The sequence below is a fragment of the Scyliorhinus torazame genome, unplaced genomic scaffold (genome assembly GCF_047496885.1).
Source record: "Scyliorhinus torazame isolate Kashiwa2021f unplaced genomic scaffold, sScyTor2.1 scaffold_240, whole genome shotgun sequence".
Taxonomy (NCBI): domain Eukaryota; kingdom Metazoa; phylum Chordata; class Chondrichthyes; order Carcharhiniformes; family Scyliorhinidae; genus Scyliorhinus; species Scyliorhinus torazame.
The window spans coordinates 28-288,385 of NW_027307967.1; the positions used below are offsets into that span (position 1 = coordinate 28).

At 48.0% G+C, this 288,358-nt stretch overlaps 1 long non-coding RNA gene across 1 annotated transcript; it reads right to left on the reverse strand.

Moving 5' to 3' along the window:
• Positions 1–22,796: 22,796 nt before the first annotated feature.
• On the reverse strand, positions 22,797–217,095 carry LOC140405793 (uncharacterized). The gene is made up of 3 exons (XR_011938762.1): positions 217,069–217,095; positions 31,711–31,816; positions 22,797–23,224 (listed from the first exon to the last, which is right to left on the reverse strand). It is a non-coding gene; the product is annotated as an uncharacterized lncRNA (long non-coding RNA).
• Between the last annotated feature and the right edge of the window lie 71,263 nt (positions 217,096–288,358).

Consider the following 288,358-nt stretch of genomic DNA (forward strand, 5'->3'; position numbering starts at 1 on the left):
GCCCCTAATTAGCATGCTTTTCGCAAATCCAATTTTCATTGTTGCACCATTGATGGTATGTTTTTTAGCTAATCTAGAATTCTCCCCAAAATCTCTCCACCCCTCTCCTTCCCTTCACCCCTTTCAGACACTTCCTAAAACCAATCTGTTTGTTCTGTAATATCTCCTTCAGTGGCTACGGTGTCACGGGTGTGGAAATATCCTGGGAAATTCCGCAGGACATTTGACTGTGTTAAAGGTTCTGTACGAATGCAAATTGAATAGATTCTGTAATAATCCACAGGAGGGAGGGGTTCTGTCACCACACCAGTATTTTATTTGCAAATAACTTCTATATCAGAGCAGCTCCAAACAGTGCTGCTAGCATTCCAGTCAACTTAGGACTGTCTCACAAATCCTACACAGGTGCTTATGTGGGCCCCTCAATGAGCTATCATTGAGGGAGCTCATACTCCAATTGGTCAACCAATATTGCCAATTGGAGGTCATTACACCCCTACCCCCCCCAAAGTCCGAGGAATTCCTGCCAGCTGGCATTCCTCTGAGCTTCTTCCTGCTCCTCCTGTCCGAGTCTGTCACCTCTGTGTCGTCCGCCGGGTCGTTCTCCGACGTGGGTGGGGTGTACCTTATAGGTTCCCGTCTTTTCCTTGATGACCTCCTTGGAAGTTGTACTTCCTCCTCCTCGGGGAGAGGTGTCACGGCGGCCTCGTCGAACGTGCACATCTCCGACTCTGACGACTGGATCTGGAGAAATTGCTCGGGGCTGGGGTGTGGGTATCTTTCCCGTCTGGGCTATCCCAGCTTGAGTCGGTCCTGCTTCGACTGCCTCCAGGTGTGGTTCCACTGCCCTTATTTGGTCTCGGTGTTTCTTCAGCACCTTACCTCCTATCAAAACTTTATATGATATGGGCCCTGTTTGGGACTCTACCGTGCCTTTGACCCACGTTGATCCATTCCCATAATTCTTGACCCAAACCGGTGCCCCCACCTGGAAATGTCCTCTGCTGCCGACTATTATCATGCCCCCTGCGTTGGACTTCCTGTTGTTTCTCCGCTTTCCTCGTTAAATTTGGGAAAAGGAGACTCAGCCTCGTTCGCAGCCTCTTTCCCATTAAGAGTTCAGCTGGCGGTATGCCCGTTGTGGAATGCGGTGTGGTCCTGTAATCAAACAGCCAGCGGGAGAGCTTTGTGTCCATTGATGCTGCTTCTTGAGTCCCGCTTTCAGTGTCTGGACCGCTCTCTCTGCCGGGCCGTTGGATGGTAAGGGGCCGTTTTGATGTAGCGGACTCCGTTTCTCTTTCGGAATTTTCCAAATTCCCCACTTGTGAATGCCGTTCCGTTGTCCGACACCACGACCTCCGGAGGTCCATGTGTTGCAAACGAGGCCCTGAGCTTTTCAATTGTCGATGCTATGCTTGCCGCGTTTACCCGGTGGGCGTCCATTATCACCAAAAACATTGAGCCCATGAAAGGGCCGGCGTGGTCAATATGCAAGCGGGTCCACGGTCTGCCTGGCCATTCCCACGGGTGCAGTGGCGCAGCTGGTGGCACTCTTTGCCCCTGTTGGCACTCCTGGCACCGACGCACCAAGGCTGCTATGTCTGTGTCCAATCCTGCCCACCAAACGTAGCTTTGAGCGAGCATCTTCATTTTAGACACCCCTGGGTGTCCGTGATGTAACTCGGTTAAGATTGCCCGACGGCCCTGAGCTGGGACTATTACCCGGGCTCCCCATAATAGGATACCGTCTTCTACGGTTATTTGGTCCCTTCTGCTCCAGTATGGGTGCATCTGGGGCTCCACTGGTCTCTCCAGTTCCCCTGTTAGCAGTAAATGCTTCATCTTGGCTAAAACTGGGTCTTTGAGTCCACAACCGAATATGTTGTGCGTCCACTGGTAGAGTGTCCAAGAAATTTAGAGTCATTACTGTCTCCTCTACTTTCGGTATTAGCGGCGGGGTGTCTGGGAGGGGACGTCTGCTCAAAGCATCTGCATTTGCTCCTCGCGTTCCCGGTCTGTGCTCCAGAATGTATCTATACGCCGTCAGTAGCAACGCCCAGCGTTGGATTCTAGCTGATGCAATCGGGGGTATTGACTGGTCTTCTTTTAATAACCCGAATAACGGCTTATGGTCCGTCACGATGGTGAATTTCCGCCCGTACAGATACTGGTGAAATATTTTTACTGCAAATATCACCGCCAGTCCTTCCTTCTCGATTTGGGCGTACTTTCTCTCAGCCATCGCCAAGGTCCTCGAAGCATAGGCTATTGGCCGTTCGTCCCCATTCCTTCCTCTATGGGCTAAGACGGCTCCTACCCCGTAAGGTGATGTGTCACACGTGACCACCAACTCCTTCCTTGGGTCATAATGCTCTGGGACATTTTCGGATGACAGCTGTTCCTTAATGTCCCTAAATGCTCGGTTTTGGCGGGCGGACAATTTCCATTCTTGTCCCTTTTTTAGTAGCTGGTGGAAGGGTTCTAGGACGGACGCCCGATTTTCAATAAATTTGTCATAATATGTTACCAATCCTAGAAATGATCGTAGCTCCTGGACCGTGGTGGGAGCTGGGGCTTCTTTTATTGCCCTTACTCGGTCTTCCAATGGGCGTAAGCCCGACTCGTCTACTTTATATCCCAGGTACGTCACTTGTGGGGCCAGAAAAACACATTTTTCTCTTTTCAGCCATACGCCTGCCTTTGCGAAACACCTGAGCACTTCCTCCAGGTGTTCCCTGTTTGTCCTACCCGTGATTAAGACATTGTCCAAATAAATCGCCACCTGCGGTAGTCCCTGCAGAATATTTTCCATCGTGCGCTGGAATATCGCGCAGGCTGATGACACTCCGAAGGGTAGCCTAGTATAACGAAAAAGTCCTTCAGGGTGTTGATCTTAGCGAACTTCTGGAGTCCTTGTCCAGTTTTAACTGCAGGTAGCGTGGCTCATGTCCAGTTTCGTGAACAAAAGCCCACCTGCCAATTTGGCATATAGGTCGTCTATTTTCGGGATCGGGTATTTGTCCAGCAGTGCGTATTTGTTTACCGTCTGTTATGAAATCGCCACAGAGTCTTATCGAGCCATCTGGCTTCAACATTGGTACCACCGGCGCTGCCCATTCCGAGAACTGTACTGGTCTGATAATGCCGTCGCGCCGTAACCTTTCTATTTCGACATCTACTTTCTTCCTTAATGCAAAAGGTACCGGCCTGGCCTTACAAAATTTCAGAAGGGCTTCTGGGTCCACGTGAAAAGTTGCTTTGGCGCCTATAATTTCCCCCAAACCTTCTTGGAAGACCTCCGGGTATTTTTGGAGTACTCCACTCAACTGCCCACTTCCACTCTGGAAAATCTTCATCCAATCTAAGTTTAGGTCTTTCAGCCAGTTCCATCCTATTAACTTCGGTCCAGAGCCCTCTACTATCGGCAACGGTAATCTGAGCATATTCCACGGGTACATGAGTCGTGCCTAGAACTTCCAGGGAAAGTGTAGGTTTTAAGTTTTGTCGATGTTTTTGTTAGGGTTAGTGGCTGGAGTCCATCTTTGATTTTTTTTTTTAAATGCTGCCACTCCCATTACTGATACGGCCGCACCCGTGTCTATTTCCATTATTGTCGGCCGACCGTTCACCCGGGGGGTAATCTTAATAGGTTCTGCTTTCTTCGTCGCAATATTATATAACTGTTCCCCTTCGGAGGAGGATGGGGGCGTCTAGGTTGTGTACTTCCCTGCGTCCCCACCTTCTATTCCTCTTTTGCCACCTCCTTCTAGGGTTTCTGTCGCTGTTACCCCACTCTGTCTGGTGCCAGAAACAGTCCTTCTCTGTTGGGGGAGCCTCAGCCGGTAGTTCCCTCTGTCTCCAGTTAGTCCTGGCAGACTTGGGGGCAGTTCTGGGGTTTTCCTTTGGCCCTCTGTTCCTCAGGCTTTTCCTGAGGGCAGCTATCTGGTAGTTGGACCCGTTGTGGTAGTCCCTCTCCCAGGTATCTACCTCCATTGGCGTGCCCTGTAGTTCCTGCGCCCCACTTGCTGCCTTTTCTAGGAACAGTGCGAGCTGTAACGCCCGCCTGCAGTCTGGCTGCGTTTCCGCCAACAGGCGCTTCTGTATTGTGAGGTTGTTTATGCCCCACACTAACCGGTCCCGAAGCATTTCATTTAGCGTCGGGCCGAACTCACATTTTTCCGCCAGCCTTCTCAGGCGGGTCAAGAAATTTGTGACTGACTCTCGGTCTTCCCGCTTCGTTGTGTAGAATCTGTACCGACGCAAAATGAGGGGTGGTTTTGGGCCATAGTGCTCTTCCACCAATTTTGTTAATTCTTGGAAAGGTATCGTGTCCGGCGTATCGGGATAAGTTAGACTACGTATAATAGCGAAGGCTGAGGGTCCGCACGCCGACAGCAGTAGATCCCGTTTCCTTCCATCCTCCGTTATCTCATTGGCCTGGAAAAAGTAACACATTCTCTCCACATACTGGGACCAGTCCTCAATAGTCGGGTCGAATGCATCCAACGTCCCAAAAAGAGGCATTTTTGAAAGAGCAAGCTTACCCTCCGAGTGAGGCAGCTGGTCTCCGCAAGGTTCTTTGTTTACCTCGTCGCCACTGTAATAATCCACAGGAGGCAGGGGTTCCGTCACCACACCAGTATTTATTTGCAATAACTTATATACAAGAGCCGCTCCAAACAGTGCTGCTGGCATTCCAGTCAACTTAAGACTGCCTCACAAAGCCTACACAGGTGCTTATATGGGCCCCTCAATGAGCTATCATTGAGGGAGCTCATACTCCAAATGGCCAACCAATAATGCCAATTGGAGGTCATTACAGATTGAATGCCTTCTGTGAAGGCAAGTAAATTTGGGCAGTTCCATAGAATTGAAATATTTAATGAATGATCATTATAATGAATTAACTGAGTGATTCTGTTTTATTTCTTAGTTCCTATTAGAAGTGGCCTCTCTCGTCCTGGCTTAATCATCAGTGTTGTCTTTGGGATAGTGTTTGCGACTCCATTAACACTGGTCATTGGCTATGTCTTAGTCAGGTTAGTAAAGATTAATTTCACAATTAGCCACTTGTGACAATGAATCTTAGGAAATAAGCAGAGGGTAACAGGACTGATTGTGTGCTCCAAGCCAGGGGTAACACTTATAGGGACATATCACCGCAACACAGCCCACTGTTTTCCACACACCTCACTGACATTGTACAACCAGTCACTAATCTGAACTCCACAAGCCTTTTGTCAGTATGTGTGTTTGTGCGGGTGGATGTGTGTGTGTGTCTGTATATGTGTGCATGTATGTGTCTGTGTATGGGGTTGTATATGAGTGTGTATGTTTGTGTCTGTGTGTATGAGTGCATGTGTGTGCCTGTGTGTCTGTGTGCATGTGATGTGTGTGTAAATTTATGTGTGTGCCTGTGTGTGTATGTGTGTGTGTATGTGTGTGTATATATATATGTGTGTATGCGTGAATATATGTTTGTGTGTGTGTATTTATGAGCGTGTGTATGTGTGTGAGTCTGTATGTGTGTATGGCCGTTCCCCTTAGTAACAAGTATACCGCTTTGGATACTGTTGGGGGGGGGACTTACCAGGGTTAAGCCATGGGGTACAGGTCTCTGGCACAGAGTCTGTCCCTGTTGCTCAGAAGGGAAGGGGGGAGAGGAGTAGAGCATTAGTCATTGGAGACTCCATAGTTAGGGGGATAGATAGGAGATTCTGTGGGAATGAGAGAGACTCACGGTTGGTGTGTTGCCTCCCAGGTGCCAGGGTGCGTGATGTCTCGGATCGTGTTTTCAGGATGCTTAAGGGGGAGGGGGAGCAGCCCCAAGTCGTGGTCCACGTAGGTACCAACGACATAGGTAGGAAAAGGGATGGGGATGTAAGGCAGAAATTCAGGGAGCTATGGTGGAAACTTAGATCTAGGAGAAACAGAGTTATTATCTCTGGGTTGTTACCCGTGCCACGTGATAGCGAAGAATAGGGAGAGAGAGTAGTTGAACGCGTGGCTACAGGGATGGTGCAGGAGGGAGGGTATCAGATTTCTGGATAATTGGGGCTCATTCTGGGGTAGGTGGGACCTCTACAAACGGGATGGTCTACACCTGGACCAGAGGGGTACCAATATTCTGGGGGGAAAATTTGCTAATGCTCTTCGGGAGGGTTTAAACTAGTTCAGCAGGGGCTTGGGAACCTGAATTGTAGCTCCAGTATACAGGAGGTTGAGAGTAGTGAGGTCATGAGTAAGGTTTTAAAGTTGCAGGAGTGTACCGGCAGGCAGGAAGGTGGTTTAAAGTGTGTCTTCTTCAATGCCAGGAGCATCCAGAATAAGGTGGGTGAACTTGCGGCATGGGTTGGTACCTGGGACTTCGATGTTGTGGCCATTTCGGAGACATGGATAGAGCAGGGACAGGAATGGTTGTTGCCGGTGCCGGGGTTTAGATATTTCAGTAAGCTCAGGGAAGGTGGTAAAAGAGGGGGAGGGGTGGCATTGTTAGTCAAGAGCAGTATTACGGTGGCAGAAAGGACGTTTGATGAGGCCTCGTCTACTGAGGTAGTATGGACTGAGGTTAGAAACAGGAAAGGAGAGGTCACCCTGTTAGGGGTTTTCTATAGGCCTCCGAAAAGTTCCAGAGATGTAGAGGAAAGGATGGCAAAGATGATTCTGGATAGGAGCGAAAGCAACAGGGTAGTTGTTTTGGGGGACTTTAACTTTCCAAATATTGACTGGAAACGCTACAGTTTGAGTACTTTAGATGGGTCCGTTTTTGTCCAATGTGTGCAGGAGGGTTTCCTGACACAGTATGTAGATAGGCCAACGAGAGGCAAGGCCATATTGGATTTGGTACTGGGTAATGAACCAGGACAGGTGTTAGATTTGGAGGTAGGTGAGCACTTTGGTGATAGTGACCACAATTTGATTACGTTTACTTTAGTGATGGAAAGGGATAGGTATATACCGCAGGGCAAGAGTTATATCTGGGGGAAAGGCAATTATGATGCAATGAGGCAAGACTTAGGATGCATCGGATGGAGAGGAAAACTGCAGGGGATGGGCACAATGGAAATGTGGAGCTTGTTCAAGGAACAGCTACGGTGTGTCCTTGATAACTATGTACCTGTCAGGCAGGGAGGAAGTGGTCGAGTGAGGGAACCGTGGTTTACTAAAACAGTTGAAACACTTGTCAAGAGGAAGAAGGAGGCTTATGTAAAGATGAGACATGAAGGTTCAGTTAGGGGGCTCGAGAGTTACAAGTTAGCTAGGAAGGACCTAAAGAGAGAGCTAAGAAGAGCCAGGAGGGGACATGAGAAGTCTTTGGCAGGTAGGATCAAGGATAACCCGAAAGCTTTCTACAGATATGTCAGGAATAAACGAATGACTCGGGTAAGAGTAGGGCCAGTCAAGGACAGTAGTGGGAAGTTGTGCTTGGAGTCCGAGGAGATAGGAGAGGTGCTAAATGAATATTTTTCGTCAGTATTCACACAGGTAAAAGACAATGTTGTCGAGGAGAATACTGAGATTCTGGCTACTAGACTAGAAGGGCTTGAGGGTCATAAGGAGGAGGTGTTAACAATTCTGGAAAGGGTGAAAATAGATAAATCACCTGGGCCGGATGGGATTTATCCTAGGATTCTCTGGGAAGCTAGGGAGGAGATTGCTGAGCCTTTGGCCTTGATTTGTAAGTCATCTTTGTCAACAGGAATAGTGCCAGAAGACTGGAGGATAGCAAATGTTGTCCCCTTGTTCAAGAAGGGGAGTAGAGACAACTCCGGTAACTAGAGACCAGTGAGCCTTACTTCTGTTGTGGGAAAAATCTTGGAAAGGTTTATAAGAGCTAGGATGTATAATCATCTGGAAAGGAATAATTTGATTAGAGATAGTCAACACAGTTTTGTGAAGGGTAGGTCGTGCCTCACAAACCTTATTGAGTTCTTTGAGAAGGTGACCAAACAGATGGATGAGGGTAAAGCAGTTGATGTAGTGTATATGGATTTCAGTAAAGCATTTGATAAGGTTCCCCACGGTAGGCTACTGCAGAAAATACGGAAGCATGGGATTCAGGGAGATTTAGCAGTTTGGATAAGAAATTGGCTAGCTGGAAGAAGACAAAGGGTGGTGGTTGATGGGAAATGTTCAGACTGGAGTCCAGTTACTAGTGGTGTACCACAAGGATCTGTTTTGGGGCCACTGCGGTTTGTCATTTTTATAAATGACCTGGAGGAGGGCGTAGAAGGATGGGTGAGTAAATTTGCAGACGACACGAAAGTCGGTGGAGTTGTGGACAGTGCGGAAGGATGTTACACGTTACAGAGGGACATAGATAAGCTGCAGCGCTGGGCTGAGAGGTGGCAAATGGAGTTTAATGCAGAAAAGTGTGAGGTGATTCATTTTGGAAGGAATAACAGGAAGACTGAGTACTGGGCTAATGGTAAGATTCTTGGCACTGTGGATGAGCAGAGAGATCTCGGTGTCCATGTACATAGATCCCTGAAAGTTGCCACCCAGGTTGAGAGGGTTGTTAAGAAGGCGTACGGTGTGTTAGCTTTTATTGGTAGAGGGATTGAGTTTCGGAGCCATGAGGTCATGTTGCAGCTGTACAAAACTCTGGTGCGGCCGCATTTGAAGTATTGCGTGCAGTTCTGGTCGCCGCATTATAGGAAGGATGTGGAAGCATTGGAAAGGGTGCAGAGGAGATTTATCAGAATGTTGCCTGGTATGGAGGGAAGATCTTATGAGGAAAGGTTGAGGGACTTGAGGCTGTTTTCGTTAGAGAGAAGAAAGTTAAGAGGTGACTTAATTGAGACATACAAGATGATCAGAGGATTGGATAAGGTGGACAGTGAGAGCCTTTTTCCTCGGATGGTGATGTCTAGCACGAGGGGGCATAGCTTTAAATTGAGGGGAGATAGATATAGGACAGATGTCAGAGGTCGGTTCTTTACTCAGAGAGTAGTAAGGGCGTGGAATGCCCTGCCTGGAACAGTAGTGGACTCGCCAACACTAAAGGACATTCAAATGGTCATTGGATAGACATATGGACGATAAGGGAATAGTGTAGATGGGCTTTAGAGTGGTTTCACAGGTCGGCGCAACATCGAGGGCCGAAGGGCCTGTACTGCGCTGTCATGTTCTATGTGACACACACACCCCTGTGACAGACCCCCCCCCCCCCGTGACACCCCCCGTGACACACACACCCCTGTGACCCCCCCGTGACACACACCCCCCCCGTGACCCCCCCCGTGACACACACACCCCCGTGACCCCCCCGTGACACCCACCTCCGTGACACACACACCCACGTGACACACACACCCACGTGACCCCCCCCGTGACACCCCCCTCCGTGACACCACCCCCGTGACACCCCCCCCCCTCCGTGACACCACCCCCGTGACACCCCCCCCGTGACGCCCCCCCCCTCCGTGACACCCCCCCCAATGACACCCCCACCCCCGTGACACCCCCACCCCCGTGACACACACACCCCCGTGACACACACACCCCCGTGCCACCCCCCCGTGACACCCCCCCGTGACACACACCCCCCCCGTGACACACACCCCCCCCGTGACCCACACACCCCCCGACACTCCCCCTGTCACCCCCCTGTCACCCCCCTTCAACCCCCCTGTCACTCCCCCCCCTGACACCCCCCTCTACTCCCCCCCCCTGTCACCCCCCGACACCCCCCCTGTCATCCCCTTGGACACCCTCCCTGTCACCCCCCCAGCACCCCCACAGTCACCCCCCACTGTCACCCTCCGACCACCCCCCGTCATCCCCTTGGACACCCCATCTGTCACCCCCCCGACAACCCCCTGGACACCCCCCCTCCCTTCCCCCGTCACCTCCCCGACACCCACCCTGTCACCCCCCCTGGACACCGTCCCGACACCCCCCGTTACCGTCCTGACACCCTCCCCCTGTCACCCCACTGGACACCCTCCCCCCCCCACCCCCCCGACACCCCCCCTGATTCACTATGAATTACGATGAGATAAGAGTCGAGAGTAATCTAGGCTTTATTACACAGAGATGTGTGGCCTCCTACAGCAGCTGACGAAATGGCTGCAGTTCGGTGAGCACACACATTTATACTCCGCCTGCTGGGCGGAGCCAGCAGGCAGGGATCTACCCCGTACCTGTAGTACAGGGGCCTTACCGTAATACCCATATATACAATGTAATACAACAGTGGTGACTACCACATTCACCCCCTGTTAAAAATGAGTCCAGGCGGGAGGAGGGGGTTGGTGGAAAACTATTTTCAGACAAGTTGCTTTTTAAAACTCACAGAGAATATTACAAATTCAGGCGGTCGGGCGCGTTGATCTGTCGGCGAGAGCGCCGCAGAGCTGGTGGTGACTCCGGCGGCGGCTTGGTCTTCGGTGACTCTGGGAGTGTGTCGAAATCTTCTTCATCCCCGGGAGGACGGATTGTCCTGGAGCGGGGGCTGCGGTGGGGTTCGCCCGGGGAGGGGTGGGTGGCGCCGGGGGTGGTGAGGGGGGGGGTGTGGGGACCCAGCTGGTGCCAGGTCCCTGCGGGAGACTGTGTCTTGGCAGCCGTCGGGGTACGCTACATAGGCGTACTGCGGGTTGGCGTGGAGTAGCTGTCCCCTCTCACCCAACGGGTCCGCCTTGTGGAGCCGCACGTGCTTGCGGAGGAGAACGGGTCCTGGAGCTGCCAGCCATGTCGGGAGCGAAACCCCAGAGGTGCACTTCCTGGGGAAGGCAAAGAGACGTTCATGCGGGGGTTTCATTGTCGCGGTGCACAGGGGCGACCAAATGGAGTGAAGCGCGTCGGGGAGGACCTCCTGGCAGCGGGAGGCCGGGAGATTTCTGGACCGTAGGGCCAGCTGGACGGCCCTCCAGACCGTCCCGTTCTCCCTCTCCACCTGCCCGTTTCCCCTGGGGTTGTAGCTGGTCGTCCTGCTGGAGGCAATGCCCCTGTTGAGCAGGAACTGGCGCAGCTCATCGCTCATAAATGAGGATCCCCAGTCGCTGTGGATGTAGGCGGGGAAACCGAACAGAACGAAGATGGTGTTGAGGGCTTTGATGACGGTCGCAGATGTCATCCTCGATGGAGTAGGGCAGATTGCGGGCCTTAATGAAGTAATAAAAACGGGTGACTCCTGGGTGACAGAGGCCATCGTGTAGGGCCCGGAGTCGGTCCACTTGTGCGCTGGTACATGTGCCTCGGGATAGGGCATCGGTGGGCTCATTGAGCTTACCGGGGCGATACAAAATCTCGTAGTTGTAGGTGGAGAGCTCGACCCTCCACCTCAAGATTTTGTCATTTTTGATCTTGCCCCGCTGTGTGTTATTGAACATGAAGGCTACCGACCGTTGGTCAGTGAGGAGAGTGAATCTCCTGCCGGCCAGGTAATGCCTCCAATGTCGCACAGCCTCAACGATAGCCTGGGCCTCCTTTTCGACGGATGAGTGCTGAATTCCGGAGGCATGGAGGGTGCGGGAAAAGAATGCCACGGGTCTGCCTGCCTGGTTGAGGGTGGCGGCCAGAGCGACGTCTGATGCATCGCTCTCGACTTGGAAAGGGAGCGTTATCAACCGCGTGCATCGCGGCCTTGGCGATGTCGGCCTTGATACAGTCAAAGGCTTGGTGAGCCTCGGTTGTCAGTGGGAAACCGGTGGAGTGAATGAGTGGGCGGGCCTTGTCCGCATAGTTAGGGACCCACTGGGGCGTAGTACGAAAAGAACCCCAGGCATCGTTTGAGGGCCTTGGGAGAGGGGGAGATCCATGAGGGGGCGCATGCGATCGAGGTCGGGCCCTAGAACTCCGTTCTGAACCACATAGCCGAGGATGGCTAATCGGTTTGTGCTGAACAGACACTTCTCCTTGTTGTAGGTTAGGTGGAGGAGTTTGACGGTGTGGAGAAATTTGGAAAGGTTACCATCGTCCTGCTGGTCGTGGCCGCAGATGGTGACGTTATCCAGGTACGGGAAAGTGGCCTGCAGTCCGTACTGGTCAACCATTCGGTCCATCTCCCGTTGGAAGACCAAGACCCCGTTGGTGACGCCGAAGGGATCCCTAAGAAAGCGGTAAAGGCGGCCGTCTGCCTCGAGCGCAGTGTACGGGCGGTCCGCCTTGCGGATGGGGAGCTGGTGGGAGGCAGATTTCAGGTCCACTGTCGAGAAGACCCGGTACTGTGCAACCTGATTGACCATATCAGATATGCGTGGGAGGGGGTACGCGCGAGCTGCGTGGACCGATTGATGGTCTGACTGTAGTCAACGACCATCCTGTTTTTCTCCCCGGTTTTCACCACTACCACTTGGGCTCTCCAGGGGCTGTTGCCGGCCTCGATGATACCTTCCCGAAGCAGCCGCTGGACCTCAGACCTGATGAAGGTCCTGTCCTGGGCGCTGTACCGTCTGCTCCTGGTGGCGACGGGTTTGCAATCCGGGGTGAGGTTCGCAAACAGGGAAGGTGGGTCGACCTTAAGGGTCGTGAGGCCGCATACAGTAAGGGGTGGTAGGGGCCCGCTGAATTTCAGGGTTAGGCTCTGGAGGTGGCTCTGGAAGTCCTGGCCGAGTAGCAAGGCAGCGCAGAGGTTGGGGAGGACGTAGAGGCGGAAGCTGCTGAACTCTACGCCCTGGATGGTGAGGGTGGCGATGCAGTATCCCCGGATCGCCACAAAGTGGGATCCGGAGGCCAGGGAGATTCTCTGGTTAGCGGGGTGTACCGCGAGAGGGCAGCGCCTTACCGTATCGGGGTGGATGAAGCTCTCAGTGCTCCCGGAGTCCAGAAGGCAGGAGATCTTGTGCCCGTCGACCTTCACCTTTGTCGAAGAGGTCGCGAGGTTGTGCGGTCGAGACTGGTCGATCGTGATGGAGGCGAGACGCGGCTGGTCGGCGGCGGTTGCAGGCGATGAGTGGCCCGATGAGGTGCCCAACAGGCAGGGGTCCTGAGGCGGGTAAGATGGCGGCGCCCACGGGCCGCACGTGGTCTGAGGAGAGGAAGATGGCGGCGCCCACGGGCCGCACGTGGTCTGAGGAGAGGAAGATGGCGGCGCCCACTGGCCGCACGTGGGGGGTGCCGGGACAATAGCGGCGATTGAGCGGGCCTGGCACACTGCAGTGAAATGTCCCTTCTTGCCACAGGCCTTGCAGAGCGCGCTCCCCACCGGGCAGCGCTGCCGGGGGTGTTTTGTCTGTCCACAGAATTGGCATTTGGGTCCCCCGGGGTTGGTTGGCTGCCGCACGGCACAGGGTTGGCTGAGGGCGGTCGCTGATGGGGTCCACGATCGGGTGGCCGTCGGCGGGGTCCATGATGCCCCGGGGGGGGGTGGCCCGTGCGGTCAGGGGCATAAGCCTGTACGTGGCGTGATGCGACCGTGAGCAAGAGCGCTAGTTTTTTGGTCGCCGCGAGGTCAAGCGTGGCCCCTTCTAAGAGGCGCTGGCGGATGTAGTCAGACCCTATGCCCGTAACAATCGCGTCTCTCATCAGTAGGTTCGAGTGTTCAGTGGCCGAAAAGGCCTGGCAGTCGCAGTCTCTCACCCGGGCGAGCAGGGCACGCCAGAAATCTTCCACAGACTCACCGGGAAGTTGGCGTCGCGTGGACAGGAGGTGCCTGGCGTAGATCTTGTTGGTCCGCTGAGCGTAGTTCTCCTTCAGTAGCGCCATGGACTCTGCGTAGGTCCCCTGGACGAGGGGAAAATTGTTGGAGCTCAGCCGCGGGTACAGAATCTGGAGCTTCTGTGATTCTGAGATTGGGTCTGGTGCAGACCCGATGTAAGCTTTAAAGCGAGCTAGCCAATGGTGGAAGTCCTTTTTGGCGTTGTCTGCTGGAGGATGCAGCTGCAGGCGATCCGGCTCGATGCGGAGGTCCATCTCTGAAAAATCTCTGTGTAATAAATTGATGCACTATCAATTACACAAAGACGAGAGTAGAGAGTAATCGAGGCTTTATTACACAGAGATGTGTGGCCTCCTACAGCTGCTGACGAAATGGCTGCTGTACTGGGAGCACACATATTTATACTCCGCCTACTGGGCGGAGCCAGCAGGCAGGGATCTACCCCCGTACCTGCAGTACAGGGGCCTTAGCGTAAAACCCATATATATACAGTATAATACATCAGTGGTGACTACCCCCCCCCCCCCCCAGAGAGTGGCCCGCTTTGGGGTGGTCTGCTGTGCCTTCCACAACCTGGCACAGCAATGGGGCCACGTGCTGGAGGTGGAGCGAGAGGAATATGTGGCCAGCACCGAGGAGAAGGACGAGGACAAGGAGCCACCGGACCAGGAGGTGCTGGAGGATGAGCCCGGGAGGAATCGCAGGGCCAGCCGGACGATGGAGGACAGACAGCAGCGGTGAGGGTCTGGCAAGCCGCTGTCGCCACTCCATAGGATGGATCTGAGTTGGCATCCAGCAACCCCTCATCTCGGGCGGTCCCGGAGAGTCCTGGGGTTCACCTTGGGGCAGCTGGTTTGAGCCCCAGATGCCCCTGCATCATCTGGTTGTGCCAGCTCTCATGGTCCACACCATCATGTCGATGCTCCTCAGTGACTGGGACATGCTCTATAGCCTCGAGAACGTCCACCTGTGACCGGGACAAGTTGTCAGCTATTCCCATTTGAGATTGGGAGATGTCCCGCAGAACGTCATCAAGGTCAGCCTGGTACTGGGTCACGTCCCCCAGCGAGGGAACATTCTACTGAGACCTTCAGCCATGGCCGTCACCGACTGCTCAACGCCTTGCACACCTTCACTCATGGTGCCCAGCTTGTGCAGGTCGTCAGGCGTCGCACGACATCCCGATAATGAATTTGACAAAAAAATACACACCCCCTGATGGTTTTTGCCCTTTGGTGTTTGTGAGCTCTGCACTGGGCATGGGCTTCCCAGTCTGGAAGCTGGAAGAAGAATTATGTCAACAAACGACATTTCTATTTATTGTCCTGACTGATCTCACCGAGAAAAGCGGCCCGGTCAGCGAAGTTGGTTTCTTTCAGCTGTCGGAGAAATAATCTACCCACAACCCCGTTTGGTGCTGCCATCTTGGGTAAGATCAGCCTATCCCATGGAGGGATCAGAATTCTTTGGGATCCAAAGCGAGGTCACAGAGCATTCCTCGTCTCGGAGTTGGCTGTGTGTTGCACTCGCACAGGCCTCTATTTCCCCCCCATCCCCTACCCCCATTTTTCTCCCCAAGTCCTTCTTTGTCTGAATGAATAAGTTGGTGTCCTCGTTTATTTGGCCGGGTAAGGCCAGAAGGAACCGCCTGCCGTTCCTCCAGAGAGATCGACAATCAGGAGGCTTGGCTTTGCTCAATGGGCCATTTTACTATTGGGCAGCCAATATTCAGAAGGTACTGGGGTGGTTTGGTGACCCAGGATCCATATGGGGCCAAAGGGAGGTGAGTTCCTGTCAGGGTTCCAGCCTTTAAGCATTAGTAACCGCATCGACAATGTTCTCTCCGGCAACATTGTCCTCGAATCCGGTAGTGGTGTCCAGCCTGAGAATCTGGAAGCATTTAAAACTTCGGTCCATGTCTTTACTGGCTCTTTCTGCCAGGGGGTTTCGACTTGGTGTTTAGGTCATGAAAGGGGAGGGGTTCGGAGAGGTTTGGGGACTTGTCTGTGGAGGAGTTTCCCACTTTAAGGAGCATTTGGAGAAATGCTACCAATTAGTTCAGATATTTTCAGATTCACGCTTTTGCGCACAAGGCTTTTCCCTCTTTCCCCTTGGCACCTCCCTCCTCCCTGTTGGAGAGGATCTTATTTTTCGCTGGGTCTGTTGGTGGGGATAAGGATTTAGTTAATTTGTGCCTTTGATTGATCGTTGTCTTTGTCATTGCAACTGGAATGAATTGTTTTAGATTATTTTATTTATAATGAAACATTTTCAATACATATTTTAAAAATAAATCAATGCTGACTCTGTCTACACCTCCCACTGCCTCAGGAAGGCAGACAGCAGTATCAGAGGCCCCTCCCACCCAGGCATTGGCATCTTCCAGACCCTTCCATCAGGCAGAAGGTACAGAAATCTGAAGACCCGCACATCCAGACACAGGAACAGCTTCTTCCCCACAGCTACCAGACTCCTCAACGACTCCCCCTCGGACTGATCTGTTCCCTGTAAGAACACAGTCGATTTCAGCGGGAGCGGTGCGCAAGTGATTTCAGGGAGGTAAGTGTATCCTTTAAAAACTCTTACCTTCACAGGAGCAGGCCAGTCGATTTCAGCGGGAGCGGTGGGCAAGTGATTTCTGGGAGGTAAGTGTATCTTTTTTTAAAAACACTTCTTTTCTGTTTTATTTTTTTCGACCCGCGGACTTCTGGGAAGACCCCCCCCCCCCCCCAACTAATAAATTCTGGTGGAGAGGAAACCCGAGACACTACACGTGTAGTGTCTCCCACCCGCCCTCCTCCTCTAACCTAATAATAAGACCCATTGGTGTGAGGGAAGTACCATATTATATTATTATATTATATTATTAGCATTGTGCAGGTCAAGGTTCGGAGGTGGAGGAGCAGTCTCTGTCAGCGAGAGAACCTGAGAACATCTAAGACACTCAGAAGGTAAGAAGGTAAGTCAGTGATTTTTACTCATTTTTACTTTTATACCTTTTTCAAATTGTGTGTGGGGGGGGGGGGGGGGGGGGGAGGGAAACTGAAGTGACATCACAGAAAAGCTGTGGCCTGAGTGGCTGGTTGGGAATCTACACTAAATTAAAAAAATTAAGCATTGGTAACTAATTAAACATAATTACTTAATTATAATTTAGAGGGGTATCTAAGCCAGAGATCGGAGAGTATATATAAATGTATATATAAATGATTTGGAGGAAAATGTAACTGGTCTGATTAGTAAGTTTGCAGATGACACAAAGGTTGGTGGAATTGCGGATAGCGATGAGGACTGTCTGAGGATACAGCAGGATTTAGATTGTCTGGAGACTTGGGCGGAGAGATGGCAGATGGAGTTTAATCCGGACAAATGTGAGGTAATGCATTTTGGAAGGGCTAATGCATGTAGGGAATATACAGTGAATGGTAGAACCCTCAAGAGTATTGAAAGTCAAAGAGATCTAGGAGTACAGGTCCACAGGTCATTGAAAGGGGCAACACAGGTGGATAAGGTAGTCAAGAAGGCATACGGCATGCTTGCCTTCATTGGCCGGGGCATTGAGTATAAGAATTGGCAAGTCATGTTGCAGCTGTATAGAACCTTAGTTAGGCCACACTTGGAGTATAGTGTTCAATTCTGGTCGCCACACTACCAGAAGGATGTGGAGGCTTTAGAGAGGGTGCAGAAGAGATTTACCAGAATGTTGCCTGGTCTGGAGGGCATAAGCTATGAGGAGCGATTGAATAAACTCGGTTTGTTCTCACTGGAACGAAGGAGGTTGAGGGGCGACCTGATAGAGGTATACAAAATTATGAGGGGCATAGACAGAGTGGATAGTCAGAGGCTTTTCCCCAGGGTAGAGGGGTCAATTACTAGGGGGCATAGGTTTAAGGTGAGAGGGGCAAGGTTTAGAGTAGATGTACGAGGCAAGTTTTTTACGCAGAGGGTAGTGGGTGCCTGGAACTCGCTACCGGAGGAGGTAGTGGAAGCAGGGACGATAGGGACATTTAAGGGGCATCTTGACAAATACATGAATAGGATGGGAATAGAAGGATACGGACCCAGGAAGTGTAGAAGATTGTAGTTTAGTCGGGCAGTATGGTCGGCACGGGCTTGGAGGGCCGAAGGGCCTGTTCCTGTGCTGTACATTTCTTTGTTCTTTGTAGTACTATATTTAGCTTTCGCATTTATATTAGAAATCTAGTGCTAGGAAACAGATAGTTAGCAGTAACTTTGACATTTAAACAAAAATATATTTAAAATTTTTTTTTTTTTAATTTTAATTAATTGACGCAATGTCAGTTAGAGGGGTGCTGTGCTCTGACTGGGAGATGTGGCAGGTCCGGGAGGCTTCCAGCGTCCCGGATGGCTTCATCTGCAGAAAGTGCACCCAACTGCAGCTCCTCACAGACCGCATGGTTCGGTTGGAGCAGCAATTGGATGCACTTAGGAGCATGCAGGTGGCGGAAAGCGTCATAGATCGCAGTTATGTACATGTGGTCACACCCAAGGTGCAGGCAGAGAAATGGGTGACCACCAGAAAGGGCAGGCAGTCAGTGCAGGAATCCCCTGTGGTTGTCCCCCTCTCGAACAGATATACCCCTTTGGATACTGTCGGGGGGGATAGCCTATCAGGGGAAAACAGCAGCAGCCAGAGCAGTGGCACCACGGCTGGCTCTGATGTTCAGAAGGGAGGGTCAAAGCGCAGAAGAGTAATAGTAATAGGGGACTCTATAGTCAGGGGCACAGATAGGCGCTTCTGTGGACGTGAAAGAGACTCCAGGGTGGTATATTGCCTCCCTGGTGCCAGGGTCCAGGATGTCTCCGAACGGGTAGAGGGCATCCTGAAGGGGGAGGGCAAACAGGCAGAGGTCGTTGTACATATTGGTACTAACGACATAGGCAGGAAGGGGCATGAGGTCCTGCAGCAGGAGTTCAGGGAGCTAGGCAGAAAGTTAAAAGACAGGACCTCTAGGGTTGTAATCTCGGGATTACTCCCTGTGCCACGTGCCAGTGAGGCTAGAAATAGGAAGATAGAGCAGCTAAACACGTGGCTAAACAGCTGGTGTAGGAGGGAGGGTTTCCGTTATCTGGACCACTGGGAGCTCTTCCGGGGCAGGTGTGACCTATATAAGGACGGGTTGCATCTAAACCGGAGAGGCATAAATATCCTGGCCGCGAGGTTTGCTAGTGTCACACGGGAGGGTTTAAACTAGAATGGCAGGGGGGTGGGCACGGGAGCAATAGGTCAGAAGGTGAGAGCATTGAGGGAGAACTAGGGAATAGGGACAGTGGGGCTCTGAGGCAGAGCAGACAGGGAGAAGTTGCTGAACACAGCGGGTCTGGTGGCCTGAAGTGCATATGTTTTAATGCAAGAAGTATTACGGGTAAGGCAGATGAACTTAGAGCTTGGATTAGTACTTGGAACTATGATGTTGTTGCCATTACATTACAGAGACCTGGTTGAGGGAAGGGCAGGATTGGCAGCTAAACGTTCCAGGATTTAGATGTTTCAGGCGGGATACAGGGGGGTGTAAAAGGGGAGGCGGAGTTGCGCTACTGGTTCGGGAGAATATCACAGCTGTACTGCGAGAGGACACCTCAGAGGGCAGTGAGGCTATATGGGTAGAGATCAGGAATAAGAAGGGTGCAGTCACAATGTTGGGGGTTTACTACAGGCCTCCCAACAGCCAGCGGGAGATAGAGGAGCAGATAGGTAGACAGATTTTGGAAAAGAGTAAAAACAACAGGGTTGTGGTGATGGGAGACTTCAACTTCCCCAATATTGACTGGGACTCACTTAGTGCCAGGGGCTTAGACGGGGCGGAGTTTGTAAGGAGCATCCAGGAGGGCTTCTTAAAACAATATGTAGACAGTCCAACTAGGGAAGGGGCGGTACTGGACCTGGTATTGGGGAATGAGCACGGCCAGGTGGTAGATGTTTCAGTAGGGGAGCATTTCGGTAACAGTGACCACAATTCAGTAAGTTTTAAAGTACTGGTGGACAAGGATAAGAGTGGTCCTAGGATGAATGTGCTAAATTGGGGGAAGGCTAACTATAACAATATTAGGCGGGAACTGAAGAACATAGATTGGGGGCGGATGTTTGAGGGCAAATCAACATCTGACAGGTGGGAGGCTTTCAAGTGTCAGTTGAAAGGAATTCAGGACCGGCATGTTCCTGTGAGGAAGAAGGATAAATACGGCAATTTTCGGGAACCTTGGATAACGAGAGATATTGTAGGCCTCGTCAAAAAGAAAAAGGAGGCATTTGTCAGGGCTAAAAGGCTGGGAACAGACGAAGCCTGCGTGGAATATAAGGAAAGTAGGAAGGAACTTAAGCAAGGAGTCAGGAGGGCTAGAAGGGGTCACGAAAAGTCATTGGCAAATAGGGTTAAGGAAAATCCCAAGGCTTTTTACACGTACATAAAAAGCAAGAGGGTAGCCAGGGAAAGGGTTGGCCCACTGAAGGATAGGCAAGGGAATCTATGTGTGGAGCCAGAGGAAATGGGCGAGGTACTAAATAAATAATTTGCATCAGTATTCACCAAAGAGAAGGAATTGGTAGATGTTGAGTCTGGAGAAGGGTGTGCAGATAGCCTGGGTCACATTGTGATCCAAAAAGACGAGGTGTTGGGTGTCTTAAAAAATATTAAGATAGATAAGTCCCCAGGGCTTGATGGGATCTACCCCAGAATACTGAAGGAGGCTGGAGAGGACATTGCTGAGGCCTTGACAGAAATCTTTGGATCCTCACTGTCTTCAGGGGATGTCCCGGAGGACTGGAGAATAGCCAATGTTGTCCCTCTGTTTAAGAAGGGTAGCAAGGATAATCCAGGGAACTACAGGCCGGTGAGCCTTACTTCAGTGGTAGGGAAATTACTGGAGAGAATTCTTCGAGACAGGATCTACTCCCATTTGGAAGCAAATGGACGTATTAGTGAGAGGCAGCATGGTTTTGTGAAGGGGAGGTCGTGTCTCACTAACTTGATAGAGTTTTTCGAGGAGGTCACTAAAATGATTGATGCAGGTAGGGCAGTGGATGTTGTCTATATGGACTTCAGTAAGGCCTTTGACAAGGTCCCTCATGGTAGACTAGTACAAAAGGTGAAGTCACATGGGATCAGGGGTGAGCTGGCAAGGTGGATACAGAACTGGCTAGGTCATAGAAGGCAGAGAGTGGCAATGGAAGGGTGCTTTTCTAATTGGAGGGCTGTGACCAGTGGTGTTCCACAGGGATCAGTGCTGGGACCTTTGCTCTTTCTAGTATATATAAATGATTTGGTGGAAAATGTAACTGGTCTGATTAGTAAGTTTGCAGACGACACAAAGGTTGGTGGAATTGCAGATAGCGATGAGGACTGTCAGAGGATACAGCAGTATCCCCCAATTTGCCCCTCGCACCTTAAACCTATGCCCCCTAGTAATTGACCCCTCTGCCCTGGGGAAAAGCCTCTGACTATCCACTCTGACTATGCCCCTCAATTTTGTAGACCTCTATCAGGTCGCCCCTCAACCTCCTTTGTTCCATGAGAACAAACCGAGTTTATTCAACCGCTCCTCATAGCTAATGCCCTCCATACCAGGCAACATCCTGGTAAATCTCATCTGCACCGTCTCTAAAGCCTCCACATCCTTCTGGTAGTGTGGCGACCAGAATTGAACACTATACTCCAAGTGTGGCCTAACTAAGGTTCTATACAGCTGCAACATGACTTGTCAATTCTTATGCTCAATGCCCCGGCCAATGAAGGCAAGCATGCCGTATGCCTTCTTGACCACCTTCTCCACCTGTGTTGCCCCTTTCAGTGACCTGTGGACCTGTACTCCTAGATCTCTCTGACTTTCAATACTCTTGAGGGTTCTACCATTCACTGTCTTTTCCCTACCTGCATTAGACCTTCCAAAATGCATTACCTCACATTTGTCCGGATTAAACTCCATCTGCCATCTCTCCGCCCACGTCTCCAAACAATCTAAATCCTGCTGTATCCTCTGACAGTCCTCATCGCTATCCGCAATTCCACCAACCTTTGTGTCGTCTGCAAACTTACTAATCATGACGATCATGGCTAATCATCCAACTCAATAGCCTAATCCTGCTTTCACCCCATAGCCTTTGATCCCATTCTCCCCAAGTGCTGTATCCAGCCGCCTCTTGAATATATTCAAAGTCTGAGCATCAACTACTTCCTGTGGTAATGAATTCCACAGGCTCACCACTCTTTGGGTGAAGAAATGTCTCCTTATCTCTGTCCGAAATGGTTTACCCTGAATCCTCAGACTGCGACCCCTGGTTCTGGACACCCACCATCGGGAACATCTTCCCTGCATCTATCCTGTCCAGTCCTGTTAGAATTTTATAAGTCTCTTTGAGATCACTCCTCATTCTTCTGAACTCCAGCGAGAACAATCCCAACCGAGTCAATCTCTCCTCATATGACAGTCCCGCCATCCCAGGAATCAGTCTGGTAAACCTTCGCTGCGCTCCCTCGAGAGCAAGAACTTCCTTCCTCAGAGAAGGAGACCAAAACTGCCCACAATACTCCAGATGTGGCCTCACCAAGCCCTGTACAATTGCAGCAACACATCCCTGCTTCTACACTCAAAACCTCTCGCAACGAAGGCCAGGACACCATTAGCCTTCGTTACCGCCTGCTGCACCTTAGCCTTCGTTACCGCCTGTTGCACCTTAGCCTTCGTTACCGCCTGCTGCACCTTAGCCACCGCCTGCTGCACCTTAGCCTTCGTTACCGCCTGTTGCACCTTAGCCTTCGTTACCGCCTGTTACACCTTAGCCTTCGTTACCGCCTGTTGCACCTTAGCCTTCGTTACCGCCTGCTGCACCTTAGCCACCGCCTGTTGCACCTTAGCCTTCGTTACCGCCTGTTGCACCTTAGCCTTCGTTACCGCCTGTTACACCCGATTACTGTTACGTGTCTGGAATTTCCTGTTTAATGACATTCCCGACCTTACCACTCCCTGTTTGGAGGCCTATAGGAAGAAGGCTGAGAGAGGGAGAGAAGTTCTTCGAATTATGACGGGGACTCTGGGCCATGTGACGAGCTGGAAATATTCAACTGTAATAATCTTGTTTGTAAATAGATTCTGAATTCCCAAATCTTTCAGTAAGTTATCCAGGTTCAGTACTGTGCAGCATTCAGCTTGTTAAACAATAATACGTGAATGGGTAGAGTACTGGCAGATGTATTTTAATAGATACACACATGGTTTCATATAAACAACTGGCACAACCAGCTCCCTCCAATCTTATTGCCCGCTGAACAATATTCTTTAGTTCCTCTTTTATATTTCCATTTCACAGCCGCTGTGTTGCTTCCACAGATCAACAGGAGTTGTCCAACGAGCTTCAGTTAAACAGGATGTCCACCAGATTGACCGTCTGATAAACACAGCAAGAGGCCATGTGGCGCATGGCTCCGTTTTCAGCAATACATTTATACCATCATCTCGCAGCAGTTTGCATGATCACGGAATTTGGTACAATATAACTGCCTTGTTAGTTTAACTCCTGGATCCTCAGCCTGAATAATTCCCTGCATATGCCCCAGACACGGTTACTGATGAATTCTGGTCACTGCTGGAGGAACGTGACAGCGATACCTGCAAAATAAAAATGGAATATGTTAGCGGAAATTGAAGACACTCTGCTGGGTGTGATTATAAGATGGAGGGAATGAGTGGGATTAGCCGTGGACGCCAGGGTTGAACAGCAAAAGTACCTGCAAAGATGCTGCCTTTACTCAGGCTGGAGAGGGTGTGGGAAAGCCAACATGTACCCCCTCCAACCCCAACACTGACACCATCGAATCACTCATCAACCCAATCCAGGACACCTCCCCCTCACCCACAGACATCCATTGATCGACCCTTTCCCCCCCCGATATAGTCCCAAGTCTCCACCCCCACCCCCCCACCTGTTATTGAAAATATGGAAAGATGTGTAATTGGAAACATGGAAGTCTGGCAATATCTGGTCTGAGAGACACATGAGAGGATACAGGGAAAGATCCCACAAAGGGTTAACAGCAGCTGCCAGGAAAGGATTGTAAAATGTAGATATCCTTGGTCAAACAGGCTCAGCATTGAAATTAAATGAAATGAAAACCGCTTATTGTCACAAGTAGGCTTCAATGAAGTTACTGTGAAAAGCCCCTAGTCGCCACATTCCGGCGCCTGTTCGGGGAGGCTGGTACAGGAATTAAAAGCCAGCGATTTAGCCCAGTGTGCTAAACCAGCCCCTCAAACAAGACAAACAGGATTTTGAATGAAGCCAAAGACAATGGCTCACACCTTCATTGAAAGTAACTGTCTTAGTAAGCAGCTGGAAAAGAATGGATCAGGTTCAGTTGAATTTGGTGATAATTCTAGGTGTGAAAAGTTGCTAATTCCAGGTAAATTAAAGAAAACTGGAGGCTCTCAGTCTACGAGAAACATAATTCAAAGCCAAAATCAAAGTCAAAATTGAGCTGAGGACACAATTGGAAAATGAAACTATAGAAATGACAGGAATTAAAAGTAACACCTCTTGAAGTCAAAGCATTTTGAACATCACAAAGGAAACAATGTGATCAGATCAACGCGATGAAGTCATGTCAAAATCAATACTTAGTTGGATTAAAAGGTTTAGATCAAAAGATACTTTTTACAATCAAAGAAAATAAGAGTTACTTTACAATAACGTCATAAAAACGTAATTGTTAGAAAGCGAATATAAACCGAGAGACCAGAGCAGGAACTACCCAGAACCAGAACTCAGAGAGAGAGAGAGGGGAGAAGCAGAGTCAGATTACAGTCAGCTCGGTCATGGGAAAGAGACAGGGCAGAGCAGCCGAGCTAAAATAGCTAATACATCTAAGGAAGACTAGAATTTAAAAAGTAGGCAGAGTCAGCTCAGAGATAGCTCTCACAGCTCTGTACATGGGAAAGACAGGACACAGCAACCGAGCTCATCAGCGATTACATCTAAAGAAGACCAGACTTTAAAGAAGATGGATTGTCAAGGTGGGCCTGAAGGTCCCTTCAACCACCCAGAAGGACCCAGAAGCAAGGTCTTTTTACTTTTCTGTAAAGACAGTGATTGCATCTTTTAAAAAGAGAAAAAAATATACATAATAATAAAATAACTTAAAAGTTTTAACCTGAAACAGTGGCTATAGTCTACTTTACTTACTTAGCAATGCGGGACCCAGGATCGATGCTACTAAGTGGTAATTAGATGAAATCTTCGGTGAAGTTATGGGTTATACCGGGGGATAACTTGAAAACATAGTTTGACCTGAATAGCACCCACTGAAGCTTGCATCGGAGTCGGGGAGTGAGAATCCCTGATCACCATTTAGAATGTCGGCCCTTATTGGTATAGGGGGACTTCTAAGAATAGTGGTGAGTTTTCAAAAACACCCCCCCACACTCATACACACACCCACACACTCATACACTCATACACACACACACACACACAATCATACACACTCATGCACACCACACACTCATACACTCACACTCATACACACACCCACCCACTCATACAAACACCCCCCCACACACACACACCCACACCCACATACTCATATACACCTACACACACACCCTCACACACCCACACACACACACATACCCACACACACTCATACCCACACACACTCATACCCACACACACTCATACCCACACACACTCATACCCACACACACTCACACACACACTCACACACGCACACTCACACCCACGCCCACGCACACTCACACCCACGCACACCCACGCACACTCACGCACACTCAAACACAGACCCACACACACACACACTCAAACACACACAGCCTCACACACTCATACACACACACACTCACTCACACACACTCATAAACACACATACACCCACCCACACTTGCGCACACACACACAGCCTCACACTCACACATACACACACCCCCACACTCATACACACACACTTGCACACACACACACATCCACACACATACACACACCCACACTCATACACACACCCGCTCACACCCACACACAATCACATACACACACACACACACACATTCATACACACTCGCACACACACCCACATACTCATACACACCGATACACACCCACACACATTCCCACACATCCTCATACACACACACACTCGCAAACTCATACACACACTTGCAAACTCATACACACGCACACACACTCACTCACACACCCACACATACACACTCACTCACTCACACACACTCACGGACACACACACTGCCACACCCGCACACTTACAAACACTCATACACACTCAGTCACACACATGCACTCTCATACACATTCATACACACACAGTCATGCTCAGTCTCACACTCATACACACACACAAACTCTCAAACACAAACTCTCACCCACAAACTCTCACATACACACATGCACTCATACACACTCACACATCATACTAACACAGTCACACACAAACACTCACTCACACATGCGTTCATACACACACCATACTCATACACACACACATGCACACACCATACTAACACACTTACACACGCTCTCTCACACACACACACAAATACACACACACACACAAATACACACACACACATATACACACACCCACACATGCTCACACACACCAACGCTCACACACTAGCACCCACTCACACACACACCCGTACACTCATACACACACACCCTCACACACTCACTCACACACTCACTCACACACCCATTCATACACACTCACTCACTGACACACTCATACACACATGCTCACCGGCACACACAGACACACACATTCACTCAGTCACACATGCACACACACCCTCACACACACACACACATACTCATACACACCCACACACACAGCCACACACTCATACCCCCCACACACACGGATACACAGACACACACATTCACTCACACTCACAAACATGCACACACACTCACATATACTCTTACACACCCTCACACACACACTCAAACTCACTGATACTCACACAAAGCCTCACACACTCACCCACACCCACACTCAAACATGCACAATCACACACACACTAATACACACACACTCACATACACACACTTGCACACAGACACACTCAGACACATGCACCCTTACAAACATTCATACACACTCACAGTCACACACATGCACACACTCACTCATGCTCAGTCTCACTCATACACACCCACACGCACACCCACACTTATAAACACACACACATCCATACACACACACTCACTAACACACACACGCACACACTCACCGACACACAAACACACACTCACACATGCGCACACACACACTCACAGACACACACACACACACTCGTACACACTCATTCACTCACACACTTAACACACACTCGTACACGCACACACTTACACTCATACACACCCTCACACACACACTCAAACTCACACAAAGCCTCACACTCACACACCCACACTCAAACATGCACAATCACACACACACTAATACACACACTCACTTGCACACAAGACACACCCACACTCAGACACATGCACCCTTACAAACACTCATACACACTCACAGTCGCACACATGCACTCTCATACACACACACACACACACTCATGCTCAGTCTCACACTCATACACACACTCACTAACACACACACCGACACACAGACACACAAACACATTCACTCACACACACACTCTCACACATGCGCACACACACACTCAGACTCACACGCACACTCACACGCTCATAAACACTCATTCACTCACACACTTAACACACACACACACTCGCGCAAACACACTCATACACGCACACACTTACACTCATACACACCCGCATACACAATCACACACACACTCATGCTCAGTCTCACACGCACATTTACACACACTATCACACATACACGCACAGACTCTCTCAAACACTCACAAACTCACACACAGAAACTCTCATACACACATGCACACACACACACATACGCTCACACACTCACACAGACACCATACTAACACATACTCACACACTCATACACACACGTATTCACACACACCCATACATAGAACATAGAACATTACAGCGTAGTACAGGCCCTTCGGCCCTCGATGTTGCGCCGACCTGTGAAACCACTCTAAAGCCCATCTACACTATTCCCTTATCGTCCATATGTCTATCCAATGACCATTTGAATGTCCTTAGTGTTGGCGAGTCCACTACTGTTGCAGGCAGGGCATTCCACACCCTTACTACTCTCTGAGTAAAGAACCTACCTCTGACATCTGTCCTATATCTATCTCCCATCAATTTAAAGCTGTGTCCCCTCGTGCTAGACATCACCATCCGAGGAAAAAGGCTCTCACTGTCCACCCTATCCAATCCTCTGATCATCTTGTATGCCTCAATTAAGTCACCTCTTAACCTTCTCTCTCTAACGAAAACAGCCTTAAGTCCCTCAGCCTTTCCTCATAAGATCTTCCCTCCATACCAGGCAACATTCTGGTAAATCACCTCTGCAGCCTTTCCAATGCTTCCACATCCTTCCTATAATGCGGCGACCAGAATTGCACGCAATACTCCAAATGCGGCCGCTCCAGAGAGTTGTATAGCTGCAACATGACCTCATGGCTCCTAAACTCAATCCCTCTACCAATAAAAGCTATCACACCGTACGCCTTAACAACCCTCTCAACCTGGGTGGCAACTTTCAGGGATCTATGTACATGGACACCGAGATCTCTCTGCTCATCCACACTGCCAAGAATCTTACCATTAGCCCAGTACTCAGTCTTCCTGTTATTCCTTCCAAAATGAATCACCTCACACTTTTCTGCATTAAACTCCATTCGCCACCTCTCAGCCCAGCGCTGCAGCTTATCTATGTCCCTCTGTAACTTGTGACATCCTTCCGCACTGTCCACAACTCCACCGACTTTAGTGTCATCTGCAAATTTACTCACCCATCCTTCTACGTCCTCCTCCAGGTCATTTATAAAAATGACAAACCGCAGTGGCCCCAAAACAGATCCTTGTGGTACACCACTAGTAACTGGACTCCAGTCTGAACATTTCCCATCAACCACCACCCTTTGTCTTCTTCCAGCTAGCCAATTTCTGATCCAAACTGCTAAATCACCCTGAATCCCATGCCTCCGTATTTTCTGCAGTAGCCCACCATGGGGAACCTTATCAAACGCTTTACTGAAATCCATATACACTACATCAACTGCTTTACCCTCATCCCCTGTTTGGTCACCTTCTCAAAGAACTCTATAAGGTTTGTGAGGCACGACCTACCCTTCACAAAACCGCGTTGACTATCTCTAATCAAATTATTCCTTTCCAGATGATTATACATCCTAGCTCTTATAAACCTTTCCAAGATTTTTCCCACAACAGAAGTAAGGCTCACTGGTCTATAGTTACCGGGGTTATCTCTACTCCCCTTCTTGATCAAGGGGACAACATTTGCTATCCTCCAGTCTTCTGGCACTATTCCTGTTGACAAAGATGACTTAAAGATCAAGGCCAAAGGCTCAGCAATCTCCTCCCTAGCTTCCCAGAGAATCCTAGGATAAATCCCATCCGGCCCAGGTGACTTATCTTATTTTCACACTTTCCAGAATTGCTAACACCTCCTCCTTATGAACCTCAAGCCCTTCTAGTCTAGTAGCCTGAATCTCAGTATTCTCCTCGACAACATTGTCTTTTTCCTGTGTGAATACTGACGAAAAATATTAATTTAGCACCTCTCCTATCTCCTCGGACTCCAAGCACAACTTCCCACTCCTGTCCTTGACTGGCCCTACTCTTACCCTAGTCATTCTTTTATTCCTGACATATCAATAGAAAGCTTTAGGGTTATCCTTGATCCTACCTGCCAAAGACTTCTCATAACAGCCTTCCCAAACAGGCGCCGGGATGTGGCGACTAGGGGCTTTTCACAGTAACTTCATTTGAAGCCTACTTGTGACAATAAGCGATTTTCATTTCATTTCATTTCATGTCCCCTCCTGGCACTTCTTAGCTCTCTCTTTAGGTCCTTCCGAGCTAACTTGTAACTCTCGAGCGCCCTAACTGAACCTTCATGTCTCATCTTTACATAAGCCTCCTTCTTCCTCTTGACAAGTGTTTCGACTGCCTTAGTAAACCACGGTTCCCTTGCTCGACCACTTCCTCACTGCCTGACAGGTACATACTTATCAAGGACACGCAGTAGCTGTTCCTTGAACAAGCTCCACATTTCCATTGTGCCCATCCCCTGCAGTTTTCCTCTCCATCCGATGTATCCTAAGTCTTGCCTCATCGCATCATAATTGCCTTTTCCCCAGATATGACTCTTGCCCTGCGGTATATACCTAACCCTTTCCATCACTAAAGTAAACGTAATCGAATTGTGGTCACCATCACCAAAGTGCTCACCTACCTCCAAATCTAACACCTGTCCCAGTTCATTACCCAGTACCAAATCCAATATGGCCTTGCCTCTCGTTGGCCTATCTACATACTGTGTCAGGAAACCCTCCTGCACACACTGGACAAAAACGGACCCATCTAATGTACTCAAACTATATCGTTTCTAGTCAATATTTGGAAAGTTAAAGTCCCCTATAACAACTACCCTGTTGCTTTCGCTCCTATCCAGAATCATCTTTGCAATCCTCTCCTCTACATCTCTGGAACTTTTCGGAGGCCTATAGAAAACCCCTAACAGGCCGACCTCTCCTTTCCTGTTTCTAACCTCAGCCAATACTACCTCAGTAGACGAGTCCTCACCTCTTTTACCACCTTCCCTGAGCTTACTGAAATATCTAAATCCTGGCACCTGCAACAACCATTCCTGTCCCTGCTCTATCCATGTCTCCAAAATGGCCACAACATCGAAGTCCCAGGTACCAACCCATGCCGCACGTTCACCCACCTTATTCCGGATGCTCCTGGCATTGAAGAAGACACACTTTAAACCACCTTCCTGCCTGCCGGTACACTCCTGCAACTTTGAAACCTTACTCATGACCTCACTACTCTCAACCTCCTGTATACTGGAGCTACAATTCAGGTTCCCAAGCCCTTGCTGAACTAGTTTAAACCCTCCCGAAGAGCATTAGCAAATTTCCCCCCCAGGATATTGGTACCCCTCTGGTCCAGGTGTCGACCATCCCGTTTGGAGAGGTCCCACCGACCCCAGAATGAGCCCCAATTATCCAGAAATCTGAAACCCTCCCTCCTGCACCATCCCTGTAGCCATGTGTTCAACTCCTCTCTCCCTATTCCTCGCTATCACGTGGCACGGGTAACAACCCAGAGATAATAACTCTGTCCTAGATCTAAGTTTCCACCCTAGCTTCCTGAATTCCTGCCTTACATCCCCATCCCTTTTCCTACCTATGTCGTTGGTACCTATGTGGACCACGACTTGGGGCTGATCCCCCTCCCCCTTAAGGATCCCGAAAACACGATCCGAGACATCACGCACCCTGGCACCTGGGAGGCAACACACCAACTGTGAGTCTCTCTCGTTCCCACAGAATCTCCTATCTATCCCCCTAACTATGGAGTCTCCAATGACTAATGCTCTACTCCTCTCCCCCCTTCCCTTCTGAGCAACAGGGACAGACTGTGCCAGAGACCAGTACCCCATGGCTTATCCCAGGTAAGTCCCCCCCCAACAGTATCCAAAGCGGTATACTTGTTACTAAGGGGAACGGCCATACACACATACAGACTCACACACATACACACGCTCATAAATACACACACAAACATATATTCACGCATACACACATATATCACATGCACACAGACACAAACATACACACTCATACACACAGACACAAACATACACACTCATATACACCCCCATACACAGACACACACATGCACACATACAGACACACACATGCACACACACACATACTGACAAAAGGCTTGTGGAGTTCAGATTAGTGACTGGTTGTACAATGTCAGTGAGGTGTGTGGAAAACAGTGGGCTGTGTTGCGGTGATATGTCCCTATAAGTGTTACCCCTGGCTTGGAGCACACAATCAGTCCTGTTACCCTCTGCTTATTTCCTAAGATTCATTGTCACAAGTGGCTAATTGTGAAATTAATCTTTACTAACCTGACTAAGACATAGCCAATGACCAGTGTTAATGGAGTCGCAAACACTATCCCAAAGACAACACTGATGATTAAGCCAGGACGAGAGAGGCCACTTCTAATAGGAACTAAGAAATAAAACAGAATCACTCAGTTAATTCATTATAATGATCATTCATTAAATATTTCAATTCTATGGAACTGCCCAAATTTACTTGCCTTCACAGAAGGCATTCAATCTCCAATTGGCATTATTGGTTGGCCATTTGGAGTATGAGCTCCCTCAATGATAGCTCATTGAGGGGGCCCATATAAGCACCTGTGTAGGCTTTGTGAGGCAGTCTTAGAACATAGAACGATACAGCGCAGTACAGGCCCTTCGGCCCACGATGTTGCACCAAATCAAAAAGCCATCTAACCTACACTATGCCATTATCATCCATATGTTTATCCAATAAACTTTTAAATGCCCTCAATGTTGGCAAGTTCACTACTGTAGCAGGTAGGGCATTCCACGGCCTCACCACTCTTTGCGTAAAGAACCTACCTCTGTCCTATATCTATTACCCCTCAGTTTAAAGCTATGTCCCCTCGTGCTAGCCATTTCCATCCGCGGGAGAAGACTCTCACTGTCCACCCTATCCAACCCCCTGATCATTTTGTATGCCTCTATTAAGTCTCCTCTTAATCTTCTTCTCTCCAACGAAAACAACCTCAAGTCCATCAGTCTTTCCTCATAAGATTTTCCCTCCATACCAGGCAACATCCTGGTAAATCTCCTCTGCACCCGCTCCAAAGCTTCCACGTCCTTCCTATAATGCGGTGACCAGAACTGTACGCAATACTCCAAATGCAGCCGTACCAGAGTTTTGTACAGCTGCAACATGACCTCCTGACTCCGGAACTCAATCCCTCTACCAATAAAGACCAACACTCCATAGGCCTTCTTCACAACCCTATCAACCTGGGTGGCAACTTTCAGGGATCTATGTACATGGACACCTAGATCCCTCTGCTCATCCACACTTCCAAGAACTTTACCATTAGCCAAATATTCCGCATTCCTGTTATTCCTTCCAAAGTGAATCACCTCACACTTCTCTACATTAAACTCCATTTGCCACCTCTCAGATAAGCTGGCTATGTCCCTCTGTAACCTGCTACATCCTTCCGCACTGTCGACAACACCACCGACTTTAGTATCGTCTGCAAATTTACTCACCCACCCTTCTGCGCCCTCCTCTAGGTCATTGATAAAAATGACAAACAGCAACGGCCCCAGAACAGATCCTTGTGGTACGCCACTTGTAACTGAACTCCATTCTGAACATTTCCCATCAACCACCACCCTCTGTCTCCTTTCAGCTAGCCAATTTCTGATCCACATCTCTAAATCACCCTCAATCCCCAGCCTCCGTATTTTCTGCAATAGCCTACCGTGGGGAACCTTATCAAACGCTTTGCTGAAATCCATATACACCACATCAACTGCTCGACCCTCGTCTACCTGTTCAGTCACCTTCTCAAAGAACTCTATAAGGTTTGTAAGGCATGACCTACCCTTCACAAAGCCATGTTGACTATCCCTGATCATATTATTCCTATCTAGATGATTATAAATCTTGTCTCTTATAATCCCCTCCAAGACTTTACCCACTACAGACGTGAGGCTCACCGGTCTATAGTTGCCGGGGTTGTCTCTGCTCCCCTTTTTGAACAAAGGGACCACATTTGCTGTCCTCCAGTCCTCTGGCACTATTCCTGTAGCCAATGATGACATAAAAATCAAAGCCAAAGGTCCAGCAATCTCTTCCCTGGCCTCCCAGAGAATCCTAGGATAAATCCCATCAGGTCCCGGGGACTTATCTATTTTCAGCCTGTCCAGAATTGCCAACACCCCTTCCCTACGTACCTCAATGCCATCTATTCTAATAGCCTGGGGCTCAGCATTCTCCTCCACAACATTATCTTTTTCCTGAGTGAATACTGACGAAAAATATTCATTTAGCCTATCTCTTCAGACTCCACACACAACTTCCCATCCCTGTCTGAAGTTGACTGGAATGCTAGCAGCTCTGTTTGGAGCTGCTCTGGTATAGAAGTTATTGCAAATAAATACTGGTGTGGTGACAGAACCCCTCCCTCCTGTGGATTATTACAGAATCTATTCAATTTGCATTCGTACAGAACCTTTAACACAGTAAAATGTCCTGCGGAATTTCCCAGGATATTTCCACACACGTGACACCGTAGCGACTGAAGGAGATATTACAGAACAAACAGATTGGTTTTAGGAAGTGTCTGAAAGGGGTGAAGGGAAGGAGAGGGGTGGAGAGATTTTGGGGAGAATTCTAGATTAGCTAAAAACATACCATCAATGGTGCAACAATTAAAATTGGATTTGCGAAAAGCATGCTAATTAGGGCAGTGGAGGAATCTTATAGAAGCTCAGCAGAGTCGAGGGACTGAAGCGTTTGAGAACAAAAATGATTGTTCAAGAATCAAGGTCCTTGTGGATTGGGAACCAATGTCCGAAGGTACAACGGTCACAAACAAATAGGATCTGTTATTTATAATGTATATCCAGCACAAAGAGGAGGGGACTGAGACTAATATATCCAGGTAAGCTGATGGTGAGGCAGTTCTGTGGGAAACGTGCAGAGAGACAGATCGGGTACTTGATTGAATGAAAACTGTCGAGTGGAGCACCGGATTAAAGTAAAAGTCAGAGTATTTTTGAAAAGGAGGGGCTATGATGAACCAGTTTGATGCTGTGGCCAGTTGAGAAACCGGACGAGAAGGATTTAAACAGCGATTTGCAGCAGAGGTGAACAAAGATTTGGGAGACAATACATTGTGTTTCCGATTGTTTTCTCGGCCACAATACCCCCCCCCCCCCCCACTACGGTCAAGCCATCCCACAATCCTCACTTCCACGAATACGATAGAATATTTGGAGGAAATACTGAGAATCTCTCACATTGCCGGTGAAGATAAAAAGCAGCCAAGAATCAATGACTTCAGTGAGTGGAAATGTAGTGAAACGTTCCTGCCCAAGTGGCAAGATTCCAGGCCGGCAGTGCCAAGGTAGCCAGGTATCAGCAGGAGTGCCCAGAGCCTGACCACCCCGGGGTCTCCAGTGGCCTGGGAGACCTCCACAGGAGCTGTTACAACTGGTCCGTATTTGTGTGGACCAATACTAAATGATGCCTGGTTAAGGCCTTGCTGGGGAGGCTGTTAGTTCCAGGGCCCCAGGAGAATACTGAGCAGACGTACTTAAATGATACGAGGCCCATGTGGCCAATTGAGCTGTCATTGAGCGGTGCACCAAACTGCTTAAAATGCGTTGCGGATGCCTCGAGTCTGGTGGTGGTCTACAACACACCCTCTGGAGGGTCGCCCGCTTTGAGGTGGTCTGCTGTGCCCTTTTTTATCATATTGTTGTAAAATGTTTTGCCAGCCCTTTGTCCCCCTTTTTATCCCTGCCGTGCTGCTTGCTTTGATCTACAGTCTTCTGGTTAGCTGCTGCAACCTCACTGTACCATTTGGAGTTTCTGTTGAATTACAGATTTTAGGCAGTACTGGAGCACCAAGCACGGTCCCGGTGAATCAGCTGACAGGACAGTCAGTTCCGCTGTGAAGCCTCTGGGACATCATTAAGTGTCCTAATTAACATTAGATATAGCTATGGTCTTGCTGCATCGGCCGTGGGGAAACACCCGGCATTTCCTGCTCGCTACCACACTTAGAAACCTTTCCGTTAGATCGCGCCATGTTTAATACATGTTTTTTCTTGTTGTTAAACAACTGTTTTTTTCCTGATTGATTTCGATATTATGAGGGACTCTATTCGAAATACTGGAGCAAGGGGGGCATCGCTTACACTTGATGTCCTTTTCTGTTCCTGTCGCACTCTCTCGTTCTCTCTTTTTAACCCCACTGTACTTTCAGTACTTCCTCTGGTCTAGCATTCTCCCAATGAAATGTTGGAGAAACATACATTTGAATTTTGGGATACTTAAATTTGCAAATAAAAGATAATTAAACTTTTGAATTCAGACGTTGCCAGGTCTACAAAACAATGAGGGGCATAGACCGAGTGGATAGTCAGAGACTTTTCCCCAGGGTAGAGGGGTCAATTACTAGGGGGCATAAGTTTAAGGTGAGAGGGGCAAGGTTTAGAGGAGATGTACGAGGCAAGTTTTTTACGCAGAGGGTAGTGGGTGCCTGGAACTCACTACCGGAGGAGGTAGTGGAAGCAGGGACGATAGGGACATTTAAGGGGCATCTTGACAAATACATGAATAGGATGGGAATAGAGGGATACGGACCCAGGAAGTGTAGAGGATTGTAGTTTAGTCGGGCAGTATGGTCAGCACGGGCTTGGAGGGCCGAAGGGCCTGTTACTGTGCTGTACTTTTCTTTGTTCACCCAAGGCACACCAAGTCCATTCATTCCATGTGTCAGAATTGAAAGGGTGTGAGGCTTAAAACCACAGGAAGGCCCACCCACTTCGCTGGGAACTGTCCTATGAGGGTCCCTTTAAGAAAAGTGTGTTTTATCAAATGGCTGCAGTGATGTCACTGTGTGGGTGGAGCTGGGCTGTGATTCTGTCTTTTACTTTCGGTTTGAGCTGGAAGCTGCTTAGTGGCTGGGAGTTCTTTTGTTTTGCTTACAGCTGGGAGCTGCATTTTGGGTCTCTCTCTCTCTGCATGCTAAAGAATGTCTTCAGACCACTTGATAATTTCAAAGTAATTCCTGTTTTTCTATAAGGAATACAGAACTCCTGGGCGGGATTCTCCTTTCTGGGGACTAAGTCCCCGCGCCGGCGGGAAAACCGGCGGCAACCATTCTGGGGGGGTATTGTGGTCAACAGCCCCCAAAAGTGAGGAATTCTCTCACTAGGTGAACGCGGAAGTGACTGCGCGGGTTAGCGCACGCGCCGAAGGGCTGGCGTGATCTCGGGCATGCGCAGAACCGCCGGCGTGGTTCCGCGCATGCGCAGGAGGTTGCCTTCTCTGCGTGGCCAGGGCGGAGCCCTACAGGGGCCGGCGGGGAAGGAAAGAGTGACCCACGGAACAGGCACGCCCGCACGTCGCAGCAAAGCCTAGATTTGAAAAAAAAAAATCAAATGTGGAAAATATCCAGTCCAGCCAAACTGACGGCAATCAGGAAAACATGTCAGATCACATCACAAGGTCACTTTAAATCCCATCACATGGGAATATTGGGCCTGCCAGGTGAACACACCCAAGTACATGTGGTGAGGTGATAGTACACATCAGGTAAACACGTAAGAACCCAACAGGAAAACACATAAGTGGATGTCGATGGAAGATACAAAGGTTTTGTTGGCGAATATCTTCGAGGCAGACGGCTGATCAGACTGTGTGCAACCTGTGAGCATATTAGTGTCTGACTACAAAGTAAATCAAATCATAATTTATGTGCTCATGTTGTGAACATGTTTGCCAATCAGATGAACACATTCGTCCCTGTCAGGTGAACACATTAGTTCCAGTCAGATGAACACATTAGTTCCTGTCAGATGAACACATTAGTTCCTGTCAGATGAACACATTAGTTCCAGTCAGATGAACACATTAGTTCCAGTCAGATGAACACATTAGTTCCTGTCAGATGAACACATTAGTTCCAGTCAGATGAACACATTAGTTCCAGTCAGATGAACACATTAGTTCCAGTCAGATGAACACATTAGTTCCAGTCAGATGAACACATTAGTTCCAGTCAGATGAACACATTAGTTCCAGTCAGATAAACACATTAGTTCCTGTCAGATGAACACATTAGTTCCAGTCAGATGAACACATTAGTTCCAGTCAGATGAACACATTAGTTCCTGTCAGATGAACACATTAGTTCCAGTCAGATGAACACATTAGTTACAGTCAGATGAACACATTAGTTCCAGTCAGATGAACACATTAGTTCCTGTCAGATAAACACATTAGTTCCTGTCAGATGAACACATTAGTTCCAGTCAGATGAACACATTAGTTCCTGTCAGATGAACACATTAGTTCCTGTCAGATGAACACATTAGTTCCTGTCAGATGAACACATTTGTTCCTGTCTGATGAACACATTAGTTCCTGTCAGATGAACACATTAGTCCCTGTCAGATGAACACATTAGTTCCAATCAGATGAACACATTAGTTCCTGTCAGATGAACACATTAGTTCCAGTCAGATGAACACATTAGTTCCAGTCAGATGAACACATTAGTTCCTGTCAGATGAACACATTAGTTCCAGTCAGATGAACACATTAGTTCCAGTCAGATGAACACATTAGTTCCAGTCAGATGAACACATTAGTTCCTGTCAGATAAACACATTAGTTCCTGTCAGATGAACACATTAGTTCCAGTCAGATGAACACATTAGTTCCTGTCAGATGAACACATTAGTTCCTGTCAGATGAACACATTAGTTCCTGTCAGATGAACACATTTGTTCCTGTCTGATGAACACATTAGTTCCTGTCAGATGAACACATTAGTCCCTGTCAGATGAACACATTAGTTCCAATCAGATGAACACATTAGTTCCTGTCAGATGAACACATTAGTTCCAGTCAGATGAACACATTAGTTCCTGTCAGATGAACACATTAGTTCCTGTCAGATGAACACATTAGTTCCAGTCAGATGAACACATTAGTTCCAGTCAGATGAACACATTAGTTCCTGTCAGATGAACACATTAGTTCCAGTCAGATGAACACATTAGTTCCAGTCAGATGAACACATTAGTTCCAGTCAGATGAACACATTAGTTCCTGTCAGATAAACACATTAGTTCCTGTCAGATGAACACATTAGTTCCAGTCAGATGAACACATTAGTTCCAGTCAGATGAACACATTAGTTCCTGTCAGATGAACACATTAGTTCCTGTCAGATGAACACATTAGTTCCTGTCAGATGAACACATTTGTTCCTGTCTGATGAACACATTAGTTCCTGTCAGATGAACACATTAGTCCCTGTCAGATGAACACATTAGTTCCAATCAGATGAACACATTAGTTCCTGTCAGATGAACACATTAGTTCCAGTCAGATGAACACATTAGTTCCTGTCAGATGAACACATTAGTTCCAGTCAGTTGAACACATTAGTTCCAGTCAGATGAACACATTAGTTCCAGTCAGATGAACACATTAGTTCCAGTGAGATGAACACATTAGTTCCAGTCAGATGAACACATTAGTTCCTGTCAGATGAACACATTAGTTCCAGTCAGATGAACACATTAGTTCCAGTGAGATGAACACATTAGTTCCAGTCAGATGAACACATTAGTTCCTGTCAGATGAACACATTAGTTCCAGTCAGATGAACACATTAGTTCCTGTCAGATGAACACATTAGTTCCAGTCAGATGAACACATTAGTTCCAGTCAGATGAACACATTAATTCCTGTCAGATGAACACATTAGTTCCTGTCAGATGAACACATTAGTTCCTGTCAGATGAACACATTAGTTCCAGTGAGATGAACATGTTCATTCCTGTCAGATGAACACATTAGTTCCAGTCAGATGAACACATTAGTTCCTGTCAGATGAACACATTAGTTCCTGTCAGATGAACACATTAGTTCCAGTCAGATGAACACATTAGTTCCAATCAGATGAACACATTAGTTCCTGTCAGATGATCACATTCGTTCCAGTCAGCTGAACATATTCGTTCCTGTCAGATGAACACATTAGTTCCATCAGTTGAACACATTAGTTCGTGTCAGATGAACACATTAGTTTCCATCAGATGAACACATTAGTTCCTGTCAGTTGAACACATGAGTTGCTGTCAGATGAACACATTAGTTCCAGTCAGTTGAACACATTAGTTCCTGTCAGATGAACACATTAGTTCCAGTCAGATGAACTCATTAGTTCCTGTCAGATGAACACATTAGTTCCTGTCAGATGAACACATTAGTTCCAGTCAGGTGAACACATTAGTTCCTGTCAGATGAACACATTAGTTCCTGTCAGATGAACACATTAGTTCCAGTCAGATGAACACATTAGTTCCTGTCAGTTGAACATATTCGTTCCTGTCAGATGAACGGATTAGTTCCAGTGAGATGAAGACATAAGTTCCAGTCAGTTGAACACATTCGTTCCTGTCAGATAAACACATTAGTTCCAGTCAGATGAACACATTAGTTCCTGTCAGATGAACACATTAGTTCCAGTCAGATGAACACATGAGGTCCTGTCAGATAAACACATTAGTTCCGGTCAGATGAACACATTAGTTCCAGTCAGTTGAACACATTAGTTCCTGTCAGATGAACACATTAGTTCCTGTCAGATGAACACATTAGTTTGTCAGATGAACACATTAGTTCCAGTCAGATGAACACATTAGTTCCTGTCAGATGAACACATTAGTTCCTGTCAGTTGAACACATTAGTTCCAGTTAGATGAACACATTAGTTCCAGTCAGATGACCACATTAGTTCCAGTCAAATGAACACATTAGTTCCAGTCAGATGAACATATTAGTTCCAGTCAGATGAACACATTATTTCCTGTCAGATGAACACATTAGTTCCTGTCAGATGAACACATTATTTCCTGTCAGATGAACACATTAGTTCCTGTCAGATGAACACATTATTTCCTGTCAGATGAACACATTAGTTCCTGTCAGATGAACACATTAGTTCCAGTCAAATGAACACATTAGTTCCAGTCAGATGAACATATTAGTTCCAGTCAGATGAACACATTATTTCCTGTCAGATGAACACATTAGTTCCTGTCAGATGAACACATTATTTCCTGTCAGATGAACACATTAGTTCCTGTCAGATGAACACATTATTTCCTGTCAGATGAACACATTAGTTCCTGTCAGATGAACACATTAGTTCCTGTCAGATGACCACATTAGTTCCAGTCAAATGAACACATTAGTTCCAGTCAGATGAACATATTAGTTCCAGTCAGATGAACACATTATTTCCTGTCAGATGAACACATTAGTTCCTGTCAGATGAACACATTATTTCCTGTCAGATGAACACATTAGTTCCTGTCAGATGAACACATTATTTCCTGTCAGATGAACACATTAGTTCCTGTCAGATGAACACATTAGTTCCAGTCAAATGAACACATTAGTTCCAGTCAGATGAACATATTAGTTCCAGTCAGATGAACACATTATTTCCTGTCAGATGAACACATTAGTTCCAGTCAGATGAACACATTATTTCCTGTCAGATGAACACATTAGTTCCTGTCAGATGAACACATTATTTCCTGTCAGATGAACACATTAGTTCCTGTCAGATGAACACATTAGTTCCAGTCAGATGACCACATTAGTTCCAGTCAAATGAACACATTAGTTCCTGTCAGATGAACATATTAGTTCCAGTCAGATGAACATATTAGTTCCAGTCAGATGAACACATTATTTCCTGTCAGATGAACATATTAGTTCCAGTCAGATGAACACATTATTTCCTGTCAGATGAACACATTAGTTCCTGTCAGATGAACACATTAGTTCCAGTCAAATGAACACATTAGTTCCAGTCAGATGAACATATTAGTTCCAGTCAGATGAACACATTATTTCCTGTCAGATGAACACATTAGTTCCAGTCAGATGAACACATTATTTCCTGTCAGATGAACACATTAGTTCCTGTCAGATGAACACATTAGTTCCAGTCAGATGACCACATTAGTTCCAGTCAAATGAACACATTAGTTCCTGTCAGATGAACATATTAGTTCCAGTCAGATGAACATATTCGTTCCTGTCAGATGAACACATTAGTTCCAGTCATATGAACACATTAGTTCCTGTCAGATGAACACATTAGTTCCTGTCAGATGAACAAATTAGTTCCTGTCAGATGAACACATTAGTACCAGTCAGATGAACATATTCGTTCCTGTCAGATGAACACATTAGTTCCAGTCAGATGAACACATTAGTTCCAGTCAGATGAACACATTCGTTCCAGTCAGCTGAACATATTCGTTCCTGTCAGATGAACACATTAGTTCCATCAGTTGAACACATTAGTTCCTGTCAGATGAACACATTAGTTTCCGTCAGATGAACACATTAGTTCCTGTCAGTTGAACACATGAGTTGCTGTCAGATGAACACATTAGTTCCAGTCAGTTGAACACATTAGTTCCTGTCAGATGAACACATTAGTTCCAGTCAGATGAACACATTAGTTCCTGTCAGTTGAACATATTCGTTCCTGTCAGATGAACGGATTAGTTCCAGTGAGATGAAGACATTAGTTCCAGTCAGTTGAACACATTCGTTCCTGTCAGATGAACACATTAGTTCCAGTCAGATGAACACATTCGTTCCAGTCAGCTGAACATATTCGTTCCTGTCAGATGAACACATTAGTTCCATCAGTTGAACACATTAGTTCCTGTCAGATGAACACATTAGTTCCGGTCAGATGAACACATTAGTTCCAGTCAGTTGAACACATTAGTTCCTGTCAGATGAACACATTAGTTCCTGTCAGATGAACACATTAGTTCCTGTCAGTTGAACACATTAGTTCCCGTCAGTTGAACACATTAGTTCCAGTTAGATGAGCACATTATTTCCTGTCAGATGAACACATTAGTTCCTGTCAGATGAGCACATTAGTTCCTGTCAGATGAACACATTAGTTCCAGTCAGATGAACACATTAGTTCCAGTCAGGTGAACACATTAGATCCTGTCAGATGAACACATTATTTCCTGTCAGATGAACACATTAGTTCCTGTCAGATGACCACATTAGTTCCAGTCAGATGAACACATTAGTTCCTGTCAGATGAACACATTAGTTCCAGTCAGATGAACACATTAGTTCCAGTCAGATGAACACATGAGTTCCAGTCAGATGAACACATTAGTTCCAGTCAGATGAACACATTAGTTCCAGTCAGATGAACACATTTGTTTCTTTCGGTTGAACACATTAGTTCCAATCAGATGAACACATTATTTCCTGTCAGATGAACACATTAGTTCCAGTCAGATGACCACATTAGTTCCTGTCAGATGAACACATTAGTTCCAATCAGTTGAACACATTAGTTCCTGTCAGATGACCACATTAGTTCCAGTCAGATGAACACATCAGTTCCAGTCAGATGACCACATCAGTTCCAGTCAGATGAACACATTAGTTCCTGTCAGATGAACACATTAGTTCCTGTCAGATGAACACATTAGTTCCAGTCAGATGACCACATTAGTTCCTGTCAGATGAACACATTAGTTCCAATCAGTTGAACACATTAGTTCCTGTCAGATGACCACATTAGTTCCAGTCAGATGACCACATTAGTTCCAGTCAGATGACCACATTAGTTCCTGTCAGATGAACACATCAGTTCCAGTCAGATGACCACATTAGTTCCAGTCAGATGACCACATTAGTTCCAGTCAGATGAACACATTAGTTCCAGTCAGATGACCACATTAGTTCCAGTCAGATGAACACATTAGTTCCAGTCAGATGAACACATTAGTTCCAATCAGATGAACACATTCGTTCCTGTCAGATGAACACATTCGTTCCAGTCAGATGAACACTTTAGTTCCAGTCAGATGAACACTTCAGTTCCAGTCAGATGAACACATTAGTTCCACTCAGATGAACACATTAGTTCCTGTCAGATGAACACATTAGTTCCAGTCAGTTGAACACATTAGTTCCAGTCAGATGAACACATTAGTTCCAGTCAGATGAACACATTAGTTCCTGTCAGATGAACACATTAGTTCCAGTCAGATGACCACATTAGTTCCAGTCAGATGAACACATTAGTTCCAGTCAGATGAACACATTCGATCCTGTTAGATGAAGATATTAGTTCCTGTCAGATGAACAAAATAGTTCCTGTCAGATGAACACATTAGTTCCAGTCAGATGAACACATTCGATCCTGTTAGATGAAGATATTAGTTCCTGTCAGATGAACAAAATAGTTCCTGTCAGATGAACACATTAGTTCCAGTCAGATGAACACATTAGTTCCAGTCAGATGAACACATGAGTTCCAGTCAGTTGAACACATTAGTTCCAGTCAGTTGAACACATTAGTTCCTGTCAGATGAACACATTAGTTCCAGTCAGATGAACACATGAGTTCCAGTCAGTTGAACACATTAGTTCCAGTCAGTTGAACACATTAGTTACAGTCAGATGAACACATTTGTTTCTTTCAGTTGAACACATTAGTTCCAGTCAGATGAACACATTAGTTCCAGTCAGATGAACACATGAGTTCCAGTCAGTTGAACACATTAGTTCCAGTCAGTTGAACACATTAGTTCCAGTCAGATGAACACATTAGTTCCTGTCAGATGAACACATTAGTAACAGTCAGATGAACACATTAGTTCCAATCAGTTGAACACATTAGTTCCAGTCAGATGAACACATTATTTCCAGTCAGATGAACACATTAGTTACAGTCAGATGAACACATTAGTTCCTGTCAGATGACCACATTAGTAACAGTCAGATGAACACATTAGTTCCAATCAGTTGAACACATTAGTTCCAGTCAGATGAACACATTAGTTCCAGTCAGATGAACACATTAGTTCCAGTCAGATGACCACATTAGTTCCAGTCAGATGAACACATTCGTTCCAGTCAGATGACCACATTAGTTCCTGTCAGATGAACACATCAGTTCCAGTCAGATGACCACATTAGTTCCAGTCAGATGACCACATTAGTTCCAGTCAGATGAACACATTAGTTCCAGTCAGATGACCACATTAGTTCCAGTCAGATGAACACATTAGTTCCAGTCAGATGAACACATTAGTTCCAATCAGATGAACACATTCGTTCCTGTCAGATGAACACATTCGTTCCAGTCAGATGAACACTTTAGTTCCAGTCAGATGAACACTTCAGTTCCAGTCAGATGAACACATTAGTTCCACTCAGATGAACACATTAGTTCCAGTCAGATGAACACATTCGTTCCTGTCAGATGAACACATTAGTTCCTGTCAGATGAACACATTAGTTCCTGTCAGATGAACACATGAGTTGCTGTCAGATGAACACATTAGTTCCAGTCAGTTGAACACATTAGTTCCTGTCAGATGAACGGATTAGTTCCTGTCAGATGAACACATTAGTTCCAGTCAGATGAACACATTAGTTCCAGTCAGATGAACACATTAGTTCCAGTCAGATGAACACATTACTTCCAGTCAGATGAACACATTATTTCCTGTCAGATGAACACATTACTTCCTGTCAGATGAACACATTAGTTCCAGTCAGATGAACACATTAGTTCCAGTCAGATGAACACATTAGTTCCAGTCAGATGAACACATTAGTTCAATCAGATGAACACATTATTTCCAGTCAGATGAACACATTAGTTACAGTCAGATGAACTCATTTGTTCATTTCGGTTGAACACATTAGTTCCAGTCAGTTGAACACATTAGTTCCAGTCAGATGAACACATTAGTTCCAGTCAGATGAACACATTAGTTCCTGTCAGATGAACACATTAGTTCCAATCAGATGAACACGTTAGTTCCAATCAGATGAACACGTTAGTTCCAGTCACATGAACACGTTAGTTCCAGTCCGATGAACACGTTAGTTCCTGTCAGATGAACAGATTCGTTCCTGTCGGATGAACACATTAGTTCCAGTCAGATGAACACATTAGTTCCTGTCAGATGAACACATTAGTTCCTGTCAGATGAACACATTAGTTCCAGTCAGATGAACACATTAGTTCCTGTCAGTTGAACACATTAGTTCCTGTCAGATGAACACATTAGTTCCTGTCAGATGAACACATTATTTCCAGTCAGATGAACACATTATTTCCAGTCAGATGAACACATTAGTTCCTGTCAGATGAACACATTAGTTACAGTCAGATGAACACATTAGTTCCTGTCAGATGAACACATGAGTTCCAGTCAGTTGAACACATTAGTTCCAGTCAGGTGACCACATTAGTTCCAGTCAGATGAACACATTTGTTTCTTTCAGTTCAACACATTAGTTCCAGTCAGATGAACACATTAGTTCAATCAGATGAACACATTATTTCCAGTCAGATGAACACGTTAGTTCCAGTCACATGAACACGTTAGTTCCAATCAGATGAACACGTTAGTTCCAGTCAGATGAACACATTAGTTCCTGTCAGTTGAACACATTAGTTCCAGTCAGATGAACACATTAGTTCCTGTCAAATGAACACATTAGTTCCTGTCAGTTGAACACATTAGTTCCTGTCAGACGAACACATTAGTTCCAGTCAGATGAACACACTGGTTCCTGTCAGATGAACACATTAGTTCCTGTCAGATGAACACATTAGTTCCAGTCAGATGAACACATGAGTTCCTGTCAGATAAACACATTAGTTCCAGTCAGATGAACACATTAGTTCCTGTCAGATAAACACATTAGTTCCGGTCAGATGAACACATTAGTTCCAGTCAGTTGAACACATTAGTTCCTGTCAGATGAACACATTAGTTCCTGTCAGATGAACACATTAGTTCCAGTCAGATGAACACATTAGTTCCTGTCAGATGAACACATTAGTTCCAGTCAGATGAACACATTAGTTTCTGTCAGGTGAACACATTAGTTCCAGTGAGATGAACACATTAGTTCCTGTCAGATGAACACATTAGTTCCTGTCAGATGAACACATTAGTTCCAGTCAGATGAACACATTAGTTCCTGTCAGTTGAACATATTCGTTCCTGTCAGATGAACGGATTAGTTCCAGTCAGATGAAGACATTAGTTCCAGTCAGTTGAACATATTCGTTCCTGTCAGATAAACACATTAGTTCCAGTCAGATGAACACATTAGTTCCTGTCAGATGAACACATTACTTCCAGTCAGATGAACACATGAGGTCCTGTCAGATAAACACATTAGTTCCGGTCAGATGAACACATTAGTTCCTGTCAGATGAACACATTAGTTCCTGTTAGATGAAGACATTAGTTCCTGTCAGATGAACACATTAGTTCCAGTCAGTTGAACACATTAGTTCCAGTCAGATGAACACATTAGTTCCAGTCAGATGAACACATGAGTTCCAGTCAGTTGAACACATTAGTTCCAGTCAGTTGAACACATTAGTTCCTGTCAGATGAACACATTAGTTCCAGTCAGATGAACACATGAGTTGCAGTCAGTTGAACACATTAGTTCCAGTCAGTTGAACACATTAGTTACAGTCAGGTGACCACATTAGTTCCAGTCAGATGAACACATTTGTTTCTTTCAGTTGAACACATTAGTTCCAGTCAGATGAACACATTAGTTCAATCAGATGAACACATTATTTCCAGTCAGATGAACACATTAGTTACAGTCAGATGAACACATTAGTTCCTGTCAGATGAACACATTAGTTCCAGTCAGTTGAACACATTAGTTCCAGTCAGATGAACACATTAGTTCCTGTCAGATGAACACATTAGTTCCTGTCAGATGAACACATTTGTTCCAGTCAGATGAACACATTAGTTCCTGTCAGATGAACACATTAGTTCCTGTCAGATGAACACATTAGTTCCAGTCAGTTGAACACATTAGTTCCAGTCAGATGAACACATTAGTTCCAGTCAGATGAACACATTAGTTCCTGTCAGATGAACACATTAGTTCCAGTCAGATGACCACATTAGTTCCAGTCAGATGAACACATTAGTTCCAGTCAGATGAACACATTCGATCCTGTTAGATGAAGATATTAGTTCCTGTCAGATGAACAAAATAGTTCCTGTCAGATGAACACATTAGTTCCAGTCAGATGAACACATTCGATCCTGTTAGATGAAGATATTAGTTCCTGTCAGATGAACAAAATAGTTCCTGTCAGATGAACACATTAGTTCCAGTCAGATGAACACATGAGTTCCAGTCAGTTGAACACATTAGTTCCAGTCAGTTGAACACATTAGTTCCTGTCAGATGAACACATTAGTTCCAGTCAGATGAACACATGAGTTCCAGTCAGTTGAACACATTAGTTCCAGTCAGTTGAACACATTAGTTACAGTCAGATGAACACATTTGTTTCTTTCAGTTGAACACATTAGTTCCAGTCAGATGAACACATTAGTTCCAGTCAGATGAACACATGAGTTCCAGTCAGTTGAACACATTAGTTCCAGTCAGTTGAACACATTAGTTCCAGTCAGATGAACATATTAGTTCCTGTCAGATGAACACATTAGTAACAGTCAGATGAACACATTAGTTCCAATCAGTTGAACACATTAGTTCCAGTCAGATGAACACATTATTTCCAGTCAGATGAACACATTAGTTACAGTCAGATGAACACATTAGTAACAGTCAGATGAACACATTAGTTCCTGTCAGATGAACACATTAGTAACAGTCAGATGAACACATTAGTTCCAATCAGTTGAACACATTAGTTCCAGTCAGATGAACACATTAGTTCCTGTCAGATGAACACATTAGTTCCAGTCAGATGAACACATTAGTTCCTGTCAGATGAACACATTAGTTCCAGTCAGATGACCACATTAGTTCCAGTCAGATGAACACATTAGTTCCAGTCAGATGAACACATTCGATCCTGTTAGATGAAGATATTAGTTCCTGTCAGATGAACAAAATAGTTTCTGTCAGATGAACACATTACTTCCAGTCAGATGAACACATTAGTTCCTGTCAGATGAACACATTAGTTCCAGTCAGATGAACACATTAGTTCCAGTCAGATGAACACATTAGTTCCTGTCAGATGAACACATTAGTTCCTGTCAGATGAACACATTAGTTTCAGTCGGATGAACACATTAGTTTCTGTCTGATGAACACATTAATTCCAGTCAGATGAACACATTACTTCCAGTCAGATGAACACATTAGTTCCTGTCAGATGAACACATTAGTTCCAGTCAGATGAACACATTAATTCCAGTCAGATGAACACATTAGTTCCAGTCAGATGAACACATTCGTTCCTGTCAGTTGAACACATTAGTTCCTGTCAGTTAAACACATTAGTTCCAGTCAGTTGAACATATTAGTTCCTGTCAGTTGAACACATTCGTTCCAGTCAGTTGAACATATTAGTTCCAGTCAGTTGAACACATTAGTTCCTGTCAGTTGAACACGTTAGTTCCAGTCAGTTGAACACATTAGTTCCTGTCAGTTGAACATATTAGTTCCAGTCAGTTGAACACATTCGTTCCTGTCAGATGAACACATTAGTTCCTGTCAGTTGAACACATTAGTTCCTGTCAGTTGAACACATTAGTTCCAGTCAGTTGAACACATTAGTTCCTGTCAGATGAACACATTGGTTCCTGTCAGATGAACGGATTAGTTCCAGTCAGATGAACACATTAGTTCCTGTCAGATGACCACATTAGTTCCAGTCAGATGAACACATTATTTCCTGTCAGATGAACACATTAGTTCCTGTCAGATGAACACATTAGTTCCTATCAGATGAATACATTAGTTCCAGTCAGATGAACATATTAGTTCCAGTCAGTTGAACACATTAGTTCCTGTCAGATGAACACATTAGTTCCTGTCAGATGAACACATTAGTTCCTGTCAGATGAACGGATTTGTTCCAGTCAGATGAACACATTAGTTCCTGTCAGACGACCACATTAGTTCCAGTCAGATGAACACATTAGATCCTGTCAGATGACCACATTAGTTCCAGTCAGGTGAACACATGAGTTCCAGTCAGATGAACACATTAGTTCCAGTCAGATGAACACATTAGTTCCTATCAGATGAATACATTAGTTCCAGTCAGATGAACATATTAGTTCCAGTCAGTTGAACACATTAGTTCCTGTCAGATGAACACATTAGTTCCTGTCAGATGAACACATTAGTTCCTGTCAGATGAACGGATTTGTTCCAGTCAGATGAACACATTAGTTCCTGTCAGACGACCACATTAGTTCCAGTCAGATGAACACATTAGATCCTGTCAGATGACCACATTAGTTCCAGTCAGGTGAACACATGAGTTCCAGTCAGATGAACACATTAGTTCCAGTCAGATGAACACATTAGTTCCTATCAGATGAACACATTAGTTCCAGTCAGATGAACACATTAGTTCCAATCAGATGAACACGTTAGTTCCAATCAGATGAACACGTTAGTTCCTGTCAGATGAACACGTTAGTTCCTGTCAGATGAACACATTAGTTCAATCAGATGAACACATTATTTCCAGTCAGATGAACACATTAGTTCCTGTCAGATGAACACATTAGTTCCAGTCAGATGACCACATTAGTAACAGTCAGATGAACACATTAGTTCCAATCAGTTGAACACATTAGTTCCAGTCAGATGAACACATTCGATCCTGTTGGATGAAGATATAAGTTCCTGTCAGATGAACAAAATAGTTCCTGTCAGATGAACACATTAGTTCCAGTCAGATGAACACATTAGTTCCAGTCAGATGAACACATTAGTTCCAGTCAGATGAACACATTAATTCCAGTCAGATGAACACATTATTTCCAGTCAGATGAACACATTAGTTCCTGTCAGATGAACACATTAGTTCCAGTCAGATGAACACTTTAGTTCCTGTCAGATGAACACATTAATTCCAGTCAGATGAACACATTAGTTCCAGTCAGATGAACACGTTAGTTCCAATCAGATGAACACATTAGTTCCAATCAGATGAACACGTTAGTTCCAGTCAGATGAACACATTAGTTCCTGTCAGATGAACACATTAGTTCCAGTCAGTTGAACACATTCGTTCCTGTCAGATGAACACATTCGTTCCTGTCGGTTGAACACATTCGTTCCTGTCAGATGAACACATTAGTTCCAGTAGGATGAACACATTAGTTGCAGTCAGATGAACACGTTAGTTCCAATCAGATGAACACGTTAGTTCCTGTCAGATGAACACATTAATTCCTGTCAGATGAACACATTAGTTCCTGTCAGATGAACACATTAGTTCCTGTCAGATGAACACATTAGATCCAATCAGATGAACACGTTAGTTCCAGTCAGATGAACACGTTAGTTCCAATCAGATGAACACGTTAGTTCCAGTCAGATGAACACATTAGTTCCAGTCAGATGAACAGATTAGTTCCTGTCAGATGAACACATTAGTTCCTGTCAGATAAACACATTAGTTCCAGTCAGATGAACACATTAGTTCCAGTCAGATGAACACATTAGTTCCTGTCAGATGAACACAATAGTTCCTGTCAGATGAACACATTAGTTCCTGTCAGATGAACACGTTAGTTCCAATCAGATGAACACATTAGTTCCAGTCAGATGAACACGTTAGTTCCAATCAGATGAACACATTAGTTCCAATCAGATGAACACGTTAGTTCCAGTCAGATGAACACATTAGTTCCTGTCAGATGAACACATTCGTTCCTGTCAGATGAACACATTCGTTCCTGTCGGTTGAACACATTCGTTCCTGTCAGATGAACACATTAGTTCCAGTAGGATGAACACATTAGTTGCAGTCAGATGAACACGTTAGTTCCAATCAGATGAACACGTTAGTTCCTGTCAGATGAACACATTAATTCCTGTCAGATGAACACATTAGTTCCTGTCAGATGAACACATTAGTTCCTGTCAGATGAACACATTAGATCCAATCAGATGAACACGTTAGTTCCAATCAGATGAACACGTTAGTTCCAGTCAGATGAACACGTTAGTTCCAATCAGATGAACACGTTAGTTCCAGTCAGATGAACACATTAGTTCCAGTCAGATGAACAGATTAGTTCCTGTCAGATGAACACATTAGTTCCTGTCAGATGAACACATTAGTTCCAGTCAGATGAACACATTAGTTCCTGTCAGATGAACACAATAGTTCCTGTCAGATGAACACATTAGTTCCTGTCAGATGAACACGTTAGTTCCAATCAGATGAACACATTAGTTCCAGTCAGATGAACACGTTAGTTCCAATCAGATGAACACATTAGTTCCAATCAGATGAACACGTTAGTTCCAGTCAGATGAACACATTAGTTCCTGTCAGATGAACACATTAGTTCCAGTCAGTTGAACACATTAGTTCCAGTCAGTTGAACACATTCGTTCCTGTCAGATGAACACATTCGTTCCTGTCGGTTGAACATATTAGTTCCAGTCAGATGAACACGTTAGTTCCAATCAGATGAACACGTTAGTTCCTGTCAGATGAACACATTAATTCCTGTCAGATGAAAACATTAGTTCCAGTCAGTTGAACACATTCGTTCCTGTCAGATGAACACATTAGTTCCTGTCGGTTGAACACATTAGTTCCAGTCAGATGAACACATTAGTTCCAGTCAGATGAACATATTAGTTCCTGTCGGATGATCACATTAGTTCCTGTCAGATGAACTATTAGTTCCAGTCAGATGAACACATTAGTTCCAGTCAGATGAACACATTAGTTCCTGTCAGATGAACACATTAGGTCCAGTCAGATGAACACATTCGTTCCTGTCAGATGAACATATTCGTTCCTGTCAGATGAACACATTAGTTCCTGTCAGATGAACACATTAGTTCCTGTCAGATGAACACATTAGTTCCAGTCAGATGAACACATTAGTTCCAATCAGATGAACACATTAGTTCCTGTCAGATGAACACATTAGTTCCTGTCAGATGAACACGTTAGTTCCTGTCAGATGAACACGTTAGTTCCTGTGAGATGAACACATTAGTTCCAGTCAGATGAACATATTAGTTCCTGTCGGATGATCACATTAGTTCCTGTCAGATGAACACATTAGTTCCAGTCAGATGAACACATTACTTCCAGTCAGATGAACACATTACTTCCTGTCAGATGAACACATTAGTTCCAGTCAGATGAACACGTTAGTTCCAATCAGATGAACACATTAGTTCCAGTCAGATGAACACGTTAGTTCCAATCAGATGAACACATTAGTTCCAATCAGATGAACACGTTAGTTCCAGTCAGATGAACACATTAGTTCCTGTCAGATGAACACATTAGTTCCAGTCAGTTGAACACATTAGTTCCAGTCAGTTGAACACATTCGTTCCTGTCAGATGAACACATTCGTTCCAATCAGATGAACACGTTAGTTCCAGTCAGATGAACACATTAGTTCCTGTCAGATGAACACATTAGTTCCAGTCAGTTGAACACATTAGTTCCAGTCAGTTGAACACATTCGTTCCTGTCAGATGAACACATTCGTTCCTGTCAGATGAACACATGAGTTCCTGTCAGATGAACACATTAGTTCCTGTCAGATGAACACATTCGTTCCAGTCAGATGAACACATTAGTTCCTGTCAGATGAACACATTAGTTCCAGTGAGATGAACATGTTCATTCCTGTCAGATGAACACATTAGTTCCAGTCAGATGAACACATTAGTTCCTGTCAGATGAACACATTAGTTCCTGTCAGATGAACACATTAGTTCCAGTCAGATGAACACATTAGTTCCAATCAGATGAACACATTAGTTCCTGTCAGATGAACACATTAGTTCCAATCAGATGAACACATTAGTTCCTGTCAGATGATCACATTCGTTCCAGTCAGCTGAACATATTCGTTCCTGTCAGATGAACACATTAGTTCCATCAGTTGAACACATTAGTTCGTGTCAGATGAACACATTAGTTTCCATCAGATGAACACATTAGTTCCTGTCAGTTGAACACATGAGTTGCTGTCAGATGAACACATTAGTTCCAGTCAGTTGAACACATTAGTTCCTGTCAGATGAACACATTAGTTCCAGTCAGATGAACTCATTAGTTCCTGTCAGATGAACACATTAGTTTCTGTCAGATGAACACATTAGTTCCAGTCAGGTGAACACATTAGTTCCTGTCAGATGAACACATTAGTTCCTGTCAGATGAACACATTAGTTCCAGTCAGATGAACACATTAGTTCCTGTCAGTTGAACATATTCGTTCCTCTCAGATGAACGGATTAGTTCCAGTGAGATGAAGACATAAGTTCCAGTCAGTTGAACACATTCGTTCCTGTCAGATAAACACATTAGTTCCAGTCAGATGAACACATTAGTTCCTGTCAGATGAACACATTAGTTCCAGTCAGATGAACACATGAGGTCCTGTCAGATAAACACATTAGTTCCGGTCAGATGAACACATTAGTTCCAGTCAGTTGAACACATTAGTTCCTGTCAGATGAACACATTAGTTCCTGTCAGATGAACACATTAGTTTGTCAGATGAACACATCAGTTCCAATCAGTTGAACACATTAGTTCCAGTCAGATGACCACATTAGTTCCAGTCAGATGACCACATTAGTTCCAGTCAGATGAACACATTAGTTCCAGTCAGATGACCACATTAGTTCCAGTCAGATGAACACATTAGTTCCAGTCAGATGAACACATTAGTTCCAGTCAGATGAACACATCAGTTCCTGTCAGATGAACACATCAGTTCCTGTCAGATGAACACATCAGTCCCTGTCAGATGAACACATTAGTTCCAATCAGATGAACACATTAGTTCCAGTCAGATGAACACATTAGTTCCTGTCAGATGAACACATTAGTTCCAGTCAATTGAACACATTAGTTCCTGTCAGATGAACACATTAGTTCCTGTCAGATGAACACATTAGTTCCTGTCAGATGAACACATTAGTCCCTGTCAGATGAACACATTAGTTCCTGTCAGATGAACACATTAGTTCCAGTCAGATGAACACATTAGTTCCTGTCAGATGAACACATTAGTTCCTGTCAGATGAACACATTAGTTCCTGTCAGATGAACACATTAGTTCCTGTCAGATGAACACATTAGTTCCAGTCAGATGAACACATTAGTTCCAATCAGATGAACACATTAGTTCCTGTCAGATGAACACATTAGTTCCTGTCAGATGAACACATTAGTTCCTGTCAGATGAACACGTTAGTTCCTGTGAGATGAACACATTTGTTCCTGTCAGATGAACACATTAGTTCCAGTCAGATGAACATATTAGTTCCTGTCGGATGATCACATTAGTTCCTGTCAGATGAACACATTAGTTCCAGTCAGATGAACACATTACTTCCAGTCAGATGAACACATTACTTCCTGTCAGATGAACACATTAGTTCCAGTCAGATGAACACGTTAGTTCCAATCAGATGAACACATTAGTTCCAGTCAGATGAACACGTTAGTTCAAATCAGATGAACACATTAGTTCCAATCAGATGAACACGTTAGTTCCAGTCAGATGAACACATTAGTTCCTGTCAGATGAACACATTAGTTCCAGTCAGTTGAACACATTAGTTCCAGTCAGTTGAACACATTCGTTCCTGTCAGATGAACACATTCGTTCCTGTCGGTTGAACACATGAGTTCCTGTCAGATGAACACATTAGTTCCAGTAGGATGAACACATTAGTTCCAATCAGATGAACACATTAGTTCCTGTCAGATGAACACATTAGTTCCAGTCAGATGAACACATTAGTTCCAGTCAGATGAACACATTAGTTCCTGTCAGATGAACACATTAGTTCCAGTCAGATGAACACATTAGTTCCAGTCAGATGAACACATTAGTTCCTGTCAGATGAACACATTAGTTCCAGTGAGATGAACATGTTCATTCCTGTCAGATGAACACATTAGTTCCAGTCAGATGAACACATTAGTTCCTGTCAGATGAACACATTAGTTCCTGTCAGATGAACACATTAGTTCCAGTCAGATGAACACATTAGTTCCAATCAGATGAACACATTAGTTCCTGTCAGATGAACACATTAGTTCCAATCAGATGAACACATTAGTTCCTGTCAGATGATCACATTCGTTCCAGTCAGCTGAACATATTCGTTCCTGTCAGATGAACACATTAGTTCCATCAGTTGAACACATTAGTTCGTGTCAGATGAACACATTAGTTTCCATCAGATGAACACATTAGTTCCTGTCAGTTGAACACATGAGTTGCTGTCAGATGAACACATTAGTTCCAGTCAGTTGAACACATTAGTTCCTGTCAGATGAACACATTAGTTCCAGTCAGATGAACTCATTAGTTCCTGTCAGATGAACACATTAGTTTCTGTCAGATGAACACATTAGTTCCAGTCAGGTGAACACATTAGTTCCTGTCAGATGAACACATTAGTTCCAGTTAGATGAACACATTAGTTCCAGTCAGATGACCACATTAGTTCCAGTCAAATGAACACATTAGTTCCTGTCAGATGAACACATTATTTCCTGTCAGATGAACACATTAGTTCCTGTCAGATGAACACATTAGTTCCAGTCAGATGAACACATTAGTTCCTGTCAGATGAACACATTAGTTCCAGTGAGATGAACATGTTCATTCCTGTCAGATGAACACATTAGTTCCAGTCAGATGAACACATTAGTTCCTGTCAGATGAACACATTAGTCCCTGTCAGATGAACACATTAGTTCCAATCAGATGAACACATTAGTTCCAGTCAGATGAACACATTAGTTCCTGTCAGATGAACACATTAGTTCCTGTCAGATGAACACATTAGTTCCTGTCAGATGAACACATTAGTTCCAGTCAGATGAACACATTAGTTCCTGTCAGATGAACACATTAGTTCCAGTGAGATGAACATGTTCATTCCTGTCAGATGAACACATTAGTTCCAGTCAGATGAACACATTAGTTCCTGTCAGATGAACACATTAGTTCCTGTCAGATGAACACATTAGTTCCAGTCAGATGAACACATTAGTTCCAATCAGATGAACACATTAGTTCCTGTCAGATGAACACATTAGTTCCAATCAGATGAACACATTAGTTCCTGTCAGATGATCACATTCGTTCCAGTCAGCTGAACATATTCGTTCCTGTCAGATGAACACATTAGTTCCATCAGTTGAACACATTAGTTCGTGTCAGATGAACACATTAGTTTCCATCAGATGAACACATTAGTTCCTGTCAGTTGAACACATGAGTTGCTGTCAGATGAACACATTAGTTCCAGTCAGTTGAACACATTAGTTCCTGTCAGATGAACACATTAGTTCCAGTCAGATGAACTCATTAGTTCCTGTCAGATGAACACATTAGTTTCTGTCAGATGAACACATTAGTTCCAGTCAGGTGAACACATTAGTTCCTGTCAGATGAACACATTAGTTCCTGTCAGATGAACACATTAGTTCCAGTCAGATGAACACATTAGTTCCTGTCAGTTGAACATATTCGTTCCTGTCTGATGAACGGATTAGTTCCAGTGAGATGAAGACATAAGTTCCAGTCAGTTGAACACATTCGTTCCTGTCAGATAAACACATTAGTTCCAGTCAGATGAACACATTAGTTCCTGTCAGATGAACACATTAGTTCCAGTCAGATGAACACATGAGGTCCTGTCAGATAAACACATTAGTTCCGGTCAGATGAACACATTAGTTCCAGTCAGTTGAACACATTAGTTCCTGTCAGATGAACACATTAGTTCCTGTCAGATGAACACATTAGTTTGTCAGATGAACACATTAGTTCCAGTCAGATGAACACATTAGTTCCTGTCAGATGAACACATTAGTTCCTGTCAGTTGAACACATTAGTTCCAGTTAGATGAACACATTAGTTCCAGTCAGATGACCACATTAGTTCCAGTCAAATGAACACATTAGTTCCTGTCAGATGAACACATTATTTCCTGTCAGATGAACACATTAGTTCCTGTCAGATGAACACATTAGTTCCAGTCAGATGACCACATTAGTTCCAATCAGATGAACACATTAGTTCCAGTCAGATGAACACATTAGTTCCTGTCAGATGAACACATTAGTTCCAGTGAGATGAACATGTTCATTCCTGTCAGATGAACACATTAGTTCCAGTCAGATGAACACATTAGTTCCTGTCAGATGAACACATTAGTCCCTGTCAGATGAACACATTAGTTCCAATTAGATGAACACATTAGTTCCAGTCAGATGAACACATTAGTTCCTGTCAGATGAACACATTAGTTCCTGTCAGATGAACACATTAGTTCCTGTCAGATGAACACATTAGTTCCTGTCAGATGAACACATTAGTTCCAATCAGATGAACACATTAGTTCCAGTCAGATGAACACATTAGTTCCTGTCAGATGAACACATTAGTTCCAGTCAGATGAACATATTAGTTCCAGTCAGATGAACATATTCGTTCCTGTCAGATGAACACATTAGTTCCAGTCATATGAACACATTAGTTCCTGTCAGATGAACACATTAGTTCCTGTCAGATGAACAAATTAGTTCCTGTCAGATGAACACATTAGTACCAGTCAGATGAACATATTCGTTCCTGTCAGATGAACACATTAGTTCCAGTCAGATGAACACATTAGTTCCAGTCAGATGAACACATTCGTTCCAGTCAGCTGAACATATTCGTTCCTGTCAGATGAACACATTAGTTCCATCAGTTGAACACATTAGTTCCTGTCAGATGAACGGATTAGTTCCAGTGAGATGTAGACATTAGTTCCAGTCAGTTGAACACATTCGTTCCTGTCAGATAAACACATTAGTTCCAGTCAGATGAACACATTAGTTCCTGTCAGATGAACACATTAGTTCCAGTCAGATGAACACATGAGGTCCTGTCAGATAAACACATTAGTTCCGGTCAGATGAACACATTAGTTCCAGTCAGTTGAACACGTTAGTTCCAGTCAGATGAACACGTTAGTTCCAGTCAGATGAACACATTAGTTCCAGTCAGATGAACACATTAGTTCCAGTCAGATGAACACATGAGTTCCAGTCAGATGAACACATTAGTTCCAGTCAGATGAACACATTAGTTCCAGTCAGATGAACACATTTGTTTCTTTCGGTTGAACACATTAGTTCCAATCAGATGAACACATTATTTCCTGTCAGATGAACACATTAGTTCCAGTCAGATGACCACATTAGTTCCTGTCAGATGACCACATTAGTTCCAGTCAGGTGAACACATCAGTTCCAGTCAGATGACCACATCAGTTCCAGTCAGATGACCACATTAGTTCCAGTCAGATGACCACATTAGTTCCAGTCAGATGAACACATTAGTTCCTGTCAGATGAACACATTCGATCCAGTTAGATGAAGATATTAGTTCCTGTCAGATGAACACATTAGTTCCAGTCGGATGAACACATTAGTTCCAGTCAGATGAACACATTAGTTCCAGTCAGATGAACACATTAGTTCCTGTCAGATGAACACATTCGTTCCAGTCAGATGAACACTTTAGTTCCAGTCAGATGAACACTTTAGTTCCAGTCAGATGAACACTTTAGTTCCTGTCAGATGAACACATTAGTTCCACTCAGATGAACACATTAGTTCCACTCAGATGAACACATTAGTTCCAGTCAGATGAACACATTCGTTCCTGTCAGATGAACACATTAGTTCCTGTCAGATGAACGGATTAGTTCCTGTCAGATGAACACATTAGTTCCTGTCAGATGAACACGAGTTCCTGTCAGATGAACACATTAGTTCCAGTCAGTTGAACACATTAGTTCCTGTCGGATGAACGCATTAGTTCCAGTCACATGAACACTTTAGTTCCAGTCAGATGAACACTTTAGTTCCAGTCAGATGAACACTTTAGTTCCAGTCAGATGAACACATTAGTTCCAGTCAGATGAACACATTAGTTCCAGTCAGTTGAACACATTAGTTCCTGTCGGATGAACGCATTAGTTCCAGTCACATGAACACTTTAGTTCCAGTCAGATGAACACATTAGTTCCAGTCACATGAACACTTTAGTTCCAGTCACATGAACACTTTAGTTCCAGTCAGATGAACACTTTAGTTCCAGTCAGATGAACACTTTAGTTCCAGTCAGATGAACACATTAGTTCCTGTCAGATGAACACATTAGTTCCTGTCAGATGAACACATTAGTTCCTGTCAGATGAACACATGAGTTGCTGTCAGATGAACACATTAGTTCCAGTCAGTTGAACACATTAGTTCCTGTCAGATGAACGGATTAGTTCCAGTCAGATGTACACATTAGTTCCTCTCAGATGAACGGATTAGTTCCAGTCAGATGAACACATTAGTTCCAGTCAGATGAACACATTAGTTCCAGTCAGATGAACACATTACTTCCTGTCAGATGAACACATTAGTTCCAGTCAGATGAACACATTAGTTCCAGTCAGATGAACACATTAGTTCAATCAGATGAACACATTATTTCCAGTCAGATGAACACATTAGTTACAGTCAGATGAACTCATTTGTTCATTTCGGTTGAACACATTAGTTCCAGTCAGTTGAACACATTAGTTCCAGTCAGATGAACACATTAGTTCCAGTCAGATGAACACATTAGTTCCTGTCAGATGAACACATTAGTTCCAATCAGATGAACACGTTAGTTCCAATCAGATGAACACGTTAGTTCCAGTCACATGAACACGTTAGTTCCAATCAGATGAACACGTTAGTTCCAGTCCGATGAACACGTTAGTTCCTGTCAGATGAACAGATTCGTTCCTGTCGGATGAACACATTAGTTCCAGTCAGATGAACACATTAGTTCCAGTCAGATGAACACATTAGTTCCTGTCATTTGAACACATTAGTTCCTGTCAGATGAACACATTATTTCCAGTCAGATGAACACATTAGTTCCAGTCACTTGAACACATGAGTTCCTGTCAGATGAACACATTAGTTCCTGTCAGATGAACACATTAGTTCCAGTCAGATGAACACGTTAGTTCCAATCAGATGAACACGTTAGTTCCAGTTACATGAACACGTTAGTTCCAATCAGATGAACACGTTAGTTCCAGTCAGATGAACACGTTAGTTCCAGTCAGATGAACACGTTAGTTCCAGTCAGATGAACACATTAGTTCCTGTCAGACGAACACATTAGTTCCAGTCAGATGAACACACTGGTTCCTGTCAGATGAACACATTAGTTCCTGTCAGATGAACACATTAGTTCCAGTCAGATGAACACATTAGTTCCAGTCAGATGAACACATGAGTTCCTGTCAGATAAACACATTAGTTTCAGTCAGATGAACACATTAGTTCCTGTCAGATAAACACATTAGTTCCGGTCAGATGAACACATTAGTTCCAGTCAGTTGAACACATTAGTTCCTGTCAGATGAACACATTAGTTCCTGTCAGATGAACACATTAGTTCCAGTCAGATGAACACATTAGTTTCTGTCAGATGAACACATTAGTTCCTGTCAGATGAACACATTAGTTCCTGTCAGATGAACACATTAGTTCCAGTCAGATGAACACATTAGTTTCTGTCAGGTGAACACATTAGTTCCAGTGAGATGAACACATTAGTTCCTGTCAGATGAACACATTAGTTCCTGTCAGATGAACACATTAGTTCCAGTCAGATGAACACATTAGTTCCTGTCAGTTGAACATATTCGTTCCTGTCAGATGAACGGATTAGTTCCAGTCAGATGAAGACATTAGTTCCTGTCAGATGAACACATTAGTTCCTGTCAGATGAACACATTAGTTCCTGTCAGATGACCACATTAGTTCCAGTCAGATGAACACATTAGTTCCAGTCAGATGAACACATTAGTCCCAGTCAGATGAACACATGAGGTCCTGTCAGATAAACACATTAGTTCCGGTCAGATGAACACATTAGTTCCAGTCAGTTGAACACATTAGTTCCTGTCAGATGAACACATTAGTTCCTGTTAGATGAAGACATTAGGTCCTGTCAGATAAACACATTAGTTCCTGTCAGATGAACACATGAGTTCCAGTCAGTTGAACACATTAGTTCCAGTCAGGTGACCACATAAGTTCCAGTCAGATGAACACATTTGTTTCTTTCAGTTCAACACATTAGTTCCAGTCAGATGAACACATTAGTTCAATCAGATGAACACATTATTTCCAGTCAGATGAACACGTTAGTTCCAGTCACATGAACACGTTAGTTCCAATCAGATGAACACGTTAGTTCCAGTCAGATGAACACATTAGTTCCTGTCAGTTGAACACATTAGTTCCAGTCAGATGAACACATTAGTTCCTGTCAAATGAACACATTAGTTCCTGTCAGTTGAACACATTAGTTCCTGTCAGACGAACACATTAGTTCCAGTCAGATGAACACACTGGTTCCTGTCAGATGAACACATTAGTTCCTGTCAGATGAACACATTAGTTCCAGTCAGATGAACACATGAGTTCCTGTCAGATAAACACATTAGTTCCAGTCAGATGAACACATTAGTTCCTGTCAGATAAACACATTAGTTCCGGTCAGATGAACACATTAGTTCCAGTCAGTTGAACACATTAGTTCCTGTCAGATGAACACATTAGTTCCTGTCAGATGAACACATTAGTTCCAGTCAGATGAACACTTTAGTTCCTGTCAGATGAACACATTAGTTCCAGTCAGATGAACACATTAGTTTCTGTCAGGTGAACACATTAGTTCCAGTGAGATGAACACATTAGTTCCTGTCAGATGAACACATTAGTTCCTGTCAGATGAACACATTAGTTCCAGTCAGATGAACACATTAGTTCCTGTCAGTTGAACATATTCGTTCCTGTCAGATGAACGGATTAGTTCCAGTCAGATGAAGACATTAGTTCCAGTCAGTTGAACATATTCGTTCCTGTCAGATAAACACATTAGTTCCAGTCAGATGAACACATTAGTTCCTGTCAGATGAACACATTACTTCCAGTCAGATGAACACATGAGGTCCTGTCAGATAAACACATTAGTTCCGGTCAGATGAACACATTAGTTCCTGTCAGATGAACACATTAGTTCCTGTCAGATGAAGACATTAGTTCCTGTCAGATGAACACATTAGTTCCTGTCAGATGACCACATTAGTTCCAGTCAGATGAACACATTAGTTCCAGTCAGATGAACACATGAGTTCCAGTCAGTTGAACACATTAGTTCCAGTCAGATGAACACATTAGTTCCAGTCAGATGAACACATTAGTTCCAGTCAGATGAACACATGAGTTCCAGTCAGTTGAACACATTAGTTCCAGTCAGTTGAACACATTAGTTCCTGTCAGATGAACACATTAGTTCCAGTCAGATGAACACATGAGTTGCAGTCAGTTGAACACATTAGTTCCAGTCAGTTGAACACATTAGTTACAGTCAGGTGACCACATTAGTTCCAGTCAGATGAACACATTTGTTTCTTTCAGTTGAACACATTAGTTCCAGTCAGATGAACACATTAGTTCCAGTCAGATGAACACATTAGTTACAGTCAGATGAACACATTAGTTCCTGTCAGATGAACACATTAGTTCCTGTCAGATGAACACATTAGTTCCAGTCAGTTGAACACATTAGTTCCAGTCAGATGAACGCATTAGTTCCTGTCAGATGAACACATTAGTTCCAGTCAGATGAACACATTCGATCCTGTTAGATGAAGATATTAGTTCCTGTCAGATGAACAAAATAGTTCCTGTCAGATGAACACATTAGTTCCAGTCAGATGAACACATTAGTTCCAGTCAGATGAACACATGAGTTCCAGTCAGATGAACACATGAGTTCCAGTCAGTTGAACACATTAGTTCCAGTCAGTTGAACACATTAGTTCCTGTCAGATGAACACATTAGTTCCAGTCAGATGAACACATGAGTTCCAGTCAGTTGAACACATTAGTTCCAGTCAGTTGAACACATTTGTTTCTTTCAGTTGAACACATTAGTTCCAGTCAGATGAACACATTAGTTCAATCAGATGAACACATTATTTCCAGTCAGATGAACACATTAGTTACAGTCAGATGAACACATTAGTTCCTGTCAGATGAACACATTAGTAACAGTCAGATGAACACATTAGTTCCAATCAGTTGAACACATTAGTTCCAGTCAGATGAACACATTAGTTCCTGTCAGATGAACACATTAGTTCCAGTCAGATGAACACATTAGTTCCTGTCAGATGAACACATTAGTTCCAGTCAGATGAACACATTAGTTCCAGTCAGATGAACACATTAGTTCCAGTCAGATGAACACATTCGATCCTGTTAGATGAAGATATTAGTTCCTGTCAGATGAACAAAATAGTTCCTGTCAGATGAACACATTAGTTCCAGTCAGATGAACACTTTAGTTCCAGTCAGATGAACACTTTAGTTCCAGTCAGATGAACACTTTAGTTCCAGTCAGATGAACACATTAGTTCCAGTCAGATGAACACTTTAGTTCCAGTCAGATGAACACTTTAATTCCAGTCAGATGAACACATTAGTTCCAGTCAGATCAACACATTAGTTCCAGTCAGATGAACACATTAGTTCCTGTCAGATGAACACATTAGTTCCAGTCAGATGAACACATTAATTCCAGTCAGATGAACACATTAGTTCCAGTCAGATGAACTCATTAGTTCCTGTCAGATGAACACATTAGTTTCTGTCAGATGAACACATTAGTTTCAGTCGGATGAACACATTAGTTTCTGTCTGATGAACACATTAATTCCAGTCAGATGAACACATTAGTTCCAGTCAGATGAACACATTAGTTCCTGTCAGATGAACACATTAGTTCCAGTCAGATGAACACATTAATTCCAGTCAGATGAACACATTAGTTCCAGTCAGATGAACACATTCGTTCCTGTCAGTTGAACACATTAGTTCCTGTCAGTTGAACACATTAGTTCCAGTCAGTTGAACACATTAGTTCCTGTCAGTTGAACACATTAGTTCCAGTCAGTTGAACACATTAGTTCCAGTCAGTTGAACATATTAGTTCCTGTCAGTTGAACACATTAGTTCCAGTCAGTTGAACACATTAGTTCCTGTCAGTTGAACATATTAGTTCCAGTCAGTTGAACACATTAGTTCCAGTCAGTTGAACACATTAGTTCCTGTCAGTTGAACACGTTAGTTCCAGTCAGTTGAACACATTAGTTCCTGTCAGATGAACACATTGGTTCCTGTCAGATGAACGGATTAGTTCCAGTCAGATGAACACATTAGTTCCTGTCAGATGACCACATTAGTTCCAGTCAGATGACCACATTATTTCCTGTCAGATGAACACATTAGTTCCTGTCAGATGAACACATTAGTTCCTATCAGATGAATACATTAGTTCCAGTCAGATGAACATATTAGTTCCAGTCAGTTGAACACATTAGTTCCAGTCAGTTGAACATATTAGTTCCTGTCAGTTGAACACATTAGTTCCAGTCAGTTGAACACATTAGTTCCTGTCAGTTGAACATATTAGTTCCAGTCAGTTGAACACATTAGTTCCAGTCAGTTGAACACATTAGTTCCTGTCAGTTGAACACGTTAGTTCCAGTCAGTTGAACACATTAGTTCCTGTCAGTTGAACATATTAGTTCCAGTCAGTTGAACACATTCGTTCCTGTCAGATGAACACATTAGTTCCAGTCAGTTGAACACATTAGTTCCTGTCAGTTGAACACATTAGTTCCAGTCAGTTGAACACATTAGTTCCTGTCAGATGAACACATTGGTTCCTGTCAGATGAACGGATTAGTTCCAGTCAGATGAACACATTAGTTCCTGTCAGATGACCACATTAGTTCCAGTCAGATGAACACATTATTTCCTGTCAGATGAACACATTAGTTCCTGTCAGATGAACACATTAGTTCCTATCAGATGAATACATTAGTTCCAGTCAGATGAACATATTAGTTCCAGTCAGTTGAACACATTAGTTCCTGTCAGATGAACACATTAGTTCCTGTCAGATGACCACATTAGTTCCAGTCAGATGACCACATTATTTCCTGTCAGATGAACACATTATTTCCTGTCAGATGAACACATTAGTTCCTGTCAGATGAACACATTAGTTCCAGTCAGATGAACACATTATTTCCTGTCAGATGACCACATTAGTTCCAGTCAGATGAACACATTAGTTCCAGTCAGATGAACACATTATTTCCTGTCAGATGAACACATTAGTTCCAGTCAGATGAACACATTAGTTCCTGTCAGATGAACACATTAGTTCCTGTCAGATGAACACATTAGTTCCAGTCAGATGAACACATTAGTTCCAGTCAGATGAACACATTAGTTCCAGTCAGTTGAACACATTAGTTCCTGTCAGATGAACACATTAGTTCCAGTCAGATGAACACATTAGTTCCAGTCAGATGAACACATTAGTTCCTGTCAGATGAACACATTAGTTCCTATCAGATGAATACATTAGTTCCAGTCAGATGAACATATTAGTTCCAGTCAGTTGAATACTTTAGTTCCTGTCAGATGAACACATTAGTTCCAGTCAGATGAACACATTAGTTCCAGTCAGATGAACACATTAGTTCCTGTCAGATGAACACATTAGTTCCAGTCAGATGAACACATTAGTTCCTGTCAGATGAACACATTAGTTCCTGTGAGATGAACACATTAGTTCCTGTCAGATGAACACATTCGTTCCAGTCAGATGAACACATTTGTTCCTTTCGGTTGAACACATTAGTTCCAGTCAGATGAACACATTAGTTCCTGTCAGATGAACACATTAGTTCCAGTCAGATGAACACATTAGTTCCAGTCAGATGAACACATTAGTTCCTGTCAGATGAACACATTAGTTCCAGTCAGATGAACACATTAGTTCCTGTCAGATGAACACATTAGTTCCAGTCAGATGAACACATTCGTTCCTGTCAGATGAACACATTAGTTCCAGTCAGATGAACACATTAGTTCCTGTCAGTTGAACACATTAGTTCCAGTCAGATGAACACATTAGTTCCAGTCAGATGAACACATTAGTTCCAGTCAGATGAACACATTCGTTCCTGTCAGATGAACACATTAGTTCCAGTCAGATGAACAGATTCGTTCCTGTCAGATAAACACATTAGTTCCAGTCAGATGAACACTTTAATTCCAGTCAGATGAACACATTAGTTCCAGTCAGATCAACACATTAGTTCCAGTCAGATGAACACATTAGTTCCTGTCAGATGAACACATTAGTTCCAGTCAGATGAACACATTAATTCCAGTCAGATGAACACATTAGTTCCAGTCAGATGAACTCATTAGTTCCTGTCAGATGAACACATTAGTTCCTGTCAGATGAACACATTAGTTTCAGTCGGATGAACACATTAGTTTCTGTCTGATGAACACATTAATTCCAGTCAGATGAACACATTAGTTCCAGTCAGATGAACACATTAGTTCCTGTCAGATGAACACATTAGTTCCAGTCAGATGAACACATTAATTCCAGTCAGATGAACACATTAGTTCCAGTCAGATGAACACATTCGTTCCTGTCAGTTGAACACATTAGTTCCTGTCAGTTGAACACATTAGTTCCAGTCAGTTGAACACATTAGTTCCTGTCAGTTGAACACATTAGTTCCAGTCAGTTGAACACATTAGTTCCAGTCAGTTGAACATATTAGTTCCTGTCAGTTGAACACATTAGTTCCAGTCAGTTGAACACATTAGTTCCTGTCAGTTGAACATATTAGTTCCAGTCAGTTGAACACATTAGTTCCAGTCAGTTGAACACATTAGTTCCTGTCAGTTGAACACGTTAGTTCCAGTCAGTTGAACACATTAGTTCCTGTCAGATGAACACATTGGTTCCTGTCAGATGAACGGATTAGTTCCAGTCAGATGAACACATTAGTTCCTGTCAGATGACCACATTAGTTCCAGTCAGATGACCACATTATTTCCTGTCAGATGAACACATTAGTTCCTGTCAGATGAACACATTAGTTCCTATCAGATGAATACATTAGTTCCAGTCAGATGAACATATTAGTTCCAGTCAGTTGAACACATTAGTTCCAGTCAGTTGAACATATTAGTTCCTGTCAGTTGAACACATTAGTTCCAGTCAGTTGAACACATTAGTTCCTGTCAGTTGAACATATTAGTTCCAGTCAGTTGAACACATTAGTTCCAGTCAGTTGAACACATTAGTTCCTGTCAGTTGAACACGTTAGTTCCAGTCAGTTGAACACATTAGTTCCTGTCAGTTGAACATATTAGTTCCAGTCAGTTGAACACATTCGTTCCTGTCAGATGAACACATTAGTTCCAGTCAGTTGAACACATTAGTTCCTGTCAGTTGAACACATTAGTTCCAGTCAGTTGAACACATTAGTTCCTGTCAGATGAACACATTGGTTCCTGTCAGATGAACGGATTAGTTCCAGTCAGATGAACACATTAGTTCCTGTCAGATGACCACATTAGTTCCAGTCAGATGAACACATTATTTCCTGTCAGATGAACACATTAGTTCCTGTCAGATGAACACATTAGTTCCTATCAGATGAATACATTAGTTCCAGTCAGATGAACATATTAGTTCCAGTCAGTTGAACACATTAGTTCCTGTCAGATGAACACATTAGTTCCTGTCAGATGACCACATTAGTTCCAGTCAGATGACCACATTATTTCCTGTCAGATGAACACATTATTTCCTGTCAGATGAACACATTAGTTCCTGTCAGATGAACACATTAGTTCCAGTCAGATGAACACATTATTTCCTGTCAGATGACCACATTAGTTCCAGTCAGATGAACACATTAGTTCCAGTCAGATGAACACATTATTTCCTGTCAGATGAACACATTAGTTCCAGTCAGATGAACACATTAGTTCCTGTCAGATGAACACATTAGTTCCTGTCAGATGAACACATTAGTTCCAGTCAGATGAACACATTAGTTCCAGTCAGATGAACACATTAGTTCCAGTCAGTTGAACACATTAGTTCCTGTCAGATGAACACATTAGTTCCAGTCAGATGAACACATTAGTTCCAGTCAGATGAACACATTAGTTCCTGTCAGATGAACACATTAGTTCCTATCAGATGAATACATTAGTTCCAGTCAGATGAACATATTAGTTCCAGTCAGTTGAATACTTTAGTTCCTGTCAGATGAACACATTAGTTCCAGTCAGATGAACACATTAGTTCCAGTCAGATGAACACATTAGTTCCTGTCAGATGAACACATTAGTTCCAGTCAGATGAACACATTAGTTCCTGTCAGATGAACACATTAGTTCCTGTGAGATGAACACATTAGTTCCTGTCAGATGAACACATTCGTTCCAGTCAGATGAACACATTTGTTCCTTTCGGTTGAACACATTAGTTCCAGTCAGATGAACACATTAGTTCCTGTCAGATGAACACATTAGTTCCAGTCAGATGAACACATTAGTTCCAGTCAGATGAACACATTAGTTCCTGTCAGATGAACACATTAGTTCCAGTCAGATGAACACATTAGTTCCTGTCAGATGAACACATTAGTTCCAGTCAGATGAACACATTCGTTCCTGTCAGATGAACACATTAGTTCCAGTCAGATGAACACATTAGTTCCTGTCAGTTGAACACATTAGTTCCAGTCAGATGAACACATTAGTTCCAGTCAGATGAACACATTCGTTCCTGTCAGATGAACACATTAGTTCCAGTCAGATGAACACATTAGTTCCTGTCAGATGAACACATTAGTTCCTGTCAGATGAACACATTAGTTCCAGTCAGATGAACACATTAGTTCCAATCAGATGAACACGTTAGTTCCAATCAGATGAACACATTAGTTCCTGTCAGATGAACACATTAGTTCCAGTCAGATGACCACATTAGTAACAGTCAGATGAACACATTCGATCCTGTCGGATGAACACATTCGTTCCTGTCAGATGAACACATTAGTTCCAGTAGGATGAACACATTAGTTCCAGTCAGATGAACACATTAATTCCTGTCAGATGAAAACATTAGTTCCAGTCAGTTGAACACATTCGTTCCTGTCAGATGAACACATTAGTTCCTGTCGGTTGAACACATTAGTTCCAGTCAGATGAACACATTAGTTCCAGTCAGATGAACACATTAGTTCCAGTCAGATGAACAGATTAGTTCCTGTCGGATGATCACATTAGTTCCTGTCAGATGAACACATTAGTTCCAGTCAGATGAACACATTAGTTCCAGTCAGATGAACACATTAGATCCTGTCAGATGAACACATTAGTTCCTGTCAGATGAACACATTAGGTCCAGTCAGATGAACACATTCGTTCCTGTCAGATGAACACATTAGATCCTGTCAGATGAACACATTAGTTCCTGTCAGATGAACACATTCGTTCCTGTCAGATGAACACATTAGTTCCAGTCAGATGAACACATTAGTTCCTGTCAGTTGAACACATTAGTTCCTGTCAGATGAACACATCAGTTCCAGTCAGTTGAACACATTAGTTCCTGTCAGATGAACACATTAGTTCCTGTCAGATGAACACATTCGTTCCTGTCAGATGAACATATTAGTTCCTGTCAGATGAACATATTAGTTCCTGTCAGATGAACATATTAGTTCCTGTCAGATGAACACATTAGTTCCAATCAGATGAACACATTAGTTCCTGTCAGATGAACACATTAGTTCCAGTCAGATGAACACATCAGTTCCAATCAGATGAACACATCAGTTCCTGTCAGATGAACACATTAGTTCCTGTCAGATGAACACGTTAGTTCCTGTGAGATGAACACATTAGTTCCTGTCAGATGAACACATTAGTTCCAGTCAGATGAACACATTAGTTCCAGTCAGATGAACACATTAGTTCCAGTCAGATGAACACATTAGTTCCAGTCAGATGAACACATTAATTCCAGTCAGATGAACACATTAGTTCCAGTCAGATGAACACATTAGTTCCTGTCAGATGAACACATTAGTTCCAGTCAGATGAACACTTTAGTTCCAGTCAGATGAACACTTTAGTTCCAGTCAGATGAACACATTAGTTCCTGTCAGATGAACACATTAGTTCCAGTCAGATGAACACATTAGTTCCAGTCAGATGAACAGATTCGTTCCTGTCAGATAAACACATTAGTTCCAGTCAGATGAACACATTAGTTCCAATCAGATGAACACGTTAGTTCCAGTCAGATGAACACATTAGTTCCAGTCAGATGAACACATTATTTCCTGTCAGTTGAACACATTAGTTCCTGTCAGATGAACACATTAGTTCCAGTCAGATGAACACATTAGTTCCAGTCAGATGAACACATTAGTTCCTGTCAGATGAACACATTCGTTCCTGTCAGATGAACACATTCGTTCCTGTCGGTTGAACACATTAGTTCCTGTCAGATGAACACATTAGTTCCAGTCAGATGAACATATTAGTTCCAGTCAGATGAACACGTTAGTTCCAATCAGATGAACACGTTAGTTCCTGTCAGATGAACACATTAATTCCTGTCAGATGAAAACATTAGTTCCAGTCAGTTGAACACATTCGTTCCTGTCAGATGAACACATTAGTTCCTGTCGGTTGAACACATTAGTTCCAGTCGGATGAACACATTAGTTCCAGTCAGATGAACACATTAGTTCCTGTCGGTTGAACACATTAGTTCCTGTCAGATGCACACATTAGTTCCAGTTAGATGAACACATTAGTTCCAGTCAGATGAACATATTAGTTCCAGTCAGATGAACACATTAGTTCCAGTCAGATGAACATATTAGTTCCTGTCGGATGATCACATTAGTTCCAGTCAGATGAACACATTAGTTCCTGTCAGATGAACACATTAGGTCCAGTCAGATGAACACATTCGTTCCTGTCAGATGAACACATTAGATCCTGTCAGATGAACACATTCGTTCCTGTCAGATGAACACATTCGTTCCTGTCAGATGAACACATTAGTTCCAGTCAGATGAACACATTAGTTCCTGTCAGTTGAACACATTAGTTCCTGTCAGATGAACACATCAGTTCCAGTCAGTTGAACACATTAGTTCCTGTCAGATGAACACATTAGTTCCTGTCAGATGAACACATTCGTTCCTGTCAGATGAACATATTCGTTCCTGTCAGATGAACACATTAGTTCCAATCAGATGAACACATTAGTTCCTGTCAGATGAACACATTAGTTCCAGTCAGATGAACACATTAGTTCCAATCAGATGAACACATTAGTTCCTGTCAGATGAACACATTAGTTCCTGTCAGATGAACACATTAGTTCCTGTCAGATGAACACATTACTTCCAGTCAGATGAACACATTACTTCCTGTCAGATGAACACATTAGTTCCAGTCAGATGAACAGATTAGTTCCAGTCAGATGAACACATTAGTTCCTGTGAGATGAACACATTACTTCCTGTCAGATGAACACATTAGTTCCTGTCAGATGAACAGATTATTTCCAGTCAGATGAACATATTAGTTCCAGTCAGATGAACACATTAGTTCCAGTCAGGTGAACACATTAGTTCCAGTCAGGTGAACACATTAGTTCCTGTCAGATGAACACAATAGTTCCAGTCAGATGAACACATTAGTTCCAGTCAGATGAACACATTAGTTCCAGTCAGATGAACACATTAGTTCGAGTCGGATGAACATATTCGTTCCTGAGAGATGAACACATTAGTTCCAGTCAGATGAACACATTAGTTCCTGTCAGATGAACACATTAGTTCCTGTCAGATGAACACGTTAGTTCCTGTGAGATGAACACATTAGTTCCAGTCAGTTGAACACATTAGTTCCAGTCAGATGAACACATTAGTTCCAGTCAGATGAACACATTAGTTCTTGTCAGATGAACACGTTAGTTCCTGTGAGATGAACACATTAGTTCCAGTCAGATGAACACATTAGTTCCAGTCATATGAACACATTAGTTCCAGTCAGATGAACACATTAGTTCCAGTCAGATAAACACATTAGTTCCAGTCAGTTGAACACATTAGTTCCAGTCAGATGAACACATTAGTTCCAGTCAGATGAACACATTAGTTCCAGTCAGATGAACACATTACTTCCAGTCAGATGAACACATTACTTCCAGTCAGATGAACACATTAGTTCCAGTGAGATGAACACATTAGTTCCTGTCAGATGAACACATTAGTTCCAGTCAGATGAACACATTAGTTCCAGTCAGATGAACACATTAGTTCCTGTCAGATGAACACATTAGTTCCAGTCAGATGAGCACATTAGTTCCGGTCACTGTCAGGTGAACACATTAGTTCCAGTCAGATGAACGCATTAGTTCCTGTCAGATGAACACATTAGTTCCTGTCAGATGAACACATTAGTTCCAGTCAGATGAACACATTAGTTTCTGTCAGATGAACACATTAGTTCCAGTCAGGTGAACACATTAGTTCCAGTGAGATGAACACATTAGTTCCTGTCAGATGAACACATTAGTTCCTGTCAGATGAACACATTAGTTCCAGTCAGATGAACACATTAGTTCCTGTCAGTTGAACATATTCGTTCCTGTCAGATGAACGGATTAGTTCCAGTCAGATGAACACATTAGTTCCTGTCAGATGAACACATTAGTTCCAGTCAGATGAACACATTAGTTCCAGTCAGATGAACACATGAGGTCCTGTCAGATAAACACATTAGTTCCAATCAGATGAACACATTAGTTCCTGTCAGATGAACACATTAGTTCCAGTCAGATGAACACATTAGTTCCAATCAGATGAACACATTAGTTCCTGTGAGATGAACACATTAGTTCCTGTCAGATGAACACATTAGTTCCAGTCAGATGAACAGATTAGTTCCTTTCAGATGAACACATTAGTTCCAGTCAGATGAACACATTAGTTCCAGTCAGATGAACACAATAGTTCCTGTCAGATGAACACATTAGTTCCTGTCAGATGAACACGTTAGTTCCAATCAGATGAACACATTAGTTCCAGTCAGATGAACACGTTAGTTCCAATCAGATGAACACGTTAGTTCCAGTCAGATGAACACATTAGTTCCTGTCAGATGAACACATTAGTTCCAGTCAGTTGAACACATTAGTTCCAGTCAGTTGAACACATGAGTTCCTGTCAGATGAACACATTAGTTCCAGTAGGATGAACACATTAGTTCCAGTCAGATGAACACGTTAGTTCCAATCAGATGAACACGTTAGTTCCTGTCAGATGAACACATTAATTCCTGTCAGATGAAAACATTAGTTCCAGTCAGTTGAACACATTCGTTCCTGTCAGATGAACACATTCGTTCCTGTCAGATGAACACATTCGTTCCTGTCGGTTGAACACATTAGTTCCTGTCAGATGAACACATTAGTTCCAGTCAGATGAACATATTAGTTCCAGTCAGATGAACACGTTAGTTCCAATCAGATGAACACGTTAGTTCCTGTCAGATGAACACATTAATTCCTGTCAGATGAAAACATTAGTTCCAGTCAGTTGAACACATTCGTTCCTGTCAGATGAACACATTAGTTCCTGTCGGTTGAACACATTAGTTCCAGTCGGATGAACACATTAGTTCCAGTCAGATGAACACATTAGTTCCAGTCGGATGAACACATTAGTTCCAGTCAGATGAACACATTAGTTCCAGTCAGATGAAAACATTAGTTCCAGTCAGATGAACACATTAGTTCCAGTCAGATGAACACATTAGTTCCAGTCAGATGAACACATTAGTTCCTGTCAGATGAACACATTAGGTCCAGTCAGATGAACACATTCGTTCCTGTCAGATGAACACATTAGATCCTGTCAGATGAACACATTCGTTCCTGTCAGATGAACACATTCGTTCCTGTCAGATGAACACATTAGTTCCAGTCAGATGAACACATTAGTTCCTGTCAGTTGAACACATTAGTTCCTGTCAGATGAACACATCAGTTCCAGTCAGTTGAACACATTAGTTCCTGTCAGATGAACACATTAGTTCCTGTCAGATGAACACATTCGTTCCTGTCAGATGAACATATTCGTTCCTGTCAGATGAACACATTAGTTCCAATCAGATGAACACATTAGTTCCTGTCAGATGAACACATTAGTTCCAGTCAGATGAACACATTAGTTCCAATCAGATGAACACATTAGTTCCTGTCAGATGAACACATTAGTTCCTGTCAGATGAACACATTAGTTCCTGTCAGATGAACACATTACTTCCAGTCAGATGAACACATTACTTCCTGTCAGATGAACACATTAGTTCCAGTCAGATGAACAGATTAGTTCCAGTCAGATGAACACATTAGTTCCTGTCAGATGAACACATTAGTTCCTGTCAGATGAACACATTAGTTCCAGTCAGATGAACACATTAGTTCCTGTCAGATGAACACATTAGTTCCTGTCAGATGAACACAATAGTTCCAGTCAGATGAACACATTAGTTCCAGTCAGATGAACACATTAGTTCCTGTCAGATGAACACATTAGTTCCTGTCAGATGAACACATTAGTTCCAGTCAGATGAACAGATTATTTCCAGTCAGATGAACATATTAGTTCCAGTCAGGTGAACACATTAGTTCCAGTCAGGTGAACACATTAGTTCCAGTCAGATGAACACATTAGTTCCAGTCAGATGAACACATTAGTTCCAGTCAGATGAACACATTAGTTCCAGTCAGATGAACACATTAGTTCGAGTCGGATGAACATATTCGTTCCTGAGAGATGAACACATTAGTTCCTGTCAGATGAACACATTAGTTCCAGTCAGATGAACACATTAGTTCCAATCAGATGAACACATTAGTTCCTGTGAGATGAACACATTAGTTCCTGTCAGATGAACACATTAGTTCCAGTCAGATGAACACATTAGTTCCTGTCGGATGATCACATTAGTTCCTGTCAGATGAACACATTAGTTCCAATCAGATGAACACATTAGTTCCTGTGAGATGAACACATTAGTTCCTGTCAGATGAACACATTAGTTCCAGTCAGATGAACACTTTAGTTCCAGTCAGATGAACACATTACTTCCAGTCAGATGAACACATTACTTCCTGTCAGATGAACACATTAGTTCCTGTCAGATGAACAGATTAGTTCCTGTCAGATGTACACATTAGTTCCAGTCTGATGAACACATTAGTTCCAGTCAGATGAACACATTAGTTCCTGTGAGATGAACACATTAGTTCCTGTCAGATGAACACATTAGTTCCTGTCAGATGAACACATTAGTTCCAGTCAGATGAACACATTAGTTCCAGTCAGATGAACACATTAGTTCCAGTCAGATGAACACATTAGTTCCAGTCAGTTGAACACATTAGTTCCTGTCAGATGAACACATTAGTTCCAGTCAGATGAACACATTAGTTCCAGTCAGATGAACACATTACTTCCAGTCAGATGAACACATTATTTCCAGTCAGATGAACACATTAGTTCCAGTGAGATGAACACATTAGTTCCTGTCAGATGAACACATTAGTTCCAGTCAGATGAACACATTAGTTCCAGTCAGATGAACACATTACTTCCAGTCAGATGAACACATTAGTTCCAGTGAGATGAACACATTAGTTCCTGTCAGATGAACACATTAGTTCCAGTCAGATGAACACATTAGTTCCAGTCAGATGAACACATTAGTTCCAGTCAGATGAACACATTAGTTCCTGTCAGGTGAACACATTAGTTCCAGTCAGATGAACGCATTAGTTCCTGTCAGATGAACACATTAGTTCCTGTCAGATGAACACATTAGTTCCAGTCAGATGAACACATTAGTTTCTGTCAGATGAACACATTAGTTCCAGTCAGGTGAACACATTAGTTCCAGTGAGATGAACACATTAGTTCCTGTCAGATGAACACATTAGCTCCTGTCAGATGAACACATTAGTTCCAGTCAGATGAACACATTAGTTCCTGTCAGTTGAACATATTCGTTCCTGTCAGATGAACGGATTAGTTCCAGTCAGATGAACACATTAGTTCCTGTCAGATGAACACATTAGTTCCTGTCAGATGAACACATTAGTTCCAGTCAGATGAACACATGAGGTCCTGTCAGATAAACACATTAGTTCCAATCAGATGAACACATTAGTTCCTGTCAGATGAACACATTAGTTCCAGTCAGATGAACACATTAGTTCCTGTCAGATGAACACATTAGTTCCAGTCAGATGAACACATTAGTTCCAGTCAGATAAACACATTAGTTCCAGTCAGTTGAACACATTAGTTCCTGTCAGATGAACACATTAGTTCCAGTCAGATGAACACATTAGTTCCAGTCAGATGAACACATTACTTCCAGTCAGATGAACACATTACTTCCAGTCAGATGAACACATTACTTCCTGTCAGATGAACACATCAGTTCCAGTCAGATGAACAGATTATTTCCAGTAAGATGAACATATTAGTTCCAGTCAGATGAACACATTAGTTCGAGTCGGATGAACATATTCGTTCCTGAGAGATGAACACATTAGTTCCTGTCAGATGAACACATTCGTTCCAGTCAGATGAACACATTAGTTCCAGTCAGATGAACACATTAGTTCCAGTCAGATGAACACATTAGTTCCTGTCAGATGAACACATTAGTTCCTGTCAGATGAACACATTAGTTCCAGTCAGATGAACACATTAGTTCCAGTCAGATGAACACATTACTTCCAGTCAGATGAACACATTACTTCCAGTCAGATGAACACATTACTTCCTGTCAGATGAACACATCAGTTCCAGTCAGATGAACAGATTATTTCCAGTAAGATGAACATATTAGTTCCAGTCAGATGAACACATTAGTTCGAGTCGGATGAACATATTCGTTCCTGAGAGATGAACACATTAGTTCCTGTCAGATGAACACATTAGTTCCAGTCAGATGAACACATTAGTTCCAGTCAGATGAACACATTAGTTCCAGTCAGATGAACACATTAGTTCCTGTCAGATGAACATATTAGTTCCAGTCAGGTGAACACATTAGTTCCAGTCAGGTGAACACATTAGTTCCAGTCAGATGAACACATGAGTTCCAGTCAGATGAACACATTAGTTCCTGTCAGATGAACACATTAGTTCCAGTCAGATGAACACATGAGTTCCAGTCAGATGAACACATTAGTTCCTGTCAGATGAACACATTACTTCCTGTCAGATGAACACATTAGTTCCAGTCAGATGAACAGATTATTTCCTGTCAGTTGAACACATTAGTTCCTGTCAGATGAACACATTATTTCCAGTCAGATGAACACATTAGTTCCAGTCAGTTGAACACATTAGTTCCAGTCAGAAGAACACAATAGTTCCAGTCAGATGAACACATTAGTTCCTGTCAGATGAACAGATTTGTTCCTGTCAGATAAACACATTATTTCCAGTCAGATGAACACATTAGTTCCAGTCAGATGACCACATTAGTTCCAGTCAGATGAACACATTATTTCCTGTCAGTTGAACACATTAGTTCCTGTCAGATGAACACATTATTTCCAGTCAGATGAACACAATAGTTCCAGTCAGATGAACACATTAGTTACAGTCAGATGAACACATTAGTTCCTGTCAGATGAACACATTAGTTCCTATCAGATGAACACATTAGTTCCAGTCAGTTGAACATATTAGTTCCAGTCAGTTGAACACATTAGTTCCTGTCAGATGAACACATTAGTTCCTGTCAGATGAACACATTAGTTCCAGTCAGTTGAACATATTAGTTCCAGTCAGTTGAACACATTAGTTCCTGTCAGATGAACACATTAGTTCCTGTCAGATGAACACATTAGTTCCTGTCAGATGAACGGATTAGTTCCAGTCAGATGAACACATTAGTTCCTGTCAGATGACCACATTAGTTCCTGTCAGATGAACACATTATTTCCAGTCAGATGAACACATTAGTTCCTGTCCGATGAACACATTAGTTCCAGTCAGATGAACACATTAGTTCCAGTCAGATGAACACATTAGTTCCAGTCAGATGAACACATTAGTTCCTGTCAGATGAACACATTATTTCCAGTCAGATGAACACATTAGTTCCTGTCCGATGAACACATTAGTTCCTGTCAGATGAACACATTAGTTCCTGTCAGATGAACACATTAGTTCCTGTCAGTTGAACACATTAGTTCCTGTCAGATGAACACATTAGTTCCTGTCAGATGAACACATTAGTTCCTGTCAGATGAACACATTAGTTCCAGTCAGATGAACACATTAGTTCCTGTCAGATGAACACATTAGTTCCTGTCAGTTGAACACATTAGTTCCAGTCAGATGAACACATTAGTTCCAGTCAGATGAACACATTAGTTCCAGTCAGATGAACACATTAGTTCCAGTCAGATGAACACATTAGTTCCTGTCAGTTGAACACATTAGTTCCTGTCAGATGAACACATTAGTTCCAGTCACATGAACACGTTAGTTCCAATCAGATGAACACGTTAGTTCCAATCAGATGAACACATTAGTTCCAGTCAGATGAACACATTAGTTCCAGTCAGATGAACACATTAGTTCCAATCAGATGAACACGTTAGTTCCAATCAGATGAACACGTTAGTTCCAGTCACATGAACACGTTAGTTCCAATCAGATGAACACATTAGTTCCTGTCAGATGAACACATTAGTTCCTGTCAGATGAACACATTAGTTCCAGTCAGATGAACACATTAGTTCCAATCAGATGAACACGTTAGTTCCAATCAGATGAACACGTTAGTTCCAGTCACATGAACACGTTAGTTCCTGTCAGATGAACACATTAGTTCCTGTCAGATGAACACGTTAGTTCCAATCAGATGAACACATTAGTTCCTGTCAGATGAACACATTAGTTCCTGTCAGATGAACACGTTAGTTCCAGTCAGATGAACACATTAGTTCCAGTCAGATGAACACAATAGTTCCAGTCAGATGAACACATTAGTTCCTGTCAGATGAACAGATTCGTTCCTGTCAGATAAACACATTAGTTCCAGTCAGATGTACACATTAGTTCCAGTCAGATGAACACGTAAGTTCCAATCAGATTAACACATTACTTCCAGTCAGATGAACACATTAGTTCCAGTCAGATGAACACATTAGTTCCAATCAGATGAACACGTTAGTTCCAATCAGATGAACACGTTAGTTCCAGTCACATGAACACGTTAGTTCCAGTCAGATGAACACATTAGTTCCAGTCAGATGAACACAATAGTTCCAGTCAGATGAACACATTAGTTCCTGTCAGATGAACAGATTCGTTCCTGTCAGATAAACACATTAGTTCCAGTCAGATGAACACATTAGTTCCAGTCAGATGAACACATTAGTTCCTGTCAGATGAACACATTAGTTCCAGTCAGATGAACACATTAGTTCCTGTCACTGTCAGGTGAACACATTAGTTCCAGTCAGATGAACGCATTAGTTCGAGGCGGATGAACATATTCGTTCCTGAGAGATGAACACATTAGTTGCAGTCAGATGAACACATTAGTTCCAGTCAGATGAACACATTCGTTCCAGTCAGTTGAATACTTTAGTTCCTGTCAGATGAACACATTAGTTCCTGTCAGATGAACATATTAGTTCCTGTCAGATGAACATATTAGTTCCAGTCAGATGAACATATTAGTTCCTGTCAGATGAACACATTAGTTCCTGTCAGATGAACATATTAGTTCCAGTCAGATGAACACATTAGTTCCAGTCAGATGAACACATTAGTTGCAGTCAGATGAACACATTAGTTCCAGTCAGATGAACACATTAGTTCCTGTCACTGTCAGGTGAACACATTAGTTCCAGTCAGATGAACGCATTAGTTCGAGGCGGATGAACATATTCGTTCCTGAGAGATGAACACATTAGTTGCAGTCAGATGAACACATTAGTTGCAGTCAGATGAACACATTCGTTCCAGTCAGTTGAATACTTTAGTTCCTGTCAGATGAACACATTAGTTCCTGTCAGATGAACACATTAGTTCCAGTCAGATGAACACATTAGTTCCAGTCAGATGAACACATTACTTCCTGTCAGATGAACACATTAGTTCCAGTCAGATGAACACATTAGTTCCTGTCAGATGAACACATTAGTTCCAGTCAGATGAACACATTCGTTCCAGTCAGTTGAATACTTTAGTTCCTGTCAGATGAACACATTAGTTCCTGTCAGATGAACACATTAGTTCCTGTCAGTTGAACACATTAGTTCCAGTCAGATGAACACTTTAGTTCCTGTCAGATGAACACATTAGTTCCAGTCAGATGAACACATTCGTTCCAGTCAGTTGAATACTTTAGTTCCTGTCAGATGAACACATTAGTTCCTGTCAGATGAACACATTAGTTCCTGTCAGTTGAACACATTAGTTCCTGTCAGATGAACACATTAGTTCCTGTCAGATGAACACATTAGTTCCTGTCAGATGAACACATTAGTTTCTGTCAGATGAACACATTAGTTACTGTCAGATGAACACATTAGTTCCTGTCAGATGAACACATTAGTTCCAGTCAGATGAACACATTAGTTCCTGTCAGATGAACACATTTGTTCCAGTCAGATGAACACATTAGTTCCAGTCAGATGAACACATGAGTTCCAGTCAGATGAACACATTAGTTCCTGTCAGATGAACACATTACTTCCTGTCAGATGAACACATTAGTTCCTGTCAGATGAACACATTAGTTCCTGTCAGATGAACATATTAGTTCCTGTCAGATGAACATATTAGTTCCAGTCAGATGAACATATTAGTTCCTGTCAGATGAACACATTAGTTCCTGTCAGATGAACATATTAGTTCCAGTCAGATGAACACATTAGTTCCAGTCAGATGAACACATTAGTTGCAGTCAGATGAACACATTAGTTCCAGTCAGATGAACACATTAGTTCCTGTCACTGTCAGGTGAACACATTAGTTCCAGTCAGATGAACGCATTAGTTCGAGGCGGATGAACATATTCGTTCCTGAGAGATGAACACATTAGTTCCAGTCAGATGAACACATTCGTTCCAGTCAGTTGAATACTTTAGTTCCTGTCAGATGAACACATTAGTTCCTGTCAGATGAACACATTAGTTCCAGTCAGATGAACACATTAGTTCCAGTCAGATGAACACATTACTTCCTGTCAGATGAACACATTAGTTCCAGTCAGATGAACACATTAGTTCCTGTCAGATGAACACATTAGTTCCAGTCAGATGAACACATTCGTTCCAGTCAGTTGAATACTTTAGTTCCTGTCAGATGAACACATTAGTTCCTGTCAGATGAACACATTAGTTCCTGTCAGTTGAACACATTAGTTCCAGTCAGATGAACACTTTAGTTCCTGTCAGATGAACACATTAGTTCCAGTCAGATGAACACATTCGTTCCAGTCAGTTGAATACTTTAGTTCCTGTCAGATGAACACATTAGTTCCTGTCAGATGAACATATTAGTTCCTGTCAGTTGAACACATTAGTTCCTGTCAGATGAACACATTAGTTCCTGTCAGATGAACACATTAGTTCCTGTCAGATGAACACATTAGTTACTGTCAGATGAACACATTAGTTCCTGTCAGATGAACACATTAGTTCCAGTCAGATGAACACATTAGTTCCTGTCAGATGAACACATTTGTTCCAGTCAGATGAACACATTAGTTCCAGTCAGATGAACACATGAGTTCCAGTCAGATGAACACATTAGTTCCTGTCAGATGAACACATTACTTCCTGTCAGATGAACACATTAGTTCCAGTCAGATGAACAGATTATTTCCTGTCAGTTGAACACATTAGTTCCTGTCAGATGAACACATTATTTCCAGTCAGATGAACACATTAGTTCCAGTCAGTTGAACACATTAGTTCCAGTCAGAAGAACACATTAGTTCCTGTCAGATGAACACATTATTTCCTGTCAGATGAACACGTTAGTTCCTGTCAGATGAACACAATAGTTCCAGTCAGATGAACACATTAGTTCCTGTCAGATGAACAGATTTGTTCCTGTCAGATAAACACATTATTTCCAGTCAGATGAACACATTAGTTCCAGTTAGATGACCACATTAGTTCCAGTCAGATGAACACATTATTTCCTGTCAGTTGAACACATTAGTTCCTGTCAGATGAACACATTATTTCCAGTCAGATGAACACAATAGTTCCAGTCAGATGAACACATTAGTTACAGTCAGATGAACACATTAGTTCCTGTCAGATGAACACATTAGTTCCAGTCAGTTGAACATATTAGTTCCAGTCAATTGAACACATTAGTTCCTGTCAGATGAACACATTAGTTCCAGTCAGTTGAACACATTAGTTCCAGTCAGATGAACACATTAGTTCCTGTCAGATGAACACATTAGTTCCTATCAGATGAACACATTAGTTCCAGTCAGTTGAACATATTAGTTCCAGTCAGTTGAACACATTAGTTCCTGTCAGATGAACACATTAGTTCCTGTCAGATGAACACATTAGTTCCAGTCAGTTGAACATATTAGTTCCAGTCAGTTGAACACATTAGTTCCTGTCAGATGAACACATTAGTTCCTGTCAGATGAACACATTAGTTCCTGTCAGATGAACGGATTAGTTCCAGTCAGATGAACACATTAGTTCCTGTCAGATGACCACATTAGTTCCTGTCAGATGACCACATTATTTCCAGTCAGATGAACACATTAGTTCCTGTCCGATGAACACATTAGTTCCAGTCAGATGAACACATTAGTTCCAGTCAGATGAACACATTAGTTCCAGTCAGATGAACACATTAGTTCCTGTCAGATGAACACATTATTTCCAGTCAGATGAACACATTAGTTCCTGTCCGATGAACACATTAGTTCCTGTCAGTTGAACACATTAATTCCTGTCAGATGAACACATTAGTTCCTGTCAGTTGAACACATTAGTTCCTGTCAGATGAACACATTAGTTCCTGTCAGATGAACACATTAGTTCCTGTCAGATGAACACATTAGTTCCAGTCAGATGAACACATTAGTTCCTGTCAGATGAACACATTAGTTCCTGTCAGTTGAACACATTAGTTCCAGTCAGATGAACACATTAGTTCCAGTCAGATGAACACATTAGTTCCAGTCAGATGAACACATTAGTTCCAGTCAGATGAACACATTAGTTCCTGTCAGTTGAACACATTAGTTCCTGTCAGATGAACACATTAGTTCCAGTCACATGAACACGTTAGTTCCAATCAGATGAACACGTTAGTTCCAATCAGATGAACACATTAGTTCCAGTCAGATGAACACATTAGTTCCAGTCAGATGAACACATTAGTTCCAATCAGATGAACACGTTAGTTCCAATCAGATGAACACGTTAGTTCCAGTCACATGAACACGTTAGTTCCAATCAGATGAACACATTAGTTCCTGTCAGATGAACACATTAGTTCCTGTCAGATGAACACATTAGTTCCAGTCAGATGAACACATTAGTTCCAATCAGATGAACACGTTAGTTCCAATCAGATGAACACGTTAGTTCCAGTCACATGAACACGTTAGTTCCTGTCAGATGAACACATTAGTTCCTGTCAGATGAACACGTTAGTTCCAATCAGATGAACACATTAGTTCCTGTCAGATGAACAGATTTGTTCCTGTCAGATAAACACATTAGTTCCAGTCAGATGTACACATTAGTTCCAGTCAGATGAACACGTAAGTTCCAATCAGATGAACACATTAGTTCCAGTCAGATGAACACATTAGTTCCAGTCAGATGTACACATTAGTTCCAGTCAGATGAACACGTAAGTTCCAATCAGATGAACACATTCGTTCCAGTCAGATAAACACATTAGTTCCAGTCAGATGAACACATTACTTCCAGTCAGATGAACACATTAGTTCCAGTCAGATGAACACATTAGTTCCTGTCAGATGAACACATTGGTTCCAGTCAGATGAACACATTAGTTCCTGTCACTGTCAGGTGAACACATTAGTTCCAGTCAGATGAACGCATTAGTTCGAGGCGGATGAACATATTCGTTCCTGAGAGATGAACACATTAGTTGCAGTCAGATGAACACATTAGTTCCAGTCAGATGAACACATTCGTTCCAGTCAGTTGAATACTTTAGTTCCTGTCAGATGAACACATTAGTTCCTGTCAGATGAACATATTAGTTCCTGTCAGATGAACATATTAGTTCCAGTCAGATGAACATATTAGTTCCTGTCAGATGAACACATTAGTTCCTGTCAGATGAACATATTAGTTCCAGTCAGATGAACACATTAGTTCCAGTCAGATGAACACATTAGTTGCAGTCAGATGAACACATTAGTTCCAGTCAGATGAACACATTAGTTCCTGTCACTGTCAGGTGAACACATTAGTTCCAGTCAGATGAACGCATTAGTTCGAGGCGGATGAACATATTCGTTCCTGAGAGATGAACACATTAGTTGCAGTCAGATGAACACATTAGTTCCAGTCAGATGAACACATTCGTTCCAGTCAGTTGAATACTTTAGTTCCTGTCAGATGAACACATTAGTTCCTGTCAGATGAACACATTAGTTCCAGTCAGATGAACACATTAGTTCCAGTCAGATGAACACATTACTTCCTGTCAGATGAACACATTAGTTCCAGTCAGATGAACACATTAGTTCCTGTCAGATGAACACATTAGTTCCAGTCAGATGAACACATTCGTTCCAGTCAGTTGAATACTTTAGTTCCTGTCAGATGAACACATTAGTTCCTGTCAGATGAACACATTAGTTCCAGTCAGATGAACACATTCGTTCCAGTCAGATGAACACATTAGTTCCTGTCAGTTGAACACATTAGTTCCAGTCAGATGAACACTTTAGTTCCTGTCAGATGAACACATTAGTTCCAGTCAGATGAACACATTCGTTCCAGTCAGTGAATACTTTAGTTCCTGTCAGATGAACACATTAGTTCCTGTCAGATGAACACATTAGTTCCTGTCAGTTGAACACATTAGTTCCTGTCAGATGAACACATTAGTTCCTGTCAGATGAACACATTAGTTCCTGTCAGATGAACACATTAGTTTCTGTCAGATGAACACATTAGTTACTGTCAGATGAACACATTAGTTCCTGTCAGATGAACACATTAGTTCCAGTCAGATGAACACATTAGTTCCTGTCAGATGAACACATTTGTTCCAGTCAGATGAACACATTAGTTCCTGTCAGATGAACACATTAGTTCCTGTCAGATGAACACATTAGTTTCTGTCAGATGAACACATTAGTTACTGTCAGATGAACACATTAGTTCCTGTCAGATGAACACATTAGTTCCAGTCAGATGAACACATTAGTTCCAGTCAGATGAACACATTAGTTCCTGTCAGTTGAACACATTAGTTCCTGTCATCTGAACACATTAGTTCCTGTCAGATGAACACATTAGTTACAGTCAGATGAACACATTAGTTCCTGTCAGTTGAACACATTAGTTCCTGTCAGATGAACACAATAGTTCCAGTCAGATGAACACATTAGTTCCTGTCAGATGAACACATTAGTTCCTGTGAGTTGAACACATTAGTTCCTGTCATCTGAACACATTAGTTCCTGTCAGATGAACACATTAGTTACAGTCAGATGAACACATTAGTTCCTGTCAGTTGAACACATTAGTTCCTGTCAGATGAACACATTAGTTCCTGTCAGTTGAACACATTAGTTCCTGTCATCTGAACACATTAGTTCCTGTCAGATGAACACATTAGTTACAGTCAGATGAACACATTAGTTCCTGTCAGTTGAACACATTAGTTCCTGTCAGTTGAACACATTAGTTCCTGTCAGATGAACACATTAGTTCCTGTCAGATGAACACAATAGTTCCAGTCAGATGAACACGTTAGTTCCAGTCAGATGAACACATTAGTTCCTGTCAGATTAACACATTAGTTCCAGTCAGTTGAACAGATTAGTTCCTGTCAGATGAACACATTAGTTCCTGTCAGATAAACACATTAGTTCCAGTCAGATGAACACAATAGTTCCAGTTAGATGAACACATTAGTTCCTGTCAGATGAACACATTAGTTCCTGTCAGATGAACACATTAGTTCCTGTCAGATAAACACATTAGTTACAGTCAGATGAACACATTAGTTCCAGTCAGATGAACACATTAGTTCCTGTCACTGTCAGGTGAACACATTAGTTCCAGTCAGATGAACGCATTAGTTCGAGGCGGATGAACATATTCGTTCCTGAGAGATGAACACATTCGTTCCAGTCAGATGAACACATTAGTTCCAGTCAGATGAACACATTCGTTCCAGTCAGTTGAATACTTTAGTTCCTGTCAGATGAACACATTAGTTCCTGTGAGATGAACACATTAGTTCCAGTCAGATGAACACATTAGTTCCTGTCAGATGAACACATTAGTTCCTGTCTGATGAACACATTAGTTCCAGTCAGATGAACACATTAGTTCCTGTCAGATGAACACATTAGTTCCAGTCAGATGAACACATTAGTTCCTGTCAGATGAACACATTAGTTCCAGTCAGATGAACACATTAGTTCCGATCAGATGAACACATTAGTTCCAGTCAGTTGAACATATTAGTTCCAGTCAGTTGAACACATTAGTTCCTGTCAGATGAACACATTAGTTCCTGTCAGATGAACACATTAGTTCCTGTCAGATGAACGGATTAGTTCCAGTCAGATGAACACATTAGTTCCTGTCAGATGAACACATTCGTTCCAGTCAGATGAACACATTAGTTCCTGTCAGATGAACACATTAGTTCCTGTCAGATGAACACATTTGTTCCAGTCAGATGAACACATTAGTTCCTGTCAGATGAACACATTAGTTCCAGTCAGATGAACACATTAGTTCCTGTCAGTTGAACACATTAGTTCCTGTCAGATGAACACATTAGTTCCTGTCAGATTAACACATTAGTTACAGTCAGATGAACACATTAGTTCCAGTCAGATGAACACGTTAGTTCCAGTCACATGAACACGTTAGTTCCAATCAGATGAACACGTTAGTTCCAGTCAGATGAACACATTAGTTCCTGTCAGATGAACACATTAGTTCCAGTCAGATGAACACATTAGTTCCAGTCAGATGAACACATTAGTTCCAGTCAGATGAACACATTAGTTCCAGTCAGATGAACACATTAGTTCCTGTCAGATGAACACATTAGTTACAGTCAGATGAACACATTAGTTCCTGTCAGTTGAACACATTAGTTCCAGTCAGATGAACACGTTAGTTCCAGTCACATGAACACGTTAGTTCCAATCAGATGAACACGTTAGTTCCAGTCAGATGAACACATTAGTTCCTGTCAGATGAACACATTAGTTCCAGTCAGATGAACACATTAGTTCCAGTCAGATGAACACATTAGTTCCTGTCAGATGAACACATTAGTTCCAGTCAGATGAACACATTAGTTCCTGTCAGATGAACACATTAGTTCCTGTCAGATGAACACATTAGTTACAGTCAGATGAACACATTAGTTCCAGTCAGATGAACACATTAGTTCCTGTCAGATGAACACATTAGTTACAGTCAGTTGAACACATTAGTTCCAGTCAGATGAACACATTAGTTCCTGTCAGATGAACACATTAGTTACAGTCAGATGAACACATTAGTTCCAGTCAGATGAACACATTAGTTCCTGTCAGATGAACACATTAGTTACAGTCAGATGAACACATTAGTTCCAGTCAGATGAACACATTAGTTCCTGTCAGATGAACACATTAGTTCCTGTGAGATGAACACATTAGTTCCAGTCAGATGAACACATTAGTTCCAGTCAGATGAACAGATTAGTTCCTGTCAGATGAACACAATAGTTCCAGTCAGATGAACACAATAGTTCCAGTTAGATGAACACATTAGTTCCTGTCAGATGAACAGATTCGTTCCTGTCAGATGAACACATTAGTTCCAGTCAGATGAACACATTAGTTCCAGTCAGATGAACACGTAAGTTCCAATCAGATGAACACGTTAGTTCCAGTCAGATGAACACATTAGTTCCAGTCAGATGAACACATTAGTTCCAGTCAGGTGAACACATTAGTTCCAGTCAGGTGAACACATTAGTTCCAGTCAGATGAACACATTAGTTCCAGTCAGATGAACACATTAGTTCCAGTCAGATAAACACATTAGTTCGAGTCGGATGAACATATTCATTCCTGAGAGATGAACACATTAGTTCCAGTCAGATGAACACATTACTTCCAGTCAGATGAACACATTACTTCCTGTCAGATGAACACGTTAGTTCCTGTGAGATGAACACATTAGTTCCAGTCAGTTGAACACATTAGTTCCAGTCAGATGAACACATTAGTCAATGTCAGATGAACACATTAGTTCCTGTCAGATGAACACATTAGTTCCAGTCAGATGAACACATTAGTTTCTGTCAGATGAACACATTAGTTCCAGTCAGGTGAACACATTAGTTCCAGTGAGATGAACACATTAGTTCCTGTCAGATGAACACATTAGTTCCTGTCAGATGAACACATTAGTTCCAGTCAGATGAACACATTAGTTCCTGTCAGTTGAACACATTCGTTCCTGTCAGATGAACACATTAGTTCCAGTCAGATGAACACATTAGTTCCAGTCAGATGAACACATGAGGTCCTGTCAGATAAACACATTAGTTCCAATTAAATGAACACATTAGTTCCTGTCAGATGAACACATTAGTTCCAGTCAGATGAACACATTAGTTCCAATCAGATGAACACATTAGTTCCTGTCAGATGAACACATTAGTTCCTGTCAGATGAACACATTAGTTCCTGTCAGATGAACACGTTAGTTCCTGTGAGATGAACACATTAGTTCCTGTCAGATGAACACATTAGTTCCAGTCAGATGAACACATTAGTTCCTGTCGGATGATCACATTAGTTCCTGTCAGATGAACACATTAGTTCCTGTCAGATGAACACATTAGTTCCTGTCAGATGAACACATTAGTTCCAGTCAGATGAACAGATTAGTTCCTGTCAGATGAACACATTAGTTCCAGTCAGATGAACACATTAGTTCCTGTGAGATGAACACATTAGTTCCTGTCAGATGAACACATTAGTTCCAGTCAGATGAACACATTAGTTCCAGTCAGATGAACAGATTAGTTCCTGTCAGATGAACACAATAGTTCCAGTCAGATGAACACAATAGTTCCAGTTAGATGAACACATTAGTTCCTGTCAGATGAACAGATTCGTTCCTGTCAGATGAACACATTAGTTCCAGTCAGATGAACACATTAGTTCCAGTCAGATGAACACGTAAGTTCCAATCAGATGAACACGTTAGTTCCAGTCAGATGAACACATTAGTTCCAGTCAGATGAACACGTTAGTTCCAGTCACATGAACACGTTAGTTCCAATCAGATGAACACGTTAGTTCCAGTCAGATGAACACGTTAGTTCCAGTCAGATGAACACATTAGTTCCAGTCAGATGAACACATTAGTTCCAGTCAGATGAACACATTAGTTCCTGTCAGATGAACACATTAGTTCCTGTCAGATGAACACATTAGTTACAGTCAGATGAACACATTAGTTCCAGTCAGATGAACACATTAGTTCCTGTCAGATGAACACATTAGTTACAGTCAGATGAACACATTAGTTCCTGTCAGATGAACACATTAGTTCCTGTCAGATGAACACATTAGTTCCAGTCAGATGAACACATTAGTTCCTGTCAGATGAACACATTAGTTCCTGTCAGATGAACACATTAGTTCCTGTCAGTTGAACACATTAGTTCCTGTCAGATGAACACATTTGTTCCTTTCGGTTGAACACATTAGTTCCAGTCAGATGAACACGTTAGTTCCAGTCACATGAACACGTTAGTTCCAATCAGATGAACACGTTAGTTCCAGTCAGATGAACACATTAGTTCCTGTCAGATGAACACATTAGTTCCAGTCAGATGAACACATTAGTTCCAGTCAGATGAACTATTAGTTCCAGTCAGATGAACAGATTAGTTCCTGTCAGATGAACACAATAGTTCCAGTCAGATGAACACATTAGTTCCTGTCAGATGAACAGATTCGTTCCTGTCAGATGAACACATTAGTTCCAGTCAGATGAACACATTAGTTCCAGTCAGATGAACACGTTAGTTCCAGTCAGATGAACACGTTAGTTCCAGTCACATGAACACGTTAGTTCCAATCAGATGAACACGTTGGTTCCAGTCAGATGAACACAATAGTTCCAGTCAGATGAACACATTAGTTCCAGTCAGATAAACACATTAGTTCCAGTCAGATGAACACATTAGTTCCAGTCAGATGAACACGTTAGTTCCAATCAGATGAACACGTTAGTTCCAGTCAGATGAACACATTAGTTCCTGTCAGATGAACACATTAGTTCCAGTCAGTTGAACACATTAGTTCCAGTCAGTTGAACACATTCGTTCCTGTCAGATGAACACATTCGTTCCTGTCGGTTGAACACATTAGTTCCTGTCAGATGAACACATTAGTTCCAGTAGGATGAACACATTAGTTCCAGTCAGATGAACACGTTAGTTCCAATCAGATGAACACGTTAGTTCCAGTCAGATGAACACATTAGTTCCTGTCAGATGAACACATTAGTTCCTGTCAGATGAACGCATTAGTTCCTGTCAGATGAACGCATTAGTTCGAGTCGGATGAACATATTCGTTCCTGAGAGATGAACACATTAGTTCCTGTCAGATGAACACATTAGTTCCAGTCAGATGAACACATTAGTTCCAGTCAGATGAACACATTAGTTCCTGTCAGATGAACACATTAGTTCCAGTCAGATGAACACATTAGTTCCTGTCAGTTGAACACATTAGTTCCTGTCAGATGAACACATTAGTTCCAGTAGGATGAACACATTAGTTCCAGTCAGATGAACACGTTAGTTCCAATCAGATGAACACGTTAGTTCCAGTCAGATGAACACAATAGTTCCTGTCAGATGAACACAATAGTTCCTGTCAGATGAACACATTAGTTCCAGTCAGATGAACACATTAGTTCCAGTCAGATGAACACATTAGTTCCAGTCAGATGAACACATTAGTTCCAGTCAGATGAACACATTAGTTCCAGTCAGATGAACACATTAGTTCCAGTCAGATGAACACATTAGTTCCAGTCAGATGAACACATTAGTTCCAGTCAGATGAACACAATAGTTCCTGTCAGATGAACACATTAGTTCCAGTCAGATGAACACATTAGTTCCAGTCAGATGAACACAATAGTTCCAGTCAGATGAACACAATAGTTCCAATCAGATGAACACGTTAGTTCCTGTCAGATGAACACATTAGTTCCAGTCAGATGAACACATTAGTTCCTGTCAGATGAACACATTAGTTCCTGTCAGATGAACACATTAGTTCCAGTCAGATGAACACATTAGTTCCTGTCAGATGAACACATTAGTTCCAGTCAGATGAACACAATAGTTCCTGTCAGATGAACACATTAGTTCCAGTCAGATGAACACATTAGTTCCAGTCAGATGAATACATTAGTTCCAGTCAGATGAACACATTAGTTCCAGTCAGATGAACACATTAGTTCCAGTCAGATGAACACATTAGTTCCAGTCAGATGAACACATTAGTTCCAATCAGATGAACACGTTAGTTCCAGTCAGATGAACACATTAGTTCCAATCAGATGAACACATTAGTTCCAGTCAGATGAACACAATAGTTCCTGTCAGATGAACACATTAGTTCCAGTCAGATGAACACATTAGTTCCAATCAGATGAACACGTTAGTTCCAGTCAGATGAACACATTAGTTCCTGTCAGATGAACACATTAGTTCCAGTCAGATGAACACATTAGTTCCAGTCAGATGAACACATTAGTTCCAGTCAGATGAACACATTAGTTCCAGTCAGATGAACAGATTAGTTCCTGTCAGATGAACACATTAGTTCCAGTCAGATGAACACATTAGTTCCAATCAGATGAACACGTTAGTTCCAGTCAGATGAACACATTAGTTCCAATCAGATGAACACATTAGTTCCAGTCAGATGAACACAATAGTTCCTGTCAGATGAACACATTAGTTCCAGTCAGATGAACACATTAGTTCCAATCAGATGAACACGTTAGTTCCAGTCAGATGAACACATTAGTTCCTGTCAGATGAACACATTAGTTCCAGTCAGATGAACACATTAGTTCCAGTCAGATGAACACATTAGTTCCAGTCAGATGAACACATTAGTTCCAGTCAGATGAACAGATTAGTTCCTGTCAGATAAACACATTAGTTACAGTCAGATGAACACATTAGTTCCAGTCAGATGAACACGTAAGTTCCAATCAGATGAACACGTTAGTTCCAGTCAGATGAACACATTAGTTCCTGTCAGATGAACACATTAGTTCCAGTCAGATGAACATATTAGTTCCAGTGAGATGAACACATTAATTCCTGTCAGATGAACACATTAGTTCCAGTCAGATGAACACATTAGTTCCTGTCACTGTCAGGTGAACACATTAGTTCCAGTCAGATGAACGCATTAGTTCGAGGCGGATGAACATATTCGTTCCTGAGAGATGAACACATTCGTTCCTGTCAGATGAACACATTAGTTCCAGTCAGATGAACACATTAGTTCCAGTCAGATGAACACATTCGTTCCAGTCAGTTGAATACTTTAGTTCCTGTCAGATGAACACATTAGTTCCTGTCAGATGAACACATTAGTTCCAGTCAGATGAACACATTAGTTCCAGTCAGATGAACACATTAGTTCCTGTCAGATGAACACATTAGTTCCAGTCAGATGAACACATTCGTTCCAGTCAGTTGAATACTTTAGTTCCTGTCAGATGAACACATTAGTTCCTGTCAGATGAACACATTAGTTCCAGTCAGATGAACACATTCGTTCCAGTCAGTTGAATACTTTAGTTCCAGTCAGATGAACACATTAGTTCCTGTCAGATGAACACATTAGTTCCAGTCAGATGAACACATTAGTTCCAGTCAGATGAACACATTAGTTCCAGTCAGATGAACACATTAGTTCCAGTGAGATGAACACATTAGTTCCTGTGAGATGAACACATTAGTTCCAGTCAGATGAACACATTAGTTCCAGTGAGATGAACACATTATTTCCTGTGAGATGAACACATTAGTTCCAGTCAGATGAACACATTAGTTCCAGTCAGATGAACTCATTAGTTCCAGTCAGTTGAACACATTAGTTCCAGTCAGATGAACACATTAGTTCCTGTCAGATGAACACATTAGTTCCTGTCAGATGAACACATTAGTTCCAGTCAGATGAACACATTCGTTCCAGTCAGTTGAATACTTTAGTTCCTGTCAGATGAACACATTAGTTCCTGTCAGATGAACACATTAGTTCCAGTCAGATGAACGCATTAGTTCCAGTCAGTTGAACACATTAGATCCAGTCAGATGAACGCATTAGTTCCAGTCAGATGAACACATTAGTTCCAGTCAGATGAACACATTAGTTCCAGTCAGATGAACACATTACTTCCAGTCAGATGAACACATTAGTTCCTGTCAGATGAACACATTAGTTCCAGTCAGATGAACACATTAGTTCCAGTGAGATGAACACATTAGTTCCTGTGAGATGAACACATTAGTTCCAGTCAGATGAACACATTAGTTCCAGTCAGATGAACACAATAGTTCCTGTCAGATGAACACATTAGTTCCAGTCAGATGAACACATTAGTTCCAGTCAGATGAATACATTAGTTCCAGTCAGATGAACACATTAGTTCCAGTCAGATGAACACATTAGTTCCAGTCAGATGAACACATTAGTTCCAGTCAGATGAACACATTAGTTCCAGTCAGATGAACACGTTAGTTCCAGTCAGATGAACACATTAGTTCCAATCAGATGAACACATTAGTTCCAATCAGATGAACACATTAGTTCCAGTCAGATGAACACAATAGTTCCTGTCAGATGAACACATTAGTTCCAGTCAGATGAACACATTAGTTCCAATCAGATGAACACGTTAGTTCCAGTCAGATGAACACATTAGTTCCTGTCAGATGAACACATTAGTTCCAGTCAGATGAACACATTAGTTCCAGTCAGATGAACACATTAGTTCCAGTCAGATGAACACATTAGTTCCAGTCAGATGAACAGATTAGTTCCTGTCAGATGAACACATTAGTTCCAGTCAGATGAACACATTAGTTCCAATCAGATGAACACGTTAGTTCCAGTCAGATGAACACATTAGTTCCAATCAGATGAACACATTAGTTCCAGTCAGATGAACACAATAGTTCCTGTCAGATGAACACATTAGTTCCAGTCAGATGAACACATTAGTTCCAATCAGATGAACACGTTAGTTCCAGTCAGATGAACACATTAGTTCCTGTCAGATGAACACATTAGTTCCAGTCAGATGAACACATTAGTTCCAGTCAGATGAACACATTAGTTCCAGTCAGATGAACACATTAGTTCCAGTCAGATGAACAGATTAGTTCCTGTCAGATGAACACAATAGTTCCAGTCAGATGAACACAATAGTTCCAGTTAGATGAACACATTAGTTCCTGTCAGATAAACACATTAGTTCCAGTCAGATGAACACATTAGTTCCAGTCAGATGAACACGTAAGTTCCAATCAGATGAACACGTTAGTTCCAGTCAGATGAACACATTAGTTCCAGTCAGATGAACACATTAGTTCCAGTCAGTTGAACACATTAGTTCCAGTCAGTTGAACACATTCGTTCCTGTCAGATGAACACATTCGTTCCTGTCAGATGAACACATTCGTTCCAGTCAGATGAACACATTAGTTCCTGTCAGATGAACACATTAGTTCCAGTAGGATGAACACATTAGTTCCAGTCAGATGAACACGTTAGTTCCAATCAGATGAACACATTAGTTCCTGTCAGATGAAAACATTAGTTCCAGTCAGTTGAACACATTAGTTCCAGTCAGATGAACTCATTAGTTCCTGTCAGATGAACACATTAGTTCCTGTCAGATGAACTCATTAGTTCCTGTCAGATGAACAGATTATTTCCAGTCAGATGAACATATTAGTTCCAGTCAGATGAACACATTAGTTCCAGTCAGATGAACACATTAGTTCCTGTCAGATGAACACATTAGGTCCTGTCAGATGAACACATTAGATCCTGTCAGATGAACACATTAGTTCCAGTCAGATGAACACATTAGTTCCAGTCAGATGAACACATTAGTTCCTGTCAGATGAACACATTAGTTCCTGTCAGATGAACACATTAGTTCCAGTGAGATGAACACATTAGTTCCAGTCAGATGAACACATTAGTTCCTGTCAGTTGAACACATTAGTTCCTGTCAGATGAACACACTAGTTCCAGTCAGATGACCACATTAGTTCCAGTCAGATGAACACATTAGTTCCAGTCAGATGAACACATTAGTTCCAGTCAGATGAACACATTAGTTCCTGTCAGATGAACACATTAGTTCCAGTCAGATGAACACATTAGTTCCTGTCAGATGAACAGATTTGTTCCTGTCAGATAAACACATTATTTCCAGTCAGATGAACACATTAGTTCCAGTTAGATGACCACATTAGTTACAGTCAGATGAACACATTAGTTACAGTCAGATGAACACGTTAGTTCCAGTCAGATGAACACGTTAGTTCCAGTCAGATGAACACATTAGTTCCTGTCAGATGAACACATTAGTTACAGTCAGATGAACACGTTAGTTCCAGTCAGATGAACACGTAAGTTCCAATCAGATTAACACGTTAGTTCCAGTCAGATGAACACATTAGTTCCTGTCAGATGAACAGATTAGTTCCTGTCAGATGAACACATTAGTTCCAGTCAGATGAACAGATTAGTTCCTGTCAGATGAACACATTAGTTCCAGTCAGATGAACAGATTAGTTCCTGTCAGATGAACACATTAGTTCCAGTCAGATGAACACATTAGTTCCAGTCAGATGAACACATTAGTTCCAGTCAGATGAACACATTAGTTCCTGTCAGATGAACACATTAGTTCCTGTCAGATGAACACAATAGTTCCAGTTAGATGAACACATTAGTTCCAATCAGATGAACACGTTAGTTCCAGTCAGATGAACACATTAGTTCCTGTCAGATGAACACATTAGTTCCAGTCAGATGAACATATTAGTTCCAGTGAGATGAACACATTAATTCCTGTCAGATGAACACATTAGTTCCAGTCAGATGAACACATTAGTTCCTGTCACTGTCAGGTGAACACATTAGTTCCAGTCAGATGAACGCATTAGTTCGAGGCGGATGAACATATTCGTTCCTGAGAGATGAACACATTCGTTCCTGTCAGATGAACACATTAGTTCCAGTCAGATGAACACATTAGTTCCAGTCAGATGAACACATTCGTTCCAGTCAGTTGAATACTTTAGTTCCTGTCAGATGAACACATTAGTTCCTGTCAGATGAACACATTAGTTCCAGTCAGATGAACACATTAGTTCCAGTCAGTTGAATACTTTAGTTCCTGTCAGATGAACACATTAGTTCCAGTCAGATGAACACATTAGTTCCAGTCAGATGAACACATTCGTTCCAGTCAGTTGAATACTTTAGTTCCTGTCAGATGAACACATTAGTTCCTGTCAGATGAACACATTAGTTCCAGTCAGATGAACACATTCGTTCCAGTCAGTTGAATACTTTAGTTCCTGTCAGATGAACACATTAGTTCCTGTCAGATGAACACATTAGTTCCAGTCAGATGAACACATTCGTTCCAGTCAGTTGAATACTTTAGTTCCTGTCAGATGAACACATTAGTTCCAGTCAGATGAACACATTAGTTCCTGTCAGATGAACACATTAGTTCCAGTCAGATGAACACATTCGTTCCAGTCAGTTGAATACATTAGTTCCAGTCAGATGAACACATTAGTTCCTGTCAGATGAACACATTAGTTCCAGTCAGATGAACGCATTAGTTCCAGTCAGTTGAACACATTAGATCCAGTCAGATGAACGCATTAGTTCCAGTCAGATGAACACATTACTTCCAGTCAGATGAACACATTAGTTCCTGTCAGATGAACACATTAGTTCCAGTCAGATGAACACATTAGTTCCAGTGAGATGAACACATTAGTTCCTGTGAGATGAACACATTAGTTCCAGTCAGATGAACACATTAGTTCCTGTCAGATGAACACATTAGTTCCAGTCAGATGAACACATTAGTTCCAGTCAGATGAACACATTAGTTCCAGTCAGATGAACACATTAGTTCCAGTGAGATGAACACATTAGTTCCTGTGAGATGAACACATTAGTTCCAGTCAGATGAACACATTAGTTCCAGTGAGATGAACACATTATTTCCTGTGAGATGAACACATTAGTTCCAGTCAGATGAACACATTAGTTCCAGTCAGATGAACTCATTAGTTCCAGTCAGTTGAACACATTAGTTCCAGTCAGATGAACACATTAGTTCCTGTCAGATGAACACATTAGTTCCTGTCAGATGAACACATTAGTTCCTGTCAGATGAACACATTAGTTCCAGTCAGATGAACTCATTAGTTCCAGTCAGATGAACACATTAGTTCCAGTCAGATGAACACATTCGTTCCAGTCAGTTGAATACTTTAGTTCCTGTCAGATGAACACATTAGTTCCTGTCAGATGAACACATTAGTTCCAGTCAGATGAACGCATTAGTTCCAGTCAGTTGAACACATTAGATCCAGTCAGATGAACGCATTAGTTCCAGTCAGATGAACACATTAGTTCCAGTCAGATGAACGCATTAGTTCCAGTCAGATGAACACATTAGTTCCAGTCAGATGAACACATTAGTTCCTGTCAGATGAACACATTAGTTCCTGTCAGATGAACACATTAGTTCCAGTCAGATGAACGCATTAGTTCCAGTCAGATGAACACATTAGTTCCAGTCAGATGAACGCATTAGTTCCAGTCAGATGAACACATTAGTTCCAGTCAGATGAACACATTAGTTCCTGTCAGATGAACACATTAGTTCCTGTCAGATGAACACATTAGTTCCAGTCAGATGAACACATTAGTTCCAGTGAGATGAACACATTAGTTCCTGTGAGATGAACACATTAGTTCCAGTCAGATGAACACGTTAGTTCCAGTCAGATGAACACATTAGTTCCTGTCAGTTGAACACATTAGTTCCTGTCAGATGAACACATTAGTTCCAGTCAGATGAACACATTAGTTCCAGTCAGATGAAAACATTAGTTCCAGTCAGATGAACACATTAGTTCCAGTGAGATGAACACATTAGTTCCTGTGAGATGAACACATTAGTTCCAGTCAGATGAACACATTAGTTCCTGTCAGATGAACACATTAGTTCCTGTCAGATGAACACATTCGTTCCAGTCAGTTGAATACTTTAGTTCCTGTCAGATGAACACATTAGTTCCAGTCAGATGAACACATTAGTTCCAGTGAGATGAACACATTATTTCCTGTGAGATGAACACATTAGTTCCTGTCAGATGAACACATTAGTTCCTGTCAGATGAACACATTAGTTCCAGTCAGATGAACTCATTAGTTCCAGTCAGTTGAACACATTAGTTCCTGTCAGATGAACACATTAGTTCCAGTCAGATGAACACATTAGTTCCAGTCAGATGAACACATTAGTTCCTGTCAGATGAACACATTAGTTCCAGTCAGTTGAACACATTAGTTCCAGTCAGTTGAACACATTAGTTCCAGTCAGTTGAACATATTAGTTCCAGTCAGTTGAACACATTAGTTCCTGTCAGATGAACACATTAGTTCCAGTCAGTTGAACACATTAGTTCCAGTCAGATGAACACATTAGTTCCTATCAGATGAACACATTAGTTCCAGTCAGTTGAACATATTAGTTCCAGTTAGTTGAACACATTAGTTCCTGTCAGATGAACACATTAGTTCCTGTCAGATGAACACATTAGTTCCTGTCAGATGAACGGATTAGTTCCAGTCAGATGAACACATTAGTTCCTGTCAGATGACCACATTAGTTCCAGTCAGATGAACACATTATTTCCTGTCAGTTGAACACATTAGTTCCAGTCAGATGAACACATTAGTTCCTGTCAGATGAACACGTTCGTTCCAGTCAGATGAACACATTAGTTTCTGTCAGATGAACACATTAGTTCCTGTCAGATGAACACGTTCATTCCTGTCAGATGAACACATTTGTTCCAGTCAGATGAACACATTAGTTCCTGTCAGATGAACACATTAGTTCCTGTCAGATGAACACATTAGTTCCTGTCAGATGAACACATTAGTTCCTGTCAGATGAACACATTAGTTACAGTCAGATGAACACATTAGTTCCTGTCAGTTGAACACATTAGTTCCTGTCAGATGAACACATTAGTTCCTGTCAGATGAACACATTAGTTCCTGTCAGATGAACACATTAGTTCCTGTAAGATGAACACATTAGTTCCTGTCAGATGAACACATTAGTTCCTGTCAGATGAACACATTAGTTCCTGTCAGATGAACACATTAGTTCCAGTCAGTTGAACACATTAGTTCCTGTCAGATGAACACATTAGTTACAGTCAGATGAACACATTAGTTCCTGTCAGTTGAACACATTAGTTCCAGTCAGATGAACACATTAGTTCCAGTCAGATGAACACATTAGTTCCAGTCAGTTGAACACATTAGTTCCTGTCAGTTGAACACATTAGTTCCAGTCAGATGAACACATTAGTTCCAGTCTGTAAGGTTTTCGGGCAATTCGGCCCTTTTGGAGAAACTCAGAGACTGTAAACCGACTTTCCAGCCAAGGGAACAGAACCAGTTTTCCCAGCAGGCTTGGCCCGCTGAGCTGAGTAGGGACATAAATACATAAATATTTCCAAAACACCCCCCTAGGAGCTACAAGGAAGAAGGAGCCAGACAACAAGATAACATCAAAACACAGACAAAGGGGCACGGGAATACACAGGAGGCTTGCATGCAAGCAGGACAATGGGATGGTCATAGCCCCATGCAGATGTAAATGACCTGGCCTCCACCAGAGCAGAATCCAATCAACACCCCATCAACATAGCAGCGATCTCCAGAGCAGATGGAAGTCTTTGAAAATCTTCAAGGGAGCTCAACCTCGTTATCTCAAAAAACAGACTGGAGGCGGACCTAGGGGAGGTACTCCCATCTCGACAGGTCTGACCGGCTCAAAGGGGGCAGGACCAGCGGGAACTTTAAACCTTACCTTTTTCAATGCAAAGGGGGCTGGCCGACCACAGGACAAAGCCAGGTAAAACAATATAAAAGGGGCTGTGTTGTCGATTGGGGGTCTCTTGGTTCGTGGCTCGACCTCTGCACCCCTGACTTGACCTCTGCAGCCTGTGACCGTAAGTACTCCGCAGCAGCTTACGAAACTCCCTTGACTTTAATAGTGGTTGAGGCTTTGGGGAAGGGAACTTGTTTTGTGCCTTGTGATATTGCTAAAAGCTGTGTAAGCATAAGAATTTTCGTTGTGTCCGCTATATTACTTTTGAATAGACATAGTGTATATTAGAGCATAAGATTGTATTGTGTTTCTTCTGTTGATGATTTTGACCTGGGTTTTACAATAAACCTTGATTTGATGACAATTGGAGTCGTTTAAATTCTTCAATCTTTCACCAGCGACCTCTGACCAAGTCATTGTTAAAATACTCCTCACCTTAATTCCGGGTTCAGGAATCGAGGGTCATCTTGAGCGATTCACTCAGGACAGACTGCTGGTTAGGGAATAAACAGCAGTGTCCTATTCTCTCTCTTGGGAAGGCTACTCTAGTGGAGTAGGAACCGGGTGGCTGTTGCACCACCGGCAAGAGAGAGAATCACCTGGGTATTGGTAGGGGTCTGGAGATCTGTGTGATATAAGTCTCAGGCTGTCGGTTAGGAATAAACGGCAGGCTTGAATCAGTGCTCTCTTCAGTGGAAGTGTCCCAGTGCGACATCCCCTGGCCTCTGAAGTTTCAGTGCCAGCTGGAGAGAGACACACACAGATATTCAAACCCCAGATATCGACCCAGTAGTGGAGTAGCGGAGATGGCACCCTCTACAATGGCGACCGGGGCAGGAGCCCGGTGGTTTGGAGTATGTGACTTGGCAGAGGGGGTGAGGGAACGAAGCAAAATGGAGGAGAGAATATCCTCGTATTTGTGGCAAAAGGTCAACCTCACCAAACCTTGGGTCTCAGAATTAATCAATGCGGAGCAACCGGTAATGGCAGCGGCTGCATGGACAGACAGTAAGGCGCACAAAAGGCACTTGGAGAAGGCAGTTTGGCTGGTTTGCCTGTCCGAGCAGGTAGTCAAGACAGAGGATAGGGTCGAAGAGTTAGAGCAGGAGTTGAGAGAAGTGAGGGCCAGCGCAGGGGACAGCGCTAGCGCAGCGGAACGACTGCGGGAGGAATTGGCAGGAATTAAACAGGACAGTGCGAGTGTAGCGGAACGACTGCGGGAAGAAATGGCAGAAATGAAACAGGAAAGCGAGTCTAACCGGTGTGAGAAGGACTATCTCCACTGCCAGATAGTGGAGGGTAAAGAAAAGGAACGGAGGCTCCAGGAACTCTATGCTCGGAGTACAGAGCAGTGTAGGAAGCTGGAGGGGAAGTTCCGGGACATCCAGGCAGCGTACCGAGTGGCTCGCGAGGAAGTAGGGGACTGTGCCCATGGGCCGTGCCAGGCACGAATAACGGAGTTGGAGGAGACCTTGTCCAGGTTCAGGGGACAGATACACCTGGTAGGTCCGGGGGGTTCCCTAGGGGCAAGGTGCTCCTCGCAGCGGATGATTCCCCAAAGGCCAAGGGGAATAGACCGCCTCCTGAGGCACCGGGATTGTGTCCGGGTCGGCAGGGGGGGATCGGACTGCACGTTCAGGGGCAAGTCCAAGGGGGGTCGGCAGGGTACCCCCAGCTGGCGGCGTGTCCGCCTGGTTTCGTATGTGGGTCCCCATGGGATGGGGACAGACCGCTGCCTGGGATGCCGGTGATGGGGCCGGGTCAGCAGGTAGGGTTTGGACCGCCCGGTCAGGGGCAGGTCCAAGGGGGGTCAGTGGTGTATCCCCAGATAGCGGCGTCTCCTATATGGGTAGCTAGCCCGGGGACAGGGGGGCTACCCAACGGGGCAAGAGAGCTGGACAGTGGGGAGGAGGAGCAGGAACCCCAGGTAGGGCGGATGTGCCCTGTCAGACAAAGAAGGTATGGTCCCCCGGCGGGGATGGCAAACAGGGGACCGGTTGAGGGCGACATTATCGTTCCTCATGGGGCATCCGCGCTCAGGGGGATGGTGGCCCACGTTCCCAGACTAACTCCAAAGGGGGATCCGTCGCTGCATTTTATGGAGGTGGAACAGGCTGCCAACATCAATGACTGCGACGAAGGGGAGCAAATAAAGATGCTCCTGATAACCCTAGATGCCCAGCTATGCAGGACAGTGACCTCTGGGAATGGGGGAAGACCTGACACCTGGGCGGCAGCACAGACTGCTGTTCTGGAGGCAATGGGCTTGAATCTGGGGAGCCCTTTCATGAGGGTGGGGGAAACCAAGCAGCAACCAGGGGAATCTCCCACTATGTTCGCAGACAGGCTGTGGACTGTCTATGTGGAGGCGTGTGGGGCTCCCGCGGATAGGCAGAATTTAGATGAGAGAACAGCCCACTGGCTGAAGACCCTCGTAGCTAACTGTCTCCCTCACATTAGGGCAAAGGCCGAACACTGGTTCGACCCGCAGAGTCCGGACCTTAATGAGGCAGAGGTCCTTAGGAAACTCACCCTTGCATATCGTAATGGGGAGAGGGGTGAGGACAAGCCCCTTAAGGGTAGGGTGCATGAAATCGCGCCAGCAGCCCCTAAGAGAGAGTGGAAGCATGAGGGCACCCGGACCTCCGACGAGAAACCGGTATGCTACGGGTGTGGGAAGGCCGGACATTTCAAGAGGGAATGTAAAAACCCTAGCAAGCAAGAGAGGGCTCCCGCAGTAGAGAGTCAGACCCCGGCGGTAGGAGCAGCTGCCCCGGGAACCATCGAGATAAGTAAAATTTTAGCCCTTTTGCAAGGCTCAGGACAGGGGGCAATGGCAACGGGCCAGGGCCTGCCCGCACCCACACCACAAGAACCCGTATGACTACCCAGGGAGCAGCCTCAGGAAAAAGGGAGCGCAGGGGTAGTTCTAGCCCCAGACCCTGGTCCGGTCCAGGTGCAGGGTCCCATTCTGGAGGCTGCCTCAGGGGCTATTTGCAGTTTAAATCCCTTAAGGTGGGACCCATGCGAACGCCACATCAGTCAATTTAAATTGTTCCACCCCATAAGGACAAAAAAGAGCAAGGTGGGGGGAAGACGGGGGGTGGTAGTGGAGAAACCCCCCGTAGAATTAACGACGGTGGGGGAGGTCCCTGACTCCACGGTCACACAACCGGTGACAAGGTGCTGTCCCGAAGGGGCAGTCCCAAAGAGACCGACAGTGCTGCAAGCACCCAGCCCAGGAACAGGAACGATTCCCAAGCCCTTACCTGTGGGTCAGGTGGCCTGCCTTAGTATAGAGGCTAAGGAGGCGGAGGAAGTGGAGGTATCACCTTGGGTTTGGGAACCAGTCAGGGGACGAAGGAGCAATCGGGTCTCCAAGCCCCCGGTAAGATGGTCCCCATCACACCTCCCTGTCACCCGGTCCCGCAGTAAGGGGGCCCGAGTAGAAGGGAGCGATGAGGGATCACCGAACCCTGTTGGGAAAGGAGAGGAAAGGGGCAGCCCGAACCCCCGGGAGGGGACGGTCTGGCCCGAGCCGTTGGACCAAACAGGTGGACTGCCCCAGTTTAACGGGGCACAGTTTTAATTTGGCCACCCGGAGACGGGTGGCATTGTATATAACATATTCCCTTTCCTTTCCCCCTGCTAGTTCTAAATTAGTGTGTAGTTGTGTGTGAGGTATTTGGGATCGTGGGGACACAGAAGCGCCTGGTGCAAGGGTAAAATGATGAAGCACCAGGCACTAGGACCCTGGTGCAGCCGGGCTGTAAACACAGAACCCCAGACAGGCTGCGGCAACTTCAAAGCAGGAGCTGCTGCTGCAACCGGATTGCGGCAGGCACTAGGACCCTGGGGAGCCGGGCTGTAAACACAGAACCCCAGACAGGCTGCGGCAACTTCAAAGCAGGAGCTGCTGCCGCCACTGGATAGAACCCATGCACTTTAAGGTAGGTAGGGCTGTAGAGGCAAGAATGTGTTTTGTTTTTACAGATGGGGCACCGGACGATGTGGAGCTTGCTGATGATCTTGGCGATGGTGGGACCGGGAGAACTCCGCAGAGGCGAGACAGAAGAGTCCTTCGACTGACCGGGTTAGGGTGACTGAGGGCAGGCGGGTGTGTTTAACCTGTGAGGGGGACGTTCCTTTGGGGAGATGGTGGTGGCCCAGGAAGCTGAGGCTGGACATGAGGGATCGGTCCTCGGACTGGGAACGGACTGGACAACACCTACCGGACCATCACGGGGTCACCGGGTAGGATCACCGTTTGCGGGGATAAGGGGTGGGCTTCTGACCGGGGCATTTATTGGTGTTCATGGGGATCTACCAAGGCATGTCCACAAGGGGCATTAATCACTTTTGTAAGGTGGTGGCAGAACCCAGGGAACGGGATAAATTGACCGCAGTGGGGAGGGATGTGTAACGCCCAGGGAAGGGATGACTGTAGAAGCTACCGAACTGCTGGTTCAGGTAAAGCGACCCCTGCCCACAGCCCAACCGATCGACCCTCACAACTGTCCGATCACCACCAGAGGGGGGCCTGAGAATGGTTTAGTGTTTGCCCCCACAAAGGAAATGTTGTACAGGGGGTACATTATGCTGTCGCCTCAGTTGGACTAAACCTCTCAGCTGCAGGTATCGACGATGGAGGATAAATGAAGAGCCCTCAACGGGAAGAAGCGGAGTGCAGCCAAGAAAGGAGGATCCTTGGTGAAATAAACAGATGCAATTGTAAATAGTTGTATGGATTCGCGTGAAATGTGTACTTGATTGTGATATATGTGCAGGGACCCTTACGTTTGGGGTTCCGGTGAAATGTGTATATGTTACTGTGTGTTTAAATTAGATATGGTCTTGTCTTTCCCTTTCATTGAAACCAGGGGTAGCCTAGATTAAGGGAACTGTCTTGGGAATTGTAGTTTCGCATGTTGTTGAGGGGGGGCCTACGGTCCACACAAAAGGAAATAATTGCCCTTCACCTGTGTCGATACGGTCCAAGCATGTAGGGACGTATCGAAGGGGCATCTGTAAGGTTTTCGGGCAATTCGGCCCTTTTGGAGAAACTCAGAGACTGTAAACCGACTTTCCAGCCAAGGGAACAGAACCAGTTTTCCCAGCAGGCTTGGCCCGCTGAGCTGAGTAGGGACATAAATACATAAATATTTCCAAAACACCCCCCTAGGAGCTACAAGGAAGAAGGAGCCAGACAACAAGATAACATCAAAACACAGACAAAGGGGCACGGGAATACACAGGAGGCTTGCATGCAAGCAGGACAATGGGATGGTCATAGCCCCATGCAGATGTAAATGACCTGGCCTCCACCAGAGCAGAATCCAATCAACACCCCATCAACATAGCAGCGATCTCCAGAGCAGATGGAAGTCTTTGAAAATCTTCAAGGGAGCTCAACCTCGTTATCTCAAAAAACAGACTGGAGGCGGACCTAGGGGAGGTACTCCCATCTCGACAGGTCTGACCGGCTCAAAGGGGGCAGGACCAGCGGGAACTTTAAACCTTACCTTTTTCAATGCAAAGGGGGCTGGCCGACCACAGGACAAAGCCAGGTAAAACAATATAAAAGGGGCTGTGTTGTCGATTGGGGGTCTCTTGGTTCGTGGCTCGACCTCTGCACCCCTGACTTGACCTCTGCAGCCTGTGACCGTAAGTACTCCGCAGCAGCTTACGAAACTCCCTTGACTTTAATAGTGGTTGAGGCTTTGGGGAAGGGAACTTGTTTTGTGCCTTGTGATATTGCTAAAAGCTGTGTAAGCATAAGAATTTTCGTTGTGTCCGCTATATTACTTTTGAATAGACATAGTGTATATTAGAGCATAAGATTGTATTGTGTTTCTTCTGTTGATGATTTTGACCTGGGTTTTACAATAAACCTTGATTTGATGACAATTGGAGTCGTTTAAATTCTTCAATCTTTCACCAGCGACCTCTGACCAAGTCATTGTTAAAATACTCCTCACCTTAATTCCGGGTTCAGGAATCGAGGGTCATCTTGAGCGATTCACTCAGGACAGACTGCTGGTTAGGGAATAAACAGCAGTGTCCTATTCTCTCTCTTGGGAAGGCTACTCTAGTGGAGTAGGAACCGGGTGGCTGTTGCACCACCGGCAAGAGAGAGAATCACCTGGGTATTGGTAGGGGTCTGGAGATCTGTGTGATATAAGTCTCAGGCTGTCGGTTAGGAATAAACGGCAGGCTTGAATCAGTGCTCTCTTCAGTGGAAGTGTCCCAGTGCGACATCCCCTGGCCTCTGAAGTTTCAGTGCCAGCTGGAGAGAGACACACACAGATATTCAAACCCCAGATATCGACCCAGTAGTGGAGTAGCGGAGATGGCACCCTCTACAAGTCAGATGAACACATTAGTTCCAGTCAGATGAACACATTAGTTCCTGTCAGTTGAACACATTAGTTCCAGTCAGATGAACACATTAGTTCCTGTCAGATGAACACATTTGTTCCTTTCGGTTGAACACATTAGTTCCAGTCAGTTGAACACATTAGTTCCAGTCAGATGAACACGTTAGTTCCAGTCACATGAACACGTTAGTTCCAATCAGATGAACACGTTAGTTCCAGTCAGATGAACACATTAGTTCCTGTCAGATGAACACATTAGTTCCAGTCAGATGAACACATTAGTTCCAGTCAGATGAACACATTAGTTCCAATCAGATGAACACGTTAGTTCCAGTCAGATGAACACATTAGTTCCTGTCAGATGAACACATTAGTTCCAGTCAGTTGTACACATTCGTTCCTGTCAGATGAACACATTCGTTCCTGTCGGTTGAACACATTAGTTCCTGTCAGATGAACACATTAGTTCCAGTCGGATGAACACATTAGTTCCAGTCAGATGAACACGTTAGTTCCAATCAGATGAACACGTTAGTTCCAGTCAGATGAACACATTAGTTCGAGTCGGATGAACATATTCGTTCCTGAGAGATGAACACATTAGTTCCAGTCAGATGAACACATTACTTCCAGTCAGATGAACACATTAGTTCCTGTCAGATGAACACATTAGTTCCAGTCAGATGAACACATTAGTTCCAGTCAGATGAACGCATTAGTTCGAGTCGGATGAACATATTCGTTCCTGAGAGATGAACACATTAGTTCCAGTCAGATGAACACATTACTTCCAGTCAGATGAACACATTACTTCCAGTCAGATGAACACATTACTTCCTGTCAGATGAACACATTAGTTCCAGTCAGATGAACAGATTATTTCCAGTCAGATGAACATATTAGTTCCAGTCAGATGAACACATTAGTTCCAGTCAGATGAACACATTAGTTCCTGTCAGATGAACACGTTAGTTCCTGTCAGATGAACACATTAGTTCCTGTCAGATGAACACATTAGTTCCAGTCAGATGAACACATTAGTTCCAATCAGATGAACACGTTAGTTCCAATCAGATGAACACGTTAGTTCCAGTCACATGAACACGTTAGTTCCAATCAGATGAACACGTTAGTTCCAGTCATGTGAACACATTATTTCCAGTCAGAAGAACACATTAGTTCCAGTCAGATGAACAGATTTGTTCCTGTCAGATAAACACATTATTTCCAGTCAGATGAACACATTAGTTCCAGTCAGTTGAACACATTAGTTCCAGTCAGAAGAACACATTAGTTACTGTCAGATGAACACATTAGTTCCAGCCAGATGAACACATTTGTTCCAGTCAGAAGAACACATTAGTTCCAGTCAGATGAACACATTTGTTCCAGTCAGATGAACACATTAGTTCCTGTCAGATGAACACATTAGTTCCTGTCAGATGAACACATTAGTTCCAGTCAGTTGAACACATTAGTTCCAGTCAGAAGAACACATTAGTTCCAGTCAGATGAACACATTTGTTCCAGTCAGATGAACACAATAGTTCCAGTCAGATGAACACATTAGTTCCAGTCAGATGAACACATTTGTTCCAGTCAGTTGAACACATTAGTTCCTGTCAGATGAACACATTAGTTCCTGTCAGATGAACACATTAGTTACAGTCAGATGAACACATTAGTTCCTGTCAGTTGAACACATTAGTTCCTGTCAGATGAACAGATTAGTTCCTGTCAGATGAACACATTAGTTACAGTCAGTTGAACACATTAGTTCCAGTCAGATGAACACATTAGTTCCTGTCAGATGAACACATTAGTTACAGTCAGTTGAACACATTAGTTCCAGTCAGATGAACACATTAGTTCCAGTCAGATGAACACATTAGTTCCAGTCAGATGAACACATTAGTTCCTGTCAGATGAACAGATTAGTTCCTGTCAGATGAACACATTAGTTCCTGTCAGATGAACACATTAGTTACAGTCAGTTGAACACATTAGTTCCTGTCAGGTGAACACATTAGTTCCAGTCAGATGAACACATTAGTTCCTGTCAGATGAACACATTAGTTCCTGTCAGATGAACACATTAGTTCCAGTCAGATGAACAGATTAGTTCCTGTCAGATGAACACAATAGTTCCAGTCAGATGAACAGATTAGTTCCTGTCAGATGAACACATTAGTTCCAGTCAGATGAACAGATTAGTTCCAGTCAGATGAACACGTTAGTTCCAGTCAGATGAACACATTAGTTCCAGTCAGATGAACAGATTAGTTCCTGTCAGATGAACACAATAGTTCCAGTCAGATGAACACAATAGTTCCAGTTAGATGAACACATTAGTTCCTGTCAGATGAACAGATTCGTTCCTGTCAGATAAACACATTAGTTCCAGTCAGATGAACACATTAGTTCCAGTCAGATGAACACGTAAGTTCCAATCAGATGAACACGTTAGTTCCAGTCAGATGAACACATTAGTTCCAGTCAGTTGAACACATTAGTTCCAGTCAGTTGAACACATTCGTTCCTGTCAGATGAACACATTCGTTCCTGTCGGTTGAACACATTAGTTCCTGTCAGATGAACTCATTAGTTCCTGTCAGATGAACAGATTATTTCCAGTCAGATGAACATATTAGTTCCAGTCAGATGAACACATTAGTTCCAGTCAGATGAACACATTAGTTCCTGTCAGATGAACACATTAGGTCCTGTCAGATGAACACATTAGATCCTGTCAGATGAACACATTAGTTCCAGTCAGATGAACACATTAGTTCCAGTCAGATGAACACATTAGTTCCTGTCAGATGAACACATTAGTTCCAGTCAGATGAACACATTAGTTCCAGTGAGATGAACACATTAGTTCCAGTCAGATGAACACATTAGTTCCTGTCAGATGAACACATGAGTTCCAGTCAGATGAACACATGAGTTCCAGTCAGATGAACACATTAGTTCCAGTCAGATGAACACTTTAGTTCCAGTCAGATCAACACATTAGTTCCTGTCAGTTGAACACATTAGTTCCTGTCAGATGAACACGTTAGTTCCAGTCAGATGAACACGTTAGTTCCAATCAGATGAACACGTTGGTTCCAGTCAGATGAACACAATAGTTCCAGTCAGATGAACACATTAGTTCCAGTCAGATAAACACATTAGTTCCAGTCAGATGAACACATTAGTTCCAGTCAGATGAACACGTTAGTTCCAATCAGATGAACACGTTAGTTCCAGTCAGATGAACACATTAGTTCCTGTCAGATGAACACATTAGTTCCAGTCAGTTGAACACATTAGTTCCAGTCAGTTGAACACATTCGTTCCTGTCAGATGAACACATTCGTTCCTGTCGGTTGAACACATTAGTTCCTGTCAGATGAACACATTAGTTCCAGTAGGATGAACACATTAGTTCCAGTCAGATGAACACGTTAGTTCCAATCAGATGAACACTTTAGTTCCAGTCAGATGAACACATTAGTTCCTGTCAGATGAACGCATTAGTTCCTGTCAGATGAACGCATTAGTTCGAGTCGGATGAACATATTCGTTCCTGAGAGATGAACACATTAGTTCCAGTCAGATGAACACATTAGTTCCAGTCAGATGAACACATTAGTTCCTGTCAGATGAACACATTAGTTCCAGTCAGATGAACACATTAGTTCCTGTCAGTTGAACACATTAGTTCCTGTCAGTTGAACACATTAGTTCCTGTCAGATGAACACATTAGTTCCAGTCAGATGACCACATTAGTTCCAGTCAGATGAACACATTAGTTCCAGTCAGATGAACACATGAGTTCCAGTCAGATGAACACATGAGTTCCAGTCAGATGAACACATTAGTTCCAGTCAGATGAACACTTTAGTTACAGTCAGATGAACACATTAGTTCCTGTCAGTTGAACACATTAGTTCCTGTCAGATGAACACATTAGTTCCAGTCAGATGAACACGTTACTTCCAGTCACATGAACACGTTAGTTCCAATCAGATGAACACGTTAGTTCCAGTCAGATGAACACAATAGTTCCAGTCAGATGAACACATTAGTTCCAGTCAGATAAACACATTAGTTCCAGTCAGATAAACTCATTAGTTCCAGTCAGATGAACACATTAGTTCCTGTCAGATGAACACGTTAATTCCAATCAGATGAACACGTTAGTTCCAATCAGATGAACACGTTAGTTCCAGTCAGATGAACACATTAGTTCCTGTCAGATGAACACATTAGTTCCAGTCAGTTGAACACATTCGTTCCTGTCAGATGAACACATTCGTTCCTGTCGGTTGAACACATTAGTTCCTGTCAGATGAACACATTAGTTCCAGTCGGATGAACACATTAGTTCCAGTCAGATGAACACGTTAGTTCCAATCAGATGAACACGTTAGTTCCAGTCAGATGAACACATTAGTTCCTGTCAGATGAACGCATTAGTTCCTGTCAGATGAACGCATTAGTTCGAGTCAGATGAAAACATTAGTTCCAGTCACTTGAACACATTAGTTCCAGTCAGATGAACACATTACTTCCAGTCAGTTGAACACATTAGTTCCTGAGAGATGAACACATTAGTTCCAGTCAGATGAAAACATTAGTTCCAGTCACTTGAACACATTAGTTCCAGTCAGATGAACACATTAGTTCCTGTCAGATGAACACATTAGTTCCAGTCACTTGAACACATTAGTTCCAGTCAGATGAACACATTACTTCCAGTCAGTTGAACACATTAGTTCCTGTCAGATGAACACATTAGTTCCAGTCAGATGAACACATTAGTTCCAGTCACTTGAACACATTAGTTCCAGTCAGATGAACACATTAGTTCCTGTCAGATGAACACATTAGTTCCCGTCAGATGAACACATTAGTTCCAGTCAGTTGAACACATTAGTTCCAGTCAGATGAACGCATTAGTTCCAGTCAGTTGAACACATTAGTTCCAGTCAGATGAACACATTAGTTCCAGTCAGATGAACATATAAGTTCCAGTGAGATGAAAACATTAGTTCCTGTCAGATGAACACATTAGTTCCAGTCAGATGAACACATTAGTTCCAGTCAGATGAACACATTAGTTCCTGTCACTGTCAGGTGAACACATTAGTTCCAGTCAGATGAACGCATTAGTTCGAGGCGGATGAACATATTCGTTCCTGAGAGATGAACACATTAGTTGCAGTCAGATGAACACATTACTTCCAGTCAGATGAGCACATTAGTTCCAGTCAGATGAACACATTAGTTCCAGTCAGATGAACACATTCGTTCCAGTCAGTTGAATACTTTAGTTCCTGTCAGATGAACACATTAGTTCCTGTCAGATGAACACATTAGTTCGAGTCAGATGAACACATTAGTTCCAGTCAGTTGAACACATTAGTTCCAGTCAGATGAACACATTAGTTCGAGTCAGATGAACACATTAGTTCCAGTCAGTTGAACACATTAGTTCCAGTCAGATGAGCACATTAGTTCCAGTCAGATGAACACATTAGTTCCAGTCAGATGAACACATTCGTTCCAGTCAGTTGAATACTTTAGTTCCTGTCAGATGAACACATTAGTTCCAGTCAGATGAACACATTAGTTCCAGTCAGATGAACACATTAGTTCGAGTCAGATGAACACATTAGTTCCAGTCAGTTGAACACATTAGTTCCAGTCAGATGAACACATTAGTTCCAGTCAGATGAACGCATTAGTTCCAGTCAGATGAACGTATTAGTTCGAGTCGGATGAACATATTCGTTCCTGAGCGATGAACACATTAGTTGCAGTCAGATGAACACATTACTTCCAGTCAGATGAACACATTAGTTCCAGTCAGATGAAAATATTAGTTCCAGTGAGATGAACACCTTAGTTCCTGTCAGATGAACACATTAGTTCCAGTCAGATGAACACATTAGTTCCTGTCACTGTCAGGTGAACACATTAGTTCCAGTCAGATGAACGCATTAGTTCGAGGCGGATGAACATATTCGTTCCTGAGAGATGAACACATTAGTTGCAGTCAGACAAACACATTAATTCCTGTCAGATCAACACATTAGTTCCAGTCAGATGAACAGATTATTTCCAGTCAGAGGAACATATTAGTTCCAGTCAGATGAACACATTAGTTCCTGTCAGATGAACACATTAGGTCCAGTCAGATGAACACATTAGTTCCTGTCAGATGAACACATTAGTTCCAGTCAGATGAACACATTAGTTCCAGTCAGATGAACACATTAGTTCCTGTCAGATGAACACATTAGTTCGAGTCGGATGAACATATTCGTTCCTGAGAGATGAACACATTAGTTCCAGTCAGATGAACACATTACTTCCAGTCAGATGAACATATTAGTTCCAGTCAGATGAACACATTAGTTCCAGTTAGATGAACAGATTATTTCCAGTCAGTTGAACACATTAGATCCTGTCAGATGAACACATTAGTTCCAGTCAGTTGAATACATTAGTTCCTGTCAGATGAACACATTAGTTCCTGTCAGATGAACACATTTGTTCCAGTCAGATGAACACATTAGTTCCAATCAGATGAACACATTAGTTCCTGTCCGATGAACACATTAGATCCTATCAGTTGAACACATTCGTTCCAGACAGTTGAACACATTAGTTCCTGTCAGATGAACACATTAGTTCCAGTCAGATGAATACATTAGTTCCAGTCAGATGAACACATTAGTTCCTGTCAGATGAACACATTAGTTCCAGTCAGATGAACACATTAGTTCCAGTCAGATGAACACATTAGTTCCAGTCAGTTGAACACATTCGTTCCAGTCAAATGAACGCATTAGTTCGTGTCAGATGAACACATTAGTTCCAGTCAGATGAACATATTAGTTCCAGTCAGATGAACACATTAGTTCCAGTCAGATGAACACATTAGTTCCTGTCAGATGAACACATTAGTTCCAGTCAGTTGAACACATTAGTTCCAGTCAGATGAACACATTAGTTCCAGTCAGATGAACACATTAGTTCCAGTCAGATGAACAGATTATTTCCTGTCAGTTGAACACATTAGTTTCAGTCAGATGAACACATTAGTTCCTGTCAGATGAACACATTAGTTCCTGTCAGATGAACACAGTAGTTCCAGTCAGATGAACACATTAGTTCCAGTCAGTTGAACACATTAGTTCCTGTCAGATGAACACGTTAGTTCCTGTCAGGTGAACACATTAGTTCCAGTCAGATGAACACATTAGTTCCTGTCAGATGAACACATTAGTTCCAGTCAGATGAACACATTAGTTCCTGTCAGGTGAACACATTAGTTCCAGTCAGATGAACACATTATTTCCAGTCAGATGAACACATTAGTTCCTGTCAGATGAACACATTAGTTCCAGTCAGATGAACACATTAGTTCCAGTCAGTTGAACACATTAGTTCCAGTCAGTTGAACACATTAGTTCCTGTCAGATGAACACATTAGTTCCAGTCAGATGAACACATTAGTTCCAGTCAGTTGAACACATTAGTTCCTGTCAGATGAACACATTAGTTCCAGTCAGATGAACACATTAGTTCCGGTCAAATGAACGCATTAGTTCCAGTCAGATGAACACATTAGTTCCTGTCAGATGAACACATTAGTTCCAGTCAGATGAACAGATTAGTTCCTGTCAGATGAACACAATAGTTCCAGTCAGATGAACAGATTAGTTCCTGTCAGATGAACACATTAGTTCCAGTCAGATGAACAGATTAGTTCCAGTCAGATGAACACGTTAGTTCCAGTCAGATGAACACATTAGTTCCAGTCAGATGAACTCATTAGTTCCTGTCAGATGAACAGATTATTTCCAGTCAGATGAACATATTAGTTCCAGTCAGATGAACACATTAGTTCCAGACAGTTGAACACATTAGTTCCTGTCAGATGAACACATTAGTTCCAGTCAGATGAACACATTAGTTCCAGTCAGATGAACACATTAGTTCCAGTCAGATGAACACATTAGTTCCAGTCAGTTGAACACATTCGTTCCAGTCAAATGAACGCATTAGTTCGTGTCAGATGAACACATTAGTTCCAGTCAGATGAACATATTAGTTCCAGTCAGATGAACACATTAGTTCCAGTCAGATGAACATATTAGTTCTAGTCAGATGAACACATTAGTTCCTGTCAGATGAACACATTAGTTCCAGTCAGTTGAACACATTAGTTCCAGTCAGATGAACACATTAGTTCCAGTCAGATGAACACATTAGTTCCAGTCAGATGAACAGATTATTTCCTTTCAGTTGAACACATTAGTTTCAGTCAGATGAACACATTAGTTCCTGTCAGATGAACACATTAGTTCCTGTCAGATGAACACATTAGTTCCTGTCAGATGAACACAGTAGTTCCAGTCAGATGAACACATTAGTTCCAGTCAGTTGAACACATTAGTTCCTGTCAGATGAACACGTTAGTTCCTGTCAGGTGAACACATTAGTTCCAGTCAGATGAACACATTAGTTCCTGTCAGATGAACACATTAGTTCCAGTCAGATGAACACATTAGTTCCTGTCAGGTGAACACATTAGTTCCAGTCAGATGAACACATTATTTCCAGTCAGATGAACACATTAGTTCCAGTCAGTTGAACACATTAGTTCCAGTCAGTTGAACACATTAGTTCCTGTCAGATGAACACATTAGTTCCAGTCAGATGAACACATTAGTTCCAGTCAGTTGAACACATTAGTTCCTGTCAGATGAACACATTAGTTCCAGTCAGATGAACACATTAGTTCCGGTCAAATGAACGCATTAGTTCCAGTCAGATGAACACATTAGTTCCTGTCAGATGAACACATTAGTTCCAGTCAGTTGAACACATTAGTTCCTGTCAGATGAACACATTAGTTCCTGTCAGATGAACACATTAGTTCCAGTCAGTTGAACACATTAGTTCCTGTCAGATGAACACATTAGTTCCTGTCAGTTGAACACATTAGTTCCAGTCAGATGAACACATTAGTTCCAGTCAGTTGAACACATTAGTTCCAGTCAGATGAACACATTAGTTCCTGTCAGATGAACACATTAGTTCCTGTCAGATGAACACATTAGTTCGAGTCGGATGAACATATTCGTTCCTGAGAGATGAACACATTAGTTCCAGTCAGATGAACACATTACTTCCAGTCAGATGAACACATTAGTTCCAATCAGATGAACACATTAGTTCCAATCAGATGAACACATTAGTTCCTGTCAGATGAACACATTAGTTCCAATCAGATGAACACATTAGTTCCAATCAGATGAACACATTAGTTCCAGTCAGATGAACACATTAGTTCCAATCAGATGAACACATTAGTTCCAGTCAGATGAACACATTAGTTCCTGTCAGATGAACTCATTAGTTCCTGTCAGATGAACTCATTCGTTCCTGTCAGTTGAACACATTCATTCCAGTCAGTTGAACACATTAGTTCCTGTCAGATGAACACAGTAGTTTCTGTCAGATGAACACATTAGTTCCAGTCAGATGAACACATTAGTTCCTGTCAGTTGAACACATTAGTTCCAGTCAGGTGAACACATTAGTTCCAGTCAGATGAACACATTAGTTCCTGTCAGATGAACACATTAGTTCCTGTCAGATGAACACATTAGTTCCTGTCAGATGAACACGTTAGTTCCTGTCAGGTGAACACATTAGTTCCAGTCAGATGAACACATTAGTTCCTGTCAGATGAACACATTAGTTCCTGTCAGGTGAACGCATTAGTTCCTGTCAGATGAACACATTAGTTCCAGTCAGATGAACACATTAGTTCCTGTCAGATGAACACATTAGTTCCAGTCAGATGAACACATTAGTTCCAGTCAGATGAACACATTAGTTCCAGTCAGATGAACACAATAGTTCCAGTCAGATGAACACATTAGTTCCTGTCAGGTGAACACATTAGTTCCAGTCAGGTGAACACATTAGTTCCTGTCAGGTGAACACATTAGTTCCAGTCAGATGAACACATTAGTTCCAGTCAGATGAACACATTAGTTCCTGTCAGATGAACACATTAGTTCCAGTCAGATGAACACATTAGTTCCAGTCAGATGAACACATTAGTTCCAGTCAGATGAACACATTAGTTCCAGTCAGATGAACACATTAGTTCCTGTCAGATGAACACATTAGTTCCAGTCAGATGAACACATTAGTTCCAGTCAGATGAACACATTAGTTCCAGTCAGATGAACACATTAGTTCCTGTCAGATGAACACATTCGTTCCAGTCAGATGAACACATTCGTTCCAGTCAGATGAACACATTCGTTCCAGTCAGATGAACACATTCGTTCCAGTCAGATGAACACATTAGTTCCAGTCAGATGAACACATTAGTTCCAGTCAGTTGAACACATTCGTTCCAGTCAAATGAACGCATTAGTTCGTGTCAGATGAACACATTAGTTCCAGTCGGATGAACACATTAGTTCCAGTCAGATGAACACATTAGTTCCAGTCAGATGAACATATTAGTTCCAGTCAGATGAACACATTAGTTCCAGTCAGATGAACACATTAGTTCCAGTCAGATGAACACATTAGTTCCAGTCAGATGAACATATTAGTTCCAGTCAGATGAACACATTAGTTCCTGTCAGATGAACACATTAGTTCCAGTCAGTTGAACACATTAGTTCCAGTCAGATGAACACATTAATTCCAGTCAGATGAACACATTAGTTCCAGTCAGATGAACACATTAGTTCCAGTCAGATGAACACATTAGTTCCAGTCAGATGAACACATTAGTTCCTGTCAGGTGAACACATTAGTTCCAGTCAGATGAACACATTATTTCCAGTCAGATGAACACATTAGTTCCTGTCAGATGAACACATTAGTTCCAGTCAGATGAACACATTAGTTCCAGTCAGTTGAACACATTAGTTCCAGTCAGTTGAACACATTAGTTCCTGTCAGATGAACACATTAGTTCCAGTCAGATGAACACATTAGTTCCAGTCAGTTGAACACATTAGTTCCTGTCAGATGAACACCTTAGTTCCAGTCAGATGAACACATTAGTTCCGGTCAAATGAACGCATTAGTTCCAGTCAGATGAACACATTAGTTCCTGTCAGATGAACACATTAGTTCCAGTCAGTTGAACACATTAGTTCCTGTCAGATGAACACATTAGTTCCTGTCAGATGAACACATTAGTTCCTGTCAGATGAACACATTAGTTCCTGTCAGATGAACACATTAGTTCCAGTCAGTTGAACACATTAGTTCCTGTCAGATGAACACATTAGTTCCAGTCAGTTGAACACATTAGTTCCAGTCAGATGAACACATTAGTTCCAGTCAGTTGAACACATTAGTTCCAGTCAGATGAACACATTAGTTCCTGTCAGATGAACACATTAGTTCCTGTCAGATGAACACATTAGTTCGAGTCGGATGAACACATTCGTTCCTGAGAGATGAACACATTAGTTCCAGTCAGATGAACACATTAGTTCCTGTCAGATGAACACATTAGTTCCAGTCAGATGAACAGATTATTTCCAGTCAGATGAACATATTAGTTCAAGTCAGATGAACACATTAGTTCCTGTCAGATGAACACATTAGGTCCAGTCAGATGAACACATTAGTTCCTGTCAGATGAACACATTAGTTCCTGTCAGTTGAACACATTAGTTCCAGTCAAATGAACACATTAGTTCCAGTCAGATGAACACATTAGTTCCTGTCAGATGAACACATTAGTTCCTGTCAGATGAACACATTAGTTCCAGTCACTTGAACACATTAGTTCCAGTCAACTGAACACATTAGTTCCAGTCAGATGAACACATTAGTTCCTGTCAGATGAACACATTAGTTCCTGTCAGATGAACACGTTAGTTCCTGTCAGGTGAACACATTAGTTCCAGTCAGATGAACACATTAGTTCCTGTCAGATGAACACATTAGTTCCAGTCAGATGAACACATTAGTTCCTGTCAGGTGAACACATTAGTTCCAGTCAGATGAACACATTATTTCCAGTCAGATGAACACATTAGTTCCTGTCAGATGAACACATTAGTTCCAGTCAGATGAACACATTAGTTCCAGTCAGTTGAACACATTAGTTCCAGTCAGTTGAACACATTAGTTCCTGTCAGATGAACACATTAGTTCCAGTCAGATGAACACATTAGTTCCAGTCAGATGAACACATTAGTTCCAGTCAGTTGAACACATTAGTTCCTGTCAGATGAACACCTTAGTTCCAGTCAGATGAACACATTAGTTCCGGTCAAATGAACGCATTAGTTCCAGTCAGATGAACACATTAGTTCCTGTCAGATGAACACATTAGTTCCAGTCAGTTGAACACATTAGTTCCTGTCAGATGAACACATTAGTTCCTGTCAGATGAACACATTAGTTCCTGTCAGATGAACACATTAGTTCCAGTCAGTTGAACACATTAGTTCCTGTCAGATGAACACATTAGTTCCAGTCAGTTGAACACATTAGTTCCAGTCAGATGAACACATTAGTTCCAGTCAGTTGAACACATTAGTTCCAGTCAGATGAACACATTAGTTCCTGTCAGATGAACACATTAGTTCCTGTCAGATGAACACATTAGTTCGAGTCGGATGAACACATTCGTTCCTGAGAGATGAACACATTAGTTCCAGTCAGATGAACACATTAGTTCCTGTCAGATGAACACATTAGTTCCAGTCAGATGAACAGATTATTTCCAGTCAGATGAACATATTAGTTCAAGTCAGATGAACACATTAGTTCCTGTCAGATGAACACATTAGGTCCAGTCAGATGAACACATTAGTTCCTGTCAGATGAACACATTAGTTCCTGTCAGTTGAACACATTAGTTCCAGTCAAATGAACACATTAGTTCCAGTCAGATGAACACATTAGTTCCTGTCAGATGAACACATTAGTTCCTGTCAGATGAACACATTAGTTCCAGTCACTTGAACACATTAGTTCCAGTCAACTGAACACATTAGTTCCAGTCAGATGAACACATTAGTTCCTGTCAGATGAACACATTAGTTCCTGTCAGATGAACACATTAGTTCCAGTCACTTGAACACGTTAGTTCCTGTCAGATGAACACATTAGTTCCTGTCAGATGAACACATTAGTTCCAGTCAGATGAACACATTAGTTCCTGTCAGATGAACACATTAGTTCCAGTCAGATGAACACAATAGTTCCAGTCAGATGAACACATTAGTTCCAGTCAGATGAACACATTAGTTCCAGTCAGATGAACACATTAGTTCCTGTCAGGTGAACACATTAGTTCCAGTCAGATGAACACATTAGTTCCAGTCAGATGAACACAATAGTTCCAGTCAGATGAACACATTAGTTCCTGTCAGGTGAACGCATTAGTTCCTGTCAGATGAACACATTAGTTCCAGTCAGATGAACACATTAGTTCCAGTCAGATGAACACATTAGTTCCAGTCAGATGAACACATTAGTTCCAGTCAGTTGAACACATTAGTTCCAGTCAGATGAACACATTAATTCCAGTCAGTTGAACACATTAGTTCCTGTCAGATGAACACATTAGTTCCAGTCAGATGAACACATTAGTTCCAGTCAGATGAACACATTAGTTCCAGTCAGATGAACACATTAGTTCCTGTCAGATGAACACATTCGTTCCAGTCAGATGAACACATTAGTTCCAGTCAGATGAACAGATTATTTCCTGTCAGTTGAACACATTAGTTTCAGTCAGATGAACACATTAGTTCCTGTCAGATGAACACATTAGTTCCTGTCAGATGAACACAGTAGTTCCAGTCAGATGAACACATTAGTTCCAGTCAGTTGAACACATTAGTTCCTGTCAGATGAACACGTTAGTTCCTGTCAGGTGAACACATTAGTTCCAGTCAGATGAACACATTAGTTCCTGTCAGATGAACACATTAGTTCCAGTCAGATGAACACATTAGTTCCTGTCAGGTGAACACATTAGTTCCAGTCAGATGAACACATTATTTCCAGTCAGATGAACACATTAGTTCCTGTCAGATGAACACATTAGTTCCAGTCAGATGAACACATTAGTTCCAGTCAGTTGAACACATTAGTTCCAGTCAGTTGAACACATTAGTTCCTGTCAGATGAACACATTAGTTCCAGTCAGATGAACACATTAGTTCCAGTCAGTTGAACACATTAGTTCCTGTCAGATGAACACATTAGTTCCAGTCAGATGAACACATTAGTTCCGGTCAAATGAACGCATTAGTTCCAGTCAGATGAACACATTAGTTCCTGTCAGATGAACACATTAGTTCCAGTCAGATGAACAGATTAGTTCCTGTCAGATGAACACAATAGTTCCAGTCAGATGAACAGATTAGTTCCTGTCAGATGAACACATTAGTTCCAGTCAGATGAACAGATTAGTTCCAGTCAGATGAACACGTTAGTTCCAGTCAGATGAACACATTAGTTCCAGTCAGATGAACTCATTAGTTCCTGTCAGATGAACAGATTATTTCCAGTCAGATGAACATATTAGTTCCAGTCAGATGAACACATTAGTTCCAGACAGTTGAACACATTAGTTCCTGTCAGATGAACACATTAGTTCCAGTCAGATGAACACATTAGTTCCAGTCAGATGAACACATTAGTTCCAGTCAGATGAACACATTAGTTCCAGTCAGTTGAACACATTCGTTCCAGTCAAATGAACGCATTAGTTCGTGTCAGATGAACACATTAGTTCCAGTCAGATGAACATATTAGTTCCAGTCAGATGAACACATTAGTTCCAGTCAGATGAACATATTAGTTCTAGTCAGATGAACACATTAGTTCCTGTCAGATGAACACATTAGTTCCAGTCAGTTGAACACATTAGTTCCAGTCAGATGAACACATTAGTTCCAGTCAGATGAACACATTAGTTCCAGTCAGATGAACAGATTATTTCCTGTCAGTTGAACACATTAGTTTCAGTCAGATGAACACATTAGTTCCTGTCAGATGAACACATTAGTTCCTGTCAGATGAACACATTAGTTCCTGTCAGATGAACACAGTAGTTCCAGTCAGATGAACACATTAGTTCCAGTCAGTTGAACACATTAGTTCCTGTCAGATGAACACGTTAGTTCCTGTCAGGTGAACACATTAGTTCCAGTCAGATGAACACATTAGTTCCTGTCAGATGAACACATTAGTTCCAGTCAGATGAACACATTAGTTCCTGTCAGGTGAACACATTAGTTCCAGTCAGATGAACACATTATTTCCAGTCAGATGAACACATTAGTTCCAGTCAGTTGAACACATTAGTTCCAGTCAGTTGAACACATTAGTTCCTGTCAGATGAACACATTAGTTCCAGTCAGATGAACACATTAGTTCCAGTCAGTTGAACACATTAGTTCCTGTCAGATGAACACATTAGTTCCAGTCAGATGAACACATTAGTTCCGGTCAAATGAACGCATTAGTTCCAGTCAGATGAACACATTAGTTCCTGTCAGATGAACACATTAGTTCCAGTCAGTTGAACACATTAGTTCCTGTCAGATGAACACATTAGTTCCTGTCAGATGAACACATTAGTTCCAGTCAGTTGAACACATTAGTTCCTGTCAGATGAACACATTAGTTCCTGTCAGTTGAACACATTAGTTCCAGTCAGATGAACACATTAGTTCCAGTCAGTTGAACACATTAGTTCCAGTCAGATGAACACATTAGTTCCTGTCAGATGAACACATTAGTTCCTGTCAGATGAACACATTAGTTCGAGTCGGATGAACATATTCGTTCCTGAGAGATGAACACATTAGTTCCAGTCAGATGAACACATTACTTCCAGTCAGATGAACACATTAGTTCCAATCAGATGAACACATTAGTTCCAATCAGATGAACACATTAGTTCCTGTCAGATGAACACATTAGTTCCAATCAGATGAACACATTAGTTCCAATCAGATGAACACATTAGTTCCAGTCAGATGAACACATTAGTTCCAATCAGATGAACACATTAGTTCCAGTCAGATGAACACATTAGTTCCTGTCAGATGAACTCATTAGTTCCTGTCAGATGAACTCATTCGTTCCTGTCAGTTGAACACATTCATTCCAGTCAGTTGAACACATTAGTTCCTGTCAGATGAACACAGTAGTTTCTGTCAGATGAACACATTAGTTCCAGTCAGATGAACACATTAGTTCCTGTCAGTTGAACACATTAGTTCCAGTCAGGTGAACACATTAGTTCCAGTCAGATGAACACATTAGTTCCTGTCAGATGAACACATTAGTTCCTGTCAGATGAACACATTAGTTCCTGTCAGATGAACACGTTAGTTCCTGTCAGGTGAACACATTAGTTCCAGTCAGATGAACACATTAGTTCCTGTCAGATGAACACATTAGTTCCTGTCAGGTGAACGCATTAGTTCCTGTCAGATGAACACATTAGTTCCAGTCAGATGAACACATTAGTTCCTGTCAGATGAACACATTAGTTCCAGTCAGATGAACACATTAGTTCCAGTCAGATGAACACATTAGTTCCAGTCAGATGAACACAATAGTTCCAGTCAGATGAACACATTAGTTCCTGTCAGGTGAACACATTAGTTCCAGTCAGGTGAACACATTAGTTCCTGTCAGGTGAACACATTAGTTCCAGTCAGATGAACACATTAGTTCCAGTCAGATGAACACATTAGTTCCTGTCAGATGAACACATTAGTTCCAGTCAGATGAACACATTAGTTCCAGTCAGATGAACACATTAGTTCCAGTCAGATGAACACATTAGTTCCAGTCAGATGAACACATTAGTTCCTGTCAGATGAACACATTAGTTCCAGTCAGATGAACACATTAGTTCCAGTCAGATGAACACATTAGTTCCAGTCAGATGAACACATTAGTTCCTGTCAGATGAACACATTCGTTCCAGTCAGATGAACACATTCGTTCCAGTCAGATGAACACATTCGTTCCAGTCAGATGAACACATTCGTTCCAGTCAGATGAACACATTAGTTCCAGTCAGATGAACACATTAGTTCCAGTCAGTTGAACACATTCGTTCCAGTCAAATGAACGCATTAGTTCGTGTCAGATGAACACATTAGTTCCAGTCGGATGAACACATTAGTTCCAGTCAGATGAACACATTAGTTCCAGTCAGATGAACATATTAGTTCCAGTCAGATGAACACATTAGTTCCAGTCAGATGAACACATTAGTTCCAGTCAGATGAACACATTAGTTCCAGTCAGATGAACATATTAGTTCCAGTCAGATGAACACATTAGTTCCTGTCAGATGAACACATTAGTTCCAGTCAGTTGAACACATTAGTTCCAGTCAGATGAACACATTAATTCCAGTCAGATGAACACATTAGTTCCAGTCAGATGAACACATTAGTTCCAGTCAGATGAACACATTAGTTCCTGTCAGATGAACACATTAGTTCCAGTCAGATGAACACATTAGTTCCTGTCAGGTGAACACATTAGTTCCAGTCAGATGAACACATTATTTCCAGTCAGATGAACACATTAGTTCCTGTCAGATGAACACATTAGTTCCAGTCAGATGAACACATTAGTTCCAGTCAGTTGAACACATTAGTTCCAGTCAGTTGAACACATTAGTTCCTGTCAGATGAACACATTAGTTCCAGTCAGATGAACACATTAGTTCCAGTCAGTTGAACACATTAGTTCCTGTCAGATGAACACCTTAGTTCCAGTCAGATGAACACATTAGTTCCGGTCAAATGAACGCATTAGTTCCAGTCAGATGAACACATTAGTTCCTGTCAGATGAACACATTAGTTCCAGTCAGTTGAACACATTAGTTCCTGTCAGATGAACACATTAGTTCCTGTCAGATGAACACATTAGTTCCTGTCAGATGAACACATTAGTTCCTGTCAGATGAACACATTAGTTCCAGTCAGTTGAACACATTAGTTCCTGTCAGATGAACACATTAGTTCCAGTCAGTTGAACACATTAGTTCCAGTCAGATGAACACATTAGTTCCAGTCAGTTGAACACATTAGTTCCAGTCAGATGAACACATTAGTTCCTGTCAGATGAACACATTAGTTCCTGTCAGATGAACACATTAGTTCGAGTCGGATGAACACATTCGTTCCTGAGAGATGAACACATTAGTTCCAGTCAGATGAACACATTAGTTCCTGTCAGATGAACACATTAGTTCCAGTCAGATGAACAGATTATTTCCAGTCAGATGAACATATTAGTTCAAGTCAGATGAACACATTAGTTCCTGTCAGATGAACACATTAGGTCCAGTCAGATGAACACATTAGTTCCTGTCAGATGAACACATTAGTTCCTGTCAGTTGAACACATTAGTTCCAGTCAAATGAACACATTAGTTCCAGTCAGATGAACACATTAGTTCCTGTCAGATGAACACATTAGTTCCTGTCAGATGAACACATTAGTTCCAGTCACTTGAACACATTAGTTCCAGTCAACTGAACACATTAGTTCCAGTCAGATGAACACATTAGTTCCTGTCAGATGAACACATTAGTTCCTGTCAGATGAACACGTTAGTTCCTGTCAGGTGAACACATTAGTTCCAGTCAGATGAACACATTAGTTCCTGTCAGATGAACACATTAGTTCCAGTCAGATGAACACATTAGTTCCTGTCAGGTGAACACATTAGTTCCAGTCAGATGAACACATTATTTCCAGTCAGATGAACACATTAGTTCCTGTCAGATGAACACATTAGTTCCAGTCAGATGAACACATTAGTTCCAGTCAGTTGAACACATTAGTTCCAGTCAGTTGAACACATTAGTTCCTGTCAGATGAACACATTAGTTCCAGTCAGATGAACACATTAGTTCCAGTCAGATGAACACATTAGTTCCAGTCAGTTGAACACATTAGTTCCTGTCAGATGAACACCTTAGTTCCAGTCAGATGAACACATTAGTTCCGGTCAAATGAACGCATTAGTTCCAGTCAGATGAACACATTAGTTCCTGTCAGATGAACACATTAGTTCCAGTCAGTTGAACACATTAGTTCCTGTCAGATGAACACATTAGTTCCTGTCAGATGAACACATTAGTTCCTGTCAGATGAACACATTAGTTCCAGTCAGTTGAACACATTAGTTCCTGTCAGATGAACACATTAGTTCCAGTCAGTTGAACACATTAGTTCCAGTCAGATGAACACATTAGTTCCAGTCAGTTGAACACATTAGTTCCAGTCAGATGAACACATTAGTTCCTGTCAGATGAACACATTAGTTCCTGTCAGATGAACACATTAGTTCGAGTCGGATGAACACATTCGTTCCTGAGAGATGAACACATTAGTTCCAGTCAGATGAACACATTAGTTCCTGTCAGATGAACACATTAGTTCCAGTCAGATGAACAGATTATTTCCAGTCAGATGAACATATTAGTTCAAGTCAGATGAACACATTAGTTCCTGTCAGATGAACACATTAGGTCCAGTCAGATGAACACATTAGTTCCTGTCAGATGAACACATTAGTTCCTGTCAGATGAACACATTAGTTCCAGTCAAATGAACACATTAGTTCCAGTCAGATGAACACATTAGTTCCTGTCAGATGAACACATTAGTTCCTGTCAGATGAACACATTAGTTCCAGTCACTTGAACACATTAGTTCCAGTCAACTGAACACATTAGTTCCAGTCAGATGAACACATTAGTTCCTGTCAGATGAACACATTAGTTCCTGTCAGATGAACACATTAGTTCCAGTCACTTGAACACGTTAGTTCCTGTCAGATGAACACATTAGTTCCTGTCAGATGAACACATTAGTTCCAGTCAGATGAACACATTAGTTCCTGTCAGATGAACACATTAGTTCCAGTCAGATGAACACAATAGTTCCAGTCAGATGAACACATTAGTTCCAGTCAGATGAACACATTAGTTCCAGTCAGATGAACACATTAGTTCCTGTCAGGTGAACACATTAGTTCCAGTCAGATGAACACATTAGTTCCAGTCAGATGAACACAATAGTTCCAGTCAGATGAACACATTAGTTCCTGTCAGGTGAACGCATTAGTTCCTGTCAGATGAACACATTAGTTCCAGTCAGATGAACACATTAGTTCCAGTCAGATGAACACATTAGTTCCAGTCAGATGAACACATTAGTTCCAGTCAGTTGAACACATTAGTTCCAGTCAGATGAACACATTAATTCCAGTCAGTTGAACACATTAGTTCCTGTCAGATGAACACATTAGTTCCAGTCAGATGAACACATTAGTTCCAGTCAGATGAACACATTAGTTCCAGTCAGATGAACACATTAGTTCCTGTCAGATGAACACATTCGTTCCAGTCAGATGAACACATTCGTTCCAGTCAGATGAACACATTCGTTCCAGTCAGATGAACACATTAGTTCCAGTCAGATGAACACATTAGTTCCAGTCAGATGAACACATTAGTTCCAGTCAGTTGAACACATTCGTTCCAGTCAAATGAACGCATTAGTTCGTGTCAGATGAACACATTAGTTCCAGTCGGATGAACACATTAGTTCCAGTCGGATGAACACATTAGTTCCAGTCAGATGAACATATTAGTTCCAGTCAGATGAACACATTAGTTCCAGTCAGATGAACACATTAGTTCCAGTCAGATGAACACATTAGTTCCAGTCAGATGAACATATTAGTTCCAGTCAGATGAACACATTAGTTCCTGTCAGATGAACACATTAGTTCCAGTCAGTTGAACACATTAGTTCCAGTCAGATGAACACATTAATTCCAGTCAGATGAACACATTAGTTCCAGTCAGATGAACAGATTATTTCCTGTCAGTTGAACACATTAGTTTCAGTCAGATGAACACATTAGTTCCTGTCAGATGAACACATTAGTTCCTGTCAGATTAACACATTAGTTCCTGTCAGATGAACACATTAGTTCCAGTCAGATGAACACATTAGTTCCAGTCAGTTGAACACGTTAGTTCCTGTCAGATGAACACGTTAGTTCCTGTCAGGTGAACACATTAGTTCCAGTCAGATGAACACATTAGTTCCTGTCAGATGAACACATTAGTTCCAGTCAGATGAACACATTAGTTCCTGTCAGGTGAACACATTAGTTCCAGTCAGATGAACACATTATTTCCAGTCAGATGAACACATTAGTTCCTGTCAGATGAACACATTAGTTCCAGTCAGATGAACACATTCGTTCCAGTCAGTTGAACACATTAGTTCCAGTCAGTTGAACACATTAGTTCCTGTCAGATGAACACATTAGTTCCAGTCAGATGAACACATTAGTTCCAGTCAGTTGAACACATTAGTTCCTGTCAGATGAACACATTAGTTCCAGTCAGATGAACACATTAGTTCCGGTCAAATGAACACATTAGTTCCAGTCAGTTGAACACATTAGTTCCAGTCAGATGAACACATTAGTTCCAGTCAGTTGAACACATTAGTTCCAGTCAGATGAACACATTAGTTCCTGTCAGATGAACACATTAGTTCCTGTCAGATGAACACATTAGTTCGAGTCGGATGAACATATTCGTTCCTGAGAGATGAACACATTAGTTCCAGTCAGATGAACACATTAGTTCCTGTCAGATGAACACATTAGTTCCAGTCAGATGAACAGATTATTTCCAGTCAGATGAACACATTAGTTCCTGTCAGATGAACACATTAGTTCCTGTCAGATGAACACATTAGTTCCAGTCAGATGAACACATTAGTTCCAGTCAGTTGAACACGTTAGTTCCTGTCAGATGAACACGTTAGTTCCTGTCAGGTGAACACATTAGTTCCAGTCAGATGAACACATTAGTTCCAGTCAGATGAACACATTATTTCCAGTCAGATGAACACATTAGTTCCTGTCAGATGAACACATTAGTTCCAGTCAGATGAACACATTAGTTCCAGTCAGTTGAACACATTAGTTCCAGTCAGTTGAACACATTAGTTCCTGTCAGATGAACACATTAGTTCCAGTCAGATGAACACATTAGTTCCAGTCAGTTGAACACATTAGTTCCTGTCAGATGAACACATTAGTTCCAGTCAGATGAACACATTAGTTCCGGTCAAATGAACGCATTAGTTCCAGTCAGATGAACACATTAGTTCCTGTCAGATGAACACATTAGTTCCAGTCAGTTGAACACATTAGTTCCTGTCAGATGAACACATTAGTTCCTGTCAGATGAACACATTAGTTCCTGTCAGATGAACACATTAGTTCCAGTCAGTTGAACACATTAGTTCCTGTCAGATGAACACATTAGTTCCTGTCAGTTGAACACATTAGTTCCAGTCAGATCAACACATTAGTTCCAGTCAGTTGAACACATTAGTTCCAGTCAGATGAACACATTAGTTCCTGTCAGATGAACACATTAGTTCCTGTCAGATGAACACATTAGTTCGAGTCGGATGAACATATTCGTTCCTGAGAGATGAACACATTAGTTCCAGTCAGATGAACACATTAGTTCCTGTCAGATGAACACATTAGTTCCAGTCAGATGAACAGATTATTTCCAGTCAGATGAACATATTAGTTCAAGTCAGATGAACACATTAGTTCCTGTCAGATGAACACATTAGGTCCAGTCAGATGAACACATTAGTTCCTGTCAGATGAACACATTAGTTCCTGTCAGTTGAACACATTAGTTCCAGTCAAATGAACACATTAGTTCCAGTCAGATGAACACATTAGTTCCTGTCAGATGAACACATTAGTTCCTGTCAGATGAACACATTAGTTCCAGTCACTTGAACACATTAGTTCCAGTCAACTGAACACATTAGTTCCAGTCAGATGAACACATTAGTTCCTGTCAGATGAACACATTAGTTCCTGTCAGATGAACACATTAGTTCCAGTCACTTGAACACGTTAGTTCCTGTCAGATGAACACATTAGTTCCTGTCAGATGAACACATTAGTTCCAGTCAGATGAACACATTAGTTCCTGTCAGATGAACACATTAGTTCCAGTCAGATGAACACATTAGTTCCAGTCAGATGAACACATTAGTTCCAGTCAGATGAACACAATAGTTCCAGTCAGATGAACACATTAGTTCCAGTCAGATGAACACATTAGTTCCAGTCAGATGAACACATTAGTTCCAGTCAGATGAACACATTAGTTCCAGTCAGATGAACACAATAGTTCCAGTCAGGTGAACGCATTAGTTCCTGTCAGATGAACACATTAGTTCCAGTCAGATGAACACATTAGTTCCAGTCAGATGAACACATTAGTTCCAGTCAGATGAACACATTAGTTCCAGTCAGTTGAACACATTAGTTCCAGTCAGATGAACACATTAATTCCAGTCAGTTGAACACATTAGTTCCTGTCAGATGAACACATTAGTTCCAGTCAGATGAACACATTAGTTCCAGTCAGATGAACACATTAGTTCCAGTCAGATGAACACATTAGTTCCTGTCAGATGAACACATTCGTTCCAGTCAGATGAACACATTCGTTCCAGTCAGATGAACACATTCGTTCCAGTCAGATGAACACATTAGTTCCAGTCAGATGAAGACATTAGTTCCAGTCAGATGAACACATTAGTTCCAGTCAGTTGAACACATTCGTTCCAGTCAAATGAACGCATTAGTTCGTGTCAGATGAACACATTAGTTCCAGTCGGATGAACACATTAGTTCCAGTCAGATGAACACATTAGTTCCAGTCAGATGAACATATTAGTTCCAGTCAGATGAACACATTAGTTCCAGTCAGATGAACACATTAGTTCCAGTCAGATGAACACATTAGTTCCAGTCAGATGAACATATTAGTTCCAGTCAGATGAACACATTAGTTCCTGTCAGATGAACACATTAGTTCCAGTCAGTTGAACACATTAGTTCCAGTCAGATGAACACATTAATTCCAGTCAGATGAACACATTAGTTCCAGTCAGATGAACAGATTATTTCCTGTCAGTTGAACACATTAGTTTCAGTCAGATGAACACATTAGTTCCTGTCAGATGAACACATTAGTTCCTGTCAGATGAACACATTAGTTCCAGTCAGATGAACACATTAGTTCCAGTCAGTTGAACACGTTAGTTCCTGTCAGATGAACACGTTAGTTCCTGTCAGGTGAACACATTAGTTCCAGTCAGATGAACACATTAGTTCCTGTCAGATGAACACATTAGTTCCAGTCAGATGAACACATTAGTTCCTGTCAGGTGAACACATTAGTTCCAGTCAGATGAACACATTATTTCCAGTCAGATGAACACATTAGTTCCTGTCAGATGAACACATTAGTTCCAGTCAGATGAACACATTAGTTCCAGTCAGTTGAACACATTAGTTCCAGTCAGTTGAACACATTAGTTCCTGTCAGATGAACACATTAGTTCCAGTCAGATGAACACATTAGTTCCAGTCAGTTGAACACATTAGTTCCTGTCAGATGAACACATTAGTTCCAGTCAGATGAACACATTAGTTCCGGTCAAATGAACGCATTAGTTCCAGTCAGATGAACACATTAGTTCCTGTCAGATGAACACATTAGTTCCAGTCAGTTGAACACATTAGTTCCTGTCAGATGAACACATTAGTTCCTGTCAGATGAACACATTAGTTCCTGTCAGATGAACACATTAGTTCCAGTCAGTTGAACACATTAGTTCCTGTCAGATGAACACATTAGTTCCAGTCAGTTGAACACATTAGTTCCAGTCAGATGAACACATTAGTTCCAGTCAGTTGAACACATTAGTTCCAGTCAGATGAACACATTAGTTCCAGTCAGATGAACACATTAGTTCCTGTCAGATGAACACATTAGTTCCAGTCAGATGAACAGATTATTTCCAGTCAGATGAACATATTAGTTCAAGTCAGATGAACACATTAGTTCCTGTCAGATGAACACATTAGGTCCAGTCAGATGAACACATTAGTTCCTGTCAGATGAACACATTAGTTCCTGTCAGTTGAACACATTAGTTCCAGTCAAATGAACACATTAGTTCCAGTCAGATGAACACATTAGTTCCTGTCAGATGAACACATTAGTTCCTGTCAGATGAACACATTAGTTCCAGTCACTTGAACACATTAGTTCCAGTCAAATGAACACATTAGTTCCAGTCAGATGAACACATTAGTTCCTGTCAGATGAACACATTAGTTCCAGTCAGATGAACACATTAGTTCCAGTCAGATGAACACATTAGTTCCAGTCAGATGAACACATTAGTTCCTGTCAGATGAACACATTCGTTCCAGTCAGATGAACACATTCGTTCCAGTCAGATGAACACATTCGTTCCAGTCAGATGAACACATTAGTTCCAGTCAGTTGAACACATTCGTTCCAGTCAAATGAACGCATTAGTTCGTGTCAGATGAACACATTAGTTCCAGTCGGATGAACACATTAGTTCCAGTCAGATGAACACATTAGTTCCAGTCAGATGAACACATTAGTTCCAGTCAGATGAACACATTAGTTCCAGTCAGATGAACACATTAGTTCCAGTCAGATGAACACATTAGTTCCAGTCAGATGAACATATTAGTTCCAGTCAGATGAACACATTAGTTCCTGTCAGATGAACACATTAGTTCCAGTCAGTTGAACACATTAGTTCCAGTCAGATGAACACATTAATTCCAGTCAGATGAACACATTAGTTCCAGTCAGATGAACAGATTATTTCCTGTCAGTTGAACACATTAGTTTCAGTCAGATGAACACATTAGTTCCTGTCAGATGAACACATTAGTTCCTGTCAGATGAACACATTAGTTCCTGTCAGATGAACACATTAGTTCCAGTCAGATGAACACATTAGTTCCAGTCAGTTGAACACGTTAGTTCCTGTCAGATGAACACGTTAGTTCCTGTCAGGTGAACACATTAGTTCCAGTCAGATGAACACATTAGTTCCTGTCAGATGAACACATTAGTTCCAGTCAGATGAACACATTAGTTCCTGTCAGGTGAACACATTAGTTCCAGTCAGATGAACACATTATTTCCAGTCAGATGAACACATTAGTTCCTGTCAGATGAACACATTAGTTCCAGTCAGATGAACACATTAGTTCCAGTCAGTTGAACACATTAGTTCCAGTCAGTTGAACACATTAGTTCCTGTCAGATGAACACATTAGTTCCAGTCAGATGAACACATTAGTTCCAGTCAGTTGAACACATTAGTTCCTGTCAGATGAACACATTAGTTCCAGTCAGATGAACACATTAGTTCCGGTCAAATGAACGCATTAGTTCCAGTCAGATGAACACATTAGTTCCTGTCAGATGAACACATTAGTTCCAGTCAGTTGAACACATTAGTTCCTGTCAGATGAACACATTAGTTCCTGTCAGATGAACACATTAGTTCCTGTCAGATGAACACATTAGTTCCAGTCAGTTGAACACATTAGTTCCTGTCAGATGAACACATTAGTTCCAGTCAGTTGAACACATTAGTTCCAGTCAGATGAACACATTAGTTCCAGTCAGTTGAACACATTAGTTCCAGTCAGATGAACACATTAGTTCCTGTCAGATGAACACATTAGTTCCTGTCAGATGAACACATTAGTTCGAGTCGGATGAACATATTCGTTCCTGAGAGATGAACACATTAGTTCCAGTCAGATGAACACATTAGTTCCTGTCAGATGAACACATTAGTTCCAGTCAGATGAACAGATTATTTCCAGTCAGATGAACATATTAGTTCAAGTCAGATGAACACATTAGTTCCTGTCAGATGAACACATTAGGTCCAGTCAGATGAACACATTAGTTCCTGTCAGATGAACACATTAGTTCCTGTCAGTTGAACACATTAGTTCCTGTCAGATGTACACATTAGTTCCAGTCAGATGAACACATTAGTTCCTGTCAGATGAACACATTAGTTCCTGTCAGATGAACACATTAGTTCCTGTCAGATGAACACATTAGTTCCTGTCAGATGAACACATCAGTTCCTGTCAGATGAACACATCAGTTCCTGTCAGATGAACACATCAGTTCCTGTCAGATGAACACATTAGTTCCTGTCAGATGAACACATTAGTTCCTGTCAGATGAACACATCAGTTCCTGTCAGATGAACACATTAGTTCCTGTCATATGAACACATTAGTTCCTGTCATATGAACACATTAGTTCCTGTCAGATGAACACATTAGTTCCAATCAGATGAACACATTAGTTCCAGTCAGATGAACACATTAGTTCCTGTCAGATGAACACATTAGTTCCTGTCAGATGAACACATTAGTTCCTGTCAGATGAACACATTAGTTCCTGTCAGATGAACACATTAGTTCTTGTCAGATGAACACATTAGTTCCTGTCAGATGAACACATTAGTTCCTGTCAGATGAACACATTAGTTCCTGTCAGATGAACACATTAGTTCCAGTCAGATGAACACATTAGTTCCAGTCAGATGAACACATTAGTTCCAGTCAGATGAACACATTAGTTCCTGTCAGATGAACACATTAGTTCCAATCAGATGAACACATTAGTTCCAGTCAGATGAACACATTAGTTCCTGTCAGATGAACACATTAGTTCCTGTCAGATGAACACATTAGTTCCTGTCAGATGAACACATTAGGTCCAGTCAGATGAACACATTAGTTCCTGTCAGATGAACACATTAGTTCCTGTCAGATGAACACATTAGTTCCAGTCAGATGAACACATTAGTTCCTGTCAGATGAACACATTAGTTCCAGTCAGATGAACACATTAGTTCCTGTCAGATGAACACATTAGTTCCAATCAGATGAACACATTAGTTCCAGTCAGATGAACACATTAGTTCCAGTCAGATGAACACATTAGTTCCTGTCAGATGAACACATTACTTCCTGTCAGATGAACATATTAATCCTGTCAGATGAACACATTAGTTCCTGTCAGATGAACACATTAGTTCCTGTCAGATGAACATATTAATCCTGTCAGATGAACACATTAGTTCCTGTCAGATGAACATATTAATCCTGTCAGATGAACACATTAGTTCCTGTCAGATGAACATATTAATCCTGTCAGATGAACACATTAGTTCCTGTCAGATGAACATATTAATCCTGTCAGATGAACACATTAGTTCCAATCAGATGAACACATTAGTTCCAGTCACATGAACACATTAGTTCCTGTCAGATGAACACATTAGTTCCTGTCAGATGAACACATTAGGGGGTGGCACGTTGCACAATGTTTAGCACTGCTGCCTATTGCGCTGAGGACCCGGGCTCGAATCCCAGGCCTGGGTAACTGGATTGGCCCCGCTAAATTATCCCATTAGTTCCAGTCAGATGAACACAGTGGTCATGATTTACCATTAACATAGAACATCGAACAGTCCTGGCCCTTCGGCCCACGATGTTGTGCCGAGCATTTATCCTAATCGAAGATCAACCTAACCTTCAATTTACTGCTGTCCATGTGCCTGTCTAAGAGTCGCTTAAATGTCCCTAATGACTCTGACTCCACCACCTCTGCTGGCAGTGCATTCCACACACCCACCACTCTCTGTGTAAAGAACCTCTGACATCTCCCCTATACATTCCTCCAATCACCTTAAAGTTATGTCCCCTCGTGACAGCCATTTCCACCCTGGGAGAAAGTCTCTGGCTATCCACTCTATCCATTCCTCTCGTCACCTTGTGTCACCATATTTTATTATATTATTATTATTTTTTATAAAAAATTTAATTTAGTTGTTAGCCAGATCTCGGTAGAAAGTTAGAGGGATGGCAGGGAAGGGAGTGCAATGTTCCTCCTGCAGGATGTTTGAGGTGAGGGATGCCGTTAGTGTCCCTGCTGATTTTACCTGCAGGAAGTGCTGCCATCTCCAGCTCCTCCAAGACCGAGTTAGGGAACTGGAGCTGGAATTGGAAGAACTTCGGATCATTCGGGAGGCAGAGGGGGTCATAGATAGCAGCTTCAGGGAATTAGTTACACCAAAGATTGGAGATAGGTGGGTAACTGTAAGAGGGACTGGGAAAAAGCAGTCAGTGCAGGGATCCCCTGCGGTCGTTCCCCTGAGAAACAAGTATACCGCTTTGGATACTTGTGGGGGGGACGACTTACCAGGGGTAAGCCATGGGGTACGGGCCTCTGGCACGGAGTCTGTCCCTGTTGCTCAGAAGGGAAGGAGGGAGAGGAGCAGAGCATTAGTAATTGGGGACTCTATAGTCAGGGGCACAGATAGGAGATTTTGTGGGAGCGTGAGAGACTCACGTTTGGTATGTTGCCTCCCAGCTGCAAGGGTACGTGATGTCTCGGATCGTGTTTTCCGGGTCCTTAGGGGGAGGGGGAGCAGCCCCAAGTCGTGGTCCACATTGGCACTAACGACATAGGTAGGAAAGGGGACAAGGATGTCAGGCAGGCTTTCAGGGAGCTAGGATGGAAGCTCAGAACTAGAACAAACAGAGTTGTTATCTCTGGGTTGTTGCCCGTGCCACGTGATAGTGAGATGAGGAATAGGGAGAGAGAGCATTTAAACACGTGGCTACAGGGATGGTGCAGGCGGGAGGGATTCAGATTTCTGGATAACTGGGGCTCTTTCTGAGGAAGGTGGGACCTCTACGGACAGGATGGTCTACATCTGAACCTGAGGTGCACAAATATCCTGGGGGGGAGATTTGTTGGTGCTTTTTGGGGGGGGGGGGGGTTTAAACTAATGCAGCAGGGGCATGGGAACCTGGATTATAGTTTTAGGGTAAGGGAGAATGAGAGTATAGAGGTCAGGAGCACAGATTTGACGTCGCAGGAGGGGGCCAGTGTTCAGGTAGGTGGTTTGAAGTGTGTCTACTTCAATGCCAGGAGTATACGAAACAAGGTAGGGGAACTGGCAGCATGGGTTGGTACCTGGGATTTCGATGTTATGGCCATTTCGGAGACATGGATAGAGCAGGGACAGGAATGGATGTTGCAGGTTCCGGGGTTTAGGTGTTTTAGTAAGCTCAGAGAAGGAGGCAAAAGAGGGGGAGGTGTGGCGCTGCTAGTCAAGAGCAGTATTACGGTGGCGGAGAGGATGCTAGATGGGGACTCATCTTCCGAGGTAGTATGGGCTGAAGTTAGAAACAGGAAAGGAGAGGTCACCCTGTTGGGAGTTTTTTATAGGCCTCCTAATAGTTCTAGGGATGTAGAGGAAAGGATGGCGAAGATGATTCTGGATAAGAGCGAAAGTAACAGGGTAGTTATTATGGGAGACTTTAACTTTCCAAATATTGACTGGAAAAGATATAGTTCGAGTACAATAGATGGGTCGTTTTTTTGTACAGTGTGTGCAGGAGGGTTTCCTGAAACAATATGTTGACAGGCCAACAAGAGGCGAGGCCACGTTGGATTTGGTTTTGGGTAATGAATCAGGCCAGGTGTTGGATTTGGAGGTAGGAGAGCACTTTGGGGACAGTGACCACAATTCGGTGACGTTTACGTTAATGATGGAAAGGGATAAGTATACACCGCAGGGCAAGAGTTATAGCTGGGGGAAGGGCAATTATGATGCCATTAGACGTGACTTGGGGGGGATAAGGTGGAGAAGTAGGCTGCAAGTGTTGGGCACACTGGATAAGTGGGGCTTGTTCAAGGATTAGCTACTGCGTGTTCTTGATAAGTATGTACCGGTCAGGCAGGGAGGAAGGCGTCGAGCGAGGGAACCGTGGTTTACCAAGGAAGTGGAATCTCTTGTTAAGAGGAAGAAGGAGGCCTATGTGAAGATGAGGTGTGAAGTTTCAGTTGGGGTGATGGATAGTTACAAGGTAGCGAGGAAGGATCTAAAGAGAGAGCTAAGACGAGCAAGGAGGGGACATGAGAAGTATTTGGCAGGAAGGATCAAGGAAAACCCAAAAGCTTTCTATAGGTATGTCAGGAATAAGCGAATGACGAGGGAAAGAGTAGGACCAGTCAAGGACAGGGATGGGAAATTGTGTGTGGAGTCTGAAGAGATAGGCGAGATACTAAATGAATATTTTTCGTCAGTATTCACTCAGGAAAAAGATAATGTTGTGGAGGAGAATGCTGAGCCCCAGGCTAATAGAATAGATGGCATTGAGGTACGTAGGGAAGAGGTGTTGGCAATTCTGGACAGGCTTAAAATAGATAAGTCCCCGGGACCTGATGGGATTTATCCTAGGATTCTCTGGGAGGCCAGGGAAGAGATTGCTGGACCTTCGGCTTTGATTTTTATGTCGTCATTGGCTACAGGAATAGTGCCAGAGGACTGGAGGACAGCAAATGTGGTCCCTTTGTTCAAAAAGGGGAGCAGAAACAACCTCGGCAACTATAGACCGGTGAGCCTCACGTCTGTAGTGGGCTAAAGTCTTGGAGGGGATTATAAGAGACAAGATTTATAATCATCTAGATAGGAATAATATGATCAGGGATAGTCAGCATGGCTTTGTGAAGGGTAGGTCATGCCTCACAAACCTTATTGAGTTCTTTGAGAAGGTGACTGAACAGGTAGATGAGGGTAGAGCAGTTGATGTGGTGTATATGGATTTCAGCAAAGCGTTTGATAAGGTTCCCCACGGTAGGCTATTGCAGAAAATACGGAGGCTGGGGATTGAGGGTGATTTAGAGATGTGGATCAGAAATTGGCTAGCTGAAAGAAGACAGAGGGTGGTGGTTGATGGGAAATGTTCAGAATGGAGTTCAGTTACAAGTGGCGTACCACAAGGATCTGTTCTGGGGCCGTTGCTGTTTGTCATTTTTATCAATGACCTAGAGGAAGGCGCAGAAGGGTGGGTGAGTAAATTTGCAGACGATACTAAAGTCGGTGGTGTTGTCGATAGTGTGGAAGGATGTAGCAGGTTACAGAGGGATATAGATAAGCTGCAGAGCTGGGCTGAGAGGTGGCAAATGGAGTTTAATGTAGAGAAGTGTGAGGTGATTCACTTTGGAAGGAATAACAGGAACGCGGAATATTTGGCTAATGGTAAAGTTCTTGGAAGTGTGGATGAGCAGAGGGATCTAGGTGTCCATGTACATAGATCCCGGAAAGTTGCCACCCAGGTTGATAGGGTTGTGAAGAAGGCCTATGGAGTGTTGGCCTTTATTGGTAGAGGGACTGAGTTCTGGAGTCGGGAGGTCATGTTGCAGCTGTACAGAACTCTGGTACGGCCGCATTTGGAGTATTGCGTACAGTTCTGGTCACCGCATTATAGGAAGGACGTGGAGGCTTTGGAGCGGGTGCAGAGGAGATTTACCAGGATGTTGCCTGGTATGGAGGGAAAATCTTATGAGGAAAGGCTGATGGACTTGAGGTTGTTTTCGTTGGAGAGAAGAAGGTTAAGAGGAGACTTAATAGAGGCATACAAAATGATCAGGGGGTTGGATAGGGTGGACAGTGAGAGCCTTCTCCCGCGGATGGAAATGGCTGGCACGAGGGGACATAACTTTAAACTGAGGGGTAATAGATATAGGACAGAGGTCAGAGGTAGGTTCTTAGGTTCTTTACGCAAAGCGTAGTGAGGCCGTGGAATGCCCTACCTGCTACAGTAGTGAACTCGCCAACATTGAGGGCATTTAAAAGTTTATTGGATAAACATATGGATGATAATGGCATAGTGTAGGTTAGATGGCTTTTGTTTCGGTGCAACATCGTGGGCCGAAGGGCCTGTACTGCGCTGTATTGTTCTATGTTCTATGTTCTATGTTGTACACCTCTATCAATCCACCTCTCTGCCTTCTTCGCTCCAGTGAGAAAATCCCGAGCTCCCTCAACCTTTCTTCATAAGACATGCCCTCCAGTCCAGGCAGCATCCTGGTAAATCTCCTCTGCACCCTCCCCAAAGCATCCACATCCTTCCTATAATGAGGTGACCAGAACTGGACACAATATTCCAAGTGTGGTCTAACCAGAGTTTTATAAAGCTGCAGCAAAACCTCGCGGCTCTTAAACTCAATCCCCCGTTAATGAAAGCCAACACACCGTACGCCTTCTTAACAACCCTATCAACCGGGGTGGCCACTTTGAGGGATCCATGTACGTGGACCCCAAGATCCCTCTGTTCCTCCACACTTCCAGGAATCCTGGCCAGAATTCACCCATATCGCGGCCATGTGCTGACGCCGGCGCAGGGGTTGTGGTGTCCATGGGTCTCCAGGCCCAGTAATTCTCCCCTTCTTCGGGGGCCAGGATAGCGGCGGAGTGCTGGGCGCTGCTCCGGAGCTGAAAGCCGGCCAGTTTGGCCGGTGCGGTCCGCGCATGCGCGCCACAGCGGTCTCCATGCCGGCGCATGTGCATAGTTGCCGTCTCCGCGTCGGCCCCCGGGCAACATAGCGAAGCCGTACAGGGGCCCGGCGCGGAGGAACAAAGGCCCCCCCCCATCGGAATGAGCGCGCCCGCTGATTGGTAGCCACCGATCGTGGGCCTGGCCACCGTAGAGCCCCCCCCCCGCCGGAATCGGATCCCCCGCCCTCCCCACCAGGACGGCCCCCACAGCCAGAACGCCGAGGTCCCGCCGGTTAGGACCATCGGCAAACCACGCCGATGGCTCGGCGCAACCCGGCGGGCACTCGGCCTGTCGAGCGCAGAGAATCGTTGCGGGGGCGGCTTTCAACGGCTCCCGACCGGCACCGTGGCGACCATGCGGGCGCAATTGGCACCGATTCGCCGCCGGCCCGGCGTCGGAGCGGCGTGGCGGAATTCTCGCGCCCCTCCGGCAATTCTCCGACTCGGCGCAGAGAATCCTGGCCCCCGCCTTTAATCCTGTTAAAGACCTTCCAAAATGAATCACTTCACATTTGTCTAGGTTGGACTCCATCTGCCACTTCTCAGCCCAGCTCTGCATCCTGTCGATGTCCTGTTGTAACCTGCAACAACCCTCGACACTATCTCCAACTCGCCCAACCTTCGTGTCATCGGCAAACTTACTGACCCACCCTTCCACTTCCTCATCTAAGTCATTTATAAAAACCACGAAGAGCAGAGGTCCCAGAACAGATTCTTGCGGGACACCACTGGTCACCGACCTGCAGGCAGAATACTTTCCATCCACCCCCACTTGCTGTCTTCCTTCGGCCAGGCAATTCTGTACCAGACAGCCAAATCTCCCTGTATCCCATGCCCCCCAACGTTCTGAATGAGCCTACCATGGGGAACCTTATAAAATGCCTTACTGAAATCCATATACACCACATCCACTGCCCGACCTTCATCAATGTGTCTCGTCACATCCTCAAAGAATTCAATGAGGCTTGTGAGGCATGACCTGCCCCTCACAAAGCCATACTGACTGTCTTTAATCAAACTATGGTTTACTAAATAATCATAAATCCTGTCTCTCAGAATCCTTTCCAATATTTTGCTCACCACAGTTGTAAGACTGACTGGTCGGTAATTCCCAGGGATTTCCCTATTAACAAAGAACAAAGAAACGAACAGCACAGGAACAGGCCCTTCGGCCCTCCAAGTCCGTGCCGACCATGCTGCCCGACTAAACTACAATCTTCTACACTTCCTGGGTCCGTATCCCTCTATTCCCATCCTATTCCTGTATTTATCAAGATGCCCCTTAAATGTCACTATCGTCCCTGCTTCCACCACCTCCTCCGGTAGCGAGTTCCAGGCACCCACTACCCTCTGCGTAAAAAACTTGCCTCGTACATCTTCTCTAAACCTTGCCCCTCGCACCTTAAACCTATGCCCCTGATTAATTGACCCCTCTACCCTGGGAAAAAGTCTCTGACCATCCACTCTGTCCATGCCCCTCATAATTTTGTAGACCTCTATCAGGTCGCCCCTCAACCTACGTTGTTCCAGTGAGATCAAACCGAGTTTATTCAACCGCTCCTCATAGCTAATGCCCTCCATACCAGGCAACATTCTGGTAAATCTCTTCTGCACCCTCTCTAAAGCCTCCACATCCTTCTGGTAGTGTGGCGACCAGAATTGAACACTATACTCCAAGTGTGGCCTAACTAAGGTTCTATACAGCTGCAACATGACTTGTCAATTCTTATGCTCAATGCCCCGGCTAATGAAGGCAAGCATGCCGTATGCCTTCTTGACCACCTTCTCCACCTGTGTTGCCCCTTTCAGTGACCTGTGGACCTGTACTCCTAGATCTCTCTGACTTTCAATACTCTTGAGGGTTCTACCATTCACTGCATATTCCCTACCTGCATTAGACCTTCCAAAATGCATCGCCTCACATTTGTCCGGATTAAACTCCATCTGCCATCTCTCTGCCCAAGTCTCCAAACAATCTAAATCCTGCTGTATCCTCTGACAGTCCTCATCGCTATCCGCAATTCCACCAACCTTTGTGTCGTCTGCAAACTTACTAATCAGACCAGTTACATTTTCCTCCAAATCATTTATATATACTACAAACAGCAAAGATCCCAGCACTGATCCCTGCGGAACACCACTAGTCACAGCCCTCCAATCAGAAAAGCATCCTTCCATTGCTACTCTCTGCCTTCTATGACCTAGCCAGTTTTGTATCCACCTTGCCAGCTCACCCCTGATCCCGTGTGACTTCACCTTTTGTACTAGTCTACCATGAGGGACCTTATCAAAGGCCTTACTGAAGTCCATATAGACAACATCCACTGCCCTACCTGCATCAATCATCTTTGTGACCTCCTCGAAAAACTCTATCAAGTTAGTGAGACACGACCTCCCCTTCACAAAACCGTGCTGCCTCTCACGAATACGTCCATTTGCTTCCAAACGGGAGTACATCCTGTCTCGAAGAATTCTCTCCAGTAATTTCCCTACCACTGAAGTAAGGCTCACCGGCCTGTAGTTCCCTGGATTATCCTTGCTACCCTTCTTAAACAGAGGAACAACATTGGCTAGTCTCCAGTCCTCCGGGACATCCCCTGAAGACAGCAGGGATCCAAAGATTTCTGTCAAAGCCTCAGCAATTTCCTCTCTAGCCTCCTGAAGTATTCTGGGGTAGATCCCATCAGGCCCTGGGGACTTATCTACCTTAATATTTTTCAAGACGCCCAACACCTCGTCTTTTTGGATCACAATGTGACCCAGGCTATCTACACCCCCTTCTCCAGACTCAACATCCACCAATTCCTTCTCTTTGGTGAATACTGATGCAAAGTATTAATTTAGTACCTCGCCCATTTCCTCTGGCTCCACACATAGATTCCCTTGCCTATCCTTCAGTGGGCCAACCCTTTCCCTGGCTACCCTCTTGCTTTTTATGTACGTGTAAAAAGCCTTGGGATTTTCCTTAACCCTATTTGCCAATGACTTTTCGTGACCCCTTCTAGCCATCCTGACTCCTTGCTTAAGTTCCTTCCTACTTTCCTTATATTCCACACAGGCTTCGTCTGTTCCCAGCCTTTTAGCCCTGACAAATGCCTCCTTTTTCATTTTGACGAGGCCGACAATATCTCTCGTTATCCAAGGTTCCCGAAAATTGCCGTATTTATCCTTCTTCCTCACAGGAACATGCCGGTCCTGAATTCCTTTCAACTGACACTTGAAAGCCTCCCACATGTCAGATGTTGATTTACCCTCAAACATCTGCCCCCAATCTATGTTCTTCGGTTCCTGCCTAATATTGTTATAATTTGCCTTCCCCCAATTTAGCACATTCACCCTAGGACCACTCTTATCCTTATACACCAGCACTTTAAAACTTCCTGAATTGTGGTCACTGTTCCCGAAATGCTCCCCGACTGAAACATCTACCACCTGGCCGGGCTCATTCCCCAATACCAGGTCCAGTACAGCCCTTTCCCTATTTGGACTGTCCACATATTGTTTTAAGAAGCCCTCCTGGATGCTCCTTGCAAACTCTTCCCCGTCTAAGCCCCTGGCATTAAGTGAGTCCCAGACAATATTGGGGAAGTTGAAGTCTCCCATCACAACAACCCTGTAGTTTTTACTCTTTTCCAAAATCTGTCTACCTATCTGCTCCTCAATCTCCCGCTGGCTGTTGGGAGGCCTGTAGTAAACCCCCAACATTGTGACTACACCCTTCCTATTCCTGATCTGTAACCATATAGCCTTGAGGAATGGGCCCTGGAAATCGCAGCAGTGTCTGTGGAGACACAGTCACCGACAGCGAGCTTGGCCTGGGCCAGAGACACTGAGGAGAAACAGTCACCAACAGCGAGCTTGGCCCGTGCCAGAGAGACTGAGGAGACACAGTCACCGACAGCGAGCTTGGCCTGTGCCAGAGAGACTGAGGAGACACAGTCACCGACAGCGAGCTTGGCCTGTGCCAGAGAGACTGAGGAGACACAGTCACCGACAACGAGCTTGGCCTGTGCCAGAGACACTGAGTAGACACAGTCACCGACAGCGATCTTGGCCTGTGACAGAGACACTGAGGAGACACAGTCGCCGACAGCGAGCTTGGCCTGTGCCAGAGAGACTGAGGAGACACAGTCACCGACAGCGAGCTTGGCCCGTGCCAGAGACACTGAGGAGACACCGTCACCGACAGCGAGCTTGGCCTGTGCCAGAGAGACTGAGGAGACACAGTCACCGACAGCGAGCTTGGCCTGTGCCATAGAGACTGAGGAGACAGAGTCACCGACAGCGAGCTTGGCCTGTGCCAGAGAGACTGAGGAGACACAGTCACCGACAGCAAGCTTTGCCTGTGCCAGAGAGGCTGAGGAGACACAGTCACCGGCAGCGAGCTTGGCCTGTGCCAGAGACACTGAGGAGACACAGTCACCGACAGCGAGCTTGGCCTGTGCCAGAGACACTGAGGAGACACAGTCACCGACAGTGAGCTTGGCCTGTGCCAGAGACACGGAGGAGACACAGTCACCGACAGGGAGCTAGGCCTGTGCCAGACTGAGGAGACACAGTCACCGACAGTGAGCTAGGCCTGTGCCAGAGACACTGAGGAGACACAGTCACCGACAGCGAGCTTGGCCTGTGCCAGAGAGACTGAGCAGACACAGTCACCGACAGCGAGCATGGCCTGTGCCAGAGAGACTGAGGAGACACAATCACCGACAGCGAGCTAGGCCTGTGCCAGAGACACTGAGGAGACACAGTCACCGACAGCAAGCTTGGCCTGTGCAAGAGACACTGAGGAGACACAGTCACCGACAGCAAGCTTGGCCTGTGCAAGAGACACTGAGGAGACACAGTCACCGACAGCGAGCTTGGCCTGTGCCAGAGACACTGAGGAGACACAGTCACCGACAGAGAGCTTGGCCTGTGCCAGAGACACTGAGGAGACACAGTCACCGACAGCGAGCTTGGCTTGTGCCAGAGAGACTGAGGAGACACAGTCACCGACAGTGAGCTTGGCCTGTGCCAGGGAGACTGAGGAGACACAGTCACCGACAGCGAGCTTGGCCTGTGCCATAGAGACTGAGGAGACAGAGTCACCGACAGCGAGCTTGGCCTGTGCCAGAGAGACTGAGGAGACACAGTCACCGACAGCAAGCTTTGCCTGTGCCAGAGAGGCTGAGGATACACAGTCACCGGCAGCGAGCTTGGCCTGTGCCAGAGACACTGAGGAGACACAGTCACCGACAGCGAGCTTGGCCTGTGCCAGAGACACGGAGGAGACACAGTCACCGACAGCGAGCTAGGCCTGTGCCAGACTGAGGAGACACAGTCACCGACAGCGAGCTTGGCCTGTGCCAGAGAGGCTGAGGAGACATAGTCACCGACAGAGAGCTTGGCCTGTGCCAGAGAGACTGAGGAGACATAGTCACCGACAGCGAGCTTGGCCTGTGCCAGAGAGGCTGAGGAGACATAGTCACCGACAGCGAGCTTGGCCTGTGCCAGAGAGGCTGAGGAGACATAGTCACCGACAGAGAGCTTGGCCTGTGCCAGAGAGACTGAGGAGACATAGTCACCGACAGCGAGCTTGGCTTGTGCCAGAGAGACTGAGGAGACACAGTCACCGACAGCGAGCTTGGCCTGTGCCAGAGCCACTGTCACCGACAGCGAGCTTGGCTTGTGCCAGAGACACTGAGGAGACACAGTCACCGACAGCGAGCTTGGCCTGTGCCAGAGAGACTGAGGAGACACAGTCACCGACAGCGAGCTTGGCCTGTGCCAGAGACACTGAGGAGACACAGTCACCGACAGCGAGCTTGGCTTGTGCCAGAGACACTGAGGAGACACAGTCACCGACAGCGAGCTTGGCCTGTGCCAGAGACACTGGGGAGGCACAGTCACCGACAGCGAGCTTGGCTTGTGCCAGAGACACTGAGGAGACACAGTCACCGACAGCGAGCTTGGCCTGTGCCAGAGAGACTGAGGAGACATAGTCACCGACAGCGAGCTTGGCCTGTGCCAGAGACACTGAGGAGACACAGTCACCGACAGCGAGCTTGGCCTGTGCCAGAGACACTGAGGAGACACAGTCACTGACAGTGAGCTTGGCCTGTGCCAGAGAGACTGAGGAGACATAGTCACCGACAGCGAACTTGGCCTGTGCCAGAGAGACTGAGGAGACACAGTCACCGACAGCGAGCTTGGCCTGTGCCAGAGACACTGAGGAGACACAGTCACCGACAGAGAGCTTGGCCTGTGCCAGGGAGACTGAAGAGACACAGTCACCGACAGCGAGCTTGGCCTGTGCCAGAGACACAGAGGAGACACAGTCAGCGACAGCGAGCTTGGCATGTGCCAGAGAGACAGAGGAGACACCGTCACCGACTGCGAGCTTGGCCTGTGCCAGAGACACTGAGGACACACAGTCGCCGACAGCGAGCTTGGCCTGTGCCAGAGACACAGTCACCGACAGCGAGCTTGGCCTGTGCCAGAGAGATTGAGGAGACACAGTCACCGACAGCGAGCTTGGCCTGTGCCAGAGAGACTGAGGAGACACAGTCACCGACAGCGAGCGTGGCCTGTGCCAGAGAGACTGAGGAGACACAGTCACCGACAGCGAGCTTGGCCCGTGCCAGAGACACTGAGGAGACACAGTCACCGACAGCGAGCTTGGCCTGTGCCAGACTGAGGAGAGACAGTCACCGACAGCGAGCTTGGCATGTGCCAGAGACACTGAGGAGACACAGTCACCGACAGCGAGCTTGGCTTGTGCCAGAGAGACTGAGGAGACATAGTCACCAACAGCGAACTTGGCCTGTGCCAGAGACACTGAGGAGACACAGTCACCGACAGAGAGCTTGGCCTGTGCCAGGGAGACTGAAGAGACACAGTCACCGACAGCGAGCTTGGCCTGTGCCAGAGACACAGAGGAGACACAGTCAGCGACAGCGAGCTTGGCCTGTGCCAGAGAGACTGAGGAGACAGAGTCACCGACTGCGAGCTTGGCCTGTGCCAGAGACACTGAGGACACACAGTCACCGACAGCGAGCTTGGCCTGTGCCAGACAGACTGAGGAGACACAGTCGCCGACAGCGAGCTTGGCCTGTGCCAGAGACACAGTCACCGACAGCGAGCTTGGCCTGTGCCAGAGAGACTGAGGAGACACAGTCACCGACAGCGAGCTTGGCTTGTGCCAGAGACACGGAGGAGACACAGTCACCGACAGCGAGCTTGGCCTGTGCCAGAGACACTGAGGAGACACCGTCACCGACAGCGAGCTTGGCCTGTGCCAGAGACACTGAGGAGACACAGTCACCGACAGCGAGCTTGGCCTGTGCCCGAGAGGCTGAGGAGACATAGTCACCGACAGTGAGCTTGGCCTGTGCCAGAGACACTGAGGAGACACAGTCACGGACAGCGAGCTTGGCCTGTGCCAGACAGACTGAGGAGACACAGTCGCCGACAGCGAGCTTGGCCCCTGCCAGAGAGACTGAGGAGACACAGTCACCGACAGCGAGCTTGGCCTGTGCCAGAGAGACTGAGGAGACACAGTCACCGACAGCGAGCTTGGCCTGTGACAGAGACACTGAGGAGACACAGTCACCGACAGCAAGCTTGGCCTGTGCCAGAGAGACTGAGGAGACACAGTCACCGACAGCGAGCGTGGCTTGTGCCCGAGAGACTGAGGAGACATAGTCACCGACAGCGAGCTTGGCCTGTGCCAGAGACACGGAGGAGACACAGTCACCGACAGCGAGCTTGGCCTGTGCCAGAGAGACTGAGGAGACGCCGTCACCGACAGCGAGCTTGGCCTGTGCCAGAGACACTGAGGAGACACAGTCACCGACAGCGAGCTTGGCCTGTGCCAGAGACACTGAGGAGACACAGTCACCGACAGCGAGCTTGGCCTGTGCCAGAGACACTGAGGAGACACAGTCACCGACAGCGAGCTTGGCCTTTGCCAGAGACACTGAGGAGACACAGTCACCGACAGCGAGCTTGGCCTGTGCCAGAGACACTGAGGAGACACAGTCACCGACAGCGAGCTTGGCCTGTGCCAGAGACACTGAGGAGACACAGTCACCGACAGCGAGCTTGGCCTGTGCCAGAGAGACTGAGGAGACACAGTCACCGACAGCGAGTTTGGCCTGTGCCAGAGACACTGAGGAGACACAGTCACCGACAGAGAGCTTGGCCTGTGCCAGGGAGACTGAAGAGACACAGTCACCGACAGCGAGCTTGGCCTGTGCCAGAGACACAGAGGAGACACAGTCAGCGACAGCGAGCTTGGCCTGTGCCAGAGAGACTGAGGAGACACCGTCACCGACTGCGAGCTTGGCCTGTGCCAGAGACACTGAGGACACACAGTCGCCGACAGCGAGCTTGGCCTGTGCCAGAGACACAGTCACCGACAGCGAGCTTGGCCTGTGCCAGAGAGACTGAGGAGACACAGTCGCCGACAGCGAGCTTGGCCTGTGCCAGAGACACAGTCACCGACAGCGAGCTTGGCCTGTGCCAGAGACACTGAGGAGACACCGTCACCGACAGCGAGCTTGGCCTGTGCCAGAGACACTGAGGAGACACAGCCACCGACAGCGAGCTTGGCCTGTGCCCGAGAGGCTGAGGAGACAGAGTCACCGACAGCGAGCTTGGCCTGTGCCAGAGACACTGAGGAGACACAGTCACCGACAGCAAGCTTGGCCTGTGCCAGAGAGACTGAGGAGACACAGTCACCGACAGCGAGCGTGGCTTGTGCCCGAGAGACTGAGGAGACATAGTCACCGACAGCGAGCTTGGCCTGTGCCAGAGACACGGAGGAGACACAGTCACCGACAGCGAGCTTGGCCTGTGCCAGAGACACTGAGGAGACACAGTCACCGACAGCGAGCTTGGCCTGTGCCAGAGACACTGAGGAGACACAGTCACCGACAGAGAGCTTGGCCTTTGCCAGAGACACTGAGGAGACACAGTCACCGACAGCGAGCTTGGCCTGTGCCAGAGACACTGAGGAGACACAGTCACCGACAGCGAGCTTGGCCTGTGCCAGAGACACTGAGGAGACACAGTCACCGACAGCGAGCATGGCCTGTGCCAGAGACACTGTCACCGACAGCGAGCTTGGCCTGTGCCAGAGACACTGAGGAGACACAGTCACCGACAGAGAGCTTGGCCTTTGCCAGAGACACTGAGGAGACACAGTCACCGACAGCGAGCTTGGCCTGTGCCAGAGACACTGAGGAGACACAGTCACCGACAGCGAGCTTGGCCTGTGCCAGAGACACTGAGGAGACACAGTCACCGACAGCGAGCTTGGCCTGTGCCAGAGACACTGAGGAGACACAGTCACCGACAGCAAGCTTGGCCTGTGCCAGAGAGACTGAGGAGACACAGTCACCGACAGCGAGCTTGGCCTGTGCCAGAGAGACTGAGGAGACACAATCACCGACAGCGAGCTTGGCCTGTGCCAGACTGAGGAGACACAGTCACCGACAGCGAGCTTGGCCTGTGCCAGAGACACTGAGGAGACACAGTCACCGACAGCGAGCTTGGCTTGTGCCAGAGACACTGAGGAGACACAGTCACCGACAGCGAGCTTGGCCTGAGCCAGAGACACTGGGGAGGCACAGTCACCGACAGCGAGCTTGGCTTGTGCCAGAGACACTGAGGAGACACAGTCACCGACAGCGAGCTTGGCCTGTGCCAGAGAGACTGAGGAGACATAGTCACCGACAGCGAGCTTGGCCTGTGCCAGAGACACTGAGGAGACACAGTCACCGACAGCGAGCTTGGCCTGTGCCAGAGACACTGAGGAGACACAGTCACTGACAGTGAGCTTGGCCTGTGCCAGAGAGACTGAGGAGACATAGTCACCGACAGCGAACTTGGCCTGTGCCAGAGAGACTGAGGAGACACAGTCACCGACAGCGAGCTTGGCCTGTGCCAGAGACACTGAGGAGACACAGTCACCGACAGAGAGCTTGGCCTGTGCCAGGGAGACTGAAGAGACACAGTCACCGACAGCGAGCTTGGCCTGTGCCAGAGACACAGAGGAGACACAGTCAGCGACAGCGAGCTTGGCATGTGCCAGAGAGACAGAGGAGACACCGTCACCGACTGCGAGCTTGGCCTGTGCCAGAGACACTGAGGACACACAGTCGCCGACAGCGAGCTTGGCCTGTGCCAGAGACACAGTCACCGACAGCGAGCTTGGCCTGTGCCAGAGAGATTGAGGAGACACAGTCACCGACAGCGAGCTTGGCCTGTGCCAGAGAGACTGAGGAGACACAGTCACCGACAGCGAGCGTGGCCTGTGCCAGAGAGACTGAGGAGACACAGTCACCGACAGCGAGCTTGGCCCGTGCCAGAGACACTGAGGAGACACAGTCACCGACAGCGAGCTTGGCCTGTGCCAGACTGAGGAGAGACAGTCACCGACAGCGAGCTTGGCATGTGCCAGAGACACTGAGGAGACACAGTCACCGACAGCGAGCTTGGCTTGTGCCAGAGAGACTGAGGAGACATAGTCACCAACAGCGAACTTGGCCTGTGCCAGAGACACTGAGGAGACACAGTCACCGACAGAGAGCTTGGCCTGTGCCAGGGAGACTGAAGAGACACAGTCACCGACAGCGAGCTTGGCCTGTGCCAGAGACACAGAGGAGACACAGTCAGCGACAGCGAGCTTGGCCTGTGCCAGAGAGACTGAGGAGACAGAGTCACCGACTGCGAGCTTGGCCTGTGCCAGAGACACTGAGGACACACAGTCACCGACAGCGAGCTTGGCCTGTGCCAGACAGACTGAGGAGACACAGTCGCCGACAGCGAGCTTGGCCTGTGCCAGAGACACAGTCACCGACAGCGAGCTTGGCCTGTGCCAGAGAGACTGAGGAGACACAGTCACCGACAGCGAGCTTGGCTTGTGCCAGAGACACGGAGGAGACACAGTCACCGACAGCGAGCTTGGCCTGTGCCAGAGACACTGAGGAGACACCGTCACCGACAGCGAGCTTGGCCTGTGCCAGAGACACTGAGGAGACACAGTCACCGACAGCGAGCTTGGCCTGTGCCCGAGAGGCTGAGGAGACATAGTCACCGACAGTGAGCTTGGCCTGTGCCAGAGACACTGAGGAGACACAGTCACGGACAGCGAGCTTGGCCTGTGCCAGACAGACTGAGGAGACACAGTCGCCGACAGCGAGCTTGGCCCCTGCCAGAGAGACTGAGGAGACACAGTCACCGACAGCGAGCTTGGCCTGTGCCAGAGAGACTGAGGAGACACAGTCACCGACAGCGAGCTTGGCCTGTGACAGAGACACTGAGGAGACACAGTCACCGACAGCAAGCTTGGCCTGTGCCAGAGAGACTGAGGAGACACAGTCACCGACAGCGAGCGTGGCTTGTGCCCGAGAGACTGAGGAGACATAGTCACCGACAGCGAGCTTGGCCTGTGCCAGAGACACGGAGGAGACACAGTCACCGACAGCGAGCTTGGCCTGTGCCAGAGAGACTGAGGAGACGCCGTCACCGACAGCGAGCTTGGCCTGTGCCAGAGACACTGAGGAGACACAGTCACCGACAGCGAGCTTGGCCTGTGCCAGAGACACTGAGGAGACACAGTCACCGACAGCGAGCTTGGCCTGTGCCAGAGACACTGAGGAGACACAGTCACCGACAGCGAGCTTGGCCTTTGCCAGAGACACTGAGGAGACACAGTCACCGACAGCGAGCTTGGCCTGTGCCAGAGACACTGAGGAGACACAGTCACCGACAGCGAGCTTGGCCTGTGCCAGAGACACTGAGGAGACACAGTCACCGACAGCGAGCTTGGCCTGTGCCAGAGAGACTGAGGAGACACAGTCACCGACAGCGAGTTTGGCCTGTGCCAGAGACACTGAGGAGACACAGTCACCGACAGAGAGCTTGGCCTGTGCCAGGGAGACTGAAGAGACACAGTCACCGACAGCGAGCTTGGCCTGTGCCAGAGACACAGAGGAGACACAGTCAGCGACAGCGAGCTTGGCCTGTGCCAGAGAGACTGAGGAGACACCGTCACCGACTGCGAGCTTGGCCTGTGCCAGAGACACTGAGGACACACAGTCGCCGACAGCGAGCTTGGCCTGTGCCAGAGACACAGTCACCGACAGCGAGCTTGGCCTGTGCCAGAGAGACTGAGGAGACACAGTCGCCGACAGCGAGCTTGGCCTGTGCCAGAGACACAGTCACCGACAGCGAGCTTGGCCTGTGCCAGAGAGACTGAGGAGACACAGTCACCGACAGCGAGCTTGGCCTGTGCCAGAGACACTGAGGAGACACCGTCACCGACAGCGAGCTTGGCCTGTGCCAGAGACACTGAGGAGACACAGCCACCGACAGCGAGCTTGGCCTGTGCCCGAGAGGCTGAGGAGACAGAGTCACCGACAGCGAGCTTGGCCTGTGCCAGAGACACTGAGGAGACACAGTCACCGACAGCAAGCTTGGCCTGTGCCAGAGAGACTGAGGAGACACAGTCACCGACAGCGAGCGTGGCTTGTGCCCGAGAGACTGAGGAGACATAGTCACCGACAGCGAGCTTGGCCTGTGCCAGAGACACGGAGGAGACACAGTCACCGACAGCGAGCTTGGCCTGTGCCAGAGACACTGAGGAGACACAGTCACCGACAGCGAGCTTGGCCTGTGCCAGAGACACTGAGGAGACACAGTCACCGACAGCGAGCTTGGCCTGTGCCAGAGACACTGAGGAGACACAGTCACCGACAGAGAGCTTGGCCTTTGCCAGAGACACTGAGGAGACACAGTCACCGACAGCGAGCTTGGCCTGTGCCAGAGACACTGAGGAGACACAGTCACCGACAGCGAGCTTGGCCTGTGCCAGAGACACTGAGGAGACACAGTCACCGACAGCGAGCATGGCCTGTGCCAGAGACACTGTCACCGACAGCGAGCTTGGCCTGTGCCAGAGACACTGAGGAGACACAGTCACCGACAGAGAGCTTGGCCTTTGCCAGAGACACTGAGGAGACACAGTCACCGACAGCGAGCTTGGCCTGTGCCAGAGACACTGAGGAGACACAGTCACCGACAGCGAGCTTGGCCTGTGCCAGAGACACTGAGGAGACACAGTCACCGACAGCGAGCTTGGCCTGTGCCAGAGACACTGAGGAGACACAGTCACCGACAGCAAGCTTGGCCTGTGCCAGAGAGACTGAGGAGACACAGTCACCGACAGCGAGCTTGGCCTGTGCCAGAGAGACTGAGGAGACACAATCACCGACAGCGAGCTTGGCCTGTGCCAGACTGAGGAGACACAGTCACCGACAGCGAGCTTGGCCTGTGCCAGAGACACTGAGGAGACACAGTCACCGACAGCGAGCTTGGCCTGTGCCAGAGACACTGAGGACACACAGTCGCCGACAGCGAGCTTGGCCTGTGCCAGAGAGACTGAGGAGACACAGTCACCGACAGCGAGCTTGGCCAGTGCCAGAGAGACTGAGGACACACAGTCACCGACAGCAAGCTTGGCCTGTGCCAGAGACACTGAGGAGACACAGTCACCGACAGCGAGCTTGGCCTGTGCCAGAGACACTGAGGAGACACAGTCACCGACAGCGAGCTTGGCCTGTGCCAGAGACACTGAGGAGACACCGTCACCGACAGCGAGCTTGGCCTGTGCCAGAGACACTGAGGAGACACAGTCACCGACAGCGAGCTTGGCCTGTGCCAGAGAGACTGAGGAGACACAGTCACCGACAGCGAGCTTGGCCTGTGCCAGAATCACTGAGGAGACACAGTCACCGACAGCGAGCATGGCTTGTGCCCGAGAGGCTGAGGAGACATAGTCACCGACAGCGAGCGTGGCCTGTGCCAGAGAGACTGAGGAGACACAGTCACCGACAGCGAGCTTGGCCTGTGCCAGAGACACTGAGGAGACTCAGTCACGGACAGCGAGCTTGGCCTGTGCCGGAGAGACTGAGGAGACACAGTCACCGTCAGCGAGCTTGGCCTGTGCCAGAGACACTGAGGAGACACAGTCACCGTCAGCGAGCTTGGCCTGTGCCAGAGAGACTGAGGAGACACAGTCGCCGACAGCGAGCTTGGCCTGTGCCAGAGACACTGTCACCGACAGCGAGCTTGGCCTGTGCCAGAGAGACTGAGGAGACACAGTCACTGACAGCGAGCTTGGCCTGTGCCAGAGACACTGAGGAGACACAGTCACCGACAGCGAGCTTGGCCTGTGCCAGAGACACTGAGGAGACACAGTCACCGACAGCGAGCTTGGCCTGTGCCCGAGAGGCTGAGGAGACATAGTCACCGACAGCGAGCTTGGCCTGTGCCAGAGACACTGAGGAGACACAGTCACGGACAGCGAGCTTGGCCTGTGCCAGAGAGACTGAGGAGACACAGTCACCGACAGCGAGCTTGGCCTGTGCCAGAGACACGGAGGAGACACAGTCACCGACAGCGAGCTTGGCCTGTGCCAGAGAGACTGAGGAGACGCAGTCACCGACAGCGAGCTTGGCCTGTGCCAGAGACACTGAGGAGACACAGTCACCGACAGCGAGCTTGGCCTGTGCCAGAGACACTGAGGAGACACAGTCACCGACAGCGAGCTTGGCCTGTGCCCGAGAGGCTGAGGAGACATAGTCACCGACAGCGAGTTTGGCCTCTGCCAGAGACACTGAGGACACACAATCACCGTCAGTGAGCTTGGCCTGTGCCAGAGACACAGTCACCGACAGTGAGCTTGGCCTGTGCCAGAGACACAGTCACCGACAGCGAGCTTGGCCTGTGCCAGAGAGACTGAGGAGACACAGTCACCGACAGCGAGCTTGGCCTGTGCCAGAGACACTGAGGAGACACCGTCACCGACAGCGAGCTTGGCCTGTGCCAGAGACACTGAGGAGACACAGTCACCGACAGCGAGCTTGGCCTGTGCCAGAGAGACTGAGGAGACACAGTCACCGACAGCGAGCTTGGCCTGTGCCAGAGAGACTGAGGAGACACAGTCACCGACAGCGAGCTTGGCCTGTGCCAGAGAGACCGAGGAGACACAGTCACCGACAGCGAGCTTGGCCTGTGCCAGAATCACTGAGGAGACACAGTCTCCGACAGCGAGCTTGGCTTGTGCCCGAGAGGCTGAGGAGACATAGTCACCGACAGCGAGCGTGGCCTGTGCCAGAGAGACTGAGGAGACACAGTCACCGACAGCGAGCTTGGCCTGTGCAAGAGACACTGAGGAGACACAGTCACCGACAGCGAGCTTGGCCTGTGCCAGAGACACTGAGGAGACACAGTCACCGTCAGCGAGCTTGGCCTGTGCCAGAGAGACTGAGGAGACACAGTCGCCGACAGCGAGCTTGGCCTGTGCCAGAGACACTGTCACCAACAGCGAGCTTGGCCTGTGCCAGAGAGATTGAGAGACACAGTCACTGACAGCGAGCTTGGCCTGTGCCCGAGAGACTGAGGAGACACAGTCACCGACAGCGAGCTTGGCCTGTGCCAGAGACACTGAGGAGACACAGTCACCGACAGCGAGCTTGGCCTGTGCCAGACAGACTGAGGAGACACAGTCGCCGACAGCGAGCTTGGTCTGTGCCAGAGACACTGAGGAGACACAGTCACTGACAGCGAGCTTGGTCTGTGCCAGAGAGACTGAGGAGACATAGTCACCGACAGCGAGCTTGGTCTGTGCCAGAGACACTGAGGAGACACAGTCACCGACAGCGAGCTTGGCCTGTGCCAGAGAGACTGAGGAGACACAGTCACCGACAGCGAGCTTGGCCTGTGCCAGAATCACTGAGGAGACACAGTCACCGACAGCGAGCTTGGCTTGTGCCCGAGAGGCTGAGGAGACATAGTCACCGACAGCGAGCGTGGCCTGTGCCAGAGAGACTGAGGAGACACAGTCACCGACAGCGAGCTTGGCCTGTGCCAGAGACACTGAGGAGACACAAACACGGACAGCGAGCTTCGCCTGTGCCGGAGAGACTGAGGAGACACAGTCACCGACAGCGAGCTTGGCCTGTGCCAGAGACACTGAGGAGACACAGTCACCGTCAGCGAGCTTGGCCTGTGCCAGAGAGACTGAGGAGACACAGTCGCCGACAGCGAGCTTGGCCTGTGCCAGAGACACTGTCACCGACAGCGAGCTTGGCCTGTGCCAGAGAGACTGAGGAGACACAGTCACCGACAGCGAGCTTGGCCTGTGCCAGAGAGACTGAGGAGACACAGTCACCGACAGCGAGCGTGGCTTGTGCCCGAGAGACTGAGGAGGCATAGTCACCGACAGCGAGCTTGGCCTGTGCCAGAGACACGGAGGAGACACAGTCACCGACAGCGAGCTTGGCCTGTGCCAGAGACACTGAGGAGACACAGTCACCGACAGCGAGCTTGGCCTGTGCCAGAGAAACTGAGGAGACACAGTCACCGACAGCGAGCTTGGCTTGTGCCAGAGACACTGAGGAGACACAGTCACCGACAGCGAGCTTGGCCTGTGCCAGAGAGACTGAGGAGACACAGTCACCGACAGCGAGCTTGGCCTGTGCCAGAGACACTGAGGAGACACCGTCACCGACAGCGAGCTTGGCCTGTGCCAGAGACACTGAGGAGACACAGTCACCGACAGCGAGCTTGGCCTGTGCCAGAGAGACTGAGGAGACACAGTCACCGACAGCGAGCTTGGCCTGTGCCAGACAGACTGAGGAGACACAGTCGCCGACAGCGAGCTTGGCCTGTGCCAGAGACACTGAGGAGACACAGTCACCGACAGCGAGCTTGGCCTGTGCCAGAGAGACTGAGGAGACACAGTCACCGACAGCGAGCTTGGCCTGTGCCAGACAGACTGAGGAGACACAGTCGCCGACAGCGAGCTTGGCCTGTGCCAGAGACACTGTCACCGACAGCGAGCTTGGCCTGTGCCAGAGAGACTGAGGAGACACAGTCACCGACAGCGAGCTTGGCCTGTGCCAGAGACACTGAGGAGACACAGTCACCGACAGCGAGCTTGGCCTGTGCCAGAGACACTGAGGGGACACAGTCACCGACAGCGAGCTTGGCCTGTGCCAGAGAGACTGAGGAGACACAGTCACCGACAGCGAGCTTGGCCTGTGCCAGAGAGACTGAGGAGACACAGTCACCGACAGCGAGCTTGGCCTGTGCCAGAGAGACTGAGGAGACACAGTCACCGACAGCGAGCTTGGCCTGTGCCAGAGACACTGAGGAGACACAGTCACCGACAGAGAGCTTGGCCTGTGCCAGAGACACTGAGGAGACACAGTCACCGACAGCGAGCTTGGCCTGTGCCAGAGACTGAGGAGACACTGTCACCGACAGCGAGCTTGGCCTGTGCCGGAGAGACTGAGGAGACACAGTCACCGACAGCGAGCTTGGCCTGTGCCAGAGAGGCTGAGGAGACAGAGTCACCGACAGCGAGCTTGGCCTGTGCCAGAGACACTGAGGAGACACAGTCACCGACAGCGAGCTTGGCCTGTGCCAGAGACACTGAGGAGACACAGTCAGCGACAGCGAGCTTGGCTTGTGCCAGAGAGACTGAGGAGACATAGTCACCGACAGCGAGCTTGGCCTGTGCCAGAGACACTGAGGAGACACAGTCAGCGACAGCGAGCTTGGCCTGTGCCAGAGACACTGAGGAGACACAGTCAGCGACAGCGAGCTTGGCTTGTGCCAGAGAGACTGAGGAGACATAGTCACCGACAGCGAGCTTGGCCTGTGCCAGAGACACTGAGGAGACACAGTCAGCGACAGCGAGCTTGGCTTGTGCCAGAGAGACTGAGGAGACATAGTCACCGACAGCGAGCTTGGCCTGTGCCAGAGACACTGAGGAGACACAGTCACCGACAGCGAGCTTGGCCTGTGCCAGAGAGACTGAGGAGACACAGTCACCGACAGTGAGCTTGGTCTGTGCCAGAGAGACTGAGGAGACACAGTCACCGACAGCGAGCTTGGCCTGTGCCAGGGAGACTGAAGAGACACAGTCACCGACAGCGAGCTTGGCCTGTGCCAGAGACACAGAGGAGACACAGTCACCGACAGCGAGCTTGGCATGTGCCAGAGAGACAGAGGAGACACCGTCACCGACTGAGAGCTTGGCCTGTGCCAGAGAGACTGAGGAGACACCGTCACCGACTGCGAGCTTGGCCTGTGCCAGAGACACTGAAGACACACAGTCACTGACAGCGAGCTTGGCCTGTGCCAGACAGACTGAGGAGACACAGTCGCCGACATCGAGCCTGGCCTGTGCCAGAGACACAGTCACCGACAGCGAGCTTGGCCTGTGCCAGAGACACAGTCACCGACAGCGAGCTTGGCCTGTGCCAGAGAGACTGAGGAGACACAGTCACCGGCAGCGAGCTTGGCCTGTGCCAGAGAGACTGAGGAGACACAGTCACCGACAGCGAGCTTGGCCTGTGCCAGAGACACTGAGGAGACACAGTCACTGACAGCGAGCTTGGCGTGTGCCAGACAGACTGAGGAGACACAGTCGCCGACAGCGAGCTTGGCCTGTGCCAGAGAGACTGAGGAGACACAGTCACCGACAGCGAGCTTGGCCTGTGCCAGAGAGACTGAGGAGACACAGTCACCGACAGCGAGCTTGGCCTGTGCCAGAGACACTGAGGAGACACAGTCACCGACAGCGAGCTTGGCCTGTGCCAGAGAGACTGAGGAGACACAGTCACCGACAGCGAGCTTGGCCTGTGCCAGAGACACTGAGGAGACACAGTCACCGACAGAGAGCTTGGCCTGTGCCAGGGAGACTGAAGAGACACAGTCACCGACAGCGAGCTTGGCCTGTGCCAGAGACACAGAGGAGACACAGTCACCGACAGCGAGCTTGGCCTGTGCCAGAGAGACTGAGGAGACACCGTCACCGACTGCGAGCTTGGCCTGTGCCAGAGACACTGAGGACACACAGTCACTGACAGCGAGCTTGGCCTGTGCCAGACAGACTGAGGAGACACAGTCGCCGACAGCGAGCTTGGCCTGTGCCAGAGACACAGTCACCGACAGCGAGCTTGGCCTGTGCCAGAGACACAGTCACCGACAGCGAGCTTGGCCTGTGCCAGAGAGACTGAGGAGACACAGTCACCGACAGCGAGCTTGGTCTGTGCCAGAGAGACTGAGGAGACACAGTCACCGACAGCGAGCTTGGCCTGTGCCAGAGACACTGAGGAGACACAGTCACCGACAGAGAGCTTGGCCTGTGCCAGAGACACTGAGGAGACACAGTCACCGACAGCGAGCTTGGTCTGTGCCAGAGAGACTGAGGAGACACAGTCACCGACAGCGAGCTTGGCCTGTGCCAGAGACACTGAGGAGACACAGTCACCGACAGAGAGCTTGGCCTGTGCCAGGGAGACTGAAGAGACACAGTCACCGACAGCGAGCTTGGCCTGTGCCAGAGACACAGAGGAGACACAGTCACCGACAGCGAGCTTGGCCTGTGCCAGAGAGACTGAGGAGACACCGTCACCGACTGCGAGCTTGGCCTGTGCCAGAGACACTGAGGACACACAGTCACTGACAGCGAGCTTGGCCTGTGCCAGACAGACTGAGGAGACACAGTCGCCGACAGCGAGCTTGGCCTGTGCCAGAGACACAGTCACCGACAGCGAGCTTGGCCTGTGCCAGAGACACAGTCACCGACAGCGAGCTTGGCCTGTGCCAGAGAGACTGAGGAGACAAAGTCACCGACAGCGAGCTTGGCCTGTGCCAGAGACACTGAGGAGACACAGTCACTGACAGCGAGCTTGGCCGGTGCCAGACAGACTGAGGAGACACAGTCGCCGACAGCGAGCTTGGCCTGTGCCAGAGACACTGAGGAGACACAGTCACGGACAGCGAGCTTGGCCTGTGCCAGAGAGACTGAGGAGACACAGTCACCGACAGCGAGCTTGGCCTGTGCCAGAGACACAGTCACCGACAGCGAGCTTGGCCTGTGCCAGAGACACTGAGGAGACACAGTCACCGACAGAGAGCTTGGGCTGTGCCAGAGACACTGAGGAGACACAGTCACCGACAGCGAGCTTGGCCTGTGCCAGAGACACTGAGGAGACACAGTCACCGACAGCGAGCTTGGCCTGTGCCCGAGAGGCTGAGGAGACATAGTCACCGACTGCGAGCTTGGCCTGTGCCAGAGACACTGAGGAGACACAGTCACGGACAGCGAGCTTGGCCTGTGCCAGAGAGACTGAGGAGACACAGTCACCGACAGCGAGCTTGGCCTGTGCCAGAGAGACTGAGGAGACACAGTCACCGACAGCGAGCGTGGCTTGTGCCCGAGAGACTGAGGAGGCATAGTCACCGACAGCGAGCTTGGCCTGTGCCAGAGACACTGAGGAGACACAGTCACCGACAGCGAGCTTGGCTTGTGCCAGAGACACTGAGGAGACACAGTCACCGACAGCGAGCTTGGCCTGTGCCAGAGAGACTGAGGAGACACAGTCACCGACAGCGAGCTTGGCTTGTGCCAGAGACACTGAGGAGACACAGTCACCGACAGCGAGCTTGGCCTGTGCCAGAGAGACTGAGGAGACACAGTCACCGACAGCGAGCTTGGCCTGTGCCAGAGACACTGAGGAGACACAGTCACCGACAGCGAGCTTGGCCTGTGTAAGAGACACAGTCACCGACAGCGAGCTTGGCCTGTGCCAGAGACACAGTCACCGACAGCGAGCTTGGCTTGTGCCAGAGACACTGAGGAGACACCGTCACCGACAGCGAGCTTGGCCTGTGCCAGAGACACTGAGGAGACACAGTCACCGACAGCGAGCTTGGCCTGTGCCAGAGAGACTGAGGAGACACAGTCACCGACAGCGAGCTTGGCCTGTGCCAGAGACACTGAGGAAACACAGTCACCGACAGCGAGCTTGGCTTGTGCCAGAGACACTGAGTAGACACAGTCACCGACAGCGAGCTTGGCCTGTGCCAGAGAGACTGAGGAGACACAGTCACCGACAGCGAGCGTGGCCTGTGCCAGAGACACAGTCACCGACAGCGAGCTTGGCCTGTGCCAGACAGACTGAGGAGACACAGTCACCGACAGCGAGCTTGGCCTGTGCCAGAGACACTGAGGAGACACAGTCACCGACAGAGAGCTTGGCCTGTGCCAGAGACACTGAGGAGACACAGTCACCGACAGCGAGCTTGGCCTGTGCCAGAGACACTGAGGAGACACGGTCACCGACAGCGAGCTTGGCCTGTGCCAGAGACACTGAGGAGACACAGTCACCGACAGCGAGCTTGGCCTGTGCCAGAAACACTGAGGAGACACAGTCACCGACAGCGAGCTTGGCTTGTGCCAGAGACACTGAGGAGACACAGTCACGGACAGAGAGCTTGGCCTGTGCCAGAGACACTGAGGAGACACCGTCACCGACAGCGAGCTTGGCCTGTGCCAGAGACACTGAGGAGACACAGTCACCGACAGCGAGCTTGGCCTGTGCCAGGGAGACTGAGGAGACACAGTCACCGACAGCGAGCGTGGCTTGTGCCCGAGAGACTGAGGAGACATAGTCACCGACAGCGAGCTTGGCTTGTGCCAGAGACACTGAGTAGACACAGTCACCGACAGCGAGCTTGGCCTGTGCCAGAGAGACTGAGGAGACACAGTCACCGACAGCGAGCTTGGCCTGTGCCAGAGACACTGAGGAGACACAGTCACCGACAGCGAGCTTGGCCTGTGCCAGACAGACTGAGGAGACACAGTCGCCGACAGCGAGCTTGGCCTGTGCCAGAGACACTGTCACCGACAGCGAGCTTGGCCTGTGCCAGAGAGACTGAGGAGACAGAGTCACCGACAGCGAGCTTGGCCTGTGCCAGAGACACTGAGGAGACACAGTCACCGACAGCGAGCTTGGCTTGTGCCAGAGAGACTGAGGAGACACAGTCACCGACAGCGAGCTTGGCCTGTGACAGAGACACTGAGGAGACACAGTCACCGACAGCGAGCTTGGCCTGTGCCAGAGACACTGAGGAGACACAGACACTTCACCCCGAGACCTATCTCCAATGAGTTGTTCTTGCCAGAATAAATGATCCTTCCCTCTCACCGACCACATGTCCATTATCCGGCAGGATCTCACCCTGATAGGCCTGGGCCATCCAGAGTTGTCACAAGGGCGTCCTCTGGGGTTCCTGCAAGACTATCCCAGGAGGTATTTGCGAGGAGTTGGGGAAGGAGAGAGAGAGAGACAATCTGTACGGGCTTCCATCCCGGGACCGTCTATCCCCTCAAGACTCCCCCACCCTTTCAGCGATCCGCCTTCTCTCAGAGTCCCGTCCAGCTGTGTCGGAGGAGGTTCAGAGTCCCGTCCAGCTGTGTTGGAGGAGGTTGAGTCCTGTCCAGCTGTGTTGAAGAAGGTTCAAAGTCCCGTCCAGCTGTGTTCGAGAAGGTTCAGTCCCGTCCAGCTGTATTGGAGGAGGTTCAGTCCCTTCCAGCTGTGTTGGCGGAGGTTCAGAGTCCCGTCCAGCTGTGTTGGAGGAGGTTCAGAGTCCCGTCCAGCTGTGTTGGAGGAGGTTCAGTCCTGTCCAGCTGTGTTGGAGGAGGTTCAGTCCCATCCAGCTGTGTTGGAGGAGGTTCAGTCCCGTCCAGCTGTGTTGGAGGAGGTTCAGTCCTGTCCAGCTGTGTTGGAGGAGGTTCAGTCCCGTCCAGCTGTGTTGGAGGAGGTTCAGAGTCCCGTCCAGCTGTGTTGGAGGAGGTTCAGAGTCCCGTCCAGCTGTGTCGGCGGAGGTTCAGTCCCGTCCAGCTGTGCTGGAGGAGGTTCAGTCCCGTCCAGCTGTGTTGGAGGAGGCTCATAGGCCCGTCCAGCTGTGTTGGAGGAGTTTCAGAGTCCCGTCCAGCTGTGTTGGAGAAGGTTCAGTCTGGTCCAGCTGTGCTGCAGGAGGTTCAGAGTCCCGTCCAGCTGTGTTGGAGGAGGTTCAGTCCCGTCCAGCTGTGTTGGAGAAGGTTCAGTCCCATCCAGCTGTGTTGGAGGAGGTTCAGAGTCCCGTCCAGCTGTGTTGGATGGGGTTTCAGTCCCGTCCAGCTGTGTTGGAGGAGGTTCAGAGTCTCGTCCAGCTGTGTTGGAGGAGGTTCAGAGTCCCGTCCAGCTGTGTTGGAGAAGGTTCAAAGCCCCGTCCAGCTGTGTTAGAGGTGGTTCAGAGTGCCGTCCAGCTGTGTTGGAGGAGGTTCAGTCCCGTCCAGCTGTGTTGGAGGAGGTTCAGTCCCGTCCAGCTGTGTTGGAGGAGGTTCAGAGTCCCATCCAGCTGTGTTGGAGGAGGTTCAGAGTCCCGTCCAGCTGTGTTGGAGGAGTTTCAGTCCCGTCCAGCTGTGTTGGAGGAGGTTCAGAGTCCCGTCCAGCTGTGTTCGAGAAGGTTCAGTCCCGTCCTGCTGTGTTGGAGGAGGTTCAGAGTCCCGTCCAGCTGTGTTGGAGGAGTTTCAGTCCCGTCCAGCTGTGTTGGCGGAGGTTCAGAGTCCCATCCAGCTGTCTTGGAGGAGGTTCACAGTCCCGTCCAGCTGTGTTGGCGGAGGTTCAGAGTCCCGTCCAGCTGTGTTGGAGGAGGTTCAGTCCCGTCCAGCTGTGTTGGAGGAGGATCAGTCCCGGCCAGCTGTGTTGGAGGAGGTTCAGAGTCCCATCCAGCTGTGTTGGAGAAGGTTCAGTCCCGTCCAGCTGTGTTGCAGGACGTTCAGTCCCGTCCAGCTGTGTTGGAGAAGGTTCAGAGTCCTGTCCAGCTGTGTTGGAGGAGGTTCAGAGTCCCGTCCAGCTGTGTTCGTGAAGGTTAAGTCCCGTCCAGCTGTGTTGGAGAAGGTCCAGTCCCGTCCAGCTGTGTTGGAGGAGGTTCAGTCCTGTCCAGCTGTGTTGGAGGAGGTTCAGTCCCATCCAGCTGTGTTGGAGGAGGTTCAGAGTCCCGTCCAGCTGTGTTGGAGAAGGTTCAGTCCCGTCCAGCTGTGTTGGGGGAGGTTCAGTCCCATCCAGCTGTGTTGGAGGAGGTTCAGAGTCCTGTACAGCTGTGTTGGAGGAGGTTCAGAGTTCCGTCCAGCTGTGTTGGATGGGGTTTCAGTCCCGTCCAGCTGTGTTGGAGGAGGTTCAGAGTCTCGTCCAGCTGTGTTGGAGGAGGTTCAGAGTCCCGTCCAGCTGTGTTGGAGAAGGTTCAAAGCCCCGTCCAGCTGTGTTAGAGGTGGTTCAGAGTGCCGTCCAGCTGTGTTGGAGGAGGTTCAGTCCCGTCCAGCTGTGTTGGAGGAGGTTCAGTCCCGTCCAGCTGTGTTGGAGGAGGTTCAGTCCCGTCCAGCTGTGTTGGAGGAGGTTCAGAGTCCCATCCAGCTGTGTTGGAGGAGGTTCAGAGTCCCGTCCAGCTGTGTTGGAGGAGTTTCAGTCCCGTCCAGCTGTGTTGGAGGAGGTTCAGAGTCCCGTCCAGCTGTGTTGGAGGAGGTTCAGAGTCCCGTCCAGCTGTGTTGGAGGAGGTTCAGAGTCCCGTCCAGCTGTGTTGGAGGAGGTTCAGAGTTCCGTCCAGCTGTGTTGGAGGAGGTTCAGAGTTCCGTCCAGCTGTGTTCGAGAAGGTTCAGTCCCGTCCTGCTGTGTTGGAGGAGGTTCAGAGTCCCGTCCAGCTGTGTTGGAGGAGTTTCAGTCCCGTCCAGCTGTGTTGGCGGAGGTTCAGAGTCCCATCCAGCTGTCTTGGAGGAGGTTCACAGTCCCGTCCAGCTGTGTTGGCGGAGGTTCAGAGTCCCGTCCAGCTGTGTTGGAGGAGGTTCAGTCCCGTCCAGCTGTGTTGGAGGAGGATCAGTCCCGGCCAGCTGTGTTGGAGGAGGTTCAGAGTCCCTTCCAGCTGTGTTGGAGAAGGTTCAGTCCCGTCCAGCTGTGTTGCAGGACGTTCAGTCCCGTCCAGCTGTGTTGGAGAAGGTTCAGTCCCATCCAGCTGTGTTGGAGGAGGTTCAGAGTCCTGTCCAGCTGTGTTGGAGGAGGTTCAGAGTCCCGTCCAGCTGTGTTCGTGAAGGTTAAGTCCCGTCCAGCTGTGTTGGAGAAGGTTCAGTCCCGTCCAGCTGTGTTGGAGTAGGTTCAGTCCTGTCCAGCTGTGTTGGAGGAGGTTCAGTCCCATCCAGCTGTGTTGGAGGAGGTTCAGAGTCCCGTCCAGCTGTGTTGGAGAAGGTTCAGTCCCGTCCAGCTGTGTTGGGGGAGGTTCAGTCCCATCCAGCTGTGTTGGAGGAGGTTCAGAGTCCTGTACAGCTGTGTTGGAGGAGGTTTAGAGTCCTGTCCAGCTGTGTTGGCGGAGGTTCAGAGTCCCGTCCAGCTGTGTTGGAGAAGGTTCAAAGCCCCGTCCAGCTGTGTTGGTGGTGGTTCAGAGTCCCGTCCAGCTGTGTTGGAGGAGGTTCAGAGTCCCGTCCAGCTGTGTTGGAGGAGGTTCAGAGTCCCGTCCAGCTGTGTTGGAGGAGGTTCAGAGTTCCGTCCAGCTGTGTTGGAGGAGTTTCAGAGTTCCGTCCAGCTGTGTTCGAGAAGGTTCAGTCCCGTCCTGCTGTGTTGGAGGAGGTTCAGAGACCCGTCCAGCTATGTTGGAGGAGTTTCAGTCCCGTCCAGCTGTGTTGGCGGAGGTTCAGAGTCCCATCCAGCTGTCTTGGAGGAGGTTCACAGTCCCATCCAGCTGTGTTGGCGGAGGTTCAGAGTCCCGTCCAGCTGTGTTGGAGGAGGTTCAGTCCCGTCCAGCTGTGTTGGAGGAGGATCAGTCCCGGCCAGCTGTGTTGGAGGAGGTTCAGAGTCCCATCCAGCTGTGTTGGAGAAGGTTCAGTCCCGTCCAGCTGTGTTGCAGGACGTTCAGTCCCGTCCAGCTGTGTTGGAGAAGGTTCAGTCCCATCCAGCTGTGTTGGAGGAGGTTCAGAGTCCTGTCCAGCTGTGTTGGAGGAGGTTCAGAGTCCCGTCCAGCTGTGTTCGTGAAGGTTAAGTCCCGTCCAGCTGTGTTGGAGAAGGTTCAGTCCCGTCCAGCTGTGTTGGAGGAGGTTCAGTCCTGTCCAGCTGTGTTGGAGGAGGTTCAGTCCCATCCAGCTGTGTTGGAGGAGGTTCAGAGTCCCGTCCAGCTGTGTTGGAGAAGGTTCAGTCCCGTCCAGCTGTGTTGGGGGAGGTTCAGTCCCATCCAGCTGTGTTGGAGGAGGTTCAGAGTCCTGTACAGCTGTGTTGGAGGAGGTTTAGAGTCCTGTCCAGCTGTGTTGGCGGAGGTTCAGAGTCCCGTCCAGCTGTGTCGGAGGAGGTTCAGTCCCGTCCAGCTGTGTCGGAGGAGGTTCAGAGTCCGTCCAGCTGTGTTGGAGGAGGTTCAGAGTCCCGTCCAGCTGTGTTGGGGGAGGTTCAGATTCCCATCCAGCTGTGTTCGAGAAGGTTCAGTCCCGTCCAGCTGTGTTGGAGGAGGTTCAGACTCCCATCCAGCTGTGTTGGAGAAGGTTCACAGTCCCGTCCAGCTGTGTTGGCGGAGGTTCAGAGTCCCGTCCAGCTGTGTTGGAGGAGGTTTAGAGTCCTGTCCAGCTGTGTTGGAGGAGGTTCAGAGTCCTGTCCAGCTGTGTTGGAGGAGGTTCAGTCCCGTCCAGCTGTGTTGGAGGAGGTTCAGTCCTGTCCAGCTGTGTTGGAGGAGGTTCAGTCCCATCCAGCTGTGTTGGAGGAGGTTCAGAGTCCCGTCCAGTTGTGTTGGAGGAGGTTCAGAGTCCTGTCCAGCTATGTTGGAGAAGGTTCAGTCCCGTCCAGCTGTGTTGGATGAGGTTCAGAGTCCTGTCCAGCTGTGTTGGAGGAGGTTCAGTCCCGTCCAGCTGTGTTGGAGGAGGATCAGTCCCGGCCAGCTGTGTTGGAGGACGTTCAGAGTCCCATCCAGCTGTGTTGGAGAAGGTTCAGTCCCGCCCAGCTGTGTTGCAGGACGTTCAGTCCCGTCCAGCTGTGTTGGAGAAGGTTCAGTCCCATCCAGCTGTGTTGGAGGAGGTTCAGAGTCCTGTCCAGCTGTGTTGGAGGAGGTTAAGAGTCCCGTCCAGCTCTGTTCGTGAAGGTTAAGTCCCGTCCAGCAGTGTTGGAGAAGGTTCAGTCCAGTCCAGCTGTGTTGGAGGAGGTTCAGAGCCCCGTCCAGCTGTGTTGGAGGAGGTTCAATGTCCCGTCCAGCTGCGTCGGAGGAGGTTCAGAGTTCCGTCCAGCTGTGTCGGAGGACGTTCAGTCCTGTCCAGCTGTGTTGGAGGAGGTTCAGAGTCCCGTCCAGCTGTGTTGGAGGAGGTTCAGAGTCCCGTCCAGCTGTGTTGGAAGAGGTTCAGAGTCCTGTCCAGCTGTGTTGGAGGAGGTTCAGTGTCCCGTCCAGCTGTGTTGGAGGAGGTTCAGAGTCCCGTTCAGCTGTGTTGTAGGAGGTTCAGTCCCGTCCAGCTGTGTTGGAGGAGGTTCAGTGTCCCGTCCAGCTGTGTTGGATGGGGTTTCAGTCCCGTCCAGCTGTGTTGGAGAAGGTTCAGAGTTCAGTCCAGCTGTGTTGGAGAAGGTTCAGTACCGTCCAGCTGTGTTGGAGAAGGTCCAGAGTCCCGTCCAGCTGTGTTGGCGGAGGTTCAGAGTCCCGTCCAGCTGTGTCGGAGAAGGTTCAGAGTCCCGTCCAGATGTGTTGGAGGAGGATCAGAGTCCCGTCCAGCTGTGCTGGAGGAGGTTCAGAGTCCCGTCCAGCTGTGTCGGAGGACGTTCAGTCCTGTCCAGCTGTGTTGCAGGAGGTTCGGAGTCCCGTCCAGCTGTGTTGGAGAAGGTTCAGTCCCGTCCAGCTGTGTTGGAGGAGGCTCAGAGTCCCGTCCAGCTGTGTTGGATGAGGTTCAGAGTCCAGTCCAGCTATGTTGGAGGAGGTTCAGTCCCGTCCAGCTGTGCTGGAGGAGGTTCAGTCCCGTCCAGCTGTGTTGGAGGAGGCTCAGAGTCCCGTCCAGCTGTGTTGGAGGAGGTTCAGAGTCCCGTCCAGCTGTCTTGGAGGAGGTTCAGAGTCCCGTCCAGCTGTGTTCGAGAAGGTTCAGTCCGGTCCAGCTGTGTTGGAGGAGGTTCAGAGTCCCGTCCAGCTGTGTTGGAGGAGGTTCAGTCCCGTCCAGCTGTGTTGGAGGAGGTTCAGAGTCCCGTCCAGCTGTGTTGGATGGGGTTGCAGTCCCGTCCAGCTGTGTTCGAGGAGGTTCAGAGTCCCGTCCAGCTGTGTTGGAGGAGGTTCAGAGTCCCGTCCAGCTGTGTTGGAGAAGGTTCAAATCCCCGTCCAGCTGTGTTAGAGGTGGTTCAGAGTGCCGTCCAGCTGTGTTGCAGGAGGTTCAGTCCCGTCCAGCTGTGTTGGAGGAGGTTCAGAGTCCCATCCAGCTGTGTTGGAGGAGGTTCAGAGTCCCGTCCAGCTGTGTTGGAGGAGTTTCAGTCCCGTCCAGCTGTGTTGGAGGAGGTTCAGAGTCCCGTCCAGCTGTGTTGGAGGTTCAGAGTCCCGTCCAGCTGTGTTGGAGGAGGTTCAGAGTTCCGTCCAGCTGTGTTCGAGAAGGTTCAGTCCCGTACAGCTGTGTTGGAGGAGGTTCAGAGTCCCGTCCAGCTGTGTTGGCGGAGGTTCAGAGTCCCGTCCAGCTGTCTTGGAGGAGGTTCACAGTCCCGTCCAGCTGTGTTGGCGGAGGTTCAGTCCCGTCCAGCTGTGTTGGACGAGGTTCAGTCCCGTCCAGCTGTGTTGGAGGAGGTTCAGTCCCGTCCAGTTGTGTTGGAGGAGGCTCATAGGCCCGTCCAGCTGTGTTGGAGGAGGTTCAGAGTCCCGTCCAGCTGTGTTGGAGGAGGTTCAGTCCCGTCCAGCTGTGTTGGAGGAGGTTCAGTCCCGTCAAGCTGTGTTGGAGGAGGTTCTGTCACGTCCACCTGTGTTGGAGGAGGTTCAGAGTCCTGTCCAGCTGTGTTGGAGAAGGTTCAGTCCCGTCCAGCTGTGTTGGAGGAGGTTCAGTCCCGTCCAGCTGTGTTGGAGGAGGTTCACAGTCCCGTCCAGCTGTGTTGGAGGAGGTTCAGAGTCCCATCCAGCTGTGTTGGAGGAGGTTCAGAGTCCCGTCCAGCTGTGTTGGAGGAGTTTCAGTCCCGTCCAGCTGTGTTGGAGGAGGTTCAGAGTCCCGTCCAGCTGTGTTGGAGGAGGTTCAGTCCCGTCCAGCTGTGTTGGAGGAGGATCAGTCCCGGCCAGCTGTGTTGGAGGAGGTTCAGAGTCCCATCCAGCTGTGTTGGAGAAGGTACAGTCCCGTCCAGCTGTGTTGCAGGACGTTCAGTCCCGTCCAGCTGTGTTGGAGAAGGTTCAGTCCCATCCAGCTGTGTTGGAGGAGGTTCAGAGTCCCGTCCAGCTGTGTTCGTGAAGGTTAAGTCCCGTCCAGCTGTGTTGGAGGAGGTTCAGTCCTGTCCAGCTGTGTTGGAGAAGGTTCAGTCCAGTCCAGCTGTGTTGGAGAAGGTTCAGTCCCATCCAGCTGTGTTGGAGGAGGTTCAGAGTCCCGTCCAGCTTCGTCGGAGGAGGTTCAGAGTTTGCCCAGCTGTGTCGGAGGACGTTCAGTCCTGTCCAGCTGTGTTGGAGGAGGTTCAGAGTCCCGTCCAGCTGTGTTGGAGGATGTTCAGTCTCCCGTCCAGCTGTGTTGGAGGATGTTCAGAGTCCCGTCCAGCTGTGTTGGAGGAGGTTCAGAGTCCCGTACAGCTGTGTTGGAGGATGTTCAGAGTCCCGTCCAGCTGTGTTGGAGGAGGTTCAGAGTCCCGTCCAGCTGTGTTGGAGGAGGTTCAGTCCCGTCCAGCTGTGTTGGAGGACGTTCAGAGTCCCGTACAGCTGTGTTGGAGGATGTTCAGAGTCCCGTCCAGCTGTGTTGGAGGAGGTTCAGAGTCCCGTCCAGCTGTGTTGGAGGATGTTCAGAGTCCCGTCCAGCTGTGTTGTAGGAGGTTCAGTCCCGTCCAGCTGTGTTGGAGGAGGTTCAGTGTCCCGTCCAGCTGTGTTGGATGGGGTTTCAGTCCCGTCCAGCTGTGTTGGAGAAGGTCCAGAGTCCCGTCCAGCTGTGTTGGAGGAGGTTCAGAGTCCCGTCCAGCTGTGTTGGCGGAGGTTCAGAGTCCCGTCCAGCTGTGTCGGAGGAGGTTCAGAGTCGCGTCCAGCTGTGTTGGAGGTGGTTCAGAGTCCCGTCCAGCTGTGTTGGAGGAGGTTCAGAGTCCCGTCCAGCTGTGTTGGAGGAGGTTCAGAGTCCCGTCCAGCTGTGTTGGCGGAGGTTCAGAGTCCCGTCCAGCTGTGTTGGAGGAGGTTCAGAGTCCCGTCCAGCTGTGTTGGAGAAGGTTCAGTCCCGTCCAGCTGTGTTGGATGAGGTTCAGAGTCCCGTCCAGCTGTGTTGGAGAAGGTTCAAAGCCCCGTCCAGCTGTGTTGGAGGAGGTTCAGAGACCCGTCCAGCTTCGTCGGAGGAGGTTCAGAATTTGCCCAGCTGTGTCGGAGGACGTTCAGTCCTGTCCAGCTGTGTTGGAGGAGGTTCAGAGTCCCGTCCAGCTGTGTTGGAGGATGTTCCGTGTCCCGTCCAGCTGTGTTGGAGGATGTTCAGAGTCCCGTCCAGCTGTGTTGGAGGAGGTTCAGAGTCCCGTACAGCTGTGTTGGAGGAGGTTCAGAGTCCCGTCCAGCTGTGTTGGAGGAGGTTCAGAGTCCCGTCCAGCTGTGTTGGAGGAGGTTCAGTCCCGTCCAGCTGTGTTGGAGGAGGTTCAGAGTCCCGTCCAGCTGTGTTGGAGGAGGTTCAGAGTCCCGTACAGCTGTGTTGGAGGATGTTCAGAGTCCCGTCCAGCTGTGTTGTAGGAGGTTCAGTCCCGTCCAGCTGTGTTGGAGGAGGTTCAGTGTCCCGTCCAGCTGTGTTGGATGGGGTTTCAGTCCCGTCCAGCTGTGTTGGAGAAGGTCCAGAGTCCCGTCCAGCTGTGTTGGAGGAGGTTCAGAGTCCCGTCCAGCTGTGTTGGCGGAGGTTCAGAGTCCCGTCCAGCTGTGTCGGAGGAGGTTCAGAGTCCCGTCCAGCTGTGTCGGAGGAGGATCAGAGTCCCGTCCAGCTGTGTCGGAGGAGGATCAGAGTCCCGTCCAGCTGTGTCGGCGGAGGTTCTGAGTCCCGTTCAGCTGTGTCGGAGGACGTTCAGTCCAGTCCAGCTGTGTTGGAGGAGGTTCAGAGTCCCGTCCAGCTGTGTCGGAGGACGTTCAGTCCTGTCCAGCTGTGTTGGAGGAGATTCAGAGTCCCGTCCAGCTGTGTTGGAGGAGGTTCAGTCCCGTCCAGCTGTGTTGGCGGAGGTTCAGAGTCCCGTCCAGCTGTGTTGGCGGAGGTTCAGATTCCCGTCCAGCTGTGTTGGAGGAGGTTCAGAGTACCGTCCAGCTGTGTTGGAGGAGGTTAAGATTCCCGTCCAGCTGTGTTGCAGGAGGTTCAGAGTCCCGTCCAGCTGTGTTGGAGAAGGTTCAGTCCCGTCCAGCTGTGTTGGAGGAGGTTCAGAGTCCCGTCCAGCTGTGTTGGAGGAGGTTCAGAGTCCCGTCAAGCTGTGTTGGAGGAGGTTCTGTCCCGTCCAGCTGTGTTGGAGGAGGTTCAGAGTCCCGTCCAGCTGTGCTGGAGGAGGTTCTGTCCCGTCCACCTGTGTTGGAGGAGGTTCAGTCCCGTCCAGCTGTGTTGGAGGAGGTTCAGTCCCGTCCAGCTGTGTTGGAGGAGGCTCATAGGCCCGTCCAGCTGTGTTGGAGGAGGTTCAGAGTCCCGTCCAGCTGTGTTGGAGGAGGTTCAGTCCCGTCCAGCTGTGTTGGAGGAGGTTCAGTCCCGTCAAGCTGTGTTGGAGGAGGTTCTGTCCCGTCCACCTGTGTTGGAGGAGGTTCAGTCCCGTCCAGCTGTGTTGGAGGAGGTTCAGTCCCGTCCAGCTGTGTTGGAGGAGGCTCATAGGCCCATCCAGCTGTGTTGGAGGAGGTTCAGTCCAGTCCAGCTGTGTTGGAGAAGGTTCAGTCCCATCCAGCTGTGTTGGAGGAGGTTCAGAGTCCCGTCCAGCTGTGTTCGTGAAGGTTAAGTCCCGTCCAGCTGTGTTGGAGAAGGTTCAGTCCAGTCCAGCTGTGTTGGAGAAGGTTCAGTCCCGTCCAGCTGTGTTGGAGAAGGTTCAGTCCCGTCCAGCTGTGTTGGAGGAGGTTCAATGTCCCGTCCAGCTGCGTCGGAGGAGGTTCAGAGTTCCACCCAGCTGTGTCGGAGGACGTTCAGTCCTGTCCAGCTGTGTTGGAGGAGGTTCAGTCCTGTCCAGCTGTGTTGGAGGAGGTTCAGAGTCCCGTCCAGCTGTGCTGGAGGAGGTTCAGAGTCCCGTCCAGCTGTGTTGGAAGAGGTTCAGAGTCCCGACCAGCTGTGTTGGATGAGGTTCAGAGTTCCGCCCAGCTGTGTCGGAGGACGTTCAGTCCTGTCCAGCTGTGTTGGAGGATGTTCAGTGTCCCGTCCAGCTGTGATGGAGGAGATTCAGAGTCCCGTACAGCTGTGTTGGAGGAGGTTCAGAATCCCGTTCAGCTGTGTTGTAGGAGGTTCAGTCCCGTCCAGCTGTGTTGGAGGAGGTTCAGTGTCCCGTCCAGCTGTGTTGGATGGGGTTTCAGTCCCGTCCAGCTGTGTTGGAGAAGGTCCAGAGTCCCGCCAAGCTGTGTTGGAGGAGGTTCAGTCCCGTCCAGCTGTGTTGGAGGAGGTTCAGTGTCCCGTCCAGCTGTGTTGGATGGGGTTTCAGCCCCGTCCAGCTGTGTTGGAGAAGGTCCAGAGTCCCGCCCAGCTGTGTTGGAGGAGGTTCAGACCCGTCCAGCTGTGTTGGAGAAGGTTCAGTCCCGTCCAGCTGTGTTGGAGGAGGTTCAGAGTCCCGTCCAGCTGTGTTGGAGAAGGTCCAGAGTCCCGTCCAGCTGTGTTGGAGGAGGTCCAGAGTCCCGTCCAGCTGTGTCGGAGGAGGTTCAGAGTCCCGTCCAGCTGTGTTGTAGGAGGTTCAGAGTCCCGTCCAGCTGTGCTGGAGGAGGTTCAGAGTCCCGTCCAGCTGTGTTGGAGGAGGTTCAGAGTCCCGTCCAGCTGTGTTGGAGGAGGTTCAGAGTCCCGTCCAGCTGTGTCGGCGGAGGTTCTGAGTCCCGTCCAGCTGTGTCGGAGGACGTTCAGTCCTGTCCAGCTGTGTTGGAGGAGGTTCAGAGTCCCGTCCAGCTGTGTTGGAGGAGGTTCAGAGTCCCGTCCAGCTGTGTTGGAGGAGGTTTAGAGTCCCGTCCAGCTGTGTTGGAGGAGGTTCAGAGTCCAGTCCAGCTGTGTTGCAGGACGTCCAGTCCCGTCCAGCTGTGTTCGAGAAGGTTCAGTCCCATCCAGCTGTGTTGGAGGAGGTTCAGTCCTGTCCAGCTGTGTTGGAGGAGGTTCAGAGTCCCGTCCAGCTGTGTTGGAGGAGGATCAGTCCAGTCCAGCTGTGTTGGAGGAGGTTCAGAGTCCCGTCCAGCTGTGTTGGAGAAGGTTCAGTCCAGTCCAGCTGTGTTGGTGGTGGTTCAGAGTCCCGTCCAGCTGTGTTGGAGGAGGTTCAATGTCCATCCAGCTGCGTCGGAGGAGGTTCAGAGTTCCGTCCAGCTGTGTCGGAGGACGTTCAGAGTCCCGTCCAGCTGTGTTGGAAGAGGTTCAGAGTCCCGTCCAGCTGTGTTGGATGGGGTTTTAGTCTCGTCCAGCTGTGTTCGAGGAGGTTCAGAGTCCCGTCCAGCTGTGTTGGAGGAGGTTCAGAGTCCCGTCCAGCTGTGTTGGATAAGGTTCAAAGCCCCGTCCAGCTGTGTTGGAGGAGGTTCAGTCCCGTCCAGCTGTGTTGGAGGAGTTTCAGTCCCGTCATGCTGTGTTGGAGGAGGTTCAGAGTCCCGTCCAGCTGTGTTGGAGGAGGTTCAGAGTCCCGTCCAGCTGTGTTGGAGGAGGTTCAGAGTTCCGTCCAGCTGTGTTGGAGGAGGTTCAGAGTCCCGTCCAGCTGTGTTGGAGGAGGTTCAGTCCCGTCCAGCTGTGTTGGAGGAGGTTCAGAGTCCCGTCCAGCTGTGTTGGAGGAGGTTCAGAGCCCCGTCCAGCTGTGTTGGAGGAGGTTCAGAGTCCCGTCCAGCTGTGTTGGAGGAGGTTCAGAGTCCCGTCCAGCTGTGTTGGAGGAGGTTCAGAGTCCCGTCCAGCTGTGTTGGAGGAGGTTCAGAGTTCCGTCCAGCTGTGTTGCAGGACGTTCAGTCCCGTCCAGCTGTGTTGGAGAAGGTCCAGAGTCCCGTCCAGCTGTGTCGGAGGATGTTCAGAGTCCCGTCCAGCTGTGTTGGAGAAGGTCCAGAGTCCCGTCCAGCTGTGTTGCGGAGGTTCAGAGTCCCGTCCAGCTGTGTTGGCGGAGATTCAGAGTCCCGTCCAGCTGTCTTGGAGGAGGTTCAGTCCCGTCCAGCTGTGTTGGAGGAGGTTCAGAGTCCCGTCCAGCTGTGTTGGAGGAGGTTCAGAGTCCCGTCCAGCTGTGTTGGAGGAGGTTCAGTCCCGTCCAGCTGTGTTGGAGGAGGTTCAGTCCCGTCCAGCTGTGTTGGAGGAGGTTCACAGTCCCGTCCAGCTGTGTTGGCGGAGGTTCAGTCCCGTCCAGCTGTGTTGGAGGAGGTTCAGTCCCGTCCAGCTGTGTTGGAGGAGGTTCAGAGTCCTGTCCAGCTGTGTTGGAGGAGGTTCAGTCTCGTCCAGCTGTGTGGGAGGAGGTTCAGAGTCTCGTCCAGCTGTGTTGGAGGAGGTTCAGAGTCCCGTCCAGCTGTGTTGGAGGAGGTGCTGTCCCGTCCAGCTGTGTTGGAGGAGGTTCAGTCCCGTCCAGCTGTGTTGGAGGAGGCTCATAGGCCCGTCCTGCTGTGTTGGAGGAGGTTCAGAGTCCCGTCCAGCTGTGTTGGAGGAGGATCAGTCCCGTCCAGCTGTGTTGGAGAAGGTTCAGTCCCGTCCAGCTGTGTTGCAGGACGTTCAGTCCCGTCCAGCTGTGTTGGAGAAGGTTCAGTCCCGTCCAGCTGTGTTGGAGAAGGTTCAGTCCAGTCCAGCTGTGTTGGAGGAGGTTCAGAGCCCCGTCCAGCTGTGTTGGAGGAGGTTCAATGTCCCGTCCAGCTGCGTCGGAGGAGGTTCAGAGTTCCGTCCAGCTGTGTCGGAGGACGTTCAGTCCTGTCCAGCTGTGTTGGAGGAGGTTCAGAGTCCTGTCCAGCTGTGTTGGAGGAGGTTCAGTCCCGTCCAGCTGTGTTGGAGGAGGATCAGAGTCCCGTCCAGCTGTGTTGGAGGAGGTTCGGAGTCCCGTCCAGCTGTGTTGGAAGAGGTTCAGAGTCCTGTCCAGCTGTGTTGGAGGATGTTCAGTGTCCCGTCCAGCTGTGTTGGAGGAGGTTCAGAGTCCCGTCCAGCTGTGTTGGAGGAGGTTCAGAGTCCCGTACAGCTGTGTTGTAGGAGGTTCAGTCCCGTCCAGCTGTGTTGGAGAAGGTTCAGAGTTCAGTCCAGCTGTGTTGGAGAAGGTTCAGTCCCGTCCAGCTGTGTTGGAGAAGGTCCAGAGTCCCGTCCAGCTGTGTCGGAGGAGGTTCAGAGTCCCGTCCAGCTGTGTTGGAGGAGGTTCAGAGTCCCGTCCAGCTGTGTTGGAGGAGGTTCAGAGTCCCGTCCAGCTGTGTTGGAGGAGGTTCAGAGTCCCGTCCAGCTGTGTTGGAGAAGGTCCAGAGTCCCGTCCAGCTGTGTTGGAGGAGGTTCAGAGTCCCATCCAGCTGTGTCGACGGAGGTTCTGAGTCCCGTTCAGCTGTGTCGGAGGACGTTCAGTCCTGTCCAGCTGTGTTGGAGGAGGTTCAGAGTCCCGTCCAGCTGTGTTGGAGAAGGTTCAGTCCCGTCCAGCTGTGTTGCAGGACGTTCAGTCCCGTCCAGCTGTGTTGGAGAAGGTTCAGTCCCATCCAGCTGTGTTGGAGGAGGTTCAGAGTCCTGTCCAGCTGTGTTGGAGGAGGTTCAGTCCTGTCCAGCTGTGTTGGAGGAGGTTCAGAGTCCCGTCCAGCTGTGTTGGAGAAGGTTCAGTCCCGTCCAGCTGTGTTGCAGGACGTTCAGTCCCGTCCAGCTGTGTTGGAGAAGGTTCAGTCCCATCCAGCTGTGTTGGAGAAGGTTCAGAGTCCCATCCAGCTGTGTTGGAGGAGGTTCAGAGTCCCGTCCAGCTGTGTTGGAGGAGTTTCAGTCCCGTCCAGCTGTGTTGGAGGAGGTTCAGAGTCCCGTCCAGCTGTGTTGGAGGAGGTTCAGAGTCCCGTCCAGCTGTGTTGGCGGAGGTTCAGTCCCGTCCAGCTGTGTTGGAGGAGGTTCAGTCCCGTCAAGCTGTGTTGGAGGAGGTTCAGAGTCCTGTCCAGCTGTGTTGGAGGAGGTTCAGTCCCGTCCAGCTGTGTTGGCGGAGGTTCAGAGTCCCATCCAGCTGTGTTGGAGGAGGTTCAGAGTCCCGTCCAGCTGTGTTGGAGGAGGTTCAGAGTCCCGTCCAGCTGTGTCGGAGGACGTTCAGTCCCGTCCAGCTGTGTCGGAGGAGGTTCAGAGTCCCGTCCAGCTGTGTTGGAGGAGGTTCAGAGTCCCGTCCAGCTGTGTTGGCGGAGGTTCAGTCCCGTCCAGCTGTGTTGGAGGAGGTTCAGAGTCCCTTCCATCTGTGTTGGAGGAGGTTCAGTCCCGTCCAGCTGTGTTGGAGGAGGTTCAGTCTCGTCCAGCTGTGTTGGAGGAGGTTCAGAGTCCCGTCCAGCTGTGTTGGAGGAGGTTCAGAGTCCCGTCCAGCTGTGTTGGAGGAGGTTCAGTCCCGTCCAGCTGTGTTGGAGGAGGTTCAGTCTCGTCCAGCTGTGTTGGAGGAGGTTCAGTCTCGTCCAGCTGTGTTGGAGGAGGTTCAGAGTCTCGTCCAGCTGTGTTGGAGGAGGTTCAGTCTCGTCCAGCTGTGTGGGAGGAGGTTCAGAGTCTCGTCCAGCTGTGTTGGAGGACGTTCAGAGTCCCGTCCAGCTGTGTTGGAGGAGGTTCAGTCCCGTCCAGCTGTGTCGGCGGAGGTTCAGAGTCCCGTCCAGCTGTGTTGGAGGAGGTTCAGAGTCCCGTCCAGCTGTGTTGGAGGAGGTTCAGAGTCCCGTCCAGCTTTGTTGGAGGAGGTTCAGTCTCGTCCAGCTGTGTTGGAGGAGGTTCAGAGTCCCATCCAGCTGTGTTGGAGGAGGTTCAGAGTCCCGTCCAGCTGTGTTGGAGGAGGTTCAGTCCCGTCCAGCTGTGTTGGAGGAGGTTCAGAGTCCCGTCCAGCTGTGTTGGAGGAGGTTCAGTCTCGTCCAGCTGTGTTGGAGGAGGTTCAGAGTCCCGTCCAGCTGTGTTGGAGGAGGTTCAGTCTCGTCCAGCTGTGTTGGAGGAGGTTCAGAGTCCCGTCCAGCTGTGTTGGAGGAGGTTCAGTCTCGTCCAGCTGTGTTGGAGGAGGTTCAGAGTCCCGTCCAGCTGTGTTGGAGGAGGTTCAGTCTCGTCCAGCTGTGTTGGAGGAGGTTCAGAGTCCCGTCCAGCTGTGTTGGAGGAGGTTCAGTCTCGTCCAGCTGTGTTGGAGGAGGTTCAGAGTCCCGTCCAGCTGTGTTGGAGGAGGTTCAGAGTCCCGTCCAGCTGTGTTGGAGAAGGTTCAGTCCCGTCCAGCTGTGTTGGAGGAGGTTCAGTCCTGTCCAGCTGTGTTGGAGGAGGTTCAGAGTCCCGTCCAGCTGTGTTGGAGGAGGTTCAGAGTCCCGTCCAGCTGTGTTGGAGGAGGTTCAGAGTCCCGTCCAGCTGTGTTGGAGGAGGTTCAGAGTCCCGTCCAGCTGTGTTGGAGGAGGTTCAGAGTCCCATCCAGCTGTGTTGGAGGAGGTTCAGTCCCGTCCAGCTGTGTTGGGGGAGGTTCAGTCCCATCCAGCTGTGTTGGAGGAGGTTCAGAGTCCCGTCCAGCTGTGTTGGAGGAGGTTCAGAGTCCCGTCCAGCTGTGTTGGAGGAGGTTCCGTCTCGTCCAGCTGTGTTGGAGGAGGTTCCGTCCCGTCCAGCTGTGTTGGAGGAGGTTCTGTCCCGTCCAGCTGTGTTGGAGGAGGTTCAGTCCCGTCCAGCTGTGTTGGAGGAGGTTCAGTCCCGTCCAGCTGTGTTGGAGAAGGTTCAGTCCCGTCCAGCTGTGTTGGAGGAGGTTCAGAGTCCCGTCCAGCTGTGTTGGAGGAGGTTCAGAGTCCCATCCAGCTGGAGGACCTCACCCTGCACGCTGACCTTTGGCACCCCGCGGGCCCCCAGACCCCTGTCAGGGAGATCAGAGAGGGGGCGACTGTGCTCAGGTCCTCCCCCCTCATTCGCCACTTGCGGTGTCGGGGACCCATCGCTGGAGTGTTGCATTCTTGGCTCCTGTCTCTCAGGTGCTGACGACGGTCGAGCTCGGGCGAAGTGTTGATTGGAATGTGATGCACGGCCGTCACCCCAACCCACTCGGCAGCGTCAACAGTAACACAGATTTGAAAGTAAACTCTGTAACATTCCAAACAGCACACTGGCCAGTAAAGAACAAGAACACATCACCGTCCCAAACCGATACCACTGCCCACATTATTGCCCAGTGGGTGAACACAGTGGTGTCCAGTGGGTGAACACAGTAGTGTCCAGTGGGTGAACACAGTGGTGCCCAGTGGGTGAACACAGTAGTGCTCAGTGGGTGAACACAGTAGTGCTCAGTGGGTGAACACAGTAGCGTCCAGTGGGTGAACACAGTAGCGTTCAGTGGGTGAACACATTAGCGTCCAGTGGGTGAACACATTAGCGTCCAGTGGGTGAACACAGTAGCGTTCAGTGGGTGAACACAGTAGCGTTCAGTGGGTGAACACATTAGCGTCCAGTGGGTGAACACAGTAGCGTTCAGTGGGTGAACACATTAGCGTCCAGTGGGTGAACACAGTAGCGTTCAGTGGGTGAACACAGTGGTGCCCAGTGGGTGAACACAGTGGTGCCCAGTGGGTGAACACAGTGGTGTCCAGTGGGTGAACACAGTAGTGTCCAGTGGGTGACCACAGTAGTGTCCAGTGGGTGAACACAGTAGTGTGCAGTGGGTGAACACAGTAGTGTTCAGTGGGTGAACACAGTGGTGCCCAGTGGGTGAACACAGTAGTGCTCAGTGGGTGAACACAGTAGCGTTCAGTGGGTGAACACATTAGCGTCCAGTGGGTGAACACAGTAGCGTTCAGTGGGTGAACACAGTGGTGCCCAGTGGGTGAACACAGTGGTGTCCAGTGGGTGAACACAGTAGTGTCCAGTGGGTGACCACAGTAGTGTTCAGTGGGTGAACACAGTAGTGTCCAGTGGGTGAACACAGTAGTGCCCAGTGGGTGAACACAGTAGTGTCCAGTGGGTGAACACAGTAGTGTCCAGTGGGTGAGCACAGTAGTGCCCAGTGGGTGAACACAGTAGTGTCCAGTGGGTGACCACAGTAGTGTCCAGTGGGTGACCACAGTAGTGTCCAGTGGGTGAACACAGAAGTGTCCAGTGGGTGAACACAGAAGTGTCCAGTGGGTGAACACAGTAGTGCCCAGTGGGTGAACACAGTAGTGCCCGGTGGGTGAACACAGTAGTGTCCGGTGGGTGAACACAGTAGTGCCCAGTGGGTGAACACAGTAGTGCCCAGTGGGTGAACACAGTAGTGCCCAGTGGGTGAACACAGTAGTGTCCAGTGGGTGAACACAGTAGTGTCCAGTGGGTGAGCACAGTAGTGTCCAGTGGGTGAGCACAGTAGTGTCCAGTGGGTGAACACAGTAGTGTCCAGTGGATGAACACATTAGTGTCCAGTGGATGAACACATTAGTGTCCAGTGGATGAACACAGTAGTGTCCAGTGGGTGAACACAGTAGCGTCCAGTGGGTGAACACAGTAGCGTCCAGTGGGTGAACACAGTAGCGTTCAGTGGGTGAACACAGTAGCGTTCAGTGGGTGAACACAGTAGCGTTCAGTGGGTGAACACAGTAGCGTTCAGTGGGTGAACACAGTAGCGTTCAGTGGGTGAACACAGTAGCGTTCAGTGGGTGAACACAGTAGCGTCCAGTGGGTGAACACAGTAGCGCCCAGTGGGTGAACACAGTAGTGCCCAGTGGGTGAACACAGTGGAGCCCAGTGGGTGAACACAGTAGTGTCCAGTGGGTGAACACAGTAGTGTCCAGTGGGTGAACACAGTAGTGTCCAGTGGGTGAACACAGTAGTGTCCAGTGGGTGAACACAGTAGTGTCCAGTGGGTGAACACAGTAGTGTCCAGTGGGTGAACACAGTAGTGTCCAGTGGGTGAACACAGTAGTGCCCAGTGCCTGAACACAGTAGTGTCCAGTGGCTGAACACAGTAGTGTCCAGTGGGTGAACACAGTTGTGTACGGTGGGTGAACACAGTTGTGTACGGTGGGTGAACACAGTTGTGTCCGGTGGGTGAACACAGTAGTGCTCAGTGGGTGAACACAGTAGTGCTCAGTGGGTGAACACAGTAGTGCCCAGTGGGTGAACACAGTAGTGCCCAGTGGGTGAACACAGTAGTGCCCAGTGGGTGAACACAGTAGTGCTCAGTGGGTGAACACAGTAGTCTCCAGTGGGTGAACACAGTAGTGTGCAGTGGGTGAACACAGTAGTGCCCAGTGGGTGAACACAGTAGTGTCCAGTGGGTGAACACAGTAGTGTCCAGTGGGTGAACACAGTAGTGTCCAGTGGGTGAACACAGTAGTGTCCAGTGGGTGAACACAGTAGTGTCCAGTGGGTGAACACAGTAGTGCTCAGTGGGTGAACACAGTAGTGTCCAGTGGGTGAACACAGTGGTGTCCAGTGGGTGAACACAGTGGTGCCCAGTGGGTGAACACAGTAGTGCTCAGTGGGTGAACACAGTAGCGCTCAGTGGGTGAACACATTAGCGTCCAGTGGGTGAACACAGTAGCGTTCAGTGGGTGAACACAGTAGCGCCCAGTGGGTGAACACAGTAGTGCTCAGTGGGTGAACACAGTAGTGCTCAGTGGGTGAACACAGTAGTGCTCAGTGGGTGAACACAGTAGTGCTCAGTGGGTGAACACAGTAGTGCTCAGTGGGTGAACACAGTGGTGCCCAGTGGGTGAACACAGTGGTGCCCAGTGGGTGAACACAGTAGTGCCCAGTGGGTGAACACAGTGGTGCTCAGTGGGTGAACACAGTGGTGTCCAGTGGGTGAACACAGTGGTGTCCAGTGGGTGACCACAGTGGTGTCCAGTGGGTGACCACAGTAGTGTTCAGTGGGTGAACACAGTAGTGTCCAGTGGGTGAACACAGTAGTGCCCAGTGGGTGAACACAGTGGTGCCCAGTGGGTGAACACAGTGGTGTCCAGTGGGTGAACACAGTGGTGTCCAGTGGGTGAACACAGTGGTGTCCAGTGGGTGAGCACAGTAGTGTTCAGTGGGTGAACACAGTAGTGTCCAGTGGGTGAACACAGTAGTGCCCAGTGGGTGAACACAGTAGTGCCCAGTGGGTGAACACAGTAGTGTCCAGTGGGTGAACACAGTAGTGTCCAGTGGGTGAACACAGTAGTGTCCAGTGGGTGAGCACAGTAGTGTTCAGTGGGTGAACACAGTAGTGTCCAGTGGGTGAACACAGTAGTGTCCAGTGGATGAACACATTAGTGTCCAGTGGCTGAACACATTAGTGTCCAGTGGCTGAACACATTAGTGTCCAGTGGGTGAACACAGTAGTGTCCAGTGGGTGAACACAGTAGTCTCCAGAGGGTGAACACAGTAGTGTCCAGTGGGTGAACACAGTAGTGTCCAGTGGGTGAACACAGTAGCGTTCAGTGGGTGAACACAGTAGCGTTCAGTGGGTGAACACAGTAGCGTTCAGTGGGTGAACACAGTAGCGTTCAGTGGGTGAACACAGTAGCGTTCAGTGGGTGAACACAGTAGCGTTCAGTGGGTGAACACAGTAGCGTTCAGTGGGTGAACACAGTAGCGTTCAGTGGGTGAACACAGTAGCGTTCAGTGGGTGAACTCAGTAGCGTTCAGTGGGTGAACACAGTAGTGTTCAGTGGGTGAACACAGTAGTGTCCAGTGGGTGAACACAGTAGTGTCCAGTGGGTGAACACAGTAGTGCCCAGTGGGTGAACACAGTAGTGTCCAGTGGGTGAACACAGTAGTGTCCAGTGGGTGAACACAGTAGTGCCCAGTGGGTGAACACAGTAGTGCCCAGTGGGTGAACACAGTAGTGCCCAGTGGGTGAACACAGTGGAGCCCAGTGGGTGAACACAGTAGCGCCCAGTGGGTGAACACAGTAGTGCCCAGTGGGTGAACACAGTAGTGCCCAGTGGGTGAACACAGTAGCGTCCAGTGGGTGAACACAGTAGCGCCCAGTGGGTGAACACAGTAGCGCCCAGTGGGTGAACACAGTAGTGCCCAGTGGGTGAACACAGTAGTGCCCAGTGGGTGAACACAGTAGTGCCCAGTGGGTGAACACAGTAGTGCCCAGTGGGTGAACACAGTAGTGCCCAGTGGGTGAACACAGTAGTGCCCGGTGGGTGAACACAGTAGTGTGCGGTGGGTGCACACAGTAGTGTGCGGTGGGTGAACACAGCAGTGTTCGGTGGGTGAACACAGTAGTGTCCGGTGGGTGAACACAGTAGTGTTCGGTGGGTGAACACATTAGTGTCCGGTGGGTGAACACATTAGTGTCCGGTGGGTGAGCACAGTAGTGTCCGGTGGGTGAGCACAGTAGTGTCCGGTGGGTGAGCACAGTAGTGTCCGGTGGGTGAACACAGTGGTGCCCAGTGGGTGAACACAGTAGTGTTCAGTGGGTGAACACAGTAGTGTCCAGTGAGTGAACACATTAGTGTCCAGTGAGTGAACACATTAGTGTCCAGTGAGTGAACACATTAGTGTCCAGTGAGTGAACACATTAGTGTCCAGTGAGTGAACACAGTGGTGCCCAGTGGGTGAACACAGTAGTGTCAATGGGGTGAACACAGTAGTGTCCAGTGGGTGAACACAGTAGTGTCCAGTGGGTGAACACAGTAGTGTCCAGTGGGTGAACACAGTAGTGCTCAGTGGGTGAACACATTAGTGTCCAGTGAGTGAACACAGTGGTGTCCAGGGGGTGAACACAGTGGTGCCCAGTGGGTGAACACATTAGTGTCCAGTGGGTGAACACAGTAGTGTCCAGTGGGTGAACACAGTAGTGTCCAGTGGGTGAACACAGTAGTGTCCAGTGGGTGAACACAGTAGTGTCCAGTGGGTGAACACAGTAGTGTCCAGTGGGTGAACACAGTAGTGTCCAGTGGGTGAACACAGTAGTGTCCAGTGGGTGAACACAGTAGTGTCCAGTGGGTGAACACAGTAGTGTCCAGTGGGTGAACACAGTAGTGTCCAGTGGGTGAACACAGTAGTGTTCAGTGGGTGAACACAGTAGTGTCCAGTGAGTGAACACAGTAGTGTCCAGTGAGTGAACACATTAGTGTCCAGTGAGTGAACACATTAGTGTCCAGTGGGTGAACACAGTAGTGTCCAGTGGGTGAACACAGTAGTGCCCAGTGGGTGAACACAGTAGTGTTCAGTGGGTGAACACAGTAGTGTCCAGTGAGTGAACACAGTGGTGCCCGGTGGGTGAACACAGTAGTGTCCGGTGGGTGAGCACAGTAGTGTTCGGTGGGTGAACACAGTAGTGTCAATGGGGTGAACACAGTAGTGTCAATGGGGTGAACACAGTCGTGTCCCGTGGGTGAGCACAGTAGTGTTCAGTGGGTGAGCACAGGAATGTCCAGGGGGTGAACACAGTAGTGTCCAGTGGGTGAACACAGTAGTGTCCAGTGGGTGAACACAGTAGTGTCAATGGGGTGAACACAGTAGTGTCAATGGGGTGAACACAGTCGTGTCCCGTGGGTGAACACAGTAGTGTTCAGTGGGTGAACACAGTAGTGCCCAGTGGGTGAACACAGTAGTGCCCAGTGGGTGAACACAGTAGTGCCCAGTGGGTGAACACAGTAGTGCCCAGTGGGTGAACACAGTAGTGCCCAGTGGGTGAACACAGTAGTGCCCAGTGGGTGAACACATTAGTGTCCAGTGAGTGAACACAGTAGTGTCCAGTGGGTGAACACAGTAGTGTCCAGTGGGTGAACACAGTAGTGTCCAGTGGGTGAACACAGTAGTGTTCAGGGGGGGAACACAGTGGTGCCCAGTGGGTGAACACAGTGGTGTCCAGGGGGTGAACACAGTGGTGTCCAGGGGGTGAACACAGTGGTGCCCAGTGGGTGAACACATTAGTGTCCAGTGGGTGAACACAGTGGTGCCCAGTGGGTGAACACAGTGGTGCCCAGTGGGTGAACACAGTAGTGTCCAGTGGGTGAACACAGTAGTGTCCAGTGGGTGAACACAGTAGTGTCCAGTGGGTGAACACAGTAGTGTTCAGTGGGTGAACACAGTAGTGTTCAGTGGGTGAACACATTAGTGTCCAGTGAGTGAACACAGTACTGTCCAGTGAGTGAACACATTAGTGTCCAGTGAGTGAACACATTAGTGTCCAGTGGGTGAACACATTAGTGTCCAGTGGGTGAACACAGTAGTGTCCAGTGGGTGAACACAGTAGTGCCCAGTGGGTGAACACAGTAGTGCCCAGTGGGTGAACACAGTAGTGCCCAGTGGGTGAACACAGTAGTGCCCAGTGGGTGAACACAGTAGTGCCCAGTGGGTGAACACAGTAGTGCTCAGTGGGTGAACACAGTAGTGCCCTGTGAGTGAACACAGCAGTGCCCAGTTGGTGAACACAGTAGCGCCCAGTGGGTGAACACAGTAGCGCCCAGTGGGTGAACACAGTAGTGCCCAGTGGGTGAACACAGTAGTGCCCAGTGGGTGAACACAGTAGTGCCCAGTGGGTGAACACAGTAGTGCCCAGTGGGTGAACACAGTAGTGCTCATTAGGTGAACACAGTAGTGCCCAGTGGGTGAACACAGTAGTGCCCAGTGGGTGAACACAGTAGTGTGCAGTGGGTGCACACAGTAGTGTGCAGTGGGTGAGCACAGTAGTGTCCGGTGGGTGAGCACAGTAGTGTCCGGTGGGTGAGCACAGTAGTGTCCGGTGGGTGAACACAGTGGTGCCCAGTGGGTGAACACAGTAGTGTCCAGTGAGTGAACACATTAGTGTCCAGTGAGTGAACACATTAGTGTCCAGTGAGTGAACACATTAGTGTCCAGTGAGTGAACACATTAGTGTCCAGTGAGTGAACACAGTGGTGCCCAGTGGGTGAACACAGTAGTGTCAATGGGGTGAACACAGTAGTGTCCAGTGGGTGAACACAGTAGTGCTCAGTGGGTGAACACATTAGTGTCCAGTGAGTGAACACAGTGGTGCCCAGTGGGTGAACACAGTAGTGTCCAGTGGGTGAACACAGTAGTGTCCAGTGGGTGAACACAGTAGTGTCCAGTGGGTGAACACAGTAGTGTCCAGTGGGTGAACACAGTAGTGTCCAGTGGGTGAACACAGTAGTGTTCAGGGGGTGAACACAGTAGTGTTCAGGGGGTGAACACAGTGGTGCCCAGTGGGTGAACACAGTAGTGTCCAGTGGGTGAACACAGTAGTGTACAGTCGGTGAACACAGTAGTGTACAGTCGGTGAACACAGTAGTGTACAGTCGGTGAACACAGTAGTGTACAGGGGCTGAACACAGTGGTGCCCAGTGGGTGAACACATTAGTGTCCAGTGGGTGAACACAGTGGTGCCCAGTGGGTGAACACAGTGGTGCCCAGTGGGTGAACACAGTAGTGTCCAGTGGGTGAACACAGTAGTGTCCAGTGGGTGAACACAGTAGTGTCCAGTGGGTGAACACAGTAGTGTTCAGTGGGTGAACACAGTAGTGTCCAGTGAGTGAACACAGTAGTGTCCAGTGAGTGAACACATTAGTGTCCAGTGAGTGAACACATTAGTGTCCAGTGGGTGAACACAGTAGTGCCCAGTGGGTGAACACAGTAGTGTTCAGTGGGTGAACACAGTAGTGTCCAGTGAGTGAACACATTAGTGTCCAGTGAGTGAACACATTAGTGTCCAGTGAGTGAACACATTAGTGTCCAGTGAGTGAACACATTAGTGTCCAGTGAGTGAACACATTAGTGTCCAGTGAGTGAACACATTAGTGTCCAGTGAGTGAACACATTAGTGTCCAGTGGGTGAACACAGTAGTGTCCAGTGGGTGAACACAGTAGTGTCCAGTGGGTGAACACAGTAGTGCCCAGTGGGTGAACACAGTAGTGCCCAGTGGGTGAACACAGTAGTGCCCAGTGGGTGAACACATTAGTGTCCAGTGAGTGAACACATTAGTGTCCAGTGAGTGAACACAGTGGTGCCCAGTGGGTGAACACAGTAGTGCCCAGTAGGTGAACACAGTAGTGTCCAGTGGGTGAACACAGTAGTGTTCAGTGGGTGAACACAGTAGTGTCCAGGGGGTGAACACATTAGTGCCCAGTGGGTGAACATATTAGTGCCAAGTGGGTCAACACAGTAGTGTTCAGTGGGTGAACACAGTAGTGTCCAGTGGGTGAACACAGTGGTGTCCAGTGGGTGAACACAGTGGTGTCCAGTGGGTGAACACAGTGGTGCCCAGTGGGTGAACACAGTAGTCTCCAGTGGGTGAACACAGTAGTGTCCAGTGGGTGAACACAGTGGTGCCCAGTGGGTGAACACAGTGGTGCCCAGTGGGTGAACACAGTGGTGTCCAGTGGGTGAACACAGTGGTGCCCAGTGGGTGAACACAGTAGTGTCCAGTGAGTGAACACATTAGTGTCCAGTGAGTGAACACATTAGTGTCCAGTGAGTGAACACATTAGTGTCCAGTGAGTGAACACATTAGTGTCCAGTGAGTGAACACAGTCGTGTCCAGTGGGTGAACACAGTAGTGTCCAGTGGGTGAACACAGTAGTGTCAATGGGGTGAACACAGTAGTGTCAATGGGGTGAACAGTCGTGTCCCGTGGGTGAACACAGTAGTGTTCAGTGGGTGAACACAGTAGTGCCCAGTGGGTGAACACATTAGTGCCCAGTGGGTGAACACATTAGTGCCCAGTGGGTGAACACATTAGTGCCCAGTGGGTGAACACATTAGTGTCCAGTGAGTGAACACATTAGTGTCCAGTGAGTGAACACAGTAGTGCCCAGTGGGTGAGCACAGTCGTGTCCAGTGGGTGAACACAGTGGTGCCCAGTTGTTGAACACAGTAGTGTCCAGTGGGTGAACACAGTGGTGTCCAGTGGGTGAACACAGTGGTGTCCAGTGGGTGAACACAGTGGTGCCCAGTGGGTGAACACAGTGGTGCCCAGTGGGTGAACACAGTAGTGTTCAGTGGGTGAGCACAGTAGTGTCCAGTGGGTGAACACAGTAGTGTTCAGTGGGTGAACACAGTAGTGTCCAGGGGGTGAACACAGTAGTGTCCAGGGGGTGAACACATTAGTGCCCAGTGGGTGAACACATTAGTGCCCAGTGGGTGAACACAGTAGTGTTCAGTGGGTGAACACAGTAGTGTTCAGTGGGTGAACACAGTGGTGTCCAGTGGGTGAACACAGTGGTGCCCAGTGGGTGAACACAGTGGTGCCCAGTGGGTGAACACAGTAGTGTTCAGGGGGTGAACACAGTGGTGCCCAGTGGGTGAACATAGTAGTGTCCAGTGGGTGAACACAGTAATTGTTCAGTGGGTGAACACAGTAGTGCTCAGTGGGTGAACACAGTAGTGCTCAGTGGGTGAACACAGTAGTGTTCAGAGGGTGAACACAGTGGTGCCCAGTGGGTGAACACAGTAGTGTTCAGGGGGTGAACACAGTGGTGCCCAGTGGGTGAACACAGTAGTGTCCAGTGGGTGAACACAGTAGTGTCCAGTGGGTGATCACAGTAGTGTCCAGTGGGTGAACACAGTAGTGTCCAGTGGGTGAACACAGTAGTGCCCAGTGGGTGAACACATTAGTGCTCAGTGGGTGAACACAGTAGTGTCCAGTGGGTGAACACAGTAGTGTCCAGTGAGTGAACACAGTGGTGCTCAGTGGGTGAACACAGTAGTGCCCAGTGGGTGAACACAGTAGTGCCCAGTGCGTGAACACAGTAGTGTCCAGTGGGTGAACACAGTGGTGCCCAGTGGGTGAACACAGTAGTGTCCAGTGGGTGAACACAGTGGTGCTCAGTGGGTGAACACAGTGGTGCCCAGTGGGTGAACACAGTGGTGTCCAGTGAGTGAACACAGTAGTGTCCAGTGGGTGAACACAGTAGTTGTTCAGTGGGTGAACACAGTGGTGTTCAGGGGGTGAACACATTAGTGTCCAGTGAGTGAACACAGTAGTGTTCAGTGGGTGAACACAGTAGTGTTCAATGAGTGAACACAGTGGTGTCCAGTGGGTGAACACAGTAGTTGTTCAGTGGGTGAACACAGTGGTGCCCAGTGGGTGAACACAGTGGTGTCCAGTGGGTGAACACATTAGTGTCCAGTGAGTGAACACAGTAGTGTCCAGTGGGTGAACACAGTGGTGCCCAGTGGGTGAACACAGTGGTGTTCAGTGGGTGAACACATTAGTGTCCAGTGAGTGAACACAGTAGTGTTCAGTGGGTGAACACAGTAGTGTTCAGGGGGTGAACACAGTGGTGCCCAGTGGGTGAACACAGTAGTGTTCAGTGGGTGAACACAGTAGTGTTCAGTGGGTGAACACAGTAGTGTTCAATGAGTGAACACAGTGGTGTCCAGTGGGTGAACACAGTAGTTGTTCAGTGGGTGAACACAGTGGTGCCCAGTGGGTGAACACAGTGGTGTCCAGTGGGTGAACACATTAGTGTCCAGTGAGTGAACACAGTAGTGTCCAGTGGGTGAACACAGTGGTGCCCAGTGGGTGAACACAGTGGTGTTCAGTGGGTGAACACATTAGTGTCCAGTGAGTGAACACAGTAGTGTTCAGTGGGTGAACACAGTAGTGTTCAGGGGGTGAACACAGTGGTGCCCAGTGGGTGAACACAGTAGTGTTCAGTGGGTGAACACAGTAGTGTTCAGTGGGTGAACACAGTAGTGTTCAATGAGTGAACACAGTGGTGTCCAGTGGGTGAACACAGTAGTTGTTCAGTGGGTGAACACAGTGGTGTCCAGTGGGTGAACACATTAGTGTCCAGTGAGTGAACACAGTAGTGTCCAGTGGGTGAACACAGTGGTGCCCAGTGGGTGAACACAGTGGTGTTCAGTGGGTGAACACATTAGTGTCCAGTGAGTGAACACAGTAGTGCTCAGTGGGTGAACACAGTAGTTGTTCAGTGGGTGAACACAGTGGTGCCCAGTGGGTGAACACATTAGCGTCCAGTGAGTGAACACAGTAGTGCTCAGTGGGTGAACACAGTGGTGCCCGGTGCGTGAGCACAGTAGTGTTTAAGAACATAAGAACATAAGAACTAGGAGCAGGAGTCGGCCATCTGGCCCCTCGAGCCTGCTCCGCCATTCAATGAGATCATGGCTGATCTTTGTGGACTCAGCTCCACTTTCCGGCCCGAACACCATAACCCTTAATCCCTTTATTCTTCAAAAAACTATCTATCTTTATCTTAAAAACATTTAATGAAGGAGCTTCTGCTCCTTCACTGGGCAAGGAATTCCATAGATTCACAACCCTTTGGGTGAAGAAGTTCCTCCTAAACTCAGTCCTAAATCTACTTCCCATTATTTTGAGGCTATGCCCCCTCGTTCTGCTTTCACCCGCCAGTGGAAACAACCTGCCCGCATCTATCCTATCTATTCCCTTCATCATTTTATATGTTTCTATAAGATCCCCCCTCATCTTTCTAAATTCCAATGAGTACAGTCCCAGTCTACTCAACCTCTCCTCGTAATCCAACCCCTTCAGCTCTGGGATTAACCTAGTGAATCTCCTCTGCACACCCTCCAGTGCCAGTACGTCCTTTCTCAAGGAGACCAAAACTGAACACAATACTCCGGGTGTGGCCTCACTAACACCTTATACAATTGCAGCAGAACCTCCCTAGTCTTAAACTCCATCCCTCTAGCAATGAAGGACAAAATTCCATTTGCCTTCTTAATCACCTGTTGCACCTGTAAACCAACTTTTTGCGACTCATGCACTAGCACACCCAGGTCTCTCTGCACAGCAGCATGTTTTAATATTTTATCATTTAAATAATAATCCCTTTTGCTGTTATTCCTATCAAAATGGATAACCTCACATTTGTCAACATTGTATTCCATCTGCCAGACCATAGCCCATTCACTTAGCCTATCCAAATCCCTCTGCAGACTTCCAGTATCCTCTGCACTTTTTGCTTTACCACTTATCTTAGTGTCGTCTGCAAACTTGGACACATTGCCCTTGGTCCCCAACTCCAAATCATCTATGTAAATTGTGAACAGTTGTGGGCCCAACACTGATCCCTGAGGGACACCACTAGCTACTGATTGCCAACCAGTGAAACACCCATTAATCCCCACTCTTTGCTTTCTATTAATTGACCAATCCTCTATCCATGCTACTACTTTCCCCTTAATGCCATGCATCTTTATCTTATGCAGTAACCTTTTTGTGGCACCTTGTCAAAGGCTTTCTGGAAATCCAGATATACCACTTCCATTGGCTCCCCGTTATCTACCGCACTGTTAATGTCCTCAAAAAATTCCACTAAATTAGTTAGGCACGACCTGCCCTTTATGAACCCATGCTGCGTCTGCCCAATGGGATAATTTCCCTCCAGGTGCCTCGCTATTTCTTCCTTGATGATAGATTCCAGCATCTTCCCTACTACCGAAGTTAAGCTCACTGGCCTATAATTACCCGCTTTCTGCCTACCTCCTTTTTTAAACAGTGGTGTCACGTTTGCTAATTTCCAATCCGCTGGGACCACCCCAGAGTCGAGTGAATTTTGGTAAATTATCACTAGTGCATTTGCAATTTCCCTAGCCATCTCTTTTAGCACTCTGGGATGCATTCCATCAGGTCCAGGAGACTTGTCGACCTTTAGTGGGTGAACAGAGTAGTGTTCAGTGGGTGAACACAGTAGTGCCCAGGGGGTGAACATAGTAGTGCCCGGTGGGTGAACACAGTAGTGCCCGGTGGGTGAACACAGTAGTGCCCGGTGGGTGAACACAGTAGTGCCCGGTGGGAGAACACAGTAGTGCCCGGTGGGTGAACACAGTAGTGTCCGGTGGGTGAACACAGTAGTGCCCAGTGGGTGAACACAGTAGTGCCCAGTGGGTGAACACAGTAGTGCCCAGTGGGTGAACACAGTAGTGCCCAGTGGGTGAACACAGTAGTGCCCAGTGGGTGAACACAGTAGTGCCCAGTGGGTGAACACAGTAGTGCCCAGTGGGTGAACACAGTAGTGCCCAGTGGGTGAACACAGTAGTGCCCAGTGGGTGAACACAGTAGTGCCCAGTGGGTGAACACAGTAGTGCTCAGTGGGTGAAAACAGAGTGCCCAGAGGGTGAACACAGTAGTGTTCAGTAGGTGAACACAGTAGTGTCCAGTGAGTGAACACAGTAGTGCTCAGTGGGTGAACACAGTAGTGCTCAGTGGGTGAACACAGTAGTGTTCAGTGAGTGAACACATTAGTGCCCAGAGGGTGAACACAGTAGTGCCCAGAGGGTGAACACAGTAGTGCCCAGAGGGTGAACACAGTAGTGCCCAGAGGGTGAACACAGTAGTGCCCAGAGGGTGAACACAGTAGTGTTCAGGAGGTGAACACAGTAGTGTCCAGTGAGTGAACACAGTTGTGTTCAGTGGGTGAACACAGTTGTGCTCAGTGGGTGAACACAGTTGTGCTCAGTGGGTGAACACAGTAGTGTCCGGCGGGTGAACACAGTAGTGACCAGTGGGTGAACACAGTTGTGTCCGGTGGGTGAACACAGTTGTGTTCAGTGGGTGAACACAGTAGTGACCAGTGGGTGAACACAGTAGTGACCAGTGGGTGAACACAGTAGTGACCAGTGGGTGAACACAGTAGTGACCAGTGGGTGAACACAGTAGTGACCAGTGGGTGAACACAGTAGTGACCAGTGGGTGAACACAGTTGTGTCCGGTGGGTGAACACAGTTGTGTCCGGTGGGTGAACACAGTTGTGTCCGGTGGGTGAACACAGTTGTGTCCGGTGGGTGAACACAGTTGTGTCCGGTGGGTGAACACAGTTGTGTCCGGTGGGTGAACACAGTTGTGTCCGGTGGGTGAACACAGTAGTGTCCAGTGGGTGAACACAGTAGTGCCCAGTGGGTGAACACCGTAGTGTTCAGTGGGTGAACACAGTAGTGTCCAGTGGGTGAACACAGTAGTGCCGAGTGAACACAGTCGTGTCCGGAGGGTGAACCAGTTGTGTCCGGTGAGTGAACACATTAGTGTCCAGTGGGTGAACACAGTCGTGTTCATTGGGTGAACACAGTAGTGCCCAGTGGGTAAACAATTAGTGTACAGTGGGTAAACACATTAGTGTACAGTGGGTGAACACAGTAGGGCTCAGTGGGTGAACACAGTAGTGTCCAGTAAGTAGTATCCAGTGGGTGAACACAGTAGTGTCCAGTGGGTGAACACAGTAGTGCCCGGTGGGTAAACACATTAGTGCCCAGTGGGTGAACACAGTAGTGTTCAGTGGGTGAACACAGTAGTGTTCAGTGGGTGAACACAGTAGTGTTCAGTGGGTGAACACATTAGTGTCCAGTGGGTGAACACAGCAGTTTCCAGTGGGTGAACACAGTTGTGTCCAGTGGGTGAACACAGTAGTGTTCGGTGGGTGAACACAGTTGTGTCCGGTGGGTGAACTCAGTTGTGTCCGGTGGGTGAACACAGTTGTGTCCGGTGGGTGAACACAGTTGTGTCCGGTGGGTGAACACAGTAGTGTCCGGTGGGTGAACACAGTAGTGTCCGGTGGGTGAACACAGTAGTGTCCGGTGGGTGAACACAGTTGTGTCCGGTGGGTGAACACAGTTGTGTCCGGTGGGTGAACACAGTTGTGTCCGGTGGGTGAACACAGTTGTGTCCGGTGGGTGAACACAGTTGTGTCCGGTGGGTGAACACAGTTGTGTCCGGTGGGTGAACACAGTAGTGTGCAGTGGGTGAACACAGTAGTGTCCAGTGGGTGAACACAGTAGTGTTCAGTGGGTGAACACAGTAGTGTCCAGTGGGTGAACACAGTAGTGTTCAGTGGGTAAACACAGTAGTGTTCAGTGTGTGAACACAGTAGTGTTCAGTGGGTAAACACAGTAGTGTTCAGTGGGTGAACACAGTAGTGTTCAGTGGGTAAAAACAGTTGTGTTCAGTGGGTGAACACAGTAGTGTCCAGTGGGTGAACACAGTAGTGTCCAGTGGGTGAACACAGTAGTGTCCAGTGGGTGAACACAGTAGTGTCCAGTGGGTGAACACAGTGGTGCCCTGTGGGTGAACACAGTAGTGCCCAGTGGGTGAACACAGTAGTGTCCAGTGGGTGAACACAGTAGTGTCCAGTGGGTGAACACAGTAGTGCCCAGTGGGTGAACACAGTAGTGCCCAGTGGGTGAACACAGTAGTGCCCAGTGGGTGAACACAGTAGTGCCCAGTGGGTGAACACAGTAGTGCCCAGTGGGTGAACACAGTAGTGCCCAGTGGGTGAACACAGTAGTGCCCAGTGGGTGAACACAGTAGTGCCCAGTGGGTGAACACAGTAGTGCCCAGTGGGTGAACACAGTAGTGTTCAGTGGGTGAACACAGTAGTGCCCAGAGGGTGAACACAGTAGTGCCCAGAGGGTGAACACAGTAGTGTTCAGTAGGTGAACACAGTAGTGCCCAGTGGGTGAACACAGTAGTGCCCAGTGGGTGAACACAGTAGTGCCCAGTGGGTGAACACAGTAGTGCCCAGTGGGTGAACACAGTAGTGCCCAGTGGGTGAACACAGTAGTGCCCAGTGGGTGAACACAGTAGTGCCCAGTGGGTGAACACAGTAGTGTTCAGTGGGTGAACACATTAGTGCCCAGAGGGTGAACACAGTAGTGTTCAGTAGGTGAACACAGTAGTGTCCAGTGAGTGAACACATTAGTGTCCGGTGGGTGAACACATTAGTGTCCGGTGGGTGAACACATTAGTGACCGGTGGGTGAACACATTAGTGTTCAGTGGGTGAACACAGTAGTGTCCAGTGGGTGAACACAGTAGTGTCCAGTGGGTGAACACAGTAGTGCTCAGTGGGTGAACACAGTAGTGCTCAGTGAGTGAACACATTAGTGCCCAGAGGGTGAACACAGTAGTGCCCAGAGGGTGAACACAGTAGTGTTCAGTAGGTGAACACAGTAGTGTCCAGTGAGTGAACACAGTTGTGTTCAGTGGGTGAACACAGTAGTGCTCAGTGGGTGAACACAGTAGTGTCCGGCGGGTGAACACAGTAGTGTTCAGTGGGTGAACACAGTAGTGACCAGAGGGTGAACACAGTAGTGACCAGAGGGTGAACACAGTTGTGTCCGGTGGGTGAACACAGTAGTGTCCGGTGGGTGAACACAGTAGTGTCCGGTGAGTGAACACAGTTGTGTCCGGTGGGTGAACACATTAGTGCCCAGTGGGTGAACACCGTAGTGTTCAGTGGGTGAACACAGTAGTGTCCAGTGGGTGAACACAGTAGTGCCGAGTGAACACAGTAGTGTCCGGAGGGTGAACCAGTTGTGTCCGGTGAGTGAACACATTGGTGTCCAGTGGGTGAACACAGTCGTGTTCATTGGGTGAACACAGTAGTGCCCAGTGGGTAAACACATTAGTGTACAGTGGGTAAACACATTAGTGTACAGTGGGTGAACACAGTAGGGCTCAGTGGGTGAACACAGTAGTGTCCAGTAAGTAGTGTCCAGTGGGTGAACACAGTAGTGTCCAGTGGGTGAACACAGTAGTGCCCGGTGGGTAAACACATTAGTGCCCAGTGGGTGAACACAGTAGTCTTCAGTGGGTGAACACAGTAGTGTTCAGTGGGTGAACACAGTAGTGTCCAGTAAGTAGTGTCCAGTGGGTGAACACAGTTGTGTCCGGTGAGTGAACACAGTAGTGTGCAGTGGGTGAACACAGTAGTGTCCAGTGGGTGAACACAGTAGTGTTCAGTGGGTGAACACAGTAGTGTTCAGTGGGTGAACACAGTAGTGTTCAGTGGGTGAACACAGTAGTGTCCAGTGGGCGAACACAGTAGTGTTCAGTGGGTAAACACAGTAGTGTTCAGTGGGTAAACACAGTAGTGTTCAGTGGGTGAACACAGTAGTGTTCAGTGTGTAAAAACAGTAGTGTTCAGTGGGTGAACACAGTAGTGTCCAGTGGGTGAACACAGTAGTGCCGAGTGAACACAGTAGTGTCCGGAGGGTGAACCAGTTGTGTCCGGTGAGTGAACACATTGGTGTCCAGTGGGTGAACACAGTCGTGTTCATTGGGTGAACACAGTAGTGCCCAGTGGGTAAACACATTAGTGTACAGTGGGTAAACACATTAGTGTACAGTGGGTAAACACATTAGTGTACAGTGGGTGAACACAGTAGGGCTCAGGGGGTGAACACAGTAGTGTCCAGTAAGTAGTGTCCAGTGGGTGAACACAGTAGTGTCCAGTGGGTGAACACAGTAGTGCCCGGTGGGTAAACACATTAGTGCCCAGTGGGTGAACACAGTAGTGTTCAGTGGGTGAACACAGTAGTGTTCAGTGGGTGAACACAGTAGTGTCCAGTAAGTAGTGTCCAGTGGGTGAACACAGTTGTGTCCGGTGAGTGAACACAGTAGTGTGCAGTGGGTGAACACAGTAGTGTCCAGTGGGTGAACACAGTAGTGTTCAGTGGGTGAACACAGTAGTGTTCAGTGGGTGAGCACAGTAGTGTTCAGTGGGCGAACACAGTAGTGTTCAGTGGGTAAACACAGTAGTGTTCAGTGGGTGAACACAGTAGTGCTCAGTGGGTGAACACAGTCGTGTTCAGTGAGTGAACACTTTAGTGCCCAGAGGGTGAATACAGTAGTGCCCAGAGGGTGAACACAGTAGTGTTCAGTAGGTGAACACAGTAGTGTCCAGTGAGTGAACACAGTTGTGTTCAGTGGGTGAACACAGTAGTGCTCAGTGGGTGAACACAGTAGTGTCCGGCGGGTGAACACAGTAGTGTCCAGTGGGTGAACACATTAGTGCCCAGTGGGTGAACGCATTAGTGTCCAGTCGGTGAACACAGTAGTGTCCAGTGGGTGAACACAGTGGTGCCCAGTGGGTGAACACAGTGGTGCCCAGTGGGTGAACAGTGGTGCCCAGTGGGTGAACAGTGGTGCCCAGTGGGTGAACACAGTGGTGCCCAGTGGGTGAACACAGTGGTGCCCAGTGGGTGAACACAGTGGTGCCCAGTGGGTGAACACAGTGGTGCCCAGTGGGTGAACACAGTGGTGCCCAGTGGGTGAACACAGTGGTGCCCAGTGGGTGAACACAGTGGTGCCCAGTGGGTGAACACAGTGGTGCCCAGTGGTTGAACGCATGAGTGTCCAGTGGGTGAACGCATGAGTGTCCAGTGGGTGAACACAGTAGAGTTCAGTGGGTGAGCACAGTAGTGTTCAGTGGGTGAACACAGTAGTGTTCAGTGGGTGAACACAGTAGTGTTCAGTGGGTGAACACAGTAGAGTTCAGTGGGTGAACACAGTAGTGTTGAGAGGGTGACCACAGTAGAGATCAGTGGGTGAACACAGTAGAGTTCAGTGGGTAAACACAGTAGTGTTCAGTGGGTGAGCACAGTAGCGTTCAGTGGGTGAACACAGTAGTGTCCGGTGGGAGAACACATTAGTTTCCAGTGGGTGAACACAGTAGTCTCCAGTGGGTGAACACAGTAGTCTCCAGTGGGTGAACACAGTAGTGCCCAGTGGGTGAACACAGTAGTGCCCAGTGGGTGAACACAGTAGTGTTCAGTGGGTGAACACATTAGTGCCCAGTGGGTGAACACAGTAGTGCTCAGTGGGTGAAAACAGAGTGCCCAGAGGGTGAACACAGTAGTGTTCAGTAGGTGAACACAGTAGTGTCCAGTGAGTGAACACCTTAGTGTCCGGTGGGTGAACACCTTAGTGTCCGGTGGGTGAACACCTTAGTGTCCGGTGGGTGAACACATTAGTGTTCAGTGGGTGAACACAGTAGTGTCCAGTGAGTGAACACAGTAGTGTCCAGTGAGTGAACACAGTAGTGTCCAGTGGGTGAACACAGTAGTGTCCAGTGGGTGAACACAGTTGTGCTCAGTGGGTGAACACAGTAGTGTTCAGTGAGTGAACACATTAGTGCCCAGAGGGTGAACACAGTAGTGCCCAGAGGGTGAACACAGTAGTGCCCAGAGGCTGAACACATTAGTGCCCAGAGGGTGAACACAGTAGTGTCCAGTAGGTGAACACAGTAGTGTCCAGTGAGTGAACACAGTTGTGTTCAGTGGGTGAACACAGTAGTGCTCAGTGGGTGAACACAGTAGTGTCCGGCGGGTGAACACAGTAGTGTTCAGTGGGTGAACACAGTAGTGACCAGAGGGTGAACACAGTCGTGTCCGGTGGGTGAACACAGTTGTGTCCGGTGGGTGAACACAGTAGTGTCCGGAGGGTGAACCAGTTGTGTCCGGTGAGTGAACACATTGGTGTCCAGTGGGTGAACACAGTCGTGTTCATTGGGTGAACACAGTAGTGCCCAGTGGGTAAACACATTAGTGTACAGTGGGTAAACACATTAGTGTACAGTGGGTAAACACATTAGTGTACAGTGGGTAAACACATTAGTGTACAGTGGGTGAACACAGTAGGGCTCAGTGGGTGAACACAGTAGTGTCCAGTAAGTAGTGTCCAGTGGGTGAACACAGTAGTGTCCAGTGGGTGAACACAGTACTGCCCGGTGGGTAAACACATTAGTGCCCAGTGGGTGAACACAGTAGTGTTCAGTGGGTGAACACAGTAGTGTTCAGTGGGTGAACACAGTAGTGTCCAGTAAGTAGTGTCCAGTGGGTGAACACAGTTGTGTCCGGTGAGTGAACACAGTAGTGTGCAGTGGGTGAACACAGTAGTGTGCAGTGGGTGAACACAGTAGTGTTCAGTGGGTGAACACAGTAGTGTTCAGTGGGTGAACACAGTAGTGTTCAGTGGGTGAACACAGTAGTGTTCAGTGGGTGAACACAGTAGTGTCCAGTGGGCGAACACAGTAGTGTTCAGTGGGTAAACACAGTAGTGTTCAGTGGGTAAACACAGTAGTGTTCAGTGGGTGAACACAGTAGTGTTCAGTGGGTAAACACAGTAGTGTTCAGTGGGTAAACACAGTAGTGTTCAGTGGGTAAAAACAGTAGTGTTCAGTGGGTGAACACAGTAGTGTCCAGTGGGTGAACACAGTGGTGCCCTGTGGGTGAACACAGTAGTGCCCAGTGGGTGAACACAGTAGTGTCCAGTGGGTGAACACAGTAGTGCCCAGTGGGTGAACACAGTAGTGCCCAGTGGGTGAACACAGTAGTGCCCAGTGGGTGAACACAGTAGTGCCCAGTGGGTGAACACAGTAGTGTCCAGTGAGTGAACACAGTTGTGTTCAGTGGGTGAACACAGTAGTGCTCAGTGGGTGAACACATTAGTGCCCAGTGGGTGAACGCATTAGTGTCCAGTCGGTGAACACAGTAGTGTCCAGTGGGTGAACACAGTAGTGTCCAGTGGGTGAACACAGTGGTGCCCAGTGGGTGAACACAGTGGTGCCCAGTGGGTGAACAGTGGTGCCCAGTGGGTGAACACAGTGGTGCCCAGTGGGTGAACACAGTGGTGCCCAGTGGGTGAACACAGTGGTGCCCAGTGGTTGAACGCATGAGTGTCCAGTGGGTGAACGCATGAGTGTCCAGTGGGTGAACACAGTAGAGTTCAGTGGGTGCACACAGTAGTGTTCAGTGGGTGAGCATAGTAGTGTTCAGTGGGTGAACACAGTAGTGTTCAGTGGGTGAACACAGTAGTGTTCAGTGGGTGAACACAGTAGTGTTCAGTGGGTGAACACAGTAGAGTTCAGTGGGTGAACACAGTAGAGTTCAGTGGGTGAACACAGTAGTGTTGAGAGGGTGAACACAGTAGTGTTGAGAGGGTGACCACAGTAGAGATCAGTGGGTGAACACAGTAGAGTTCAGTGGGTAAACACAGTAGTGTTCAGTGGTTGAGCACAGTAGTGTTCAGTGGGTGAACACAGTAGTGTCCGGTGGGAGAACACATTAGTTTCCAGTGGGTGAACACAGTAGTCTCCAGTGGGTGAACACAGTAGTGCCCAGTGGGTGAACACAGTAGTGCCCAGTGGGTGAACACAGTAGTGCCCAGTGGGTGAAAACAGTAGTGCCCAGTGGGTGAAAACAGTAGTGCCCAGTGGGTGAACACAGTAGTGTACAGTGGGTGAACACCGCAGCCTCCAGGGGGTGAACACATTAGTGCCCAGTGGGTGAACACATTAGTGCCCAGTGGGTGAACACAGTGGTGCCCAGTGGGTGAACACAGTGGTGCCCAGTGGGTGAACACAGTGGTGCTCAGTGGGTGAACACAGTGGTGCCCAGTGGTTGAACACATTAGTGTCCAATGGGTGAACGCATGAGTGTCCAGTGGGTGAACACAGTAGAGTTCAGTGGGTGCACACAGTAGTGTTCAGTGGGTGAGCACAGTAGTGTTCAGTGGGTGAGCACAGTAGTGTTCAGTGGGTGAACACAGTAGTGTTCGGTGGGTGAACACATTAGTGTACAGTGGGTAAACACAGTAGTGTTCAGTGGGTGAGCACAGTAGTGTTCGGTGGGTGAACACAGTGGTGTTCGGTGGGTGAACACAGTGGTGTCCAGTGGGTGAACACATTAGTGTCCAGTGAGTGAACACAGTAGTGTTCAGTGGGTGAGCACAGTAGTGTCCAGTGAGTGAACACAGTAGTGTTCAGTGGGTGAGCACAGTAGTGCCCAGTGGGTGAACACAGTAGTGCCCAGTGGGTGAACACAGTAGTGCCCAGTGGGTGAACACATTAGTGTCCAGTGGGTGAACACATTAGTGTCCAGTGGGTGAACACATTAGTGTCCAGTGGGTGAACACAGTGGTGCCCAGTGGTTGAACACATTAGTGTCCAGTGGGTGAACGCATGAGTGTCCAGTGGGTGAACACAGTAGAGTTCAGTGGGTGCACACAGTAGTGTTCAGTGGGTGAGCACAGTAGTGTTCAGTGGGTGAACACAGTAGTGTTCAGTGGGTGAACACAGTAGTGTTCAGAGGGTGAACACATTAGTGTGCAGTGAGTGAACACAGTAGCCTCCAGTGGGTGAACAGAGTAGTGTTCAGTGGGTGAACACAGTCGTGTCCGGTGGGTGAACACAGTTGTGTCCGGTGGGTGAACACAGTAGTGTTCTGTGGTTGAACAGAGTAGTGTTCAGTGGGTGAATACAGTAGTGTTCAGTGGGTGAACACAGTAGTGTCCGGTGGGAGAAAAAAGTAGTGTCCGGTGGGAGAACACAGTAGTGTCCGGTGGGAGAACACAGTAGTGTCCGGTGGGAGAACACAGTAGTGTCCGGTGGGAGAACACAGTAGTGTCCGGTGGGAGAACACAGTCGTGTTCGGTGGGTGAACACAGTGGTGCCCAGTGGTGAACACAGTAGTGCTCAGTGATTGAACACAGTTACGCCCAGTGGGTGAACACAGTGGTGCCCAGTGGTTGAACACATTAGTGTCCAGTGGGTGAACGCATGAGTGTCCAGTGGGTGAACACAGTAGAGTTCAGTGGGTGCACACAGTAGTGTTCAGTGGGTGAGCACAGTAGTGTTCAGTGGGTGAACACAGTAGTGTTCAGTGGGTGCACACAGTAGTGTTCAGAGGGTGAACACAGTAGTGTTCAGTGGGTGAACACAGTAGAGTTCAGTGGGTGAACACAGTAGTGTTCAGTGGGTGAACACAGTAGTGTTCAGTGGGTGAACACAGTAGAGTTCAGTGGGTGAACACAGTAGTGTTGAGAGGGTGAACACAGTAGTGTTGAGAGGGTGAATACAGTAGAGTTCAGTGGGTGAACACAGTAGAGTTCAGTGGGTAAACACAGTAGTGTTCAGTGGGTGAACACAGTAGTGTTCATTGGGTGAACACAGTAGAGTTCAGTGGGTAAACACAGTAGAGTTCAGTGGGTAAACACAGTAGTGTTCAGTGGGTGAACACAGTAGTGTTCATTGGGTGAACACAGTAGAGTTCAGTGGGTGAACACAGTAGTGCTCAGTGATTGAACACAGTTACGCCCAGTGGGTGAACACAGTAGTGTTCAGTGGGTGAACACATTAGTGTCCAGTGGGTGAACACAGTTGTGTCCAGTGGGTGAACACAGTTGTGTCCAGTGGGTGAACACAGTTGTGTCCGGTGGGTGAACACAGTAGTGTCCGGTGGGTGAACACAGTAGTGTCCGGTGGGTGAACACAGTAGTGTCCGGTGGGTGAACACAGTAGTGTCCGGTGGGTAAACAAAGTAGTGTTCGGTGGGTGAACACAGTAGTGTTCGGTGGGTGAGCACAGTAGTGTTCAGTGGGTGAACACAGTAGTGTTCAGTGGGTGAACACAGTAGCGTCCAGTGAGTGAACACAGTAGCGTCCAGTGAGTGAACACAGTAGCGTCCAGTGGGTGAACACAGTAGCGTCCAGTGGGTGAACACAGTAGTGTCCAGTGGGTGAACACAGTTGTGTCCAGTGGGTGAACACAGTTGTGTCCAGTGAGTGAACACAGTAGTGTCCAGTGAGTGAACACAGTAGTGTCCAGTGGGTGGACACAGCAGTGTTCAGTGGGTGAACACAGTAGTGTCCAGTGAGTGAACACCGTAGTGTCCAGTGGGTGGACACAGCAGTGTTCAGTGGGTGAACACAGCAGTGTTCAGTGGGTGAACACAGTAGTGTCCAGTGGGTGAACAAAGTAGTGTCCAGTGGGTGAACAAAGTAGTGTTCAGTGGGTGAACACAGTAGTGTTCGGTGAGTGAACACTGTAGCCTCCAGTGGGTGAACAGAGTAGTGTTCAGTGGGTAAACGCAACAGTGTTCAGTGGGTGAGCACAGTAGTGTTCAGTGGGTGAACACAGTAGTGTTCAGTGGGTGAACACAGTTGTGTCCAGTGGGTGAACACAGTTGTGTCCAGTGGGTGAACACAGCAGTGTTCAGTGGGTGAACACAGTAGTGCCCAGTGGGTGAACACAGTAGTGCCCAGTGGGTGAACACAGTAGTGCCCAGTGGGTGAACACAGTAGTGTCCAGTGGGTGAACACAGTAGTGTCCAGTGGGTGAACACAGTAGTGTCCAGTGGGTGAACACAGTAGTGTCCAGTGGGTGAACACAGTTGTGTCCAGTGGGTGAACACAGTTGTGTCCAGTGAGTGAACACAGTAGTGTCCAGTGAGTGAACACAGTAGTGTCCAGTGAGTGAACACAGTAGTGTCCAGTGGGTGAACACAGTTGTGTCCAGTGAGTGAACACAGTTGTGTCCAGTGAGTGAACACAGTTGTGTCCAGTGAGTGAACACAGTTGTGTCCAGTGGGTGAACACAGCAGTGTTCAGTGGGTGAACACAGTTGTGTCCGGTGGGTGAACTCAGTTGTGTCCGGTGGGTGAACTCAGTTGTGCCCGGTGGGTGAACACAGTTGTGTACGGTGGGTGAACACGGTAGTGTTCAGTGGGTGAGCACGGTAGTGTTCAGTGGGTGAACACAGTAGTGTTCATTGGGTGAACACAGTAGAGTTCAGTGGGTGAACACAGTAGTGTCCAGTGGGTGAACACAGTAGTGTTCAGTGGGTGAACACAGTAGTGTTCAGTGGGTGCACACAGTAGTGTTCAGTGGGTGCACACAGTAGTGTTCAGTGGGTGCACACAGTAGAGTACAGTGGGTGAACACAGTAGTGCCCGGTGGGTGAACACAGTAGTGCCCGGTGGGTGAACACAGTAGTGTCCGGTGGGTGAACTCAGTTGTGTCCAGTGGGTGAACACAGTTGTGTACGGTGGGTGAACACAGTAGTGTTCAGTGGGTGAACACAGTAGTGTTCAGTGGGTGAACACAGTTGTGTCCGGTGGGTGAACTCAGTTGTGTACGGTGGGTGAACTCAGTTGTGTACGGTGGGTGAACACAGTAGTGTTCAGTGGGTGAACACAGTAGTGTCTGGTGGGTGAACACAGTAGTGTCTGGTGGGTGAACACAGTTGTGTCCGGTGGGTGAACACAGTTGTGCCCAGTGGGTGAACACAGTAGTGCCCAGTGGGTGAACACAGTAGTGCCCGGTGGGTGAACACAGTTGTGTCCAGTGGGTGAACACAGTTGCGTACGGTGGGTGAACACAGTAGTGTTCAGTGGGTGAACACAGTAGTGTTCAGTGGGTGAACACAGTTGTTTCCGGTGGGTGAACACAGTAGTGTTCAGTGGGTGAACACAGTAGTGTTCAGTGGGTGAACACAGTAGTGTTCAGTGGGTGAACACAGTAGTGTTCATTGGGTGAACACAGTAGAGTTCGGTGGGTGAACACAGTAGTGTCCGGTGGGTGAACACAGTAGTGTCCGGTGGGTGAACACAGTAGTGTTCTGAGGGTGAACAGAGTAGTGTTCAGTGGGTGAATACAGTAGTGTTCAGTGGGTGAACACAGTAGTGTCCGGTGGGAGAACACAGTAGTGTCCGGTGGGAGAACACAGTAGTGTCCGGTTGGAGAACACAGTAGTGTCCGGTTGGAGAACACAGTCTGGTCCGGTTGGAGAACACAGTCGTGTCCGGTGGGTGAACACATCAGTGCCCAGTGGGTGAACACAGTTGTGTCCGGTGGGTGAACACAGTTGTGTCCAGTGAGTGAACACATGGGTGTCCAGTGGGTGAACACAGTAGTGTTCAGTGGGTGAACACAGTAGTGCCCGGTGGGTGAACACAGTTGTGTCCGGTGGGTGAACACAGTTGTGTCCGGTGGGTGAACACAGTAGTGTCCGGTGGGTGAACACAGTTGTGTCCGGTGAGTGAACACAGTAGTGTGCAGTGGGTGAACACAGTAGTGTGCAGTGGGTGAACACAGTAGTGTCCAGTGGGTGAACACAGTAGTGTTCTGTGGGTGAACACAGTAGTGTTCAGTGGGTGAACACAGTAGTGTCCAGTGGGTGAACAAAGTAGTGTTCAGTGGGTGAACACAGTAGTGTTCAGTGGGTGAACACAGTAGTGTTCAGTGGGTTAACACATTAGTGTCCAGTGGTTGAACGCATTAGTTCCAGTGGGTGAACGCATTGGTGTCCATTGGGTGAACACAGTAGTGTTCAGAGGGTGAACAAAGTAGTGTTCAGTGGGTGAACACAGTAGTGTCCAGTGGGTGAACACAGTAGTGTGCAGTGGGTGAACACAGTAGTGTGCAGTGGGTGAACACAGTAGTGTCCAGTGGGTGAACACAGTAGTGTTCTGTGGGTGAACACAGTAGTGTCCAGTGGGTGAACAAAGTAGTGTTCAGTGGGTGAACACAGTAGTGCTCAGTGGGTGAAAACAGTAGTGTTCAGTGGGTGAACACAGTAGTGTTCAGAGGGTGAACACAGTAGTGTTCAGTGGGTGAACACAGTAGAGTTCAGTGGGTGCACACAGTAGTGTTCAGTGGGTGAACACAGTAGTGTTCAGTGGGTGAACACAGTAGTGCCCAGTGGGTGAACACAGTAGTGCCCAGTGGGTGAACACAGTAGTGCCCAGTGGGTGAACACAGTAGTGCCCGGTGGGTGAACACAGTAGTGCCCAGTGGGTGAACACAGTAGTGCCCGGTGGGTGAACACAGTAGCGTCCGGCGGGTGAACACAGTAGTGTTCAGTGGGTGAGCACAGTAGTGTCCAGTGGGTGAACACAGTAGTGCCCGGTGGGTGAACACAGTAGTGCCCGGTGGGTGAACACAGTGGTGCCCGGTGGGTGAACACAGTAGTGCCCGGTGGGTGAACACAGTAGTGCCCGGTGGGTGAACACAGTAGCGTCCGGCGGGTGAACACAGTAGCGTTCAGTGGGTGAACACAGTAGTGCCCGGTGGGTGAACACAGTTGTGTCCGGTGGGTGAACTCAGTTGTGTCCGGTGGGTGAACTCAGTTGTGTCCGGTGGGTGAACTCAGTTGTGTCCGGAGGGTGAACTCAGTTGTGTACGGTGGGTGAACACAGTTGTGTACGGTGGGTGATCACAGTTGTGTACGGTGGGTGAACACAGTTGTGTCCGGTGGGTGAACACAGTTGTGTACGGTGGGTGAACACAGTTGTGTACGGTGGGTGAACTCAGTTGTGTCCGGTGGGTGAACACAGTTGTGTACGGTGGGTGAACACAGTTGTGTACGGTGGGTGAACACAGTTGTGTACGGTGGGTGAACACAGTTGTGTACGGTGGGTGAACACAGTAGTGTCCGGTGGGTGAACTCAGTTGTGTCCGGTGGGTGAACACAGTTGTGTACGGTGGGTGAACACAGTTGTGTACGGTGGGTGAACACAGTTGTGTACGGTGGGTGAACACAGTTGTGTACGGTGGGTGAACACAGTTGTGTACGGTGGGTGAACACAGTTGTGTACGGTGGGTGAACACAGTTGCGTACGGTGGGTGAACACAGTTGCGTACGGTGGGTGAACACAGTTGCGTCCGGTGGGTGAACACAGTTGTGTTCAGTGGGTGAACACAGTTGTGTTCAGTGGGTGAACACAGTAGTGCCCAGTGGGTGAACACAATTGTGTCCGGTGGGTGAACTCAGATGTGTCCGGTGGGTGAACTCAGTTGTGCCCGGTGGGTGAACACAGTTGTCCCCAGTGGGTGAACACAGTAGTGCCCAGTGGGTGAACACAGTAGTGCCCGGTGGGTGAACACAGTAGTGTCCGGTGGGTGAACACAGTAGTGTCCGGTGGGTGAACTCAGTTGTGTCCAGTGGGTGAACACAGTTGTGTACGGTGGGTGAACACAGTAGTGTTCAGTGGGTGAACACAGTAGTGTTCAGTGGGTGAACACAGTTGTGTCCGGTGGGTGAACACAGTAGTGTTCAGTGGGTGAACACATTAGTGTCCGGTTGGAGAACACAGTCTGGTCCGGTTGGAGAACACAGTCGTGTCCGGTGGGTGAACACAGTGGTGCCCAGTGGGTGAACACAGTAGTGCTCAGTGATTGAACACAGTAGTGCCCAGTGGGTGAACACAGTAGTGCCCAGTGGGTGAACACAGTAGTGCCCAGTGGGTGAACACAGTAGTGCCCAGTGGGTGAACACAGTTGTGTCCGGTGGGTGAACACAGTTGTGTCCAGTGAGTGAACACATAGGTGTCCAGTGGGTGAACACAGTAGTGTTCAGTGGGTGAACACAGTCGTGCCCGGTGGGTGAACACAGTTGTGTCCGGTGGGTGAACACAGTTGTGTACGGTGGGTGAACACAGTTGTGTCCGGTGAGTGAACACAGTTGTGTCCGGTGAGTGAACACAGTAGTGTGCAGTGGGTGAACACAGTAGTGTGCAGTGGGTGAACACAGTAGTGTGCAGTGGGTGAACACAGTAGTGTCCAGTGGGTGAACACAGTAGTGTTCTGTGGGTGAACACAGTAGTGTTCAGTGGGTGAACACAGTAGTGTCCAGTGGGTGAACAAAGTAGTGTTCAGTGGGTAAACACAGTAGTGTTCAGTGGGTGAACACAGTAGTGTTCAGTGGGTTAACACATTAGTGTCCAGTGGTTGAACGCATTAGTTCCAGTGGGTGAACGCATTGGTGTCCATTGGGTGAACACAGTAGTGTTCAGAGGGTGAACACAGTAGTGTTCAGTGGGTGCACACAGTAGTGTTCAGTGGGTGAACACAGTAGTGTTCAGTGGGTGAACACAGTAGTGCCCAGTGGGTGAACACAGTAGTGCCCAGTGGGTGAACACAGTAGCGTCCGGCGGGTGAACACAGTAGTGTTCAGTGGGTGAGCACAGTAGTGTCCGGTGGGTGAACACAGTAGTGCCCGGTGGGTGAACACAGTAGTGCCCGGTGGGTGAACACAGTAGTGCCCGGTGGGTGAACACAGTAGTGCCCGGTGGGTGAACACAGTAGTGCCCGGTGGGTGAACACAGTAGCGCCCGGTGGGTGAACACAGTAGCGTCCGGCGGGTGAACACAGTAGCGTTCAGCGGGTGAACACAGTAGTGCCCGGTGGGTGAACACAGTTGTGTCCGGTGGGTGAACTCAGTTGTGTCCGGTGGGTGAACTCAGTTGTGTACGGTGGGTGAACACAGTTGTGTACGGTGGGTGAACACAGTTGTGTACGGTGGGTGAACTCAGTTGTGTCCGGTGGGTGAACACAGTTGTGTACGGTGGGTGAACACAGTTGTGTCCGGTGGGTGAACACAGTTGTGTCCGGTGGGTGAACACAGTTGTGTACGGTGGGTGAACTCAGTTGTGTCCGGTGGGTGAACACTGTTGTGTCCGGTGGGTGAACGCATTAGTTCCAGTGGGTGAACGCATTGGTGTCCATTGGGTGAACACAGTAGTGCTCAGTGGGTGAACACAGTAGTGCTCAGTGGGTGAACACAGTAGTGCTCAGTGGGTGAACACAGTAGTGTTCAGTGGGTGAACACAGTAGTGTTCAGAGGGTGAACACAGTAGTGTTCAGTGGGTGAACACAGTAGAGTTCAGTGGGTGAACACAGTAGAGTTCAGTGGGTGAACACAGTAGAGTTCAGTGGGTGAACACAGTAGTGCCCAGTGGGTGAACACAGTAGTGCCCAGTGGGTGAACACAGTAGTGCCCGGTGGGTGAACACAGTAGTGCCCGGTGGGTGAACACAGTAGTGCCCGGTGGGTGAACACAGTAGCGTCCGGCGGGTGAACACAGTAGTGTTCAGTGGGTGAACACAGTAGTGCCCCGTGGGTGAACTCAGTTGTGTCCGGTGGGTGAACTCAGTTGTGTCCGGAGGGTGAACTCAGTTGTGTCCGGTGGGTGAACTCAGTTGTGTCCGGTGGGTGAACTCAGTTGTGTCCGGTGGGTGAACACAGTTGTGTCCGGTGGGTGAACACAGTTGTGTACGGTGGGTGAACTCAGTTGTGTCCGGTGGGTGAACACAGTTGTGTACGGTGGGTGAACACAGTTGTGTCCGGTGGGTGAACACAGTTGTGTCCGGTGGGTGAACACAGTTGTGTCCGGTGGGTGAACACAGTTGTGTCCGGTGGGTGAACACAGTTGTGTCCGGTGGGTGAACACAGTTGTGTCCGGTGGGTGAACACAGTTGTGTCCGGTGGGTGAACACAGTTGTGTCCGGTGGGTGAACACAGTTGTGTCCGGTGGGTGAACACAGTTGTGTCCGGTGGGTGAACTCAGTTGTGTCCGGTGGGTGAACACAGTAGTGTCCAGTGGGTGGACACAGCAGTGTTCAGTGGGTGAACACAGTAGTGTCCAGTGAGTGAACACCGTAGTGTCCAGTGGGTGGACACAGCAGTGTTCAGTGGGTGAACACAGCAGTGTTCAGTGGGTGAACACAGTAGTGTCCAGTGGGTGAACAAAGTAGTGTCCAGTGGGTGAACAAAGTAGTGTTCAGTGGGTAAACACAGTAGTGTTCAGTGGGTGAACACAGTAGTGTTCGGTGAGTGAACACTGTAGCCTCCAGTGGGTGAACAGAGTAGTGTTCAGTGGGTAAACGCAACAGTGTTCAGTGGGTGAGCACAGTAGTGTTCAGTGGGTGAACACAGTAGTGTTCAGTGGGTGAACACAGTTGTGTCCAGTGGGTGAACACAGTTGTGTCCAGTGGGTGAACACAGCAGTGTTCAGTGGGTGAACACAGCAGTGCCCAGTGGGTGAACACAGTAGTGCCCAGTGGGTGAACACAGTAGTGCCCAGTGGGTGAACACAGTAGTGTCCAGTGGGTGAACACAGTAGTGTCCAGTGGGTGAACACAGTAGTGTCCAGTGGGTGAACACAGTAGTGTCCAGTGGGTGAACACAGTTGTGTCCAGTGGGTGAACACAGTTGTGTCCAGTGAGTGAACACAGTAGTGCCCGGTGGGTGAACACAGTAGTGTCCGGTGGGTGAACTCAGTTGTGTCCAGTGGGTGAACACAGTTGTGTACGGTGGGTGAACACAGTAGTGTTCAGTGGGTGAACACAGTAGTGTTCAGTGGGTGAACACAGTAGCGTCCGGCGGGTGAACACAGTAGTGTTCAGTGGGTGAGCACAGTAGTGTCCGGTGGGTGAACACAGTAGTGTCCGGTGGGTGAACACAGTAGTGCCCGGTGGGTGAACACAGTAGTGCCCGGTGGGTGAACACAGTAGCGCCCGGTGGGTGAACACAGTAGCGCCCGGTGGGTGAACACAGTAGCGCCCGGTGGGTGAACACAGTAGCGCCCGGTGGGTGAACACAGTAGCGCCCGGTGGGTGAACACAGTAGCGTCCGGCGGGTGAACACAGTAGCGTTCAGTGGGTGAACACAGTAGTGCCCGGTGGGTGAACACAGTTGTGTCCGGTGGGTGAACTCAGTTGTGTCCGGTGGGTGAACTCAGTTGTGTACGGTGGGTGAACACAGTTGTGTACGGTGGGTGAACACAGTTGTGTACGGTGGGTGAACTCAGTTGTGTCCGGTGGGTGAACACAGTTGTGTACGGTGGGTGAACACAGTTGTGTCCGGTGGGTGAACACAGTTGTGTCCGGTGGGTGAACACAGTTGTGTACGGTGGGTGAACTCAGTTGTGTCCGGTGGGTGAACACTGTTGTGTCCGGTGGGTGAACGCATTAGTTCCAGTGGGTGAACGCATTGGTGTCCATTGGGTGAACACAGTAGTGCTCAGTGGGTGAACACAGTAGTGCTCAGTGGGTGAACACAGTAGTGCTCAGTGGGTGAACACAGTAGTGTTCAGTGGGTGAACACAGTAGTGTTCAGAGGGTGAACACAGTAGTGTTCAGTGGGTGAACACAGTAGAGTTCAGTGGGTGAACACAGTAGAGTTCAGTGGGTGAACACAGTAGAGTTCAGTGGGTGAACACAGTAGTGCTCAGTGGGTGAACACAGTAGTGCCCAGTGGGTGAACACAGTAGTGCCCGGTGGGTGAACACAGTAGTGCCCGGTGGGTGAACACAGTAGCGTCCGGCGGGTGAACACAGTAGTGTTCAGTGGGTGAACACAGTAGTGCCCCGTGGGTGAACTCAGTTGTGTCCGGTGGGTGAACTCAGTTGTGTCCGGAGGGTGAACTCAGTTGTGTCCGGTGGGTGAACTCAGTTGTGTCCGGTGGGTGAACTCAGTTGTGTCCGGTGGGTGAACACAGTTGTGTCCGGTGGGTGAACACAGTTGTGTACGGTGGGTGAACTCAGTTGTGTCCGGTGGGTGAACACAGTTGTGTACGGTGGGTGAACACAGTTGTGTCCGGTGGGTGAACACAGTTGTGTCCGGTGGGTGAACACAGTTGTGTCCGGTGGGTGAACACAGTTGTGTCCGGTGGGTGAACACAGTTGTGTCCGGTGGGTGAACACAGTTGTGTCCGGTGGGTGAACACAGTTGTGTCCGGAGAGTGAACACAGTTGTGTCCGGTGGGTGAACACAGTTGTGTCCGGTGGGTGAACACAGTTGTGTCCGGTGGGTGAACACAGTTGTGTCCGGTGGGTGAACACAGTTGTGTCCGGTGGGTGAACACAGTTGTGTCCGGTGGGTGAACACAGTTGCGTCCGGTGGGTGAACTCAGTTGTGTCCGGTGGGTGAACTCAGTTGTGCCCGGTGGGTGAACACAGTTGTCCCCAGTGGGTGAACACAGTAGTGCCCAGTGGGTGAACACAGTAGTGCCCGGTGGGTGAACACAGTAGTGTCCGGTGGGTGAACTCAGTTGTGTCCAGTGGGTGAACACAGTTGTGTACGGTGGGTGAACACAGTAGTGTTCAGTGGTTGAACGCATTGGTGTTCAGTGGGTGAACACAGTAGTGCTCAGTGGGTGAACACCGTAGGGTCCAGTGGGTGAACACAGTAGTGTTCAGTGGGTGAGCACAGTAGTGTTCAGTGGGTGAGCACAGTAGTGTTCAGTGGGTGAACACAGTAATGCCCAGTGGGTGAACACATTAGTGCCCAGTGGGTGAACACATTAGTGACCGGTGGGTGAACACATTAGTGTTCAGAGGGTGAACACAGTAGTGTCCAGTGGGTGAACACAGTTGTGTACGGTGGGTGAACACAGTAGTGTTCAGTGGGTGAACACAGTAGTGTTCAGTGGGTGAACACATTAGTGTCCGGTTGGAGAACACAGTCTGGTCCGGTTGGAGAACACAGTCGTGTCCGGTGGGTGAACACAGTGGTGCCCAGTGGGTGAACACAGTAGTGCTCAGTGATTGAACACAGTAGTGCCCAGTGGGTGAACACAGTAGTGCCCAGTGGGTGAACACAGTAGTGCCCAGTGGGTGAACACAGTTGTGTCCGGTGGGTGAACACAGTTGTGTCCAGTGAGTGAACACATGGGTGTCCAGTGGGTGAACACAGTAGTGTTCAGTGGGTGAACACAGTCGTGCCCAGTGGGTGAACACAGTTGTGTCCGGTGGGTGAACACAGTTGTGTACGGTGGGTGAACACAGTTGTGTCCGGTGAGTGAACACAGTTGTGTCCGGTGAGTGAACACAGTAGTGTGCAGTGGGTGAACACAGTAGTGTGCAGTGGGTGAACACAGTAGTGTGCAGTGGGTGAACACAGTAGTGTCCAGTGGGTGAACACAGTAGTGTTCTGTGGGTGAACACAGTAGTGTTCAGTGGGTGAACACAGTAGTGTCCAGTGGGTGAACAAAGTAGTGTTCAGTGGGTAAACACAGTAGTGTTCAGTGGGTGAACACAGTAGTGTTCAGTGGGTTAACACATTAGTGTCCAGTGGTTGAACGCATTAGTTCCAGTGGGTGAACGCATTGGTGTCCATTGGGTGAACACAGTAGTGTTCAGAGGGTGAACACAGTAGTGTTCAGTGGGTGCACACAGTAGTGTTCAGTGGGTGAACACAGTAGTGTTCAGTGGGTGAACACAGTAGTGCCCAGTGGGTGAACACAGTAGTGCCCGGTGGGTGAACACAGTAGTGCCCGGTGGGTGAACACAGTAGCGTCCGGCGGGTGAACACAGTAGTGTTCAGTGGGTGAGCACAGTAGTGTCCGGTGGGTGAACACAGTAGTGCCCGGTGGGTGAACACAGTAGTGCCCGGTGGGTGAACACAGTAGTGCCCGGTGGGTGAACACAGTAGTGCCCGGTGGGTGAACACAGTAGCGCCCGGTGGGTGAACACAGTAGCGCCCGGTGGGTGAACACAGTAGCGCCCGGTGGGTGAACACAGTAGCGCCCGGTGGGTGAACACAGTAGCGTCCGGCGGGTGAACACAGTAGCGTTCAGTGGGTGAACACAGTAGTGCCCGGTGGGTGAACACAGTTGTGTCCGGTGGGTGAACTCAGTTGTGTCCGGTGGGTGAACTCAGTTGTGTACGGTGGGTGAACACAGTTGTGTACGGTGGGTGAACACAGTTGTGTACGGTGGGTGAACTCAGTTGTGTCCGGTGGGTGAACACAGTTGTTTACGGTGGGTGAACACAGTTGTGTCCGGTGGGTGAACACAGTTGTGTCCGGTGGGTGAACACAGTTGTGTACGGTGGGTGAACTCAGTTGTGTCCGGTGGGTGAACACTGTTGTGTCCGGTGGGTGAACGCATTAGTTCCAGTGGGTGAACGCATTGGTGTCCATTGGGTGAACACAGTAGTGCTCAGTGGGTGAACACAGTAGTGCTCAGTGGGTGAACACAGTAGTGCTCAGTGGGTGAACACAGTAGTGTTCAGTGGGTGAACACAGTAGTGTTCAGAGGGTGAACACAGTAGTGTTCAGTGGGTGAACACAGTAGAGTTCAGTGGGTGAACACAGTAGAGTTCAGTGGGTGAACACAGTAGAGTTCAGTGGGTGAACACAGTAGTGCCCAGTGGGTGAACACAGTAGTGCCCAGTGGGTGAACACAGTAGTGCCCGGTGGGTGAACACAGTAGTGCCCGGTGGGTGAACACAGTAGCGTCCGGCGGGTGAACACAGTAGTGTTCAGTGGGTGAACACAGTAGTGCCCCGTGGGTGAACTCAGTTGTGTCCGGTGGGTGAACTCAGTTGTGTCCGGAGGGTGAACTCAGTTGTGTCCGGTGGGTGAACTCAGTTGTGTCCGGTGGGTGAACTCAGTTGTGTCCGGTGGGTGAACACAGTTGTGTCCGGTGGGTGAACACAGTTGTGTACGGTGGGTGAACTCAGTTGTGTCCGGTGGGTGAACACAGTTGTGTACGGTGGGTGAACACAGTTGTGTCCGGTGGGTGAACACAGTTGTGTCCGGTGGGTGAACACAGTTGTGTCCGGTGGGTGAACACAGTTGTGTCCGGTGGGTGAACACAGTTGTGTCCGGAGAGTGAACACAGTTGTGTCCGGTGGGTGAACACAGTTGTGTCCGGTGGGTGAACACAGTTGTGTCCGGTGGGTGAACTCAGTTGTGTCCGGTGGGTGAACACAGTTGTGTCCGGTGGGTGAACACAGTTGTGTCCGGTGGGTGAACACAGTTGCGTCCGGTGGGTGAACTCAGTTGTGTCCGGTGGGTGAACTCAGTTGTGCCCGGTGGGTGAACACAGTTGTCCCCAGTGGGTGAACACAGTAGTGCCCAGTGGGTGAACACAGTAGTGCCCGGTGGGTGAACACAGTAGTGTCCGGTGGGTGAACTCAGTTGTGTCCAGTGGGTGAACACAGTTGTGTACGGTGGGTGAACACAGTAGTGTTCAGTGGTTGAACGCATTGGTGTTCAGTGGGTGAACACAGTAGTGCTCAGTGGGTGAACACCGTAGGGTCCAGTGGGTGAACACAGTAGTGTTCAGTGGGTGAGCACAGTAGTGTTCAGTGGGTGAACACAGTAATGCCCAGTGGGTGAACACATTAGTGCCCAGTGGGTGAACACATTAGTGACCGGTGGGTGAACACATTAGTGTTCAGAGGGTGAACACAGTAGTGTCCAGTGGGTGAACACAGTTGTGTACGGTGGGTGAACACAGTAGTGTTCAGTGGGTGAACACAGTAGTGTTCAGTGGGTGAACACAGTTGTGTCCGGTGGGTGAACACAGTAGTGTTCAGTGGGTGAACACATTAGTGTCCGGTTGGAGAACACAGTCTGGTCCGGTTGGAGAACACAGTCGTGTCCGGTGGGTGAACACAGTGGTGCCCAGTGGGTGAACACAGTAGTGCTCAGTGATTGAACACAGTAGTGCCCAGTGGGTGAACACAGTAGTGCCCAGTGGGTGAACACAGTAGTGCCCAGTGGGTGAACACAGTTGTGTCCGGTGGGTGAACACAGTTGTGTCCAGTGAGTGAACACATGGGTGTCCAGTGGGTGAACACAGTAGTGTTCAGTGGGTGAACACAGTCGTGCCCAGTGGGTGAACACAGTTGTGTCCGGTGGGTGAACACAGTTGTGTCCGGTGAGTGAACACAGTTGTGTCCGGTGAGTGAACACAGTAGTGTGCAGTGGGTGAACACAGTAGTGTGCAGTGGGTGAACACAGTAGTGTGCAGTGGGTGAACACAGTAGTGTCCAGTGGGTGAACACAGTAGTGTTCTGTGGGTGAACACAGTAGTGTCCAGTGGGTGAACAAAGTAGTGTTCAGTGGGTAAACACAGTAGTGTTCAGTGGGTGAACACAGTAGTGTTCAGTGGGTTAACACATTAGTGTCCAGTGGTTGAACGCATTAGTTCCAGTGGGTGAACGCATTGGTGTCCATTGGGTGAACACAGTAGTGTTCAGAGGGTGAACACAGTAGTGTTCAGTGGGTGCACACAGTAGTGTTCAGTGGGTGAACACAGTAGTGTTCAGTGGGTGAACACAGTAGTGCCCAGTGGGTGAACACAGTAGTGCCCGGTGGGTGAACACAGTAGCGTCCGGCGGGTGAACACAGTAGTGTTCAGTGGGTGAGCACAGTAGTGTCCGGTGGGTGAACACAGTAGTGCCCGGTGGGTGAACACAGTAGTGCCCGGTGGGTGAACACAGTAGTGCCCGGTGGGTGAACACAGTAGTGCCCGGTGGGTGAACACAGTAGCGCCCGGTGGGTGAACACAGTAGCGTCCGGCGGGTGAACACAGTAGCGTTCAGTGGGTGAACACAGTAGTGCCCGGTGGGTGAACACAGTTGTGTCCGGTGGGTGAACTCAGTTGTGTCCGGTGGGTGAACTCAGTTGTGTACGGTGGGTGAACACAGTTGTGTACGGTGGGTGAACACAGTTGTGTACGGTGGGTGAACTCAGTTGTGTCCGGTGGGTGAACACAGTTGTGTACGGTGGGTGAACACAGTTGTGTCCGGTGGGTGAACACAGTTGTGTCCGGTGGGTGAACACAGTTGTGTATGGTGGGTGAACTCAGTTGTGTCCGGTGAGTGAACACAGTTGTGTACGGTGGGTGAACACAGTTGTGTCCGGTGGGTGAACACAGTTGTGTCCGGTGGGTGAACACAGTTGTGTACGGTGGGTGAACACAGTTGTGTACGGTGGGTGAACTCAGTTGTGTCCGGTGGGTGAACACAGTAGTGTCCAGTGGGTGAACACAGTAGTGTCCAGTGGGTGAACACAGTTGTGTCCGGTGGGTGAACACAGTTGTGTACGGTGGGTGAACTCAGTTGTGTCCGGTGGGTGAACACTGTTGTGTCCGGTGGGTGAACGCATTAGTTCCAGTGGGTGAACGCATTGGTGTCCATTGGGTGAACACAGTAGTGCTCAGTGGGTGAACACAGTAGTGCTCAGTGGGTGAACACAGTAGTGCTCAGTGGGTGAAAACAGTAGTGTTCAGTGGGTGAACACAGTAGTGTTCAGAGGGTGAACACAGTAGTGTTCAGTGGGTGAACACAGTAGTGTTCAGTGGGTGAACACAGTAGTCTCCAGAGGGTGAACACAGTAGTGTCCAGTGGGTGAACACAGTAGTGTTCAGTGGGTGAACACAGTAGTGTCCAGAGGGTGAACACAGTAGTGTTCAGTGGGTGAACACAGTAGTGTTCAGTGGGTGAACACAGTAGTCTCCAGAGGGTGAACACAGTAGTGTCCAGTGGGTGAACACAGTAGTGTTCAGTGGGTGAACACAGTAGTGTCCAGGGGGTGAACACAGTAGTGTTCAGTGGGTGAACACAGTAGTCTCCAGAGGGTGAACACAGTAGTGTCCAGTGGGTGAACACAGTAGTGTCCAGTGGGTGAACACAGTAGTGTTCAGTGGATGAACGCTCACTGGGCACTAATGTGTTCACCCACATCCACTTGCAGTAATATCAACACCAAGCTCCCTATTGGTTATCAGACATGGTTTACACTGAATGACATCAAAGAGAGAAACCTTCACCGCTTTAATCTGACTTTGAAAACAACACAAATTTGCAAAACAAATTACATTTTTATACAGAAGAGGAAAAAATGGACAGACTCACGCTTCAAGGTTAGCTGATAGGAGTTAGTAGCTTCACCCAGTGGGTTTTTTACTAGACATGTATAGGTGCCAGAATCTGTTTCTTGTGCGCGATCAATGACCAAAGTCTTGTTATTATCGATTAATTTGTATCTTTCATCAAGAGTGGATTTCCCTACTGCGAGCCACGTTGTAGATAGAACTTTCACTGGCACAAAGCAGGTCAGAGCAATAACAGTGTTTACCTCTGAGGAATTACTGGAGATTCTTGGAAATGCAATAGGACCTAGAGAGAGAGAGAACAGAACTGTTTAATATGACTGAAAGAATAGGTAGCACACACAGACCCTTCCACATGCACAGCCTGAATCTGAGGCTGAATCGGGGAGAATAATGAGATGCCTTGACCATATCCCAGGTAGTGAGTGGAAACCAGCGTCTCACTCCCAGAACACAAACCAGCGACTCACTCCCAGAACACAAACCAGCGTCTCACTCCCAGAACACAAACCAGCGACTCACTCCCAGAACACAAACCAGCGACTCACTCCCAGAACACAAACCAGCGACTCACTCCCAGAACACAAACCAGCGTCTCACTCCCAGAACACAAACCAGCGATCTCACTCCCAGAACACAAACCAGCGATCTCACTCCCAGAACACAAACCAGCGGTCTCACTCCCAGGACACAAACCAGCGGTCTCACTCCCAGAACACAAACCAGCGTCTCACTCCCAGAACACAAACCAGCGATCTCACTCCCAGAACACAAACCAGCGATCTCACTCCCAGAACACAAACCAGCGATCTCACTCCCAGAACACAAACCAGCGATCTCACTCCCAGAACACAAACCAGCGATCTCACTCCCAGAACACAAACCAGCGACCTCACTCACAGAACACAAACCAGCGATCTCACTCCCAGAACACAAACCAGCGGTCTCACTCCCAGAACACAAACCAGCGATCTCACTCCCAGAACACAAACCAGCGTCTCACTCCCGGAACACAAACCAGCGACTCACTCCCAGAACACAAACCAGCGACTCACTCCCAGGACACAAACCAGCGGTCTCACTCCCAGAACACAAACCAGCGATCTCACTCCCAGAACACAAACCAGCGTCTCACTCCCAGAACACAAACCAGCGACTCACTCCCAGAACACAAACCAGCGACTCACTCCCAGGACACAAACCAGCGATCTCACTCCCAGAACACAAACCAGCGTCTCACTCCCAGAACACAAACCAGCGACTCACTCCCAGAACACAAACCAGCGACTCACTCCCAGAACACAAACCAGCGATCTCACTCCCAGAACACAAACCAGCGATCTCACTCCCAGAACACAAACCAGCGGTCTCACTCCCAGAACACAAACCAGCGATCTCACTCCCAGAACACAAACCAGTGTCTCACTTCCAGAACACAAACCAGCGATCTCACTCCCCGAACACAAACCAGCGATCTCACTCCCAGAACACAAACCAGCGATCTCAATCCCAGAACACAAACCAGTGATCTCACTCCCAGAACGCAAACCAGCGATCTCACTCCCAGAACACAAACCAGCGATCTCACTGCCAGAACACAAACCAGCGATCTCACTCCCAGTACACAAACCAGCCGTCTCACTCCCAGAACACAAACCAGCGATCTCAATCCCAGAACACAAACCAGTGATCTCACTCCAGAGAACACAAACCAGCGATCTCACTCCAGAGAACACAAACCAGCGATCTCACTCCCAGAACACAAACCAGCGATCTCACTGCCAGAACACAAACCAGCGATCTCAATCCCAGAACACAAACCAGTGATCTCACTCCCAGAACGCAAACCAGTGATCTCACTCCCAGAACACAAACCAGCGATCTCACTCCCTGAACACAAACCAGCGTCTCACTCCCAGAACACAAACCAGCGATCTCACTCCCAGAACACAAACCAGCGATCTCACTCCCAGAACACAATCCAGCGATCTCACTCCCAGAACACAAACCAGCGATCTCACTCCCAGAACACAAACCAGCGATCTCACTCCCAGAACACAAACCAGCGATCTCACTCCCAGAACACAAACCAGCGATCTCACTCCCAGAACACAAACCAGCGATCTCACTCCCAGAACACAAACCAGCGATCTCACTCCCAGAACACAAACCAGCGATCTCACTCCCAGAACACAATCCAGCGATCTCACTCCCAGAACACAAACCAGCGATCTCACTCCCAGAACACAAACCAGCGATCTCACTCCCAGAACACAAACCAGCGATCTCACTTCAGAGAACAGAAACCAGCGTCTCACTCCAGAACACAAACCAGCGTCTCACTCCCAGAACACAAACCAGCGACCTCACTCCCAGAACACAAACCAGCGATCTCACTCCCAGAACACAAACCAGCGGTCTCACTCCCAGAACACAAACCAGCGATCTCACTCCCAGAACACAAACCAGCGTCTCACTCCCAGAACACAAACCAGCGTCTCACTCCCAGAACACAAACCAGCGATCTCACTCCCAGAACACAAACCAGCGATCTCACACCCAGAACACAAACCAGCGATCTCACTCCCAGAACACAAACCAGCGATCTCACTCCCAGAACAGGGAAGGTGGGACCTCTACAGACAGGATGGTCTACATCTGAACCTGAGGGGCACAAATATCCTGGGGGGGAGATTTGTTAGTGCTCTTTGGGGGGGTTTAAACTAATGCAGCAGGGGCATGGGAACCTGGATTGTAGTTTTAGGGTAAGGGAGAATGAGAGTATAGAGGTCAGGAGCACAGATTTGACGTCGCAGGAGGGGGCCAGCGTTCAGGTAGGTGGTTTGAAGTGTGTCTACTTCAATGCCAGGAGTATACGAAACAAGGTAGGGGAACTGGCAGCGTGGGTTGGTACCTGGGACTTCGATGTTGTGGCCATTTCGGAGACATGGATAGAGCAGGGACAGGAATGGATGTTGCAGGTTCCGGGGTTTAGGTGTTTTAGTAAGCTCAGAGAAGGAGGCAAAAGACGGGGAGGTGTGGCGCTGCTAGTCAAGAGCAGTATTACGGTGGCGGAGAGGATGCTAGATGGGGACTCTTCTGCCGAGGTAGTATTGGCTGAAGTTAGAAACAGGAAAGGAGAGGTCACCCTGTTGGGAGTTTTTTATAGGCCTCCTAATAGTTCTAGGGATGTAGAGGAAAGGATGGCGAAGATGATTCTGGATATGAGCGAAAGTAACAGGGTAGTTATTATGGGAGACTTTAACTTTCCAAATATTGACTGGAAAATATATAGTTCGAGTACAATAGATGGGTCGTTTTTTGTACAGTGTGTGCAGGAGGGTTTCCTGAAACAATATGTTGACAGGCCAACAAGAGGCGAGGCCACGTTGGATTTGGTTTTGGGTAATGAACCAGGCCAGGTGTTGGATTTGGAGGTAGGAGAGCACTTTGGGGACAGTGACCACAATTCGGTGACGTTTACGTTAATGATGGAAAGGGATAAGTATACACCGCAGGGCAAGAGTTATAGCTGGGGGAAGGGCAATTATGATGCCATTAGACGTGACTTGGGGGGGATAAGGTGGAGAAGTAGGCTGCAAGTGTTGGGCACACTGGATAAGTGGGGCTTGTTCAAGGATCAGCTACTGCGTGTTCTTGATAAGTATGTACCGGTCAGACAGGGAGGAAGGCGTCGAGCGAGGGAACCGTGGTTTACCAGGGAAGTGGAATCTCTTGTTAAGAGGAAGAAGGAGGCCTATGTGAAGATGAAGTGTGAAGTTTCGGTTGGGGCGATGGATAGTTACAAGGTAGCGAGGAAGGATCTAAAGAGAGAGCTAAGACGAGCAAGGAGGGGACATGAGAAGTATTTGGCAGGAAGGATCAAGGAAAACCCAAAAGCTTTCTATAGGTATGTCAGGAATAAGCGAATGACTAGGGAAAGAGTAGGACCAGTCAAGGACAGGGATGGGAAATTGTGTGTGGAGTCTGAAGAGATAGGCGAGATACTAAATGAATATTTTTCGTCAGTATTCACTCAGGAAAAAGATAATGTTGTGGAGGAGAATGCTGAGCCCCAGGCTAATAGAATAGATGGCATTGAGGTACGTAGGGAAGAGGTGTTGGCAATTCTGGACAGGTTGAAAATAGATAAGTCCCCGGGACCTGATGGGATTTATCCTAGGATTCTATGGGAGGCCAGGGAAGAGATTGCTGGACCTTTGGCTTTGATTTTTATGTCATCATTGGCTACAGGAATAGTGCCAGAGGACTGGAGGACAGCAAATGTGGTCCCTTTGTTCAAAAAGGGGAGCAGAGACAACCCCGGCAACTATAGACCGGTGAGCCTCACGTCTGTAGTGGGTAAAGTCTTGGAGGGGATTATAAGAGACAAGATTTATAATCATCTAGATAGGAATAATATGATCAGGGATAGTCAGCATGGCTTTGTGAAGGGTAGGTCATGCCTCACAAACCTTATTGAGTTCTTTGAGAAGGTGACTGAACAGGTAGACGAGGGTAGAGCAGTTGATGTGGTGTATATGGATTTCAGCAAAGCGTTTGATAAGGTTCCCCACGGTAGGCTATTGCAGAAAATACGGAGGCTGGGGATTGAGGGTGATTTAGAGATGTGGATCAGAAATTGGCTAGCTGAAAGAAGACAGAGGGTGGTGGTTGATGGGAAATGTTCAGAATGGAGTACAGTCACAAGTGGAGTACCACAAGGATCTGTTCTGGGGCCGTTGCTGTTTGTCATTTTTATCAATGACCTAGAGGAAGGCGCAGAAGGGTGGGTGAGTAAATTTGCAGACGATACTAAAGTCGGTGGTGTTGTCGATAGTGTGGAAGGATGTAGCAGGTTACAGAGGGATATAGATAAGCTGCAGAGCTGGGCTGAGAGGTGGCAAATGGAGTTTAATGTAGAGAAGTGTGAGGTGATTCACTTTGGAAGGAATAACAGGAATGCGGAATATTTGGCTAATGGTAAAGTTCTTGAAAGTGTGGCTGAGCAGAGGGATCTAGGTGTCCATGTACATAGATCCCTGAAAGTTGCCACCCAGGTTGATAGGGTTGTGAAGAAGGCCTATGGAGTGTTGGCCTTTATTGGTAGAGGGATTGAGTTCCGGAGTCGGGAGGTCATGTTGCAGCTGTACAGAACTCTGGTCCGGCCGCATTTGGAGTATTGCGTACAGTTCTGGTCACCGCATTATAGGAAGGACGTGGAGGCTTTGGAGCGGGTGCAGAGGAGATTTACCAGGATGTTGCCTGGTATGGAGGGAAAATCTTATGAGGAAAGGCTGACGGACTTGAGGTTGTTTTCGTTGGAGAGAAGAATGTTAAGAGGAGACTTAATAGAGGCATACAAAATGATCAGGGGGTTGGATAGGGTGGACAGTGAGAGCCTTCTCCCGCGGATGGATATGGCTGGCACGAGGGGACATAACTTTAAACTGAGGGGTAATAGATATAGGACAGAGGTCAGAGGTAGGTTCTTTACGCAAAGAGTAGTGAGGCCGTGGAATGCCCTACCTGCTACAGTAGTGAACTCGCCAACATTGAGGGCATTTAAAAGTTTATTGGATAAACATATGGATGATAATGGCATAGTGTAGGTTAGATGGCTTTTGTTTCGGTGCAACATCGTGGGCCGAAGGGCCTGTACTGCGCTGTATTGTTCTATGTTCTATGTTCTATGTTCTAACACAAACCAGCGATCTCACACCCAGAACACAAACCAGCGATCTCACTCCCAGGACACAAACCAGCGATCTCACTCCCAGAACACAAACCAGCGATCTCACTCCCAGAACACAAACCAGCGGTCTCACTCCCAGAACACAAACCAGCGATCTCACTCCCAGAACACAAACCAGCGATCTCACTCCCAGAACACAAACCAGCGATCTCACTCCCAGAACTCAAACCAGCGATCTCACTCCCAGAACACAAACCAGCGATCTCACTCCCAGAACACAAACCAGCGGTCTCACTCCCAGAACACAAACCAGCGATCTCACTCCCAGAACACAAACCAGCGATCTCACACCCAGAACACAAACCAACGTCTCACTCCCAGAACACAAACCAGCGTCTCACTCCCAGAACACAAACCAGCGTCTCACTCCCAGAACACAAACCAGCGACCTCACTCCCAGAACACAAACCAGCGGTCTCACTCCCAGAACACAAACCAGCGACCTCACTCCCAGAACACAAAACAGCGATCTCACTCCAGGAACAGAAACCAGCGATCTCACTCCAGGAACAGAAACCAGCGATCTCACTCCCAGAACACAAACCAGCGTCTCACTCCCAGAACACAAACCAGCGACCTCACTCCCAGAACACAAACCAGCGGTCTCACTCCCAGAACACAAACCAGCGACCTCACTCCCAGAACACAAACCAGCGGTCTCACTCCCAGAACACAAAACAGCGTCTCACTCCCAGAACACAAACCAGCGATCTCACTGCAGAGAACACAAACCAGCGACCTCACTCCCAGAACACAAACCAGCGATCTCACTCCAGGAAACATAAACCAGCGATCTCACTCCCAGAACACAAACCAGCGATCTCACTCCCAGAACACAAACCAGCGATCTCACTCCAGGAACACAAACCAGCGATCTCACTCCAGAGAACACAAACCAGCGATCTCACTGCAGAGAACACAAACCAGTGATCTCACTCCAGAGAACACAAACCAGCGATCTCACTCCCAGAACACAAACCAGCGATCTCACTCCAGCGAACACAAACCAGCGACCTCACTCCAGAGAACACAAACCAGCGATCTCACTCCCAGAACACAAACCAGCGATCTCACTCCAGAGAACACAAACCAGCGATCTCACTCCCAGAACACTAACCAGCGATCTCACACCCAGAACACAAACCAGCGATCTCACTCCAGAGAACACAAACCAGCGATCTCACTCCCAGAACACTAACCAGCGATCTCACACCCAGAACACAAACCAGCGATCTCACTCCAGGAACAGAAACCAGCGATCTCACTGCAGAGAACACAAACCAGCGACCTCACTCCCAGAACACAAACCAGCGATCTAACTCCAGGAAACATAAACCAGCGATCTCACTCAAGAGAACACAAACCAGCGATCTCACTCCAGGAAACACAAACTAGCGATCTCACACCAGAGAAAAACAACCAGCGATCTCACTCCAGGAAACACAAACCAGCGATCTCACTCTAGAGAACACAAACCAGCGATCTCACTCAAGAGAACACAAACCAGCGATCTCACTCCAGGAAACACAAACTAGCGATCTCACACCAGAGAAAAACAACCAGCGATCTCACTCCAGGAAACACAAACCAGCGATCTCACTCTAGAGAACACAAACCAGCGATCACACTCGAGAGAACACAAACCAGCGATCTCACTCCAGAGAACACAAACCAGCGATCTCATTCCAGAGAACACAAACCAGCGATCTCACTCCAGAGAACACAAACCAGCGATCTCACTCCCAGAACACAAACCAGCGTCTCACTCCCAGAACACAAACCAGCGATCTCACTCCCAGAACACAAACCAGCGTCTCACTCCCAGAACACAAACCAGCGTCTCACTCCCAGAACTCAAACCAGCGTCTCACTCCCAGAACACAAACCAGCGATCTCACTCCCAGAACACAAACCAGCGATCTCACTCCCAGAACACAAACCAGCGATCTCACACCAGAGAACACAAACCAGCATTCTCACTCCAGATAACACAAACCAGCGATCTCACTCCAGGGAACACAAACCAGCGATATCACTCCAGAGAACACAAACAAGCCATCTCACTCCAGTGAACACAAACCAGCATTCTCACTCCCAGAACACAAACCAGCGATCTCACTCCAGGGAACACAAACCAGCGATATCACTCCAAAGAACACAAACCAGCCATCTCACTCCAGTAAACACAAACCAGCGATCTCACTCCAGAGAACACAAACCAGCATTCTCACTCCAGATAACACAAACCAGCGATCTCACTCCAGGGAACACAAACCAGCGATCTCACTCCAGGGAACACAAACCAGCGATCTCACTCCAGGGATCACAAACCAGCGATCTCACTCCAGGGAACACAAACCAGCGATCTCACTCCAGGGAACACAAACCAGCGATCTCACTTCAGAGAACACAAACCAGCGATCTCACTCCAGCGAACACAAACCAGCGATCTCACTCCAGAGAACACAACCCAGCGATCTCACTCCAGAGAACACAAACCAATGATCTCACTCCAGAGAACACAAACCAGCGATCTCACTCCAGAGAACACAAACTAGCGATCTCACTCCAGGGAACAGAAACCAGCGATCTCACTCCAGAGAACGCAAACCAGCGATCTCACTCCCAGAACACAAACCAGCGATCTAACTCCAGAGAACACAAACCAGCGATCTCACACCCAGAACACAAACCAGCGATCTCACTCCAGGGAACACAAACCAGCGATCTCACACCAGAGAACACGAGCCAGCAATCTCACTCCAGAGAACATAAACCAGCAATCTCACTCCAGGGAACACAAACCAGCGATCTCACTCCCAGAACACAAACCAGCGGCCTCACTCCCAGAACACAAACCAGCGATCTCACTCCACAGAACGCAAACCTGCGATCGCACTCTGGGAACACAAACCAGCGATCTCACTCCAGAGAACACAAACCAGCGATCTCACTCCAGGAAACACAAACCAGCGATCTCACTCCAGAGAACACAAACCAGCGATCTCACTCCAGGAAACACAAACTAGCGATCTCACACCAGAGAAAACAAACCAGCGATCTCACTCCAGGAAACACAAACCAGCAATCTCACTCCAGGGAACACAAACCAGCGATCTCACTCCCAGAACACAAACCAGCGGCCTCACTCCCAGAACACAAACCAGCGATCTCACTCCACAGAACGAAACCTGCGATCGCACTCTGGGAACACAAACCAGCGATCTCACTCCAGAGAACACAAACCAGCGATCTCACTCCAGGAAACACAAACTAGCGATCTCACACCAGAGAAAACAAACCAGCGATCTCACTCCAGGAAACACAAACTAGCGATCTCACACCAGAGAACACAAACCAGCGATCTCACTCCACGAAACACAAACTAGCGATCTCACACCAGAGAACACAAACCAGCGATCTCACTCCAGAGAACACAAACCAGCGATCTCACACCCAGAACACAAACCAGCCATCTCACTCCAGGGAACACAAACCAGCGATCTCACACCAGAGAACACGAGCCAGCAATCTCACTCCAGAGAACACAAACCAGCGATCTCACTCCAGGGAACACAAACCAGCGATCTCACTCCCAGAACACAAACCAGCGGCCTCACTCCCAGAACACAAACCAGCGATCTCACTCCAGGGAACACAAACCAGCGATCTCACTCCAGGAAACACAAACTAGCGATCTCACACCAGAGAAAACAAACCAGCGATCTCACTCCAGGAAACACAAACTAGCGATCTCACACCAGAGAACACAAACCAGCGATCTCACTCCAGGAAACACAAACCAGCGATCTCACTCCAGGAAACACAAACCAGCGATCCCACTCCCAGAACATAAACCAGCGATCTCACTCCCAGAACACAAATCAGCGATCTCACTCCAGAGAACACAAACCAGCGATCTCACTCCCAGAACACAAACCAGTGAGCTCACTCCAGGGAACACAAACCAGCAATCTCACTCCAGGAAACACAAACCAGGGATCCCATTCCAGGGGTTCAGAAAGATGGTCCATGTTGAAAATGGACAGAATGAGGATCATGGCGAATGCTCATATTTGGGGCAGAAATTGGAAGTCTGAAATTGCCGACGCCATCTTGGACAAGAAGGAAGCTAAACCCTGGCTTTCACGGTCTTGAACCTCTAGGGGAGACACACATCTGACCTAGTGGAGGTTCCCAGCTCCCTCCCCACTCAGTGCACTGGCTTCCACTGACCCAGTCATGTCGAGTGTATGCCTCACGAGGGCTGGGTGCCGCTGTGGCACAGGGCAGCTGTCACCCTGTCGGGGATAATGCTAATACTCGGCACATCCCGACGGCACAGCTTCCATCTTCAGCAACGCCCTCTATCTGAGCTTTAACAAAGTAAATATTCAAATAACTTCTGATAAAAGGTCATGCAATTGAGAGGTGAACTTTGTTAATGACCACATCAAACAGGCGGAAAGTGAAGACGGGAAGAATTTGACTGTAATTCAGAATGGTGCCTCAGACCACCTTCTATTCCTTTCTCCATCTCTGAGGCTGTATAAGATTAATATAATTTACAGTGCAGGAGGCCATTCGGCCCATTGAGTCTGCACTGGCTCTTGGAAAGAGCACCCCACCCAAGCCCACACCTACACCCGATCCCCATAACCCAGTAACCCCACCCAACACTAAGGACAATTTTGGACACTAAGGGCAATTTATCATGGCCAATCCACCTAACCTGCACATCTTTGGACTGTGGGAGGAAACCGGAGCACCCGGAGGAAACCCACGCACACACGGGGAGGACGTGCAGACTCCGCATAGACAGTGACCCAAGCCGGGAATCGAACCCGGGACCCTGGTGCTGTGAAGCAATTGTGCTAACCACTACACTACCGTGCTGCCCATAAGGCTCTGGTCAGACCCTATTTGGAGTATTGTGAGTGGTTTTGGACCCCGTATCTAAGGAAGGATTTGCTGGCCTTGGAAAGGGTCCAGAGGGAAGTTCACAAGAATGATCCCTGGAATGAAGAGCTTGTCGTATGAGGAACGGTTGAGGACTCTGGGTCTGTGCTCGTTGGAGTTTAGAAAGATGAGGGGGGATCTTATTGAAACTTACAGGATACTGCGGGGCCTGGATAGAGTGGACGTGGAGAGGATGTTTCCACTTGTAGGAAAAACTAGAATCAGAGGACACCATCTCAGACTAAAGGGACGATCCTTTAAAACAGAGATGAGGAGGAATTTCTTCAGCCAGAGGGGGGGTGAATCTGTGGAACTCTTTGCCGCAGAAGGCTGTGGAGGCCAAATCACAGAGTGTCTTTAAGACAGAGATAGATAGGTTCTTGATTAATAAGGAGATCAGGGGTTATGGGGAGAAGGCAGGAGAATGGGGATGAGAAAATATCAGCCATGATTGAATGGCGGAGCAGACTCGATGGGCCGAGTGGCCTAATTCTGCTCCTATGTCTTATGTTCTAATGGTCTAATAGCGTGTATTTACAGCATCCAGCCACTAGAAGGAGTAAGAGCACATCTCACGTGCCACACGGTGATCCAAATGATTTTGGAGTGAGTGAGGGAGGGAGGGTGTATTCTAGTTATTTGATCTAATACTTAGATTTTTCGGCATACTTAAGAATTCACAATTTATAGCGTGGTGCAAATAAATTGACTTTGATTTAGTACAAAGTCTGCATCTTCTTTGGAGCAGCACTACAACATAATAATATTAATTTAAACAAACGAAGAACACCACATGGTACCAGGATGTGGATGTCAGAAAGAAAGTTGTATTTAGATCTAGCAATTCAACAGAAAACTTCGAAGAAAGAAAACATTGTGCGAAAATCGAAAAATCAAAGACCGACTGAGGAGAAAATAGCGTACCTTGTGGCAGATAAATGATGGAAAGTTTGAAGATTCCGCAATACCTGCACGCATCGGGTAACATAGATGCAAACTGGCGTGTTTTTAGACAGCAGTTCACAATATATGTACAGGCTCTTGGCTTGCAAGATACCTCGGACGAAAGAAAAGTTGCACTTTTTTTTTAACCGTGCCGGGTCCCAGGCAATTGAATTAACTCTTTTCAATTTGACACGAAGGAGGACAAAAATTGCTGTAAGAAGGTAATAGAGCAATTTGATCATCATTGTAACCCTCAGACTAACAAGACCTTCGAAAGTTATATTTTTAGAATGCGTGTGCAGAAAATGGGCCAAACAATAGATAGCTTTGTCACGGACCTGAAGTTAAAAGCGCAGACCTGCAACTTCACAGAGCTACATGATTCCTTAGTCAGGCACCAGATCATGTATGGCCTCCAGAGCGATAAACTTTGTGAGCGTCTGTTAAAAGAATCTGAATTAAAGCTCGCTGATGCAATTTAAATATGTAAAGTAAGCGATTTGATTGGGTTTATTGTCACATGTACTGAAGTACAGTGAAAAGTATTTTTCTGCGGCCAAGGGAACGTACACAGTATGTACATAGTAGACAAAAAAAAATAATCGACAGAGAACATTGACAAATGGTACATGGACAAACAGTGATTGGTTACAGTGCGGAACAAGGGGTCAAACAAAGCAAAATACATGAGCAAGAGCAGCATAGGGCGTCGTAAATAGTGTTCTTACAGGGAACAGATCAGTCCGAGGGGGAGTCGTTGAGGAGTCTGGTAGCTGTGGGGAAGAAGCTGTTCCTGTGTCTGGATGTGCGAGTCTTCAGATTTCTGTACCTTCTGCCTGATGGGAGGGTCTGGAAGAAGGCAATGCCTGGGTGGGAGGGGTCTCTGACAATGCTGTCTGCCTTCCTGAGGCAGCAGGAGGTGTAGACAGAATCAATGTGAGGGGGGCAAGCTTGTGTGATGCATTGTGCTGAGTTCACCACACTCTGCAGTTTCTTGCGATCTTGGGCCGAGCATTGGCCATACCAGGCTGTGGTGCAGCCGGATAGGATGCTCTCTATCGCACATCTGTAGAGGTTTGTGCTTTGTGCAGAAGTAGCTTTGAAAAAAATAACAGAGATTCATCTTCATGAAAATGACGCAGAGACAGCAGCCTCCAGTGATGACATTAATGCCGTGTCGCAGGTCAACCAAAAACGTGGTCCGAGCGGCCATTTTAGAAAAACTGTTGAAGCCACCATTTTGTGTAAGAGGTGTGGAAGGACTCCCTCTCTACCATCCTGCGTATGGAAAAATATGTGCCAAATGTGGCCAAAAGAACCATTTTGCACAACAATGCATGTCCAGTAAGATGCAACAAGCGACAAAGATTAATGAAATCCATAAAATGCAGAAGACAAAAAATACATCAGATACAATACAGATATATTAACTGAAAACAAGAAATATGTTAATGAAAATCTGGCTATAAGACTAGATGATACATTTTGTGTGGGTGTCGTCCAGCCAATGAAGAATCGAAAATAGAGAAAACTCTCAAAGTATTCTCAATAGTCAAAAATACGGATGATTGGACAATTCCAATAATAATCAACAAAACTCTAATTGATATGAAACTAGATACTGGGGCCAGAACCAATCAAATAAATCAAGACGATGTAAAAAAAAGTTAAACCAATAATAGAAGACTGCGACTATATTTTAAAAGACTTCAGAACCTGCAAACTGCAGATCGAACTTAAGCGCCAAAGATTTTTCATCAAGTTTGCAATTGCACAGGCAATTTAAACGTCTTTATTAGGTGCTGAAGCATGTGAGAAATTACAGCTAGTGTAACTGGCTAGTCTTCCACAGACAGGGATCAGAAAAGAAGATTCCACTGAGCGGATGATGGAACGAGAGAGTGAAACAAGGCACAATTTTCATGTCGGAAGTCAACAAGCACAAGAGAATTTTTCAAGGAAAGCCAGTGAGAGGTTTCACCGGAAAACCAGAGAAAGCTGACAGTGATTTCACTGGGAGAACATTGGAAGCAAGGCAGATATATGAATGATCATGTAGAATAGTGTGTAATTACAGCATCCAGCCTGTAGATGTAGTAAGAGCACTTCTCACAATCCACATGGTGGTCCACGTGATCTTGGAGTGAGTGAGTAGGGAGGGTTGGAGACACTTGTGTTTTTCGGTAGTTCTGTGTATTCTAGTTATTTGATTTAATACTTAGATTTTTCGGCAAACGTAAGAATTCATGATTTATAGTGTGGTGCAAATCACACTGTAATCAAATTGACTTTGATTTAGTACAAAGCCTGCATGTTCTTCGTAGCAACATTACAACCTTAATAATATTAATTTAAACAAACAAAGAATATCACAGGAAGTACCTTCCAAACCCACGACCACCACCATCTAGAAGGACAAGAGCAGCAGATACCTGGGATCACCCCCCCCCCCCACCCCCCACCTGGATGCTCCCCTCCAAGCGCCTCACCACCCTGACTGGGAAATATAATCGGCCGCTCCTTCACTGCCACTGGGTCAAAATCCTGGAACTCCCTCCCTAACAGCACGGTGGGTGGACCTACACCACATGGACTGCAGCGGTCCATGAATGAAACTCACCAACATGTTCTTAAATGCAACAAAGGATGGGAAGTAAAATGATGACCAATCGTGTACTATCCATGCCGAGAGAAATGGTCTATGTGCAAGTTGGATTCATGGCCTTGTGCTCGCACTGTCTAAGACAGACTGAGACTATACCATGCCCTGGACCCACGTGGCACCTTCACCAAAATTGCGGACACACGCTGAATTAACCGGGGACAAATTGCATCTGCCTCAGTCCTATCCTGTCTATCCGCAGTGGACCTTTCCAGCAAAGTCCAGGATGACCGGGCTCAGCTGGGTGCAGAAACACCGTGTGGTGGTCTGTATTAGGGGTAATACGGTACACCATGAATGCCGAGGAGCTATTGGAGGACAGATGCTGGGTCCCGATTGGATCTGCCGCCTACTGGGCTCCACCCAGATAGGCGGGGTATAAGAACCCGGTTTACTCCCCGCAGCTGCATTCTGTGACTGAGCTGCTGGGGAACGAGTCTGAACAAGTCTGCTCAATAAAGCCTCGATAGAAGTTCTCTCCGTCTCGCCTCGTGTGTGATCGATGGTGCCACACAACGCATCAGAAATGCAGTTGCCACGACCACCGTCGTACCGTGTGGCGTAGTCTGGTAACTAAACAGAAAGCACGGCAGTCGAGTCTCCCAGAACCCGCAGGCCTGATTCCTCATTCCCTACTTGAATGGGCGGGCCGCCTGCTCGGCCAAGTTGTTGGAGGCCGGGTGGTAAAGGTGGTGCGCACATGGCAGCCACGAATGAGCCAAACTCAGCACTTGTCAAAGCTGCTCCTTTATCAGAGACGAGTAAATATCTGGCGCGATCACTCGACGGTGGCACTTCCGGTGGTCGCCTGCATCTGATGGACCTCCAGCCACTTGGAGTGGGCGTCTACAATGATGAAGAACATGGCTCTCTGGGAGGGGGTTTGCAAACTCAATGCGGAGGCGGGAACAAGGACGACTTGGTCATGTCCCCGGGTGGAGGGGCATCGCCGGGGAGCTCATGGAACACGCAGGGAAAATTTGCCAAACCCCTTCTGCTTCATGTAGGTACATGCGGAAAGCTCACTGCCAATCCAAACACAGGGGCCGCAATCAGTCACAGCCCAGCAAACCTCAGCCTGCTGCCATATACCACCACCAGTGGCAGGCTTGCCAACTGCTCCCGTGCGTGGCAGGGACCACCGACGGGCCCTCAATCACCAAAGGTTCCCCCGTCTACCTGCCCAACAGGGCGCTGGTATCCCACAAGGCCAACGTCTGGAAGCTTGTCAGAAGTGTTCCCAGCCTCAAACAGTTACACTTTCCTAATGTGGGGCATCTCTGAGGGCAGCTTGGAGTCCGCCGGAGGCCGGTCTGGTTTTGCAGCACTCGATGCCGACGGCACCTCCACTTTACCCTCATCGCCAGTGCAGTATCCACGCCGAGAGAATACGCATAAAATGGTCAGTAGGATGCAGACGATACTCTTTGTTAACTATACACAAAATGTCTCTCTAATGGACCTGTGCACAGGTCGGGGTTTTTCTACTGTGAGGGACCCCTTCGTTAAACGGAAAACCCCACCCCATTACCGGGAAGTTCATATTCTGTGACAGTCACGGGGAACCGAATGGTCCATGAGGTGATATGCCAGGAAGCAATATTGTGGATAGCTGGTGGTGCGACCTCCAACCAGCAGGTGGTGGTACTGACTCACCATGTGGTCTCCAGACAGGGGTCATGTGACAAGGCGCTCAGATATAAGTGCGGGCACATCCGGTGACACAGATGGTACAAGTGGACAGTCGTACTAGGGGGAGTTCCAGAGGAGTACAAAGAAACTCCATGATAACTTGCTCTCTAACAGATGCACGTGTGATTCAATAAAGATCCTGGTTTGGATAAGTCACGAGTGTTTGGTAGATTCTTGCTAGACATCGAACACCGAAAATCCCGTGGCCCACAAGGGGGTTACAACACATCCACTTCCCATTAATGAATAAGAAACATGAGACTCAGTGTCAGTAACAACATGGGCTGCAAAGTATTGAATTATTTTATATTTCTGGTGTGTAAATTGTGGGAAGCCAGCCAACAGTGCATTTGGATCGTCGAGTCTGGAGTTAACAAGGGCATGGAGGAGGAATTTAGCTGATGAGCTGAGGAAAGATAGAGTCAGGTGATCTCACGGAAGTAGAAATGGTGATGGTGCTCCGTTGTGGTTGGTGGTTTATCTCAGAGTTGGTTTGTAAAGCGATGGTTCAGCGTCAGACAGTGGTCAGGAAGAGGAACACATGTCACCAAGAGGTTCGCACTCTGAGTCAGAGGTCGTGGGTTCAAGCCCCACTCCAGACTTTGGGCAGCTAACCTCAACTGAGATTACAGAGCTGACAGTAAGGACATGTCAGGGGAGATGGATAGAGTGGGTGATAATAAGCTCATGTTGGGGACAAAGACAATGGTTTCAGACTCCCCAATATATAATTGGAGGAAATTCCGGCTCACCCGGCACTGGATTTCTGGATAAGGAATCTGACAATTTAGAGAGCTTGGAGGGGTGGAGAGATTTGGTGGTTCTGGTGTTTACAAAGACAGGTTAAGGACCCGTTTCAGTTAGGATTATACCCCTGGGTGTTGTAAACTACTTCAGCACAGGAGACATAAAGGGCGGGGGGGAGATCGTACCCATTTTATTCAACAAATATAATCAAATAAGCAGTTTTACTGAACTTACTGAATACATCAAGTACTTCATGTACTAAGGTGGTGTTGTGGTCACGGTCAATTAGTTTGTAGACCCCGCTATCTGCTTCCTGTACATCAAGTAGCACAAAGGTATGTAAGCTTGAATAAAAGAGAATGCGGTTCTGATACATAGGGTTTACTTCGGTCCTGCTTTTGGGGCTCATCACAAATTCTATAATATCTGAACTTCGATGGTTAAAGAACATCCAGGTGGACAAGCGTGCTTTGAGACTGTTTTTTGGTGCAGTGAACTTAACATTGTTTCCTGCAGCAGCCACTACCTTGATCGGATCTGAAATAGAAGGAAAGTACATTATTCAGAAGCATTGCGGACACAAGAACAGACAGGATTACTCTCCCACAATCATTACTAAACACCAGTTGCGATTGGGCCAATACGGATTCTTACCCTGTCCCCATCACTGTTTACACTAGATAAACACTTGTTCTGACAGAACCACACATAGTTTGGCAACGCATGGCCATTGCTGCTCGGAGATTCCAGAATGAGCTCAGCTCCAACAACACTCAGGAAGCTGCACACCATCCCGGACAAAGCAGCCCCGCTTGATTGGCGTCCCTTCCACAAACATTCACTCCCTCCCCTCCGATGGACAGTGTCAGCCGTGTGCACCATCGACAAGGTTCACCGCAGGAACTCACCGAGGTTCCTCAGGCAGCACCTTCCAGACCCACGGCCACCACCATCTAGAAGGACAAGTAAGATAAAGTTGCCAGACACATGGGGACACAAGGATCTTGAATTTCCCCTCCAGGTCACTCAAAGAGGGATGCAGACAGGTTAAGTGTGTGTGCAAAAATTTGACAGATGGAATATAATGTAGGAAAATATGAAGTTAGATAGTTTGGTTGAAAAAGAAAAGAGCTGAATATTATTTAAATGGTGAAAAATGTCTGAAAATTGCAGAGGGATTGGAGGGGTTCTCGTACATCAATCACAAAACGTTAGCGCAGGTTCAGCAGGTCAGCGGGAAGCAAATGGAACGTTGGTCGTTATTTCAAAGGGAGTGGAGAATAAAAATAGGGAAGTCCTGATAAAATGATATGAAGCACTAGTTAGACCACAGCTGGAAGACTGTGAACTGTATTGGTGCCCTTATCTAAGGAAAGATGAGGGCAGCACGGTGGCACAGTGGTTAGCACAGCTGCCTCACGGCGCCGAGGTCCCGGGTTCGAATCCCGGCTCTGGGTCACTGTCCGTGTGGAGTTTGCACATTCTCCCCGTGTCTGCGTGGGTTTCGCCCCCACAACCCAAAGATGTGCAGGGCAGGTGTATTGGCCGCACTAAATTGGAGAAAAAATAATTCGGTACACTCAGTTTATTTTTAAAAATGTAAGGAAAGACGTGCTGGCATTGGAGGCAGTGCAGAAAAGGTTCACTAGGTTAATCCTGGGAATGGAGGGAGGTTCTTATGAGGAGAGGTTGAGTAGGTTGGGTCTGTGCTCTAGAAGAATGAGAGGGGACCTTAGAGACATAAATTATTCACAGGAGAGTTGACAGGGTCGGTGCTGAGGGGATGGTTCCTTGTGGGACAGTCTCGGACCAGGGGGAATAATCTCAGAGTAAGGGGTCACGGAAAATCAGAGCAGGAATTGGCCATTCGTCCCTTTGAGCCTGCTCCTATTCATTAAGATCATGGCTAGTCATCCAACACTGTAGCCTGTTCCTGACTTTCCCCCACATTCTTCCATTCCGAGAGCTAGTTTGTGATACAGACAAAAGCCGACAGAATGGGTTCCATTGCTGAGATATTTTATCACACTTTGCTTGGGGTATTTTTAAGTTTCAGTTGATCTTTGGTTTAGTTTGGGCAGTGCCTCTATCAGGAGCGGCCCCTGTTCATCTGTCCCTTAATTCATTAACTTTTGTTTAATTGGTTGGACTTCAAAAGAGCTCAAGTGGCTTCTCAAGGATACATATGGCATGTCTCAGGCGATGATTTTATTGCATCTCATTTCAATCACAGTTTGCCTGACCTTTAGAAGTGTCAGCACCACAGAGGCAGCAGCGAACAACCACTCGTTCGAGATCTGGGCTTCAGTACTGAGGATATCCTCGCGATCAGAGGGCGAGTGTGTGGATCAGGAGAGGGACCTGAGCAGGGTCTCCCTAATGTTCCTGGCTGGGGCCTGGGGTTTAGGGGCTCCTAATGTGGCTGGGGGCAAGTGTGCAGAGCGCGTTTCTTCAACGCACCTGGCTGGCTGGTGTTATAGGTTTTAGTTACCGTTGTATGAAGAGTCAAAACTCCTGTTCCTTTTCACCAAATGCCATTTATTTCACTTCCACAGCCTCTGCACAAAACTCTCAACAACACCCCACCCGACACAAGGGCCACCTGAAGTCCCTTTACATATCAGTGTCAATCATTGGATACTTAACATAAATGAGACAACTAATTGCAATGTCTCTTAATGCATTACTTAACTCTTAACCCATTACTTAACAGTCTCCCCTTCCTTGGAGAAAAAAATAATTAGGTGAAAACAAAATTTCAAGAAACTCAGAAACACACATACAATTTCCCCCTCCTGTTTTTTTCCAAATTTTTTTTTTTGGGGGAAGAAAAAAAAGTCAGAAACAGGCGGCCTTCATTAACAATATCCAAAAGTTACATTTCTGTCAATATCTGAGATATATAAAAGGCCATATCCACCGCCTCGACAAAACTTAACGTCTCAGCAGCCAAAGTGCTTTCGACCACTTTCCTTGTTTCTCACACAAGAGGACAACATTTACCATTGTTCCCCAAAGGAAAATTATAAAACCTCCTGTGCTTGATTTGCGTAGGACGCATCACTATAAACTATGAGTTTCAAGTGCCTAAGGTCACCTAAAACCAGGAACCTCAAAACACACTCCTGCATTTTTAGTTTGGCCAACGCTTTATTTGCTCTTATTATGTCTTCCACTTTGGCATCATTCATTTTTGTACTCAACTCTGAGATATCAAAACTCACGTCCGGTCTCGTCTGTCTACATAACCAGTTCAGTTGCCCAATTAAACTTTGCAGTTGCTCTTTTTCCATCTTTGAAACCATTGCGTCTTTTTGTGAAACTCGGCCACGACTAATTGCTATTGGGCTGATGCTTTCCAAATAAGCTTGCTGACGTAAAGTTGCCCCTAACTTAGTCTGTCCAATTTCCAGTCCAATATATTTAAATGCACCGGAAGCCTGACTTCTTTCCTCAAACCAGAGATTACAAAAGCTTCAAAATCACTAGCCCCACCCTACAAAAATTATTTGACATGTATCATAAAGATGCCAGAAAGGTTTCCTTTATAGTGCCAGTAAAACATTGCAGGATCTGCTTTCAACTGGTAACAGCCTAACCTTAACAAAACTGACCTTACCGAAAAATACCAGACTCTAGATGCATCATTTAATCCATATACACACTTGTTCAACTTCCAGAGTACCCCGTCTGTGTTAGCTCCTTCTTTAGGAGAACAGAGAAAAATGTCTCTCTGGAGCTGATGCCCCTGCAAAAAGGCAGCTTTTATATCTATAGATTTGCATTCCCATGCCTTTGTGGCTAAAAGAAGATCTTTAAAATAACCTTTCCTGCTGTAGGTGAATCTACCCTCAAATCCGGATCTTCTAAGTTTTCTTCAAATCCCCTTGCCACAAGCCTGGCCTTTGCCTTATAAGTTCCATCCGGAAGAACCTTTTCCGTGCAAATCCATCTGTGGGACAGAGCTCTTTGTCCCCTATCCGGTACTTCGGTGTATACCCCAAATTCACTCCAACTATGCAGTTCTTGCTGTTTAGCATCTTTGATAACTTTTCATATAATTTATTGGAAGCCACCAAAATCTCACGTGCATGTGGGCTTCTACTATTAGTATTCGTAGTCTTACTCATGTTCCGAGATCTTGATAAACTACGTCCCCTCTCCTGCCTGGTATCTCGTTCTGTACTGCTACTGCTTGATCTTTCCTATCTGCTGTGGGATGTCCTTTCAATAGTTCTCGACCTTTTCCTGCGGACCTGTTCACTAACCGATGTACTATCTGAACTGGCACTGCGTTCCTGTGACCTCCATTTTTGAACTTTGTGTTCCCAATCCAGTGTCTTAACTCCCTCCCCTGAATGCTGTACATTCAACCAATGTTTATACTTTCCAGTGGCCTTCCCTGCTCTAACAACAATTGCATCCTCCCATTGACTAGACCCTTCAGGCAAGTATGTCACCTTTGTACCAACTTTTGGTAGTTGTCCTATCGGAAAAATGGCCTTACCCCAGATCTCAAGGTCCACAGCCACAATGTCGTTAAAATCCCTGGCCAAAGGTAGGGTTACTATCGGTCATGCTGGTGTCCTTCTGCACTTCCTACAAACTTCACAGCGGTTACTAACCTGTTCTATCAGTTTAGTATAGTCTTCATCCCTTACCCCTGCATCCTTTAATACATTTTTCAGCCTCCGAGGAGACGGATGTGCAAATTGCCTATGCAGTTTTAATACAACAAGCTTTTTATCAGCAAAAGTCCCATTTTCAACTGCCATTAACACATCCTTAACCACTCTACTTGAAATATTATTTGTCAGTAATGGAATACAATAGTGTCCCGACTGTGTAAATTGTAAGTCCACCGTCTTTCCAAAAACTGTTGCCTGATCCTGTTCCATATCCAGTTTCATGTGTGCTTTCTTCATCGACGGTCTGCTCAGAAGCAAAGGTATCTCACTTGATACAACATCCGTGCTAATGAAATGATTCACTCGTGCAATATTGCAAGGGATCACCACTCTTTTCAGCGACTTCAGAGTATTATCATCCCCAAACCTGAAACATTTTAACCAGTCAATTCCACACCCAGTAGATGTGCAGCCATTGTCCAATACAGCACAGTTGAAGGATTCTGCAACCAACACCCTCATTACCGGCGTAAAACTGCTTGTTCATAGGACAATGTCTTTTCTCTGAACACTATCTTTTTCCTCTTCTGACTCTTCCGTGACATGTGTCGCTTCAAACACTCTATCATAACATTTTGGACAGTTGAAGACATAATGGTATTGAGAGTCACATCGAAAACATCGATTTATCATGCCCCGTGCATTTAGAACATAGAACATAGAAAATACAGCACAGAACAGGCCCTTCGGCCCACGATGTTGTGCCGAACCTTTGTCCTAGATTAATCATAGATTATCATTGAATTTACAGTGCAGAAGGAGGCCATTCGGCCCTTTGAGTCTGCACCGGCTCTTGGAAAGAGCACCCTACCCAAACTCAACACCTCCACCCAACACCAAGGGCAATTTGGACATTAAGGGCAATTTATCATTGGCCAATTCACCTAACCCGCACATCTTTGGACTGTGGGAGGAAACCGGAGCACCCGGAGGAAACCCACGCACACACGGGGAGAATGTGCAGACTCCGCACAGACAGAGACCCAAGCCGGAATCGAACCTGGGACCCTGGAGCTGTGAAGCAATTGTGCTATCCACAATGCTACCGTGCTGCCCTTGAGAACAAATAAATCTACACTATCATTTTACTGTAATCCATGTACCTATCCAATAGCTGCTTGAAGGTCCCTAATGTTTCCGACTCAACTACTTCCACAGGCAGTGCATTCCATGCCCCCACTCCTCTCTGGGTAAAGAACCTACCTCTGATATCCCTCCTATATCTTCCACCTTTCACCTTAAATTTATGTCCCCTTGTAATGGTTTGTTCCACCCGGGGAAAAAGTCTCTGACTGTCTATCTATTCCCCTGATCATCTTATAAACCTCTATCAAGTCGCCCCTCATCCTTCTCCGTTCTAATGAGAAAAGGCCTAGCACCCTCAACCTTTCCTTGTAAGACCTACTCTCCATTCCAGGCAACATAGAACATAGAACATAGAACAATACAGCGCAGTACAGGCCCTTCGGCCCACGATGTTGCACCGAAACAAAAGCCATCTAACCTACACTATACCATTATCATCCATATGTTTATCCAATAAACTTTTAAATGCCCTTAATGTTGGCGAGTTCACTACTGTAGCAGGTAGGGCATTCCACGGCCTCACTACTCTTTGCGTAAAGAACCTACCCCTGACCTCTGTCCTATATCTATTACCCCTCAGTTTAAGGCTATGTCCCCTCGTGCTAGCCATTTCCATCCGCGGGAGAAGGCTCTCACTGTCCACCCTATCTAACCCTCTGATCATTTTGTATGCCTCTATTAAGTCTCCTCTTAACCTTCTTCTCTCTAACGAAAACAACCTCAAGTCCATCAGCCTTTCCTCATAAGATTTTCCCTCCATACCAGGCAACATCCTGGTAAATCTCCTCTGCACCCGTTCCAAAGCCTCCACGTCCTTCCTATAATGCGGTGACCAGAACTGTACGCAATACTCCAAATGCGGCCGTACCAGAGTTCTGTACAGCTGCAACATGACCTCCTGACTCCGGAACTCAATCCCTCTACCAATAAAGGCCAACACTCCATAGGCCTTCTTCACCACCCTATCAACCTGGGTGGCAACTTTCAGGGATCTATGTACATGGACACCTAGATCCCTCTGCTCATCCACACTTTCAAGAACTTTTCCATTAGCCACATATTCCACATTCCTGTTTTTCCTTCCAAAGTGAATCACCTCACACTTCTCTACATTAAACTCCATTTGCCACCTCTCAGCCCAGCACTGCAGCTTATCTATATCCCTCTGTAACCTGCTACTTCCTTCCTCACTATCGACAACACCACCGACTTTAGTATCGTCTGCAAATTTACTCACCCACCCTTCTGCGCCTTCCTCTAGGTCATTGATAAAAATGACAAACAGCAACGGCCCCAGAACAGATCCTTGTGGTACTCCACTTGTGACAGAACTCCATTCTGAACATTTCCCATCAACCACCACCCTCTGTCTTCTTTCAGCTAGCCAATTTCTGATCCACATCTCTAAATCACCCTCAATCCCCAGCCTCCGTATTTTCTGCAATAGCCTACCGTGGGGAACCTTATCAAACGCTTTGCTGAAATCCATATACACCACATCAACTGCTCTACCCTCGTCTACCTGTTCAGTCACCTTCTCAAAGAACTCGATAAGGTTTGTGAGGCATGACCTACCCTTCACAAAGCCATGCTGACTATCCCTGATCATATTATTCCTATCTAGATGATTATAAATCTTGTCTCTTATAATGCCCTCCAAGACTTTACCCACTACAGACGTGAGGCTCACCGGTCTATAGTTGCCGGGGTTGTCTCTGCTCCCCTTTTTGAACAAAGGGACCACATTTGCTATCCTCCAGTCCTCTGGCACTATTCCTGTATCCAATGATGACATAAAAATCAAAGCCAATGGTCCAGCAATCTCTTCCCTGGCCTCCCAGAGAATCCTAGGATAAATCCCATCAGGCCCCGGGGACTTATCTATTTTCAGCCTGTCCAGAATTGCCAACACCTCTTCCCTACTTACCTCAATGCCATCTAATCTATTTACCTGGAGCTCAGCATTCTCCTCCACAACATTATCTTTTTCCTGAGTGAATACTGACGAAAAATATTCATTTAGTATCTCGCCTATCTCTTCAGACTCTACACACAACTTCCCATCCCTGTCCTTGACTGGTCCTACTCTGTCCCTAGTCATTCGCTTATTCCTGACATACCTATAGAAAGCTTTTGGGTTTTCCTTGATCCTTCCTGCCAAATACTTCTCATGTCCCCTCCTTGCTCGTCTTAGCTCTCTCTTTAGATCCTTCCTCGCTACCTTGTAACTATCCATCGCCCCAACTGAAACTTCACACCTCATCTTCACATAGGCCTCCTTCTTCCTCTTAACAAGAGATTCCACTTCTTTGGTAAACCACGGTTCCCTCGCTCGGCACCTTCCTCCCTGCCTGACCGGTACATACTTATCAAGAACACGCAATAGCTGATCCTTGAACAAGCTCCACTTATCCAGTGTGTCCAAAACTTGCAGCCTACTTCTCCACCTTATCCCCCCCAAGTCACGTCTAATGGCATCATAATTTCCCTTCCCCCAGCTATAACTCTTGCCCTGTGGTGTATACTTATCCCTTTCCATCCTTAACGTAAACGTCACCGAATTGTGGTCACTGTCCCCAAAGTGCTCACCTACCTCCAAATCCAACACCTGGCCTGGTTCATTACCCAAAACCAAATCCAATGTGGCCTCACCTCTTGTTGGCCTGTCAATAAACTGTGTCAGGAAACCCTCCTGCACACACTGAACAAAAAACGACCCATCTAATGTACTCGAACTATATCTTTTCCAGTCTATATTTGGAAAGTTAAAGTCTCCCATAATAACTACCCTGTTACTTTCGCTCATATCCAGGATCATCTTCGCCATCCTTTCCTCTACATCCCTAGAACTATTTGGAGGCCTATAGAAAACTCCCAACAGGGTGACCTCTCCTTTCCTGTTTCTAACCTCAGCCCATACTACCTCGGAAGATGAGTCCCCATCTAGCATCCTCTCCGCCACTGTAATACTGCTCTTGACTAGCAGCGCCACACCTCCCCCTCTTTTGCCTCCTTCCCTGAGCTTACTAAAACACCTAAACCCCGGAACCTGCAACATCCATTCCTGTCCCTGCTCTATCCACGTCTCCGAAATGGCCACAACATCGAAGTCCCAGGTACCAACCCATGCTGCCAGTTCCCCTACCTTATTTCGTATACTCCTGGCATTGAAGTAGACACACTTCAAACCACCTACCTGAACACTGGCCCCCTCCTCCGACGTCAAATCTGAGCTCCTGACCTCTATACTCTCATTCTCCCTTACCCTAAAACTACAATCCAGGTTCCCATGCCCCTGCTGCATTAGTTTAAACCCCCCCAAAGAGCACTAACAAATCTCCCCCCCAGGATATTTGTGCCCCGCAGGTTCAGATGTAGACCATCCTGTCTGTAGAGGTCCCACCTTCCCCAGAAAGCGCCCCAGTTATCCAGAAATCTGAATCCCTCCCGCCTGCACCATCCCTGTAGCCACGTGTTTAATTGCTCTCTCTCCCTATTCCTCATCTCACTATCACGTGGCACGGGCAACAACCCAGAGATAACAACTCTGTTTGTTCTAGTTCTGAGCTTCCATCCTAGCTCCCTGAAAGCCTGCCTGACATCCTTATCCCCTTTCCTACCTATGTCGTTAGTGCCAATGTGGACCACGACTTGGGGCTGCTCCCCCTCCCCCTTAAGGACCCGGAAAACACGATCCGAGACATCACGTACCCTTGCACCTGGGAGGCAACATACCAAACGTGAGTCTCTCACGCTCCCACAAAATCTCCTATCTGTGCCCCTGACTATAGAGTCCCCAATTACTAATGCTCTGCTCCTCTCCCCCCTTCCCTTCTGAGCAACAGGGACAGACTCTGTGCCAGAGGTCTGTACCCCATGGCTTATCCCTGGTAAGTCGTCCCCCCCACAAGTATCCAAAGCGGTATACTTGTTTCTCAGGGGAACGACCGCAGGGGATCCCTGCACTGACTGTTTTTTCCCCGTCCCTCTTACAGTTACCCATCTATCTCCAATCTTTGGTGTAACTAATTCCCTGAAGCTGCTATCTATGACCCCCTCTGCCTCCCGAATGATCCGAAGTTCTTCCAACTCCAGCTCCAGTTCCCTAACTCGGTCTTGGAGGAGCTGGAGATGGCAGCACTTCCTGCAGGTAAAATCAGCAGGGACACTAACGGCATCCCTCACCTCAAACATCCTGCAGGAGGAACATTGCACTCCCTTCCCTGCCATTCCTCTAACTTTCTACCAAGATCTGGCTAACAACTAAATTTAAAAAAAAATTTATATATAAAAAAAAATAAAGAATAAAAATTATTAATAACAATAATAAAATATGGTACTTACCTCACACCAAAGGGTTTTATTATTAGGTTAGAGGAGGAGGGCGGGTGGGAGACACTACACGTGTAGTGTCTCGGGTTTCCTCTCCACCAGAATTTATTGGTGAGGGTCTTCCCAGACGTCCGCGGGTCGACTTCCTGTTCCCACCTTAAACACTAGAATTTTAAAAAAAAGTTTATTTAAAGGAGAAACTTACCTCCCAGAAATCACTTCCGCACTGCCCCCGCAGAAATGGACTAACCTGCTCCGCTCCTGCTGAAATCGACTTGGCCTGCAAGGTAAGCAAGTTGTTAATCTGTACTCACCTCACCACAGACAGCGACCTTTTAAATGGTCCCCTCTGTCTCGCAGCCCCCGCGCTTTTCAAAATTCCCGCGCTGATTCTAAGGTCCCAGCTCTCACTCCCGAACTCAACAGCTGACCTGCAAGGCAAGTAAGTTAATCTGTACTCACCTCACCACAGACAGCGACCTTTTAAATGGTCCCCTCTGTCTCGCAGCCCCCGCGCTTTTCAAAATTCCCGCGCTGATTCTAAGGTCCCAGCTCTCACTCCCGAACTCAACAGCTGACCTGCAAGGCAAGTAAGTTAATCTGTACTCACCTCACCACAGACAGCAACCTTTTAAATGGTCCCCTCTGTCTCGCAGCCCCCGCGCTTTTCAAAATTCCCGCGCTGATTCTAAGGTCCCAGCTCTCACTCCCGAACTCAACAGCTGACCTGCAAGGCAAGTAAGTTAATCTGTACTCACCTCACCACAGACAGCGACCTTTTAAATGGTCCCCTCTGTCTCGCAGCCCCCGCGCTTTTCAAAATTCCCGCGCTGATTCTAAGGTCCCAGCTCTCACTCCCGAACTCAACAGCTGACCTGCAAGGCAAGTAAGTTAATCTTACATCCTGGTAAATCTTCTTTGCACCTTTTCCAAAGTTTCCACATCCTTCCTAAAATGAGGCGACCAGAACTGTACACAGTACTCCAAATGTGGCCTTACCAAAGTTTTGTACAGCTGCATCATCACCTCACGGCTCTTAAATTCAATCCCTCTGTTAATGAACGCGAGCACACCATAGGCCTTCTTCACAGCTCTATCCACTTGAGTGGCAACTTTCAAAGATGTATGAACATAGACCCCAAGATCTCTGCTCCTCCACATTGCCAAGAACTCTACCGTTAACCCTGTATTCCGCATTCATATTTGTCCTTCCAAAATGGACAACCTCACACTTTTCAGGGTTAAACTCCATCTGCCACTTCTCAGCCCAGCTCTGCATCCTATCTATGTCTCTTTGCAGCCGACAACAGCCCTCCTTACTATCCACAACTCCACTAATCTTCGTATCGTCTGCAAATTTACTGACCCACCCTTCAACTCCCTCATCCAAGTCATTAATGAAAATCACAAAACGGCAGAGGAACCAGAACTGATCCCTGCGGTACGCCACTGGTAACTGGGATCCAGGCTGAATATTTGCCATCCACCACCACTCTCTGACGTCTATCGGCTAGCCAGTTCGTTATCCAACTGGCCAAATTTCCCATTATCCCATGCCTCCTTACTTTCTGCATAAGCCTACCATGGGGAACTTTATCAAATGCCTTACTAAAATCCATGTACACTACATCCACTGCTTTACCTTCATCCACATGCTTGGTCACCTCCTCAAAGAATTCAATAAGATTTGTAAGGCAAGACCTACCCCTCACAAATCCGTGCTGACTATCCCTAATCAAGCAGTGTCTTTACAGATGCCCAGAAATCCTATCCCTCAGTACCCTTTCCATTACTTTGCCTACCACCGAAGTAAGACTAACTGGCCTGTAATTCCCATGGTTATCCCTAGTCCCTATTTTGAACAGGGGCACGACATTCGCCACTCTCCAATCCCCTGGAACCACCCCTGTTGACAGTGCGAAAAGATCATTGCCAACGGCTCTGTAATTTCATCTCTTGCTTCCCATAGAATCCTTGGATATATCCCGTCAGGCCCGGGGGACTTGTCTATCCTCAAGTTTTTCAAAATGCCCAACACATCTTCCTTCCTAACAAGTATTTCCTCGAGCTTACCAATCTGTTTCACACTGTCCTCTCCAACAATATCGCCCCTCTCATTTGTAAATACAGAAGAAAAGTACTCGTTCAAGACCTCTCCTATCTCTTCAGACTCAATACACAATCTCCCGCTACTGTCCTTGATCGGACCTACCCTCGCTCTAGTCATTCTCATATTTCTCACATATGTGTAAAAGGCCTTGGGGTTTTCCTTGATCCTACCCGCCAAAGATTGTTCGGTGGCGTGAGAGCAGCTGGTTAGTCAGTTTCAGCGGGAGCATTGCGGAAGGAGGGTGCTGGGAGGTAAGTCAACCTTTAAAAGCACTTCTCTTTGCAGGGGCAGGCCAGTCGATTTCGGTGGCGTGAGAGCAGCTGGTTAGTCAGTTTCAGCGGGAGCATTGCGGAAGGAGGGTGCTGGGAGGTAAGTCAACCTTTAAAAGCACTTCTCTTTGCAGGGGCAGGCCAGTCGATTTCGGCGGCGTGAGAGCAGCTGGTTAGTCAGTTTCAGCGGGAGCATTGCGGAAGGAGGGTGCTGGGAGGTAAGTCAACCTTTAAAAGCACTTCTCTTTGCAGGGGCAGGCCAGTCGATTTCGGTGGCGTGAGAGCAGCTGGTTAGTCAGTTTCAGCGGGAGCATTGCGGAAGGAGGGTGCTGGGAGGTAAGTCAACCTTTAAAAGCACTTCTCTTTGCAGGGGCAGGCCAGTCGATTTCGGCGGCGTGAGAGCAGCTGGTGAGTGGTGAGTCAGTTTCAGCAGGAGCTGAGACTTTTTCTCTTTTCTTTAAATTAGTTTTTTAGGCGGGATCAGGAAGTAGACCCGCGGACGTCTGGGAAGACCCTCACCAATAAATTCTGGTGGAGAGGAAACCCGAGACACTACACGTGTAGTGTCTCCCACCCGCCCTCCTCCTCTAACCTAATAATAAAACCCATTGGTCTGAGGTAAGTACCATATTTTTACTATATTATTATTATTTTTTATAAAAATTTAATTTAGTTGTTAGCTAGATCTTGGTAGAAAGTTAGAGGAATGGCAGGGAAGGGAGTACAATGTTCCTCCTGCAGGATGTTTGAGGTGAGGGATGCAGTTAGTGTCCCTGCTGATTTTACCTGCAGGAAGTGCTGCCATCTCCAGCTCCTCCAAGACCGAGTTAGGGAACTGGAGCTGGAGTTGGAAGAACTTCGGATCATTCGGGAGGCAGAAGGGGTCATAGATAGCAGCTTCAGGGAATTAGTTACACCAAAGATTGGAGATAGGTGGGTAACTGTAAGAGGGACTGGGAAAAAACAGTCAGTGCAGGGATCCCCTGCGGTCGTTCCCCTGAGAAACAAGTATACCGCTTTGGATACTTGTGGGGGGGACGACTTACCAGGGGTAAGCCATGGGGTACGGGCCTCTGGCACGGAGTCTGTCCCTGTTGCTCAGAAGGGAAGGGGGGAGAGGAGCAGAGCATTAGTAATTGGGGACTCTATAGTCAGGGGCACAGATAGGAGATTTTGTGGGAGCGTGAGAGACTCACGTTTGGTATGTTGCCTCCCAGGTGCAAGGGTACGTGATGTCTCGGATCGTGTTTTCCGGGTCCTTAGGGGGGAGGGGGAGCAGCCCCAAGTCGTGGTCCACATTGGCACCAACGACATAGGTAGGAAAGGGGACAAGGATGTCAGGCAGTCTTTCAGGGAGCTAGGATGGAAGCTCAGAACTAGAACAAACAGAGTTGTTATCTCTGGGTTGTTGCCCGTGCCACGTGATAGTGAGATGAGGAATAGGGAGAGAGAGCATTTAAACACGTGGCTACAGGGATGGTGCAGGCGGGAGGGTTTCAGATTTTTGGATAACTGGGGCTCTTTCTGGGGAAGGTGGGACCTCTACAGACAGGATGGTCTACATCTGAACCTGAGGGGCACAAATATCCTGGGGGGGAGATTTGTTAGTGCTCTTTGGGGGGGTTTAAACTAATGCAGCAGGGGCATGGGAACCTGGATTGTAGTTTTAGGGTAAGGGAGAATGAGAGTATAGAGGTCAGGAGCACAGATTTGACGTCGCAGGAGGGGGCCAGCGTTCAGGTAGGTGGTTTGAAGTGTGTCTACTTCAATGCCAGGAGTATACGAAACAAGGTAGGGGAACTGGCAGCGTGGGTTGGTACCTGGGACTTCGATGTTGTGGCCATTTCGGAGACATGGATAGAGCAGGGACAGGAATGGATGTTGCAGGTTCCGGGGTTTAGGTGTTTTAGTAAGCTCAGAGAAGGAGGCAAAAGAGGGGGAGGTGTGGCGCTGCTAGTCAAGAGCAGTATTACGGTGGCGGAGAGGATGCTAGATGGGGACTCTTCTTCCGAGGTAGTATTGGCTGAAGTTAGAAACAGGAAAGGAGAGGTCACCCTGTTGGGAGTTTTTTATAGGCCTCCTAATAGTTCTAGGGATGTAGAGGAAAGGATGGCGAAGATGATTCTGGATATGAGCGAAAGTAACAGGGTAGTTATTATGGGAGACTTTAACTTTCCAAATATTGACTGGAAAAGATATAGTTCGAGTACAATAGATGGGTCGTTTTTTGTACAGTGTGTGCAGGAGGGTTTCCTGAAACAATATGTTGACAGGCCAACAAGAGGCGAGGCCACGTTGGATTTGGTTTTGGGTAATGAACCAGGCCAGGTGTTGGATTTGGAGGTAGGAGAGCACTTTGGGGACAGTGACCACAATTCGGTGACGTTTACGTTAATGATGGAAAGGGATAAGTATACACCGCAGGGCAAGAGTTATAGCTGGGGGAAGGGCAATTATGATGCCATTAGACGTGACTTGGGGGGGATAAGGTGGAGAAGTAGGCTGCAAGTGTTGGGCACACTGGATAAGTGGGGCTTGTTCAAGGATCAGCTACTGCGTGTTCTTGATAAGTATGTACCGGTCAGACAGGGAGGAAGGCGTCGAGTGAGGGAACCGTGGTTTACCAGGGAAGTGGAATCTCTTGTTAAGAGGAAGAAGGAGGCCTATGTGAAGATGAAGTGTGAAGTTTCGGTTGGGGCGATGGATAGTTACAAGGTAGCGAGGAAGGATCTAAAGAGAGAGCTAAGACGAGCAAGGAGGGGACATGAGAAGTATTTGGCAGGAAGGATCAAGGAAAACCCAAAAGCTTTCTATAGGTATGTCAGGAATAAGCGAATGACTAGGGAAAGAGTAGGACCAGTCAAGGACAGGGATGGGAAATTGTGTGTGGAGTCTGAAGAGATAGGCGAGATACTAAATGAATATTTTTCGTCAGTATTCACTCAGGAAAAAGATAATGTTGTGGAGGAGAATGCTGAGCCCCAGGCTAATAGAATAGATGGCATTGAGGTACGTAGGGAAGAGGTGTTGGCAATTCTGGACAGGCTGAAAATAGATAAGTCCCCGGGACCTGATGGGATTTATCCTAGGATTCTATGGGAGGCCAGGGAAGAGATTGCTGGACCTTTGGCTTTGATTTTTATGTCATCATTGGCTACAGGAATAGTGCCAGAGGACTGGAGGACAGCAAATGTGGTCCCTTTGTTCAAAAAGGGGAGCAGAGACAACCCCGGCAACTATAGACCGGTGAGCCTCACGTCTGTAGTGGGTAAAGTCTTGGAGGGGATTATAAGGGACAAGATTTATAATCATCTAGATAGGAATGATATGATCAGGGATAGTCAGCATGGCTTTGTGAAGGGTAGGTCATGCCTCACAAACCTTATTGAGTTCTTTGAGAAGGTGACTGAACAGGTAGACGAGGGTAGAGCAGTTGATGTGGTGTATATGGATTTCAGCAAAGCGTTTGATAAGGTTCCCCACGGTAGGCTATTGCAAAAAATACGGAGGCTGGGGATTAAGGGTGATTTAGAGATGTGGATCAGAAATTGGCTAGCTGAAAGAAGACAGAGGGTGGTGGTTGATGGGAAATGTTCAGAATGGAGTACAGTCACAAGTGGAGTACCACAAGGATCTGTTCTGGGGCCGTTGCTGTTTGTCATTTTTATCAATGACCTAGAGGAAGGCACAGAAGGGTGGGTGAGTAAATTTGCAGATGATACTAAAGTCGGTGGTGTTGTCGATAGTGTGGAAGGATGTAGCAGGTTACAGAGGGATATAGATAAGCTGCAGAGCTGGGCTGAGAGGTGGCAAATGGAGTTTAATGTAGAGAAGTGTGAGGTGATTCACTTTGGAAGGAATAACAGGAATGCGGAATATTTGGCTAATGGTAAAGTTCTTGAAAGTGTGGCTGGGCAGAGGGATCTAGGTGTCCATGTACATAGATCCCTGAAAGTTGCCACCCAGGTTGATAGGGTTGTGAAGAAGGCCTATGGAGTGTTGGCCTTTATTGGTAGAGGGATTGAGTTCCGGAGTCGGGAGGTCATGTTGCAGCTGTACAGAACTCTGGTCCGGCCGCATTTGGAGTATTGCGTACAGTTCTGGTCACCGCATTATAGGAAGGACGTGGAGGCTTTGGAGCGGGTGCAGAGGAGATTTACCAGGATGTTGCCTGGTATGGAGGGAAAATCTTATGAGGAAAGGCTGACGGACTTGAGGTTGTTTTCGTTGGAAAGAAGAAGGTTAAGAGGAGACTTAATAGAGGCATACAAAATGATCAGGGGGTTGGATAGGGTGGACAGTGAGAGCCTTCTCCCGCGGATGGATATGGCTGGCACGAGGGGACATAACTTTAAACTGAGGGGTAATAGATATAGGACAGAGGTCAGAGGTAGGTTCTTTACGCAAAGAGTAGTGAGGCCGTGGAATGCCCTACCTGCTACAGTAGTGAACTCGCCAACATTGAGGGCATTTAAAAGGTTATTGGATAAACATATGGATGATAATGGCATAGTGTAGGTTAGATCGCTTTTGTTTCGGTGCAACATCGTGGGCTGAAGGGCCTGTACTGCGCTGTATTGTTCTATGTTCTATGTTCTATGTTCTATGCCCTCTCTTAGCTCTCCTAATCTCTTTCTTCAGTTCCCTCCTGGCTATCTTGTATCCCTCCAATGCCCTGTCTGAACCTTGTTTCCTCAGCCTTACATAAGTCACCTTTTTCCTCTTAACAAGACATTCAACCTCTCTTGTCAACCATGGTTCCCTCACTCGACCATCTCTTCCCTGCCTGACAGGGACATACATATCAAGGACACGTAGCACCTGTTCCTTGAACAAGTTCCACATTTCACTTGTGTCCTTCCCTGCCAGTCTATGTTCCCAACTTATGCACTTCAATTCTTGTCTGACAACATCGTATTTACCCTTCCCCCAATTGTAAACCTTGCCCTGTTGCACGTACCTATCCCTCGCCATTACTAAAGTGAAAGTCACAGAATTGTGGTCACTATCTCCAAAATGCTCCCCCACTAACAAATCTATCACTTGCCCTGGCTCATTACCCAGTACTAAATCCAATATTGCCCCTCCTCTGGTCGGACAATCTACATACTGTGTTAGGAAAGCTTCCTGGACACACTGCACAAACACTACCCCATCCAAACTATTTGATCTAAAGAGTTTCCACTCAATATTTGGGAAGTTAAAGTCGCCCATGACTACTACCCTATGACTTCTGCACCTTTCCAAAATCTGTTCCTCCACATCTCTGCTACTATTGGGGGGCCTATAGAAAACTCCTAACAAGGTGACTGCTCCTTTCCTATTTCTGACTTCAACCCATACTACCTCAGTAGGCTGATACTCCTCGAACTGCCTTTCTGCAGCTGTTATACTATCTCTAATTAATAATGCCACCCCCCCACCTCTTTTACCGCCCTCCCTAATCTTATTGAAACATCTATAACCAGGGACCTCCAACAACCATTTCTGCCCCTCTTCTATCCAAGTTTCCGTGATGGCCACCACATCGTAGTCCCAAGTACCGATCCATGCCTTAAGTTCACCCACCTTATTCCTGATGCTTCTTGCGTTGAAGTATACACACTTCAACCCATCTCCGTGCCTGCAAGTACTCTCCTTTGTCAGTGTTCCCTTCCCCACTGCCTCACTACATGCTTTGGCGTCCTGAATATCGGCTACCTTAGTTGCTGGACTACAAATCCGGTTCCCATTCCCCTGCCAAATTAGTTTAAACCCTCCCGAAGAGTACTAGAAAACCTCCCTCCCAGGATATTGGTGCCCCTCTGGTTCAGATGCAACCCGTCCTGCTTGTACAGGTCCCACCTTCCCCAGAATGCGCTCCAATTATCCAAATACCTGAAGCCCTCCCTCCTACACCATTCCTGCAGCCACGTGTTCAACTGCACTCTCTCCCTATTCCTAGCCTCGCTATCACGTGGCACCGGCAACAAACCAGAGATGACAACTCTGTCTGTCCTGGCTTTTAACTTCCAGCCTAACTCCCTAAACTCGTTTATTACCTCCACACCCCTTTTCCTACCTATGTCGTTGGTACCAATGTGCACCACGACTTCTGGCTGCTCCCCCTTAAGGATCCTGAAGACACGATCCGAGACATCTCTGGCCCTGGCACCCGGGAGGCAACATACCTTCCGGGAGTCTCGCTCGCGACCACAGAATCTCCTATCTATTCCCCTAACCATTGAATCTCCTACAACTATTGCTTTTCTATTCTCCCCCCTTCCCTTCTGAGCCCCAGAGCCAGACTCAGTGCCAGAGACCTGGCCGCTAGCGCCTTCCCCCGCTAGGTCATCCCCCCCAACAGCATCCAAAACGGTATACTTGTTTTGAAGGGGAACGGCCACGAGGGATCCTTGCACTGTCTGCCTGTTTGTTTTTTTCCCCCTGACTGTAACCCAGCTATTCTTGTCCTGTACCTTGGGTGTGGTTACCTCCCTGTAACTCTTCTCAATCACCCCCTCTGCCTCCCGGATGATCCGAAGTTCATCCAGCTTCAGCTCCAGTTCCCTAACACGGTCTTTGAGGAGCTGAAGTTGGGTGCACTTCCCGCAGGTATAGTCAGTGGGGACACCGGTGGTATCCCTCACCACCCACATCCTACAGGAGGAGCATGTAACTGGCCTAGCCTCCATCCCCTCTTACCTGACAGAATATAGCTGCCCTGTGGACTAACTAGATCTCCGCCCTCCGACCCTGCTCCCAGTCAGCTACACTTTCTGTAAACTCCTGGCTCTCTTCGCACTCTTTGCGGAAATGTCGGAAACAAAATGAAAGGAGCACCTAACTCCCTCGGTCACCAAACTCTCACTATCGCACTCAAATGCACCAAATTCAGCACTCAGTGCAAACAAAGTCTGCACTGTAGGGGATCACTTTTATACTGTGAATCTAGCCTCTGAAAACTGGCCTAATCCAATTAACTAATTAACAAGCTCCAGCTGCAAGTGCCTACAAGTAGAAGCCTGTTTAAAGCTTATTGAAAATTCACCTTCTTCTAAACCAAACAGCAACTTTTAAGTTAATTAACTAAATAAAAGAAAGACTAAACTTTAGATAAAAATGAAGCCTTATACTCCCTCGGTCACCAAACTCTCACTATCGCACTCAAATGCACCAAATTCAGCACTCAGTGCAAACCTGGGGTTCATCTTCCTACTGCAAGTTCTAACTGGGTTTCTGTCTTCATAATTTCCTTGTCTCGATCTCCTTCTATAGTCTTGGGCCCTGTTCGTAGCCGTACAATTTGGCCATCCTGTTAGTAGTGTATCTTTCATATTCTGCCTTATTGCAGGCTGACCTATTTGGGTCATCAGAGCCATCGGAATCGAATGTTTCCCCAGAAACTTCTTTAAAGCTTTTGTCATCTGATCGAATAAGGTATCCTTATCAGTAAACTGAACTCCTGTCAAAACCAGGAGCCTTTCCATGTTGCTCACTCTAGCACAGTCAAGTAATTTAAAGGCCAACACAGACTGGAAATTCCAGGTTGTGTTTCTGCAGCCTTTTATATAGTCTGCCAAATTCCATTATATAGTCTTCAATGGAGAAATCCTCTATTTTCCGGAACTTATCAAAATCCGACCATGCTTCATACGCACTTAACAAGTCATCTTTCTTGTAAATCTTATCCATATAATGTAATAAAGTCTCCAGACCTTCTTCTGAGTCTAACTCTTCCAATTCCAGCTCAGAAAGCACTTTGTTTCGGATTTTACTGCCATATGGTAGAGAAAGAGCCAATGCCATACCTTGTTTTCTCTTTCCCAAAGCAGTTACCTTAGTCCACATAACTACTGCACTTCTCCATTGGTCGTACGATTCCCTTTCAGAAAATAAGGGAGGATAGTCGTATCCAGCCACCTTTATCCTCGGCTCAGCCATGTATCTTTTTCTCCCCCTTCTCACTCACTCCTTGGTTTGATCAGGAAAAGTTGTATCTTTCAAACCTTCACATTTACACAGCAACCATCCTCTGCTCCTATTGTTATACGTTTTAGTTACTGTTGTATGAAGAGTCAAAACTCCTGTTCCTTTTCACCAAACGCCATTTATTTCACTTCCACAGCCTCTGCACAAAACTCAACAACAACACCCCACCCGACACAAGGGCCACCTGAAGTCCCTTTACATATCAGTGTCAATCATTGGATACTTAACATAAATGAGACAACTAATTGCAATGTCTCTTAATACATTACTTAACTCTTAACCCATTACTTAACAGCTGGATGGGGCTGTGAGAGAAGGCGGGACACATAAGTATGGGGGCGGCTTGGGGGATTTGAGGGTCCCGGGATGGAAGCCTGACCAGATTGTCGGTCTCTTGCTCCTTCTCCAATTCCTCACAGAGACCAAAGTGGAGGTGGGTGTCGGTCCTGCTAAGGATGCCCGCATGGCGCTGGGTGGCAGCACAGGCAGACGAATGCTGCAGAGGGCAGCAGTGTTGTCGCAGGCTGGAGGCGGCCCCCATGTGCAAGGAGGGGGGTGCTGCCTCACCGTGAATACCCGTCCGCCCATCAGGCTGAGGAGGTGCCCAGAGAGGGACGCCAGCGACGACCCAAGGTGTACAAGCGTCGGCGCTCCTTCGAGGACATGACAGACAGCGTGTGCCGCAGGAGACTCCTCCGCTGGAGGAGGAAACCTGCTCCCGTTGGCCGTGAAGGTCAGCACAGCCCTGACCCTCTACGCCACAAGTTCATTGCAGGGCTCGAACGGGAACTTGTGCAGCACATCACAAGCTGCAGCCAATAGGTGCATCCGTCAGGGATTCCCTGAATGCTCAGGCAGCAGACTATATGAAATGAAAATCGCTTACTGGCACAAGTAGGCTTCAAATGAAGTTACTGTGAAAAGCCCCTAGTCGCCACATTCCGGCGCCTGTTCGGGGAGGCTGGTAAGGGAATTGAACCGTGCTGCTGGCCTGCCTTGGTCTGCTTTCAAACCCAGCGATTAAACCCTGTGCTAAACAGCCCCTGCTGTATATCTGGACCGGGCCCACCGAGATGCCCAGGTTGTAGTCCCTAGCTACAGACAGTGCCCCCCATCCGAATCAGTGATCAGCATCGTGAGTGGTGTTGTCCAAGGAATGTCTCAGCCCATGGTGACCATGGCCGAGGACCTCCACATCATGTCCTCGGTGATGAGACACTTATCCCAGATGCAGGTGGACATTGCCGAGGCATTTCTGATCATGGCTCAGTCACTGGGACCTTCTCTCCCCCCATGCCCAATCAGAGATCCTCAATCTTCTTGATGGTACATGGTCTGCTGCTATGTCCAGGTGTGTCCCAGATCAGAGGTGGAGGCAGCCTGCCGCTTTTCACAACCTGTGGCCTTTGATGCCCTTGGCAAACGTCTCTGGAGGGCCGGGAACCGGAGTGGCCCGTCCGATTTACCGGTGTAACTGGTTTCGCTGTGCCAACCCGTTCTGCTTTCTGCCCTTGAGAAGCGGCGATGTCAGAAGTGGGGATTGGGAAGAACCGGAGACTGCCGTTGTCTCCTTGCTGCCAGCCCCGGGGTGACCTTCACACTTTCTCCTCCCTGACGGTGTCCATAGGCCCCTGGGGGCTTCCATGAGATGGACAGCCAGCTGGAGTCAGCTCCACAGGCCTCTGCATCCTCTGGCTCTGCCAGGACTGGAAGTTTCCCATTGTCTGCACCATGATGTCGACACCCTCAGCGATAGTCCTCAGTGTCTGAGCCATGCTCAGAAGTGCGTCGGCAATGCCGACCTGCATCTGAGACATGACCCTCAACCATAAGACATAGGAGCAGAATTAGGCCACTCGGCCCTCAGTGGTTTGTCCTCCACAGCCTTCTGCGGCAAAGAGTTCCACAGATTCACCCCCCTCTGGCTGAAGAAATTCCTCCTCATCTCTGTTTTAAAGGATCGTCCCTTCAGTCTGAGATGGTGTCCTCTGATTCTAGTTTTTCCTACAAGTGGAAACATCCTCTCCACGTCCACTCTATCCAGGCCCCGCAGTATCCTGTAAGTTTCAATAACATCCCCCCTCATCCTTCTAAACTCCAACGAGTACAGACCCAGAGTCCTCAACGGTTCCTCATACGACAAGCTCTTCATTCCAGGGATCATTCTTGTGAACCTCCTCTGGACCCTTTCCAAGGCCAACACATCCTTCCTTAGATACGGGGCCCAAAACTGCTCTCAGTCCAAGGGAGTTGTGTTCATAATGCAGACAGATTACCATGATCCCATTGAAAGGTGGAGCCAGCTCGAGGGGCCGAATGGCCTACTCCTGTCCAACATGATAACGGCTGGCGGCATCGACTGGAGACGGCTGGGGTGGTGATTGGGGGGGGGGGATCCAGGACCGCGGGGGGGGGGGGGGGGGGGTGATTGGGGGGGGGGGATCCAGGACCGCAGGGGGGGGGGGGGGGGGGTGATTGGGGGGGGGGGGATCCAGGACCGCGGGGGGGGGTGGTGATTGGGGGGGGGATCCAGGACCGCGGGGGGGGGGGTGATTGGGGGGGGGGGGATCCAGGACCGCGGGGGGGGGGGGGGGTGATTGGGGGGGGGGGGATCCAGGACCGCGGGGGGGGGGGGTGATTGGGGGGGGGGATCCAGGACCGCGGGGGGGGGGGGGTGATTGGGGGGGGGGGGGATCCAGGACCGCGGGGGGGGGGGGGGGTGGTGATTGGGGGGGGGGATCCAGGACCGCGGGGGGGGGGGGGGGGGGGTGGTGATTGGGGGGGGGGATCCAGGACCGCGGGGGGGGGGGGGGGGGGGTGATTGGGGGTGGGGGATCCAGGACCGCGGGGGGGGGGGGGGGGGGGGGTGATTGGGGGGGGGGATCCAGGACCGCGGGGGGGGGGGGGGCTGCCGGGTGAGTCGGCCAGTGCGTTCGGCTCGGCTGCTGCAGCCCGTCGCCCAGCGCATGCGCGGACCTGCAACCGGGGGCGCGGGGGCCGCATCCGCACCTGAAGTGCGACAAGCGCTCCGGGGCCCCGACAGCCCGCTGCAGGTGGGAGAATAGCTCCAAATCTTTGGAAGAAAAGTCTGGCGTGAAAGACCAGCATTTTTACGCTGCATAGGGACAGAGCCCATTTTTGGAGAATACAGCCCCATGTTATGATCAATGAAGGAAGGGAAGGAAAAGGACAGGATCTGGCACATGTACCCCAGGCTGTAACAATAATTCAGCTCAGCAAACACCAGCTTACACCCCATGAGCCAGAACTAAACTAAGCGTCAGTTCCACGTCAGTGGGGCAGGAGGTTAACCCACTGCAATGTGCTCGACACTCTGCTCCTGAAGGCAAGCTCCGGTACAAAACTCCAATTGCAAATATACACCACAATGTCGAGCGATCTACAGACACCTACATTCACCCCTCACTATAACCACGGAAAACTTCACATCCAACAACTTGGCTTTTATTTGATGATTTTAAACAGAACCCCTCCTCGAATAGAAATACTGTAAAAGCAGCCTTATATTCACAAAGATAAACGAGTTTTACCTGGTAACTCACTCAGGAGATTCTGTGCTCTGAGAAACACGAGGAAAAAATAAATTTTCATTTCACTCCAGACAGCCAGTACATCAAATGTGAGATCAAAAACCAGATCAGTATTCTCGAGGAACTGCCGCAGGATGAAAGGACGATCTCCTGTAAGAGGCGAATGCCCCAATCATTTCATTCCCTTATGAAAGTTTTGCTGGATTTGATACGCAACTCACCATACCCAAAGAGTGAGAGTCCATAGTTATGACCAACACCTAGAGACACACACACAATCTGGATCATTCACACACAGCTCAGAGAGACACACAATGTGGATCATTCACGCACAGCTCAGAGAGACACAATGTGGATCATTCACACACAGCTCAGAGACACAATGTGGATCATTAACACACAGCTCAGAGAGACACAATGTGGGTCATTCACACACAGCTCAGAGAGAGACACAATGTGGATCATTCACACACAGCTCAGAGACACAATGTGGATCATTCACACACAGCTCAGAGACACACAATGTGGATCATTCACACACAGCTCAGAGACACAATGTGGATCATTCACACACAGCTCAGAGAGACACACAATGTGGATCATTCACACACAGCTCAGAGACACACAATGTGGATCATTCACACACAGCTCAGAGAGACACACAACGTGGATCATTCTCACACAGCTCAGAGACACACAATGTGGATCATTCAGACACAGCTCAGAGACACACAATGTGGATCATTCACACACAGCTCAGAGAGACACAATGTGGATCATTCATGCACAGCTCAGAGAGACACAATGTGGATCATTCACACACAGCTCAGAGACACAATGTGGATCATTAACACACAGCTCAGAGAGACACAATGTGGGTCATTCACACACAGCTCAGAGAGAGACACAATGTGGATCATTCACACACAGCTCAGAGACACAATGTGGATCATTCACACACAGCTCAGAGACACACAATGTGGATCATTCACACACAGCTCAGAGACACAATGTGGATCATTCTCACACAGCTCAGAGACACAATCTGGATCATTCACACACAGCTCAGAGAGACACACAATGTGGATCATTCACGCACAGCTCAGAGAGACACACAATGTGGATCATTCACGCACAGCTCAGAGAGACACACAATGTGGATCATTCACACACAGCTCAGAGAGACACACAACGTGGATCATTCTCACACAGCTCAGAGACACACAATGTGGATCATTCACACACAGCTCAGAGGCACACAATGTGGATCATTCACACACAGCTCAGAGACACACAACGTGGATCATTCACACACAGCTCAGAGAGACACACAATGTGGATCATTCACACACAGCTCAGAGACACACAATGTGGATCATTCACACACAGCTCAGAGAGACACACAATGTGGATCATTCACACACAGCTCCGAGACACACAATGTGGATCATTCACACACAGCTCAGAGAGACACAATGTGGATCATTCACACACAGCTCAGAGAGACACAATGTGGATCATTCACACACAGCTCAGAGAGACACAATGTGGGTCATTCACACACAGCTCAGAGAGACACACAATGTGGATCATTCACACACAGCTCAGAGAGACACACAATGTGGATCATTCACACACAGCTCAGAGAGACACAATGTGGATCATTCACACACAGCTCAGAGACACACAATGTGGATCATTCACACACAGCTCAGAGACACACAACGTGGATCATTCACACACAGCTCAGAGAGACACACAATGTGGATCATTCACACACAGCTCAGAGAGACACAATGTGGGTCATTCACACACAGCTCAGAGAGACACACAATGTGGATCATTCACACACAGCTCAGAGAGACACACAATGTGGATCATTCACACTCAGCTCAGAGAGACACAATGTGGATCATTCACACACAGCTCAGAGACACACAATGTGGATCATTCACACACAGCTCAGAGACACAATGTGGATCATTCACACACAGCCCAGAGAGAGACAATGTGGATCATTCACACACAGCTCAGAGACACACAATGTGGATCATTCACACACAGCTCAGAGACACACAATGTGGATCATTCACACACAGCTCAGAGAGACAGAATGTGGATCATTCACACACAGCTCAGAGACACACAATGTGGATCATTCACACACAGCTCAGAGAGACACACAATGTGGATCATTCACACACAGCTCAGAGAGACACACAATGTGGATCATTCAAATACAGCTCAGAGAGACATAATGTGGATCATTCACACACAGCTCAGAGACACACAATGTGGATCATTCACACACAGCTCAGAGAGACACACAATGTGGATCATTCACACACAGCTCAGAGACACACAATGTGGATCATTCACACACAGCTCAGAGACACACAATGTGGATCATTCACACACAGCTCAGAGACACACAATGTGGATCATTCACATACAGCTCAGAGAGACACAATGTGGATCATTCACACACAGCTCAGAGAGACACACAATGTGGATCATTCACACACAGCTCAGAGAGACACAATGTGGATCATTCACACACAGCTCAGAGAGAGACACAATGTGGATCATTCACACACAGCTCAGAGAGACACAATGTGGATCATTCACACACAGCTCAGAGAGAGACACAATGTGGATCATTCACACACAGCTCAGAGAGACACAATGTGGATCATTCACACACAGCTCAGAGACACACAATGTGGATCATTCACACACAGCTCAGAGAGACACAATGTGGATCATTCACACACAGCTCAGAGAGAAACACAATGTGGATCATTCACACACAGCTCAGAGACACACAATGTGGATCATTCACACACAGCTCAGAGACACACAATGTGGATCATTCACACACAGCTCAGAGACACACACAATGTGGATCATTCACACACAGCTCAGAGACACAATGTGGATCATTCACACACAGCTCAGAGAGAGACACAATGTGGGTCATTCACACACAGCTCAGAGAGAGACACAATGTGGATCATTCACACACAGCTCAGAGAGACACACAATGTGGATCATTCACACACAGCTCAGAGACACAATGTGGATCATTCACACACAGCTCAGAGACACACAATGTGGATCATTCACACACAGCTCAGAGAGACACACAACGTGGATCATTCTCACACAGCTCAGAGAGACACAATGTGGATCATTCACACACAGCTCAGAGAGACACACAATGTGGATCATTCACACACAGCTCAGAGAGACACACAATGTGGATCATTCACACACAGCTCAGAGAGACACAATGTGGGTCATTCACACACAGCTCAGAGACACACAATGTGGATCATTCACACACAGCTCAGAGAGACACAATGTGGATCATTCACACACAGCTCAGAGAGACACAATGTGGATCATTCACACACAGCTCAGAGACACACAACGTGGATCATTCACACACAGCTCAGAGAGACACACAATGTGGATCATTCACACACAGCTCAGAGACACACAATGTGGATCATTCACACACAGCTCAGAGACACACAACGTGGATCATTCACACACAGCTTAGAGAGACACACAATGTGGATCATTCACACACAGCTCAGAGACACACAATGTGGATCATTCACACACAGCACAGAGAGACACACAATGTGGATCATTCACACACAGCTCCGAGACACACAATGTGGATCATTCACACACAGCTCAGAGAGACACAATGTGGATCATTCACACACAGCTCAGAGAGACACAATGTGGATCATTCACACACAGCTCAGAGAGACACAATGTGGGTCATTCACACACAGCTCAGAGAGACACACAATGTGGATCATTCACACACAGCTCAGAGAGACACACAATGTGGATCATTCACACACAGCTCAGAGAGACACAATGTGGATCATTCACACACAGCTCAGAGACACACAATGTGGATCATTCACACACAGCTCAGAGACACACAACGTGGATCATTCACACACAGCTCAGAGAGACACACAATGTGGATCATTCACACACAGCTCAGAGAGACACAATGTGGGTCATTCACACACAGCTCAGAGAGACACACAATGTGGATCATTCACACACAGCTCAGAGAGACACACAATGTGGATCATTCACACACAGCTCAGAGAGACACAATGTGGATCATTCACACACAGCTCAGAGAGACACAATGTGGATCATTCACACACAGCTCAGAGACACACAATGTGGATCATTCACACACAGCTCAGAGACACACAATGTGGATCATTCACACACAGCTCAGAGACACACAAAGTGGATCATTCACACACAGCTCAGAGAGACACACAATGTGGATCATTCACACACAGCTCAGAGACACACAATGTGGATCATTCACACACAGCTCAGAGAGACACACAATGTGGATCATTCACACACAGCTCAGAGAGACACAATGTGGATCATTCACACACAGCTCAGAGAGACACAATGTGGATCATTCACACACAGCTCAGAGAGACACACAATGTGGGTCATTCACACACAGCTCAGAGAGACACACAATGTGGATCATTCACACACAGCTCAGAGAGACACACAATGTGGATCATTCACACACAGCTCAGAGAGACACACAATGTGGATCATTCACACACAGCTCAGAGAGACACAATGTGGATCATTCACACACAGCTCAGAGACACACAATGTGGATCATTCACACACAGCTCAGAGACACAATGTGGATCATTCACACACAGCCCAGAGAGAGACAATGTGGATCATTCACACACAGCTCAGAGAGACACAATGTGGATCATTCACACACAGCTCAGAGACACACAATGTGGATCATTCACACACAGCTCAGAGAGACAGAATGTGGATCATTCACACACAGCTCAGACACACAATGTGGATCATTCACACACAGCTCAGAGAGACACACAATGTGGATCATTCACACACAGCTCAGAGAGACACACAATGTGGATCATTCAAATACAGCTCAGAGAGACACAATGTGGATCATTCACACACAGCTCAGAGACACACAATGTGGATCATTCACACACAGCTCAGAGAGACACACAATGTGGATCATTCACACACAGCTCAGAGACACACAATGTGGATCATTCACACACAGCTCAGAGACACACAATGTGGATCATTCACACACAGCTCAGAGACACACAATGTGGATCATTCACATACAGCTCAGAGAGACACAATGTGGATCATTCACACACAGCTCAGAGAGACACACAATGTGGATCATTCACACACAGCTCAGAGAGAGACACAATGTGGATCATTCACACACAGCTCAGAGACACACAATGTGGATCATTCACACACAGCTCAGAGACACAATGTGGATCATTCACACACAGCTCAGAGAGAGACACAATGTGGGTCATTCACACACAGCTCAGAGAGACACACAATGTGGATCATTCACACACAGCTCAGAGAGACACACAACGTGGATCATTCTCACACAGCTCAGAGACACACAATGTGGATCATTCACACACAGCTCAGAGAGACACACAATGTGGATCATTCACACACAGCTCAGAGAGACACACAATGTGGATCATTCACACACAGCTCAGAGAGACACAAAGTGGGTCATTCACACACAGCTCAGAGACACACAATGTGGATCATTCACACACAGCTCAGAGAGACACAATGTGGATCATTCACACACAGCTCAGAGAGACACAATGTGGATCATTCACACACAGCTCAGAGAGACACAATGTGGATCATTCACACACAGCTAAGAGAGACACACAACGTGGATCATTCTCACACAGCTCAGAGACACACAATGTGGATCATTCACACACAGCTCAGAGAGACACACAATGTGGATCATTCACACACAGCTCAGAGAGACACAATGTGGATCATTCACACACAGCTCAGAGACACACAACGTGGATCATTCACACACAGCTCAGAGAGACACACAATGTGGATCATTCACACACAGCTCAGAGACACACAATGTGGATCATTCACACACAGCTCAGAGACACACAACGTGGATCATTCACACACAGCACAGAGAGACACACAATGTGGATCATTCACACACAGCTCAGAGACACACAATGTGGATCATTCACACACAGCTCAGAGAGACACACAATGTGGATCATTCACACACAGCTCCGAGACACACAATGTGGATCATTCACACACAGCTCAGAGAGACACAATGTGGATCATTCACACACAGCTCAGAGAGACACAATGTGGATCATTCACACACAGCTCAGAGAGACACAATGTGGGTCATTCACACACACCTCAGAGAGACACACAATGTGGATCATTCACACACAGCTCAGAGAGACACACAATGTGGATCATTCACACACAGCTCAGAGAGACACAATGTGGATCATTCACACACAGCTCAGAGACACACAATGTGGATCATTCACACACAGCTCAGAGACACACAACGTGGATCATTCACACACAGCTCAGAGAGACACACAATGTGGATCATTCACACACAGCTCAGAGAGACACAATGTGGGTCATTCACACACATCTCAGAGAGACACACAATGTGGATCATTCACACACAGCTCAGAGAGACACACAATGTGGATCATTCACACACAGCTCAGAGAGACACAATGTGGATCATTCACACACAGCTCAGAGACACACAATGTGGATCATTCACACACAGCTCAGAGACACAATGTGGATCATTCACACACAGCCCAGAGAGAGACAATGTGGATCATTCACACACAGCTCAGAGACACACAATGTGGATCATTCACACACAGCTCAGAGACACACAATGTGGATCATTCACACACAGCTCAGAGAGACAGAATGTGGATCATTCACACACAGCTCAGAGACACACAATGTGGATCATTCACACACAGCTCAGAGAGACACACAATGTGGATCATTCACACACAGCTCAGAGAGACACACAATGTGGATCATTCAAATACAGCTCAGAGAGACATAATGTGGATCATTCACACACAGCTCAGAGACACACAATGTGGATCATTCACACACAGCTCAGAGAGACACACAATGTGGATCATTCACACACAGCTCAGAGACACACAATGTGGATCATTCACACACAGCTCAGAGACACACAATGTGGATCATTCACACACAGCTCAGAGACACACAATGTGGATCATTCACATACAGCTCAGAGAGACACAATGTGGATCATTCACACACAGCTCAGAGAGACACACAATGTGGATCATTCACACACAGCTCAGAGAGAGACACAATGTGGATCATTCACACACAGCTCAGAGAGACACAATGTGGATCATTCACACACAGCTCAGAGACACACAATGTGGATCATTCACACACAGCTCAGAGACACACAATGTGGATCATTCACACACAGCTCAGAGACACACAATGTGGATCATTCACACACAGCTCAGAGACACACACAATGTGGATCATTCACACACAGCTCAGAGACACAATGTGGATCATTCACACACAGCTCAGAGAGAGACACAATGTGGGTCATTCACACACAGCTCAGCGACACACAATGTGGATCATTCACACACAGCTCAGAGAGACACACAATGTGGATCATTCACACACAGCTCAGAGACACAATGTGGATCATTCACACACAGCTCAGAGACACACAATGTGGATAATTCACACACAGCTCAGAGAGACACACAACGTGGATCATTCTCACACAGCTCAGAGACACACAATGTGGATCATTCACACACAGCTCAGAGAGACACACAATGTGGATCATTCACACACAGCTCAGAGAGACACACAATGTGGATCATTCACACACAGCTCAGAGAGACACAATGTGGATCATTCACACACAGCTCAGAGAGACACAATGTGGATCATTCACACACAGCTCAGAGACACACAACGTGGATCATTCACACACAGCTCAGAGAGACACACAATGTGGATCATTCACACACAGCTCAGAGACACACAATGTGGATCATTCACACACAGCTCAGAGACACACAACGTGGATCATTCACACACAGCTCAGAGAGACACACAATGTGGATCATTCACACACAGCTCAGAGACACACAATGTGGATCATTCACACACAGCACAGAGAGACACACAATGTGGATCATTCACACACAGCTCCGAGACACACAATGTGGATCATTCACACACAGCTCAGAGAGACACAATGTGGATCATTCACACACAGCTCAGAGAGACACAATGTGGATCATTCACACACAGCTCAGAGAGACACAATGTGGGTCATTCACACACAGCTCAGAGAGACACACAATGTGGATCATTCACACACAGCTCAGAGAGACACACAATGTGGATCATTCACACACAGCTCAGAGAGACACAATGTGGATCATTCACACACAGCTCAGAGACACACAATGTGGATCATTCACACACAGCTCAGAGACACACAATGTGGATCATTCACACACAGCTCAGAGAGACAGAATGTGGATCATTCACACACAGCTCAGAGACACACAATGTGGATCATTCACACACAACTCAGAGAGACACACAATGTGGATCATTCACACACAGCTCAGAGAGACACACAATGTGGATCATTCAAATACAGCTCAGAGAGACATAATGTGGATCATTCACACACAGCTCAGAGACACACAATGTGGATCATTCACACACAGCTCAGAGACACACAATGTGGATCATTCACACACAGCTCAGAGACACAATGTCGATCATTCACACACAGCTCAGAGACACACAATGTGGATCATTCACACACAGCTCAGAGACACACAATGTGGATCATTCACACACAGCTCAGAGACACACAATGTGGATCATTCACATACAGCTCAGAGAGACACAATGTGGATCATTCACACACAGCTCAGAGAGACACACACAATGTGGATCATTCACACACAGCTCAGAGAGAGACACAATGTGGATCATTCACACACAGCTCAAAGAGACACAATGTGGATCATTCACACACAGCTCAGAGACACACAATGTGGATCATTCACACACAGCTCAGAGAGACACACAATGTGGATCATTCAAATACAGCTCAGAGAGACATAATGTGGATCATTCACACACAGCTCAGAGACACACAATGTGGATCATTCACACACAGCTCAGAGAGACACACAATGTGGATCATTCACACACAGCTCAGAGACACACAATGTGGATCATTCACACACAGCTCAGAGACACACAATGTGGATCATTCACACACAGCTCAGAGACACACAATGTGGATCATTCACATACAGCTCAGAGAGACACAATGTGGATCATTCACACACAGCTCAGAGAGACACACACAATGTGGATCATTCACACACAGCTCAGAGAGAGACACAATGTGGATCATTCACACACAGCTCAGAGAGACACAATGTGGATCATTCACACACAGCTCAGAGACACACAATGTGGATCATTCACACACAGCTCAGAGACACACAATGTGGATCATTCACACACAGCTCAGAGACACACAACGTGGATCATTCACACACAGCTCAGAGACACACACAATGTGGATCATTCACACACAACTCAGAGACACAATGTGGATCATTCACACACAGCTCAAAGAGACACAATGTGGATCATTCACACACAGCTCAGAGACACACAATGTGGATCATTCACACACAGCTCAGAGAGACACACAATGTGGATCATTCAAATACAGCTCAGAGAGACATAATGTGGATCATTCACACACAGCTCAGAGAGAGACACAATGTGGATCATTCACACACAGCTCAGAGAGACACAATGTGGATCATTCACACACAGCTCAGAGACACACAATGTGGATCATTCACACACAGCTCAGAGACACAATGTGGATCATTCACACACAGCTCAGAGACACACAATGTGGATAATTCACACACAGCTCAGAGAGACACACAACGTGGATCATTCTCACACAGCTCAGAGACACACAATGTGGATCATTCACACACAGCTCAGAGAGACACACAATGTGGATCATTCACACACAGCTCAGAGAGACACACAATGTGGATCATTCACACACAGCTCAGAGAGACACAATGTGGATCATTCACACACAGCTCAGAGAGACACAATGTGGATCATTCACACACAGCTCAGAGACACACAACGTGGATCATTCACACACAGCTCAGAGAGACACACAATGTGGATCATTCACACACAGCTCAGAGACACACAATGTGGATCATTCACACACAGCTCAGAGACACACAACGTGGATCATTCACACACAGCTCAGAGAGACACACAATGTGGATCATTCACACACAGCTCAGAGACACACAATGTGGATCATTCACACACAGCACAGAGAGACACACAATGTGGATCATTCACACACAGCTCCGAGACACACAATGTGGATCATTCACACACAGCTCAGAGAGACACAATGTGGATCATTCACACACAGCTCAGAGAGACACAATGTGGATCATTCACACACAGCTCAGAGAGACACAATGTGGGTCATTCACACACAGCTCAGAGAGACACACAATGTGGATCATTCACACACAGCTCAGAGAGACACACAATGTGGATCATTCACACACAGCTCAGAGAGACACAATGTGGATCATTCACACACAGCTCAGAGACACACAATGTGGATCATTCACACACAGCTCAGAGACACACAATGTGGATCATTCACACACAGCTCAGAGAGACAGAATGTGGATCATTCACACACAGCTCAGAGACACACAATGTGGATCATTCACACACAACTCAGAGAGACACACAATGTGGATCATTCACACACAGCTCAGAGAGACACACAATGTGGATCATTCAAATACAGCTCAGAGAGACATAATGTGGATCATTCACACACAGCTCAGAGACACACAATGTGGATCATTCACACACAGCTCAGAGACACACAATGTGGATCATTCACACACAGCTCAGAGACACAATGTCGATCATTCACACACAGCTCAGAGACACACAATGTGGATCATTCACACACAGCTCAGAGACACACAATGTGGATCATTCACACACAGCTCAGAGACACACAATGTGGATCATTCACATACAGCTCAGAGAGACACAATGTGGATCATTCACACACAGCTCAGAGAGACACACACAATGTGGATCATTCACACACAGCTCAGAGAGAGACACAATGTGGATCATTCACACACAGCTCAAAGAGACACAATGTGGATCATTCACACACAGCTCAGAGACACACAATGTGGATCATTCACACACAGCTCAGAGAGACACACAATGTGGATCATTCAAATACAGCTCAGAGAGACATAATGTGGATCATTCACACACAGCTCAGAGACACACAATGTGGATCATTCACACACAGCTCAGAGAGACACACAATGTGGATCATTCACACACAGCTCAGAGACACACAATGTGGATCATTCACACACAGCTCAGAGACACACAATGTGGATCATTCACACACAGCTCAGAGACACACAATGTGGATCATTCACATACAGCTCAGAGAGACACAATGTGGATCATTCACACACAGCTCAGAGAGACACACACAATGTGGATCATTCACACACAGCTCAGAGAGAGACACAATGTGGATCATTCACACACAGCTCAGAGAGACACAATGTGGATCATTCACACACAGCTCAGAGACACACAATGTGGATCATTCACACACAGCTCAGAGACACACAATGTGGATCATTCACACACAGCTCAGAGACACACAACGTGGATCATTCACACACAGCTCAGAGACACACACAATGTGGATCATTCACACACAACTCAGAGACACAATGTGGATCATTCACACACAGCTCAGAGAGAGACACAATGTGGGTCATTCACACACAGCTCAGAGAGAGACACAATGTGGATCATTCACACACAGCTCAGAGAGACACACAATGTGGATCATTCACACACAGCTCAGAGACACAATGTGGATCATTCACACACAGCTCAGAGACACACAATGTGGATCATTCACACACAGCTCAGAGAGACACACAACGTGGATCATTCTCACACAGCTCAGAGACACACAATGTGGATCATTCACACACAGCTCAGAGAGACACACAATGTGGATCATTCACACACAGCTCAGAGAGACACACAATGTGGATCATTCACACACAGCTCAGAGAGACACAATGTGGGTCATTCACACACAGCTCAGAGACACACAATGTGGATCATTCACACACAGCTCAGAGAGACACAATGTGGATCATTCACACACAGCTCAGAGAGACACAATGTGGATCATTCACACACAGCTCAGAGACACACAACGTGGATCATTCACACACAGCTCAGAGAGACACACAATGTGGATCATTCACACACAGCTCAGATTCACACAATGTGGATCATTCACACACAGCTCAGAGACACACAACGTGGATCATTCACACACAGCTCAGAGAGACACACAATGTGGATCATTCACACACAGCTCAGAGACACACAATGTGGATCATTCACACACAGCACAGAGAGACACACAATGTGGATCATTCACACACAGCTCCGAGACACACAATGTGGATCATTCACACACAGCTCAGAGAGACACAATGTGGATCATTCACACACAGCTCAGAGAGACACAATGTGGATCATTCACACACAGCTCAGAGAGACACAATGTGGGTCATTCACACACAGCTCAGAGAGACACACAATGTGGATCATTCACACACAGCTCAGAGAGACACACAATGTGGATCATTCACACACAGCTCAGAGAGACACACAATGTGGATCATTCAAATACAGCTCAGAGAGACATAATGTGGATCATTCACACACAGCTCAGAGACACACAATGTGGATCATTCACACACAGCTCAGAGACACACAATGTGGATCATTCACACACAGCTCAGAGACACAATGTCGATCATTCACACACAGCTCAGAGACACACAATGTGGATCATTCACACACAGCTCAGAGACACACAATGTGGATCATTCACACACAGCTCAGAGACACACAATGTGGATCATTCACATACAGCTCAGAGAGACACAATGTGGATCATTCACACACAGCTCAGAGAGACACACACAATGTGGATCATTCACACACAGCTCAGAGAGAGACACAATGTGGATCATTCACACACAGCTCAAAGAGACACAATGTGGATCATTCACACACAGCTCAGAGACACACAATGTGGATCATTCACACACAGCTCAGAGAGACACACAATGTGGATCATTCAAATACAGCTCAGAGAGACATAATGTGGATCATTCACACACAGCTCAGAGACACACAATGTGGATCATTCACACACAGCTCAGAGAGACACACAATGTGGATCATTCACACACAGCTCAGAGACACACAATGTGGATCATTCACACACAGCTCAGAGACACACAATGTGGATCATTCACACACAGCTCAGAGACACACAATGTGGATCATTCACATACAGCTCAGAGAGACACAATGTGGATCATTCACACACAGCTCAGAGAGACACACACAATGTGGATCATTCACACACAGCTCAGAGAGAGACACAATGTGGATCATTCACACACAGCTCAGAGAGACACAATGTGGATCATTCACACACAGCTCAGAGACACACAATGTGGATCATTCACACACAGCTCAGAGACACACAATGTGGATCATTCACACACAGCTCAGAGACACACAACGTGGATCATTCACACACAGCTCAGAGACACACACAATGTGGATCATTCACACACAACTCAGAGACACAATGTGGATCATTCACACACAGCTCAGAGAGAGACACAATGTGGGTCATTCACACACAGCTCAGAGAGAGACACAATGTGGATCATTCACACACAGCTCAGAGAGACACACAATGTGGATCATTCACACACAGCTCAGAGACACAATGTGGATCATTCACACACAGCTCAGAGACACACAATGTGGATCATTCACACACAGCTCAGAGAGACACACAACGTGGATCATTCTCACACAGCTCAGAGACACACAATGTGGATCATTCACACACAGCTCAGAGAGACACACAATGTGGATCATTCACACACAGCTCAGAGAGACACACAATGTGGATCATTCACACACAGCTCAGAGAGACACAATGTGGGTCATTCACACACAGCTCAGAGACACACAATGTGGATCATTCACACACAGCTCAGAGAGACACAATGTGGATCATTCACACACAGCTCAGAGAGACACAATGTGGATCATTCACACACAGCTCAGACACACACAACGTGGATCATTCACACACAGCTCAGAGAGACACACAATGTGGATCATTCACACACAGCTCAGATTCACACAATGTGGATCATTCACACACAGCTCAGAGACACACAACGTGGATCATTCACACACAGCTCAGAGAGACACACAATGTGGATCATTCACACACAGCTCAGAGACACACAATGTGGATCATTCACACACAGCACAGAGAGACACACAATGTGGATCATTCACACACAGCTCCGAGACACACAATGTGGATCATTCACACACAGCTCAGAGAGACACAATGTGGATCATTCACACACAGCTCAGAGAGACACAATGTGGATCATTCACACACAGCTCAGAGAGACACAATGTGGGTCATTCACACACAGCTCAGAGAGACACACAATGTGGATCATTCACACACAGCTCAGAGAGACACACAATGTGGATCATTCACACACAGCTCAGAGAGACACAATGTGGATCATTCACACACAGCTCAGAGACACACAATGTGGATCATTCACACACAGCTCAGAGACACACAACGTGGATCATTCACACACAGCTCAGAGAGACACACAATGTGGATCATTCACACACAGCTCAGAGAGACACAATGTGGGTCATTCACACACAGCTCAGAGAGACACACAATGTGGATCATTCACACACAGCTCAGAGAGACACACAATGTGGATCATTCACACACAGCTCAGAGAGACACAATGTGGATCATTCACACACAGCTCAGAGACACACAATGTGGATCATTCACACACAGCTCAGAGACACAATGTGGATCATTCACACACAGCTCAGAGACACACAATGTGGATCATTCACACACAGCTCAGAGAGACACACAATGTGGATCATTCACACACAGCTCAGAGAGACACAATGTGGATCATTCACACACAGCTCAGAGAGACACAATGTGGATCATTCACACACAGCTCAGAGAGACACAATGTGGATCATTCACAAACAGCTCAGAGAGACACACAATGTGGGTCATTCACACACAGCTCAGAGAGACACACAATGTGGATCATTCACACACAGCTCAGAGAGACACACAATGTGGATCATTCACACACAGCTCAGAGAGACACACAATGTGGATCATTCACACACAGCTCAGAGAGACACAATGTGGATCATTCACACACAGCTCAGAGACACACAATGTGGATCATTCACACACAGCTCAGAGACACAATGTGGATCATTCACACACAGCCCAGAGAGAGACAATGTGGATCATTCACACACAGCTCAGAGACACACAATGTGGATCATTCACACACTGCTCAGAGACACACAATGTGGATCATTCACACACAGCTCAGAGAGACAGAATGTGGATCATTCACACACAGCTCAGAGAGACACACACAATGTGGATCATTCACACACAGCTCAGAGAGAGACACAATGTGGATCATTCACACACAGCTCAGAGAGACACAATGTGGATCATTCACACACAGCTCAGAGAGACACACACAATGTGGATCATTCACATACAGCTCAGAGAGACACAATGTGGATCATTCACACACAGCTCAGAGAGACACACACAATGTGGATCATTCACACACAGCTCAGAGAGACACAATGTGGATCATTCACACACAGCTCAGAGACACACAATGTGGATCATTCACACACAGCTCAGAGAGACACACAATGTGGATCATTCAAATACAGCTCAGAGAGACATAATGTGGATCATTCACACACAGCTCAGAGACACACAATGTGGATCATTCACACACAGCTCAGAGAGACACACAATGTGGATCATTCACACACAGCTCAGAGACACACAATGTGGATCATTCACACACAGCTCAGAGACACACAATGTGGATCATTCACACACAGCTCAGAGAGACACACAACGTGGATCATTCTCACACAGCTCAGAGACACACAATGTGGATCATTCACACACAGCTCAGAGAGACACACAATGTGGATCATTCACACACAGCTCAGAGAGACACACAATGTGGATCATTCACACACAGCTCAGAGAGACACACAATGTGGATCATTCACACACAGCTCAGAGAGACACAATGTGGATCATTCACACACAGCTCAGAGAGACACAATGTGGATCATTCACACACAGCTCAGAGAGACACAATGTGGATCATTCACACACAGCTCAGAGACACACAACGTGGATCATTCACACACAGCTCAGAGAGACACACAATGTGGATCATTCACACACAGCTCCGAGACACACAATGTGGATCATTCACACACAGCTCAGAGAGACACAATGTGGATCATTCACACACAGCTCAGAGAGACACAATGTGGATCATTCACACACAGCTCAGCGAGACACCCAATGTGGATCATTCACACACAGCTCAGAGACACAATGTGGATCATTCACACACAGCTCAGAGAGACACAATGTGGATCATTCACAAACAGCTCAGAGAGACACACAATGTGGGTCATTCACACACAGCTCAGAGAGACACACAATGTGGATCATTCACACACAGCTCAGAGAGACACACAATGTGGATCATTCACACACAGCTCAGAGAGACACACAATGTGGATCATTCACACACAGCTCAGAGAGACACAATGTGGATCATTCACACACAGCTCAGAGACACACAATGTGGATCATTCACACACAGCTCAGAGACACAATGTGGATCATTCACACACAGCCCAGAGAGAGACAATGTGGATCATTCACACACAGCTCAGAGACACACAATGTGGATCATTCACACACTGCTCAGAGACACACAATGTGGATCATTCACACACAGCTCAGAGAGACAGAATGTGGATCATTCACACACAGCTCAGACACACAATGTGGATCATTCACACACAGCTCAGAGAGACACACAATGTGGATCATTCACACACAGCTCAGAGAGACACACAATGTGGATCATTCAAATACAGCTCAGAGAGACACAATGTGGATCATTCACACACAGCTCAGAGACACACAATGTGGATCATTCACACACAGCTCAGAGAGACACACAATGTGGATCATTCACACACAGCTCAGAGACACACAATGTGGATCATTCACACACAGCTCAGAGACACACAATGTGGATCATTCACACACAGCTCAGAGAGACACAATGTGGATCATTCACATACAGCTCAGAGAGACACAATGTGGATCATTCACACACAGCTCAGAGAGACACACAATGTGGATCATTCACACACAGCTCAGAGAGAGACACAATGTGGATCATTCACACACAGCTCAGAGACACACAATGTGGATCATTCACACACAGCTCATAGACACAATGTGGATCATTCACACACAGCTCAGAGAGAGACACAATGTGGGTCATTCACACACAGCTCAGAGAGACACACAATGTGGATCATTCACACACAGCTCAGAGAGACACACAACGTGGATCATTCTCACACAGCTCAGAGACACACAATGTGGATCATTCACACACAGCTCAGAGAGACACACAATGTGGATCATTCACACACAGCTCAGAGAGACACACAATGTGGATCATTCACACACAGCTCAGAGAGACACAATGTGGGTCATTCACACACAGCTCAGAGACACACAATGTGGATCATTCACACACAGCTCAGAGAGACACAATGTGGATCATTCACACACAGCTCAGAGAGACACAATGTGGATCATTCACACACAGCTCAGAGAGACACAATGTGGATCATTCACACACAGCTAAGAGAGACACACAACGTGGATCATTCTCACACAGCTCAGAGACACACAATGTGGATCATTCACACACAGCTCAGAGAGACACACAATGTGGATCATTCACACACAGCTCAGAGAGACACAATGTGGATCATTCACACACAGCTCAGAGACACACAACGTGGATCATTCACACACAGCTCAGAGAGACACACAATGTGGATCATTCACACACAGCTCAGAGACACACAATGTGGATTATTCACACACAGCTCAGAGACACACAACGTGGATCATTCACACACAGCTCAGAGAGACACACAATGTGGATCATTCACACACAGCTCAGAGACACACAATGTGGATCATTCACACACAGCTCAGAGAGACACACAATGTGGATCATTCACACACAGCTCCGAGACACACAATGTGGATCATTCACACACAGCTCAGAGAGACACAATGTGGATCATTCACACACAGCTCAGAGAGACACAATGTGGATCATTCACACACAGCTCAGAGAGACACAATGTGGGTCATTCACACACAGCTCAGAGAGACACACAATGTGGATCATTCACACACAGCTCAGAGAGACACACAATGTGGATCATTCACACACAGCTCAGAGAGACACAATGTGGATCATTCACACACAGCTCAGAGACACACAATGTGGATCATTCACACACAGCTCAGAGACACACAACGTGGATCATTCACACACAGCTCAGAGAGACACACAATGTGGATCATTCACACACAGCTCAGAGAGACACAATGTGGGTCATTCACACACATCTCAGAGAGACACACAATGTGGATCATTCACACACAGCTCAGAGAGACACACAATGTGGATCATTCACACACAGCTCAGAGAGACACAATGTGGATCATTCACACACAGCTCAGAGACACACAATGTGGATCATTCACACACAGCTCAGAGACATAATGTGGATCATTCACACACAGCCCAGAGAGAGACAATGTGGATCATTCACACACAGCTCAGAGACACACAATGTGGATCATTCACACACAGCTCAGAGACACACAATGTGGATCATTCACACACAGCTCAGAGACACACAATGTGGATCATTCACACACAGCTCAGAGACACACAATGTGGATCATTCACATACAGCTCAGAGAGACACAATGTGGATCATTCACACACAGCTCAGAGAGACACACAATGTGGATCATTCACACACAGCTCAGAGAGAGACACAATGTGGATCATTCACACACAGCTCAGAGAGACACAATGTGGATCATTCACACACAGCTCAGAGACACACAATGTGGATCATTCACACACAGCTCAGAGACACACAATGTGGATCATTCACACACAGCTCAGAGACACACAATGTGGATCATTCACACACAGCTCAGAGACACACACAATGTGGATCATTCACACACAGCTCAGAGACACAATGTGGATCATTCACACACAGCTCAGAGAGAGACACAATGTGGGTCATTCACACACAGCTCAGAGAGAGACACAATGTGGATCATTCACACACAGCTCAGAGAGACACACAATGTGGATCATTCACACACAGCTCAGAGACACAATGTGGATCATTCACACACAGCTCAGAGACACACAATGTGGATCATTCACACACAGCTCAGAGAGACACACAACGTGGATCATTCTCACACAGCTCAGAGACACACAATGTGGATCATTCACACACAGCTCAGAGAGACACACAATGTGGATCATTCACACACAGCTCAGAGAGACACACAATGTGGATCATTCACACACAGCTCAGAGAGACACAATGTGGATCATTCACACACAGCTCAGAGAGACACACAATGTGGATCATTCACACACAGCTCAGAGAGACACAATGTGGATCATTCACACACAGCTCAGAGAGACACACAATGTGGATCATTCACACACAGCTCAGAGAGACACAATGTGGATCATTCACACACAGCTCAGAGAGACACACAATGTGGATCATTCACACACAGCTCAGAGAGACACAATGTGGATCATTCACACACAGCTCAGAGAGACACACAATGTGGATCATTCACACACAGCTCAGAGAGACACACAATGTGGATCATTCACACACAGCTCAGAGAGACACAATGTGGATCATTCACACACAGCTCAGAGAGACACAATGTGGATCATTCACACACAGCTCAGAGAGACACACAATGTGGGTCATTCACACACAGCTCAGAGACACACAATGTGGATCATTCACACACAGCTCAGAGAGACACAATGTGGATCATTCACACACAGCTCGGAGAGACACAATGTGGATCATTCACACACAGCTCAGAGACACACAACGTGGATCATTCACACACAGCTCAGAGAGACACACAATGTGGATCATTCACACACAGCTCAGAGAGACACAATGTGGATCATTCACACACAGCTCAGAGACACACAACGTGGATCATTCACACACAGCTCAGAGAGACACACAATGTGGATCATTCACACACAGCTCAGAGACACACAATGTGGATCATTCACACACAGCACAGAGAGACACACAATGTGGATCATTCACACACAGCTCCGAGACACACAATGTGGATCATTCACACACAGCTCAGAGAGACACAATGTGGATCATTCACACACAGCTCAGAGAGACACAATGTGGATCATTCACACACAGCTCAGAGAGACACAATGTGGGTCATTCACACACAGCTCAGAGAGACACACAATGTGGATCATTCACACACAGCTCAGAGAGACACACAATGTGGATCATTCACACACAGCTCAGAGAGACACAATGTGGATCATTCACACACAGCTCAGAGACACACAATGTGGATCATTCACACACAGCTCAGAGACACACAACGTGGATCATTCACACACAGCTCAGAGAGACACACAATGTGGATCATTCACACACAGCTCAGAGAGACACACAATGTGGATCATTCACACACAGCTCAGAGAGACACAATGTGGATCATTCACACACAGCTCAGAGAGACACAATGTGGATCATTCACACACAGCTCAGAGAGACACAATGTGGATCATTCACACACAGCTCAAAGAGACACAATGTGGATCATTCACACACAGCTCAGAGACACACAATGTGGATCATTCACACACAGCTCAGAGACACAATGTGGATCATTCACACACAGCTCAGAGAGACACACAATGTGGATCATTCACACACAGCTCCGAGACACACAATGTGGATCATTCACACACAGCTCAGAGAGACACAATGTGGATCATTCACACACAGCTCAGAGAGACACAATGTGGATCATTCACACACAGCTCAGAGAGACACAATGTGGATCATTCACACACAGCTCAGAGAGACACACAATGTGGGTCATTCACACACAGCTCAGAGAGACACACAATGTGGATCATTCACACACAGCTCAGAGAGACACACAATGTGGATCATTCACACACAGCTCAGAGAGACACACAATGTGGATCATTCACACACAGCTCAGAGAGACACAATGTGGATCATTCACACACAGCTCAGAGACACACAATGTGGATCATTCACACACAGCTCAGAGACACAATGTGGATCATTCACACACAGCCCAGAGAGAGACAATGTGGATCATTCACACACAGCTCAGAGACACACAATGTGGATCATTCACACACTGCTCAGAGACATACAATGTGGATCATTCACACACAGCTCAGAGAGACAGAATGTGGATCATTCACACACAGCTCAGACACACAATGTGGATCATTCACACACAGCTCAGAGAGACACACAATGTGGATCATTCACACACAGCTCAGAGAGACACACAATGTGGATCATTCAAATACAGCTCAGAGAGACACAATGTGGATCATTCACACACAGCTCAGAGACACACAATGTGGATCATTCACACACAGCTCAGAGAGACACACAATGTGGATCATTCACACACAGCTCAGAGACACACAATGTGGATCATTCACACACAGCTCAGAGACACACAATGTGGATCATTCACACACAGCTCAGAGACACACAATGTGGATCATTCACATACAGCTCAGAGAGACACAATGTGGATCATTCACACACAGCTCAGAGAGACACACAATGTGGATCATTCACACACAGCTCAGAGAGAGACACAATGTGGATCATTCACACACAGCTCAGAGACACACAATGTGGATCATTCACACACAGCTCAGAGACACAATGTGGATCATTCACACACAGCTCAGAGAGAGACACAATGTGGGTCATTCACACACAGCTCAGAGAGAGACACAATGTGGATCATTCACACACAGCTCAGAGAGACACACAATGTGGATCATTCACACACAGCTCAGAGACACAATGTGGATCATTCACACACAGCTCAGAGAGACACACAATGTGGATCATTCACACACAGCTCCGAGACACACAATGTGGATCATTCACACACAGCTCAGAGACACACAATGTGGATCATTCACACACAGCTCAGAGAGACACACAATGTGGATCATTCACACACAGCTGTTTGGGATGTTTGGGGAGTATTTGGGGAGTGTTTGGGGATGTTTGGGGAGTGTTTGGGGGATGTTTGGTGGTGTTTGGGGAGTGTTTGGGGATATTTGGGGAGTGTTTGGGGATATTTGGGTATGTTTGGGGATATTTGGGGAGTGTTTGGGGATATTTGGGTATGTTTGGGGATATTTGTGGAGTGTTTGGGGAGTGTTTGGGGAGTGTTTGGGGATATTTGGGGAGTGTTTGGGGATGTTTGAGGTGTTTGGGGATGTTTGGGGAGTGTTTGGGGAGTGTTTGGGGATGTTTGGGGGGTGTTTGGGGGGTGTTTGGGGGTATTTGGGGTATTTGGGGATGTTTGGGATGTTTGTGGAGTGTTTGGGGATATTTGGGCGATGTTTGGGCGATGTTTGGGCGATGTTTGGGGATATTTGGGATATTTGGGGATATTTGGGGAGGCGTGGGGTTGTTTGGGGATGTTGGGGGGTGTTGGGGGATATTTGGGGATGTTGGGAGTGTTTGGGGAGTGTTTGGGGAGTGTTTGGGGAGTGTTTGGGGAGTGTTTGGGGAGTGTTTGGGGAGTGTTTGGGGATATTTGGGGAGTGTTTCGGTATATTTGGGGAGTGTTTGGGGGTGTTTGGGGATGTTTGGGGATATTTGGGGAGTGTTTGGGGAGTGTTTGGGGAGTGTTCGGGGATGTTTGGAGAGTGTGTGGGGAGTGTGTGGGGAGTGTGTGGGGATGTTTGGGAATATTTGGGGATATTTGGGGATGTTGGGGAGTGTTTGGGGAATGTTTGGGGAATGTTTGGGGGGGGTTTGGGGACGTTTGGGGACTGTTTGGGGGGTGTTTGGGGGGCGTTTTGGGGGGCGTTTGGGGGGCGTTTGGGGGGCGTTTGGGGGGGCGTTTGGGGGGCGTTTGGGGGGCGTTTGGGGAGCGTTTGGGGAGCGTTTGGGGAGCGTTTGGGGAGCGTTGGGGGGGGGGGGTTGGGGGGGGGTTGGGGGGGTTGGGGGGGGGGTTGGGGGGGTTGGGGGTGGTGGTGGGGGGTTGGGGGAGGTTGGGGGGGTTGGGGGGGTTGGGGGGGGGGGTTGGGGGGGGGGGTTGGGGGGGGTTGGGGAGTGTTTGGGGGTGTTTGGGGAGCGTTTGGGGATATTTGGGGATATTTGGGGAGTGTTTGGGGTGTGTTTGGGGATGTTTGGGGGGGTTGGGGGGGGGTTGGGGGGGGGGTTGGGGGAGGGTTGGGGGGGGTGTTGGGGGGGGGGTTGGGGGGGGGTTGGGGAGTGTTTGGGGATGTTTGGGGAGTGTTTGGGGAGTGTTTGGGGTGTTTGGGGAGTGTTTGGGATATTTGGGGAGTGTTTGTGGGTGTTTGGGGAGTGTTTGGGGAGTGTTTGGGGAGTGTTTGGGGAGTGTTTGGGGAGTGTTTGGGGTGTTTGGCGATGTTTGGGGAGTGTTTGGGATATTTGGGGAGTGTTTGGGGATGTTTGGGGAGTGTTTGGGATATTTGGGGAGTGTTTGGGGATGTTTGGGGAGTGTTTGGGGGTGTTTGCGGATGTTTGGGAATGTTTGGGGATGTTTGGGAGTGTTTGGGGATGTTTGGGGAGTGTTTGGGGAGTGTTTGGGGAGTGTTTGGGATATTTGGGGAGTGTTTGGGGAGTGTTTGGGGAGTGTTTGGGGATGTTTGGGGATGTTTGGGGATGTTTGGGGATGTTTGGGGATGTTTGGGGATGTTTGGGGATGTTTGGGAGTGTTTGGGATATTTGGGGAGTGTTTGGGGATGTTTGGGGAGTGTTTGGGGATGTTTGGGGAGTGTTTGGGATATTTGGGGAGTGTTTGGGATATTTGGGGAGTGTTTGGGGATGTTTGGGGAGTGTTTGGGGGTGTTTGGGGAGCGTTTGGGGGTGTTTGGGGGTGTTTGGGGATGTTTGGGGAGCTTTTGGGGATTTTTGGGGAGTGTTTGGGATATTTGGGGAGTGTTTGGGGATGTTTGGGGAGTGTTTTTGGGTGTTTGGGGGGTGTTTGGGGATGTTTGGGGAGTGTTTGGGATATTTGGGGAGTGTTTGGGGATGTTTGGGGAGTGTTTGGGGAGCGTTTGGGGGGGGAGTTGGGGGGGGGTGGGGGGGGGTGGGGGGGGTTTGGGGGGTGTGGGGGGGTTTGGGGGGGGTGGGGGGGTGGGAGGGTTTGGGGGGTTTGGGGGGAGTTGGGGGGGTTGGGGGGGTTGGGGGGGGTTGGGGGGGTTGGGCGGGGTTGGGGGTGGTTGGGGGTGGGGGGGTTGGGGGGGGGTTTGGGGTGGGGGTTGGGGGGGTGGGGGTTGGGGGGGGTGGGGGTTGGGGGGGTGGGGGTTGGGGGGGTGGGGGTTGGGGGGGGTGGGGGTTGGGGGGGTGGGGGTTGGGGGGGTGGGGGTTGGGGGGGTGGGGGTTGGGGGGGTGGGGGTTGGGGGGGTGGGGGTTGGGGGGGTGGGGGTTGGGGGGGTGGGGGGGGTTGGGGGGGTGGGGGGGGTTGGGGGGGTTGGGGGGGTGGGGGGGGTTGGGGGGGGTTGGGGGGGTTTGGGGGGGGGTTGGGGGGGTTGGGGGGGTTGGGGGGGGTTGGGGGGGTTGGGGGGGGTTGGGGGGGGTTGGGTGGGGGGTTGGGGGGGGTTTGGGGGTTTGGGGGGGGGTTGGGGGGGTTTGGGGGGGGTTTGGGGGGGTTGGGGGGGGGTTGGGGGGGGGTTTGGGGGGGTTTGGGGTTGGGGGGGTTGGGGGGGGTTTGGGAGGTTTGGGGGGGTTGGGGGGGGTTGGGGGGGTTGGGGGGGGTTGGGGGGGTTGGGGGGGTTGGGGGGGGTTGGGGGGGGTGGGGGGGGTTGGGGGGGTTGGGGGGGTTGGGGGGTTGGGGGGGTTGGGGGGTTTGGGGGGGGAGTTCGGGGAGTTGGGGGGGTTGGGGGGGGTTGGGGGGGGTTGGGGGGGGGTTGGGGGGGGGTTGGGGTTGGGGGGGAGTTGGGGGGGTTGGGGGGGAGTTGGGTGGGTTGGGGGGGGAGTTGGGGGGGTTTGGGGGGGGGTTTGGGTGGGGGTTGGGGGGGGGTGGTAGGGGGGGTTGGGGTTGGGGGGGGTTGGGGTTGGGGGGGGGGGTTGGGGGGTGGGTTGGGGGGGGTTGGGGGGTTGGGGGGGGTTGGGGGGGGGTTGGGGGGGGTTGGGGGGGGTTGGGGGGGGTTGGGGGGGGTTGGGGTTGGGGGGGGTTGGGGGGGTTGGGGGTTGGGGGGGGGTTGGGGAGGGTTTGGGGGGGTTTGGGGTTGGGGGGGTTGGGGGGGGTTTGGGAGGTTTGGGGGGGTTGGGGGGGGGTTGGGGGGGTTGGGGGGGGTGGGGGGGTTGGGGGGGTGGGGGGGGTTGGGGGGGTGGGGGGGGTTGGGGGGGGTTGGGGGGGGGTTGGGGGGTTGGGGGGGGTTGGGGGGTTTGGGGGGGGAGTTCGGGGAGTTGGGGGGGGTTGGGGGGGGTTGGGGGGGGTTGGGGGGGGTTGGGGGGGGTTGGGGTTGGGGGGGAGTTGGGGGGGTTGGGGGGGAGTTGGGTGGGTTGGGGGGGAGTTGGGGGGGTTTGGGGGGGGGTTTGGGGTTGGGGGGGTTGGGGCGGGGGGGGTTAGGGGGGATTTGGGGTTGGGGGGGGGTTGGGGTTGGGGGGTTGGGGGGGGTTGGGGGGGTTGGGGGGTTTGGGGGGGGGGTTGGGGGGGGTTGGGGGGGGTTGGGGGGGGTTGGGGGGGGTTGGGGGGGGTTGGGGGGGGTTGGGGGGGGTTGGGGGGGGTTGGGGGGGGTTGGGGTTGGGGGGGGTTGGGGGGGTTGGGGGTTGGGGGGGGGGTTGGGGAGGGGGGTTGGGGAGGGGGGTTGGGGAGGGGGGTTGGGGGGGGGTTGGGGGGGGTTGGGGGGGGTTGGGGGGGTGGGGGGGGTTGGGGGGGGTTGGGGGGGGTTGGGGGGGGGTTGGGGGGGGGTTGGGGGGGGGTTGGGGGGGGTTTGGGGGGGGGTTTGGGGTTGGGGGGGAGTTGGGGGGGTTGGGAGGGTTGGGGGGGGTTGGGGGGGGTTGGGGGGGGTTGGGGGGAGGTTGGGGGGGTTGGGGGGTTGGGGGGGGTTGGGGGGGTGGGGGGGGTGGGGGGGTTGGGGGGGGGGTTGGGGGGGTTGGGGGGGGGTTGGGGGGGTTGGGGGGGTTGGGGGGGGGGGTTGGGGGGTTTGGGGGGGTGTTCGGGGAGTTGGGGGGGTTGGGGGGGGTTTGGGGTTGGGGGGGTTGGGGGGGTTTGGGGTTGGGGGGGTTGGGGCGGGGGGGGTTAGGGGGGATTTGGGGTTGGGGGGGGTTGGGGTTGGGGGGGTTGGGGTGGGTTGGGGGGGTCGGGGGGGGGTGGGGGGGGGTTGGGGGGGTTTGGGGTTGGGGGGGTTTGGGGTTGGGGAGGGGGGTTGGGGAGGGGGGTTGGGGAGGGGGGTTGGGGGGGGTTGGGGGGGTTGGGGGGGTTGGGGGGGTTGGGGGGGGGTTGGGGGGGGGTTTGGGGGGGTTTGGGGTTGGGGGGGAGTTGGGGGGTTGGGGGGGTTTGGGAGGTTTGGGGTGTTGGGGGGGGGTTGGGGGGGGTTGGGGGGGGTGGGGGGGTTGGGGGGGGTTGGGGGGGTTGGGGGGGTTGGGGGGGTTGGGGGGGGGGTTGGGGGGTTTGGGGGGGAGTTCGGGGAGTTGGGGGGGTTGGGGGGGGTTGGGGGGGGTTGGGGTTGGGGGGGGAGTTGGGAGGGTTGGGGGGGGAGTTGGGGGGGTTGGGGGGGTTGGGGGGGTTTGGGGGGGGTTAGGGGGGATTTGGGGTTGGGGGGGGTTGGGGTTGGGGGGTTGGGGGGGGTTGGGGGGGGGTGGGGGGGTTGGGGTTGGGGGGGTTGGGGGGGGTTGGGGGTTGGGGGGGGTTGGGGAGGGGGGTTGGGGAGGGGGGTTGGGGAGGGGGGTTGGGGAGGGGGGTTGGGGGGGGTTGGGGGGGGTTGGGGGGGGTTGGGGGGGGGGTTGGGGGGGGGTTTGGGGGGGGGTTGGGGTTGGGGGGAGTTGGGGGGGTTGGGGGGGGGTTGGGAGGGTTGGGGGGGGGTTGGGTTGGGGGGGTTGGGGGGGTTGGGGGGGTGGGGGGGGTGGGGGGGGTGGGGGGGGTGGGGGGGTTGGGGGGGGTTGGGGGGGGTTGGGGGGGTTGGGGGGGTTGGGGGGGTTGGGGGGGTTGGGGGGGGTTGGGGGGTTTGGGGGGGAGTTCGGGGAGTTGGGGGGGTTGGGGGGGGGTTTGGGGTTGGGGGGGTTTGGGGGGGTTTGGGGTTGGGGGGGTTGGGGCGGGGGGGTTAGGGGGGATTTGGGGTTGGGGGGGGTTGGGGTTGGGGGGGTTGGGGTGGGTTGGGGTGGGTTGGGGGGGTTGGGGGGTTGGGGGGGGGTTGGGGGGTGTTGGGGGGGGTTGGGGGGTTGGGGGGGGGGTTGGGGGGGGTTGGGGGGGGTTGGGGGGGGTTGGGGGGGGTTGGGGGGGTTTGGAGGGGTTTGGGGTTGGGGGGGTTGGGGAGGGGGGTTGGGGAGGGGGGTTGGGGGGGTTGGGGGGGGTTGGGGGGGGGTTGGGGGGGGGTTGTGGGGGGGGTTGTGGGGGGGGTTGGGGGGGGGTTGGGGGGTTGGGGGGGGTTGTTAGTATATTTGGGATATTTGGGGAGTGTTTGGGGATGTTTGGGGAGTGTTTGGGATATTTGGGGAGTGTTTGGGGATTGTTTGGGGAGTGTTTGGGGGTGTTTGGGGAGTGTTTGGGGAGTGTTTGGGGATGTTTGGGGATGTTTGGGGAGCTTTTGGGGAGCTTTTGGGGATTTTTGGGGAGTGTTTGGGATATTTGGGGAGTGTTTGGGGATGTTTGGGGAGTGTTTTTGGGTGTTTGGGGGGTGTTTGGGGATGTTTGGGGAGTGTTTGGGATATTTTGGGATATTTGGGGAGTGTTTGGGGATGTTTGGGGAGTGTTTGGGGAGCGTTTGGGGGGGAGTTGAGGGGGGTGGGGGGGGTGGGGGGGTTTGGGGGGGTTGGGGGGGTGTGGGGGGGGTGTGGGGGGGTTTGGGGGGGGTGTGGGGGTTTGGGGGAGTTGGGGGCGTTGGGGGGGGTTGGGGGGGGTTGGGGGGGGTTTGGGGGGGTTTGGGGGGGTTTGGGGGGGGTTTGGGGTTGGGGGGGAGTTGGGGGGGTTGGGGGGGTGGGGGGGTTGGGGGGGGTTGGGGGGGGTTGGGGGGGTTGGGGGGGTTGGGGGGGGGTTGGGGGGGTTGGGGGGGTTGGGGGGGTTGGGGGGGGGTTGGGGGGTTTGGGGGGGAGTTCGGGGAGTTGGGGGGGTTGGGGGGGGGGTTTGGGGTTGGGGGGGGTTTGGGGGGGTTTGGGGTTGGGGGGGTTGGGGCGGGGGGGTTAGGGGGGATTTGGGGTTGGGGGGGGTTGGGGTTGGGGGGGTTGGGGTGGGTTGGGGTGGGTTGGGGGGGTTGGGGGGTGTTGGGGGGGGTTGGGGGGTTGGGGGGGGGGGTTGGGGGGGGTTGGGGGGGGTTGGGGGGGGGTTGGGGGGTTTGGAGGGGTTTGGGGTTGGGGGGGTTGGGGAGGGGGGTTGGGGAGGGGGGTTGGGGGGGTTGGGGGGGGTTGGGGGGGGTTGGGGGGGGTTGGGGGGGGGTTGGGGGGGGGGTTGGGGGGGGGTTGTGGGGGGGGTTGTGGGGGGGTTGTGGGGGGGTTGGGGGGGGTTGGGGGGGGTTGGGGGGGGTTGGGGGGGGGGGTTAGTATATTTGGGATATTTGGGGAGTGTTTGGGGATGTTTGGGGAGTGTTTGGGATATTTGGGGAGTGTTTGGGGATTGTTTGGGGAGTGTTTGGGGGTGTTTGGGGGTGTTTGGGGATGTTTGGGGATGTTTGGGGAGCTTTTGGGGATGTTTTGGGGAGTGTTTGGGATATTTGGGGAGTGTTTGGGGATGTTTGGGGAGTGTTTTTGGGTGTTTGGGGGGTGTTTGGGGATGTTTGGGGAGTGTTTGGGATATTTTGGGAATTTGGGGGGTGGGTGTTGGGGGTGTTTGGGGAGTGTTTGGGGGGGAGTTGGGGGGGGGTGGGGGGGTGGGGGGGTGGGGGGGTTTGGGGGGGTTGGGGGGGTGTGGGGGGGGTGTGGGGGGGTTTGGGGGGGGTGTGGGGGGGTTTGGGGGGGGTGTGGGGGTTTGGGGGAGTTGGGGGCGTTGGGGGGGGTTGGGGGGGGTTGGGGGGGGTTTGGGGGGGTTTGGGGGGGTTTGGGGGGGTTTGGGGGGGGTTTGGGGTTGGGGGGGGAGTTGGGGGGGTTGGGGGGGTTGGGGGGGGGGGGGTTGGGGGGTGTTTGGGGGGGGTTTGGGGGGGTTTGGGGGGGGTTTGGGGGTTGGGGGGGAGTTGGGGGGGTTGGGGGGGGGTTTGGGGGGTTGGGGGGGTTGGGGGGGTTGGGGGGGGTGGGGGGGGTGGGGGGGGTTGGGGGGGTGGGGGGGTTGGGGGGGTTGGGGGAGTTGGGGGGGGAGTTGGGGGGGTTGGGGGGGGGGGTTGGGGGGTTGGGGGGGGTTGGGGGGTTGGGGGGGTTTGGGGGGGGGTTTGGGGGGGTGTTCGGGGGTTGGGGGGGTTGGGGGGGGTTGGGGGGGGTTGGGGGGGGGTTTGGGGGGGGTTTGGGGTTGGGGGGGGTTGGGGGGGGGTTGGGGGGGTTGGGGGGGGTTGGGGTTGGGGGGTTGGGGGGGGGGGGTTGGGGGGGTTGGGGTGGGGGGGGGTGGGGGGGGGGGGGGTTGGGGGGGTGGGGGGGGTTGGGGGGGGTTGGGGGGGGGGGTTGGGGGGGTTGGGGGGGTTGGGGGGGGTTGGGGGGGGTTGGGGGGGGGGGGGGGGGGGGGGTTGGGGGGGGGGGGGGTGGGGGGGGGTGGGGGGGGGTGGGGGGGTTGGGGGGGGTGGGGGGGGTGGGGGGGTGGGGGGGGGGTTGGGGGGGTTGGGGGGGGGTTGGGGGGGGTTGGGGGGGGGTTGGGGGGTTGGGGGGGTTGGGGGGGGGGTTGGGGGGGTTGGGGGGGT